The sequence below is a fragment of the Camelus ferus genome, chromosome 11 (assembly GCF_009834535.1).
Source record: "Camelus ferus isolate YT-003-E chromosome 11, BCGSAC_Cfer_1.0, whole genome shotgun sequence".
NCBI classification, from domain to species: Eukaryota; Metazoa; Chordata; class Mammalia; order Artiodactyla; family Camelidae; genus Camelus; species Camelus ferus.
In genome coordinates, this window is record NC_045706.1 from 9,390,228 (window position 1) to 9,621,285 (window position 231,058).

General features: G+C 46.0%; 1 protein-coding gene and 3 long non-coding RNA genes across 20 annotated transcripts; 2 read left to right on the forward strand and 2 right to left on the reverse strand.

Moving 5' to 3' along the window:
* Nucleotides 1–9,211: 9,211 nt before the first annotated feature.
* LOC116666961 lies at nt 9,212–14,248 on the reverse strand. Its single transcript, XR_004323754.1, has 3 exons — nt 13,920–14,248; nt 10,950–11,036; nt 9,212–9,879 (listed from the first exon to the last, which is right to left on the reverse strand). It is a non-coding gene; the product is annotated as an uncharacterized LOC116666961 (long non-coding RNA).
* Nucleotides 13,177–113,899, forward strand: FGFR2 (fibroblast growth factor receptor 2). Of its 16 annotated transcripts, none has more exons than XM_032490756.1 (18): nt 13,177–13,672; nt 17,475–17,757; nt 39,731–39,997; nt 40,856–40,933; nt 50,863–51,032; nt 61,591–61,714; nt 76,968–77,158; nt 79,936–80,080; nt 82,166–82,362; nt 91,065–91,216; nt 93,980–94,101; nt 96,437–96,547; nt 98,085–98,275; nt 104,711–104,833; nt 105,386–105,456; nt 107,142–107,279; nt 108,793–108,898; nt 112,118–112,352. In XM_032490756.1, the coding sequence occupies exons 2-18, from the start codon at nt 17,592–17,594 to the stop codon at nt 112,178–112,180; spliced, it is 2,415 nt and encodes an 804-aa protein (XP_032346647.1). In that variant the 5' UTR covers nt 13,177–13,672; nt 17,475–17,591; the 3' UTR covers nt 112,181–112,352. The 16 variants fall into 16 exon arrangements, with proteins under 16 accessions (XP_032346647.1, XP_032346645.1, XP_032346644.1 ...); XM_032490754.1 differs by having other exon boundaries at nt 13,178–13,672; nt 112,210–113,850; XM_032490753.1 differs by lacking the exon at nt 79,936–80,080 and adding an exon at nt 78,544–78,691 and having other exon boundaries at nt 13,179–13,672; nt 112,210–113,872.
* Nucleotides 113,900–125,913: 12,014 nt separating this feature from the next.
* On the forward strand, nt 125,914–159,602 carry LOC116666963. The gene is made up of 5 exons (XR_004323757.1): nt 125,914–126,358; nt 127,290–127,479; nt 128,602–128,846; nt 151,183–151,250; nt 159,121–159,602. It is a non-coding gene; the product is annotated as an uncharacterized LOC116666963 (long non-coding RNA).
* On the reverse strand, nt 134,480–136,882 carry LOC106730725. 2 transcript variants are annotated; one of them, XR_001367184.2, is made up of 3 exons: nt 136,420–136,882; nt 134,912–135,190; nt 134,480–134,726 (listed from the first exon to the last, which is right to left on the reverse strand). It is a non-coding gene; the product is annotated as an uncharacterized LOC106730725 (long non-coding RNA). The 2 variants fall into 2 exon arrangements; XR_004323756.1 differs by having other exon boundaries at nt 134,480–135,190; nt 136,420–136,869.
* Nucleotides 159,603–231,058: the final 71,456 nt, after the last annotated feature.

Consider the following 231,058-nt stretch of genomic DNA (forward strand, 5'->3'; position numbering starts at 1 on the left):
GGTAGTGCTCAGTGTGCAGTTGGAGCTGTGCTGGAAGAAGGAGAAGAAGGAGAAAAAGGAGGAGGAGGAAGAGGTTCACCTGAGGGCCGGGAGGTGCTGACACTGTGACCTTGGCCAGATCCCCCAAAAGTGCTCTGGGTTTCTATTTTCTGAAACCTGGCCTCTGTGTCTCCAGGAATGCATGCCCCTTCCAGGCAGCTACTGTCTTCTCGCCAGCATGTAGTGGGCACCAGGAGCAGCACCAGGTCCTAAGTGGGTCTTCAATAACTCGATGCACCAGTGATTGAATGAGGGCATGAAAGATGGCCACCCTGTAGGGCCCCCAGGGGGCTGCTGGGGGAACCCGCTCTGTGAACTGACCGTGAGAATAGGTGAAGTGTCTTCGTGATGCTCAGATCAAGGAGGAGTGATGAAATCTCCTTCCTCCAGCCTGAGGTTGGAAAGGGGCGAAGCCCAGAACCGAATCTTCTCCTTCCTTCCTTCCCCTTCTGCCGGTCCCACCGGGGGGCAGAGGCAGGGGAGGTAGGCAGAGGCCTGTCCTCGGTGCCTGAGTGTCACAGTAAGGAGGAGGTCCCAGCTTAGAAGACTTGGGTGGCTGCTCACCTGGCTTATCTGACCTCCCCTGCGTTAGGCTGAGCTGAGGCCCATGGCAGCTGATACTGGGGGCACCTCCTGGGTCCTGTGAAGTCACCGGCCTGGGCTGTGCAGGAAGACATCCTGGAAGGATCTGCTGCTTGCGCTCTCCCTCCCCCACATCCTAACAGGGAGCATTTCCTCCGAGCGGAACTTTTACACACAGGCCCCTGGGAGGGGTTCATAAACTAGGTTTATTAACCAGCTGAAAGGCGAGCAGCTCGGGACCCCGGGCCTTGACACTAGAAAGATTCCAACATCACCACGTCTGTTTATTTTATTTTAAGTTTCTGAGTGAATGTGTATTTCTGCCTGTTTAGGGATTGGCAGCCCTGGAAAATGAAGTTTATTTATCCACCAGATACACATCAGATAAACAGCTGCAAATGGCTTCCCCCACTCCGTGCGGCCGCGGGGCTCAGCGCTGACCTGCGGCCTGCATGCTCTGCGGCTGAAAGGTGGTAGCGTTTCTCGTCTGCTCTGCCCTGGGCCAGGCTAGGCGATGCTCGTAGGGTGCGGAGGCCTGCATTCTGGGCCTCAGGGTGGGGCTGAGACCTAATTCTTGACTGCAGGTGGGGCAGCTTCCAGAATCTTGTCTGGCAGCCTCAAATCACTCCCAGGTCTTCGTTGATTTGTTCTTTCAACCAGCCCATAGTGGTCTTTCCCAGACCCCGTGCTAGATCGTGGTGTCGCGAAGGTGATCAGCCCAGCCCTTGGGACCGCCCCCCCCCCCGAAGGTGAGAGCCTTGAGGGGCTGTGTCTTGAGGGAGAATGGAGACCTCCCTCTGGGGTACTTTTCAACCCCAGACGAGCCCGCCTGCCTCGTCCATTCCTCCAACAGCGACAGCTGTCCCTTGTCCTCCAGCTCTGCTCCCATCTGTGCTGGGGGAAGTGAGCTTAAGGACCGTTTCCGGAAACGAGGAGAGGTCAGGACGCTGGAGAGCTTGGAAGTCACCCTAGAGAGGGACTGCTGAGGCCTTTGCTCGCCACAGACCCTGCTGTGGCTGGGGGCTGCTCTGTGTTTGCACGTGTTCTAATTTATTAAACGTGGAGTTACTAAAAAAATGGAGTGAGATTCCTGGACTGCTGATGGAATCCATCAAACCTTTCCTCTTTTGCATTTTAAGTCAAGTCAGCATAATTGTAATGAATGTCCAAGGGTGGTAATCGGCCATAGCTGGTGTCCTGTGCGACCTGCAGACCCCCGAAGAGTCATGGCCCCTGGAGGCTGACTGGGCCAGGGTGTTTGGATGTTACTGTTTCCTTTCTAGGAAGAGCAGTTCACATTTACAAGACGGATTATCATGCCCAGGATAGGCAGAGGGTGCAATTTCTTGCCTGAAAACTACTTGTCTTCTGAACCTTTCAGCCACCAAGTAGGCACCTAGCTTTCTCTTCGCTCGTCACTTTAGTTTTCGCCGGCATTTCCTGGTAGAAAGGCCCTTTCCCCAGCTGGCTGAGCAGTGGAATTCCGAGGCAGCATGGTCCTTTTAGTCTCCATCTTTAGCTGGCCCATCCTGCCCATGGGCACAGCCACTCGAGGGGAGGCCTTCCAGAACAGGTGAGGCTTGAAGACTGGCCAAGATGTAGATTTGGACAGCCCAGGAGAAGGCAGAGGGCATCACAGGCAGGGGGGCAGCCTGTGTACAGGGCTGGGGTGGGGGGTGAAGCTGAGCACAAGACGGGAAGGGGACGGTCAGGAAGGCAGGACGGAAGGAGGCACGATTTCTAGGCTCTTGCCCCCTGCCCACCAGCCTGCCTGGTCTATGGCCACGGAGCCCCAGAGTGTCTGGGGTTAGACTTGTCCATTCCAACCGCTACTGCTGATTAAGGACCGGCCAGCAGTCAGGCCCTGCGCCAGATGCCTCTCAGGCATTACCTTGTGTTTCATGTTGGGTTGTGTCCCCCCAAAATATATGTTGAAGTCCTAGCTCTGGTATGTGTAAATGCGACCTCCTTTGGAAATAAGGATCTCTACAGATGGAATCAGGGAAAATCAAGGTCGTTAGGGTGGACCTCATTCAGTATGACTGGTGTCCTGATAAGGAGGGGGAACTGTGGACACAGACACACGGGGAGAAGGCCATGTGACGACAGAGGCAGAGACTGCCAGCCACCACTAGAAGCTAGGACAAGAGAGAAAGTCTTCTCCTCTAAGGTTTCAGAGGGAGCATGGCTTGCTGACACCTTGACTTGGGACTGCCAGACCCCAGAATCAAGATACTAAATTCCTGTTGTTTTAAGCCACCTAGTTTGTGGCACTCCGCTGACAGCAGCCCTAGGACCCGAACACACCTTGTCTGACCTACGACATCATCACTCTTCCGCAGGGGGCAGAATGTTGCCTCCCCCTCCCTCACCTCAAGGACATCCACCCTCTGATCCCCAGAATCTGGTAAGGGGACTTTGCAGATGGAATTAAAGTGATAGACATTAAAATAGGGAGACCTGGGTGGATCCAGCCTCATCACATAAGCCCTTAAAAGCAGAGATCTTTCTCTGGCTTGAGCAGAAGAGATGCAGGAGAGGATGAAGTCAGACAGACTCTGAGTGCAAGAAGGATTGATGTGTTTTTGCTGGCTTTGACCACGGGAGAAGGGAGCCTGAGGGAGGCTCCTGGCACATGGCCAGCCAGGAAACAGGACCCGCAGCCACGAGGAACCAAATTCTGCCAACATCCTGAATGAACCTGGAAGCAGAGTCTTCCCCCAGTCTCCAGAAAGGAAGGCATCTGCGCCAACACCTTGAGTTGAGCTGAGCCCACCCAGACTTCTGAAGTACAGAATGCTAGGGTACTAAACTTGCATTGTTTCAAGCCACCAAGTTTGTGGTGATTTGTAATAACAGCAGTAGGAAACTAACACACCGTAACTAATACGCCATCTATAAAGTAGTTGTAGCAACTGCTACACAGAACACTTGTCCAAGTTCAGAGGGCAGTTCAGTGGAGAACTGACCAGGGAATGCAGGCCTGACCGAAACCAACATCCACGACTTACCTTTTGGGACTGAAAGCGTTTGTGACACAGGAAGACGGCAGGGAAAGCCCTGATACAGAATGCCACTTGACATGAGATGACAGGGGCTGGCAAAGGGGATGGGAGGGGGCGGCAGGGAGATCCCTGATCTCTAGGGGGCTGGTATGGGGTGGTACCCACAGCGGATGGCGGGTACTGATGCAGTCAAGAGAAATTGCTGGGAATTCAGCAGGCTTGAGCAGAAAATCAGCTCTGAGAAACGGAGCCAGGGAGAGGAGCCGGGGCTAGCACCAGACAGCAGCCAGAAAAATGGCCCAGGTATGCGGGGGCATATTTGTAGCAGGAGGTTTATCTGCTCTCGTCTTGGACCAAAGTTCCATTTGCCCCATCAGCTAACTCCCCGTAGGATGGCAGAGATCAAGGGAGGAAACACAGGCTGAGAGAGCTGTCATCACAGGCTTTGTGACCACTCCACTGCGACAAGATTCTGCCCAGGACCGACCACAGCCACACACTGTACACACACACACTTGATGACCAAACACCATTATCTTCTCCAACCACACAGTCAACACTGTGGTTACTACTTCATTCAAGAGGAAGCATCGTTTTACAATAGATGATTACCTTTTCCACCAGATATTCAAATAGCACTGTCAACACATAAATCAGTCAGGTCCAGGAGGAGAGGAGAAGGCAGTTAGGTCCCCATGATCTCTGGAAAGAATACTCGACTCTCTTGGACTTGTCCCAACCAGTTAGCCTGTGGGAATGCCTTTTACTGAATGTAGGGTTGCCATATAAAATATAGAACATTCAGTTCAATCTGAATTTCAGATAAACAACAAATACCTTTTAAAATATAAGTATGTTCCATGCAATAGTTTTTCACGCAATATTGGGGAATGCTTATACTAAAAAAAGTACTCTTTTTTTTTTCCTGAAATCCTAATTTAACTGAGTGTCCTGTATTTTAATTAACTAGCTAAATCTGGCACCCCTAACACAGTGGTGTTCTGAGTGGTGTCTTATCTTATTTGGAGAAGGCTAACAAATGTCTTGATTCCTATTTTGAAGCACATGGAGGATTTTTACAAAGAAATGTCCTTTCCTTGTCCCCAGAGGATGGGACAAAATGATGCCTCAGTTGGATAAAACAAAGAATCTGCTGATCGTCATGATGAGCCAACACTGGAGTGAATTTCTGTGTGCTACTGAGAAGACCTGTAGAAGACAGCGAGCAGCTACTTTGCCTTGGTAAGCTCGAACTGCTGCTGGAACCAGGGTGAACTAGAGGTGAATTTTGAACATTGTTACATCCAGCATTCACCACCTGTAAATCAAGACACAGGCTCAGAAAGGCGAGTAACTTTCCCATGGTTACACAGCAAAGAGAACTGGCAGGAAAGAAGGCCACGGTTAGGACGGGGCTACAAAGAGGGAAGGCTGAATGCCTCTAGCCTGGGAATAATACCAGCTCACTTGTACTGATCATTTGCCATCAACCAAGCACTTTACCTGAAGCCTCTCATTCAATCCATGCAAAAATTCTTTTAAGCAAACATTAGTGTTACTTTACTTTATAGAGGAGGATGTGGTAAGAAGGTGTAGCTAGGAGGCCCGCGGCAGGCAGAGCTGGACTCCAGGTCCCATGTTCTTGGCCACTACACGACCGCTGAGGATGCAGCCTGCAGACCCCCAGGCCAACTGAAAGGGGAGCCAGTCTAAAAATGGACACAATGGTGATAATCGGAAAGGGATGGCTAATTTCTCTGGAAGAGTCAGAAGACTTGGCCCCAGTGGCCTCCATTTCCATTCCTCAGCTGAAGCTGCTGCCCCACCCTGGATCTTTCGTGGCCCCCATGAGGGTCAGAGTGGTACTTACTTCACAGAGTCCTGGTAATCCATATGTGCTAACCCAGAGGCCATGATCAGAGGAAGCACCCAGTAAACGTCAGCCACCAAGCACCCACTCTGTGCTCAGAGAGCAGTTGTCATGATTCTTGCAAATGGGGAGCCACACCAAGGCTCTGAGTGACCTGATGAAGGAGCAGGGCTGTGGTCCCCACCTCTGTGTAGAGCAGCTGGTAGAGAAGGGAAACTAGAGGCAGAAGCTGCCCCAGAATCTAAAGGTCCCTGGGAAGCCAGGTCAGCTGCAGTGACACTAGGGAAAAAAAAATCCCCACAAAGGAAGGGGGTGCGTGGCTTTCAAAAGACAGCCTAGATCTGGGCATGGACTGGCCCTGGTGGGAGGGGAGCTGGAAATCCCCACCCTGGAGGGACCAGAGACACTGGGGCCAGGGGCCCAAACGGGACAGGAAGTCGAAGCTGGTGTAAGGATGAGGGTGCAGTCGGGTTCTCAGGCTCGTTGATCCAGGTGGAGAGAGGCCTCCAGGAACTGGAAATGTCGGGGTCGCAGCCCCTGGGCGAGGCCACGCTGTGGACAGAGAAGAAAGCAGAGGTAGGGATACACTAGGCCAGGGTAGAGGCCGCTGCCACCCCGCCCCTGCAGAATTTAGCCGTCGAGGCAAGACATTCTGTCCCATCTGTGCTTCAACAAGCACCGGGATTCCTGCTGCAGACATTAATCGCTCATCACCCCCACAAACCGAATGACTTTGGAGGGGAGGCCGGGCCCAGGCAAGATCACCCCTGCTCCGGGCGGGCTGGGGCGGGGCGGCCCCCCTCATTCACCGCACCGGCTGTCCCCGCGCCCTGGGCGCCGCCCGCCCACTCTGTGCGCGCCCGGGACGCCCGCGGCCACACGGGGGCGCTGGCACCCTCCGCGCGCCTCTGCGCGCAGCCCGGAGAACAAAGGGAGCCCTGGGGACCTCGGCCTTCCTCACCTGGAGCCACCTGCTCCCGGGGCCGCGGGCGGAGAGCCCCACTGGCATCCGGTCCCAGCGAAGGAGTTAATTTTTGGTCAGTGCCGCTCTTGGAAATCTGTTAAAGAAATCGCTCCCCCCCATTGATGGCCTCTCTCCCCAGCCTGGGGACAAAATACAAGAGCGCTGGGACTCTAAAAGGGTTACTGGGTTTGTGGTTTTACGATGAGTTCTGCTCTGTATTCTCCGTCAACTTCCCCAAGTTTACCAGGATCCCGGCCGCATCATTTTTCCCCTCTTCGGTTTATTAAAGTGAACTTCTTTTCACATTTGGTCGAAGGAGACACACGCCCTCGGGAAACAGTGTAACAATCCAAACACAGAAATCAAGAGAAAAGAGGGAGAGAGCCCTCATGGAAATCAGGTCTTGCAAGGAAAGGTAATTTCCACTGCACAGCCAGGTTGGCTTTGCCCGAAAATGGCTCTTATTCTCTAACTTCTAAATATACTTCATGGACTTAGGACAAAACCCTATGTAAATGTTCCTTAGTTAGGGAACCCCCAGACGAGGCTAAGTTATTATCACCATCAATCAACAAATATCTACAGAGGGCCTGTGGGCACAGAGGCAGCTCGTAAGCTGCCCACGACTAGCCAGGCACTGCGCCAGGCCTTGGAGGTCTAGATGGGAGACACAGGCTGGCCTTTTCTAGGTGTTACCATTTAGTCGTCCCCAGTTAACCCCTCTACCCACCCCCACATTGTTGTCCAAGGTCAGTTTCGACTGGGCCTTCTCCCAGGGCATTGCCGTCTTGGTTCAGCCAGCCTTTCTCCCTCTGGGTTCACAGCTCTGAGCACACAGCGGTGAGTTCCTGGGGATTGGAGGGAGCTGCAGTGCTCGCGGAGAGGAACTTAGGTCCTCCAGAAACTCCCGCCAAGATTAAGGGCTGCTTCAAGTGGGCCCCAGAATCAGAAGGTGATGCTGCAGGCACCTCATCACTTTCATCCAGCCAACGGTAATTCTGTATTTGTCCATCAAAGACTATCCTGGGCATCTCCGAAGAGTCGATTCCTGTTCCTAAACCCTGCTGGTAGCACCAGATGATGGAGAGTGCGTGGGAGTTGCGGGGAGAAAGGCAGGAGCAGTTCCTGGAGACTCCTGCTGGTTCAGGACATCTTGCAGGAGGAAGGGGAAGGTAGGGGAACTCCCCATTGAAGTCCATCCTTACAGCATTCAGCCGTAGTGACAGTTTCCTCTAATATCTCCAATGTGGTGGCTGTTAAATACTTAAAATGGGGTTGGTGCTACTGAAGAGCTGAACTTCAACTTGAAGTAGTCACACTGGCCAGTGGCTGCTGTTTTAGACAGCAGAGCTCTAGGCAATGACGGCGGGCCTGGATGGGGAGAGGGCAGGAGGGGGCAATAGGAAATCACGGTTAATCTCTTCCTAGTTTGCCCGACACCAGCTAAAACCACCTGCTTGTTTTCTTTGCAGTCTGCTGGGAGGCGTGGCGGTGGTGGAGGCGGTGGTTGCGTGCAGGGTGGGGATGGAGGGAGGGCACGGAGGCTTGCAGCCAAGCAGGGACACGCCATAAATTGCCCTTAAGCAGCAGTGGGCCAGGGGTTAGAGGAGTTTTCCGGTAGACACCGTTACTGGTAGACAGAGGTCAACAGCAGGGTTCCTAGACTATGGTTTCAGAATACGTTAAAGTGGATGTTGACTTCCTGTAACCAGTTTGCTCTTCACTGATGGGTAAATGACAGCTTCTCTGCTTCTCTGCTTCTCGGGAGGCAAGAAATGCTCAGAGTTGGGAGGGGCTGGAGATCATATATTTATCTTTTCGGCAAGAAAGGGGAGACCTCAATTAGGCAAAAGAGGGGGATGCCCAGGGTGCTGGTAGGGGGCATGGCATGCTAAATGACTTTGCCAGAATCACACAGTTAGCCCTCGACCACGTTGGGATGAAAACCCAGGTCTTGGGCGCCCTGGCCTTCTGCTGTTTCCACGGCACAAGGTTGCCTGTCCGATGCCCTGTGACTTTGGGCTTTGTAGATGTCACATCTGGCTGGGTTGGCCAGCCAGTGAATTGACCAATCAGGTTTCCTTCATGTGTTCAGACTGGCAGATGCCAGGCAGAAACTTTCAGCATGGCGGGGGTGGGGGGTGGTGGGATGGCACTAGGGGACAGTGTTGAGGTGAGAGTAACATTTTCCCAATTATTCCCCCTCCCACTATCTTTTATAGCAATTTTTGCTTTTCTTGAACCAGAATGCACTCAAGGTTCCCAAATTGCCCCTCCACTGCGTCTTGAGTAACAGACCTGGTTACCCAGTTGCAAATAGCAAATGTGTGGTAGATTTGTAAGCCTTAACTTTTCAAAGGCAAACCTGAGCAATTCTTCAGAATCTTCCATTTCCATTGGTTTTTATAATATCACTGATAAGAATCATTTTATGAACCACAAATGTTGGCCGTTAATTCTTCCTCTATTTTGGAGACTGTACAGATTCAACTGATGAAACTGCAGGTGTGTGAAAGAGATGTCGGAAAGTCTTAAGCACCTGAACTTGAAGGTTCTTTGAAACATTAACAGTAATAATAACCCTCACACAAATTCCTCTTGGAGCGCTTGATGGAGAAATGGGCTAAACCCATGCTGAACAGGTAATTTCTCTGAAAATACTAACATTTTGGGTGACAATGAATTCTACTCAAAATATCTCAGTTCTCTGCTGAGTTGAATCACCTAGAAAAAGCTGAATTACCTGGCACAAACAGGGGAAAGTGGTTGACTTGCTCTGGTGGCCACTGGAATGAACCCCATCCTGATCAGGAGACCAGATTTCTGGGTTTCACTGCTGCTAACCAGTGTGGTGGCCTTGAGCCCATATTTCCCCTTTCTGCATCCTGATATCCCCCCCTGTAAAATTCGGGAGTCAACAGGATGGCTTAATACACACTTCCTCACCTTTGGGCCTGGCCTCCCTAGGAGGACCTACCCCTGTTACTCAAGCCACTCGGGAATCCAGTGAACCAATGGAGCGGGGCATAGTGGCCGTTTTTATTCAGATACTCCCCGTGTTGTCAAAGAAACTCTTTCTTAAGTTGTTCACCAGTGTTAAAAGTGTCTTCTACCCAACACTCCCCCCTCTGCCTCCCTCACCATTCCTGGGGGCTGCTTCTGGGCAGTGGGTACCAGTGAACGTTGTAAAGCCTTCTAACTGGATGGCCATTTGTGTGACTTGCTGCCTTCCCCGCCACATTTCATCTCAGGGTGGTCTTGGGTGGGCACCACCAGGCCTGTCAGCTGGGGCGGAGAGGAGATGGGGAATTCAGCAGTGATGGCTCCAGACACTCTTAAAACCAGGTTCGTAATAATATCCACGTGTTGCTAGTGGATTCTCAGCTCTTCACTGAATCACTTTAATTCTTCCAGTAATCCTAGGAAGGGAGAATAATAATAACAGCTAGTAACAATCATAGGAAGCACATTGCATTTCCCACGCGCCAAAGAGTTTCTCTGGAATCGTGGGGAGCATCTGAATAAAAAGGTCTACATGTGTGTCGTACCTTAAATCTTTTAATGCTTTGCGTCACCCTGGCAAATTGCTACAAGATAGGCACCATTGTTTTCCTAATTTTATAGCTCAAAAAATGGAAAACTCAGATAACTTAAGTTTTTCTCCAGGGAAGTCTTGGCTTTGAGATTCTGGCCCTGTTCTAAGTTTAGAATCATGGATAATGGTCCGTGCTGGGATTCACGATTTTGCTTCAGGCCACATGTCATAAGCTCCCTGAAGATGGGTCCAAGCTTTCCGTTCCCCACACCCTCCCCACACCAAGAAGAATGACTCTCACCATAGTCCTTGGACTATTGTGTATTTCTCCTTTCGAATGCTGCTTTTACCTTACAGACATGATTGAGATGTAGCTTAAAGAATGAAATTCATAGTTTTACAGGGCGCTCAGAACCACATTAAAAGGGCTCATTAGCACTTAAATGTCAGTAGCCTTTTTATTCATCGGACTTTTCTATTGGGTGAGGGAACAGCCCACCCGTTAAAAAACAAATTATTAAAAGAGAAATTCCAAATCTTTAAAGGAGAGGGGCCTGGGGCAGCCAGGGTTCCCACCTCCTCCCCCTTTCTCTTCCTGGAACCAATGGGCTAGCAGCAGTTTGCTTCTTGAAACTCATGGGGCATCGGAATTTTGGTGTCCTCATTTTTCTTCCTTCCATTGATGTATCATTACTAGAGTGAAAAAGGAAGGGCATCTCAAGGGCTCTTGAAAAAAAATGGGTGACTACTCAAGAAATTTTGTAAAGGGGGGAAAATTGTGAGGAGAAGGGACCTCAGCGGGGGGTGGAGGGGTTGTGAATGTGGCCTTGTCTGGCGGTCCTTTCAGCTGAAACCTGGTGCCGGCGTTCTTGGTTCAGTTCAAACTGTCACCTTTAGTTCTTGCTGGCTTTTCTGCCCTCGGCCCTGAACCTCAGCAGATTGGGGCTTACTTACCTATTCACACTCGGCCGTGGAAGCTCATTAATAGGCTTATTAGCTACACCATTCACGGGAGGCCATTGACAAAAGGGGTTCCAGCCACTTGAAGAGGGAAGAGAAAAAAACTGTAAAGAGATTATTTTCTCATTCAGACGCCTCCACTGGTGTGAAAGCTTTCCCTAGACCCTCTGAGGTCACTTGAAGCCTAAATATGATGACAGAATCGTTTTTTGTTTTTTTTTTTAAATTCCAAATATGCTTTTACTTTTCTCAAAACCAAGGAGTTTTTGCTGTTGTGGGCTTTGCTCACTTAAAAATGGACATTCTTCAGGGAATAAGGGCTTTTGATGGATTGGTGTCTTTCCATCCCTATAAAGAATAAATTCTGCAAACTGTGTCTGGACATTGAAGTAGGTGTTCTTATTTGTCATTTTCAGCAGAAGGCTTCCTTTTTATTCGGCGTGCATAGAGCCATTGATGAATGGGGGATAGGGACGACAGCTTCCTGCACCAGTAATTTATGTGAGAATGTGTTAACGGCATTTTCAATTGGCTGATGGATTCCTTGCAGGATGGGTAAGGACTCTGCCCTGAGACACTCGAGTTTCCCACTGGCGGGGAATATAAAGATGTAAGTGCCAGCCTCCGTCCGAGCAGGCAGACACTTAGCCGTGTCTCTTTTCGTGACTCCTGGTCTGAGCAGTTGAAAGGTATTGATATGGTCAGAACAACTCAGGTGTGGTGGATGTTTGAGGCTCACCTGGCTGAGGGGTCTGTGAATTAAAAGGTTCTGGAACTGAGCCAGGTTAGAAGATTTGACCCAAAAACATAGCCCTCCTCCAAGCATGTGGACTGATAACTTTGCTTCAGAGTCAAGCTATTACTTTTGCTGTCAAATTTCCAAAATATAACTTTAGAGCCATTTGCCTGAACCATTTCAATGGATTTGTTACTCCTGGCTTTTAGGTAATTTTACATAAAAGTTCTCTAAGATGTATCGTGAAGAAAAATGATTTTCTAATGATGTGGCACCTTGAAAAAATATTTTCGTAAATGTTGTGAAGTGTGCAGTGTCAGTGACCCATGAGCAACTGTATTTCTAAATGCAGGAAAAGTCGATTTCCCAGGTCAGTTTGGGACTGCTGCTCCATCCATCTTCAGGACTCAAAAGCACTTCTGGGTTTAATGACCTTTTCTAAGGAAAAACAATTAAGGTTTTTTATCTGTATTGTCTTGACTTAAGGCACCACTGCTTAGGAGCTGGAAGAGTGATGAAGGAGAGAAAGTATATTAAAGAATAAATTATCCCGTAGACACAGCCTAGTGGAAAAGGTAAATGGAAAATATGAACTTCAACCAGTTACAGCATGGCATTTAGTTGAAGAATCTTAAGATGCAGAGAGAGGAATTGATTTGCTCAAGGTCATACAGCTATTTATAGCAGAGTTGAGCCTTTAGAATCTTCCAAATTTCTTTTTATTGATCCAAATATATATTACCAAACACCATTTTTTTTCCCCTCAAGTTTTGGATTTTTTCTAACAGAGCCAGATTCAAAGTCGGGTTCTGCTTCAGTAACCAGCTGTTTAACCCTGGACAGATAACCTCTCATCCTCAGTTTCCTTACTAGAATTAGGAATATTACGCTGCAGGGTGGCTGTGATGATTAACAGGGATAATCTATTCGATGTATGGCCCTGCCCATAGTAGGGCCTCCACAAGTATTCGTTTCTTTTCTCATTGCTGTTGTTTTAAAGGACAGAGAAGTGCCACGTCCAGAAAGCATTGCCAAGTTGCTTCCTCTTCTCTCAAAGTTTCAGTTGTATTACATCTCCCCACCCGCCCCTCCTCCCCCGTCCCCAATACCACGTAGACGCATTTTAAAGTCTCTCTCAGGGGGTAGAGCAGGCATTCTGTCATTTGTTTTGACTTGAAATAAAACAACGTAACGCAACCACCCGGCAAACCATCAGTCAGGCTAACTCCCAAGGGAGGGAAGGGGGCGGGGGGCCGGTGCGCGGGGACCGGGCCTTATTCACAGAGGATGCTGCTGCCTGGCTCCGTCCCGGTGGTGGCCGGGTCCCTCGCCTTCCCGGCCGGTGTCTCAAGGCCGTTCGGAGGCGTCGGGAGCCGCGCGGAGTCGGGGCGGCCGGGCTCGCGGCTCTGATTGGCAGAGCGGGCGCCGCCGTCCAGGAAACGGCTCGGGTTTCAGCGGGGGCGTGACCCGCCGAGAGGGGGAGGCGGCGGCGGCGGCGCGGGCGGCTGCGGCAGCGGAGAGCGCCGCGGAGAGCCGAGCGAGCGGGCGGGCGGCGGGTGCGGAGCGGCGGACGAGCCAGCAAGCGCGGCCGCAAAGCTCGGGCGCCGCCGGGTCTGCGCGCGGCGTTGCTGGCCCGGCGCGGCGACTCGTTTCCAGGCTGGCGGGGCCCGGCCGCGAGCCCGGGGAGCCCCGAGGCCGCCGTTTTCCTGCGCGCTCCGAGCGTTCGCAAGTTGCGAGCAAAGTTTGGTGGAGGAAACGCTGAGCCTGAGTCCTTTCTTCTTCTCGCTCCCCAAATCCGAGCGCAGCCCAGGGGCGTCATGCCCGCGCGCCTCCGCAGCCTGGCGTGCGCGTGAAGCCTCGGAGCCTTGGCGCGGGCGAGGACCCAAGGACCACTTTTGGGGAAGATCTCGTCGCTTGTTCCATCCCGACGCACGCCAGGCGCGGGGACAGAACCGATCGCCAAGGAGCGTTGCCATTCAAGGTAATCGCCTTGTTAGGCGCCTTGGGGAGCCTCTTGGGGCGGGAAGGTGGGCGTCTTGGGAGCCTGGGACGCGGGGTGCACCGTCCCCCGAGCGGAGGACTGGCACTGTGGAGGCTGTTCCCTGTCCTTTCTCTGGCTGCATAGGTGATGGGGGAGCTGGGTGCTTGCTGACGGCTGGCTTTTGGGAAGTTCTTCCTCTCCCACCCCCATCCAGATGCTGACATCTGCCTCTGGCCCTGACACCCACCTCCCTGTCAAACTCCGGCCAGCGCGATCCTCCGACCCCAGAGCTGGCGGGCGAGCGGCGGTGCTGCCTCACTGGTGGCCAGCTCCGCAAGTCCGGGGCTCGGAGGGACACATTCGGGGTGCCTCGTTCCGGGGTTCGGGGAGTGCCCGCCCCGTCCCATCCAGGCCCCAGCGGAGGGCTGTTCTCCGGAAGGGAGCCGCTGGGGTGGGGCCGGTGATACCTCCGTAGGTTTGGTGATGCTCGGGGGTGGCACCTTTGGGGAGAGGGCTGCTCCGGTTCCGCGATTGCCGGGCGCCCTGAGCCCGCAGCCGCTGTCGGCGCAGGAGGGAGCGCAGCGCGCCTGGGGCTAGGGGGCGAACTGGACCGACTTTTTCTAGTTCGCTGCCTGCTATGCCTGCAGCAGCTCGGAGATGTCGAAAGCGCAGGCGAGTTCTAACTTGCGCGCTCATTCTTTCAGCGACGGGGCCGGGCCAGGGAATCAGCCCAGGGCCCAGCCCGGCGCTGGCTCGGACCCTCGCGGCGCTGGCTCGGACCCTCGCGGCCAGAGGGTCAGGCGCAGGGGTCCGGCTCGAGCCTGAGAGCGATGAGCCTCCGCCGCTCCCCTTGCAGCCCGCTTCCCTGTAAACTCTTCTTTGGACCTTCCTTCCTCTCGCCCAGTTCAATAAAACCTACCCTTAAAGGCAAACCTACTTTCACCCATTATGTGTTTGGTGTGAAACGCTATCAACATTTAAAACCCCATTGTCCCCTTGGTCCCAAATCCCTGTAAATCTTCACTGGCCTCTACTCATTTTCATCTGAAAAGCCTGTTTAGTTTGAATAGAAAAGCAATCAGGCGCCCCTCTCCCTCTCCCTGGAATGTCAATTAAAATGCAGATTTCTCTGAGTTCTTTAGTGCCGGGGAGGAGGAGAAAACCACGATATTCCAGGCAAACAAATGAAAGAAATGCTATAATGAAGCCGGGTTGGTGGTGGTGACTTCTCCCCAAGCTGCTGCCCGTTCTCATTGGTTTGCCAGCTTTACCAGGGAGGGATGGTGGTCCTGATTCAGCCTGTATTTTGTATTTTTGAGATTGTAGTATGTTGAAGAATTCCCCAGCACCCCCGATTTTGACTCCTTGAGAGCTCCCTTCCCTGTTCAGCTCTGGGGAGAAGAGAGTGTAGGGAAGGCTCTGAGCCAGGAGGTGGATCTGCCCTCTGGGGAACCTGGGCATCCCCCACTCTTGGCTGATATGAAATCTCCTGGGAACAGAGTGCCTGAGTGCTCGGCCTGGGTGAGCCCACCGGCCAACAGACAACTACGTAGGGGTAGGAGCTCGGTTAAGGTGGGCACTCTGTTGGCTTGCCTTCTTGGAGCCTGGGGGGTTCGGGAATGTTCTAGTAAGCCTAGGAGCCCAGCGCAGACCTGGCTTAGGGACCACTCTCTAGCCAGGCTTGCTCGCTTGTCGCTTTGACTATCTGAGGGCAGGCTTGTGCCGAGGTGAAAATGGACCAGGGGAACGGGTGGCCACGAAGAGCCATCCATCACAGGGAGGGTGACAACTCCTCCCGCGCCCTGGCGGAGAAGAGAGTTCCCTTTCAAGGGGAAAAATAAACACGCTGGGGCTTTCACTGAGGCTCAGACTCCAGGAAGGATTATGGTATTGAAGGCAGGAAGCCGGGATTGTGGCCGCCAGCGGCGTGCTGGGCCTGTGTTCCCAACACTGAGCCTGGGGACCTAATTATCCCGCCTAGGAGGTCCCTCCATACTTTTGTCCACCCTGGTGAGGAGCTGTGCAGACCTGCTGCCCTAGGCCTCCAGTTTCCAGAGATTTGGAGAGGCGGGGGCTGCGGGTCCTGGACCCGGAGATGGCTAAAATTCAAGTTTCTGGGTTACGCTGATGGGATGAGCGAATGGCTTGGGATTTAGCTGAGGTCGTTCACAGTCCACTGTCCCAGCAAAGGAAGCTCATCTGGGCTGGGACAGGTGAGTGAGGGGGCCGGGGAAGGAACCTGGGGCCCACTGTCCAGCTAGGATTTAAGATTGTTCCTGAAGTTGTGTTAGAGACAGAAAATTCCCATGCATTCTGGAAATACTTAGTAAATCAGTGAGAATGTTTGTGTGCTTTCCTCCCACACGTATGTAGAAATAGATATGGAATTATCTTTTGAGGCTCTTAACTTTTAAGAGGAGAGAAAAGTTGGCCAAGACATCCTGCAGGCAATCTGAAGACACAGGGTGAGCGCACACACTGCTTGCTTTTGCCGTGAATCACCCCGTTTCACATGTGCTTTCCTTGAAGCAGACATTGTCTTTATTCTTCTTCTGGAAATGGTACAGCATCCTCTTTTCCTTTGCCCATTTTAATCCTTAGTCAAGGCTAAAAGTTTTTCTGATGTAGCTTTGGGGAGGCTTAACAGTGTTGGAATCCTACATTATAATTTGAAACATCAAGTCTGCATGCAAAAACTGCAGAGTTCAGAGATTTTTATATCAAAGGTTCCAAGCCCTACCCCTAATCCTATAAAATGTGGTTCATTCATATATAGTTCACAGAATCTGTGATTGTTTGAATCAAATTCTCTAAACTTTCTGTGTTCAGTTCTACACTTGGTAATTAATACTGAACCAATAAAAAGTTATTTGGAATATCTTAATCTTGGAAAATTCTCTTTGCCTTTGGGTCAAATGGGTGAATGAAATAGTCAGTCGAGCATTATTGTAACTTGTACTCTGAAATTTTAGCCAATAGATTAGCATATTGAAAGTTATTGGCCCAATCACATACCTTGACAATAATTTACATATCATTGTCAGCGTCATCGTCATTAATAAACACCCGTGTTATTCATCAGAGTTTGCATCTCCTCCGTTTCTTAACCCACTGGTTGGGTTGCCGTTACTCACAGGGGAAGGGGATTCAGGCTTTGAATCTCTTTTTGGATCAGCTGCTTTGAATGTACTGCAGTTCCATTCATTCTTTGTAAGTGGCTGCTTGGCGCAAGATTGAAATACATTTCTGCATTTGAAAATGAATCTTGACAAGTGTAAACTGGTGGGAATTTTTGGTCGCCGTCCTGGGGTTCTTTTTATTTTGCTGGTCTCCTTTCTTCCTGAGGGCTCCAGTGACGGAGCAACCTGCTCAGCTCCAGCCCCTAGAAGCAGACACCTCTAAAACCCAGTTGGCCTAAGAGAAGTTAATGAGGCTGGGTATGCCAGCCCAGCATTGTTAACTTGCTTTTGTAGTTGCCCTTGAAACTAAGGTCACGTTGCTTCTGCTTTTTGAGGGCGGGAGAGGTGACAGTGGATAAGAGAAGAGAGTACACTTCGCCTAGCTGAAGTGGCCTCACGTATCTGTGTCCTGTAGCTAGTTTTTTATCTCTGTTTCTTAAAAGTAGGCTTTTTAAACGATCAACCTAGTACATGCCATGGACCGGTCTGGTGGGAACCCCTGGGACTGAGGTGCGGATGGAAGGCATTTACAGATAATGAAAAAGACCTGTGTAACCCACCTGGGTTGAAACGAATTGGCTTTGGGGAAGATTTCACTGACTCGCCGAATCTCTTTCCTCTAGAGGCTGCAGCAGGAGCAGCCAGGCCAGCAGCAGCTGCCGCGGCACCCTGGTTCCTGAGCCCACCGCAGGCTGAAGGCATTGCTGCTGGCAGTCCATGCTGGTAGAGGAAGTGTGCAGATGGGATTAACGTCCACACGGAGATATGGCAGAGGACGGGGGATTGGCACCGTAACCATGGTCAGCTGGGGTCGCTTCATCTGCCTGGTTGTGGTCACCATGGCAACCTTGTCCCTGGCCCGGCCCTCCTTCAGTTTAGTTGAGGATACCACGGTGGAGCCGGAAGGTAAGTTATTTAATTTCACTTTCAGGGTACCAAGTTCATTTCAGGGTTTGTCTGGGGAAGTGGCACGTGGGTCAAGGCCCATTTGAGAATCAGCTGCCCTTGCGTTGTAAATGAGTTTTCTAAAAGTAAGGGAGAGCCGGCTCTCTGATTCCCTTAAGTCAGATTTTGCAGAGAAGGTTTTTGGCTGTAACACTGCAGGCAGAGTGGTGTAGTTTGGTGGTTTCTCGGTGTGTGCGTTTCTCTGTGTGGGGTGAGGGGGGCAGCGGCAGTGTGTCTGTCCAGTGCCCGGGAGAGCTGTGGAAGGGGAGCTTGTAGACGAATGCCATCGCCAGCTCCCTGCAGTAGCATGCTTACTGGAGAGAGCCTTGCTTACACAGTGTAAAGAATTGCTATTTTCTGATGAAAGGAGCCACTCGGGGAAATTGCCAACATCTGAAATGCTGACATTTTATTTTCATTGTCTAAGGAGAAAAAGCAGCTTCTGAAGTTCAGCACAGAGAGGCTTGACACATTACATTCTTTTCAGCCATTGTAATTCATAATACTTCAGCCATACGTCACAGAGAGGCAGATTCTATTTTAGGGCAATTTGAAATGTACCTGGGCTTTTCCCGAATCGGTGAGAACTTCCAGATCTAACAGGGCTTGCATAGCTGTTTCAGCTTCGGAAATTGAATTTTAAAGGCACAGCGGCAGTTGCGAGCACTGAACAGGGCCAAGTTATCCCACTGGGCAGATTTGGAACCTCTTTTCCAGGTCCTTCCGAGACAGCGGTAGCCAAGCCTCGACTTGGTGCAGCCCTGAAATCTGTCATCAGTAGGGAATATTGGTAGCTGAGTTATTTTTCGAGTGGTAATCCGAGAATAAAACGGCAGATCTCAGCACTCATCGCCACTTAATGAACCTGTTTGCTGAGAGCCCACCTGGTGCCTGGTGAGCTTTGGGGGCCCTCCACGGGCCTGAGTGGTCTGGGGTCAGCTCAGCTGTTCTGGAAAGGCACCCTGCACGGAAGAGGAAGCCAGCCCGTCCAGGACCATACGGGAAGGAAGGCTGTGTCCCCATATGAGATGAGAGTCCTTGAGAGGAGCGCCTGCTGAGACCCTGAGCCATGAAAGGATAAAGGCAGATCTTTTTCTAATGCGGAAGCACTGCTTACCAGAAGCAGACCTGAGATGGAGACCTGAGATGAGGCTGGTACCCTTTTTCTTACAGAGCTGTACGGAGGCTTTGTAATGGACAGGTGTGGTGACATTGCAGCAGCTTCTGGGTCTCCGGGAAGGGGAATCTGGTAGGAATCGTGTCTGAGGCTTTCACAGGCTCTAGCTCTGATGGTCATGGGACTGCCTCCTTGTGACATGTGCTGTGACATAAGCAAGAATGTCGTTTGCAGGGGGGATGCGTTTTTAGAGGACTTAATATGAGAGAAAAGACTCCCAGTTTCTGAAAGTCATGCCTGTACTTCTTTAATTTTGCTAATAATTAAAATGGATGTTTCTCTAATTGCTGGTTTTCCCCCGAGTGCATGCATGGCCCAGCCACACCGAGGCAGCCGGGCTGGGATTTCCTGCAGTGTGAGCCCAGGAATGGGCCAGGTTAGGAATAAACTGTCATTTTTCATTTAGACTTCTGGGGCAGCATTATTGGGAGTTTATTTCAACATAAAGTGTAAAATGGTCCTGGAGGACTTCTTTTTATCGTATTTAATTATTGAAGAGAGTTTAAAATATGCACGTACAGACAGGAGGAAAGAGGTGTGGCAGAGAGCAGGGAAAAACAGTGGACAGGGATGAAGTCCCCACAGGGGTTCTTCGTGTAAAAACACGTATCCAACAATGTGAGTATTACTGGAAGCAGGTCTTCCCAACCTGGCATCTGTGGCCGCACTTGGGGGTTGAGGGGAGGTCCCTGAATTCCCTGAAATGGTAGGTCATATTTTGCGAATCTCCTTCTGTGCGTATTTCTGGGTTCATAGCTCCTTTGAGGATTGCATCCAGAGTTGTGAGATGTTAAAAAAGTGGAAGGTGCAAAACCCTGCCGAGGGGGGCAGCTTTGGAAAAGCGTGCAAACCCCTGGACTACAGTTTCTTCTTCCCTCATCTGAGGGTTGGCCAAGACAATCTTCAGGGTCTCTTCATTAATGTTAAGTGAATGTTAATATCCTCAGAAGCCTTCAGGTAACCTACCCCCAAAGCTTGCTGGGAGATTTAAGTGTGCCTGGATATAACAGGGCCTGGCATCTAATAAGCACCTGGGTTATGTTAGCATCATTGTTCCCAGGGAGCTGGGCACATGCATCTTCCCACTCCTGTGGGCTGGCTTTGTCAGTTGCCACAATGTCAAGAAACATCTAGGGTTTTGGAGACAATTGAGAAGAAAGTTTCTCTCTGACGAAGGAGGCCCTTTGTGTTTCCAGGCAGCTGTGTTTGCCTTCTGTAGAGTCTGCTCTTCCCTTGTCTGTTAGTCCAACGTTGGTGTTGGTTTGCGCCCTAAGACGAGTTCTTCCATTCCAAGAACCTTACTTTGGTGTCAGAGACTATTAGGAGGGTATTAATTATAGATGAGAAATAGGAGTTTTGAACGACTGGAAACAGACTAAGTAGAGTGGCTTCAGTTTAGGCTGTGGTCTTGGCGAATTGGAGAGAGACAGACAGAGCCCCCCGTCCATGTGTGGCCGGCAGTCACTGTCTGTCTTGCATGGTGAATATAACTATAGCTTTGGTTAAAATAAATTCAACCTTGACCTCCTGTTGCATCCGGCCTTAGCTTGGAAGACTTTTTGGTTTGCTAATTTGGAAGCTCCGTTCAGATAACCTCTACTGGGCTGGGCCAGAGAAAAATGTGCCCAGATTAAAACGTGACTAAGTTCCAGGAGGGAGCCTGAACCCTAACACTAGAGAATCTTTTCCAATTGTCTCGGCTTTGTACTGTCCTATCTCATCTATCTTCATACCACGTATCACATCATTTCATCTACCATACAGCTTCCTATCATACCCATCGTCTGTTATATACCATTTATCTTCTGGACACTTTCTGAAATGGTAGCAGTAGGTTTGACTCTACTCGACTGACTAGAGAAGGAGAAAATAATCTCTAGCAAAGACTTTAGTTGTTAATATTCCAGACTAAAAGTGAGTATTTTCATTTGGTCTTTCTTTTTTGTAGAGAACCAGCTGTGAAGGGTGTGACTCAAGGGGGCCAGTCCTCGGTGCCAAGTACCGTTCTGATTAAGATTCTAATTATTTAAAGTATAGTCAAGCCTGGTTACCCTGAGCAGGAGGCGACATTACTTTCAAGTTCTTCCTGACACTGTCACCTATGCTGGTTAATTAAGTCATTGTTGACATTAGCAACATCTTTGTTTACACCAGCCCAGTAGGAGCTAAAATAAAAGGGCTTTTCCAACCCAAAACCCTTAATTACTTTCCCACCCCCACAAAGTGTGATTCTGAAAAGAAACAACCTGGGAAGAAAGTAGTTTGCATTTTTTTGTTTGTTCGTTTCCGGTAACTAATTTTTTGGCAACCTCCTAAGAGATGATGCTGTCCTGGACCAATGGTCCAAAGCTCAGAGAAATTCAGTAAGGGGTCCACACGGAGACCTCCCTAAGTCAGATTTTTCCAGCATGGTTTAAGTCCTTTGTTAGGAGTATTGTAAATGCTATAATATCAGCCATACGCATTTAATTGCAAGTTAAAAGAAAAGAAAAAAAAAGAATATATCCGCATACCAAGAGTGAATGATTTAAAATAATCTTCTGTTTTGTATTATCTGCATCTTTGTTCCTCAATATGAGTGTTAATATTTAAGAGTTGACTGTAACTTGATAGTTAGCTTAGGAACAAGGACTTATTCTTGGTAAATTAAACCAAATGCAGGCTTATGCAGTTAAATACACAATGAAGTACACATTCTTTATTAGTATATAAAGTATTTCACAATTCATAGACAAAGAGCTGTGTTTAATATTACTTCTAGAGCAAAGAATTTGGCAAGCCCAGAGAATTTGTATTTGTACACTTTCTATATTGGCTTACTCTCATCTGAATTCGAAGTCTGTATGTGTGTGTATTTTGTCTTTTTATTTTAACCAGTTAGAACACTGGTTAAACCTACTCTGTGACTGGCCCCACCCTAGGCCATAACTGAAGACTTGGTCCTGTCAGGTCTTTCCCACCCAGTTGAGAGTGAGAATTCAGGTAACTAGACCAGTCCAATAGGAGATGTTTCCACTATCAGACTTAATGAATAATTATATGGTTATGAAATAGCCGGGGTAGTGTTTAAACAGGAAGAGTTTTGTTTAATGTCTGCATTCTCAATAAAATGTGTCTAGTAGCCCTCTTGCTTGCATTCTCCTTTGGGTGTTTACTTATCCAGGGTAATTGCTACAAGGCTACCCTCCCTCTTTCATCAGAGTCTGGCTTAATTGTACATTTCCATTAAAAATGCTGTTTAATTTTAGTCTTTAAAAGAAAATGTGGGAAATTGATTTTGGGGTGCCAGTGTCTTCAGTTCGGTGGGAAATACAGCCTGTGTGCTACTTTCCACTGTGCTGGTTTGATCCTCAGCAGGGTGACTTGTCTCAGTAGGCAATTCAGAAGCAATTGTTTGAAAGTTTTTCAGGCTATCCTACAAATGATTCTGGTTGAGTGGGTTTTATGTGGTTGTGAAAAAAATGCCTATGGTCTTTGTTATTATTTTGTTTTCCTGGAGGGATGACTTTTGCCTTAGGTTTTGCATTCTTTGTATACTTTTGCTTTATCCAAGTGAGATTTAGAGATGGCTCTGCTTTTCCAGCTTTCCTGGCATTGAGATGCCTGATGCGGTTAACCAAGCCACACCCTCACCCCTGTCCTTCTGTCTGAAACTTCTTAGCGGAGTTTCTTTTAACTGGTGGTGACTGTTGAAGGCCATATGTGACTGAATCGTGAACCTAATGTGAGGTCTAAAAGTTTGGCCTCAATTCGGAGAGGTGGGTTTCCAATCGTTATATCCAAGATGAACAAACGCCGAAGAATTCAGCTGTAACTTGCTAGAGGCTCTTGAACTTGAGTTTTTAAAGCTATGTGTAACTTGTGTTCCTTTTTGGGGACAGTGTTTATCTTCATGGGAAGCCTTAAGGCTTCCTGGCAGCCTGAGAGTCTCTCCAAACTGGCCACTTCCTCTTGCTTACCTAGATAGACCTGGAGTGACCCAGCCAGGTTCAGCTCTGGCTTTCTTGGATCAGGAATGTGAGGAGGTAGGGAAGGGAGCCCAAGGCCAAGCTCTGTAAAGGAGAAGTCTGGCTGAACTAGCTGCTGGCCTCTTCATTATGATGGTCCCACATGTCTTGGTGATGTCTTCTACTGGAATTAACAAACATTACACTTCTCCCAAGTTTTTCCTGCCTTGCTCTGACTGTAACTACCCCATTTTGGGGCACGATAGGAAATCCAAAATGGTAGCCGCATCAGTGGTGGGTGTCGGTTTTAGGCTTCCACTGGCCTCTGTTTATATAACTTCAAGCATTTACCATTTATATATTCATGCAAAAGGGTATTTAATTATCAGGCCAGACCATGGTTGTCCTTAAAGAGGGAGAATCTAGTAAAATAGACATGCTTTAGATTTTCAGTAATTTTGGTTTTAGGAAACTTGCACCATGATGGAGTTTTAAGATGTTGGGTGTGAGCTGTTGTCACTCATTCCACTTTGGAATACTGTAAGTAATTACGTCCCCTTCTGGACTTTTGCCATTTCATGTGAATATTAAAATTTTCAGATTCTTTTTTGCCTGTACTGAGTCAGGGAACTAAGGTGTCACCTGCTCTTTCCTTTTAACCCCTTGTTCAACTGAAGCATGGTAAATTCCAAGTCATGTCTGAATGGAATAAACATACATAGAATGTTAGGTTGTTGTGAACATGTTTAATGAGGAGCTTAAAAAATTGCTTGTAGGGAAAATAGTGATAGATTCAGAATTGAGGACAAAGGATGTATGTATTTTATGATTTATACATAGCACCTTACATGAAAGCAAGAATCCAGTTCTGAGCTCTGACATTAATAAAATAAACCCCATATAGATTGTCATGATTATTTCCTAACACTAAAACTCCTTCTAAGTTACTGTGTGACCTCTTTTTAAAGGCCAGTTTGCTGTTAAGTTTTTCCATACATGACCAGTTGTAATGTAAAAGTATCAAGACATTGAAAAGGCCAACTTTGTGCGTAGGGGAGTGGGAGGTGGGGAGGTGCTATAAAATGAATATGAAGATTTTTGTAGTGCTGAGTTTAGGGTTTAAACCCTTTGAAAAGCCTTACGCTTCAGATTGTTAGTGGACAGTGAGATTGCCCCAGAGGGGTGTGACTGCCTTCAGGGCGCCCCCTTCCCGTGCCGCTCACCCCCCTGGACCTGCATCAAAGCGTGCTGTCTTCTTAGCTGACCCAGATACGTGCACAACGGACTGTATATCCTAAGTGTCACAAATGTTTCAAGTTGAAAAAAATCACTACTCAAATCTTTAAAAGACCAAGAATCCTCTATCTAATTAGCCTCAGTTCTGCATCTGACATTTTATTTTTTCATATAAATGAATAAAATCAATTTGAATGGCATGGGATGTGTTTTCCGGGGTTACAGACTCACAGAAGGAACTTGGCCTTGGCAGCTAGGCAAGTCGGGTTTGCACCTCTCCACTATCTACTGATGCTGTGACCTTGGATAAATTAGATAACCTCTGTGAGCCTCTCTTTCTTTATCTTAAAATGGATCTGATAATACCTGTCTTGAAAGGGGGACCATGAAGATTAAATGCATGTGGATGTAAATCCCTTACAGTAGTTCCTGGCAGACAGTAGGTGCTCAGTAAGGCTAGTTTCCTTCCTGCCCCACCCCACTTCCTTGTCAAGGTGAAAACCTGAGATAGGGTGTAAGGCGATTTACTTCAGGGAGGTTTACCCTGTAATATATAAGGACGGATCTTCTGATGAGAGGCATTTCCATTAATTAAAATAGAAAGGGAGCTCTAGGCCCTGGTTTTATCCAACCCTTTTAAATTATCTTAGACAGTTTACAAGTCTGGACTTAAGAAATGTGATCATCTTGCTGCTTGCAGTTCAGATGGTTCAGGGTTGACATTTTTTTCTCTGTTGAAAAAAAGTCAGTTGCAGCCATGCAAGAACAGCGGGATGTGTACTTCACAAAGAGAAATGTATTTTCGGCAAGGAGTTCTCTTGAGGCTCCAAAAGATTGTCATGAAGGCTGATGAAGAGAGGGTTATGGCACTGGTTGTGGGGGAAGTGGGGTGTTTCATGCTCGGCTTTTGTCCTTGCCAGTGAGGAGCGCTCCCTAGCATGTGTCGATCATCCCTGCCAGGTTGGCTTCTATGGACATCTCCTGGGCCTAAGTGGTGCTGGGCTTCCATGGCTTCATGGAAGGGAGCTCAAGGAGATTGTTATGGTACCCACAGTTCTGAGGGGTGGGAGCTGAGTAGTCGTTTGTATGTTATACCCTTGTGGAGATTATTTGATAGGACGGGTGGGGTGAGGAGTGAAGGATGGGGGTGGTCAGTATGGATGAGGTCGTGTTCTTTCAGCCCATTCCTTGAGAGGATGAGGATGCAGGTGATGATGATAACATTCCCATCTGTTGAGTGCCTGCCATGTGTCAGACACTGTGCTCGGTACCTTGACATATATTATCTCTAATCTTTTCCCCCCAGTTTTATGGAGATGTAACAGACATACAGCACGGTTGAAGGTGTACGGCATAATAATTTGACTTAACGTATGTTGTGAAATGATTGTGACAGTAAGTTCAGCTAATATCCATGATCTCATATAGACACAAAAAAAGGAAAAGAAAAAATATTTTTCCTTGCTCTGAAAATTCTTGGGATTTACACTCTTAACAACTTCTGTGTATACCAGCCATACAGCAGTGTTAACTATAGCCATCACTTTGTATATTACATCTCTAGTACTTATTTCTCTTATAACTGAAAGTTTCTACCTTTTGAAGCACCTTCTTCCAGTTCCTCCTCTCCCTCCTAATCTTAGTAAGGAAGCTGATCCCAGCTATTCATGTTTCCATTTTATGGGCAAAACTCATGACTGGGATTCTTGGAGATGAAATGATTCTTCCAAGACCCCATCATTAGTGAGCGTGGACCCAGGCCTTTGGGTAAATTTATTGGTGCAACAGAGGTTTCCCAGTTGACTCCTCTTTCAGGACAGGAGAGTCTTCTGTGGAACACCGTGGTGGCTCCCTCATTCCTGAACCTGTCATTTGACTCTTCAACATGTAAGGGCACTGCTGGCTGATTCTGTTTCTTCTCATCTGTCTACGTCTATTCCCCTAAAGCTATTTGAAGGAAAATCTCAGGCAATAAAACCGTTCCAATAATTACCACTTTGTGATTCTTCTGGAATGGCCTCTGGTGGTCTGTCACTTATTGATAAGGAGCTGACCCTCTCTGCTGCCTGGGAGACCAGAGGGAGACTGCTCTGTGTCTCAGCTAGTGACCCAGGCTGAGTCATGTGCAGGAGTCAGTACCAGAAGGGCTGGCCCAAGGAGCGGTACCAGGCCATCCCGTTTTTCCTTGTCCCCAGTGCTTCTGGCGGTCTGCCTGGGACCTGAGTTACTCAGCGTTCAGTTGGGGTTGTCAGTTTGCTATGGTGTCAGGCTTTCCTTCAGCGTTTCTGCTTTGAGATTGAGTCAAGGCCCACCTATGCAGACTGGCGTACCCTGGGCTCCTGCAAGCTGTGCTCACGGAAATGACAAATGCTGGGCCTGCTAATGCAGGAGTCTAGGAAAGCCAAAAATAAATAAAGGAATAAATAAAAGGGTGGGGGAGGTGGGAGAAAAGGGAAAAAAATCCCAAGAATGAAAGGGCAGAAGCAGCAACACCTACACTTCCTCTAGCCCTGGCCAGGAAGGGTATCCTGAGGGAAAAAGAGGCCGAGGGGCACAGCCCATTTTTAAAGCAAACAAAGTTCAGTTTGGTGGTTTAAAAAAAAAAAGTTAACTCTGAGTGGTTCCACTTAGATGTGGGGCTGAGTCAGGGCTGGTCCATCAGCCAAACTCTGTACCGGTCACTTGCTCAGTGGACGCAGAAGACGCAGGGCCACAGGCATTTGGGGGGTGGGGACTTCGTATTGGGGAGGAGTTGCCTCCCTGGTGCAGCGACACCTTCCAGAGCCAGGGTCGTTGCTCTAGCAGCCGTTACAGATTGCGGCAGAATTGCTGTGGCTGCTTTGAGTTTGTTTCCCCAAATAAGTTGTCTGAGACCCTGCTCCTCCCTACTCTGTGCCCTGCTCCGTGGGGATGAATGGTGAGCAGAGAGCTCTCAAGTCCTGTTGAGTTGGGGACTGACGGGGTCGGGGGACTGGCGTTTGTCATAAAGAATTGCCAAAAAATGAGGGGCCACTTCGAACCCAATGGGAAGGTGCTCGGAAGTAAAGGTGCGGTGTGTCTCGGAGGGATTCGGGGAACCCTGAGGAGGCCAGTGTGCTGGAGTGATGACCGAGGGCCTGGGATGCGACTGGAGAAGTAGGCCAGGCCAGGCTGGAGGCAGCCGGGGGGCCATGTTAAGGGTTTTTCTGGGTCCTCCAACTCTGCAACAACTTCCTGAGGCTGGTCTGGAAGGAAGTGGGCACCATCTTGATTCACGGGCAGACCCACTGCGTGGGCCCTACTTGGTACCAGCCAGTGTGCCAGCTGGGTTGCCCCATGCCTCTACCGTCGGTGAGGGCTGCCCAGCCTGAGAGGTACAAGTGAGGAGGTCATGGGCAGCTGACCGTGGCACTGAGTGGGTCGTTTCATCCTCCTTCTTGACAGTCTGGAGCTGCAGTTTCTTGCCAGGCCACCGTGGAGGTGGGGGGATGGCCTGAGGGCAGGGTGTCCAGGGGAGCCCGGTGGACTCCCGCTGGGGAGTGAACATGACTCTGCTCTCCTCTTGAGGGGCTTGTTTGGAGACTCAGAGAGTCATATAAGGCTCCCTCCTCTCTCCAATCTTGGTTTAAGAAAGGACTTGCTAGGCCCTGTCCACGTCTTGGGAAGCCAAGATGCACCGCCGTGCACAGCCTTTTCAGGATCAGATGCTCCCGAAGGTTCTGAAAGGGGCTCTATTGGGAGGTAGGGACTCTTCAAAGTTTGTTTGTTTTCTTGAAGGTTTTACTTCTATGCAAATATGCGGCTTAGAGTTGGGGAGAAAGGTTAACCATGGTGGCGCCTATCTTAATTTGGAATTTCCTGAGTGCATGTGGTTTCAGTCCTCAGGCACAGGACCCCCCTTGGGAGGATTTTTCTTTTCTCTGCAAATCACCGGAGAAAAGTGATCCCTGTGGCTTCGTCCTGCCTTTCTGGGTCCTGCGGGGCCGAACCAGCTGGGAGCGTGCCCCGCCCCCGCTGAGGCTCCCCGCCCCCTCGGACTAGAGGGACACCTCTCCAAGGGGTCATTCTGATCCAGCTGCTCGCTAAAGACCCCTCGGGCTATGAATCTGTGCCTTGGCCTGAACACGATTCCAGCCCTGGCCGGGCCTGAACTTGCGGAGGCCTGGCTGCCAGATCAAACCCATTCAAATGAGGAGGCCCATCTGCTTCCCAGTATCCAGCTGCTGTCCCTTCATTTGCAAATGGCTGGGATGCTGCTGGGGGTGGGTCGGGGGGTGTCTGGGGACACATCTGCAGGCTCTGAACGGGTGTTGGAGTTGGGGTCCTGCTGGGAGAAGAAAGGCCCGGCCCTTTAAGTAAACTTGCTGAACAATACCCCCAAAAGGTCTGGAGTTGAAAAAGCGGGAGGCAGCCTTGCCCTCAAGGAGTGACTAACTCTTCGCCCTCTCCTCCCCATCCCCCACCTTTTTCCCCCTTTCTGTTGTCGCTGGGGCCCCTTTGAAAGTATTCATGTATTGAGAAAGTACTCACTGAGGGTGGGGCTGGAGAAAATGTCAGAAAGGATTTGGACATTGATCTGACCTTTAAGGGACTTAGAAGACAAATGTATCCCCTTGGATTGGCACCATTTATTGACTGTTTATGCCAGTGACAGGGACATGTGAGCTGGTCCCACCAGCAGCTTCTAGGAGCCACAGGTAACACTTAAGTGTGGAAAGGCAACCACCCCTGAAAACTCGCTTCTGGAATGCAGTCGGACTGCTGGCTTTGGGGCTTGCTCTCTGGAACGCAGGCCAATTACCCTACTCGTTGTAGCCCAGGTCTTCAGGCTTGTGGCCTCTGGGTCTGGTGTTCAGGGTTTTTTGAGGCAGGGTGTGTGGTTGTGGTGAGTTGTCCCTGAGCCCTACTGAGATCCTCTTTTCTAGGGAATTCTGTGGGGCTTCCCATGCCCCCATACAAGTATCAGGTATCTCTGATTTGTTGGATGGATGAGTAATAAATGGTATTTTAATAAGCCACAGGCCACTTCCCTCATGAAAGTAATTGAGCAGGTGTTTTACATGGCTGTTGATAGTGACAACTCTCACAAGATCCTTGGGAACATTCCAGAAATCCCACTTAGGTAACTTACGTTGTATATGATGTGAGAGATTTGTTCATTTGAAAGAAAACTCTATTTTAAAATCAGACAAATGCAAATTGAGATTCCCACGTGATTAGAAAAGAACAATCTGCTGATCATTTAGTGTCAAGCTACAACCCATAAGCAGGAGCCTGGCCCACCCCGGCCAGTTCTGAGCAGTAGGCAGGCAGGGGACCCCCTGCTGCCTGGTAGGGGGTAGGGGGCTTCTCTCAGGTGTACCCCCACTTTACAGAGGCCTCCCCAGGCAGTCTCTGGTTTTGTCCCCATGGCGACCTTGATGTAGCCCAGAGACAGCCTGTTCTACAAACCAGGACTCTAGGCCAAGGGATGAGAAGAGACTGCCCAAGTCAACAGGGTTCATCGCTGCTGCAGCAGGTCTCAAACCTGTCCTTGGACACTGGAGCTGAACTTCCCACAAGGTGACTCTTGGACCTGTAGCATCAGCATTACCTGGGGAATGTATGGGAAATCTAGAATCTCAGACCCCACCTGAAGCCTCCTGACCCAGAAACATTGGAAGTGGAGCCCAGGAAGCTGTGTTTTAACAAACTGTCTGGATGGTCTTTATGCAAAGTAAAGGCTGAGAAGCACAGTCCCCCCCATCCTCAGAAGCTCTCAGTTGGAGTGCAGGGGGCAGGGGGGCAGACTATATTTGGCTATGACTAGATGGATGAACAAAGAGCTAGTGAATTGGAGATGCGGGCAATGCAGGCTTCTTAATGGGAATCAGAGGAGTTTTCACAGAGATGAAATTTAAGTTGGGCTTTAAAGGCTGAATAGGAGCTTGCCAGGCAGAGGACCAGGACAGAGGATGCAGGTAAAGGGAATAGTGCTCATGTGAACAGACATGCCTACTGTGTGAGGGAGAGGGTGGAGAGGGATCTGGGGCCAGGGAGCAACCAAGGCTGCAGTGTGGGTGATGTTCTTCGGGTTTTCCCCTGTCAGAGTGTGGCATGGCCTGCACTTTTTTTTTTTAAGTAGAGATAAGTTTTGCTTTCCAGAAAATTACTCTGGTGGCCCATGATGTGGACACAGAGGGCGGCCCACAGGTGATGGTTAGGGGATGTTGCAGAGGTCTTTTGGAGAGATGGCAGAGGCCTGGGGTGGGCCTGTGGGAGAGAAATCCACCCTTGCTTTCTTTCCAGAGCTGTTGCGGAGACAGAGTGAGTAAGGGTGGAGGTGTGGGCACTACCTGGATGAGAAGAGAGAGGAGGAAGAGGGGCTTTAGGGCAGATTTGGAGCTGGGGTTGATGTCACGTGGTAACTGCGCTCAGCGAGAGGCCAGCGCAGAAGGAGGAGGTTGAAGGTCGTCTGCCTGTTTTGGATAGGACCTCTGTAGACGTCCAGGTAATGTGTTCCCTCCGGCAGGTGGAAATATGAACCTGCAAGCTGGGACTTGAGTGGCACTGACATGCAGGGGGTGGGAAAAACTGCAGAGATGGAGATCAGAATGTAGGGAAAAGGAACAGAGGAGCCAGGGATGGAATTCAGAGCATATGCACGTACGGGGGAGGGAGGGAGAAGAGGCGTTTCCCAGAGGCAGGAACGACCTCCGTGCACAGTTTTGTTCTTAGGAACACGTGCGCACGCCAGCAGACAACAGAATGCCGCCGTGGACCAATAGGCACTAAAATGTGCGTTAGAGGCTCTCTCTTTTCTAACATCCCCATCCTTCCACGTTGAGAAGACCTGGTTAGGGGGAGTTTCCTCCTTTCACGGTTAGCCCACTGCAGCGGAGGAACCATGAGTTCAGCCACCAGGTCTTCTCGATGGCCGGTGCACTTTGAGTTCTCGCTAAGTGCAGGGCGTTGTGCATGGCGCCTTCTGGGCACTGTCTCAGGTATCACTGTTCCTCGTTTGCAGGGGAGGAAAACGAGTGATTAGAAAGCCGAGTGCCCTGTCCTGGGTCACCCAGCTCCTAAGTGGCTGAGCTGGGACTCAGGCCTGTTCTAAGTCTGGCCTTTTACCATCCCCAGCCTGTCCTTGCCTCTTTTGAAGAGTTACCAGGGAGGGACAGAAGTGAGACTTCATGCTCAGATACCATGCAAGGCTTGGGGGGACAGCTAAGGGAATTGAAGGAACATCTGATTAGACAGGTGGCTTCCCACTTTGTACAATGAAGAGGGCTGCCTGCGGCCTAGGGCTGTCACCAGGACTCGGGGACAAAAATGTCTTGGGGGCAAAGGATTTGGTTTTCAGCACTGGAGATGATGTGTGTTCATTTTACAGGCGATGCTTCTGCAAGGCCACTCTCTACCTTTAAGACTGTGCTGATAAAGCTCAGGCAGATCCTGTTCATTCCTTTACCTCCTCCTGAGGCCCCTGTCCACCCCCACCCCCACCTTTTCCCTTCCTACTTGTGGGGATACAGAGAGCACAAAATCTTTCCACAGAGAAAAAGATTTCCCAGTGGTCTCGGTCTGTCAGCAGAGCCAGCTTTTTGATGCTGTGGTTTTCCCTGGAACAGCATGCCCTAGGAAGCCCAGAAGATCTTGAGAAGCGCCAGCCTCTCACCATGTCTGGCAGGCTTGTTTCCAGGAGACAGGAGGCTCAGGGCCTGGATAATCAGGTGACTGAGCACAGAAACTCATTGTACATCCCACCTGGGGTCGTGGGGCCACTTTGACATGACTTGTGCTGCCAGTTTCTGCTTCCTGGGCGCTGGATAATCTAATGGCGTATCTCTTTGGGAAATAGTTTTTAAACAAAGGGCTCAAATTTGAAGTTCTTGCTCAAGCAAAGTCGCCAATATCTGGGGGTTTCATGAAGATAGTCCTGTCCCGTACCTGCATCCTGGTGGTCCAGTGGGAATTTTGTTCCTCTGAACATCAGAGTTTGATGCTCCTATGGTGACCAGGAGAAAACTTCTTTTGTGACCCTCTTTCTCCCTTTTGGAGAACACTATTATTAACAGACTAAAATGCTACATCAAAGGGAGACTGGATGCAGACAAAATAGGAGCTAAATATTTCCACTTTTGGGGTTCAAATATTGGGTGATAATGGTGACTCACTCTTAAAAGGGTGCATTCTTAGGCATTTTACTATTTCGACATTTTAATTTTCTCATGGGCAACAACATCATTTCTTTTCAGACTCAGAGCTGTTTGCCGTGTTTCTCAAAGGCAGACCTAAATTATATGAGGGGTGGGCCTAAATATATAATTCTAAATGGTTACCATATTGGAAGCATTAACCATTATCCCATCTGATGGTGAGGAATGCGAGCCAGTCTAGAGTTTCTGGAACAGTCAAGCTACTGTGTCAGAGGTAGCTGTTAGTGGTTCTGGCCCCTGTGATACCGACAAGGAGGACTGTAAGTCCTGACTTGAGTCTGCAAGACACTCGACAACCGGTTGGAAGAGAAAGCTGCAGCCTTTCAGCCTGTTTACTTATCTGTGTTTCATTGCTCTGACTTCTTTTAGGCCCCCATTTTTATGTTGGCAGTATTTCTTGAGGTGGAGAACTTTCATCTTTATATTGTGCAGAGTATTTGTCTCCCCCCCACCCCCCGAAAGAACAAGTAGTACCCATGCCTTATAAGGCTTCTGTTTGATGTCCGGATTTTGTCTTCTGCAAGCCTGTTCTTGTAAAAGGGAAGCTTTGAGGCTGTCTGAGCTGAAGCAGCCAGCTCGGCCCCTGCCGTCTGGGTGTCTGCAGAGCCCCTGTGCTAGGACACACAAGGGTGGTCATTTCTGACTTGATGGCGGGGACCCCAGTAGCTTTATATCTTTCTACTGGTAAGTTTTGATGCCACCTAGACAGAAACTGTGCTGTAGAAAAGTGGGGGCTTCGCTCCTCCAAAGCCCCTACGCCCCATGGGTTACTGAAAAGTAACACCAGGTGTCCGTCGGTCCAGACTCCCTCGATTCTAACTGGTGAAAAGGACTTTGGTAGTGCTGTGTATCAGAGGAGTCTGCATTCCGTTCCTGTGGACAGAAAATGGGGTATTGGCCAGTTAAAATGGGGTAGTGGCCACTACGGGCCGTCTTGAAGACCAGGAGGGTGAGTCGACGCTAACTGGAACAGACACTTACTTGCTACGTGCCCCGTGTACTGTGACATTGCGGTGACATTTGCAGCTTCATTCTGTGTGTTTCTTCTGTCAAGACAGTGGCAGCCCCACAGCAATGATATTTATTCCTCTTGTGCAAGGTGGCAGGATGTCTGGAGGGCACCAGGAGACCGAGGCTGTTTTACTATGCTCGCGCCAAATGCTGGTGTTAAGAATTCCCGTGGGAGTCCCTGCCGGCCACGCCGTCGCAACAGGAAGAGCCTCCACTGCGTCTGCGCGTACCTGCTGGTTTTCTCCCTCTCCTCCTCCCCTCTCCTCTCCTCTCTTCCTCCCTCCTCCTCTCGCAGAGGGAGTTGTTTAGGGATTTCTTTCTCTCTTTCTTCTCCTTTCTGGAGGAATGTGTTTAGGGCTTGGACACCCCTGACTTTCTGAGATAGAGAAACCTAGGTGGGGGGGTGCATTCCAGGGGTGACCTCTCTCATGCGTCCTTGGAGCTGGGGTTTCCATTTCTTAGCTGCGATAAACTTGACCTTTGAAAGAACACTGATCCTGAGGAAACCCCAGAAAAGGCTGAATTTGTGAAACATGACGTCATTCGTTGTCCCCGTGGCATACTCTGCTTTTTTCTTCCTTAACAGTTTAAATCTGTCATCCGTTCTCCCTGAAACGATTGGACAGGGCAAGACGCGGGTTTCCCATCTGTTCTCTGTTTGCATTTGGGCGCCATTTCAAAAACCACATGGGAGAAGTTTATAGGCAAACATTATAAAAAGTGACAGTCTGAAGTGCTGCTGTGGCTGGCTTGGCAGCATAAAGTGTTACCTGAAATAGCTCCCTGTTCCAGACTCCCTCTCGCTGCTTCAATTGTCTCAGGACAGCCTCCTGATGACACTGGGGAGGAATTCGGCTTGGACGTGCGCAGTGAAGGCACAGAAACCACAGCCTTTGCTGACTTTTGCAAGACTTCCCCCTCCTAAGGCTCTGCTCACCTCCAGCAAGGACTGCTGGTCCCTGCGTTGATTTCCTGGGAGGTAAAGCTGGTAACATCAGCATGACACCACCCCGAGAGGTCATGATCTGCTGCAGTACTGGGGACTCGAGGAGTCAGGCAACCCCTGCCTCACTTTCTTCCTTTCCCCAGTCGAGGCCCCTCAGTTCTAAATTCCAGTAGCTCCCCAGGGATCACAGCTCAGGAGTTTCTTAGGGGCGGGAAGGAGACGCAGCTTAGGACAGGAATCACACACATGCTGTATGCAGTGGTGGCTGTTACTCAAACCCTTCACTTGTTGATGAGCTGTAAGGGTGCCCATCTCTCATTTTTTAATGTCAAACTAGTCCATTTATTGAAAAGCTGTGTGACAAAATGCTGCTGGCGCTATTCGGGTGTTTGAAACCTGTGGGGAGAAAGTTCAAATTGATGCAGTGAAAGAACGGCACAGCCGAGCTCTCCCCGCCGGTGCGCGACCTCAGCACATAGAAGCAAGTGCCTTTTCGTCCTCCTGGAAAGCAAACCCACGCCTTGTTTGTTTAGCACTTTGAGGTACAGTGACAGAGCGTCCAGCACTGGTGTGTGCGCTCCATGCTTCTCGCTCCTTTGTGGGTTGTAATTTGCATTATGAAAGATACAAGGAAATGTATTCTGTCTGTAGATGTCTCTGAAGGAGCACGTGGTGTGTAACAAAGCAGCTTCTGGAAACTTCCTCCCACTGTGTTTTGGTGAGAACTGATGAGGAAAGTGTTGGGCTGTGTGTTCAGCATGGATTTCTCCCCTTCTCTGTGTGAGAAAGGTTAAAAGTCTGCCACAGACCAGAAAAAAATAAGTGCAGGAAACTGTTAATGTTGCTAGGTATTGTTTAAATCTCCCAAGGAGTACTTTGCCCCGTGTCAACTGTCATATTTTACTGAGCAGGCCATGCGACTTGGTGGAGCCAAGGGGAGGCACTGGCCTGTGACACTGGAAGGCAATCAAGTCAAAGTTAGAGGGACAGTTAGGGGACCACAGAGACAGCGTCACTGATGTCAGAGGGGACTGGCCCGTTGTCCCCACGGAACAAGGTGAGGTCAGTCCCACTATGGAGGTGGACACAGAGCACTGGAGAACACGTAGGCAGGGGGTCACCCGGAGGATGGCAGCACAGAAGAGAAACCAAGCCCCAGTGGCCGCACGGGAGGGGCAGGGACAGAGCTGCTTCCACCGAGCAAGTGGTTTGGGCCCCAGGCTAAGTGTCTGTGTTCTTCGCGTCTTGGCCTAGGATGCCTGTGATGTAGGAACCCACACACGGGGCCGCGGGAGCCGCTGGGTGGCCTGGGGAGGATGGGTGTGTCATTCAGCCCCTCCCCACCACGTGCCCCACTTGCCCTCCCTGACCCTCTTTCTTCCTTCTCTTCTCTTTCTCCCCAACCTCTTCTCCCTTTCCCCCTCTTTCTATTCATTCACCCATTCTCCCTAAGATGCACTTGAAGTCCCTCTAGCTTATGCGTAGAGATTGCTAGCTTCTGCTGGGTTTCCCCAAAGATGCCTCAGTCCCCTAGCTGAGCCTGTTGTGAAATAATCAGCTGGGGGAGGGAGGCACACGTGCTTTCTGAATTCCCCACGGCAGTCACTGGTTTCAGACTTCGAGTGGCTTAGGTAGATGGCTTAATTGTGTGGGTGAACATCGTTATCTTGTTGATGTATTGGGGGAGTTATTTTACTATCTGTGAGGCTTATCATCTAATTGGGAAACTGGGTGATGGTTTTGACCTGGTTTTACTGGAAATAAAAACCACTCTCAGGACCTCAAGTCATCTTATGAGTCCTTTGAGCTGGTAGCCCATCATTAGTAAAATTGTTTTGTTATCTATGGAGATACAACTCTGAGTAGACTCTGATTGTCCTGTGAAGAGAGTGGTGCTCAAGATCATGGTAGTGTCTTCAGCCTTGAAGAATAACAGTCTTGGGCCCGGCAAGTTACGGTTGGAATTTGGTTCATAATAGTTGGCTTGTTGGATCCTCAAAATAATACCCTGTTTGGAGACATTCTTTCTTGTCATTCAGTAAGAAAGCTGAAGCCAAGAGGGTTAGGCAAGAGCAGAGTGGAATTGGAGCTCAGGACTTCACTCTCACCTCATGCAGGCAGTGCCCAGGCAACCAGCATCTCCTGCGTGTCCAGCCTGAACAGGACGTGGTCCTTACTGTGCTGTGTTACCTCTTGCTACAGCAGCAGGTGGCAGGTGTCCTTCTGGTGATGTTGGTCCAGCATCTCAGATACCCCTGGTTTCGGCAAGACTTTGTGGTTTACCTATTTCAGATGAAGGATTCTGAGTTAAAAATGCTTTCCTTTAAAAATGGAGAAATCATAATGCCACCTTTATCTGGAGAGATTTTTTTTCTGCTTCACATATGCCAGTGTCTTGTTCTGTCCCCGTCCAGCAGTCTTAGGGCCTTCCACTGCCTCCGCAAAAAAGGGACATGGCTTCCCCTGGTTGGAGGGCCAGGACAGAGCAGGTTGGCTGCATGAGTCCCAGGCTCTCACTTAAAGGAAGTGTTGCTGCTTCTGTCCAGCTGCTTCCCTGCTCAGTAATCTCTGGATGACCGGTTCCAGCTCAAGGGGACGCAAGTGCTGCGACATTCTTGGTGACCTGCTGACCGTGCAATGTGGTCGCGATAAATATCGATCATTTTATGACCCAGGCTAAGCCAGTGTAAATACATTCTAACATTGTGGGTGCTGTTTCAGTGATCAGCTGTTGGAGACCCAGGACCCCAAACGATATCTGAGCCTCGCTTTGAACAGCTGTAAACGGGGTTGGGTTAGGCCAGGTGGCCTTTGGGAGCCTGTCGGTTCTGATGTTGTATGACGCTGACTCTGGGATACTGGAGGGGGAGATGGTCTGAGATTTGGGGCCAAACTGACTTCCTTTCTTTTCCCCCTTTCCCCGCATTTCTCTTCCCCTCCCTTTTCTGCTCAGGATTCAGAGTTCAAAATATGTCTGTTAGTCACTGAGTTCAGTGCTGTTATGACTTAAATAGCCTTGAGAGGCCTCCTCTGAGGACTGTCCAACCAGGTCCCCAGCAGCATCTTTTTTTTTTTTTTTAAAGTTGAAGTGTAGTCAGTTTACAGTGTTGTGTCAATTTCTGGTGTACAGCTCAATGCTTCAGTCATACGTGAATATACATGTATTCGTTTTCATATTTTTTTCCACTGTAAGCTACTACAAGATATCGAATATAGTAGCCAAAAGCATCTTGTAAACATCACTTTGCCCTTCACTTCTTTCTAGAGAAGCCTTCTCTGACATTTCTATGCAACACGGCTTGGCAGACTTCCTGTAATGGGCAAGACTGTAAATATTTTAGGCTTTGCAGGCCATCAGGTCCCTGGTTCAACCACTCAGCTCCGCCATTGTCACACCACAGCAGCCCCAGACAATGTGTAAGTGAGCGAGCAAGCTTGGCTGCAAGCCTGTAAAACTTTGTTTACAAAAACAGGCGCTGGCTGGGTTTGGCCTGGGGGCCGGAGTTTGAGCCTTGCATCTCCGGATGTGCCGCTAGCCTGCTGTGTTCTTCTTCCTGACACTTAGGACCACCCCACACACTTTAGAGTTGTGTAGATTTCATATTTGTTGTCTGTAATTAACATCCCACAAGTGCAGGGAATATTTTATTTTCCTGCTGCTTCCTGGGCATCCAGAATAAAGCGTGGCCCACAGTAGGTGTTCGGTAAATAATTGTTGAATGAGAAAAACAAACTTTTGAAGAGTAACCCTCCTGTCAGTTGGGGCTCTCTGCCCTTGTTTCGGGGTGTGTTTTTCCATATTTAAATTTGTATTCTGTTTTCTTCCCTGTGTTGTGGTTATCTCTTTGTGTTGCCATCCTGTTGGCTGTCTGGGCCCTTCTTGGCGTGGATGCCTTGTGGGGGCTGCCCCTTTGGGGAATGGGCTGGTGGTGGCGGGGAGGGGGAGGGTGAGTTCTGGAGCCAGATGCTTGGCAGCCCTCGCTGGTCCTTCAATGCTGGGACTGAAACACGAAGTGACTTTATTTCAGTCTTCTGTGGGAGATTTGTCCAGACTACACTCAAAAGGACAAAACAATTGCCTTGCGACGCTGCCCAGATTTGGAGCTGTCCCGGAGCTGGGAAGCTTTGTGTTTTCCGGGCCTGGGACTCCGGGTACCATTCACAGTTCTCACTGTGAAGGATGAAAGCCGATTCATGGACCCTGGTGGGTCCCAGCCAGCAGCTCTGACTATTCTCTTCGAAGGCCCATGGTTCCCTCTCACTCCGTCTGCAGAGGCTGGGTCCTCCTGGGTCCCCTTTTGCCCTGCGTGTTTGGGGACTGTGATCCCGTTCCACACAGGCCACCTTCTAGGTGTGTGCCTGGGGCGGGGGAGGGGCGCACTAGGAGCCAGGAAACCTGAGCCCTCCTTCTAGGATCTTGGCGTCTCCTCGGGGGACAGGACATGCTCCTCAGGAATGTGGTCCCTCCCTAGGAGTGCGTGAAGTGGGCAGATGTACGAGAGGGGACATCCGCTTCACTCCGGGCCAGGGTGGCTGGTGGCAAGCTCTCAACCAGGAGGGCACTGCGTGATTTGGCCTTTGAAGGGATGGGTTGGGTTTGGCGTGGGGGTGAGGGAAGAAGGGGCAGCCCTCAGTTAGGAGACAAAGGCAGAGGCCTGAGGAGGCTGGGACTAGGGTGTGCGGTGGGGGCTGGTGGCAGGGAGGGGTCTAGCTTTTAAAATGGCATATTAGGCCTGTGGCCGTCACCAGCTTCGTTTCATGATCCATTTAAGTGCAATGGGGACCGCCTCTTGGCTGCCTGGGGCATTTCCCCCTTTTTGGTTTTGACATTAAGGCCTCCAGGCTTTCATCATTTTAAGAAAAATGGTGTGTTTCAGCTTACCCAGTACAGAGTTAAATTTCTAGACCAGCAATGTTTTCATCTGGGCCTGGGAATTTGAGGATTTCTTTTTAAGAAGCTCGGGTTTATGACCACAGGCAGAGTCTAGCAAAAATAAATAAAGGTGTGTGTGTGTGTGTGGAATGAAACCATTTGTAAGAAACACATCCTTACAAGTGACAAATGCTGCAGTGATGGACTTCCCTGGGTGTTACGGTGCAAGCAGGATTTGGACTGGCAAGCGACTTCAAAGTTTTCTTGTACGATATCCGGTATCCTTCCGTGCCGGGTTTTGAGTTTGTTTAACGCCCTCCAGTTTGTGGAAACCGAGTAGGGCAGCTTTGGCTGGGTGCTTCCTCTGGTTGGTTTCAGGTGCTCCTCTGCTCTTTGGTGAGGGCAGCTTCCTGGGGTGCGGGGAGAGGCAGATACCCTCTGGGGCCGTTTGCAAAATGTGAACCATCTCTCCTGGGAGTCAAGGGGCCTCCACTGACCGTTGTTGGACGTTCTCTCCTCTTCCTCCTTCCCATCTGTCTCCGTCTTCTCTCTCCCACCTTTCTGCAGAGCCACCAACCAAATACCAAATCTCCCAACCGGAAGTGTACGTGGCTGCACCCCGGGAGTCGCTAGAGTTGCGCTGCCTGTTGCGAGATGCCTCCATGATCAGTTGGACTAAGGATGGGGTACACTTGGGGCCCAACAATAGGACAGTGCTTATTGGGGAGTACTTGCAGATAAAAGGTGCCACGCCTAGAGACTCCGGCCTCTATGCTTGTACTGCTGCTAGGAATGTAGACAGTGAGACTGTCTACTTCATGGTCAATGTCACAGGTGAGTCGTCCAGCGAGCCCTCTGCTCTCTTCTCTGTAGCCGTTTTCTGGGTAAAGTGTTACTGGACAAGTGAAGTTACAGTGGGATCTGCTAATTGCATGCCAGGTGCAGAGCTTCACGGTTTGTGATCCATCTGTGTTTGAAGTTCTTCTGCAGGACCTGGTATATCAAGAGAGAGGCTGGGCATTCAAAATGACAGGGTTTCTCATGTGCAGATAACATTTTTCTCTTAAGACAGTGCACTTTTATTTAAGTAAACAACCCCCGCAACCGGCATCCTTGGCATGTAGAATACAGGATGGAAATTTGGATGCTGAAGATTTCCAATTCCTTTTATGAAAATTTGAGTTTCTCACCTTGACTTTTCCATGCAGTGACGGGGGTGCTGCACAGGCCCCCCTTTTGTGACCAAGTTTAAAGCTCTGCTTTCAGAATATTAGCAAACAGTCAGAAGGCCACACAGGACCTCAGTTTTCCGATGGACTAATTCCTTTCTTGAAGGAGACCCTGAGTGCTAAAAGATTGTGTTGGAAAGAATCTTTGGCTATTACACAATCAGTAAATTTGCTGGAGACTTGAATACTGTTTGAAGCTTAAAATCCATTTTCAGTATTTCCAATTTTATAGCATGTTTAAATAATGTGAAAGCAGAAAAGATTGAGAATTGTAATAGAGACCAACTGTCATCATGGAAAGAAAATTTAAGCCATTAAAACCATCTTAACTAAACATGGTCTCAGACTTTGCGCCTGGGTTCCTGGGTCGTCGAGTTCCCTATCCAGAGGGATTGAGTTGTAGATGATTGCAGCCTCTTGCTTTTGCAAAAACGCAACCATGGATGTGTTCTTTTGAATACAGATGCCATCTCATCCGGAGATGATGAGGACGACACAGATGGCTCGGAGGATTTTGTCAGTGAGAACAGTAACAGCAAGAGTAAGTAATTGCTGTCTCCGGAGGTCCCCGAGAGAGGAGAGCCTGGTGGGCAGTCCTGACTCCCAGCTGTCTTCCTGTCCACTCTTCGGGATGCTCTTGCCTGCGGTCCTCACCGTTCTCCGCTCTGTCTACGCTCTTGACTTTCAAATCTGAGAATAAACCAGTGTTCTGTGCACCCTTCTCTCCTGTTTGTCCTTTCTTATTGTGTCAGTAGCCTCTTTCTTTTGAATGCAGTTATGAATTTTCTTTCCTTGGTCTTCCTCTTCCCTCTGGTTTCTCACTGTTCGGAGATGTAAAGCCAGTAGAGCCATGTAATATCCTGGTCGTCTTCATAACCACTGAGGATGCCTGGCTTGACCCAGTGGTTCTCCACTGGGGGTGATTCTCCTCCTTCTCCCTCCCCGGGGACACACTGGGCGATGTTTGGTTGTGTCAGCTCGGGGAGAGGGGGATGCTAGTGGCATCTACTATGAAGAGGCCAGGGATGCTGCTCATATACATCGTTACAATGTGCAGAATGGCCTCACAATAAAGAATAATCTGGTCCAAAATGTCGATAGTGCTGAGATTGAGAAACGATGGCCTGGTAAAACATTATTGCATCCTGAGCAGAAATAAGGGAAGTGTGCCTTATTTTGCAGATAGAAAAGGGGAACAACAAATGCTGTTTGCGTATCTAAGGGCAGTTAACACTGAGCACCGACCCTAGGAGGTCTTTACTTGGTGAGTGAGAATGTGGCCTCTTGGACCTGGGCAGCATGGGTTCACATCCTGCTCTACCACTTCTGAGGTGGGCCACCTTGGGCAAGTAATTTAACTTCTGGGCCTCAGTTTCTTCAACTGTAAAATGGGAATAATAACAGTATTTCATGGGGTTGTTATGACGATGAGCTTGTATTTGTACAGTGCTCAGAAAAGTACTCGTGAGTGTTTGATAAAGAAGATCAAATGAATTGTATTTTCCAATAACATGGCTGGAATGTTTCCAGATCGCTTTACGTTGGCCACTGGCATTCTTTGCTTAGATGCTATGTTCCACATTTTCTCGAAGGACTTTTGTCAGTTTAATAAATTCAAACAAGACCTAAATAATAAGACAAATTGTTATTAAAATCGATGTTGGCTGGTACCTGGGATAATGGTTTGCTGAATTGGGGCATTGGATTTGTCCCTGAGTCTCCTAGCAGCTTGGGCAAAAAGAAATTTTTTGGCTTATATACTTTTCACTCTTTGGTGAGAAAGCTTGGGGCCTGGACCACTAGCATCAGCATTCCTAAGAACTTACTAGAAATGACAATTCTCATTCTGAATTAGAAAAACTCTGGGGGTGATTCTGATGCACAGTGAGTGTAAGAACTACTGGCTTAGGGATTCACACGGGCAGATCTGCCTCTAACACAAGTTTACTGTTAGAGATCTTATCCGTAATACAGTGGGTAATAAGGTGAGAGAGTGTCTTCCATTGTGATTTGCACCAGCCTTCTAATGAGGTGGTTGTTATTATTTTTGGTATTTAGTAATAAAACACTGGTACATTAAAAGATATCACTCACTTCTTATTAGTTCTTTGGCTCTGGCAGTGATGAAGAGGTCTGCTCTGGGCAGGCTCTGTTCTGGCTGCTGGTTCAATCCATGCTCGCAACCACTAGATAAGGAGGAAAGAGGCGTTGTTTGTGTTTTATTGATTGGAAATTTGTGATTCAGGGAACAAAAAGCAGAGAGCCGCAGTTGAGTCGTAGGCCTGTTGCATGTCTAATCACAGGCCCCTTTGCCAATACCCAGGGTGATGATGTGGGTGGAGGGAGGAGGCTTGCCGTTGCTTACAGCTCTAAAGTGGTACCCATGTGTGGGAGCCATTGCTATTGACTGTGACATCAGATTCAGCTCAGCTCCGTTGGCATGCCTTGGAACCGCGTTGTCCTGGTGATCGGTACCCTGCCTAATAGCGTGTTACCACGGAATAAGCAGGAAATAATAAAATGTAACAGTGAGGTATAGGGTATGTAACAAGAAGGCTGAGTGAATGTGTCTGTGATGACTCAGCAGGAACACCTGCCGTGGACCTCCAGGTTTTCATCCTGAACACTTGTCCTGACTGCCCAGTGTCCAGGTGAAGGCCAGGTAGTCCTGAGCTCCACTTAACAAATGCTGGCCCATGTTGAGTGAATTGCCACGCCTTCACCTTGCGACCAGGGTTCTTTGTAATTAGCTCTCGAATGACACCAACTCTGCCCCGAAATGGATGCTCTGCAGTGATTAAGGGCTGGTGTTAGCTGTACCAGGGAGATACTGCTGTCGGGAACTGCCTCTGTTTGGTGCCTGTGAAACATTAGACGCGATTTAAAGTGATAGCAGTTCTTAGCTGGCTACTTGGCCTCTGCCATCTGTTAGTGTGATTAGGCTGGTCTGATTCACAGGTGCAGCCTGGGGCAGCTGAGATTAAGCAGCTGTGGCCTGTGTGGACAGAGGAATGCCATGGCCAGGGTAATTGGCAAGGCGGTGAAGGGGATGTTGCCATTAAAACAATTTTTTGCCACCTCAAGTGTCAAATGCCTGACCTGATTAATAGGGAAAATTGTAGAAGCACCGAATTCTTTGCATTTCCAGCCACCTGGAAACCACTCGTGTGTCCAGATTGATTCCTTCAGTGTTTTCTGATTGTCTGGAAATGCCACTGGGGTGTGTTTGAAAGTTCCCTGTCAGCGAAGTTAACAGATGATGCTCCAGTGACCCTGTGCTGACAGTGACATTTCTGAGCTTCTCCGAAAAGGGTTCTTCTCTTTTGGGATTGGTTGATGTTAGTTCCACATCTTCTGACTTGAAAACTCTATTCCAGGGTATTCCCACTGCTGGTGTTACTGTTTATCTAATTTTTGTGGTTAACTCGAAGAAGGCAAGCTTATCTTCCTGGTAGAGTTCTTCTTAGATTCTACAGAGAATAAAAACTAAGGTAGCCAAATATAATGGCAAAAAAAAAAGTCAAAAATTAAGGCAGGATGGTTGAATTTTGGCCATGAAACTGGTATCCATTAACATCCAAGTCCAAGTCTGATTTGATTTCTTTATGAATGTCCTGCAATGTTTAGGTTGACCTTAACTCTTTCCTGGGAGACCCAGCTTAAAAGTGGGCTCCTCTGGAGAGGATTTCCTCGTTTGCACAAGCAGATTGAGTGGCTGGGAGTGTTCCATTGTCTCATGAGCAGTATTGCGTAGTATCTCAGACCTGCCTTGCCAGTAGGTTGCTTCTGGATCTTGAATGAATATTTTGTGGAATCACCGTCCTCACACGTATCTTCTGTGGAGCTCCTTGAAAACAGAGCAGTGTTCAGATTTGGTCTGCACATAAAGAGAATAAGCCAGTGTTTCTCAAAGAGTATCCCTTGGAACCCTAGTACAGAATACTTCTCTGCCAAAAATGAGTTGTGTTTTGAGATGAATTTGGAAAATACCTCATACTGTGACCTTTCTTGGGGACTTCCAGTGTCTATCAGCATAATACAAGTTCTGAGAAGTTCTGTAGTAAAACATCTGTTTCTTTTTGTCCTTTCCCAGGGTTTTCCAAACTTATTGACTATAAGACCCTATTTAAAATGTAGCATCTATTAGCATCCTGTTGCACGTGCTTTGAAAATCCCTGCAATGGACTGATTTGATTGATCTGGCTACCCCACCTCCCACCCCTACCCCCACCACTTTTGAGTCAAATTCTTCCATCACAGATGTGGAGGGCATTCTCCGGTCATATTTTAGCAGCTGACTAGCTGATGACCTCACACCTTACCAGTGCTAGACGTTTCCCTGAGCGGAACAATCCTGTGATGTCATTACAAGCCTGGCTGCCAGGAAATAATGCTGCTACATATGCCCTTTGGTGAAAGAGATTTTCTCCGGACAGAAAGTTGCAATTTCAAATGCTAATTTTTGAAATGCATCCAGGCTGAGGGTTTTGAAAGGTTCAAGCGTCATGCTTTAGCATAGGAAAGCATAACTTAACTAGTCCTTGCCTTCCCCAGGTACTAGGTATCTTAATGGGTTATCTGGCAGCAAATACGTAGACCTGTCCATTTTTTTTCAAGATACTTTTTAATGACCTCTAGCTTGTGTTTAAGTATTACTGTTTCTGAAGAGCTTGAGACTTAGTTCTTGGGAAGATCGTGATAGACAGAAGTTCAGGTTGGCTGCTTAACTGGAAGGAATTGATGGTAAGACAGCTGTACCAGGATTCTTGCTGTTGGAGTGGTTCTGTTGAGTGAAGAGAGAGAGAAGGTAATTTTCTATTTTGGTTTTATTCCTGTTGAGACCTGCAGCTGCCTGTACTCTGCGTCAGGGAGAAGGCAATTTTTTTTTTTTTTCTGTCTGTTTTTTGGAAGTAACGAGGGAAAATGATGGTACTTGGCCTGAGATTCTGAACTTTCACTGATGGTCCTGCTAATAGTAATAATTCACAGTCACCTTTGCTATAATTGGGATTTTACTTGGTAGAGATTGTGTCTAAGTTGGCAAATGCTGTTTTTTTCACTGTGTTGCAGTTGCCAGGAATTGAAGAAAACAAAGTTTTAAAAAATGCACCAGCTTCCTATGGTTTTTTGAAATGTCTTTGGAATGAAAACCTCATCATACATTGGCTAGGTTGTTTATCACAAACACTGGTGATAGTGTTCCATCCATTCGGCCGGATTGACAATCCTTTCTTTCACGGCTTCCCCTCTGGTCAAACAGCATCACCAGCGACTGGAAGGTTCTCTTTTGAAGGCAGATCATGGGAACTCCCACGGGCAGCTGGTCTCCCAGGGGACTCAGGCACTTCACATGTGGGTCACTTGTCTGGTTTGTTTTAATGTCTTTCTTATCAAATGACCTGCTGTTCAGCATGTTGTTGCTTTAATAAGATGTCTCAGATAAAGAAATCCCCATCCCCCCCAGTCACACCTCCACTCACATCTCCATCTTTTGTTGGATTTGCTTTCTCTTTCTGTATGCAAAACTGAAAACAGACGAACTGCAGTCTGCGGCAGGGGTGGGATGGAGCGCTCAGAGACATCTCCTCCCTCATCAGGGGTCAAAGCATTGAAATGTCCTGATTAGTGATATTTTTAAAGGCCCTAATTATAGACTTAAGACAGAGGCCTTAGTGGAGCTTTGGGGAGTTTGTGAGACTTAATCTAGGAGCTGAAACAGGCTGTGTTTTTATTTTTTTTTATTTTTGCACCAATAAAAATATAGTTGGCAGTCATCAGTGGCCACAGCGCACATAAATCTTGAGCTTTTGACTTAATTTCCATGGGAGAGTTCAAAGGGCAGTCTGGAGTGGTTGAAAGAGCTCTGCTCAGGGAGCTGGGGACTTGGGTCTAGCCTCAGCCCAGCCTCTGGCCGTGCGACCTTGATCACGTCACTTAACCTTTCTGCATGACATTGACCACACCGGCCGTTGGGCCAGATGGTCACTGGGGTCTCTTCTGGTACAGTGGTAATATGATTCTGTGTTTTTCCTTTAAACTGCTGGGCTGTAGCCTCTCTTTTTGGTTAGAGAGAGAGAGGAGGGAAAAAGACCGTAAACCTTAGATGTCAGTGTCGGGACAAGTAAGAGTCTTTGTGGCAGTGGGCTCAACAGCCCAAGTTTTCCCCTGAAGTTTAAATTGCAGGGTCAAAATAAATCCTCTTATCTGGCCATTTATTGACAGAATCAGTATCTGTGTGGAATATAGGTACTTGGAAAGAATGTTAGGACTGGGAGGGGCCTTATCAGCACATTCAGTTCAACTCCCTCATTTTATAGCTCAGGCTTTTAATAGTTGTCCTTCTGGTTCACCCTTCCATCCATCCATCCATCCATCCATCCATCCATCCATCACACTAGAGTTCCTGCTCCATGGTTTGAAGATGACTCAGGCTGCACCGTCCAGGTGATCCACTCTTGTTGGTCAGCAGACCTTGAGGAGTGTGCTTTTCATTATGGAAACACCCTGCTGATGGAATCACACATAAATAACCAAGAGGTGGCTCAGAGATGGAATAATGAATCTTCTCCTTAATCTGCTCAGCCAGCCGCATCTTGAGACTTCTGTATTAAATTAAAATTGTACTTACTTAGCATTATTCCTAGTGTACAGTACCTGTTTCAGTGTAGAACATGATAATGAGTAGGTATGCCAAACCTTGGTGATGGGATTTTACTGGTTTATTTTGGCTGGGTCTTACTGTTCCTTTCACTTGCTTGTTTTTAGTATTTTATGAGTAAGTACATCTTTCTTTTGCTACCTCTGCTGCATCAGGAGATCTGAGGATGTCAGAGCAGAAGGGGCCATACCGATCCTCCAGGTCAAATTATTTACTCCTAAGTATAATTCATTTTTTTTTAATGCCATCAGGGATTTATACCACAGTTCCTTCTCTATTAATTATGTCCCTAACATTATGGAAGACCAAGTTGATGTCATACATGTCTTCCAAGCAGTGTGGTGTGACCTTGGCCATCCCTGTTGAGCACCTACTGTGTGTTAGGGTCATCTCTTTGTAGATCATTAATTTGTTCGGTGAGTTTCTTCTCCAAATGAAGGTTGTTAATGTGGTTCACAGCCTTGGGATGAAAGATGACTCCTTAGGCAGAGAAGCTTTTCAGGAGCCTTCTCCCTATTTCTCTCCAGCTCCATTGTCCTTCTTAGGAGGGACCTGGTCTTCCCATGTGTCCAGACTGCAAGCAGAGCCGGAAATATTGAAGACAGGAAGAGATTGCAGAGGACATGGGGCCATTGATGGCGGCGACACAGCAGGGCTGTGCCTACAGTGCGATTATTTTTGTAGCTCTTCCAGGTTCTTCAAGTTTTGCATAAAACTAGCTTATTTCAGGAAGAGCCACTGTAAAATAATAAAATAACCTCCCCCTCTAGCACCATGCTCTTAAAAAGATTCGTGTGCTTGGCATCGTAGAGGAAGTCTTCATCACAAAAGCACATTGTGCCTGTGTGACGTTTAGCACTCACCCCGAGTGAGGTTGGATAAAGGGTTGGGGGTGACCCAACACTGCCACACGTGGAACCTCGAAAACTTGGCTTGACAGCCCTTTCTGTTGAGTCGAGATTTATCATTATTCAGGGAAGGCGAATGTTGTGAATTCGGGTTTCGAGCGATAGTCATGTTAGTGATTGGCTCCTACATCGTGGATTAGATTTTGTGGCGCCCCGCCCACCTGCCATCTCTGAGACTTTAGATGAGGAACATGGCCGTGTGTCTGTTTTGCACAAGCAGGTTTTATAGGTGCAGTTTGGGTGATTGAAATTTCACCCTGGGGAAGTGGCTACCTGCCAGAAATTCCAGCAGAATTCTTTCACCCTTGTCCTTAAATCATTCCTTAGGCGCCAAGAAAAAGGTGCTGGTTGCCAGGGCTGCTGTCGCCACAGGCCAGGACCGTCCGGGCTCATGTGGTCTGGGGTGATCCCCTGCGGGTTGCAGCCTCACCCAGCAGCTTAGCCCAGCGAGAGGGGAACAGAGCCACATTCCTAGTTCCTAAAGCTCAGTCCTACTTTTCGGCCTCGGGAATGTAGAAAGCATGCCTAATGGTATGTGCGCACTTATCTATTGATTTCTTTTATGTAAAAAAGAAAAGACATTCCACAGGATCATTGCAGCCGTAATTGATGCTATCTGAAAGAGTTACTACATTAATATTTAGCTAATTCACATGAATAGGCTATTGTGTTTACTCAAACAGATGACATGAGTGCAGACACCTGACAGCATGAGGTATGCTTTTCATTTAGGTCCGATTTGTAAAAGTCTTTGTGTAGCGACAAAGCTCATTACTTATTTTGGGCTCTTAATGCTTTCTTTTTTCGTGGCTGTGGATGGATTGCTCTAAGTAGAAGCTTTTAAAATGAAAGGTGATTGAAATTGTTTCAGCATATGCCAGACCCTGGGAGACTTGCGATAAATAGGAATCAGGTACTCCCTGGGGAACCCTCAAAAGAATAGGTGTGTTATGGGCGTTTGACACCCCAAGTCAAGTGGGTACCAAGTTGCTTACTCATTACAGATGCAGCTGGATTCAGACAAAAGAACGCAGCCCTGTTCCTTCTCCCTTGTCCCCCCTTCCACATTCCCTCTGGTCTTTCTCTGTCTGGTACGCATGACTGACAATTTTGGCCTCACTTTGCTCTGTCTTGGCATCATGTCGACACCACCTATACCCCACTACCTTGACACTTAGATCAGCAGAAGGATAAAGAAGACACAACCGTCCTTGTTAAGAAATCCCAGCTCTGCATTTTACAGCAGGTTTCAAGAGCAAGGGTGAGGCAAAGAGGGGTAGGGTGTTTTGGAAGCGGTTTTTCCACTTCCTAATTCTACCATTAACAGCCTGGCTGTTAAGTGAAGGGCATCGCTTCCCCAGGAACGAGCTGCACCATCCACAGAACTGAGCAGGAAACTTCTAAATCCGCATCGGAGACAAAAGCCCCTTCGTACGCCCATTTTGCCTCTGGTTTGTGGAGTGTGTGCGCCATTCCTCAGTCTAGCCTGCACCAGAAATAAGCAGTAGTGGATCAGTCTTTTAGAATTTCAGTGTTCTAGAAGGTTCCACAATATTTTAGAATGTTTATGGCCCTGTTGATGGATGCTTTAGGCGGGAACACGGGGATTTTGGTGGCTCAGACAGAAACATACATGTGAAGAGTTACATCGCTGTACAGGATTTCACTGGAAGTCCTGGGCAGTAATGCAGGAGGCAGTGTGCCTTCAGTCAAGGTTGTCTGTCCTGGACTCCAGGCCTCCATGCAGAGAGGTTAAAGATACGGATTCCAGTGCCTTGGAGAAGCCGATTTTTACTAGCCGTGGAAAGTAGGGGAGACAGTGGGCTCTGGAATCCAGCCAACTGCCTTGACTCAAATCCTGGTGGTGCCTCTTCCTAGCTTTGTGGTTTGGGGTAGATTATGTAACTTCTCCATGACTCAGTTTCCCCATTGTAAACAGGGATCATAACAGTGCCTTTCTCCTCGGATTATTGTCAGTTTTAATGTGTTAAACATGTGAGAGCTTTTGCCGCCACATCTGCCAATAAGAAGGACTCAGTCAATGGTGGTCATGCGCCGTTATTAGCAGGCCTGCAGAATTTGTGGCTGTATTTCCGATTGATGTTACAACTTTTATTTAGAAAGAATGTCTTTCCTTTGGTAATTCAAAAAGTTATCTCCTTCTTTGGGTTTAAAAAAATCACTACTACCCCTGTCTTTGAGGGCTATCTTTAGTGTTAATTGGGAGACGCCTATTAAGTTATACCCCTAGACGTGGTGGTAGAATTACCATGTTCACAACCACCACTGGAGAGAGGGGAAAAAAAAAAACCTTTTTTTCATTAAAAAAATTGAAATATGTTTAGTAATATGGTTTGTTGGCCTGTCATATAAAGTACTGTGAAATTAACTATGCCTCCGTGAATTATTTTATCCTATTGAGATGGTAAGTTATACTATTGATTACCCTTTAAAGTAAAGTGCCAATGGGTAAGTTGACTTTTTAGCATGACTTGTTTAGGTGTAAATGTAATCATTCCATAGGCGGAGCAATCTAAAATGATATATTTTTGGAGGACTCTGCTGTTATTATTGTATTTGTTGTCACTGTGTGTCTAAAGTAGCATTTTAAACCATGATTCTTGAATTTATATTCTGGCACTGAGAACAAGGGTTAGAAGGTACCTCCAACACTTTTTTCCCTGTTAATAGACATGAACTATCCAGCAGCCCATCTCCAGGGACCTTCTGTGAGGCCAGCTGGATCAGACTTCAGAAAATGTTTCCCTAATGTAAACATTACCCAAAGGTTTTGAAAACATTGGGTCATTCACTTACAAAATAAAGTGATCTTACCTGTCAGGAGTTTATAATGGGTATGAAGCTCTCCATCCATATACATTATGATGTTGTTTTCCAAAACAGGAGCACCGTACTGGACCAACACGGAAAAGATGGAAAAACGGCTTCACGCCGTCCCTGCAGCCAACACTGTCAAGTTCCGTTGTCCAGCTGGGGGGAGTCCAACACCAACTATGAGGTGGCTGAAAAACGGGAAGGAATTTAAGCAGGAACATCGCATCGGAGGCTATAAGGTAGAATGAAGCTTTCAAAATAATCTATTTCTTAAATTTTTATTTCTTCGTTTTTTTAAGTAGTCAAATGTTAGCCGAAACTAGAAGGAATTTTTTTTAAAAGGTCAGTAATTATCATAATTGATTGCTTCAATATTTGATATTTCTAGAAAGTTCCTGGACTTGCATGTAATTGTAAAGTACAATCCCCATTTACATTGTTCTTTGTATGAAGAGAGTTTAATAACAGAAAGGTCGAAAGTTGAGAGTCTGTTTTCTATATGTTTTATGGTCTGTAAAACTAAAACTGGAGCAGAATTTGAGAAGTGTAAGTACAGTTGCCCTATTCAAGGAGGATTGTATGAATAGTGGTTGGACTTGGATGAGAGACTGGAGTGTGAAATATTACTTATTAAGAGAGAATGCTTCCAAGATGACAGAGGCAATCTCCTTGTCCTCCATCCTCAAGGATTCTGAAGAGACTGTTACAGAATGTGGTGAAATACAGTCTCATCACTCTGGTTGAGGCTGAAATTGACAACCATCTCCCTGAAGATGCCTGTTTATGCCTTTGTTCATCCATTCAGCAAATGTCAATTGAGTGTCCTTCAGGCAGGGACCGTCCTAGGCTCTGGGCAGAGCACTGCACTAGCTCATTGGGGCTCCTTGTCTGACAGAAAGGCAGGCAAAAAAACTGGCAATCAGGACACTGATATGGGTGAAGTTAGAAGAATGTGTGGTCCCATGGATGTGCAGGGAGCAGTGGTGTTGGCTCCTTGTGGTACTAAGATGAAGAACATCAGAAAAGGATTCTGGGCTGAGTTTGAAGGAGAGTTGTCTCAGAAAGAGTGATGTGAATTCTCCAAATCATTTAGTGTGGAAAGGGAGAACTTGAATTTAGTATATGAGGAAGACTTAAGGAAACTTACTGAGAAACTCTTTGGTGCATTTGAAACATGAACAGATGTATTAGTTACCTATTGCTGTGTAACAAATTACTCCAAGACCTAATAACTTTAAACAACAACATTGACTCTCTCACAGTTTCCATGGGTGAGGAATCCAGGTGCCCCTAAGCTGGACTTCTGTCTCAAGGCCTCTCACAGGACTGTAATTAAGGCCTCGTTTAAGGCTGGGGTCTCCTCTGAAGGGTCACCAGGGAGGATCTGCTTCCAGACTCACTCACTGTAGTTGTTTTCAGGTTTAACTTCCTTGCAGGTTGTTGGACTAGGGGCCTCAGTTCCTCGCTGGCTGTTGGCTGGAGGCCACACTTAGTTCCTTGCCACGTAGGCCTCTCCGTAGGGTGGCTCACAGCATGGCAGCTGGCTTCCTGATGGGGAGCAGACAACACGGGCCAGAGAGAAGGGTTGAGAAGACAAGTCACAGCCTTTGTAACCTAATCATGGAAGTGCCATCCCACTACTTTTGATGGGTTCTACTGTTAAGCAAGTCACCAAGAACAGTGATTATCTGAGGACATGTGTATCAGGAGACATGGGGATTACTGGAAGCATCAGAGAAACCTGCACAGTGGGTACAACAGAGTATTCATTAACTCAGGCCCTAGGTCCTTAAGAGCCAAGTAGGGGAGGGTTTCTTGGTGGCAGCAGTGTGATACCCAGGAAGACTTTCCTTGGTGTACCTCTCACCTGTATTAACATGCTATCATCACTTTAGATGGCACGTGAGCCCCTCCTCCATTGGTGCTGTGCTCAAATGCTTCTCTCTGCATAATAGGTCCTGGAGCCCTTTCCTGAAATACCATCCCCAGTAACTCATCTTGAGAGCGTTAGTCATTTCTTCCGCAAGGACTTTTGACTTTTGTCTTAACGTTGAAAAATTACTTTCTAGAGGCCAAAACCCAGAGGATAATTGGGAAAGCCTACGAGTAAATTTCTGAGAGCACGTGTAGGCAGTTTGTGTGTGAAACAGATGGGAAGCACATATGCAAGGTGGACGCCTTTGAAGCTGTGGAGTAGAAGTCCTGGAGTTGTCTTCCATGACTCCTGCTCATTGGTGGAAATAGTAGGTGGAGGATGATTTGTCTCTTTGTTCAGTTCTTTGACTGATACAGTGAAATCAGAGGCTGGCCTTTTTCTTTCTTTCTTTTTTTTTTTAAAAACAATGAATAGACAAAGATTTCATTAGGTGATGCTGGTTGTAAAGGAAGAGTTAAACCCCTCAAATCAGGGCCCCTGGGATTGTTCTAACCACCACATGTTCTCTGAAAACATAATTGATGCAGTTCCAATGATTTATTTAAATACAACATAAGTATAAGAATGGTGGTCAAAATCCTGGTGGTTAACTCATTTCCTTCCTTAAGACAGCCTTGGAAATAAGTACAAAGGGTCGATGAGCCTCCAGAAACTCCTGGTCTCAAAATAAATAGGACCAACATCATTATTATGGGTAAGGAGCTTTTTTGCAAATCTGAATTAGTGATTACAAACACGCAGAAAGACTAAGGGTGCCTAATGAGAAAATGCTGCTTGATTTTTAACAGGTGCAGTTCAGTTTTGATTATTGATGACAACATTCTGCTAAATGAAGAGCAGCTATGCTCTAAAAGCAAAACTGAGGAACCTCCAGCAGAATACCGTTAGCCTCTCCCCAAGGAGGCACGGATGACCAGAGTATTTCTGTTGTTTGATGTTGGAGTCATTTCTGGAGTGAAAGAGAAGTGGAATTCGTGTGGGGACAAAAATCTCAAATCTGTTTTGCTTTTAAATGAAAAGGGCGAAGGGGAGGGGAGTACCACACGTTCTTAGGAACATGGGTTGCTGGCTGGCCATGATGAGGGTGCATCTCTTGTCTGGCGGGGCTTTCTCTTTGGAGAAAGAGGCTGGGACAGTGGGCCTGAGTGGCCTGGTGGGTGGGGTGGTGGTCGCCCCAACAATGCAGAGGTAGCCTGGATTCAGTAAGGGGTTTTCACAACAGTTGTCGTGCCGGGCATTTGTTTTGGGAATACTGGACACTCAGAAATTCCATTGAGCCCCAGAGCCTTCTGGGACTTGAAAGGGAAAAAGAGAGATCCATCATCTCTTGGGAAAGCATAGTTACCTAAAGCATAAGCGTTGTTAATGATGTCTTAGACCCTCCCTAGGTCCCCAGGTCGTGAAGTCACTAAAGGTCACAGAGGCTGACACCTCTCCTGCCCACCTTGGCTCATGGGGCCTGAACAGGGGCAGAGCAGGGAGCAAGGTCCTGACGGGGGGTGTTTCCCTCTGACGTTTGCTTTGTTACTTACACACACGGTGAAAGAACCGTGCCTCCGATCACCTGACGTGAGGGAACCATTTCGTACAATTGTAGTTTCCATTCCGTAGCCCTTTACTCCAAAGCAAGACCTAATTGTCACCTGAAGGGCCAGAGTGGCGTCTAAATGTCCCCCCCCCCCACTGCCAGCCCTTAGCCTGCTTATTTAATGAAGAAGCAAAGTGTCAAGTTTTCCAAGATGTATTTTTCCAGAAAGCAGGACCTGAAAGTTTCCACAAACAAATGTGTTATTTCTGTGGTTTTTTTTTTTTCCCCTTCTTCATAAATCTAATTCCATAAACCGTGGTCATGCTCCGGTGGCCCAGCTGTCTGTCGAGCCCCTTCTGCCTGTTTCTGGGTCGGGCACTTTGGCCCTGGTCTGCTGCTTTATGTATATGTGGCCACTGAAGGGAGAAGGAACACAAAAAACCAAAACAAAGTCAAAGAGAATTATGAATTAGGACAGAAAGCTCATTTTAATTAAAATGGCCCATAGAGCTCTTTGGTGTCCTGTGATTCAGTCTTATTTATCAAAGAACTCATGCTGAGCCATTCTTAGGTGATTAAGAGTCAAATTATTGTTTTTCTTGGTATGTGGGCAAAGGCTGGCTGGATGTTATTAATTTATTTATAATGACAAAGCATGACTTGAAGCAAAACTATATCTCCCTAATTGTGCTGACGCCTGGGCTTTTACATCAGTCTGGACAGTGGGCAAGTTGCTTAAGCTCTGGGCTTCACATCACTTATCCTTAACATGAGAAGGTGGGATAGGAAATCTCCATCGTCTGATCCTTTCCAGCACTAAAACCTGTGATTTAGTAGCATGACCATAACCCAGCATCAGCCATTTTTCATCTTAAACAACAGCATGTATTTTTCTTTTTAACAGAGGTTGCCTTTCAGGCTGGATATTTACTAGGGCTCTGAATAGTTATTACAATCAAATGTAGAAGAGTAAGAAGATGACTGAGATAATTAATAGATTACCTCAATCCCTAACTCTTTCCTAGGTAGGGTATGATTTAGCATAGAGGAGGTGAGTTTTGCTAAAAACCACTGTCATGCCACTTAACTAACTGCATAAGAACCAAGAGAGATCACGGGATGAAGCTCTCCCTCAGCATGGCCCTGAAATTGGCACAAGAGCCCACGGCATCCGAGAGGTTAGAATTCTCATGGAGCCCCTCTGCAGAGGGAAGCGTTGTAGAGTATGGACTGTTAGATTCCAAGTATATTTCAGGTCCGAGAAAAGACAACTCAAAAAAATTTCTTATAGTGACAACTAAACTGGTTGTTTTGATGCCTTGGTTAGATTTATATTTTCTAAGTTATTAAATGTTATGCTTAACACCAAAGGATGTTTGTTTGGAAAAATCACTATGAATATACTTTTTAATATACTTTGTTGAGATTTTTTTCAGTCAAGACATTTCTGCTTTAATCCCAGATCGAGCATTCTGTGATGAAGAGCAGGTGTATTTGGGATTCACCAACATGTACTGACCGCTTACCTGGGTCTTGACTGTTCTGGGTGCCTGCTGTGTATCATGGCGCTCTGTCCCCTGCACAGCCCAAGGAAGGGGGCGCTGTTCTTTTGCTCGTTTTAGAGATGGGGCTTGTCATGTTGCTTCTAGGTGGTGGAGCTGCCCTTTGGACCCAGGCAATTTTTGCTCCAAAGTTCATGGTCTTATTAAACTGCTTTCTTCAAATGGTGGTTCCATGTTTTATTTAAAAAAAAAAGAAGCCCACCATTATAATAAATGAAAAACACTGAAGGAGTAAATGGCTTCCCAAGAACATACAGATACCCATTGGTGTAAGGTATATTGTCGAGAGCAAAGTTGGTGGTGTGACGCTGTTCTTCTAGCTTCCATGACCTGGTGAGATTTGTGTGTGTGTGGTAAAAGTATAATGTAAAATTTGCCACTTATTTCCAAAATTTTTTCATCACCCAAAGTAAAACTCTGTATCCATTAAGCATTAATTACTTAATCTTCCCTTTCCCAGACCCTGGTAACCTCTAATCTATTTTCCATCTCTGAATTTGCCTGTCTAGGTGTCTCATATATTTGAAATCACAGGAAACTTGTCCTTTTGTGTCTGACTTATTCCACTTAGTATGTTCAAGTTTTGACCATGTTATAGTATAAATTAGAACTTCATTCCTTTTTATGGCTGAATAATACTCCATTATATGGATATACCACATTTTGTTTATTCATTCATCTGTTGATAAACACTTGGGTGTTTTCCACCTTTTGGCTGTTGTGGATGATGAAGCTATGAACCTTGGTGGACTAGTATCTGAGTCCTTGCTTTCAATTCCTTTGGATAAATACCTACGAATGGAATTGCTGGATTGCACGGTGATTCTGTTTAGCTTTTTAAGGAAGGCCATGAAATTTTTTGAGTTAAGTTCAAAAGGCAGTGGATGCACCTTTCTGGGCACCGCCAGGGAACAGGCATCTAAGAACAGCCTTGCATTTTGTAATTTACTTCCCACCTCCCCTGGTCCACTGTTTACTGAGTAGAGGGAAGAGTTTCTGCCACTGATCCTTGAAGATCAGAGCTCGTCCAACTCTTGTTCAGACACCTCCTGAAAAGCAAACTTCTTGGAGTTGAAGCATTAAACAGCTATTTGCCTCCACGTCTGTGTGGTGATAGGCAGCAGTTGGTGCCACAGCCCTTGGCACATGTAAGCTCAGGTGGTGTGTACACATCCTGGAGTGATGGTTTGAAGTCCCCCAGGAACCAGCTGAAAATAGGGGTCTGGAGTGGGATAGTAAGGTTTTAATGCATTCTAATAACAACTAGTCTGTGTTGAACTGTAGTTCATGGGTCATCTTATAAAGCCCAGGGTGTAAAGGGATTGCTGTCCTTCTCCATAATTTGGGCCCTGATGCTGGTGGAAGGAGGATTACCATCATACGAACACAGCGTTCATCGCCTTGGCCCAGAGCTAAACTTTCCATCCAGCTTCTGGATATTTATTCTGCTTGTTATCAAACACCTGGGTATTTGGAAATGTCCAGAGTTTTTTGCAACGTGGAAAGCAAACATCCAGGTGACAGCTGGGTCTTTGGCCTCCCACCTTTCACCTTTTGGTGTCACACAGACTCAGTTGACATTCCCAGTTGTCAGCTGAAGGCTGGGGGTTTAACATGCAACCGGGAGGCTTTAGGTAACAGGAATTCCAAAGAAACCTGTCTGGGCCACCTTTTGTCTTTAGAATGACAGCAGGTGGAATGTTTGTGGATTCAGTTTTATTACAAGTAAGAGAGTTTAGGCTATTAGCTTCAGTTGGCTTGGTTGCAGCGTTGAAGTGTATTTTTTTAAAGTCTTTAGTGAACATAGTTTTGAAACCCCACGCTCTCTCGTTTTGGTCCTTGGCAGATGAAAAAATACTGATGCATTCCACAAAGATTTGGCCCTGAGCAGGAATGAAAGGAAGGAGTTGCGCTGTGTTGGTTGATGCAGGGTTTCTCCTCTCCCTGGCTTCCGTGTTCGGTCGGCCAGGCCGGAGAAGTCAGAGATGCTGCAGGGCGACCGCTGCCCGAGGGAGGCGGAGAGAGACAGTTTTATTTCACTTTTTTGTTGTGCGTGCGCGAGATTTCTGTTTAAATTTGAGAAGTGAAAATGCAAAGAGTAAACATCCTTAATCCCACTACTTAATTATATAAAGTGTGTTGCTAATGATTTAATATATTTTCTTTATGATTTTACCTGTGTGTTTACAAGTCATGCTTACAGATTCGGGCCTATGGGTACCTATATGGTTGTGTGTGTGTGTATTTTTTTTTTTCTTCCACAAAATGAAATCAGGGGTATATATAATTGTATTCAGGCTACTTGTTTTATTTATCAATAACTATTAATAGTGTTTTACCAGGATTGAGCATAAGAATACCTCATTCTTTTTAATGACTGTATGCTCTTCTTTTGGAATAAACTCTTCATTATTAATGAGTCTCCTCTTGATAGATCTCAGTTTTCTCTGTTACAAACTGATGCTTGAAGCATCAGTCCTGTTATGTGCCTTGAAGTAATCGTGCTATTTTCTGTGTAGGCCTGATTTCCAGAAGTGGAATTAACTGGGTCCGAAAAACAATGTGCATTGCTAATTTTAACAGATATAGCAAATTATTTTACAGAAGGGTTTTTCTCACCTGCTGTTCCTCTTCTCAGTTTGAGTCTCTGTTCCCCCCCACCGTCACCGAATACTCAATGACGTTGATCTTTCTAATTTTTGTTAATCAGCTGGTGAATAACAGTGTCTCATCATTGTTTTAATTTGCATTTCCCTTCTCTTTAATGAGGTTCAACATCTTTTCATATGTTTATTGGGTATTTACATTCCCTCTTCTGTGAAAGCCAAGGTGGTTTATGTGCTATTTGACCAAACCGAGCATTAAAAAGCTGAGAAATTGAGAAAAACCGTGTTGAAGATGACATCTTAACATTTTTTGCAGTTTCTTTAGGTTTACACTGAATCTTGGCAGTGGAAACAGAGTGTTTATAAAAACACAGAGATCTTTGCGCCTCTGTTCCCCATCTTTGGAGAGTTACTGTTTGTAGCTTGTCGTTAAGCAACCGCTAGTTAATGGTAGGATGTCCCCTGCAAAAGTGTCTGTCTCCCTGTTGGCAGCTACCAAGGGCATCCGTTCGGAAAATGCCACAGCTCATAAAATTTGGGATTGGTGGTATGTCAAGGAATCAAATCCTGGAGCCATGGTGTAAGAAAATAAATATTAACAGGGCTGTGTGGGGCACTGTTGATTGAGTACCAAGGTCCCTGGAAGGGGCAGAAACACCCTGTTCGGTAAATGTGTTTCTCATTGGGAAAGCATTTTATAAATGCTGACGTATTAACATTATTGTAGTGCATCTCTAGGAAGTAAACACTCAGGGAACACATGCCCTTGGAGAGGGATCTTACCGTGGAATGCCACAGCCCCGGCGAAAGGCTGGAGCTGACCATGTGCCCTCGGATTAAAAAAAAAGGCAGCGGCATGCCAGGCTGCACTGGCCAAGATTTAATGTCTCGGGCCGCGGCAGACGCTGCCCTCCCTGCGTGGTTCAGGTCAGCTCCATTTGGAATACGCTCTGTGCCAGATCTGGATCCAGGCACAAGAAAGACATTGACAGTTTGGAAAGGGTCCAGAGTCAGGCACTAGCCATGATTAAGGGCTTATGGGCATGACATTTGAGAGGGGGCTCAAAGAACTGAATATTTACAGCAGGGCTAGATGCTGGATTACGTGGCTTGGTGACGTTAGGGCCTCAGTTACCGTCCACGTGACTGGTTCCTCAGAGGCCCCAGGGTCCCATTCCTGATATTTCTGAGAACTTGGGGAGAGGGAGGGTCCCACTGTGGTTAAATCAAGGAGCTAGGTACCTGCCTTTTCCACACTCTGAGCCTACAGCCCCTGGGTAGCCCCCAGGGGGCCAGGATTTAGATAGACAGTTCTCCTTGCCCTGGAAATTTTAGCATCCGCATCTTGTCCTCCTTCTGAACACTCCTTCTATACATTCCTACCAAGAAGGAGCTTGTCCCACCTAGGAGGAAACATAGCCTCTTGTTTTGATTCTCGTAAAAGTCTGTGGCCCAGCCAAGAGCAGAAAGCAAGTCTTTGCCAATGTAGAGAGTAAACTCCATTGTAGGTCTGTTGCCTTTGAATTCACTTACTGGCAGGCATGTCACCCATGACAGATGATCTCCCCACCACCAGCTCCATGACGTTAGACTCTGCAGCCACCTCCATAGGTTGTACTGGGGGCGTCAGTCTCAGACAGCAGCCGAAGCAAAGTGACAGCCCAGAACTCAGTCTTAATTCAGTGCTTGTGCTCTGTTAAGAGGAGTCCAGCCTTCACCCGTGTGGTCCTCCCTAAGACTGTCAGTGATGAGCAGCGATCTTGTATTTGGACTCAGCATCCCTGACTCCACTCTGCAGGTGATGGCTCGTGCTGAACTGAATGCCTGACACGAAGAGTTGTGCTATAGTGTGTTCTTCTAATCACTTACCTCTGTCGGCTCTGCTGTTCAACGTGGACAGCTGCTCTGCCCTCCTCTTTTTACAACGGAGCATCCATGAGATGATTTTCTCTTATTCTCTAATTTAGTTCCTTGAATCACTCGTGTGCTTGCGAAGGCTCTGCTGGCATTATCGGGTTTTATGTGATTAAGCCAGAAAACACTTGCAGTGCTCAGGGAATCATTCAGAAGGTCAGTTGAAATTCCTGAAATGATAGTTAAGATGCATAGGCCCTGGCTTTTTTTTTTTTTTTTTTTTTTGGCCTTTCCATTTTTCCAGAATGCCTTGTCTAAAAGACCTTGAAAGAATGATTTGGATTGGAAGAGAAATATTAAAGCCATGAACCTGAAAGATGAAACCTGCATTTTGGTCTTAATAAGGAAAAATCATGCTTACTTGAAAAGCTGGGTCTACTGAAATATTTTAAAAGCAAGGTGGGAATATTAGAATCTAGCCTGTTTTCTTGTTGACAGAACTGGGGTGGGAATCACAATAACTTCTCTTCGCATGTGTTCCTTATCTTTGAAAAGTCTCAAGGAGTTTGTAAACAGATACACAACTTAAGTTTCCTAAGGATTCATTGCTCCCATATTTGGAATTCTGCCTGTATCTCTAAGAAACCTGTAGCATCTATTCAGTCACCACCAGAGATGGGAGAGGCCAGACTCTATTCTCAGCTGAAACTTCTTGAGATGTCCCGACTGCCTCTGAGGGCTGTGGGGAAAGATCTGAGAGGCCTTCAACCCGAAGGCTCCAGGAGCGATATCAGCACCTGCCTTGTGGCGTCTTGGGAGAGTCAAGGTTAAATTAGCTGAGGTGGGAAGGAAGCACTCAGGGCAAGGGGCTGGCAGACAGGATGAGCTCACTGGCGTGGGCTCTGCGTGGCTCCTTGGTGCTGGAGGGGCTGAGGGTTCCCAGCGGATGAGCAGTCTGGGAGCTCACCTGCCCGGGAACACTGATACCGTGCAGGCTAGTGTTCTGGTTTCCCGGCCCTTTGGCAGCTCCTGGGGGAACCTTCCAACCTGTGACAGTGACAGACCCTCTCCACACGTTCTTTGGTATCTGAACACGTCAGTATCAGCTAGCCAGACATCTGCCCTGGTGATAATTATTGTTTTCCTTTGTCACCATTCTGAGTACTTATTACGAGGAAAATTTAGAATTCAAGGTAATTTTTTTTCTACCTTCTTTGCCTCCCTCAACTTCTTTTTAAATCAAGAAAGCAAAGCACCTGGTATTCTGTACTAAGATTGTTCAGTAGACTACCTTTACTTTTATATTTTCAGGTACGAAACCAGCATTGGAGCCTTATTATGGAAAGCGTGGTCCCGTCCGACAAAGGGAATTACACCTGTGTGGTGGAGAATGATTACGGGTCCATCAATCACACGTACCACCTCGATGTTGTTGGTGAGTCTCTTCTCCCCTAGTGGCAGCCGGACTGCCAGCCTGCTGCAGCCTGACTCATTTGAAATTATGAAAGTGAGTCTTGTTCCTCCCTATACTTTGAGGAGAATTGGTTTGTTTTCATTTTTTCTAAACACAAGCTGTCATTTGGGAAAGATTCTTCTATCATTTGACAGTGTTTCTTTTCCCTGATTAGCCAGGTTTTCTGTGTTATGCATAAACCCCATGGGGGCAAGCGTCACCCTATGTCACGAGGATGTGGTGTGAGATGTGCCGATGTTCTGGAAGCTGAGGTTACTCTAATGAATGTTAGTGTGCGCAGGGAAAGGGTACACTTAGGCTGTAGGAGAATGTTGTTTTTGAAAGAAGGGCAACTGTAGAATGCTGACTGTAGAGCAAAGGAAAAAGTCATTATAATGACTGAGCTGATAGCTGGCTGGAGGAAGGTTAACATTAAGGGACCTTTCAGTTACATTGGAAGAAAGTCATTGGGCACTACAAGTTCGATGTCTGTTCCTAGAAGCTATTTCTTCTATGAAAAGATAGTTTTTTATGGGCTTATGAATACCTTTTAATCAAAGTGTTGAGATAAATATGCTATTTTAATGAAATATCTTAAGAGTCCACATAGCTTATCCTGGAAACTCAAATGTCTTCCCAAGTTTGGTCTATTATGATGGGTTTTGTTGTAACTGATGAAGAAAGAATGCTTCTCTGTCTTGTTGGGAGATTGATAAACTTACGTGTAGGATGTGTCTCGTTGTGGGATGGTGGGCTGAGATCTTTGTAGAAGCCATCTTTTCTCTTTGTCATCTACCCTGACTCTCCGTAGGGCCGCCTGTCCTTGAATCCTTGCTGTGGGTGACCTCATCGATTTACACATCTCCACGTGCAGGTTGCTGGCTCCTGCTAAGGTCTCAGCTCAAAGCTCACCTTGATTCATCTCACCTTAATGTGACCCTTTTTAACTGCACAAACTCATGCCCACCCACTGTGCATCTATAAACAAAGCCTTTTTTTCCTCCATCATTTCCTGCACATGTGTCCCTAGTATTGTTTCACATGTGGGCATTTCTTCTCCTTCAATAAAATATAAACTCTTTTGAGGAGAGAGACCCCATAGATACTTGAATTGCCCAAAGAGCCATTAAAATACTTTGCAAAAACTTGATTAACCGCACTACATAGATTTGAAGTTAATTGAAGTTTTAGGTTAACTGAAAATTAGATAGAAAACCATTTTAATTTCCTATCAAGTTAAATTAAATCCATAAGAAACTCTGCCTTAGAAAGCATGATATAATCTTTATTTCCATTTGCAGTATTCAGTGAAAAAGTAGCATTTGTTATTCAGACACTTTATTGTGAAATTTGAAAGGTTTTTGTATGATGGAGAGTCTATAGATACTTGTAAAAACCTAAATTTTAGAGCCCTCTTTTCTCACAGATTTGTGAAATGTTTCTTAGTGAGAATCACTATGTACAGATATTTTACAGAACAAACACAAAGAGAAGTAACATTCAAAGACGAGAAGAAAACAGTTAACGTTTCTTTTGGCATTGACGTACCATAAGCCTATTGATCACAGAGCACACGACTTGGATTTTACTTTGGGCCTCGTGTATCCTGAGTTTGACATGAAAGTGTTTCTATTTAAGGAAAGAAAGATTTGGGGCTAAAAGTTCTAAATACTTAATTCTGAAAATAACTCATTTATTGTGGGAATAAAATAATTGTGCTGCAGCAGTCTTTGGGGATCATGGCTTTGCAGAGGTCTACAAATTGTGCAGTAAGATTGGTTGGGGCCGTTCCAGGAATCGGGAGTCGTATCTCGGCCACTTCAGCCGGGGGTCTTGCTCATAGCAGATTTTAGGTTGAGTTGTTATGTAAAACATTCAAAAGCCCCTCGCCCCACCTCCCCTTTGAGCTTGCTTGGCAGCTCGTCTCTGCGAAGCCCTGAAATCTCTCTTAGAGTTTAGGGCTGGATTTGAATCGGGCTGCTGAATAATGGAATTGTGCTGTCTAATGTTAATCCCCTGGCAATCAGTCTTGTTGAAAACAGCATATGATTCAGTGGTGTAATGTTGAGGGAGCAGAGAGTGTATGGAGAAATGCAGAGAAAGGCCTGATTATGTCACAAGTTTGGGAGATCGCCCAGCTAAACGTGGGCCAATAATGACACAATGCTGGTTGGGAATATCCATTAAAGCTCAACCCCAATAATTTTCCAAGCCTTGAACCTTCTTTATAAATAGAAGCCAAAAGTCAGTGGAGCAGAAGACATTTTCAGGAAAGATGGAGGTGTGAAATCTTTGCTCAAAACCCTAGTAATTGCTTTGAGAAGCACTAATAAAATAAGAATTGAGTCGGGCTGGAGTGTCTCGTGCAGACTTACAAGGCTGGCTGACAGTCATTCTGAACATCTCAACAAAGTCAAACAAAAGGGATTCAGGCTTGAACAGCGAATTTCTAGTGGCTCTCAGGTCCGGGTTTAACATATCGCTGCGTCATAACAGCCTCTCAGCCACGTCTCTGTTTCACAGAAAACCGGAGACTCTTTCCCAGAGAAAGTGAGGTCCATTCTGGTTCACATTCTCCGAGGTTTTATTTTTGTTGCTATGATACGCAGGCTTGGAGTTCAGATATTACGAAGCATCAAACCGGGGGAGATCTTTTTATTGAAATTCTTCCTTGGAAAGGCATTCCCATAAGCACTTTAATGTAAAAGCCGTGTAATTTAAGTGACGTTCTTGTGTTCTGGAATTAAACAGCGAGCCATTGTTGTATGTGAGGGACATGCTTTTGTTTATGGGAGCCCTTTTAGGAGCCTTGCTTGATCCTCATTAAAATTGACACCATTACTTTTCAGCCATTTAGTTGCAAAGGGAAAATGAGTGTGAAGCTCCACGTCTCGGTAACTGTGGTGATAATAAGACGGGCTCTCAAAATAGCTGGCTCCGGGGGGTGGCAAGTGGTTAGCTCATCAGTGAATGAGGTTGAAGCACTGGATCCTGCCTGGGGCCCTGCCACCAAGAAGCTGCAACCTGGGAGAAGCCACTTAACTTTTGGTTTCACTCTCCTCGTGTCTAAACAACGAAGCCGCTGAGACTCACTCACGTGAGACCAAGGCAGCCTGGTGTCGTGAGCGTAGTGGGTCCATCAGCCCGCACGCTGGGGACCCAGCAAACTGGGACAAACGACTCAGCCTCTCTGAGCTTGAATTGCTCATCAGTAACATGGAATGATGGTGCGTACCTCGTCCCTGGGATGGTTGTATCCGTTTCCTAGGGGCTGCTGTAACAGATCATCGTGAGCTGGATGGCTTAAAACAATAGGAATTCATTCTCTTGTCAGTTCTAAGGGCCAAAAGTCTGAAGTCAAGGGATCCGCAGGGTTGGTTCCTTCTGGAGACTCTCAGGGTGAATCTGTTTACGCCTCTGCCCTGGCTTCTGTGGCTGTCAGCAGTCCCTGGCTTGTGGACACATCACTCCATCTCCAGCTTTGTCTTCCTGTGACCTTCCTTTCTGGGTCTTCTCAAGTCTCCCTCTGCCTTTCTCTTATGAGGACACCTGTCATTGCGTTTAGGGCGCACCTTAAATCCAGGATGATCTCATCTCGAGAGCCTTAACCTAATCACAAAGATTTTATTTCCGAATAGGATCATGTTCACAGGCTCCAGGGGTTAGGACGTGGGCTTGTCTTTTCTGGGGCCACAGTTCAGCCCCCTGCAGTGACTGTGAGGAGTCTGTTGGGTTAACAGGTGAAAACATCCAGTTGGTCCCCTGGCAGCCAGCGGCAGGTGCTGCTTTCCTCCTCCCCAAGCCTGGAAACTCCTGTGGCAGTTAGAAGACATCTTACACAGCTTTCATGGACTCACCTGGGAGTTTTATTGAACAAGCTGGATGCTGCGTTGGGACTGACAGAACCAGCCAACTGCTGCCGCTCGCTGGTCCTGCTGACGTTTCCACCTGTGGTTAATGCTGTCATCGCGGATGTCCCAGGGACTCAGATAGCTGCTTGAACTTGCAGAAGAGGGTCGTAGAGTTTGGCAGCCTCAAGTTCATGGAGTTGGTCTCATTACCTCCACCTCTCACCCCATTTTACAGCTGAGGAAATGCAGGATCCAGGCGGGTAACTGACTGGCCAAGGACTTGAAGGAACTCCGCAGCTGAGTCTAGGTTAACGCTGCGTGCGCCTCACTCTGATGTCTCTGTTTCAGGATCACTCTGTGGTGTAGACCAGCAGTGGCTGCTGCAGCCCATCTAGAAAGGGGAACTCCATGTTCAGCTCTTTGTTGCCCGAAAAACCCCAAAAAGTGAGACAGAGAGAGAAGAGGGGAGAGAAAGAGAGATGTGGAAGTATTCAGAAGGCCAGTTGCTACTTCTTACTCACATAGACCCTTTCTTTGGCCTTGAATTAGGAACTTCTCCTCCTTCTGGTGTCCAGCCCTGCATTCCCAGAGACCATCAGATAACTTGTGAGCTTTTCACCTGGCAATGGATATTTTGGGGAGTAAAGTGCATCAGAAGTGGGACCATACATACCCCTGTATCTGCGGAGGCCAGCTGTGCCTTCTCCCCACCCATCTACTTTCCAGAAATTTGTCCTCCCGAGACCAGAGCTGTAAGCGGCAGACGGTGTCTCCGTGGATGGTTGGGAGCTTGTCAGGGGCCAGGCGTCCCTTCTGGCTGCGTGGGAATCGCTCAGGCCCCCTCGCCAGCCCCGACTTGCTCGACAGCTCGGCACCAGGATGGTGCTGTCCACTGGCCCTTGACAGAAATCCGCTGTGACTCCGCTCTGGACATGATAGGACTCAGCCCGAAAGCAGGAAGGAATCCATCCTGGTGCTGACTGCCCCTCAGGTGTGTGTTTGGGAGGAAAGAAGTCTGTTATTCCAGGCACAGGCTGATAAGCCTGACCGTGGAGCTGACACCTGGCGCTGAGCATTTGGCAGCCTGTCCCCGGTGGGAGAAGGGGTCGTGTCAGTTGTTTGCTGCTGGGTGGCAGCCCCATCCTGGGAAGACAAAGGACCCAGTGTGATCCCTGAGCCACAGGCAGGGGACTGAGGCATGTCAGAGTCCCTGACACCACACTTCTCCAGTGTGAATTTTGCATTCTTTTTTTGGCGGTGGGGGGTGGTAGTAATTGGAACAAAGTAGCATTTAAATAAATGAAGAAATGGTGGTCTAGTTCATTAATTAACTGGTTTATTACTGAGTCTCTTGAAGTTAGGAAAATACCCATTCGCTTGCTCCTTACGGAAGACCCTCCTCTGTCCTAGTTTCCGTCCCATCATGGCTCTCAGACGCAGCGTTGGGTTCTCTGTGTGACACTGCCTTGTTGCAGGTAACACGAAGCCGGACAATACCGTGCCGCTGGAGCTGTGAGCGCAGTGGACCCCTGCCTCTCACCTTCCTTCCGAGGTGTAGCTCCCGGGCATTTCCCTGGGGCTCTCCAGGCCTCGGCTCCACAGAGCTTCTTGGGGTTCTGAACTTGAAGCATCTTGACCTAGAAGCTCCCTGGCCAGGCCTCATTTGATTTTCCAGATTCATGATTTTGCTGCCAATGAATTCTTTCCCATTTCTTGCTCTAACTTTAAGACGCGGTGTTTATGCTGATACTGGTTCTGCGTGCCAGCTCGACGTGAAATCTGGCTGGAGGGAGGCAGAAAGCCCCTCTATTGGGAAAGGATGGAAGAGCCATGCCCAGGTAATAGGGCACAGCGGTGCCTTCCTCAGTGGGCTTGTTCGGTTGACATGGAACCATGGAGCTGCAACAGGGATTGAGAAGGAAGCAAGGTTCAGCTGTTGCTTTTGTGGCTCCAGCAGCCAGTTCCTCCTTTCCTTCCTAACCCATGTATGTACCATATCACCCCTCAAGGGTCTCCGCTCCTTGCCGGGTAGCACCTCTGGAGGTTCTGGTGGGAATTACATGGGGGAGCAGTTCAAATTCTGTTTGCATCATTTGTCAACTCTGTGGCCTTGGAAGTGATGGAACTTCTGAGCCTCAGTTGTCTGGTCTGTAAGATGCGGGTGATGACATGGTTTTCTCATAACACCATCGGAAGGATGCAGTAGGCAGGCGGTGCTTTTGAATAACAGTACCCACGTGATCGCTCATCCTGTCATTAGGTGGTCCCACACTTCGTTTCATAGCTCTAGCCTAAGACACGCACACTCAGCCCAGCCCTGGCGAAAGGAGTGGTGGGTCCTCTCGTTTCCTTCGGGAGAGAGATTTCACAACCTCCTTTGGTGGCTGCTGTTTAACGAGCTTTTTGGTTGCTACAGAGCAGCTCTTCATACCTGTTTCACAACAGGAATTCCAAGGGGTGAAAGCTGGCCAGTGGGTGGCTGCATCAGCCCTGAATGTACTGACTAGCAGATAAATGCTTTCCTGCAGGACTAATACCAGCTCGGAGTTATTCCTTCCAGGCACCAAGAGCAGGTGATGTCTGTAGGTGCCAGCTCCCGGGGTTGGAGCAGACACACTGGCCTGGATGGGGCATGCTAGAACTTTGCCTTATCAGCATGTTTGCCATGTCCTCTGCATGCCATCAGTTGCCCTCTGCCCCATAGTTGAGGAAGGAAACCTTATTGATTGCTTTAGATTCTGGCAGGGGTCCTGGCTGAGGTGGCTGGGAGAGGGCTAATATTTGATCTCTTGTCTAATCTTTGGCATTGAGTTGGGCAAAGGGGATGCAGAAGTGTTACAGACAAGTTAATGACTTACAGCATTTTGTAAGAAGAGGGTCTCTTCACCGTACCTGGAAATAATTCAGGTGGGGGCAGAGGGCAGAGAGGAGGGTGCTGCTGTCAGAGTGCGGGGGCAAGTGAGCTTGGATTCGTCAGTGGCACTCAGAGTGCCCAGTAATGAACTAGAATGTAGCAAGATTTTGATAAGCCTGGGCTGAACTGAAATAATAGAAAAATGGTTTGAGTTGCTTACATTTAGGGGTTTGTGGTTTCTAACAGATTGCAAATTCTAACGCAGGGAATCTTCCAAATTTCTTTCTAAACGTATACAGCTTCAATTAACTGTCACCTTTATTAACGAAAGACCCCATTTGGAATGTATTATGCCAGTTCTCATGAAGGTGAGCATAAATGCTGATAAGTTCTTCCCCTTCCGAATGGTACGTCCTCCAGAGTGCTTTTATGGATTCGTCCTTGGAACACCCTGCAGTTGCATTCAGGTCTCATGTTTGGTTTATTTTTACAGTCAGGTGAAGGTAGGGCAGAAGTGACCTATTGTAACAGGGATGTGCTCCTGACTTACAGGGCAGGTTTGAATTGGGAAGGTGGCGTCTAGAGGTTCTGACACCTCTTCCACAGTAGTGAGGTCATCACAGGTGGAAGGTGGGGAAAGAGATGGCTGAGGGGAGGGTTCTGGTTGCTGTTTCTATGGGGAAGTTTTTCTGTTTCTCCTTCTGAGAAGAGATGATGAGGTGAGGACATGGCCTGGCTTTGGAGGGAGAAGATAGAACTGAGCGCTCAACAGGGATTCTGTTGATTGTATTGTAATGTTAGTCCTCTCTCTATGGAGTATCCTGTGCTTGGCCAGAGGGTGTTTTTTAGACAATCAGTTGAATGAAACAGGGTTTGGCCTCTTAGGGTTCTCAGGTCATGGTACAAAAGACCCCAAACTGCCACAGTGAGAAGATGGTAGAGAAGGATGAAGATTCCTGGATCTTGATGGAACTATGTTTTCTCTCTTCCCAGAGCCTCCCCCTTAGAGAATTCTCTCAAGCAAGGCCTGTAGGAAGCCAGTCCATCTCAAATAGATGGGCAAATCACAGGTCAGATGGTGCCCCAGGCATCTTCCCTGTCATTCCAGGATGGAAGTGCTCTTTTTCAAGACAGGCATTGGGTATTGTTCTGGGAGAATCTTTGGGTCATTGTACTTTATTTGAAAAAGGAATTAATTCCTCATTGTATTTGGTTCAGTATACATTCTGGACTGAGACTGAAAGATGAAGGATTTAGTCCTTTAAATTTTATCTTTCGGACAAAAGAAACAAAACTGTTCTGTATGTGAAACCATCGCCCATTGATCAGTGGGCAGTCGGAGGGTTGCAGGCCAGCCTGAGGCCGCCCGTCTGCCTTGGGCAGTGAGAAGAGAAGTGGAATTCAGACTGGGAACCTTTTGTGATCCGGACGACTCTTTTGAAGCTTCTCTTTAGATGAGGCTTATAGCAAGGAATTATCTAGAATGACTTTTATTTTCAGGGCCTGAGTTTGCCTCTGAGAAAACAAATGAGGTTTTATTGTTCAACTTCTCCTGTGGTTCGTTACCAAAGGGGGAGGCGTTTTTTTGTTTGCTCAGATGGGCTGAAAGCTTTGGCTTCTACTTGAACCACCCCAGGAGCAAAATAAGGCATCCGAGGAATCAGCGTGATACATTATTCTGGATTTCCTCTAGAAGTAAGGCTTTTTAATGGTGAAAGTTGATGAAACTGTCGCCATCATTAGCGTGGACATCCTTCCACGTCTGTACGTATCTCTCTGCTTCATTCTTCCTCGTGGCCCGCATGCTCTCTGTCACGGACATCGTATGATTTATGTAATCATCCCGCTGTTGCTGGGTTTTTGCCTCTGTGCATCCTCTGTTTTCCAGTTACAAGAGAAGCTCCACTGACAAGCTTTGCACATACCTATTGGGCACCTGAGTGGATATTTTTCTAGGACATATTTCTAGCGGTGGACTCACTGGATCTTTTTTGATAGATGGTCCCATTTTCACCCTAAACAGCTTCATTCTGAGTGCTGCTGTCTTAGGAGACTCCCTAAGTGGTTTGGTTTTTAGCTGCTTTGCAAATCATTTGAGAAAAGCTATCCTAATTCAGAGTTCTTCCTGTGTAACAAGAGGGTATGTTCAATTCCTGGGCTTTTTTCTTTTTTAACGTTTGTTTGCAGCGTACTCTTCCTGTGAAGGGAACCCAGCCCTGCAGACACCAGCTGACCATCTTGCATTCCTGAGAGATGGTGCCCCCGCTCTGGCTAGTGGCGGGGTGCTGAGGCTCTGTGCTGGAGCTCCCCGGCGTGACTGCTCTCAGCTGTGTTTACCCCAGCTCCTCAGGAGGGAGCCTGGGGAGACTGAAGTCTGAGTTTTGCATCAGCTTGAAAACCAAGCACAATACAGGGAAGGACCTTGTGCAGAGTCTTTATGTCAAAAGAGAGAAAAGCCCTCTTTTAGTCAACTGGGCAAGATAAACACGCTCAGCTAATTGAGAAGGCAGCTTTTCCATGACTCTAGGACTATATCTTACTCACTCTGTGATCTTGTCACCTTTGCCATGTCTCTCTTTTCAATTGTGGTAAAATATACACGACATAAAATGTACCATTTTTAACCATTTTTTAATATCCAGTTCAGCGGCATTAAGTACATACACAGTGTTGTGCAACCATCACCGCTCTCCATCCCAGGACTTTCTCGTCCTTCCAAAGCCATGTCTCCTTTTAATAAAAGGAAAGGCATTTTGGAACCAAAAATTGGCCAAACTTTGTGGTCGCCCAAGAGTCTTCAGTTCTGGCTTAACTTTTTGAAGGCACAGAGATCAGGGTATCGTAAACACTTGGGGTGTAAATAACACACAGCCCTGCTCCTGTAATTTGCCCAAGAAGACCTAAATTGACACCCAGCTGGTAGAAGCCACTCAACTCCCAGCCAAATAATACCGTCTATGACATTAATTAGGGAAGGCACTGTGCCTCCGCCTGCTTTCGTCCTTCCCGGCCGTGCAGCCTCAGCCAGCACTTCACTCAGCTTCTCCACCTCGTCGAGCAAGCAGAAAAGAATTAGTGGTGTTTTGCTTCTAGCGCTTCACGTGGGGCAGCCTCCCTAGGTCACTGAGGAACTTCGGTGCTGGAGAGAAGACATTTTGGCTTTTCCCAAACCAGCTTGCTCCCCTGACTTTGCTCTTTCTGCAGAGAAACGTGTGTGTTTTGGAGGAAGCTGGATCCCCAGCCCAATTCTGCAAGACTTTCCAGGGTCAGATGTCCAAGCAGTGGGAAAATGAGGCTAAACATGGGACAGAGAGAAGGCAGCAAACCAGCCACCTTCTACCAAAATGCATTTTTCCTTTAAAAAAAAAAAACAGTAATTCCAGGTACCCAGCATCCTCAGGCCACTCGTCTGTTCTAGATGACAAGCAAACTCCTGGATACAGACACTGTGACTCTGTCTGAGGGGGTGGTGCTCCTTCTCATCCAATATCCTAATTGTACCTTCTCCTCCACATCAGTTTTGGTTGGGACCTCCTTTTGTGCCAAACTCAAGAGGCTGGAGAAAGCTTAGGGAGAACAAAGCTCAGAACCCAGCTCGATGTAGCCTGTCCGTTGGAGAGCATTAGGCAGAGTCTTGACAAGGCAATGAACTCATTCTACTAATTGTAATTAGTGTGAGGTCTTTAGCAAGTTCTGGGGCTCCTCAAACTTCAGAGGGCTTTGATCAGCTCCCCTAATAACCATGCCTCATGCTAACTGGTTTAGTGCGTTTTCATACAACAAAAGCTACCACCGCCTACTCTTGAGAAAAACAAGCGAGGCTGGGCTTTGGAAACAAGAATTCTCCGTTGTTTTCACTTGTCCTCCCAATCGCAGAATGTTTTTTCCTTATTCAGCCCCTTGGAGTTGCTAAGAAACTGCCATTTTAGAGGAAGGGTAATTAAATTCTGATTTTAATTTAAAGATGGGGCAGGCAAGATTCTTCATGTTCCTGAAATGAATGGGTGCCTGAGAGCAGGAGCCTTGCTGTTCCCAGATCAGTCCTGGGCACTCAACGGGATTTGAGTCTCTTGGCATTTTGCTGCTGGAAAGCGCGGCTTTGAAATGGTTCTTTGTGGCCAACGCTGCTGTACTTTGGGGAGAAATACTTAGAAGACCAGTGTGGGCTGGGAAGCCGGCAACTCTGGGCTTGATTAATTTATAGGTGTAATTTAAGAACCTGGTTCTCCTTCTGATCACCAGGATGCGTATTTACTGAGCTCGCAGACGTGAGGCCTCCCCGGCCGGTGGACTTTTTTTATGGCCTTTGCTACATCAGAGCAGAAGTTGTAGATCTCTTATGAGCAAACATATTATTATGTCCAGAGGAGGACTGGCATGTTATAAAGTTTCAAATGGTCAATTAACAAAGATTTATTCTTTGTCACTCAGGTATTTTCGCTCTCTTTCTTTCTCAATAATTACCCCTTGGAATGAAGCAGACTGTTTTCTTCCTGCCGCCCTGGTCGTGGCTCCCAGCTTCAGAGCAGGACTGGAGGGGCCGTCTTGGCATTAAGACTCTCAGCAGCTGGGCCTTCTGCTTGGTTCAGTAAAGTGGACTCATTTGGAGCACTTGACAAAAGGGAGTGAGAGAACGCGGGGGAGAGAATATATTTTTTAAAGCACTCCAGCCTGTGTTTACTACACACTGATTTGGTGGATCCTCATTCCAGCAGAGCAGCCAACTGTCCCATCGGCAGCAGCCGCACACCCTGGACTGCCTTCCATCCTGTATTAATTCCGAGCTCACACAGGGAGCTTCGAATCTCCGTTTTAAAAGTTCTCATCCTCTTGTGGGTCCATGAACGATACATCTGCAACCTGCTGAACTCAGAATGTATCATTTTAAACATTTCAGTAAAAAACACAGAGGCGAGGTGCTTGTCAGCTTTTCTGTTTTCTGTATATTTCTTTCCCTCCTCCTGTAAAGAGAGAAACCTGCTTTGTACACTATCTGAGACTTAAACGTGCCGTTAAGAGACGCTTGCCTAAAACCAAATCCTTCCTGGTAGACAGGATGGAACTTTTGTTATCACGTAGAAGAACAAGAACAAGAGAAGGGTCAGCTCTGGGTTTTAGTCTCTCATCTGGAGCTAATTCGTCGACTGATTTCTTTTTATATCAGCTTGCTGCCCTAAAAGCTGCAGACCCATGGGGTTCGGGGTGCCCAGGGCGGAGGAGAGCACGCTGGAGGTTGGAGGGTCTTCGTGCCCATTGGTTGCTGCTCTGTCTCTGCAGTGCTTCCTAAGTGCCCGCTGGCCCGGGGCATGGAGGGGCTGCCCGGTCCTGGGAGCTGCCGTCCCGCCTGCTCTCCTGGCTGCCATCACACCCTGCTTTCACCCCAGTTTTTCAGAAGTTAGAACAGGAGTCCACGTGCTGTCATCCCCTCACTAATGATCCCTGTTCTTAAGGGTCTGATGGACACCGAGGGAAGAGTGATCGCTGAAGGATGGAAGGCAGGAGAGGGGGGCCGCAGCTCGGCAGATGCGGGCATCCCGGGACCTCTTCCAAGATGTTTCAGGCCTCGTTCTCCGACTTGTTTAAGGGCAGAGAATAAGGTTGCAAAGGAAATCAAAGCCTGATGTGGAGAAACGAAACATGAGGCCTCCTGACTTTTTAAAAACATTTTAAATAACATTCTCTTAAGGTTTCATTTCATGCTGAAGGCAGCTGTAATAAGTTTTGGAAGACGGTGTAAGGTTTCGATTACAGAGCGATCCAGCTTGCAGTTTTTGTACCCAAAGTGAGAAAGGGCCGAGGGGGGGCCGAGGGGGAGCCGGGGCGTGATTAAGAGCTTATTTTGTATAAGGTGAGAAAATTTGGAAGGATGAACTCAAGACTGTACGTGGTAACATTGGGTACGCTGTAATTTGCAAATGTAATAATATGAAACCATTGCAGAGGTATTTTGTGTTTTTCGGTTTTGTATGTGTGTGTGTGAAAATAGCCCAGATAGCGATGGAATAACTTAATAACTGGAGCGCAGCAGCACGCTGACCACAAGTGAAACAAGACGCAGCTCCACAGTGGGCCCTGCCAGTGTTGCCCCAGTGACGAGGCTCTCTCTGCTGAAGGCTGGCGCGGGCCAGAGCTGTCGAGCCATGTGAAAGCATCCGTTGTTCGCAGCGTCATTATTTGGTATTACATGCACATTGTTTGCTTGTGAAACAATTTATGGGAAAGAGAACTCGGTTTGAAATTCAGTTGATCTGGCTTATGACATTTAAGATTTTTATAGTACTTTTGTTTCTAAGAATAAATATTTAGGTCCACTGTAAATATTTATCTTTGAACACGCAAACACACGCACGCAAGACTGGAAAGCTGAGCCAGAGAATGAACTCATACTGAAAATTCACTCCTCTGTGGGAAGGAGTAAACTACTTCAATATTTGAGAGGTACAAAGGAGCATCTTTTGTGAGCTTGGCTGGCAGTATCCAGCCCGGATGACAGCTCCCCCTTGGGCTGTTAAGTCTCTTGGGAGGAGGCCTGGTGGGGAGGAGAGTGTGTGTGGACTTAACTTAGTTCTTCTCACGTGGATGAAGCTCGCCAGGGTGAAATCAGAACTTCATCTCTGCCAGCTGCCAGCAGGTCCCTGTGGCTTCCAGCTGGCTGGCAGGCCTGACGCGGAGGCTCGCAGTGGCCCATCGCTGGGATGGTGTATCAGCCAAGGAGTGAGTGTTTCTAGTGATGCTTGAAAGTATCCCAGCGTTGAGATTTTCTGCCCACAAAGAGTAGGAGCCTCGGCTTCTGTGCTCTTTGCTTAGCCACTGTGGGTGATATTGGGGCAAATGAATGACTTCTTTGGGGCTCTGAAATCCTTCTCTTTTTAATGTGAAAATGTAGGTGTCTGTGGCATAATGCGAGATTCTGGAATGAAATGTGCTAGGAGTAACGGCTAGCACTCTCTTCTTTTCTTTCTCTTTTCTTTTCTTTCGCTTTTAAATACTAGCGACAGGCTTAAGCAGTAAAATCAATTTGCACATGGTCTGGCTCTTGTCCAAAAAATTCCGCTCAATGACACTTTATTCTGAAAGCCCAAATATAGAAAAGCTTAGATATCTATCATTCTCACTTGCTGTTTCCAGCCCAGCGCACAGGGATACTCAGGTGTAGCATGGAGACATCCATGGGTGTGTTGGGCCACTTGGGTCTCCTCATTTCCCTTGGAGACTTTTTAGGCTGGAGGTTAAAGGCAGTGGTACCCACAGTGTGGGGAAGGAGACAGGGAGGATGGCTGGAACCTACAGGTGTGGGGGGATGGGCTGACATTTGTGAATGGTTGGATAATTGGGTGTGTGACTTTTGACGGTGTAGGAAGGTTCCTGTCTGTGATTACGGTGCCTTTGCGGACAAGGTCACATGGCAGGCTGGTCTGTTACTTGATTCTTGAGATGCCTGGTGTGTAGTTGTTCAAGCGCCTTGATGGGGTCGCCTCTACAGGGTTTCTGCAGAGACCACTTCTGAACTGGAGACTCCACTAGAGAGGGAGGCAGACAAGTGAGGGTGGGAAGTAATTGCCAGCCTACCCTCTGTGGGGCCTCCTTTGACACAGTCTAAGACACTGCCAGGATTTGGGGACCCGTGTTGCTTTACGTCTCTTTCAGTGCCACATCTGAATAAGCCGAGGAATGTCTGCTTGTGTGTTTAGCATTTGGCGCACAGTTAAACTGAATGCTTATCAAGGAGACAGATGGAGATATTGGACAGGGAATGAACTCACAGCGTAAATTCCGCAGCAAAGAGATGAAACCAGTTGTGTTGTTCAGTTGATCTGTTCATAACTTTGGGCTTTAGTTTTTAGTTTATTTTCTTTTTAAAACAAAACGGGGATGGAAGTCTGACCGGAGCATCTTAGAAATGTTTGGCGGGGGTGGGGGGAGGGTATAGTTCAGCTGTAGAGTGAGCGCTTAGCACACACAAGACCCTGGGTTCAATCCCTAGTACCTCCATTAAATAAATAAATAAACAAATAAACCTAACCCCACCCCACCCCCCAAAAATTATTAGAAAAAAAATATATATCAGGAGATACTGCCTTAAGGAGCCATTTTGGAACTCATGGTGACCTTTGAGTCTTGTCACTTACCTGGGATGTTACGCTTACAGTCAGTGTGAGTTTCCAGTATTATCCCAAGTACAGTAAGGGAAGAGGCACCCTTTCCACCACCATTTGTCTTTTAGATTGTAAAAATAAAATCTTTGCCCTTGTTCACTAGGTAGCCATGGACAACCAACGACTTGAGATGTACTAAGTTCTTTTCTCAGTTTTCTAAATAAGTATTCTTTTTACAAGGGTCGTGCTCCAGCCATCTCCTTTGAAGTCGTTTTTGTGATGCATTGGGCCGTGGTGTTATTTCAAAGGAGTCAGCCAGCAGACTCGAGGCCTTTTTGGCTTGAGTTCACGAACAGCCTTCTGGACAACACAACTTATTTGTTCGTTTCTCCCTCTCCCCTCCCCGCTCCCGCTTTCTTTCCTCTCTCCACCAGAACGATCCCCGCACCGGCCCATCCTCCAAGCCGGACTGCCAGCGAACGCCTCCACCGTGGTTGGAGGTGATGTGGAGTTTGTCTGCAAGGTGTACAGTGATGCCCAGCCCCACATCCAGTGGATCAAACACGTGGAAAAGAACGGCAGTAAATACGGGCCGGATGGGCTGCCCTACCTCAAGGTTCTGAAGGTGAGGACTTTCTGAATCCAGAGATCCCCACAACTGGAGTCTCCTCGAGGGGTTTGGCCACAGGTTCTTTGATTTCCTGTTGAGTCCGAGAGAAGATGGTTCTCTTGTTTGTTCAGTACAGCGTGTATTTGGGAATTAGCAGATCGTTAGGCTTGCTAATAAAATCTCAGAAGGGAGGTGGGGGGAGTGGGAGGACTACGAAAGCTGGAGTCAGAGTGGTTGAGCTATTTATCGGCCCTGAGATCTTAGATGAGACGTTTAGGCTTAGCTGCACATCTATAAAAGTGGGGATTATGGTAATATCTCCCTACAGGGCGTTGTACAGAGTAAATGAGATGGGGTAGCTGGAAGGAACTTTGTAAACTCCAGGCGCTGTACCAGCGTTTATTGTTACACTGACGTTGTTTTCTCTCAGTATGACGTTAGGATCAAATTTTAGTAGCCACTTTTGGGAAACCATGTAGATTTTCCTTTTAAAAATAATCCCTTAACCTTTGACATTCATTCACACGTGGTTTAGAATAGTAAACCTTAGAAGATACTGCTGTGCTAGTCAAATGTTGAACAGGGAAACTTTCTTTCCCCTTGTGTTTCTTATTTGGTTCCGTGGAAGACCCTGTTTTAATAGCACCAGCCTCTTTTTTCTTATTTATTTATTTGTTTGTTTATTTTTATTGAAGTATAGTCAGTTTACAATGTTACGTTACATTCCTGTGTACAGCATAGTGATTTGGTTTTTCATATATGTATGTATAAATATATCCCTTTATGTATTCTTTTTCATTATGGGTATTACAAGATATTGAATACAGTTCCCTGTGCTGTACAGTAGAGCCTTGTTTATCTATTTTGTATATGGCAGTTAGTATCTGCAAATCCCGAACTCCCAATTTATCCCTCCACCCACTTCTTTAATTTTTAGATCTGTCTTGCTCTTCAAGATGGTGATAGCAAATGGCAGCTAAGTGTGTATAAATACTTCTCAGACCGCTGTTTGCTGCTGTGTCTCCCATCTTGAGTTGTTCCCAGAGCATGTCCTTAGAGAGAACAGTCTTCCAGTAGAACCATGGGTAGTTCAACTCAGAACTTGTAACCAGTGAGATATTCTCTCCAGCTGAGAATACCAAAGATCAGAAAAGCTGGAAAAAGATGACCAGCCTGGGGCACTGCTGACCTGTTCTGCACCCTCCCACCCCTCTCCACCGGGTCGCTTCCATTGTCCACCAGTTGACTCATTTTGTTCTTTCCAAACCCACAGCCCTTTAATGCTGCTGTTTAGATGAGACGGAGGTTGTTTTTTTTTGTGGTGTCTTGGTGGTGGGACCCTAGGCCGTGCGAAGTCCTTCCTGGTTGGCCGTTATATTGTTCTCCTGTGTCTGTTCCAGCACTCGGGGATAAATAGTTCCAATGCAGAAGTGCTGGCTCTGTTCAATGTGACTGAGGCGGATGCTGGGGAGTATATTTGTAAGGTCTCCAATTATATAGGGCAGGCCAACCAGTCTGCCTGGCTCACTGTCCTGCCAAAACAGCAAGGTAACAATGTTTTTGTTTTGGGTTTTTTTTTTTTTGTTTTGTTTTGTTTTGTTTTTTAAAGAAGGCTGGATATAGAAGCTGGAAAGACTTGGTGCTTTGGGAGACTGCAGGCAGCTTATCGGATAACTCTGTGGTCTTGGTATATTCATCATAATCTTTCTTCGGTGATGCAGCTGGTATGATGCCAGCAGCCATGGAAAAATGCCCACAATGTTCAAAGTGCTCGCTCTAATTTCTTCTAAAGAGTGCCCTCCACCCCCACCCAGTTTTTAAGTTGTTCCTTCTGGTTTATCTTGTTTGGGCTGCACACCTCCCATCATTACTGCACATCAGCTCCATTTTACACACACACCGGCAGGCCTATTGCATTTGTGGTGTTTGCATAGCAGCAAAATACCTCCTCTGCCCCAGATTTTTAGAGAAATAATGGCATAGTATAATTGGTTCAGCAAAGCAGCATTTTCTTGGTTGCATAACTGATACTTAGGAGATTTCTGTCCTTGACCTTGTTATCCCGAATTTGAGGCTATTCCGTCTCACTGACTAAATGTACTGTTGATGCTGTTGAAGGCAATAGGTCAGCTTTCTCAATTTGTCATGACTCACATTGAAATGTTATATTAAAAAGAGAAAAGAAAAATCCAGTTTCTTTGCTCCCAGGGTCGTGCTTTCTTCCATTTTCTTGCAGTGTTATGTATGTCAGGAGAGTTATACAGGAGGCAGAATAACCAGATCCTGGTAACCAACACGGAACTCCACCCTGGTGGTTCCCACAGGCCTGCAAGGAGGTACAGAGTGTCCACTTGGGCTTAACTGTGGTGTGTTATCTTACAACATGACAGTTTAGCTAGAACCATCCTTTTTTCAAGATGGGAGCCTGCAGCCAACAGGACCAGAACCCAACTTGGACTTTTGGGTGCCATACTTATGGAAAACCACCCCTAACTCCAAAGCAAAGCAAAGGCCAAGAGAACGGATCTCTGTGGGTTGATTTTTCCATGCATTTGATCGCATGCATGTATGTCTAGGCGGTCAAGCCGGTGTGGTGACGGGCCTGTGGAGGTGAGCTACTCCGTGTCGCTCAGTGTCTCTCGGTTGTGGGCTTTGTGGATGGGCTGCAGTCGGAATCCTCCGGTGGCCGGTACCCGCCGGAGCCCCCGGTGTGATGCCTCGTGGTTCCACGGCCCCCTCCACAATCATTCCTGTGTCGTCTAGCCTTTTCTCTTGCTTTCCTTGTTTTCTAGGCTGCCGGTGTTAATACCACGGACAAAGAGATTGAGGTTCTCTATATTCGGAATGTAACTTTTGAGGATGCTGGGGAATATACGTGCTTGGCGGGTAATTCTATTGGGATATCCTTTCACTCTGCATGGTTGACAGTTCTGCCAGGTATATACTGCTCTTTCTCTCCATGGTTTTTTTCCTTTTCTTGGTTGATTGCTATAAAATTAACACAGCTTCTGTTCTCAGAAATGGCCCCTTTTACCCTTGCATAAAGATTTTTTAAAATGTTTAAAATTATCCCCCCAGGGATAAGAAAGTTGCCTTGGAAATTCACTTACATTGAGATCCCACCCTCACGTTTATGATCAAGTGAAATTTCCCCCTTAAAACCCAAAGGGATCTTATATTTTTAGTAAGTCACTGAGTCAATGTATGAATTCACCCATCTCCGTTTCTTTTAAGGAAGAAAGTTGAAATTACTTTGTAAAATTCAAAGTAATTTTTTCTCCGTTCAAATTCCATTTTGCTGAAATCCCATAAGTCCCTTTATTATTTATTACTTTCGTTCCACTTTCTATTTTTAACGAGACGTAAATAGATGGACGTATGCAGAGGTGCCAGGGAGGAGCACCTCTGTGTGGAGGGTGTACAGAAGCAGTGTGCTGCCTACCTGGGGAATCGGTGGCTTGCCGCATGTTGTAATGGATCGGACTCTCAGTTTGCTTTCACTGCAAAGCATGCTCTTGCCATCTTGGGCTTGATGTTATTTCTACCCTACAGAGAAATCAACATCAGTGAAGCCCTTTTGCCTAAACATTGCCGCTGTCTGAATCTCTAACCGACATCTCTATCCTAGACAAGCTTTCTTGATAATTGCTACCTGCTCTAATGAACCTGTCTCTCTGCCATTTCCTTTGTGAAGCTGTGTAGACTGTGGTTTGCTAGCTCATGATGTTCCACTCCAGTTATTAATTCCTCATGTTTAGAGTGCAGTGCCTACCTGCATGCTTATTTTATATCTAGTAAAAATAAATTGATCGTTTCATTTTGTGCTGTGCTGCTGAGAGTTTTGACGATCTTGCAAATATTTTTTTCTGACTCAAATGTATAAGCTTTAAATAATACCATTGCATTCATTTTTCCTTTTGTTGTGAATCTGCTCTGTGAATATTTGCTTTGAAACAATGAGATGCCTCTGGTATTGAGCTTGCTTTTTTTTTTACCTGCAGTACTGCATTCTGCAAGTGTCCAACTGACACTTCTTAACCAATTTGCCTGACAGTTACTAGCACATTAACTAAGAATGCAGTTTGAGAAAAATGCCATTTGGAAATACACTGCTTGTAGATTGACCATTGAGGACTAAGGAGGGAGCAGATATTATTGGAAGTTGGTATAAGAATGTGCTAACTTAAGTAATTGTATGTGTACTCACACGCGATAGCTTTTCTGTTTTCTCTTTAAGAGAAAAGTAGTAACATACCAGTATAACCAGATACAGAAAAGTTTAAATTGTTATTGATTAAGGAATGTTACAAACTTTTTATAGTATGGACATAGTGATTCTATACGATGAGCAATTCAGTCTTTAGATTAAATGCATTTGTTTGTTTGGTTGAATAATGCACTGGACTAGTAAGAAATTTGAAATTTTTCAGACCAGCCTACTAGATGAATATTTATTTCATTTCATATGGGACTGTGTTCGTCTGGGAGAAACCACCTTGTTGCATCTTCCTTTGGAAGAGCTTACCCAAATAAGACTGAGGCACCGTCCCTTTTGAAACAAAAGTGGGCACCGTTCATATTTAAGAATGCTTAAATGGTTTGCATCAGAGACCATCATGGTAGAAGACAGTTCCCTTTTGTTGTAGGGATGGTTGACTGTCGAGACATTTGGTCTGCCCAAATGTCTTACAGAATGTGGCCTTGTAACCTGCCTTGTACCTTGGTGGCAGCCAATCCATCACGATCACCAGATTGCAGAGGCCCACTGAGGTTAGCGATAGTGGCCGCCTGGGCTCTGGTGGTAAAGCGGGGACCCCTTGGTTATATTCATCTTCATTTGGAAGAGGTACACAGCAGGCCCATAGCCCATGCCGTCCTGCAGCACTGGGTTGTCGGGAAGCCCATCTGGCCTTGGGAATGGTCATCGCCTTTTGATTCCTTTAGTTATGCCAGAATGCATCCATCCGGTGTCCTAACTCTGTGGCCTGCTTATCTGTTCCTCTCCTGTGATCTGCAATCCAGCTCCCGTAAGAGAAAAGGAGATTACAGCTTCCCCAGACTACCTGGAGATAGCCATTTACTGCATAGGGGTCTTCTTAATTGCCTGTATGGTGGTGACGGTCATCTTGTGCCGGATGAAGACCACAACCAAGAAGCCAGACTTCAGCAGCCAGCCGGCTGTGCACAAGCTGACCAAGCGCATTCCCCTGCGGAGACAGGTAACAGAAAGTAGATAAAGAGTTTGAAGAAGTTTACCCTTCCTCCAAGCCCAGCCAGCTCTTGGGTCTCTTTCTCTGTGTCCATGCCGTCTACTTGTGGGAGCTTCCCCGTGTGAGCAGTTTGGACTTGCCCCTTAGTGGCCGTCTGATCAGTGTTTGGAGCTTGGAGGGTCAAGGCCTGATGCATCAATGGGGTCCGCCGAGTCTAGTTCCAAGGGTGAGGAAGCACAATGGAGTGAGACCCCAAGCGCATCCTCAGGACGTAACCTGGAACTCAGTGCCCTTGTGTGTTTCCTGAGACTCCAGTGCAGGGGTCTCTTCGGTGCATGGGCCACTGTTGTCCCTGTAATCTAATGCTTTTTTAAAGACAAGCTTATGCCACTAGTTGGTAAAAGAGGGACTCTAGTTTTCTTGAACTTACTTTAAATCAAAATCAGAAACCTGTGCCTGGAGGTGGCTGAACTGCTTAATTGAAACTGGCCCATGATGTCTATCTTAACTGAATTTTGGCTCCACTGCTCTGAGTCTTCAAATAGAATTGTATGCATATATTATGTTATTGTTAGCTGTTCGCACTAATACTGTGGCTGTCAGTTCGGTGATGGGATGATTTTTATGTTGAATAGGCAGCAGATTTTTGTTCACCCCATCCTTGGTCTTCGGTGGTTACTTTTTTGTACGTGCCTCCTGACTGGTTTAATTTTGCTTTGGGCGGATGGGGCAAGTGTAGAGCCTACACTTCTGCCTTAAACCAGAGACAGCCCTGTGAAGCTGATGGAGCAGGAAGCCCTCTGACCCTCGAGTTCACAAAGATGGACGGGAAGGAGGGTGTGAATGTGCTGTTTACAAAAGTATTTGGAACTTGGTTCCGATAAAGGTTTGTTATTTTGAAAACAGCAAGGAAAACAGCTAACTCACTGGCTCAAACTTTGTGTTTTAGTAGAATTTACAGGGCACCTGTCCAAATTGTAGCTTCCTCAGTTGCAGCCTCAGAGATTCTACTAAAGTAGTTCTTGACCAAGGCCAGGAATCTGCATTTTAAGCAAGTCCTCGGGTGATTCTGAAATGCACTCTGAGAAACTCTGGGCTGATCCCCGCTCTGCCCCTCCTGGGACTTCAGGTGGCGATGACATTTTCTGGACAAGGCATTAGGAAGGATTAGGAACCAGCTAGCCAGCAGCAGTTTTGGCATTGATCCGTCTGTTCTCAGCCCAGCTCCGAACTCCGGGCTGAATGGGTCCTTGTTGGCTTCTTTGAAGCCATGTTTTAAGCAGGTCTCTCTTTGTGGAGGCTGAGGGTAGCATTTGGAGTGTGCGTCAAGTGCAGATGAATCCCAGATTGCCCTAAGAGCGAGGAGAGAAAGGTGCCCACCGGGTCCCTCCTGCCCCCAAGAATGCTATTGTTATTAAAATGGCACCACTGTCATTCTTGGCACCAGGGAAGCAATGATGAGGCCACTTGCCTGACTCTGGGAGAGTCCAGGACAAAGGTGACTCCTACAGGATGGTGCCTTCAGTGACTGTCAGGTGGTGTGGCCACCCCTCCCCAACGCCCGCTCCTTACCAGTCACCTCCTGGCCCTTCTTACTGCCACCGTCTTGAGATCCTGGCCTTAGAGAATTGAAAGAGGGAGTGGTTTTTCCACCTCTATCATTATTATTTTTTTTTTCCTAATAGAGAAAAATGCTGTCCTCTAGAGGAAACCTATAATTTGGTGTAGCTAGACCATTGTCCTGTAATTATTTCATCATCTTTTTTTTTCTGCAGGTGTTACAGTGTTCTTCTTTTTATTTGATATAAAAGAGGCAGATGCCCTTAAAGTCCCCTTGACTCCACCCTGGTCATCATGGTGTTTTTATTTCTCTTTGGCTGACTGGCCTTCCTTCATTGTCCTGTCTTCACCTAACTTGGTCCTTTCTCCTACTCCCCTGTGTAACTGAGGGGAACATTAGGTTCTCTTCCTCCTTTTTTATCTCTCCCTCCTTCCTTCATTCCTTCATAATTTTCTGAGTGCTTGATCTAACCCAGGTTCCAGGTAAGACATGACCTGTTACCTTCACCCGTGGCTCCAAGGTTATCTGGGGGCCTTCACTGGAGATGCCTTGTGCTTGAGATGGCCTTGTGTTTCGGTGGGGTCACATAGTGTAAGAGAAGCAGAGGGAAGTGGGCACAGACCAGTCCCTGGAAAAACAACTCTCGGAGATGATTTGGGGAAATGTTGACGCACCTCAGCTGCTCACATGGGACATGCTGATTCTTCCCAAAGACCAGTTCGTCCGCAAGCACGGCCCCTTTGGTGGACGAGATGCTTATCAGGTACCTGGATAAAAGAGGGTTATTGGACTGTAGCTGGAAAGAAAAGCCCCAGCAAGGCGGGCAGATATGTTGATGACAGAGAGCATACCACAGGGATGCCAAGCATGCCTTTACCTGGCGACAGGTGAGCCTGTAATCAGATGTCTTAAGGATGGCTTGTTCCTAGGCATTTATGAGGCCACTTTTAACACTGTGTTTGCTCAGCCTCCTCTGTCGCACAGGTAGCACTCAGTGTCTTCATGATGGTATCCGAGTTTCATCTTCTTGGCTCTGATCCTTGCCCCTCCCAAGACGTGCATACAGACTGCATCTCACTCAGTCCATCATTGCTCCCTTTGTAGAACAAGAGAAGGTTTATTTTATTTTTTTATCCTATTGGGAATTTTTCCTTATTGACATTTAGTCATCTGACCTGGACTTACCAGTGTGAGACAGACATTTCAGTTTATTTGTTTTTGAGACAGAAATATTTTCCTCCAGTACCTAAGAAGAAATTCCTTGCGATCATTTCCCAGTCACCATGAATTTTTTTTGAGATTTTTTTATGCCCTTTGATGCTTGGGGAAAGAGAAACACTTTTTTGGTGGGGGAGAGGCGAGTGGCATGTGGCGTCTCCTGGTTTCCCTTGACCAGGGTCACCCCACATCCAGTGCCGGGGCTCAGACACCGTGCCAGCATCAAAGGGACCAGCAAGAGCCAGCCCAGAGAGGGGCGTCCGCGTGACTGTCGGCTCTTGTGCAGGTCTCCGGGGCTGCTCATGGACAGCGTGGCCGTTGTGAAGCTGTCTTCACACACCCGTGAGTTACAGGGAGGGCTACGTGCCATGTGTTTTGTACGAATTGGTTGGGTGGTGACGGGGAGGGGCGTGAAGGCAGTTGAGGATGTCTGTTGAGGGAGCATGCGGCTTTGCTGGGTTTGTTGAGTTGGTTTTTCAGTGAGTCCATCAGGTTCTTGCTCTGGAGCCAGATGCTTCGTAATGCAGGGTGGAGATGTAGCTGTCTCCGTAAACAGATAAACCCAGATCCTGGGTGGGGACATACAGGTGCACGGAGCCCACACTGTCCTACCACCACCACCACCACCAGCAGCAGCAGCATCTCAGAAGGGGCTTCGTTGTGTTTTGTTTTGTTTTTCCCCCTAGACTTCAGTTTCACCCTCTTGGTTGCTGATACAGGGAGATTGAAAACCAGAGGAAAATCAAGGGCAGTCAAAGTCATGTTTTATAACAATACCTTTGAGGCAAATGTCACGTTCCCAGGGATGTCCTGAACAAGACAAAGATGGAGGGCTGGCATGTCTGATTCAGGAGGGAGCCGGTTCTTGGGGCCACATATTAGTGGTTATTAAACTCGCCGAATTCTGTGAAGGGCAGTTCCTCTCCTGAAAGCTCATTTACTCCCTAGTAGCCTAACAGCATGATCTCAGGAACATTCTCTGTATTTTGGTCAATCAAGTGGTCTAATGAAACCTCGCTGGTTCCAGAAAGCATTTGGGTAATTAGACGGTCATGGTTGGCTTAACTGGAATCTGCCCTTTCATGCGGGCGTCTGGCCCCCCTGGCCCAGCCCCCATTCGGCCATTCTCTCCTCTCAGCTTCCAGAAGACACGGCAGTTTGTCTAAGGTCTGACCTGGATTTGGGCTGATGTGGTCTTCTACGATGACCAGCTGGTCCAGGTCTGATAGGTTTACTCGGGAGAGCCTTGTGGGGAGGTTCGGGGAGGCGGAGACTTGCTAAGGGAGAAAGTGAGTGTCGGATCAACTACCCCGCCTCATGACCTAAGATTTGTTACAGAAGGAAAAAAAAACCCCACTTCCCCCAAGCCCCTTGCACCTTTATTTCAGCCACTCGTCTTGAGGTGGTGAAGGCATTTTGTTTGCCATCGGGGAGTGGTGGGCAGGGCTAACAGCAAAACTGTCAACTCCGGGGCCTTGTGCTCTGGTTGGGGAACGTGCGTCCGCCTAAGACTAAATCGGAGGGTTTCTCTGCTGGTTGTGGTCCGTTTGTGAGTCCTCATAATAGTCCCATGAATATCCATCCCTGTGCCCCACTTCTCTGCCTGCTCTGTCCTCTGTGGGACCCCTCGCATTGTTGAATCTAATCTAGTATTAAAAGATAACAAAGTTTCTTGGTGGCCCTTTAAAAAGGGAAGAAAAAAACCACTTCCTTGCTTAATCTCCTTTATGTACTGTGGAAATATACAAAAAGCACATTTAGTTAAAGGCTTGATTTATGGCTCGAGGAATTTATGGGCAAGAGATTTTGGAAAGTATGGAGACTGAATTGAGACTGTGAAAAAACTTGCTAAAAAAAAAGTGCCTGCCAGGATTTGGGAGTGGGAAGACAGCTTACTAGAGTGTTCATGTTTATTATTGTAAATAACGAAATGATCTTTGCCGGTGGAATATTTTAACATTAGATCAAAAGGAAAACCTGGAATTGAAGGAGCCTTCTGATAGGGAAGATTATGATTTTGTGCCAAATAGTGCTGCAGAAGGAGGTTGCAGGGGTGGGCAGTGGGATTCCTGGAGGAGCGTGGTCCGCAGGAGAGACCCGCCAGAAACACAGTGTTCCACCGAGGAGTCGCCTGCGAGGGGTCATGCCAGCCCTGGAAACACGTTAGCACTCGGAGTAGAACGGAGTGAAGAGAAAGCCAGTCATATTTTACAGTCCCTGAGGGGGTTTTAAAAGCATAGTAAAAATGCAAAATTGAGATATACCTCTGTAGACAGAGTGATTGAATTCTGTAGTTTCTTGGAGCATTACTTTACCTTTCTCCTCTTTGCACTTTTTACAAAAGTACTTTCCAGATCTGTACATCGAATCTAAACCTCTACCCTTAATCTGAACAGAATTTCCATAATTTTAATCGTAACGACAGCAACGAAGTTTGGAAAGGTTTTCCATTTTAAAAGCTTTCACATTAAAGCCTTGTTTGAGACACTGGGGAGAAGGTGTACGTGAGTGTGAACTTTATCCGTGGCTGTGTGGGCAGGGATTCCTTCTGGGTCGTAGGTTAGCCGCAGAGCAGCTCACCTTTGACTGGATGTGAAGGTTTCCTTTTCTTAAGCGGCCTCGCAGCCTATTTGTCACGAGGACCTCCTCACTCTCCAGCTTGCCTCCTGCCCTGGGACTGTCCCCTGACTCCTGCATCCTTAATTTTCTGGGGTTTGCTCTTTTGCTCACTGGAGCCCCAGCCCATCGTGGCTGCGGCTGTGAGCAGAGGCTCTCATCTTTCAAACCATTAAGGCAGATCCTGCCTTGAACGCCAGCAGGATTTCTTTCTGCCCCATTGCACACGTGGGACAGTATCTCACACTCAGGACAACCCTAAGCTCCAAGTCCTCAGGCTTCCCCAGAGGGAGATGCTGACATAAGCTCCCTTGGATCTGGGCAGCAAATGACTCTTAAAAAAAAAAAAAATCATCGCGGTTTTCGTAGCAGACGTGTGCTGAGCTCTTAGGCAAGTGCCAGTCTCAGCACTAAATGCTTTACAGATATGACCTCATTTTACCTTCACAGTACTTCTGTGGGAACTGTTCTAGTCTCTTTTTAACAGATAAGGAAACTGGAGTTTAGGAAGGTCAAGTGACTTCCCAAAGCTCTCCCATTTGGCCAGTGTTGGAACAGGGATGTGAATCCTGACCATTGGACCACACAGCCCCACAATGGTGCAGTCGGTCAGGATGCCACCACCTGATTCAGGGCCCTGCATCATAAATGGTTTGCGGGGGATAGGCACCGACTAGGGTTGGCCACTTAGCTCTGGGGAGTCACTGGGTACCCACACGGAAGGATGCAGAGATGCCCCAGCACCCAGCCTGTAGCACAGGGAAGGAGCGAGAGAAATGATCTCATCACTTCCAACTAGTTTCAGAAGTCAGTGTATTTCAAGCATATGCCCTATTTTCCAACCTCCCATGACATGCCTCACTTCAGATCCTTTTTATTCTAAAAAATACTTCTATCATTGAAGAAAGTACTTTGTTTTTCTAGAATGTAAAAGAGATATGCACGCATGGGAGTCAAGTTCAAACAGTTTAGAAAGTTCTGAAATAAGACATTTTCTACCTCGTCCCTCAACTTCTAACGTCTCTCCCCAAAGGTGACCACTGCTCAGGTTCTGATATCTCCTTCCCGAATCTTGTTTTCAGTGCCTGTGTTCTCACACCTCACCGTGGGAAGGCTGCTTCCCCACATCACGTCCTGTAAGCCTCACTGATGGGGGCAGTGATTTGCGAGGTCACGGCAGGGAAGGCCAGACATGCCTCTTCACCCAGAACCACTCCCCCTACCATCTCCCCGTGGGTTTCTGTCCTTGCCACCATCCCAGCACACCACACACTGAGAGTGGAGTTCTGGGAACCCCGTGGTCCAGTGAAGAGGACTGCACTGCTGGCCTGGGAGGGGCTGTTGGGGCTACGAAACCTGCCAGACCTCGTCCGGTTGGGGCTGGTGCTGTCTCATTGCAGGGCAGTCTTTTACTTGTTTTCTGAATCTTCTTGCCTGTGCTCTTCAAGCACAGTCCCTACTGCAGTGAGTGGTGATTTTTGCTTCTTCCTGTGGGAGAAGACCTTTTTGTCTTTGAGAACACCAGTCTCCTGTTGCCTCCACAGTGCATGACCTGATGTGATGCCAGGCATTAGGACTTGGGGAGGTGGTTTTGGCCAAACCTATTTCTGAATCTTTCTGAGCCCTTCTCTGCAGATGGAGCTCCAGACACATCTGTGGTCAGTGGAGACTGGGAGACCTTGATGGTGTTACTGGTGAGCCCAGCGGCTGAGGTCTCCTCTTTTCTTTGCTTCTGCGGTTTGCCTGTGCAGCCCAGATACTTGGGTGAGAGATCTCAGCCTCTTGGAGCCACATGAGGCCCTCTCATCTCCCAAATTAAGGATTGTTCCGTTCCTTTAAAAAAGTAATTATTTACTATGTTCACAGTGAATAAACATTGCTCATACTGTCTGTATAATAAAATTTAGGAATAACTCCCTTTGCCAAAAGATTGCTCAAAAGGCTCAGAAATGTTCTCATGAGCATTTTTATTTTTTTAATTTTTATTTTTAATACTTTAATACTGAAACCAACTTCCTATTCCTAAAATGACCCCCCACCCCGACCCCACATCCATTCTTGGCCATCTTAGGTTTCCTACCTGCATTAAGGGCAGTCTGGGTTTAAGGAGAGAATCCAGATTTTTTTTTTTTTTTTTAAATAGGACATTCCTGGGAAAGTAGAGGACTTCTGGTTCCCTGTGGGAATGGTCCAGGCTGCACCTTGGAAGTTCATCCTCGTTAAATTTGTTCATCTGCACTCAGTCCTTGCCACATGGATTTAAAAAGTGTTTGTAAGCACAGCTGGAGGGAAGGGTTGACGTGGTCAGTCATGCAGGGGACAGAACCACGTTTGATGGGTCACATTTACCTGATGTTCCAACTCTCGGGCCAAAGTTTTGTTCACAATTTAGAATAAGGTGGTGGTCAAGCAGCCCGTGATGGTGTTTTCCTGTATAGAAACCAGCACAGGGAAAATGATATATTTAAGAAATAATCACTTTATCAAATGCAAACTAAAATGGTAAATGAGAAGACTCAGTGAAGCCCCCCTTGCTGCTGGGTGGGAGAGGAGTTTTCCCGTGAGATTATGAATAAAGATGTAGTTTTCTTTCTGCTGACTTCATCCCCTGTGTTTAAGCCACTAGTTTCTAAAACTGAAGTTGATAAGGGGCATCTGATTTTCTCCAAATGGCCTGGGCACCAACCAGTTCACAGAAGGACTAGGGAGAAGCAGACAGTGGTCCCCAGTGTCTGGGCTTTGATTCCCTTGAGTAAAGACACTTGAAGCTACGGGAATGCCTTTCACGTTCAAACCCTAGAGCCTGTTCCTTGAGGTGCTCTGCTTTATGTTTCAAAAGGTAGAGCTGATTGGAAAGCTTATTTTTCAGAAGTTTTGATGGAATTCTGTAAGCACAGCATTGACTTAAGACCTGAGTGGTCTGCGGGGAGGAGGTTGATATCTGGGGCTGCAGGACAGGCACAGGCAACAAGGCCAGAAAGGAGCCCGAGGGGTCTGTCTCTGTGTCCTCAAGTGACTGCCTTGAGGAGTTAGGACAGAAAGAATGCGTGTTTTTTTTTTTTATCAAGCACTGTCTAAGAACGCTGTTTGGAAACCTGGTCTTAGGAACATGTAATTTGGATGAAATTTTGTACGTACTGCATAGATGAGAGGACAGAGGAGTTGAATTCAGTGGTCTGGGTCTGAATTCATGACTTTGGTCAACCCCCACCTCTCTTCCTTCCAAAGAGCTGACCGTCTGGCTGGGCTCTGGCCGGCCTTCCAGCTTCTCAGGTGGAGCTAGGATTACATCTGTGTCTTTGCATTTTGTATCCAGGTTTCTGCTGAGTCCAGCTCCTCCATGAACTCCAACACCCCCCTGGTGAGGATTACAACTCGCCTCTCCTCAACAGCAGACACCCCCATGCTGGCGGGGGTCTCGGAGTATGAGCTGCCGGAAGATCCAAAATGGGAATTTCCAAGAGATAAGTGAGTACTTCTATGGGGCACATCCCCAAATGGGGACTTAAACATAAATGGGGAGATTGGATTGACATTTTCTTTTTATGACCCTTAACTGCCAGGGTCTTGCTGAGATGAAATCAGCTATAGTTTGGGTAAGATTATATTTCGAAATAAGCAACTCCTGGAAAAGCAAAGAATTGATTCTCTCTCCCTCTTTTTTAATAGTTCTCTTAAAACAGAGCTACTAAGCTGTGGCTGGTCCCCAAACAAGATGGTACCTTGTTAGCATTTTTAAAACTTTCTAGATAATTGAAGCCCAGTCAGATGGAATAAAGGCTGTATTATGATCCCATTTATAAAACATAGTTGACATTCCAACTGCTGGTTCCAGTGTGACTGTTCTGTAGTTCATTTCTTTAGAGAAAATAGGTCTAGAATATAAATTGCCCTAAGAATCGTTAGCCAGTGTTGTTGTTTTTAACAGTTATTAATGTAATATTGAGCAGAAATGCTTCGAGTATGGTACCTGACATCAAATTTCTGGGGTCCGTAATGGATGAAAAAGAGGTGTTCCAATCAGACGTTCAGTCAAAGTGTGGCCACTCGGGCTCTGGGGAAGGCATTGTTGGCAGTTGTATATCTCTTGGTCTGGCTTTGAAGTTCATGTCCTTGGGCTCTGTTGGGTTGGGTTTGAATCCTGGCTCTGCCAGCCAGTGGCTGAGCAACCTTGTGAGTTTCCTGATTCTCTTTGAACTTCATTTCTATAAAATGGAGGTCATGGTACAGACCTCCTGGGACTGAGCACAACTTCTGGCTTCTAGCCAGGGACCAGCGCCCAGACCCACCTTCTGACCCACCTTCTGAAATGAATACGACGGTCATTTCTGGGGTACCTCTTGTGGTAGTTAGAGTCCAAACAGCTTGAGAGTAATGGAAGGTAGAAACCGCTGCCTATGCGTCTGCATCAGATCAACTGGAATAAGCTCTTGACTTGCTTATATACAGCTGCCCTATTTGTCTTGACGTTTGCGCTATCTCCCTGAGATTATGTCGGAGAAGTGTCTCATTCTTCTCTGTCTAGAGAAAGGAACTCATATACAAATGTGGAAGTACAGAGATAAGCTTTCCCAGAGACTGGATCTGACGAGCTCTCTTTGGAAGGGGAGGTGGTTCACACAGCACTTGTCATTTTGATACACACAACTCCAACCAGGTTTGCTTCCTAACAGCTCGTTTAGAGGTGCTGATATGCACCGTAAGTTAGAACCTCATTATTGTGCCGGCGTCATTCTGTTAGAGTGTTAATGGAAGTGATTTCCAGTTTATTTTGTGGGCTCTTCGTTTATTCAGGACTTGTTTACTGAACAGTTACCAGTAAGACACCAGGGAAGAAAGAGTGGTTTCTTTACCTGTAGAACGTGGAAATGTGGAAATGCGGGAAACGTAGAGCGGTGTTTCTCGTGAGCCCTCCCAGCTCCCTGGTTTGGTTAAGCTAGTAGGTGAGTTCATGGCACATTCCTATGGATGTAGGACTGAGTTGGGGAGCTAGGATCATATTTTAAGAAATTGCAACTCTCAGTTTCAATCCTTAGTTTTTGCCACACCTGTGACACCACCGGCAACAGTGGGAGTCTGTCTGTGTCCAACTGTTAGCTCCCACCCGGGGTACCCTGAGTGCGGAAAATCTGAGTGCTAAGCATTTCAAAACAGTGTTTAGCACAACCGTAGGTGGAGCGGACTTCCAATGAATGAAGGCTATTTAGAAGCAGTTTATTAGATGGAAGGCAGACATTATACAAAGAAAGGATTGTTTTGCTTGTAGTAGCAGGGCAATGGGACATAAATTAGCCATTTTTCCAATGCAAATGTTTATCTTCTGCCAAGATATTAAGTTTAATTTTAGTTCAGGACAGAAAGGGAATGACCTCAGCATAGTACACACTGCCCTCGGTCTTTGCTTAACGTTTGCAAACCATTGCGTACTTACCAGAAATACTCCTTGCTAGTGGCAGCTCAGTACTTCGTGTTGTGCTTAAATGAAAAAAGCACATTCATACGTATCGCAGCGTCTCTTCCTTTCTTTTGGGCCCAAGGAGACTGTATGGCTGTATGATGTGTGTAGAGCTTCTGGGCTTAGACATTTAGTTTGCTGTGTTCACTTTGGATTTTCTTCATTGTTAATTTTGGGTAATCATAAGAATTTCTAAACCACTGTGTCAAAAAAAAAATTCCCCTCAATTTCTAGAATTTTCTTTTTCCCTTAGTGGGAAAAAAAAAAAAAAAAAAAACTAGTGATTCCTTGAAATGTGTTTTAAGATTCATGTCATGTAACTTGGCCCGGAATGTGATCATAAAATCCACTGGTATTTGAATAATAGCGATTTTTAAAGACATCACTTCTCGGAGACAAAAAATAAGAACAGCTTTCACGGTTTTCTTTGAGACATTCTAAATGACGAGTGTTCAACGGGCTCAAGATCAAAAGCTCCTCATTGTTAGCACTTAGGAAAGCTGACCACCTCACTCGCAAGGATACCTTCCATAAAGAAAATAAATCAAGAATACAAATGTGAAATTTAATAGCTGTTCCAGCAGTAATTGACATTCTCTAAAACGTCACGAAGAAAATAGTCAAGCGCGTGTGCACCCCAAGTCTCATTAGTTCCATATGATCAATGCTCCACGCTTTTGCAAGCCGCTGAAAGATTTTTATATTTAGTTCTGGAATTTCCCTCACTACACCCCTTCACCAGATGCTGTGCGCTAATCCTCTCTTTACACGTCTAGGCTGACGCTGGGCAAACCCCTGGGAGAAGGTTGTTTTGGGCAAGTGGTCATGGCTGAAGCAGTGGGAATTGACAAAGAGAAGCCCAAGGAGGCAGTCACTGTGGCAGTGAAGATGCTGAAAGGTGAGTGGGGAGGGGAGGGGGGTGGGGGTGGGGGGCGTCTTATCAAGAATGTTCCTTTTGTGGCATGTGAACTCTATCCTGGCAGGGGGTCAGAGAGCACATAGTTGACCTAGGGGTTGAGAAGTTTTCAGTATAAATCAGCATCTTGGACAGACTATTTATCTTGAGCTGTGTGCACTTGCGAAAAAGAAAAGCTGGTTTTGCTGGAAAGCGGCAGCCTCCTAGATCGTGCTATTCTTCGACTCCTTGGAAATGACCGTGAGTCTTTGTTCCTTTTATATTTGTATGTGCTTAGAAAGTATCCACTCAGCATAGAGTTGATTAATTTAGATGAGTGTTGGTGCATTGGATTCAGGACCCCAACCTTAACTTACAAATAAAGAAAAATTGGCATTTTTGGAGGGAGCAAGGACGGACACCCTTTCTCCTTTACAAGAGGACCAAAGCAGGAATGACAGTGGTCTGGGGAGTCACTTGGGAAGCTAAAAGGGAACTAACTGGATTGGCGCTGGTGCAGAACCTTCTAGAACCTGTGAACAACCACTCAGAGATGTAAACATCACGTGGCATTCATGGGAGTCTGAATGTTTCTGCATTAACCTTCCAACCCTGCTTCATGCCTAGGTCCAAGAAGCTTAAACTTTTAACCATTAACTTCATCCTCCTGCAGTATTCTTTTATGAGAGGAGTTATAGGGAACGGTTGCATTATAAATCCTATTGTAGGCATCTCAGAAAGGACACCCCAAGCTGAGTTTTTCCCACATTTCCTGGTGGAGAGATCTGTTCTTGGGATGTGAGGGTCCTGGCACATTATGGATGCCTGGGGAGTTAGGCTTTTTCTTTCTTTTGTGGGTTCTTGTGGAACAGTCATCACATCTCTCCCTGAGGGGAGGTTGCGGGGTGGAAATGGTCAGGAAGATGTTGGGTTGTTTTTTTTTTAAGCTCTGGATTCAGATGGCTCCCAAGGGGATAGTATGGTGTTTTGAGCTGCTCCCACCTTGGGGGTTTGATGCTTGGGAGGACTACGCTCTCTTACTGGGCGAGTCTCGGCTCCACCAACAGGGGCAGCCCCCTGCCTGCATCCTGCGTGGCCTGGACCTGCCTCCTCGCCTTTCTGAGTGGCAGGTGCAGTGGGCTGTGTGCCCTGCATTAGCCACCCTCAGCAGCCCAGAGCCGAGCGTGGGGAAGGCTGGTCCCTCTCGGCAGAGCTTCTGATTTGTTTGTGGAGCTCAGGGAGGGAGTCTGGGTGTCCTCTTTCTCTGGTGATACCAAGGCTGGCCTTCCCTTAGGACAGGGAAAGACATCAGCCACAGAGCCTTTACGATGTGGCTGTTTTTACAGCCAGTGGGTGGCTCAGAGCCTAGAGAAGACCTCACACTGTGACCCCAGTGGTGCCCCATCCTCTGCGGGGCTGGTGCTCAGTCCTCCACGTCCGTCCGTCCGCATGGATTTTATACTCCAGGCAGTTGTGTCGCTCTTCCTTTTGTGAAGTCAAAGAGCTTCTTGCAGCCTGGCTTCTTTCCATGCCCTCATCTCATTTGCTTATCGTTTAGTAAGCCCAGATTTTCCCACAGGGGAAAATTGAAGTGGGGCACCTGGGAAAGAATCTTGCCACTTTTTAGAAGCTGTAAGCCTGTGTGTGCAGGACGTAAGCTGTTCTTGCTTGAAATGTTGGAGCAGAGGTTTTCATTTTTATTTTGTTTTTGAGTGGAGTAGAGGTTTTTAAAACTTTAATTTTGGGGGATGGATATTGCAGCCCCTTTGGAAGGTATGAGCCTTGGCCCCTGGAGATGCCCGTGCACATACCTCTTGTCTGCGGTTCCAGGGTGCCCTCTGAATCCATCTGCGAGCGTTCTGAGGGCTGCGAGGGCTCCGACTAGCAGCACTTGGTCCAGGGAAAGTCCGAAGTGATATAAAGGGCCCCCAGCCGCCTCCTCCTCTTCCTCCCTGGAAGCCCTCACAGTTGCTCTCATGAAGTTCGGTGTGATTTTCTGAGATATCTCAGATCTGCCAGAGGATGGAATTATTTCCTGATAGAGAAAAATGCCATGTTTGTGAGGTTTGCTGGAAAAGGCTTGGCCTTAGTGTCAGAGGCCTGTGTTCTTGTTCTGAGTTTTGACCCTGTTGACCCAGAATCAGCTGTTTGACATGGAGCAGAGCAGTTCCCTGTCTGGGCCTTTACTGCTTCACCAGGAAGATGAGGGAGGTGATTTAGAAAGTCTTTCCTGGTTCTAAAATTCAGTTGCATGCTGTTCCAGCTAAGTTTTCATGAACTAACAGTGGCAACCAATAGGTTAGAGGAAACTGACCTGTAATTTACCTAATGTTCATAGATGACGCCACAGAGAAGGACCTTTCTGATCTGGTGTCGGAGATGGAGATGATGAAGATGATTGGAAAGCACAAAAACATCATAAATCTCCTCGGAGCCTGTACTCAGGATGGTGAGTGGAGGGAGCAGTGCTTTCATGCACTAACCCGTGGTCCAGTGTCAGCATCATTTTAGAAACGGTTGGACTTTTATTTAGGTCTTGGTGCTAGGGCCCCTCAAGTGCATGTTTCAGGTTTTCCTTAAAAACCCCTTCAGGAAGGCGTTCCTGGCTGTGAGCACAAAGAAGACTTTGTGACCGTGCCTGAGGGGAAGGTGGGCGTTGGTTGGGCAACATTGGATGGGAAGGCTTACGGGGCTCTGCTGCTTTTAGGGCACAGTCTGGAGGGTGTTTGGAAAAGGGAGTCTCCTTATGTTTTTGTTTTGGAAGTGCTAAGAGCAATTTCTCAAAATAAGAGCCTGCGTTTTGGTTGACAAGTTCTTCCCTTAAAATGGGGATTGAGGAAGCCGTGTCTTGATCTGGGCAGCGTGAGGCTGAACTCCCGAGAGGGCCCTGAAAGACGAGAGACGGGCAGGAAGGGACGCATGGTCTTCCTTATGGGAGACAGACCCTGGCTTCTCTCATGGAATAGCTGAGGCACTTTGGGAATCAGTTTGGTGATAACTAATCAACTGGGAAACGCCTGTCTTGGCATCAGCAGTTTCTCTTTGGGGTCTTTACCAGGAGTCTTTTTCTGTAAAGGGTGATTGTGAATATTTTGGCTTTTGGGCCTTATGGGTCTTTGTGGCAACTACTCGTCTCTGCTGCCGCAGTGAGAGAGAAGCCACGTACAACACAGAAATGAATGGGCCTTGCTGTGTGCCAGTGACATTTACACACACACACGGGCTGTGGGCAGGACTGGGCCTGCGGGCTGTCATTTGCCAATCCCTAGTCCATACCACGGGGACACTGCTGCATGTGTCTATACGGAGCCATGCAGAGCAGTGTTCATTGCACACTGTTTGCAGTCGCTCAAACCTGGAAGCAAACCTATAAGGGGGATAGATAAATACAGTGTGGTATATTTATATGATAGAATCTGTGTAACTCTTAAAAGGAATGATCTGGGTATATTTTTATCAACCTGGCTGGGATAATATTCCAGTCGGATAATAGGTAGGGGCAAAATATTGCAAAGCTTTACCTTTAGTATCCATTGATCTGATTAAAAATAATACCTTGTTTATTGATACCTATGTGTATGTAAAATAGTACAGTGAACTAGAGGGAGCCGATGTACAGTAGCCAGTGCTTTCCAAGTGGGCGCAGGTGAGAGTGGCCTCTCAGGGAAGGGACACTCAGTGTTTCTCTGTTGTTTTTTTTTCTTCTTTTTTTTTTGTATTTTTGTATTTTTTTTCTTTTTTTGTATTTTGTTTTTTAATTGAATCTGTTTTATTTCTTAAAGACCCTTACGACTGTCTTGACCAAGTATTGGGTGTCACTTTGGGGAGATTAGAAGGCAGGTGTCCTATTTGTGTGTGCTTTTTCTGTGTATATAAATAAAAAGTAAATAAAGTACTGGATTGTAGTCACTTCAGCTCCTTGGCTGAGCCGCCACAGGGCAGATCCGGGGCTCGCTGCCTCTCCAGCTCGTGTTCTCCTCCCCCAGGCCCGCTCTACGTCATAGTCGAGTACGCCTCGAAAGGCAACCTCCGGGAATACTTGCGCGCCCGGAGGCCGCCCGGGATGGAGTACTCCTACGACATCAACCGCGTTCCCGAGGAGCAGATGACCTTCAAGGACTTGGTGTCATGCACCTACCAGCTGGCCCGGGGCATGGAATACCTGGCTTCCCAAAAAGTGAGTCCTTCACGTTCCCCTTGGTTGGGTGGATTCCAGTTTAAAATAACCATGAAGAAAACAGGCAATTTGGGTGTCCTCATTTGCTGAGTCAAGCCCTTGCCTGCCTTGTACAGCCTGGAAAATATTCACTGCATGATTCACATCGGGGTTTAATGAACTCTTTAGAAGCCCAAGCAGCTTCATAAACCTGTAGTGACACCGCAGGGATGAGCAGAAAAGATGCCTCTTCTCTGCGGCAGGACTGGGCGAGGCCCTCCGGGGAGTCAGGTCTCCGGGGAGACAGCAGCTGGGGGAGGGGCGCTACCTTGAATTCTTGATGATTTGGGGGCTTTCTTCATTTTGTCGTTATTGAGTCTTTGGCCCTGGACTCCCGGTGTTGTGTTTATGGTTTTCAGTTTGATACGGCATCGAAGATTCCAAGACTAAAGATCAAGCGAAGGGCTATTTTGGTGACATCGAGTGCGGGGTGTTCTCTGGGTCTGTCTGATTTAGCGGGGTGACCCTCTGCGGTTAGAAGTTGGCCAGGTCCCCTGAGGTGAATCGCCTGCATTCTGAGCATGCCACATGCGGTGGAACTTGAAACATCTGAGCTATTCTGAAAGCAGTTAGACAGGTGCCCAGATGTCCCCTGGGGCATTTTGGATGACCCAAGACACCTTTCCTTAGCCCACGCTTGGGGGAGGTGACGTGCTACCTCCCTGAGCAGAGGTGGGTCATTCCTCTTTTAATGCAGCCTTAGGAATTCCCTGGGTCCCCAAAGAAGTAAGGATCTCTGGGGAGCGTGGGCCCTCTGTCACCCTGTGGCCCGGGCTGGGTCATGGCCATGCCAATCACGTGAGAGTGAGGTGGCCCCTGTTAGATCACGCAGGGTAGGGGTTCCGGGAGGGCTGGCCGCACCTCGGCCCCTGCTGTCTGTGGCCACATGGGAACATGGCCAGAGCTCCGTCATGTTCTGATTTTTTGTTTTGTTTTGTTTTCTGTTTTCAAGAGAGGCCAGAGTTCAAGATTTTTCAGATCTCTTACTTTCCTGTAAAATCTCCCCATGTATAGATTTTAGGAAACCGGAAGTGTTGAGTTCTGCACTTGTGTACACGCATGTGCCCAGCGAGGTTCGCCAACTGACAAATCTTTGGCACTAGGAGACAATCAGATCCAGATCCAGAATGTGGGACATTTGACAAGACATCACTTCAAAATGTCAGTGTCACAAAAGACAAAAGATGCTGGGGAGACGGTTCCAGATGAAGGGAGGATTAAGAGATGTGACAACAAAATGCACGTGTGTGATCCTGGGCTGAGTCCTGTTCTGGGTGGTGGTGGGGAGACAGCTTTTATAAGGGACGTTTATGAAGAGTTGAAATTTGAATATGGACTGTATATTAGGGAATGTGACTGCATCAGTGTTAAATTTAGGGGTGACGATAGAGGTTTCGGGTTGAGGTAGGAGATACATGCTACTGAGGCCTGCGACTCACTTTTAAATGTTCATGAAAAGTGTGTGTGTGTGGTGGGGAGGCTGGATGGAGAAGGAGCAGGTAAACACAACAGGTGCATCTGGCAAACATGGAAATCCGTTGTTTTGCCTTCTCCGTACCTTGGAACTATTCCTAAACGAAACCCTGACCCTCTGGTCCTGGTCACCCCGTGTTCTCCTGGTGTGGGCAATGGGAAAGAATTTTTCTGGACTCAGCAGGGCACTGCTGCTAATACACACGTGGTGAGAGGCTGGCCTGATCGTTTTATTCATCCTTCAGCAAAGATTCCTGAGTGTTCCTCATTTGGATGCTTCAGGCTCCAGATCAGGTGGCTGCAATGGACATAGTCCTTGGCCTCTTGGAGTGGGAACCAGGGGAACAGGTGAAATCAGCGATAAATGTGGGAATAAAAATAAGTATGTGAAAGGCTGAGAACCGTGCTGTGGAGGAAACCAACGTTGTGGGGTGAGGAAGAGCTGAGGGTGGGAAGAGGACAAGTGACCTCCCTGCCTTGACCTCCCTCCCTCCCTGTGGGCGGACGGCGTGACACGTGGCCGGAGACGGCCAGGCCCTGCTCCGTCACTGCGCTGTAGGTGCTGGGAAGCCGCCGAGGGGGGAGATGTGATCTCCTTTGTGCTGTGAAGCTCACTCTTGCTCTGCCTGCCCGGCGGGTGGAGGCTCTGAGTCCTATGAAAGGTGGTCGTGCTTTGGGCTCGGGTTGATTGGCTCCGACAGACACTAAAGTTGATTGGTTTAGGATATATTTTGCTCTCAGGGCAGATAATGGATTGATTTGATATGGGAGAGAGAGAGAAAAGGGAATCAAGGGTGACCCCTGGATTTCCAGCCTGAGATGTTAGAAGGTGGTGCAACGGATCAGGAGGAGGAAGACGTGGGGCAAGAAGTGATGGGGGGTGGCTTGGAGGGCACTGGGGAGAGGGTGGCAGGAATAGATTCTGGAGGAAAATCCAAGGAGCATTTTGAACATGCCTGAGAGTCATTCCAGGGCAGGTGTCAACCAGGGCTGAAGCTCAGCTCCGAGGGCTGGGCTGGACACCAGCGCCAGCCAAGGAAGTGTAGTTTCAAGCCATGGGAATGGACGAGTTCCTCTTGGGGCTGGAGTGTGGGGCTGAGAGGGATGCACAGAAGCCTGGAGTCAAACCCTGAGAAAACTCTCAAATCTGGAGAAGGGCTGAAAGCGCAGGAAAAGACGGAGGAGACATGGTCAGAGAGGCAAGGGGAAACCCAGGATGTGATTCACAGGGGCCAGGGGAGGAGTCTTGGGAAGGCGGAGTGGTCAGCGGTGGGTGGGTCTGGCTCAGGGAGCACTGGGTGGTTCCCCCCCTGCACCCTGGCCCCGAGGACGAGACCCTTCCTGCTCTGGAACTGCTTGGTGACGGAGGACTGAGAATCAGATGAACTTTGTGAAATGGGGCAAAGAATACATTTTAGCATGATAGTCTGAAAATACCCTTATTTATAGCATTGTGTTAATAACAATTGTCCTTATTACTAATCACTACCACTTCTTGAGAGCTTCATGTCTGCCAGGCACAGGGCAAGCATTTTACATACAGTATCGTGCACAACCTCAGAACAACTCAAAAACAGGGGTATTTAAATCCCATTTTATGGATAAGGATGCTGAGGACTGGTCCCAGGAAAGCTTTGAGCAGGTCACCGTCTTCCTTTATGAGACAGAGACAGAGTCAAGCGTCTGGTCCCAGACCTGGCCTTTTGGTTCTCCGCCCACACATCCCACTCCCCAGCTCCCCTGCTCTTAGGTAATCCCTTCCTCTCTGGACCAAGGAGAGGAACACTGAGATGCCCTGTGTTGGGGCCTTGTTCACTAACCCAGGGTGGGGTGGAGGGGATGGACTCCTGTTTCCTAAGGCTTTGCAGTCATGTTTTCAAAGCTCTTTGCTGAAGGCCTCCTGCAGTTCAGGACCAAGAACAGTTTTGAAGCAGGTTCTAGATGAAAATCTTCAGAACGGTCCCCTGAGTGGAGCTGCTTCCAAAAATGGAGGGCTTGTTCCTGACGGTGGAGAATGAAGAGGCAGGGGAAGGGTCCCTCCCGGTGGATGGTGATGAGTTTATTAGGGACATGCCTGAGGAACTGTGCTGAGAGAGACGGCTGGCTTGTTGCTGATGGACTGTAATTAGGAATTCAGCTCAGTGACTGTTTACTGAGTCAGGCTCTGTGCTGGGAACATAGCAATGAACTTGCAGTCCTGACCTTGATATGGGGACACTGGGGTTGGACAAGTGAAGAAACACCGTGATGTGTACAGTAATACGATTATGTGGTGTGGTATTTGAGCCTTATGCAAATTATGAAGGCCTTGCTATTTTTAGTTCGAAATACATTCATTTTTTTTTCTTTTCTTTCTTTTTTTTTTTTTTTAACCAAACCTTAAAACCAGTTAATCCTCTAAGGTGTTAAATCTGAGCAGGTTGGTTTTTATTTTTCCTGGTTTTTTTATTTTAGCAAGCCCTGGCTTCCCGATCTGTAAAATGGGTATAATAATGCCCATCTCCTAGGTTGCCATGGAATTTAACGTGATCAGCTGTGCAGAGACACCCAGCACACTTGTCGGGGTCATAGATCATCTTCCTTCCCCTAGTGACCCATTGACCTTCACTTCTTTACGATGGAATACCAGTTTGAGAGCCCGCGTTATGTAAGATGGTCAGCTCTTTGCATTGAAGTACAGCTCAGACTTCTGCAGACGATGGGAACTTGGCTTGACTTTGATTATTTCCTTTTTCTTGAGTATTGGTTCCAAGTCTCTTCTTGTTCAGCCCAGAGGGTGGGCTTTGGTGTTTCCTAGTGCCCTGGGATGCGGGAGGTTGTTGCTGGATTCTGGCCGTCACAGTGAAAATGGAGGTTGCCGTTGTGGTGGCTCTTGAGTTGAGCCCTGATGTGTGGTCGGAGCCCAGCACACGGGGAGTCAGAGTCCCCTGACAGCAGGGCTTGCCAGACGTGCAGAGTCGTGTCGGCAAGGAGCACACTGCTGGGAGAGTCTGGCCCAGGGCTTAGAGGTTCGATTGAAAGAGGCCTCTGAAACCAGGAACCCGGTTCCCGCCCCGGCGGGGTCCCCAGGCGGCTTCTGGGAGCGCTCACGTTTCCTGTTTCCATTCTTGCGGGGCACATGTGTGCCTGTGGGGCTCTCCTGCTTTCCGCGCAATGATCTGAGCCCGTCCGGGGGCCACAGAAGCGTATAAACACAAGGACTAGTTGGGGGGGTGGACAGAAAAAAGTTATTCCTCATTTATTCTTCAGAGAAAGTTTGACATGCTCCTTATTTCATGGAATGTCTACAATCAGCCCCATTTCATCTGTGTCACACAGCTTGATACGACTCCTTCACATAATAGTCTTTGCCGAGAACCTGGGTAAAAGTGACAAGGATGCTTGCTCACTTATTCCTTACCATTGGGGGGTGATGATTTGGGGCCCTCATGACCATGTATCATGATGAAATGTTGATATATTAAAGTATAACTAAGACATTTCTAACACCTTACAAGTGCATCATTTATAAAAAGAAAGAATGGTAGTTATAGTGACTAGACTGTTCTGAGACTGTGGAGTTAGTATCAGAACTATAAATCAAGGCAGAGGGGCATAGCTCAGTGGTAGAGCACGTGCTTAGCATGCATGAGGTCCTGGGTTCAAGCCCAGCACCTCCATTTAAATAAATAAATAAACAAACCTAACCATCCCCAACACAAAATAATTTTAAAACTTAAAAAGAACTATAAATCAGCTGCCCTGTGGTGAGCGTCTCAGCCTCTGGCCCCCATGTATGTGGCAGACATAGGTCGGGTTCTGGGTGGGGGCCAGGTGTTGGGTGAGAACTGGATGGAGAATATGGGTAGACAGGCGTTGGCCATGATATAAGCCAGGAAAGGACAGGGTCAGCTCCTTCAGAAACATAATTTGTGGGTAGCAGAGAAGATGTAATAGGGCTGAGTCTGGAAGCACGGAGATCAGTTGGGCGGCAGTGTAGCCGTCTGTGGGGCTTGGGGTGTGGACAGTGATGAGGCTCTGGACTCAGTGGGAATGGGATGGGGAGGACAGACTGGAGAGCCATTTGGGAATTGAAATCAACAGAACTTGGGAGGAGTGTGTAAAGAATTCTGGTGTATATACCTCAGGTGTACATGAGAAAGACCAAAAAGGTAAGAATTAGGGGAGTAGAGACCTTGAATTTGAGGTGTCAAGGAATGTCAATGTGGAAATGATTCAGAGCTTGTTACAAATGAAAATCTAGATCCCAGGAGAGAGGTCAGGATAGAGATAGGAATTTGCACACGTTTCATGTGTATCTGAGAATTGAAGCCATGAAGATACACGGAAATATACAAGATGAATGGGGCAGTTCCTCTGTCTTGAGGGCCGGAGGGAGAGAGGAGCCAGCCAAGGGATCTGGAGGGGCAGGGAGAAAGGAAGAGAGGGAACCAAGAGAGGGGATTGGGGTAGAACTCAGCAGGGAAACAGATTCAGAAATGAGCAAGAAATCAGCAGTGTCTGGAACTGCAGAGGGAAAAACGGAGGAGAGGTTGTTTGGGTCCATCAAGAAGTTCTTCACAAACTTCAGGAGGAACAGGGATGGAAACAGATTAGAATGATCAAGAAGTGACCAGGAGGGGAAGATGATGTGATGTTGGAGTTTAATCAGCTCTTCTGAAAGTTTGGCTGTCAAGGGCAAGAGAGCAGGTGTTGAGACAGAAGATTTTAGGGTCATTAAACACAGATCCTGCAGATAAAGGGAAATGTGTTTTCTTATCCACCTTTGCTCTTGGAAATGATTAGGGCCTTGGCTTTTTTTTTTAAGTTAGAAAAGGAAACCAATTTTTGACTTAAGATGTCTTCTCTGTCTGTGCTCTGAGAAGGAATATGTTTTCTTTTTACTCTAGAAGCATTTTGAAATGAGTTCTTTCTCAATTTCAGTGTATTCATCGAGATTTAGCAGCCAGAAATGTTTTGGTAACAGAAAACAACGTGATGAAAATAGCCGACTTTGGACTGGCCAGAGATATCAACAATATAGACTATTACAAGAAGACCACGAATGTAAGTCTGTGGTGATGCTACGGTGGGAAGGGTTGGAGGGGTGGCATGGAATGCTCCAGATGAAAGCTGATGCTCGGAGCTAGAAGGACCAGTGCTTTTTTATTCCTATTCTTTTGCCTTACTCTTTACAAACCTCCCTATAAGCAGATTTAAGCTCTAGTTAAGATACTTGCAGTAAATGTGAAACAGTCTTTATAATCAGCAACCTCTGGGATTTCATAAGGCTCTGCATCAAGACCTTTCCCAGCAAAGATGAGAGCTTGCGAGTTTCTGGGTTAATTTTCGCCTAGAAGTTGATCGGGGTACGTCTGGGTGCTAGGGAGATGGATGATCGTGAGGATCCAAGGAAATGACATTTATTAATGTGTCCAGGTCTGTGTATCTCACACACTCTGTATAGTGCCGGTTAGAGCTCATTTCTGCTCTAATGAGTGTCCAGTGAAAACCATTAGAGTGTCAGCTCTTAAAATAAACAGGGCACAGCCTGGTGGAACCTGCTAAAGTAAACCGCTTTTTAATATATTGGCTTTTACCTTTCTCCCACCCCTGCAGGGGCGGCTTCCCGTCAAGTGGATGGCCCCAGAAGCCCTGTTCGATAGAGTGTACACCCATCAGAGCGATGTGTGAGTAGTAGCTCCCCCCTCTCCGTCTTCTCCCTCGGGTTGAGTTGCAGAAATCACACACGTTCTTTGCCTTCCCTTCATTCTTTGGCGCCTGCTGCATTTCACACATCCATAGAAGGTGCAGGAGCCGGCCTGAGAAAGGACGGATTTTATGGTAGGCTGCTAACCAATGCTCTGTTACTAATCTGCCCGGCTTCAAAGCGCACAGGAGGTGGAGTTGCTAACCTGCTCCTGCCAGAGCGGAAGATTTCCCCCTTGAACTTACTCACGGATGTACAAGTCCAAAGCTGCTCTCTAATTTGCCAGGCTGTTGGCATGTTCTCCGGGCCCTCAGACTTTTCCTACTTGAGAGTGGTTTGCATATTTCCCCCATCCTAGGTTTGTTCTTACAGGGGGAGGCTGAGTGGGACATGGTCCACTCGGGTGATCTTGACAGGACTGCTCCCTGTTTATCCTTTGAAAAAAGTCTGATCTTGTCTTAGCATCCTTGATAACGTTATAGAAATAGACTGAAGACAATGCAATATTTCTATTATGATATGCTTAAAAATACCATTAGGGCCAGGCTCTAAGTGGTGTTTTAGAATTTTTAGGTTTGGAAATGTGATTGAAAGATGCTATTAGCATTGCAAGAAACTGGGTGAAAAGTACAGAGGCTCTCTCTGCTCTGTTTTTGACAAGTTCCTGTGAATCTATAATTTTCTCAGAATTAACCATGTAAACCAATCAGTTGAGCCCCTCTTATTTGTGTGGGTGGGAGGGTTTCTGGGCAGGCATTAATTGGTCCCCTTCGGCAATCCCAGGAGGAAGGCGTCCAGGTTCCCAGTTTTGCAGTCAGCAGACTGCCAGTCCATGCTGCTCCTCTTGCTCCGCACAAAACTGAAGGCAGTTTCATTCCTGAAACTCACCCTGATGGAATCCATCAGGGTGTGATTAAGCCAGCACCACAGGTAAATGCAGGATTCTCGGCTTGATTAGCTCAGGAACTATGAGTCTCTTAAACAAGGCTCAGGACCCAGCTGTGGGTCTCTTCACGGCCAGGTATAAATTGTGCCCTGTGAGATGTTTTAAGTTTCTGTGTATGAAGCTCATCTGGGGCACAGGATCCCTCCACCCGAATCCCTGCCCGGTGACCAGAGTAAGTCATGAACCTTTTGTGCCCTCAGATGGTCCACTGGGCACCTTAGGCAGCTGTTACCTCGCAGAATTCCTTGGTGGCCTCTCTGTTAACTGCCCGTACTGTAGGTCACAGCCCTGGAGTCAGGCACACAGGCCGACAGAAGAGTCAGACAGGAGCCCAAAGAGCCTCACAGCTTAGAAGTTCACGCTGCTGACGCTGCATCAAGACAAATACTTTTATTTGAGAGCGATGAAAGGAGGGAAAAAAACACCTGAATCTCCACCAACCCCCCTACCCTCCCCTGACACACACACACAAAGAAAGAGTGATGGTAACCATCCCTTGTCGTCTGTTGATGGAAAATTCCATCGGAACAGCCTCTCATCATCGTCATTTTGGGGATGCTCTTGGGGGCAGGAAGGGGTGTGTCGGAGGAACGGCAGAAGGGTCTTGGTCATTCGTCTTTGAACGTAAGAAGTGACTGGGCGTTTATTTTCTTAACTGGGTGTGTAGGTTTCTGTGATTCAGATGAGTTAGTGATGCTGTTTTCTCCCCTCCTTTGCAGCTGGTCCTTTGGGGTGTTAATGTGGGAGATCTTCACTCTCGGGGGCTCGCCCTACCCAGGGATTCCGGTGGAGGAACTTTTTAAGCTGCTTAAGGAAGGACACAGGATGGATAAGCCGGCAAACTGCACTAATGAACTGTAAGGACTGTTGTCTCTCCCGATTCCCCAGTGGCCCCCAGTAACACTTCTCCTGGCTGGTTTGCTTTTCAAAGGTCCCTGGTTGTCCAAACATGTCCTAAGAAGAAGAATTGCTGAAGCTTTCTGGGCTCAACCCCAGAACTGAGAGAGAGCTGCACTGACGGCCCTGACCGTCCAAAAGCAAAGACGTCCTTCTGCAGTGTGTGAAGAGAGCTTTAAACCTCAGCAGGTGCCGGGCTGCCTGGCCAAGGGCTTCCCGATTTTGCACGGCGCGCCCGGTGACCTCCCTGGGCCACTGTGCCGTGCCTGGCCGTTCTCAGAGTGACAGGAAGGGACATCGGGCCTTCCCCCAAACACAAGCTTGAAGACCGTGGGGTGCTCGCTTTCATCACGAGGGTACCTGGCACCTGCACAGCGAGTGGAGAATGGTTGCTTCTCTAGTCTCTTTGTGACCATTGAAAGTGGCTATTGTAGAGGGACCCTGACCACCTTTTGAGCGAACGAACACAGCCTGGTTACGTATATCTTACCCAGATTTTAGTTCAGAGAATTAAAAATTTGTCCAGGTGCCATCCTTAGAGTTCCTGATCCGACTATAAAACCATGAGCTGGTTTCTAGCAAAACCTACCCGGTGCTTTAAGTGGAATTATATTGTGTTGGAGACATGCATTTTGTGCAGTCAAATCAGTGCTTTGAAAAGGAGTCCCAGAACCAACTAAGAAGAGTGATTGTCCCAGAGACCAGGGTCTCTTGAGTATCGTTTCATGGGGATTTTATGTCTGTAATCCCATGAGCGCTTTCGGTGTACACTGGACGTTGATGAATGGCCACATTTTATAGTATATGGTATAAAGGCATTTATTGTGCTCCTTGTCATCCCTTGTGCTTTTACTAATATAGAGGGTTTGTCGAAACCCATAATCAAGATAAGGCCTGGGAACCTGGGCCTATCCAAGAGTTAATCAGGAAGTTAAGGTGCAGCCCAGCGACGGCAGATTAATTCATAAGAACCTTGCCTTGAAGTTGTGGTTTTCCGACTCTTTTTTTTTTTTTTTTAAACTAAGGAACCTTTGTCCACAGTGTCAGGCAGATAACAGTCGAGCTGCCTTGGTCCAGGCAGGGGCGTGTGGTGAGGGAAGGCCTGCCCCTGTATGGCTCGTCCCACAGTGTCCCAAAGTGCCATGGAAGTGGGATGGCCTGTCATATATCACTGCCACAGGGAGACCAGACGTCAGCCGTGAGGACACACTGAAGTGTCTTTCTTAATGACATAGATACCTTCATAAAACATTTTGGATAAAGTGAGGTTTTTGGAAGCCAAAGTGCCTTTCAGAGGAACCATGCAATGCATCTTTTGGCAAAGTGAATCACCACCTCCCACCTGAGTTGCTAGGGAAGTTCAGACACATTTTTATAATTTAGGACATCTTTCCTTGTTGCCTGTAAAAACTGACTTATAGCCATGGCATAGTGCTTAGAAATTAATTCACCAAGGGCATCCATCTTTTCTAGGTATATGATGATGAGAGACTGTTGGCATGCAGTGCCCTCACAGAGACCCACCTTCAAACAGTTGGTCGAAGACTTGGATCGAATTCTCACACTCACAACCAATGAGGTAAGAACCTCCTTTCAGAAGCCCGGGGTCCTTGCTTGGGAGGCCAGTGTGAGTTTTTAAATGTAGCCTCCCCGTTGCAGTTTGTGGTATAGTTTATCATTGTTCCCAGGGGTCAGACTGAGTCAAACTATGTGTTCCTCCCAAATCCTGACTTTTCTTGGAACTGCATCTTGAGAGTTCTGACTCACAAAACCAGAGACCGAGGACCCCACCTGAGGCTGCTCCTCCCTGTGGCTTGTGGGTGGTGGGTTCAGGGTGCATGTGCAGGAGGGTGGGGAGGAGAAAGAAAGGTCCAACTGTAGCATTGGGGTTTGTGTGGAAGGGAGCTGGGGTTTCTGCGCCGGTTGGATTCCGTACCCTGGTCATTAGTGTGAGGGCTGCGGATGGTCCGCTACCAATGAGCTTAAAGTGATGCTGCTGTGAAGTTGTGCCTTTCCAGCTTCTGTTGTACACATGGCACAGACCTCCATGCCCCTGCCTGGTCATGGCTTGTGGCTTGTGGCTTGTCTCCCTCTCTGTGTATGTAAATGTACACGTGGTTCCTGATGATGAGAGACTCAGACAAAAGCTTCTACCTTTTGTTAAAATACTAATTTTCTATGAAATATTTATAATCTATGCCAACAAAAGAAACACTCTTCTGTCACTCACTGTCCAAGCTCAGCCACATCAGTGACTGCTTCCCCGTGCAGAGAGCAGGAAAGATGGTAAACCCATCAAGGCCAGAAAAACCCTACAATAGAGAGAAACCGTTAGTGAATGAATTCAAGATATTTAACGAAGATGCAGAATAGTTCCAAACAGGGGGACAAAAAAAACCCCACAATTGTCTTAACAACAATAAAAGGCTAAAATTGTGTAAATATTTTAGAAGGAAAAGAATACATTTAATTTATTTTTAAATAATACATGTAATAGTTTCAGAGTGATTTTTTAAAAAATAATCAAATGTTGTGATTTACGGTCTTAAGCCAGGAATATTATCTGTGTGTCTGACTGTGGCTGATAAAGAGAGAGATTGCATTTAAATGAATACAGCTGACCTTCAGAAGTTGAAAGGAAAGGAACAGTTCAAGGGGGAAAAAAAACCCCAACTTTCTTCTCCTGCCAAAATTGTTGTTTCTAGTATAAGTTCCTTTAACCCTAGACTTGGAATCCACTGATACCCCTAGTTGTTTTTTTTTTTTTTTTTTTTCCCTATCAGATCTGAACGTTTATGGCTTCAGTTAGAAACTGGGAAAGCACTAAAGTTCCATTTTAGTGATCCCATATCCATGGTCGATGCCATTTGTTTATATCTATACATTTCAAGTGGGCCCGTTCACTGAAATTTACATCTAGCATCCTAAACTAAAAAAGCAGAATGCCATATTGTCTAACGGATATAAAAATCGAAGTTTCTTTCCTTCTGAAAATCACTACCACATGGTTGAGAAAAATGGTTCCATTTAGGACAAAATTTCATTTTTATCATTGTAAGCAAAAAGTTCTCTTTTGATGTGGTGGGCGTGTTTGTTTCCAGTTGTGCGGTTCATGCTGATGTTGTTGGAACTGACACATCCCCCATTCTCGGACAGGGACTCTGTCTCTTGCCAACCCTGGTGATGAATTATAGCAGTGGTTTGGTTTTTCTTCCTTTCTTTTTTTTTTTTTAATCTTTGTCTTTTAAAATGTATAGTCGCCAACATTCTGTGGGCTCTTTTCTGATAACACTGAAGCTGGTTGTGCTGTGGTCTGCACTTTTTGCCCGCCTCTCAGCAAAAACCATGTGTCGTAGTCAACTCGTTGGCCTCTGGGGGTGTGAGCAGAAGCACCCCAACTTGCTCACCCAACTGAGGCAGTGAGACCCAGAAGTCCCCCTGTTTAGAAACCTTTTCATAGTTTCAGAGGTTTTGGTTTTTGTTTTTAAACAATTTCAAGAACCAACATTTTGAACATTTGCTTATTGAAACCAACATTCAAATAGTATCTCAAGGTGACATGCTATTTCAGCAAAACCAATTTAACAATTCAAATACATATAAAAACATTTAAAACGTAATCTTGTGAAAGGTGATAATTTCCCCTCCCCCCATTTCATCTGCTATACTTCATTGCACCAAATAAACAGGGAAGACTTTGTTTAATCATCTGCACAAAAAAAAAAAAAAAGAAAAAAGGAAAAGAAAGAAAATTAAAAAAAAAGTGCATTTTGACAATTACCAAATGTCAGGTGCCTGCAAATCTTTCTGTCAAGGGCCAGACATTTAATATTTTCAGCTTTGTGGGGCTGTTCGGTCTCTGTAGCAACAACTCAACTCGGCCGTTGCAGTGGGAAATCAGCCACGGATGGTGTATAAATGAATGCGTCTGTGTCCCGGATAAAACTAGATGGAGCCTAAAATTTAAATTTTGTATAAATTCTACACCGTTTTATGTAGTTTTAATGCCATGAGGTATTCTTCTTTTGATTTTGCCCAACCATTTAAAAATGTTAAAAACCATCCCTAGTCCATGGGCGACACAAGAGCAGGTGGTGGGCGCTCCCCTGTCATAAGTCGGAAGAAACGCTATCTGGAGCCATCAGCCAGGCTCTCCGACAGCAACACCAATGGATGCTTCCGGGAGCAGATTTGGAATTTCAAACCTTCAAAACTTTGAAACGTAACCTGCATTTTTCTAAACTTTTCTTTAACAGTCCATTATGGATTTAACATACACGAGTGTATCCAAGCTTTTCTTGAACCTGTTTACATTTTCAACTCAGAGAGCTTCTGAGAGTAATGAATTACATCTGTGAAATTACTCGCTGAATGAAGACATATTCCCCTTAAATTATCCTAGAAGCTACAATAGTAAAACGTGATTTGTAAAATAAATATTCATGGTCTCAACTATGAAAAGGGGTTCGGGACATCCACAGCATCTTTTTTTTTCCGTTTTGCTGGATGTGGATTTGAACCATGTGCTCAGCCGGGAGGTCCTTGGGTCTCTGCCGGTCGAGGTGACCGCTCAGCTGGGTGTTAGCGTTCCCTGCTTGCCAATAGGTTATTCGAGATGTAGAAGAAAAGTTAACGGGCAGCCTAGAGGAGAGAGCGTTGGGGTCTCAAGGAGGTCTTCATGGGAACCAGGGCGGGCAGGGTCTCAGCCTGCTGGGGGTGCCCCCATCCCACCCCAACTCCCATGTCAACGTCTCAGAGCCTGCGTTTGAAATAAAAGTCTTCTCTTCCCTTCTTTCAGGAATACTTGGACCTCAGTCAGCCTCTCGAACCGTATTCACCTTGTTATCCTGACCCGCGATGAAATAAAACGTCTCTCTTCCCTTCTTTCAGGAATACTTGGACCTCAGTCAGCCTCTCGAACAGTATTCACCTAGTTACCCTGATACAAGGAGTTCTTGCTCTTCAGGAGATGATTCTGTTTTCTCTCCGGACCCCATGCCTTATGAACCCTGCCTTCCTCAGTATCCACATAGAAACGGCAGTGTTAGAACATGAACCAGCTTGTCCTCCTGTCCCCACCTGGGGCAGTGTCAGGACCTGGCTGTACTGAGCAGGGAGGCCGTGCCTCTAGGAGCCTGTTGTCTCGGCTTGTATATATGAATCAGAGGAGTAAATAATTGGAAACGTAATCGGCACACGTGTAAAGAATTTATTCAGTTGGAACTTAGAATCTTCACCAGGAGAAGAAGAATGTTTGGGGCAGTGGACTTTCATGGGCCACCCCGTCCGTGTCCGTGACCCACTCTGGGTACTGGCTGTGGACCAGCCGGACTCAAGGCAAACAGATGGTCTGCCTTCCTTGTGAATTTTGTAATAATTGGAGAAAATATATGTCAGCACACACTTACAGAGCACAACTGCAGTATATAGGTGCTGGATGTATGTAAATATATTCAAATTATGTATAAATATATATTATATATTTACAAGGAATTATTTTTTGTATTGATTTTAAATGGATGTCCCAATGCACCCAGAAAATTGGTCTCTCTTTTTTTAATAGCTATTTGCTAGATGCTGTTCTTACACAGAATTTCTTAATTTTCACCCAGCAAAGGTGGAAAAATACTTTTGCTTTCAGGGAAAATGGTATAACATTAATTTATTAATGAATTGGTAATATACAAAACAATTAATCGTTTATAGTAGGTTTTTTTTTTTTTTTGTAATTTAAGTGACATTTCTATGCAGGCAGCCCATCGGACTAGTTAATCTGTTGCTTGGACTTAACTAGTTATCAGATCCTTTGAAAAGAGAAATATTTACAGAATTTGACTAATTTGGGGAAAATGACGTTTTGATTTATTTGTGTTTAAACTCTGCTGTCAGATGATTGTTCTTAAACCACCTAAATGCCCACATTCAAAGAACCTGTTCATAAGAAGGTGTTTGGTTTGGGTGTGCAGCTCTGTCATTGGTCCCGGAAACATTTAACTGGACTCCCCAAGAGAAATGGCACCAACGTTCTCTTAAAAAGATGCCTTAACCATTCCTCAAGGAGGGACCTTCGTTGAGATGACGGCAGAATCCTTGCTCTCCGGCAGCTGGCCTGCTGCCTCTTGAGTTGCACATTTATCAGATTAGCCTGTGTTCTCTTCAGCGAATCTTCCTAATGGCTTCCAGATTCACTGGCGATGGAGAAGCCTTCACATGCCATCGCAGAAAACTGAAACGCCGAATTGTTCTGCTGATAGTTTTCGGGATACTTCCATCCTTTTAAGGGATTGCTTCCACCTCGTTCTGGCAGGACCTCACCAAAAGATCCCGCCCGATGCCAACGTCAGACAAAAAACACTGCCATGTTGTTCATTCTGTACTGAAAGTATTGTGTGTTGCTTTTGAAACACCTCACTCTGCTCTAGCCATGTGACATGAGTGCAGATCACACTGATTTTACGCATTACAAAATTGGAGAAAGTATTTAATAAAACCTGTTAATTTTTATACTGACAATAAAAATGTTTCTACAGATATTAATGTTAACAAGACAAAATAAATGTCACGCAGCTTATTTTTTTAATACTCGTGTCTCACCAAATGGTTTCCTGTGCTCGGAGGTGCTGACTTCAGGGCTGTGCGATGTGATTGCCTAAAAGAAGGCCGAGCTGGAGGGGTCAGTTGTTCCCTACAAACAGGTGACTTGCTGGAGGGGTTGGCCGGGACCAGCAGTATCTGGGATGGGGGATCCAGTGGAAAATCAGAAGAGGCTCGGTTGCTTCCTGGGACCCCAGGGGAGTCTGTGTTCCTTTCTGGGCCCTAGCTCTCCCAGAGGAGCAAGTAAGAATGGCATGGGAAGGAGCTTTGGGAACAAGCTGCTGTCCTAAGGACGGGAGGTATTGAGAAGGGAGATATTCAGGAGATCTGAATACTGGGCACCTTGAAAGCTTTTAGGCTAGCTTCCTCATCATGGATGGGGAGAATAGAATTTGCTTCAAATTTTCAAAAAGACAACTTGAACAAATTTTTAAAATAATTTTACTTATTTCCATGCTGCCAAGAAACTAAAGAGGGAGATGGCATTTTACCTGTTTAAAAAAATGTGAATCTCTGACTCAAGGTTTCATTATATCTGCTTGCCAGCCTCCACACTAGGAAAGGGAGACAAAAACAGCCTGACTTCTCCTGAACTTCAGCGTGCGCTCAGAACCTCCTCGGGCTGTTGGTGGTTAAAAAGTGCCGTCCTTGGCCAGAACTCAGTTTTTTAGTTCAGAATAAAATAAAAATTTCTCTTCAAAAAATAAAAAGAAAGATGTCATCCTTGGCATCTTTGTTGTGTTTGAGGCCATTTGTGATGGAGCAAGTGAGGGTCTTACCAGCCAACTGGAGAGTGGCCTCCAGCCCTCATTCTGCATTTTCCAATCTCCTGTGCTATTTATTATCCAAACAGGGTTATCATCACACCCAAAAGAAGGTGATTTAAAAGATAAGTGAAAGCAGCCTTTAGTCACAAGTGTACAGGAAGGTGATTCTGCAGTTCTGGCCGTCTTCACCCATGGGATGCCCATGGCCAGGCTGCAGGAAGGACTTGGAGCTCCAGGTCCATGCAGGTTCTTCTCTGTGAACATCCCTGGTGCATCGTCTATACTTTTGAGACTGAAACGGCAGTTTATGGCTTTTTACAATGTAAATTACATTGTAAATAGGTAAGGTAGGTTAAAATCCTATACTAGCTGTTGGCCATTTTAGCTTTAGAGTTAGATTTGTCATCAAGGGAAGGAAGGTAGCATGGCCATGAGAAGGACAGGGGATACTTCTTTTTTGAGACCTGCCCCAAATAAACAGACATGGCAGAACCCTAGAACATATGGCTTTTTCCCACCCCGGGACCTAAGGAAACAATGGGAATTAGTTGAACCATAGTGTGACTGTCATCGAGACGTCAAGAACCAAAAGCCGCAGGCATCTTGGTGAGGAAGGAGCAGTACCCAGCTCTGCTGTCTCCAACCAGGAAGGGGGTACATTCAAAAGGCCATGTCCAAGTCCAGCTGGTGGTGGCCTGGGCAGGTTGGGCGGTTGGAGGAGCAGGGCAGAGAAGGCGGGCCTTAAGGAGAATGCAGTGGATTCCCCAAGAACCAGGTACCCTTATCCACTCTCAGCTTCTCCCCACCTTGTTACCTCAGGGAGCTCCCCTCTACCAGATCCTGTGGGAGGTTCCTTGATCCCATACACAGGAAACTGACACGTGCAGTTACAGTGAAACATCTGGCAGACTTGAACAGCTAAGGACTGAGGACCCAGCTCCCATTCTGGAAACAGGAAGTTGGTCTGCTAGCTTGTACTGTATGATTGAGGCTTTAGGAAGGTGAGGTCCAGAGACCCCCGCCCCCCACTGTTACAGATGAGAAATTTTGAGGTTCCTGAGGGTCACATGGCTGGGAAATGGTCTAAGTAAACAAGGCCTGCAGCCTTACGCAGTCCAGGAGGAAGAGGGTGGATGATGGATTGGGATGGAACTGGATTGGTCTACTTCTTACAGCTGGGTGATGCCGGGCAAGTCGTGGATTCTCTCTGCACCTTCATTCCCTCACCTGTAAATCTGTATCACCAGCCTCATGGTCTTACCAGGCATGAGGGCCACCCGTAGGAGCTTAGCTCTGGCAGACCATCCTCAACAACCAGTTTTCTGTTCCCAAGAATTTTTTTTTTGTATATTTGTGATTTTTTAAGTATATTTTCACAAGATGGTGCAACCATTACCACCATCTAATTCTGGAACATTTTCCTCACTCCAAAAAGAAGCCCTTTACCAATTAGCAGTCCCTTCCCCTACCCTCTCCTCCAACCCTGGCAACCACCAGTCTCCTGTTTGCCTATCCTAGCCATTTTATACCAATGGAATCATTCAATATGTGGCCTTTTGTGTGTGGCTTCTTTCACTTACTGTAATTTTTTCAAGATTCATCCATCCTGTAGCTTGTGTGAGTATTTCATTCCTTTTTTATTGCCGAATCCTACTCCATCATGTGGACAGATGTACATTGTGTTTGCACATCCATCAGTTAATGGATATTTGGGTCGTTTCCACTTGTTGGCTTTAGGAACAGTGCTGCTGTTAACAATTCGTGTACACGTTTTTGTGTAGTCATATGTTTTCATTTCTCTTGGTTGTGTACCTAGCAGCGGAGTTGCTGGGTCATATGGTAACTCTGTGTTTAACCTTTGAGAAACTGCCAGGCTGCTTTCCAAAGTGGTCGCACTATTCTGCATTCCCACGAGCAGTGTATAAGGATTCCAACTTCTCCATGTTCTCGCCAACACTTGTTAACTTGTTACTGTTCATATTTTTTATTCTTATTTTTTATTGGAGTATAGTCAATTTACAGTGTTAGTTTCAGGTGCATATTTTATTTTTATTATAGCCCAGTGGGTGTAAAGTGTCTTCGTAAGATTTTAATAGCTGAGGAAATACTACTTAGATCATGGATCAAAGGTACGTAATACCTTGCTGGGTTTTCTAGAACAAGATAAGTTCAGTGAATTGGCCTGGCTTTTGCACGTATAAAATGGCCAGGATAGCTAAGAGACCTCGGTGCAGCCTTGTGGAGTGGAGGGCCCAAGAAATTGATCGATTCCATCTCTTTCCTCTTGGGTGAGAAAGGAAGGAGGCCCTGCCACGTGGTACAGAGGGGTAGAGATTCCTTCTAGCTGGAATCCTTGAGTGCCTCTCAGCCCCGTGTCCCCAGTTCCGTAAGCAAATAAATTGTAGTGAGCTTGAGCAGTCCGCTGGGACCGATGAATGTAAGATCACTTATGTATGCACAGTGAGCCCTCCTTATCCAGCCTGCATTTTGATGTTATTTATTTTTTGATGTTTTTGAAGATGAAAGCAAAGTTTATCTTCTCTCACATTTCATCCCCTGGAAGCCTTGAAATGACTTGGCTGGGCAGGGACTACAGAAGCCTTCCACATCTTAAGTGACATTCTGGAACGGGGCCCTTCCGCATCCTCTTTTCCTCAGGGTTTCCGGGGGTTTTGATGAGCTCCTCAAAATTAACCTCCAAGTCCTGTCTCAGGGGTCACATGAGGTGCTGTAGAAGATGGTGGATACGGGGACAGTCAGTGCCAATCATCTGGAAACGCCAGCAGGCCTTGTCATCCTCCTGGGACCTTTGAAATAAAAGGCTGTGGATTTCTTTCATTTGCAGGGCTGAATTCTAGGGTGTGTAGCGGTTCAGTGATGGAATTAGGCTTAAAATACAGATGCAGGGAAAAGGGGGGAGGGCTAAATTAGAAGTGGGATTAGCAGATACAAACTACTGTATGTAAAATAAATAAACAAGGTCCTAATGTATAACACAGTGAACTATATTCAGTATCTTGTAATAACCTATAGTGAAAAAGAATATATGTGTATATACATAACTGATTCCCTATGCTGTGCAGCAGAAACTAACACAACATTGTAAATCAACTAGACTTCAATAAAAAATAAAATGACAACAACAAAAACATATGCAGGTAAGTGAGTTTTCCTCCTGTGGCTCAGACCACAGCCTCTTTTTGGATTGTGTCTCTTGAGTCTCCTTCTCCTGTCCTAATTCCTTCGCTGACGGCACTTAGGTGAACCTTGCCTGCGTCCCTGACAAGTCAAAATCCTCAGCGTGATGTACTTGGAAAGGGATAGATTTATGGATTTATAAATTAACAATAAAGAAGGAAATGTTTTCTTGGCCTTTAAATGGAATGGTGACAAACGATCCCTTTTTCAAATGATGGTTGAATTAAATTAGATTTTACCTGGTACGCACTAAACATGGTGTCTGCTACATAGCACTCAAATATTAGGTGCTGTTTTGTCTCTATCTGTCTATATATGTATGTATCTGTCATCTCTCTATGTAGACGTAGACATAGAGAAAGACACAAAGAAAAATACATGTATGTGTATGTGTATATATTTATAATTGTCATTATTACTAAAGAAACAGATTCAAGAAATTGCAGTCTGTTGTGAATTTCCCAAGGATCATGTCTCCCCCACTTTTGTGAACAAAACAATATTTAATAAGTTTTAAGTCAGCGAAAGTCATGATCAGACTGTTTTAAAAGCATGCAAATATGTTTACAACATTCAACCTGTAACGTCCCTCTTTTTAAACAAGCGTTCGCTCTATAAACACTGCTAGGCAACGCCCCGTATGACTTTTAAGGGAAAATTCACTGCTTTCAGAACTGTCTTGACCAAGCTGGTGAGTGGTTTAAGTACCCCAGTCAAAAAGTCAGTCCAGACCAAAAGTTCCAGGAAGGTTTCTGCAAGGGAAGCGCCTCTCTGGCTCTGCTGGTGATGTTAACAAGCAAATCAAAATGAGTACCGTGACAAAAGGAAATACCACATGGGAAAAACAGAGGCGACCTGCAACAGTGCTCTCCCAGGACTGCGAGTTGAATTGTGCAGGGGCCGTCCCCGTGACTCTTCAGGAGTTGGGCAACTGGTGTAAGTTACCAGGAAGGGTTAGAAAGGTTGAAATAAACTCTCTCAGTTCTGTGGGGACATTCATCAGGCGTTCTAGCCATCGACAGGCATCTCTGATTCCTGCCAATCCTACTGCAGAAGTTTAAATGGGGGAAGATGGTGGGAGCGTTCGTGCAGAGCGAGCACTTCCTTTTACCACTGTTTTGTGACTTGACTCTTGCTGCTGCTTCTGAAAAAAAAAGGCTAACTGTGTCTTTGCATACACTAACACAGCACGAGAGGAAGCCAGAAACCTGGACTCCTTCCTGGCATGGTCTTTCCTCCCCGTGAGACTAGCCCTTTGGGTGCTTCATAGTGGATTTAGATTTAACCAAAATACAGAAGTTCCCGGTTCGTCGCTGGCCATCACCCAAGAGGCAGCCAGTGCTGCGAATGAGAAAGGCAAAGGCAAAATGCTAAACCACAAAACGGCAGTGATATCGCTGGGGCCAGGGGTGTGGTTAGTGGGGGCACTTGTCCTCCTCTTGTGGAGATCAGGGGTGGATGAACTACGGCCCACAGACCAAAGCCAGTGCCCCCACTTGCTGTTTTTGTACTGGCTTCGAGCTCACCGTTCTTAAATGGCTGAAAGAAAATTAAAAAGATAAATCCTGTGACACATGAAAATTACATAACACTCAAAATCCAGTGCCCATAAATGAAGTGTTATTGGAGCACAGCCATGCTTATTCATTTATCTCTTGTGTGTGCGTGACGTGGGAGAGCTGAGTCGTTTCGACAGAGGCCAAATGGCCCCCAAGGCTGAGAATATTTACTATCTGTTACCCTTTACAAAAAAGCTGGCTGACCCCTGGTTTAGACAATGACGTACTAGGTGGATGCCAGCCCCATGCAGGTGGCTTGTGGTCAATACAGTAGCGGGTAACAAGGGTCTGATCTTGGGGGATGCTTTCAAGAATGGGGTCCACTTGAAAGGCCTGAGGGTGGGGATGAAAGTCATGAAAAATACCTTTTGCCCCAGCAGGGTGTTCTCAAATCCTTTGGGGACAGTTAGTGGCCAGTGTGACGTGTTTAGGCGAGCCTTCCTGGTGCTGCTTCTCCCCGGGAGCTGCGTGTACCAACATGCGCCGGTACTCTTCCAAACAAGGTTGCCACAGAGATCCGTAAACCAAAGGCTAAATAAATAATGTGGTTCTTCCAGAAGGAGGGAAGGTGAGAGGTTGACATTCGGGTTTGAATGATGCTTGTTTGGCAGGAAGTAAATCTGATCTCCCCCAGCGAAGGAGCACCTTTGTGCCGTCACACTCTGTGCTCCTCGGCAGGGCTGGAACACCACGTTCAGGGGGCAGGACGGCCCGCTTTACAATTTTGTTGGCTGGCTTTTATTTTCCATCACTCTGGTGTTCTTGCATGCATTAAGAGTTTCATGGACGAGATGGTAGGCACGCATTCTGGTCCAAACTCCTCCCTGAACTCAAAGGCCATCCCAGGACAGATCTTGCTGGAGCTGTGTGAGTTCCCCTGGACCCGTAACTGAGTGTGACTTCTATTTGCTTCCCTAAAGCTGGAGTTAAAATGATCTCTAAAGGTCAGATCGCTGAAGGCTTGAAATCACAGAGCCCCTTGTCCCATAAATCAGCAAGCAACTTCCCCATGTACACAGATCCGGAAAAAAAAAAAAAAAACAAACCAACAGAAAACCACATATGCAGTCAATGTATACAGGTAATGGAGACTGGTAATAAAAATGCTTCGGTTTGGTTTCAGCTTTCCCCTTGTCTTTTAAATGAGGTTTAAAGCAAATCAAGCACTAAGCCGTTATTTTTCTGACCTGAAAGCAGGTGAGTTTAGTCACGGGCAGGAGAGGTGAGATGAAGGGGACTCCTGGGGAAGGAAGCCCAGGCCCACGTAGCTGCTCGGCGGCAGCCCGGGGCGGGTGTGAGGGAGCAGGCAAGGATGTAAATGGTGTTCTTGAAAGGTACACATTGTTGGCCTGACCTGATTTACATGACACCTGTAGACCCAAGACAACCTGAGAAGGGGCCCCCGGGCAGCGCCCAGACAAGGATTTGTGGTTACATGTGGGTGTGTGCACACGCACCGTTGTAGATGAGGTTTTCACGGCTTTTTAGAAAAATAAAAACATTCAGAATTCCTCTGGTGGCCCCACGACGTGGGGCCTCCTGGTTATTTAAGATCTCGTATGACCCAAGCACATCTTAGGCAGAGTTCAGATCAGCTCCACGTCTTGAGAGGACCACACCAGCTATTAAGAAAGGAAGAGGTGGGGGGGGGAGGGGATAGCTCAACTGGTAGAGTACGTACTCAGGATGCATGAGGTCGCGGGTTCAGTCCCCAGAACCTCCATTTAAAATAGATAAATAAACCTAATTACTCCTCCCCCAAAAAGAGGTGGGAGGGCATGGATGGTTCCAGAATTTCTTCATAGAATGGGTGGAGGGTCTGAAACTGGCATGGAGGAGGGTTAGCGGAATTGGGGAGTTGATCTAAAGCTGCTTTTACATAGCAAGCACATGTAATCCTTTATGTATATCACGTGTTTTGGCGGTTGTTGTTACTTTTGAGGGGTTGGAGATCAGACAGGGAGCACTGAAACCTCCCCAAGCCACCCCTCCCACCCCCGGCCACTTCCAAGAGTCCAGTTAACCTGAGCAGTTTCATTTCTAAGCCCTTCTCCCAGCAGTCTGCCGGACCAAATGTCTAGCCACTCCTAACCACCCCTACTCTTCCACCTCACAGGTAGGAAGGGACGTGGAGGACCCTTTCCTGTCCCTTAAGAAGTTGGGCCTTCCTTGAGCTGCCTGGAGGCTTGGCTCAGGGCAAGCTCCACGCGAAGGGCTCGGTGCACCGTCTGTCCAGCACAGCTGAAACGCTATCAGAGTTTGTGCAAAGGGAGGCTCCGGTGGAGTGTTTAACTTAGCTCCCGTGAGACAGAACCAAGGGTCACGGTGCATTCTAGAAATGTGTGGCCACACCATGTTTCCAGAGGAGGAAAGGCTATTGGGGTGGAGTCGGCATTGGGTGAGGAGAAAGGGGGATGGTACCTTCAGAGATGGCTCTTTAATAAGACTGTCGCAAAGCACATTTGTGCAGTTGCTTTGTCAGGAGACAACCTCTGGGACGATGTCGAGGCTCCACCCAGCCAGCCAGCCAGGAGCTATGTGCTGTGGGCCCAGCACTGCACTAGGGATGGAGGGTTGAAATAGTCCTATAGTTTCCTCTTGCTGCTGTAAGAAATGACCACAAACTTGGTGGCTTAACACAACCAGAATTCATTCTGCCACTGTTCTGAAGGCCAGAGACTCAAACCAAGGTGTCAGCAGGGCTGAGATCCTTCTAAAGGGAGCAGTGGTATAAACCCTGGCCCCGCCCCCAACACAGCTGTTGTCAGGGAACTTTGGGAGAAGCCCTGGAGGGAGGCAAAACAGGAACTGGTCCAAAGGGTAACTGTGAGCATGCGTTTAAGTAAGAAACCTTAGCATCTGGGCCAGGAGAAGATGCCTCGGTCCAGACCCAGGTTCACAGGTGAGCTTTGGGCAGGAGGGGGTGGGTCTTGGGGCCTAGTCAGTGTCCATGCCGTGGGTGGTGACTCTGCTGTAGACATGGCATAAGTTTCTCTGGCTCTTTCTGGCTGCTTGAGACTCACGGTTCTGGAGAAAGGCCCAGTTCTCTCAGGGCACAAGGAATGTCATTTCTCTGGAGACAAAGGCAGACTTGCATGTCTTCTCTGATGTCAGGACCAGGGATGAGGGTGACTCGGCAGGCCTGGCTCCTGCACTTGTCAAATAGACACGGATGATACCCTGTCTTTTCCCACATCCTGGGTTTTGAAAGAAAATACCATCAAAGAGAAATGGGAAAAACCCATTTTCTTTCCAGGTAACGAATCTGATTTGTTTTTAAACTGAGTTATGTAGAAGGAGGGTGGGCTACTTGGTTGAAGAAAGTCTTCCAAAACAACAGAAATGTGATCCAGGATGGGACAGACTTTGTGATGTCAGGCCTAAGGCAGAGCTGCCCACAGCTGTCTTCATGTGGCCGGGGAAGCTGTGGAAGGGGCGGAGTGTTTAAATATGCTGACACTGGCCCATTTTTAACTGAGACCCTCTCTTCCTGCAGTATTTGGGTTTTTAGTGCCTAGCAATGAGCAGCTCAGCTTTTCCTCACAGAAACCAACCTCAGTTTACTGTGGCTTTCTCTTAGCCTTCTACTTGCTGTGTGACCTTGGGTAAGATGCTTAACACTTCTGAGCTTTCGTTGCCTTATCTTCAAAATGCAGACAAAGAAATGGACAAGGGTACCCACTTTCCAGGCTTGTTGTGAGGCTGAGGAGTGGTGATATTGCCAAGAGTCTTGGTGCCTATGCAAGCTGCTGTGGGGCTCACGGGGCTGGGAGTGCCGGCCATCTTATCGCTGGACCCTCACTGTGACTTCAGCTTATCAGTTCTCTTTCCTCCCAGAGGTTAGGGAGATTCCTCTTGAAAAACCACCTGAAACCCGAGAAAAGAAAACTGTGGGCTGCACCAACCTGAATTCCTGAACTCACCATTAACTTAAGGTCGCCTCTGATTTCCAGAAATCACCTCCTACACGTTGAATGGTTTCTATCAGCTGAGGGCGTAGAGTCCTATGCTGTAGGTGGCTGAGTGCTTGGAATTCACCTCATCCTAGCCCCTCTTTTCACAGGCCTGGAAAAGGGGGGCTAGCAGCTGGCAGCTGGCCAAGTGACATACAGAAAAATTGGTCAAAGAACTGGAACAGGAACCCAAGACTCCTGGCTTCCAATACAGTGCGTAACAAACAAGTCCGCTCTTTCCCTCTCCATCTCTTGAAGTGTCGAAATTCTGCCTTGATCCTGCAAGATTTCTGAATTTTAACACGCAGATCTCAATCTTCCCTTGGAAATTCAGATGTTAGTGGCTACTGGCCACATGGCCACCGTCACCAGTGCAGATTAGCATCTGTGCCCTTTAGGCCTGGCACGTGAGTCCACCTGGTCAGCCCGCATCTGGCTGGCCTCAGTTTTTGATGCACCTGCCAGACCTCAGTGGATGTCTGAGCTCCTGAGTAGAATTTGCTTATCCAGGAAGGTTTATTCTCCCCAGCTCGTCAGACAACACGCCTGGACAACAGGTGGTGCCTGGTTTTCTGCCTTTTGGCTCTCTAAACCAGTTAACCTGGCTTCAGGTAAAAGTGAAAGCAATAAAGCCTCCCATTCCATAATGAAGTTATTTTCTTAGCGTCCCATTTGAAAACTGCAAACTTTCCAGAAGAAACGCTTGTTTTCTTTCCCAGTTGACCTAGTTGCAAGGGAAAAATCTCATTTTTCTTAAAGAGCCGCGATCTCGCTGGGGTGGTGTGTGGACGGGCTGGTCAGCATTTCCATTAGGAACACTTTCCTGGGCTTTAAAACTCAGCCATAAAGATGTGTTTTGGACCAAAATTGGTCCTCCCCCAGTGGAACCTGGGAATCTCTATTTCAAGGACTCTTTCAAAACATCTTTCACTCTTGAAGTGCAAATATGAAAGTCTGTGGCGTCCTCGACCACATTTGGGGTTTGGGATTTTGCAGCATGACGTTTTTCCAACCTTTAATTTTAAAGCCATCATCTCCTCTATTTATTTCCATGGTTAAAATGGGTTTTTTTTTTTTTTCTATTGGAAGAGGACTGCATAAAAGAGGACTTTGTCCATCATCCCCAGTTGGGGTTTGCACTGACAGGAGGCCTTGGCAGAGTTCCTAGAGCGGGTGTCTCCTAAGTGTGTTAATTTACGTTGCCCGACAAAAGTCAGCGGACACGATTCAGTTACGAATTAAGAGGAGGTTGCCTTCCCAGCAGCGCTCTGCTTGTTACTCCTGTTTTGATGCTTGCCTGACCTTTGCAGGTATTTTTGATTAGCTTGATGGCTTTAACGATCAGGAAATAGAGTTCCAGGCTGGATGTGATTGTTCTTGGGGAGAAATTTTGAAAATCTACTCTGTATCACCTATTCACTACTTTTTTTCAAGAGCTAGTTGATATTTTAAGTGCAAAGAGGTGGCCCACAGTATGCGTCCATCTGGTCCACTCATGCAGACTTACTCAAGCCCCCTCCACTTCCCTGTTCCCTAACTTGGTCAAGACCGTCCATCAGCCTCTGAAACTGGAGACTGTAGATGAGGCCTTGACTCCTCCCTCCTGTCCTCTCCAGTATCCAGTTAGCCACCATTTCCTGTCCTCTGTCCTGATGAAAATACCCTGGTTCTGTCCCCCTTGTTCCCATCCCCACAGCCGTGACCTGTCCCTGTCCTCCCCGTCGCTTGCTGGGGCTTCACCTCCTGACTAGCCTGCCGGTCTCCGTCTCTCCCAGCCAGGCCACCCTCCACCTTCCTCCCAGTTTTAGTCCTAACAAAGTCACATCCCATCCCAGTCTATGCTCTTGCTTAAAAACTTCGTAGGTTCCTGCTCTCTCAGGAGAAAGTCCAAAATCTGCTGCAGGACATACTAGCCAACTCACTAGGCCTGTCACACGCCACTCCCCACTGAGGGACCTCATGCTCCTGTCACCCGGAACCCATCATTCCATGGACAGCCAGGCCCTCTCCCCAAATCAACATTCTGTTCTATCTCTAGGATGGCTTCCCCCAGACGCCTGTCTTTGGCAAACTCATTCAAGGCCCAGGTCAGGCATCACAGCCCTTGAAGAGCTTTCTTGGTCTCCTGCAGGTGGAGTTAGTACTTTATTCAAAGCTGAGCAACAGTATTTGTCATTGTGTGTAGTGGTTTTTCTCTCTCTGGCTCTTATCTTCCCTTTGACCATGAACACTTTGAAGGCACTATTCCAGGTTGTTACTGATCTCTGAGTTTCTGTCACCTAATACAGTGTCTGACCCATAGGAGGGGCTTCATCAGTGCCTTGTGAATTGAATAGTCATAGCTCACATTTATAAAGTGCTCAGCGTGCCCCAGGCACCATTTCAAGTGCTTCGTACATTTTAATTTTCATAACCACCTTTGAGGTATAAGCGCTCTTGGAATTCCATTTGCATTCGACGGAGGCATGGAGCGGTCACGCGAAGTTACCCCAGGTCACGCAGCCTGGATTGCATTCAGTCTGCCTGAGCACACAGCCTGTCTGCTGCCTGAATCCTGACATCATTCTGTTTTCCAGTGAATGCGTCCCAAGTCAAGTGCTTTGATCAACCTCTGGATAGATTTGAGGTGAAGGTCACAGTAGGGACTCAAACCGGGATCCATTCCTGGCCCTGAGATTGTCATCTCAGACTGGAGACCAGAAGCTTCATCTCTGTTCTCTTTACTTCCTGAGCTCCTCAACTTGGGTGAGCCATGGGAAGCTTTGGTAGGAAGGCTGGTAAGTGGCTGACTCACCTTCAGGAACAAATCTTCTAAAACCTGAACTCCTCATCTGAACGAACACCTCCCAGGGAGTACTGGACCTCATGGGCAAAGGCGGAGACACACCGACCCCTTCATCGTCACCCTCGTCCTTTGGGACTCTCACTGAAGCCAGCAAATAGACACCGTGCCAGCCTGTAAGCCCAGGTGCGAATGACCGTTTTCTGGATGTTTGTCTAGGACACAGGTTTATACACGAATGACCCAGCCTGACTCGAGCGTGTGGCTGAAGTTTCCCCAGGAACTCCAGGCAGGAGATCTAATTACTGCCTTCTTGGAAGGTGCGGATGGCATTCATCTGTCTGGAATGTTTAGGCACAGTCTTCCCTGGAGGTGGGGACCTGAGCTAGGACTCCTCCCAGGCCTCGTCCACTCTCTAGGCAGGTGTGCTGGGAAGACCAGGGGCTGGGCCAGGCCTCCCCGGGGTCCCCGGGCTGCTCTGACACCAAGGGAGGCGTGGTGGCTCGTCTCTCCAGCATCATTCCCTCTTTTGACCCTTCCCAGTGATCCCCACTCTCTGTTTTGATGACCTGCTGGCCTGCGGGAATGGATTCACCTGCTGGCCCCAGGGATGGAGCCGGGAGTCGGCCAGGCCAGGCAGCACATTCTGATCAGGAGTGGACATGTGGCCTCAGCCAGTCCAGTCAGAGGACTTATGCTGGGAATGCAGGAAAGTGAGACTTTCTATTCCCTCTGAATATGCCTGAGCAATTCTGTAACCCTGGGGGCTTGTTAGGAATGCAAATTCTTTGGTCCTACCCCAGACCTACTGAATCAGAATCTCTGGGCCAGAGCCCAGGAAACAAGCCCTCCAGGTAATTCTAATGAACACTCCAGTTTGAGAACCACATCTTCATTTAATTTACAGATGATTAAAAAAAAAAAAAAGGCACAAAAAAGCAAGGTGATTTGCCCAAAGTCACACAGGTAGTGAGGATCCAAGCCAGGACTAGAACAAGGCTGTGCTTCCCACTCACACCATGTAAGAGGCATCTCTGTTTTCATTAAACTGTAAAAGTATCCGCAACAGAAATCTCTTCTCGCCTTTGAAGCTCCTCCCCTACCTGTCTTCCTCCAGGGATGAAAATCAATTTCACCTGCTCTGAGGTTACGCGGAGGGAAGCCTCACTGTTGCTCCCATGTTTATGTGCCCACTCACGGACTTGACATCGGCTGCACTCAGGACACCTGGAGTCGGTGAGGACCACGTCCTGCCTGAAGAGACAGGTCCACCTTTGGCCCAGGACCCAGGGCATGCTGGGAGAAAGGTAGGTGTCATCATTCCTGGGGTCAAGGTCCTGGTCTCTTGGCTGGCTCCTTCCAACTTGATCTGGGCTCCCTGTGTTGATTTGCCACCCAAGGCTCTGCTCCATGTGTCTGTGAGGGTAGGTGGGGGGGGCGGGGGGCACAGCTGGTTCCTGGCCAGAGTCGTGGCTCCAGTCTGAAAGTCCAGGCATACCTAAGTCGTCTCTCGTGGCTCCCCACTGCCATATTAGGCTGCCCCCTCTGAAGGGTGGAATCTCTGACTCATCCTCCCCCCCACCCTCTCACTCCTGCCAGTTTTGGCCAAGATTAGAATTCACTCAAATCTGTGGGTTCTAAGGTTTACGTGCTATTTCAGTTTGGCAAATGACTCCTTCTTGTTTCAAGTTAGAAAAAGAAGTCCTTTCCCAAAAGGGGCTTGGAAAGGCTTTTCTTGGTGACCCAATGGTTTGGGCAACTGAAAAAGGTGATGATTTCAGTGCACGTGAATAAGAAAGAAGCTGACTGCGCTTCTCAAATACATCCTGCGGTTAATAGATGAGAAGCAATGAGACTTTCTGATCAGAAGGAGAGAATCAGAATCTAATCTACCCTCGCAGTGTCCTGCATGTTTCCAGCCCTGTGCTGGGGCCTCTCTAGGCACTTTATTTACCCACACCCCAGTCTTACCAGGTAGACAAACGTTCCCATTTTAGAGATGAGAAAACTGAGGTTCAGAGAAGCCAAGTCTGGAGCCTTAGGCCACACAGCTGAGAGGTGGCATCAGGACAGGAGCTCTGGTCTCACCTGTGGTTTTGCCATGCTAGTGGTCCTGCTTCTTGGGAAGAGGCAGGGTCCTGCTGTGCCACCCCGAGATAACCAGCAGTATGATCTCTGTCCCTTTTCCTTAGGATCTGAAAGGTGAATGAGATAGGGAGGGCTTCTGGGATGCGGGCAACAGAAAAGGAAATTGAAAGTGATGGGACAGAATCAGAGAGGAGTCAACCAGCCAGGGCAGAAGAACCGGCACACGGGCTGCTCTGAGAGTCTTGGCAGAAGCCGATGGAAGGTGTCTCCACGGTGCTGCCCCCGGAACAAGGGCACCGACAGTTTCCTGCTTTTTGTCTCTCTCTCTGCTCGCGATTCAGAGTCCGAGGAAGACCTGCGGATGTGAGCTCTGCCGGGCTCAAGTGCCATCTCTTGGCTTGGGGAGAGCAGGGCATCTTGAATGACAGCCTCGGCAGACTGCTCGCATGATTCCAAATGGAAATCAGGACACTGTTACTGAGGGAGAAGCGGGGAGAGTGGATGTTGGATGCCAGAAAGCTGAAAACGTACATGACACTGGGAGTTGGTGAGGAGCCCAGACAGCCTCCAACCCTCTGGCTGTGGGGTGAGTCTTTTTCCTCCTCTCACGGACATCCCTGAGGCCTGGGCACCTTTTTCGGTGAGGAAGACGTGAAGACATTGCTTGATTCTAGGCTGATGGGTGATTCTGAAAGGTGGCTTTGAGAGACGGGCCAGTTGTGGTCATAGGGCTAAGAGATGACAGCCTCAAGGAGCTGGGGCCCCTGATCCAGAGCACAGCCCCCCACCCGGCTAAGCTGCAGCCGTGGGGCCCACGGCGGGGGTTGGGGAGAACATCATGCGCACCAAGTATGAGGGCTCCCTGCCCATTCTCCACACTTTAAAGCTCTGGGACAGAAAGGGTCAGGAGAGCATGAGTGGGGTCTGAACAAAACTGCACCTCCCCTCAGCCACCAAGATAGGGTCCCAGGCTGGAGAGGGAGGAAGACAGCCCGAGAGGTCTTCGAGATGACCCACCCAAACCTTTTACTTTAAGAGGGAAACTGAGGCTGGAGAGGGGAAGGCAGCACCCACGTTGGTACCATCGCCTGACCCAGGGCGTCCTCCCAGCCCCTGCTGGGGCCACCCCCCATCACCCAGTCTACCAACCACCCCTGATTCAGCACCTGCTGTGTGCAGCTCTGTGGGTGCCCTGAGCTGATAAACCTACTCTCTACCCTCAGGGAGTTTATAGCCAATAAAGAGGAAACAAGGAAACAAAAAACCAGAATAAACACCTGGAGGTGGAGGGTTTTACCTCAGGGACTCAGGTGGCTGCCTCTCTGGCCTCTGATGGCCCCAAAGGCTTGCACTTTTGCCTTGAGAAAAATGGTCAAGCTAGAATATTTGAGAGACAGAAGCTGCAGAAGAGGCCAGAGGGAAGTTGGTGTGTGTGTGTGTGCGCACGCGCATGCATGCCAGTGTGGCTGACGTCTGGGTCCTTTCTTTCTCTGCCTCCCTGTCAGGTGTTGCTGGGAGCTGGGGTTATTCATGGGGTGCCTGCTTCTGGGGGGAGATGGATGGTTGTGATGTTTTCCGTGGCCCCATGTTCTTAGGTTAGCCAAAGCTTTTGAAAATGAAGATGGTATCACTTAGAATCAAAAAAAAAAAAAAAAAAAAAAAAAACATTTACAAAACAGAGACAAACTCACAGAAATAGAAAACAAAGTTATGGTTACCGGAGGGGAACTGGGTGGGGAGGGATAAATCAGGAGTGCAGTATTTGTAGATCCTACTGTATACAAAACAGATAAACAACAAGGTCCTATTGTGTAACCAGGGAACTATATTCCATACCTTGTAATGGCCTATAATGAAAAATAATATGAAAAGGAATATATATATATACGTATATATAAATGACTAACTATGCTGTACACTATAAATTAACACATTGTAAATCAACTGTACTTCAATTTTTAAAAAAAGACCAAAAAAAAAAAAAATTCCCTGGAACTGGCGTTCCCACCTGGGCCTCGGCTGCTCTTGTGCAGAAGCCCAGTGACCTTCCTCTACACCTGTTCAAACCTTCCTCCTGGTCCTCCAAGTCCCAGCTCAAAGGCCTGTCCACCCTTCTCGTTCAGAAGCCTCTTCAGCAACCCTGTCCCTGGAACCCGGTCTCTGCAGATCCAGAGGGAAGTGCCCAGGGCCCGCCTCATATTTTGGCTTTTCAGTAGGGCCACCCGCATACAGTGAGAACTGATGAATTGGACCCTCTCTCCATTGGACCCCCGGTGTTTGCCCACCCACTTTCCCTTCCTAGGCACGATCCCAAATGGCATCTGCCCAGAAATGCTTTATACACTTGCTGAATAAACATCTTGGTTCCATTCTGGGGCCACAAAATCATCAAAAGTGGAAATTATGCTTCACTGAAGTAGAATTTGGCAAGCACATAGTGGAAGTCGCAGCATGGTCAGTTTAAACTTGAAGTTCAAGCCCCAGCTCTCCCACTTAAAGGCTGTGTGACATTGGGCCAGCTGCTGAACTTCACTAAACCTTAGTTTACTGACCTGTAAAATGGATAGAATTCTGATGTCTGTCTCACCAGAAGTAAGTGAGAAACAAATAAAAATAAACAAACCTCTAAGTACTGAGCAAATACTAGGTATTAGGCCACGTGATAGGGTCCATTTGAGAAAAGATAGAATAATTCAAGTCTTAATGCCTGGACCTAATCTTTATGATAAAAAGGAAAAGAGAAGGAAGAAACTTAGTAACCTGTGGTCTTTGGCTGTTTCTCTTAAAAATGTAGTTAAAATCCAACAAGAAAGGCCTGGGAAACTAGAGCTGATTAGATAATTCTCTGAGGGGGGGCCTCCCATCCTTTTCCAGGAGGGTGAGCAAACATTATCACAGGGCCCAAACAAAACACGTGTTGACATTGCGAAGTGAGAATTCCCCACCCACAGAAAAACCTGGCCCAGAGGGGTGGCCTGACTGATGTTATCTTCAGGGAGTGCCCGGCACAAAGGAGCGAAGTGGGGACATTCTGGCATCTGGAGAAGTGGAGGCAGAATCTATAAAGATAGCCACGTGGAGGACAGGGTGGGAAATGCAGGGAAATTTGCTTTTCTTTAGAGAAACTCACTCGTTCCAGGAGCAGGATGGGGCATTTATAATGTGGCCCCCTTATCTGATTCTTATCCAGAGAACAATGTGGTAACACTTTCCAACGTGTAAAAGGGGAATACTGCAAGGAAGAAGGTCACTGGATTCCCTCTGGGGCCCTGGATGGGGAGAGCTCAACGCTGGGATGAAGGTGTGCTAAGCTGAGCGAGCGGTCCCCGCAGAGAGCAGTGTTGACACAGAGACACTGTAGAGCCCCAGCGAAGAGGAGGGGGTGCTGCAGAGAGAATTCCCCCACCGAGTGGGATGAAGATGAGGTAGAGGGTCATTAGACTTGGGTTCTTCAGTGTTTTTCCAGCTTTGAGATTTGGGGTTAAAAATCCTAACAAGCACCTTATAAAGATGAAGTCCATCAGAGTGCACGGTCCTTCGCACTGTACCTCCACCAGTGCAGGGACTTCGGCTCTCCAGATTGCTACTAGGTCCTCAATTCCTGCCATTTAGGCCCTGCACAAACAATTATTTGTTGGACGATCAACAAATGATCAGAATCTAGGGGTTCAGTGTGCTGGATGGCTTGGATTCAACCATGACCCTATTTCTTGTTACCTGTGTGACCTTGGCAAATTAACCTCTCTGTGTCTTGTTGCCCTCATTTGTGAAGCGGGGCTATAAATACACTCTACCTCATAGGTGGTTGTGGGGTTCAAATAGGATGATATGTACAAACTGCTTAGCACCACACCTGGCATGTAGTTAAGGGTCCAAGGGAAGTTAGCACGGAGGTCGTTAGGACAGGGCACGACCCTCCTCTAACTCTGGTGGGGCCAGAGGGCTTGCTCTGGCCAATAAATTATGTGTAGAAGAGATGTGTGGGACTTAGTAGCTGAGAACTCTGTACTCGGCTATATTCCCTTCCCCTCCCACAGCCACTGTGGAAACACATATTGAGATGGATCCCTGGGTCCCCCAGTGACTACAAGGAGCAAAGTGCCCTGCCCCCCTGCACTAGATGATGCTAGGAGTGAGAAATAAACTTTTGGGTGGTTGAGCCTCTAAACTATGGGGTATGTTTGTTACTGTCTCATAGCCTAACTTCTCCTGACTAATACAGTTCCTTATCAGTTTTAGGACACAAGTTCCCGAGGAGGATTCTCTTTATTTGAGACTTACACACACTTTCTTTTTGGGAAAAAGACAGCATGAGAGGTTGGTCGGAGCTCAAGAGTTCAAGCTTTTGTACAGTAGACCTGGGTTTGGGTCCTTCCCGGTCAGTGTCTAGCTCTGCATTTTCAGGCAGGTTTTTTAATTTCTCAGAGCCTAGAGCTCACATATAACACATTCTGCTTGGCTGGGTTGTAGGGGGCTCCAGGTGCTGGAGGAGCACCTGGCGCCGGCTGGCCAGTCTCCCGAGTTCAGCGCGCATGGGCTGTGGTCAGGGTTGCTGACCTTCTAGTGTGGTCAGCACATCACCTCCTCCAGGGCTGCTGAGACACATGTCTGAGAATTGCTCGGAACCCTTCTCTGACCATCTGAGCTGGGCTGACATCTCCCTTTGCCCCTCTGGGACCACTTTCCACCCTCTCCACCTCTCTCTGCCCCAGAAGCTGACACCTATGGACACACAGGTGAGTTGTTGGCCTCCATTGGGTGTGGGACCAGAGGAACAGAAGAGAGAGTTTGGGATATTTATCTCTTCCATATCCATCCCCAGCTACCTCCCTGTGAGGTCACCTCAGGCTGGCCTTGCCTGCTTGACCCCAGGCCCCTGCTCCTTTCAAGGTGGCCTCCCACTCGAGGCTCCCCTGGGGTACAGTCACTGTGCCTGAAGGTGGTAAGGGGTGTGCTGTGGCCATGTTTCTGCACTGGGTTCCTTCCACACCCTTCCAGAATGATCCTATCTTAAGTCTGCCATCTGGTTCCTGCCGAGGTCCCGATGATGCCTTAGTCCACAGCGGTCTCTCCTTCCCTCTCGCCTCCTGTGATTTATCTTGCTGGTCTCGTTTCCCTGGGCCGTGGCCTTCTCCACTCAGAGCAGAGTGAGTTGGCCCCTCCTCTAGGCCTTATCTTTCCAGTTCTGTTACAGGCATGCTCTCTAAAGGCAGAACCGCTCAGGTCTTTCTTGGGTGTCTGCCCAGAGTGTCCTGGAGAACTCTCCTCTGTCTGCACATCTGAAGCTTGTCTAAAAATACAGATGCTTGGGTTCTTCCCAGACCTACTGTATCCAGACCTCTGGGTGGGGCCTGGGATTAGGATGAGCAGACAAGGGTGGAAGAGCAACAGAGGAGATGGTTGGTAACCGTGGAACCCTAAGGTCCTGTTAATTACATTACGATTGCACAAGGAGCTTGATTTTGGATGTGATCACTTTCATGGATATATACGCACTCCGCGTGGACATGTGTGCATGGGTGTGTGTGGCGTGTGTGAGTGTGTGTACATGCAGGCTGGATAGTCTGCTCACTGTCCCATAGACAGGCTCTGCCCACTGCTCCTTCTGAGCCCTTGTTTATGTTGTTCTCCCATAAAAACAGAGGAGAAAAGCCCTTCCTTCTGCTCGTGTAATTCCTCTGTCCTTCGAGGCCCACCAGCCTCAGCTTACCACCGTTGGTAGCACGCAGAGCGGGAGAAGTTCCTCTTTGATATTTACTGGTGTTTCCATGTCCAACCACACGTGAACAATCCACTAGATATTCACTTTGAGGATGGGAGCTCAGTTTTACACTTTCTTTTTCCTTCTCCTCTGTCCTGTGTGACTGCCTCAACTATGCCAGGGACCATAGGTGATTTTTTATATGTCAGGTCATTAACCTTTGCAACCATCCCATGACGTAAACATTATTATCAGCATTTTACAGATAATAAGCCAAGGTTCTGGGGCGGGGGTGGGGTGGGGAAGTGGGGGGATGGGTGGAAAAATAACTCGTCCAAATGGCAGAATTGGGTTTTCATCCCAGGTCTGCCTGACTCTAAATCATTTGTTATAAACCAGTAGTTCTCAAGCTCTTTGGTCTCAGGACTCCTTTACTTCCTTAAGAATTATTGAAGATTCCAAAAATCCTTTGTTAATCTGGGTTATATCTATCAATATATCATATTAGAAAATAAAACTGGAAAAAAACACAAGTATTTATTTCACATAAAATAACAATAATCAACCTATTACATAACACATGTAACTTGTTAAATGAAAATTAACTATATTTCCCAAAACAAAAAAGTGAAAGGTGGCATTCTTTTACATTTTGCAAAACTTTATTGTCTGCCTTCATGGAGGACATCTGGATACTTGTACCTGCTTATGCGGTGAAACTGTTGCGACACAAATCATGGAACCTCTGGGAAACTCCGCCGTACACTTTGGAGACAATAAGAGTAGAAAAGCAAATAACTTTTTAGTATTGTTAAGGAAGTCATTTGGAACCCATGAAACCCTGAAAAGGTCTTGGGGATCCCCAGGGGCGCCTGGGCAATACTTTGAGAACCACAGCTCTGGACTGATAAGCTCTGTCTTCGCTTTGCATTCTCACAGTTTCCGGGTACCTGTCCGTCCTCTTCAGCACAGTCTGGACTGCATGCATATCCATCCATCACTGGGTAACGTGAGGGCAGCAAGAGGACACCTGGGCCCTCCGCACCCCTCCTTTACTGCCAGGGAAGGGCAGCCACTGAGCTTGGCTCTGCCTGGGCTCCTGGAGAGAGGCTGCCATGGTCCAGTGAGTAGCCCAGGTTCTCCGTGAACAGGGGACATGGGAGGTACGGCATGTTCTTGACCAGGCTTCAGGAGAACTTGCGAGCTCAGCTTGATGATGATCCAATGACCTGAGTGAATCACCGCCATTAATTTTGAAGAGAAATATATACACATTTCTCTAGCAAATTGGGAATCAAAACACATTTTTTTTTTGTTGGTTTTTTGGGGGAAGGAGGGATAGGTGGAGCCCAGGGGATTTTTAGGGCAGGAGAGATGCTCTGTATGATTCTATAATGGTGGATACAGGCCGTTACATATTCGCCAAAACCCACAGGGTGTACAACACCGAGAGCGAGTCCTGACGCGAACCATGATTTTAGTTAATAATAATGCATCAGTATCAGTGTGTCGATTTTAACAAATGAACTACACTTAATGCAAGATACTCATAATACTGGGGGATGAGGGGAGGGTGAGAGGTGATGTGAGAACTCTCTGTACTTTCTGATCATTTGTCTGTAAACCTAAAACTGCTCTTAAAATAAGACAAAACATCGCTGCTAATCTGGGTCTTAGCAGAGGATCTTTGTGGTTTGGGGGCTGGAATGACCCAGAGAAAACCCCTGAAACCACTGTCCTGATGGTGCTACCACCCTGGGAAATTTGGACCCACTCATGCATCGTGACCCCAGACAAGACGTTCTCTTGGGATCTTTCTCCCATCGTCTGTAGCTCCCAAAATTCTACAGTAGCATCAGCTAGGATTTGGAGGGTGTAATTCTGGCGGTGAGACTAGTAATTAGAGGATTGTTTAAAAGACTCCTGGCGTTGTTTAATTACTTGAGAACTATCAGTCCATCATCCCAGGGATAATAGCCCCTCTAAAGCACAATGAGGCAAGAACACTGTGCGTCTATGGCTGGGGAATCTCCCGCAGTGTGATCTAGGAGGGAGCCCCAGCTCTTCTGTCCCCACCAATCGGGAATTCAACAGGAAGATGTTTGGTGATTGCGGAACGGGTCAGAGGATGTGGCTGGCCGAGGTGTACGAACTGTGGATTGATTACCAACTCTGGCAGACAAACCTTGGCTTGCTCTAAGGACGCCCCCCCACCCCACCCCGGCCCTCTCTAAGCCTTCTTTTAAACAAGCCAAGTTGGGAGAATAGAACCTGTTATTGTCATTTCTGAGGATATGTGGACCCCAGGGCTGGGACGGGGGAGGCAGGGAGGCACTCATGGGGCCGATTTTTCAGGAGGTGCAGTAAATCCAGACTTGGCATCCGAGAGTGAGAGCCTTTTGAAACCCCAGGTACCTGGCTCTCCCCGCCCTCGTCCCTGTCCTACAGGGCGCCTTACCTTGATAGCTATTTTAATCTTCGAAAGTGTTGCCTGTCTCCACCACGCCTGAGTCATTTGCACTATAAATAATTCTCAGCACGGTCTCCTCCACGGCTTTCCCCAGTGCCTCTTCCCCCAGCTCCTTCGGGGCTAGCAGTCTCAGGAAATGAGCTTGACGCTGGAAGGTTTCTTCCACAGCCCAATGAACACACAGGCTCTCAGATAAAACATGCTTAGGAGACAATAAGTGGTTGTTTTGCAATTGAAAGCGGAGACACTTGCAGCAAGGCACAGGGGAGGCTGCTTCAGTGCGTTCTGCAGACTTCTGCCTTCTGGTGGGGAGCAGCGGGGGTGCTGTTTGTAGGACAGGTAGCAAGGTGACCCCCTCTCAAGGAATTTTTTGGTTTTTTTTTTCCCCCGTTCTCTATTTGCTCAAACTTAATCGGTAATATTATAACTTTCAATTTAATCATTGACCTAAATTGAGTTGTATTTTTATCTCAGCGGGAGCCTGGCTGGGGCTGAAAGAAGCAGCTGTGGCAGCTGAGTGAGAGGGGAAAATCTTCCTAGAATATTTGGGCTGGCGAGTGACACCACTTCTGCTCCGAGATAAGATGGAGACCTTTTTCAAGCTATGTTTTAAAATCATAAAAAACAGAGTCTCCTGCTGGAGATAAGATATATGTTGGTTTGGAGCATCTGGGAGCTGTAAAAGAGGAGGGTTTATACCAGCATTACTGAGATGATTGCTGAAACCGAGATTATAAGTAATTAAGGTTTTGAAAGTTTTCTCCAGGTGCACGATAGACTCCTCAGTATCTCAGATTCTTGAGCTGGGGTCAGGTTAACTATTAAAAGAGGACGAAAAGTATTTATAACAAAACCTGAAGTTTATTTAAAGCCTACATATGCCATTCCTGCCACTTTAGCAGATCTTTTTTTTTTTAATTGAAGTATAGTCAGTTTACAATACTGTGCCAATTTCTGGCGGACAGTATAATAGTTCAGTCATACATATACATACATATATTCGTTTTCATATTCTTTTTCATTATAGGTTACCACAAGACATTGAATAGAGTTCCCTGTGCTATACGGTATAAACTTGTTGTTTATCTAGTTTATATTTAGTAGTTAGTATCTGCAAATTTTGAACTCTCAGTTAAGCCCTTCCCACCCCCTTCCTCCACTGGTAACCATAAGTTTGTTTTCTATGTCTGTGAGTCTGTTTCTGTTTTGTAAATAAGTTCGTTTGTGTCATTTTTTTTTAGATTCCACATATAAGTGATATCATATGGTTTTTTTTTTCTCTTTCTGGCTTACCTCACTTAGAATGACAATCTCCAGTTCCATTCATGTTGCTGCAAATGGTATTATTTTATTATTTTTTATGGCCGAGTAGTATTCCATTGTATAAATATACCACTTTAGCACATCTTACTATAAGCTGTAGCTCTTTTCCTGGCTCTCAGGGCATCTCCTGTGGATTCACTTCCAGGCCTAGATTCATGGTGTTTCACTTATTGCGATGTTAAATGAGGCTGCTCATTTTCCACCCCGAGATGGAGGTCCTTCATGGCACTGACTGCTAGGATCTAACAGCCTCACCACCTCAAGATACAGGAGGACCAAGAATCATTGCACTTCTCCAATTTGTAACCCCATCTTCTGGAACCAAATGCAGGGCCTGCATGGGAGATGCTTGCTCTCCTCTTTCTCTGATTGCATTTTTCACTGCAGAAGCTACACAAGCCCTAACTTTCCACGGGCCTCAAATGTTCTTTTACAGGCATCCTGTTTCAGTGTCTTTGATCTGCAGGATGCAATCACATTTTCCTTGGAGATATAAATCATCTAGAAAAACACAGAAGAGGAGAAAATACCCTTAAGTAACTTCTCAAACTGAATTAAAAACATAAATTGATGATTTTGAACTATTTCACAGTTCTCCTGTCTCTATCTTCTGTTCTCATCTTGGCATCATGTGTGCTGACCACCCTGGATCTTAGATGAGACACTTCATTCACAAAGGAAAACTTTTCTGGGGGGAGGAGGGATTTTTTTTTTTTTTTTTTTTAAGTACAGTCAGTTTACAGTGTTGTGTCAATTTCTGGTATATAGCATAATGTTTCAGTCATACGTATACATACATATATTCTTTTTCATTATAGGTTATTACAAGATATTGAACATAGTTTCCTGTGCTATACAGAAGAAACTTGTTTATCTATTTTACATGTAGTAGTTTGTATCGGCAAATCTCAAACTCCCAACTTATCCCTCCACCCTCCCCTTTCCCCCCTGGTAACCATAAGTTTGTTTTCTATGCCTGTGAGTCTGTTTCTGTTTTATAAATAAGTTCATTTGGGTCTTTTTTTTTAAGATTCCACATCTAAGTGATATCATATGGTATTTGTCTTTCTCTGTCTGACCTACTTGACTTAGTATGATAATCTCCAGGCCCATCCATGTGAATGCTGCTAATGGGATTATTTTATTCTTTTTCATGGCTGAGTAGTATTCTATTGTGTGTATATACCACAGCTTCTTTATCCAGTCATCTGCTGATGGACATTTAGGTGGTTTCCATGTCTTGGCTGTTGTAAATAGTGCTGCTGCGAACATTGTGGGGCATGTATCTTTTTGAATTAGATGTCACAAAGGAAAAATTCTTATTTGGTTAAATTGGCAGGGAATGACTTTTGCAGGATCAGAGGATTTGAATTTGTTTTTGTTTTTTAAATGTCTGTTGATAAATGTGATAAAAATTGTGATATATATGCACAGGTATATAATGGAATATTACTCAGCCTTTGAAAAGAAGGAAATTTTGCCGTTTGTGACAATATGGATGAATCTGAAGGATGTTATGCCAAGTGAAATAAGCCCGACACAGAAAGACAAAGGCTGCCTGAGCACACATGTGGAATCTAAAAGAGTCAAACTCACAGAAGCACAGAGTACAATGGTGGCTGCCAGGAGTTGGGGCTGGAGGAAATGGGGAAATTTTGGTCAAAGGGTACGTGCTTTCAGTTACAAGATGAGTGAGTTCTGGACATCTAGGTACAGCATGCTGACCCCAGTGAGTGATGCTTCATTGTATGTTTGCATTTGCTAAGAGGGTAGATCTTAAGTGTTCCCACCGCACACCCACAAAAAGGTAATTACGTTAGGGGATGGGTATGCCAATTAGCTTGATTGTGGTGATCATCTCACAATGTGTACACTGTGTAAGCTCTTGGGAGCTTACTTCACAATCTCACAGGTGGGGTTTGTTCCAGAGGGTTCCTGTTTTTCCCAAATGTCTTTTGTATGCTTTTTAAGTTGTGATAAAAGGTACATAACATAAAACTTACCATTTTAAGTGTGCTACTCGGTGGCATTCGTTACATTCACAATATTGTATAACCATTACCACGATCCATTTCATCAACCTAAACAGAAACTCTGTACCCATTAAATAATAACCGTCCCACAAGCCCCTGGTGACCTCTAGTCTACTTTCTGTCTCTGTGAATTTGCCTGTTCTGGGTGCCTTGTAGAAGTGGGATCATAAATATTTGTACTTTTGTGTCTGACTTGTTTCACTTGGCATAATGTTTTCAGGGCTCATCCACGTTGTAGCAGGTGCCAGAATTTCATTCCTTTTTAAGGCTATATGCATGCCGGTGCCTCTCTGGTGCACCCGGTCTGTTCTTGAGCTTCCTCAGGCTCACACCTCTTTGCCTGTGTCTCTGAGATCCCGCTGGCTACGTCTCAGTGTCTCCACACACGCCCTCAAGCTGCTGCCCTGTTCCTCTGAGTCACCGTCCTGCTGGCTCTGTGTCCTGTTCCTGAGGCCTGAGTCTGTCTTTGTCCCAATGTGTCCCTTTCTCTCTCTCACCCCTTTTGGGTGTGTGTGTTTACACATCCAGTGTGCACAGCTGATGCTCCAAAGGTTGTCCTTCACATCCCAGGGGCCACAAAATGAGAACAGAAACCTTGGAGAAAGGCTGGGTGAAGGGGTAAGAGGATGCTGTGAGGAGCATTTCTCTCCTACCTTCCTGCCAGTCCTGCTGCCCTGGGGAAGAGGTGGCGGGAGCAGGAGAAGCCTCTGTGAGAGCCTGTGTGGCAGGGACCCTGGGGATGGAGATATATATATACACACACATATATATATGTGTGTATATATATATGAAAAAAATATAAATAAAAATGTATATGTAAATATATATAAAAATAAATATATATATCATATATGTTATATATATTCCATTCACCTGTTGATGGACGTTGGGTTGTTTCCACATTTTGGCTATTGTGAATAATGCATCTATAAACATTAGTGTACACCAAATGTCTTTTGGCAGTGCTAAATAAAAATTCAGTTTCAAACAACAAGTTTATACTGTACAGCACAGGGAACTGTATTCAATATCTGTAGTAACCTATGGTGAAGAAGAATATGAGAACGAATGTATGTATGTTCCTATGTGACTGAAGCACTGTGCTGTACACCAGAAATTGACACAACATTGTAAACCGACTGTACTTTAATAAAAAATATATTAAAAAATTCAGTTTCATAGAAATGGTGCTGTGGCATCACCAATTACAATAACAACAAATGTTTCCCCATCAAAATGGAGGCTCTGTGGGATCACGGAGAAAGAACAGTCTTCAGAATCCTACAGACTCATCTTTAATCCTGGGTTTGTGATTTCTTAGTCTGTGACATTGAGCAAATTATTTAATCTCTGTGAGCTTTAGTTTCCTCATGCAACAAATGACTGAGAAAAAATGGACATTTCTGGGTTGCTTTGAGAATTTGGTGCTTTCCAAATTCATTAGTTATCCAAAGAGTGCCTGGTAGCACTTTTGAAAAACAGAGTCCTGAGCTGCACCCCAAACTGCCGACTTAGAATATCTAGGAGGGAGCTCTGGAAGGCTGCATCTTTACCAAAATCTTCAAATGATGCTGATGAAGCCAGATTTAAAAGCTCATCACTGAAATCAAGCAAATAAGCCAAGCCCTAACCCAGGACTTCATACAGAGTGGGAGTTTAATAAATGCACATCTTCTCTCTTCCTCCTTCCACTTCCATATACTATACCTATGAACAGAGGATGACTGCATTTTAAGGACCACTTGCAACAGGGACCATTCCAAGTAACAACAACAAAAATTCTAATGATGGGTTGTTTTCTATTTTGAATGACTAACCAGCCACTCTGGCTGTAAGTGATGTTGGCAGTTCAGGCTATAAAGCCATTCACTTTATTCATTTACATCTTTGGTTATCCATTTGGGTACAGTTGCCCTGTGTGCAATTCAGGTTTGCTAGGGATGGTACCTGGGTGAAGGGGAGGCTGGAGAAAGGTCTCAAGTCACACTGTGTGGAAGAGAGAACTCCTTGGAGATAGTCATGCAAACCTGAGGCTTCGATTCAGAGAGAGAACCCGTGAATTGATATCAAACCAGCCAGATTGATGTTATTTGTGTACTTATTTTGGGTGCCCTTCGAATTATAAAAGGAGTGGACAGAGGGAATGTAGTAGATGTAATTTGTTCTAGATTCTCAAAAGCATCTTTGTGCCTTGTGAAATCTTACAAGAACAATGTAATTCAAATTGGCTTAGAGATGAGAGCTGTCAAATAGATTGAAAACTGGATTATAAACCAAGACTAATGAGAGCCTGCCATGTGCACCAAGTTAGGGATGGAGTCCAAGAGAATCACTGCAAGGTCTTCCAGGGGAAGTAAACAGCCTATTAATTAAGGTAGCAGATGGTAGTAAATTGGGAGATGTTTCAGATTCCAAGGACAGAAAAAGAAATGAAAGCGTGAGATATGTATTGGGTAGTAAGAAATCCCAGCACGAAATCAATGAAATAGTAAGAGCCACAGGTAGTCTTGGAAGCGAGCAGTATTGGGAATAGCATGGGGTTAGAAAGAGACTAGGAGTGTTAGTGGAATGGCTGAGAAGCTCCTGGAGGAAGCCGTCCACAATGCCGTAGCTTAGTTTCAGGCACCCAGCAAGTCGGCTTGGGGACGTGCGCATGAGCTGAGGGTTAACGCATTTCTGGGTGAGTCTTAAGATCTCCCCAGTGAGCATTTGCAGACAAGGAAGCTGCCTGATTAGAAGGGGCTAAATTGGATGTAAATTGAAGAAGTAAATCAGTGTAGGGGCAAAAAAGCAGATGAGCTGAGATAATCAGTGTGATTTGATCAGGATAAGAAGGCAAAGTGGTGGAGGAGATAGAACCAGGGCTTTGATCTCTCAGATTAGAGGGCTCGCGTTGTCTCCGCCACTTGCCTGCAGTTAATTATTTAGCCGTTTTGAGCCTCAGTTTCCCCACCCATAAATGAAAACAAGATTTCTTACCTTCTATAGACGTTGTAATTTCGATGAGATTTGTATGTAGACCACCAGGAACGCAGTAAGTTTTAAATACATGCAGGCTCTTCCTGGTGCTACCTGCATAATAATGAATGTGATCACTAACTGCTTGCAGGAGTGGACAGCAGGAGGTGTTTGGGGAAACTGGGTAGCATCTGTGCCATTGTGCCCATTTCTCGGTTCTTATTTTCTATGAGCAGAAATCAGTCCTGCTCTGCTATTACAGTGGAGTCACATCTAACTCACGGGTTAGGTTCTAAAGCCATCAATCACATGAAGCGAGAATCACAGATGAATAAAATCACCCTCGAAAATACCTGAAAGTGCCCATAAAAGACAGTACTGTGCTATCTTTCAGAAAGTTCTATTTAGCCAGTTTTTCCTTCAGTGTTGGAACTGATCACATTTTTTTTTTTCAGTTGAGGACCAGTCTCTGGGCCATGCTATAGGGAAATGCTTCTCTTTTAACACTCGTTGGCCCTTGGCATGATAAGATGCTCACACCAGAGGGCTACCCAGGAGCCAAGGGCAGGGCTGGGGCTCCCAGTTCATGCTGGCCCCACACCTGTGCTGGCCAGGTGCAACGTGACACCTTCCGTTCCCTCTCTGGGCCATTCATACAAGCTGTCCTTGTCCATTCGGGCTGCTATAACAAGATACCATAGACTGGGTGGCTTAAAACACAGAAGTTTATTTCCACTCTTCTGGAAGCTGGGAAGTCCAATCAAGGTGCTGGCAGATTCCGTGTTTGGCGAGGGCCTGCCTCCTGGTCTGCAGACAGCCGTCTTCCCTCTGTGTCCTCACATGGCATACGGAGAGACGGCTCTTCTCAGAAGGACACTAAACCCACTAGAGGTCCCTAGCCTCAAGACCTCACTTAAACCTCATCATCCACCAAAGGCCCTACTTCCTGATATCATCCCATGAGGATTTAAGGCTTCAAGGTATGAATTTGGGGGGAACACACACATGCAGCCTATAACAAAGTGGAACTTGCAACTCTTCTGAGCTGAAGCAACTGCAGAGGATCGGACTGGCTGGCTGAGGGCTCAGCTTTGGTTGTGGAGAAAATGTACACGACAGGGCTCCCTACTGGTCACCTAGCCAGGTCCCCCTGTTATGATGGGGCCTCTGGGGCTGTGCCAAAGGGAATGAGCCCCAGCCAGTGGCTGCTGCTCTCTGCCCAGCATGAGCGTGGGTGAGTGGAGCAGCCTGACTGATGCTGCACTCAGGGCAAACAAGGTCGCTCCACCTTGGCAAGCTGCATCTGCCTTGGAACAAGGTGTGTTCCTCCTCTGAGCTTGGAGATGGCACAGGTGTGGGTCTGTTTCTCTGCTTCTGCTCCCAGGGAAGGAAGTGATATGAAAACTTGTTCAATCCATGCATTTAGAAGAAAACAAATGCTAGCAGGTACATTCACTGTTCTGCAGTGGCATACCTGTTTTTCTTTTTACTTTAAAAATACATCTTGGGGATTATGTCTGTTGATACACAGAGGACTTCCTCGGCCTTCTTTTTATTAAGGTAGAATTTATGTAACATAAAATTCACCATTTTAACCATTTCAAAGTGGACAGTTCAATGGATTCCAGTACATTCACCATGTTTTGCAACCATCATGACTAATTCCAGAACATTTTCATCACCTCTGAAAGAAGCTTTATACCCACTAAACACTGACTCCCCGTCTCCACCTGCTCCGCCCCTAACAACCAGTGATGTTCTTTCTCTATAGATTTGCCTATTCTGGACATTTCGTGTACATGGACTCACACAATGTGTGGCCTTTTGTGTCTGGCTTCTTTCACTTACATAATGTTTTTAAGGTTCACCCATGTTGTGGCATATGTCAATATTTGTTTCCTTTTTAATGCCTAGTTATATTCCATCATATGGATATACCACAGTTTGTTTCTCCATTCATCCATTGATGAATATTTTGATCATTTTCACTTTTTGACTATTATGAATAATGCTGCTCTGAACATTCTTGCTGCAAAAGTTTATTTGAAGACTCATTTTCAACTCCTTTGGGTACATACCTAGGAGTGGAATTGCTGGATCTCAATGTAATTAAATATTTCATTTTTTGATGAACCATCAAACTGTTTTCCAGAGCAGCTGTTCTATTTCACATTCTCACTAGCAGTGTGTGAGGGTTCCAGACTTTCCAATCCTTGCCAAGTACTTGTTGTTTTCCATTTTTACTTATTATTATAATATCCTAGTGTGTATGAAATAGACTCTTGTTGTGGTTTTAATTTGTACTTCTTTAATGATTAAGAATGCTGAGCATCTTTTCATGTGCTTTTTGGCCATCTGTGTCTCTTCTTTGGAGAAATGTCTATCAGATCCTTGCCAGTTTTTAATTGGATTGTTGTTTTGTTGTCGAATCAGCAGAGTTCTTTATGTGTATTCACTGGACACTTATCATATATGATTTGCAAATATTTTTCTCCCATTCTGTGGGTTGTCTTTTCATTTTCTTGATAATATATTTGATACACAACTTTTAAATTTTGGTGAGTCCAATCTATCTATTTTTTTCTTTTGTTATTTGTGCTTTTCATGTCATATCTAAAAATTCATTGCCAAATCCCAGATCATGAAATTTTACCCCTATATTTTCTTTTAAGAGATTAATTATTTTAGCTCTTACATTTAGTTCTTTGATCCATGTGGAGATAATTTTTGTATATAGTGTGAGGTAAGGATCCAATTTCATCCTTTTGCATCCTTTCAAATGTCTGCATAGCATTCTGTTCATATTTATTTAATTAGTTTTCTACTCAGATATTTGGGTTACTTCCAATCTTTGACTACTAAAAATAATAAAATAATAAATATCCTTGTATATAATTATGTCCTATACATCTGGGCATATTTGTGTCCCTAAAAATGGAATTGTAGGATCAAAGATTGATTGCCTGATTGCTGCCCTAGAGGCTGAAAGGATGTGCATACCTTCCAGCACTGGGTGAGGATGTGTTTCCCCACATTCTTGCTGAACCGTGTAGATCTTTGCCAACAAGATGGGTAGTTTTAATTTGGAATGTTCTTATTAGGAGAAAGATTGTATACTTTTAATGTATTTTAAGAGCCTTTTGTCATTTCTTTGCTATGAACTTTTCATAACCTTTGCTATACTTTCCATTGGATTAATGGTGTTTGTTCTGTTTTGTAGGAGCCATGCAGAAAGCAAATGAGGCTTCTGTCTGTAATGTGCTTGTCATCCACCTTTCAGCCTTATTAACAATGTTTTTTTTTCCCTTCTAGAAAAAGTGCTTTATTCTTTGTTTTTAAGATATTTCTGTTAAGTGGCTACTTATAATAGCCTTTCCCATTCTACTATTATAGTATTATTTTATGTTTTTTTTTCTTGTATTTTTATACTTTCAAAATATTCTTTAATCTGTGGTACAGCTGGACTTTATTTGGTTTTATGGTATGAGGTAGGGATTCATTTGTTTTTGCTAGATAATTGAGATAGTTGCTTTTGAGGTCATATATCCTCAGTGCCCTACAACAAACAAAGCTATAAAAGTTTGGTCCTGACCTGAGAGAGACCCAAACCCACCTCAGTGTTTGGTCCAGGCTAGGAAGGGCATCTCTGTGTCCTGGAAGCAGAGGTCACCCCATTCTTCTGGGCTCTGCTTGCTTGAGGAAGCACAGACTCATGACTAAGAGCAAGACTCGAGATGCAGACAGGATAAAATGCTGCTTTCTCAATACCTAAGTGTGTGACCCTGCTCAAATTTTTAACCTCTCTATTGTGTTTTTTTCCTTATCTGCAAAATGGGGATAATAACACCATCACAGAATAGTGATGTGAAGTAAGCAAACCTCAGCACAGGGTCCAGCAAGTAGTAAACAGGGAGAGCTGCTGCCATTGTCACTGTCATCAGCGTCATCTGGCCACTTTGTGATGGCTCCAACCTCAGGTCTGCCCTTTCCAACACAGAGAGTGCTGGCCTTGGGCTCCTCCACCTGGACTAGCTCCATCATTTGGCCTGTCTTCTTCCAGGGGAGCCAGGGGAACCAGTGGTGACCCTCATGTGTCTGGCCTCGGCCACCCTTGTGGAGGGGGTGGGGTGTGTGTGGTTCTGGCTCTCTTGTGCCACCATCCATTTCTCAATCTTTTAAATTAAATAAAATCAAATAAAAACAGAAATCAAGGGTAGCCCTGAAGGGAGATAAGATCTCACAAAGGGTTAGCACCAGAGCTTGGTGATTTGTGGGTGGTAAACTGAGGTTCAGGGTGAGAAAGTGAATCAGTAACCCCAATGATTTCCTGGTAGACCAGGGCCCAGGGCCCTGACTTTCTAAGTAGGGCTTGTTCTACACAAGCACAGCTCCTGGCACCCTTCTCTCTCAGCAGTTTGTGGTGGCAAGGAAACACGGCTTTTTTTTTTTTTCTTCTTCTTCTTCTTCTGAAATATGGATAATAAAGCTACCTTTCTACTTGGGGAGGGAGCATGATTCTCGCGGACATCACTTGACATCACCCTGGACACTCCTCTGAGAAGCGGCTGGGCGGTGACCTTTAAGCTTCTGAAGGCCTGGAACTGTGCTGTTCCCTGGGTGTCGGGCAGTGATGGGTGAACTGACCCTGATGGGGTTTTGGTAACGATCACTTTCTATTATTTTGTGACCTTTGATGAAGCAGGTGCTGATTTCTCTCCCCAGCCTCAGGGAAGGGAAACACAAGTCAGAGAACAAAAGAGGCAAACTCTTGCCTTTTGAGCTTTTTTAAAAGGAGAAATGGATTAAGAGCTAAAGCTTTAGTTGGGACTGGGGAGAGACCCCGGGAGAGGAAGAGAGATGAGGTTCTGGTGGGTCCCTAGAAGGGACCCCAGCCTCCCAGTGCCCTGGGGGAAGGAATGGCAAAACCAGAAACCCCAGACAGGTGAGGGGTTTAAGTTCCAGGGGACCTGTGCCTTCCCCCACGGTGGAGCTGGTTCTGGAGTAGAAATGGCTGCCCAGCGGGAGCTTGAGGTTGCTTTGCAGAAGGTGTCTGACTCCAGGGGAAGAATTTAATTTTTGTGGGGCTTGAAACGTAAACAATTTGAGACCCTCTTTAGAAGACAGAATTCAAAAGGATGACTTCGAAGTTAGGAATAGCTAGGGTTTCTTTTTGGAGGTGATGAAATATTCTGGAACGAGATAGTGGTGACGGTTGTACAGCTTCACAAATACACTAAAAGCCATGGAACCCCTTTGAATTAGATCCCAATTTTAAAAATATACTATTAAACAATATCAAACACAGAGTTCCAGAAGGAGCCAAACAAGAGAGGGCCCGAAGCAACTCTGTGTTTGCCTTAGTCTCTGATCCCAGGGTGGCCAAGAGAGGCATGGACAGAGGGACAGCCAGCACAGTCCCCTGGGAGCTGTGGTCTGGAGAGATGGCCCCTTGAGGGCTAGATCCTTCTTCCTCCCTGGCCTGCCTCTCATGCTCGGGCCTGAGTGAGCCTTCAGGCTCTTCCAGGCAATCCTGGACGAAGAGTGGGAATGAATGGTGACAAGGCTTCAGCTTTGTGGGGTGACACAAGGAAAACAAAGCAGTCTCATTTCTTGTAGTCCCGCCTTTCAGAGCTGAGACTCAAACCTGCTCGGTGTGTTCAAGCTCTGGCGAACAGGAGCTCCACGACCAGGCCTCCCCTGGACACCGAAGGTGATGGTCGAGCTGAGGGTGCTTATAAACCACACCTCTGTGAGGTTGGGGCTGGCCAGAGGGGCCCTCGATTCTACCCGGGGCAGGTTGGGCTGGAGAAAATGCCTGCAGTCTGGGCAGACGAGGCTCTTTGGAGGCCAGGGATATGCCACTGTCATATTTAGAATCAAATCCTTGTTTATCTTGAATCAGACTCGGCTCTCCGCATAACTTCTGTTCCTCGCATTTTGAAGATGCGGGCCCAAAACAAAATTTCAGGGAATAAGGAGAAAGCTCATGTCTGAAAATGAACCAGCAAAATAAATCATTGTGTTTCTGACATGATGCCCATTGAATACTTTTCAATTCTTAGCTTTGGCAGCAGTGTTTTAAAAAAGCACACACACAAAACCTATCACATAATTCTTTCTGAAAGGCTCATTCAGCAGGCCTGCCCCTCTTGGTTCCCAGCCACCCCCCCCTTTTCTTTTCTTTCTTTCCTTTTTTTTTCCTTTTAAATCAGCCATTCTGGTGAGAGGGCAAGTGTACATACAGCCTTCCTTTGTGTTTGTAAAAACAGAGCCTATCAGTTGAGCAGTAATGATAACATTTGTAGTTATGCAAGCAGAGATAACAGCAATCAGATCTCATGCTCTCGGCAAAAACCAATGGCCGAAATCTAACAACGGGTTGGGGTATTATGTTGAAAGGTGAGGGGAATGTGTTTGTGTGTTTTTGTTTTATCAAAGCACCCAGCACTTTTTTCTGCCAGAGGATCTCCTGGCTAAAGCCCTTCAGAAGCTGTCCGGTTAAAGGGACCCTCCCCTAAACCGAGATCTGAAGTTCCCCTCCGTGCTCAGGTTCTCTTGGCTACTTTTTCTTGCATCAGATGATTTAGGGTTTCCTTTGCTTTCCAGCAGGTAATTTGACCTCTCTATATTGGAAGGAGTGAGGGCTAATGTATTCAGTGGAGCAGAGGCCAGTGGAATGATAGCATCAGTTTGCAAAGCCATTTGGATTTCTTAAAAGAAAGGTGTTGTTCTGGAGTTGCCCTTACTCTCTCCAAATCTGATTTCCCTGAGGGGGTTTCTGTTGCATTGTTACCCAAACAACATGCAAATATACTGATACCTGGGAATTTAGACAGTGGCAAGAACAGGAAATTGCAATTGCCAGAGTATGATGAGGCCAAAAACAGAGCCCAGGCATGTATGGGTTTAACATAATAGAGGCCAACATCCTCAAAAGGGATCAATGTTCAGAGATCACAAAGTGTATGAGTTTCTCTGCTGGTGGGTTTCTCTGATTTCCTTTGGGGGTTGTAGTTCAGTGATTTGGGGGTCAAGGAAGTAGTTAGTGTTGAGTCCTCCAGATGCAGCAAATCGTGTCTCCACGTAGACCAAACGTGTAGACCAAATCCTATAATGGGATAGTCATCAAGGGACAGATCCTGTTTCTTATCTGACTTGGGAGGAAACTTGGATCCACAGTTACCCTAATTTTCAACAAAATGGAGACCAAACGATTTTTCTTTTCTGTTAAGAAATGTTCCTAATTACCTTTAAAATAAAGTGCACGTTTTTCTACTTTTCCTCTGAATACCTGAAAAACTGTCCCACTTTATTCTTCCTTTCTACTCATCTCTACCCAAAAAAGAAACCAGAAATAGGAATGCAGACATGGAGTTGGGGAAATCAGCAACTTAAACCAGGAAGTGCTTGCTGGGAGGGGGGAGGGAAGAATTATATAAGGAAATGCATTTTGTTTTATATTTACAAGATACATGCTCTTCCCTGTCTCCAGACATTAGTGTTTGAATTAAAAATTGTACTTCGAATGCTGTACAGATGTTGGCATTTTAAAGCCAAATACTATTGGCCTGTGGGTTGCTAAGCGACCTGCACCACCCAATCAGCACGGGCCTTAAAACGGAAACTGTTTCAAGAGATGAAACGCAGCACCAGGGCTCTGGTGCGATGGGCTGGCAGGACAGGCTACCCCCCGCGCTGGCTCTAGTTAGAAGTTCAGCTCTCCTGGCTTTCTTTGCCTGAACACACATTTTAATTTCACTGTGTCAATTCACATTATCTGTCTACATGGAATTCCCTTTCTGGTTTTCAGAAATAATTAAGTAAAAAGCCCTTTCACTCACTGCATTTTTGGCATTGATGAAGACATCTGAGGCATGTCAGACAAGGTGGGGGCCAGTATCAGAGCAGTCTTTGAAGATGTTCTTTAAAGACAGTTCTGACAAACAGTGGCAAACAGACCAATTAACCCCAGAATCGAAGTCCTGGCGGCTTTAAACTCCCTTCAAAAGAAATTAGCTCTAATGTTAACGAAGTGGGTGTTAGACCATTTGAGAATCTCAACTTCAGCAGTCTGAGTCCATCAGAATTATTACATTGTTTGGCCAAAAGAGGAGCCCCGTGCTGGTGTGAATTTTTGTTATGATTGCTGTCTGAAAGTTAGAAAAAAATGTCCAAACCACAGTAGGAGCAAAAATTCCAAGTGAAATAGTACAAGTTTCTTTAAAAAAAAAAAAAAAAGCTAGTTTTAAAAAGGAAGAAGACCCAGAGAAGGTAGTAAAGGAAGTGCCCAGGAGTGTGTCCTCTAGCGCTGGAATTTGTGGTTAGAATCAGGATTACATTCAGGGCTCCAGCTCCCCAGTGATAAGCCCCACTAATGCTTCTCCACTCGCCAAGGAAGCCTTGTAGCCCAGCTGTTGATTCCTTATTGATTTTTCAGGTCGCAGGGAGACAGACCCAGAGCTTCAAGGCTCTGCAGGTGGTGCTAATGAATTGCCAAGACCCGAGGTATGTATTTGGGTTGCCTTGACGCTTTCTCATAAGAGGAAAAAAAAAGTTATTTGCTGGGGGAATTGTTTTCATCTGCTGGGACTGTCCAAGTCGATTTTGTATCATTTTGGTTAAAAGTCCATTTCCAGCCCTCGTGTCTCACCCCTGGTCTCTTTCTCAGAAGAGGGAAATAGACCTTTCGATCAATGTATTCTCTGAGAAAAGATAATATTTTTAGTGTTTGCTTTGCCAGCATAACTGCTGGACAACAAAGTGTAGAAAGGGAAGAAAACAGCTTCCCCAAAGCCTGGGTGGCTGGGAAGGGTGGACAAGGCAGCGGTTTCCTGGGGGGCACATGGCTCTGAGCACTCAGAGCATGACTCTCAGAGGAGAGAGGAGAGATGTGTCTGGGAGAACAGGACAAACTCTTCTTTAGAGATGGGGTGCAAGCGGCCAACTCCCGGGCTGAAATGGAGTCGGAACTTCAGCTCCAAGGAGCTGCATGTATGACCCATGCCTGTCCCCGGTGCCGTTACCAGCAGTGGGGAAACTGCGGAGGAAGCTGAGGCTGGGAGGGGATGTAACCTGCCCAGAGTCATGTGACCACCAGTGCCGCGCCCCGGTTCCCTGCTTTAACTCATCCCAGGTTCTTCCTGCTGCCCTGGGACCCTGAGGTCCCACCTGCTCAGGACTCAGGATGTCATTTGAGGTCGGCGGTGGGAGGGCCGGGCCGCTGCATTTGTGACCGGTGCTTTTGGCTCACCCTTGCTCTCACCCAAGCAACTCTGCTCTCAGACTGGCTGTGGGTTAAGTTGGGCCAGGATCCCTCCTGGCTGGGGGCCCTGGGTTCAGGGTAAGACTCTTGCCACTGTGGCCGAGGCCAGGGCAGACCTCAGAGGCCAGCTCCCTGCACGCTGTCTCCAGGGCCCGTTCTATCTCTGCTTTCCCAGGCTCTGCCTTATCTCCCCTAGATAATGCTCTCCTCTCCCAGCCACCCGCATTCTGTGACACCCAGAAAGTAGAAAGCCTGACTTGGTAGGAGAAGGAAGGACCCTCAGTGCTAAGGATTGACTGTCCTTCTTGCTTTCAGAGGCTCCTATGTCATTTCTGTTACTGTAGGAAGAATAAAGTTCTTGGCTTTTATTCACTGGGACATGCAGACCTGGGACATTCAGTCTCCTTTCAGGCTCCCTACTCTTTGCCTAGCCTGAGTCCCTTCTGACTCTCCGTTTCTCTCAGCTTGAGATCTTGATCCAGAATGGAGGGCAGGACTCATCTTGTTTTCATGCAAACTCTCTGTTTATGGTTCAACCTGGTCCCCTCAGACCTGAGGTTTTAGGACTTCATTTTCCTCTGCTTTCTGAGTGAAAAAATTACACACACACACACACACACACACACATCAACAGCTTTACTGAGGTATAATTTACATACCATAGAAGTCAACCATTGTAAGTATACAGTTTGATGAGTTTTAGTAAATTTATATAGTTTTGCAACCTTCACTGCAATCCAGGTTTAGAAAATTTCCATCACCCCCCAGTGTTTCCTTGTGCTGGCTCACAGTCAGTCCCTGCTCCCCCATGCCCCCACCCCCGATTACCACTGATCTGCTTTCTGTTTCTACAGCTTTGCCTTTTCTAGAGATTTCGTGTATGTGGAATCAATATAATATCTAGTCTTTGGTTTCTAGCTTCTTTCTCTTCTGCTATGTATTTGTTAAAACTTCCTGGATAATTATGGTTCAGGTGGTCTGAAGACAAGGGCCGGGAGATGTGAGTTTGCCTTTAAGAAGTGTGGCCATGAGTGAGGCTACGAGTATGGTGGTGGCTGGTAGTGACAAAGGGCTGAGGGAAGGGCTTGTTTGTTTTAAGATACAAGAGACTTGAGAAGCTTACATGCTGAAAGGAGAGGCATTAGCAGAGGAGAGGTTGCGAATGCTGGGCAGGTGCAGGGTGATGAGCTGAGCTGATAGCGTGGGGAAGAGGCTGGAACCTAGAACTTGGGGGCAGAGGCTCACCTGGGATGGGAGGCGGAAAGATGGGAAGGACAGGCAGGTTTGGCGATCTGGTGGATGTCAAGGACATTCTCCTCTTACCAAGGCTGTTGTTTCTCTGTTGCCTGCTGAGAGTCAGGAGGGTAGAGAGTAGGTAAGAAATTTGAGCAGAAGACAAGTTGGAACTAATTGTTACGGGGAAGGGAAGGCTGAACTGATCAAGGAGACATAGCTGGATTGTCCAGGAGAATGAGAGGCCCAGGCGTTGTTGGTGAGCATGGCTTCCCGATGGCACCAATCTGTCTGGATATCCCCTTGACTCCAGCAATGCTTAGCAGTCCGGGTGCCCGTGGGAAGAAGATGGCCTTGAGTGGACCTGGCATTTACCTTTCACCTGGTGGCAGCGACTGGGGGAATGGGCAAGGAAGTTAGGGGGCTGGTAGCAGGAAGTTTGAATAAATCATTGAACCCAAGTTGAATATAGAGGGAAATAAAGAGATGAAGAAAGGTTGCGGGGGGCAGGCGTCAATAAATGGGCACATAAATGGGGTATTGGAAGTCGTGGAGAGAGCAAGCTAAAAGGAAGGGGAGCCGGGATCTGAGAGAGGAATATCCAACTGTGATCTCAGAGGTGGAGCATTCTGCAGAGGGACCATGGGTGGCTGAGCAGGAGTGAAGAATAAAGTCAATGGAGATAAGAGGTCAAGGATTTGAGATGGCAGGTGTAAGAGGGCTGTTCCAGTGCCCTCCAGTGAAGCTTCTTCCAGGGTAAGAGTGGGGTTGGGCTAGAGAGGGAGAGTGATGGAATGACCAGATTCATGGTAGGACTGGGCAGGAGAGGTGAAAGCTGGAACGAACCTATTCACCTGATGGTGGTCGGGAAACCTGGAGAGGGTCCAGGAGGTCTCTGAGGAAGCTGCATTGAGCGTGGAAGGTGACCAGAGTTCACTTGAGATGAGGCTTTAGGGAGTAGGGGTCTCGCTGGAAAATAGGTTTCTGATAAGGCAGCAGATCAGAGCTGGGGATGGGCAGGAGCCCACTGGCACCTCCCTCCTACCTGTTCAGGTACCTTGGGATGAGGAGCAAAAGCCAACCCCGAGTGTAAACTGCCCTCAAAAGTTTCTGTAAAATTCGTGGCTCAGCCCTGTTTGAAAGAGCTTGGGGAATTGCCTGATTTCCCAGCTGCAGTAAGGAAAGGAGTTACAATTGTCGGTGATGCTTTTCTGTTCCAATCTGCATTCTGCTGTTTAAGCATCCTCTTTGTTAGCCTGAATATCTGCTGTGTGTGCTGCTGCCCGAAGGTCTGTTTGGATAGGAATGAATGATGTGCCTTCAACCAGGCAAAAAAGGCTTTTCACTGTCTCTGTTTGTACAGGTTATTGGCTGTGGTGGCTTGTTCTTATGAATAATGTAAAATCGCCATTGGAAATTCTTCTTTAGGAAGAGACCGAAAAAGAAAATTCTTTCTTTTGTGGAGCATAAATGCTCCATTTCATCCACCTAAATGATTTTTATTTCTGAAGGCTGAGTGCGATTTAACTCTGACTGTCTGCCCTTCTCAGGTCAAAGAGCCTTAATCTTTTAAATACATTTCATAACCTTCCAGTATCTGAAACCACCAGGTTGCCTGCTTCTTCGGGGCAAAGGAGAAACATCTGTTTCAATTGTGCAGGCCTGTCTGCCACCTGTGGTCCCATGGGTCCGTGTCCTTACTTTGCAGTGGGTACTTTGCCGTTCCTCATCTGGCCCTGTTTCCTGCTCATCCCTCTGAAGGGAGCACCTCATTGTGCTGAGCGAGATGCCAGGGCTCAGAGGTAGCGAGGTGTTTTGACTCTGTGTGACTTTTACCTTTTCTCTGACCTTGAAACCCAAATCTCAAATGCAAATCCATTGCGTTTTTTCTGGGGTCAAGATTCCGTTGGGCTCCTTAGTGTTGTGTTGTAGAGATACATGAATGAGGCTGTTGTAATGCATGGCATGAAACACATGAAACAATGCAGGACCCTTCATTCACTGAGTCTCTGCTCTGGACATTTATGGAATTCTCTGCCTGGTGTCTCCCCCTCCCTTATTATCTGGAGACCTTTTGTCCCCTGAATTCACATGGCCATTGCAGTGTGACCTGTACTGCTGGCCACTGTCAGTTGGTATTGGGTGGCCTTGCGCCCAAGCTGAGCCAATCAGTCCCTTACTTTTGAATGTGAGAATGGAGGAGAGTGATCACCTTCTCTCAGTTTGCCCAAGACTTTCTCAGTTTTAGTACTTAAACTTCCAGGTCCTGGGAAACCCCTCAGTCCCCAGCAAAACGAGACAGTTGGCTACCCGCGGCCGGAGTGGGCATTAAAGCCAATTCCTCTGTGTGACTGATGTGCTAAGCTAGTCTAGGGTGAGAGAGAGTGCTGATGTGGAAAAAACCCTGGCAGAGAAGGGAGATGGAGAGATACCAGCCTCATCTCTGCACTTCCTGGGCTCGCTGTAGGGACTCTCCTCAAAGCCCCGCCACCAGTGGACCGAGCTTTTGCTGATGCACGTTAAATGGGGTTTTGTCACCTCAGCCACGAGGAGCCTGCTGACTGGAGTGCTCTGTCTGCAGCTGTGCTGAGTCCTTCCTTCTCATTTAATCTGAGAACAGCCTGTGAGGACAGGAATGTGAACTTTTACAAGTGAAGAAACGAAGGCACAAAGATTTTAAGAGGCTAAGGATCAAGGTCACCCAAGAGGAAGGGACAAAACTGGGAGTGACATCTAGACCCAGAGACTCCAAGCTGAGGGTTCTGTTGTCACACTGCGGCTACCTCTGCAGCTGGTATCCGAACCTGTCAGTACTGGCAAGGTCCTGGTCAGTCTGACATCTCATTCTGAACATTGGCATGTCTGGAAAGGATCGATAGACCTGTTTACGCTCACCTCGTGGGATCCAGCTTCCCGCTTTGGATGGGGGACCTCTGTAGTGTTTTGCCTTGTTTTCCGCAAAGTACTAAGTGACTTACAGAATTATTGAGAAGGCTGAGGGAACAGGCTCGAGGTTGACTATCCGAAACAAGTCTCAAATCTACAGCGCAAAACTGACTGCCAACCAACCTGGGCTTTTCTATAAAAAGGAAGGCATTGGATCCTGCAGTCCAGAAGCTGCCCTTCCAGGAGGCCGTCGCTGCTTCCATCAGCCCAGAACCAGGCCACACCAGCTACATGGATGCACCGTACCCTGCTTCTGGACACCTGTGACGCTAGAGCTCCTAGCACTGCTGCTGGAAGCCCAGCGGCGCCAGGGCTCAGCTTATCAGCAGGGGGAGTCAACAAAGTGTTACCTCCATCTCCTTCTATCTTCCTAACATACCTGCCTGCCTCTGATTGGCTGGGACTACCTCACATCTGGCATCCCAGTTGCAGGAGAGTCTGGGAAGCGTAGTTTTTAGCTTTCTAGTTTCTGCAACTCAAGTAGGCATCTCAGAAGGAGAACAGAATGGGTGTTGGGTACCAATGGATGTTGGGGACTGATCTACTGCATTAGGGTTGCCCCGTAGGCAGGGCTTTCTGTGGGATGCTGAATGGAGCTTCTAGGTAGAACTATTGATATTCTCTGTGAGATTGCTAGGGTGCTCAGGTAAGGAGTGGGGTGTGCACATGGCTGGATGCCAAACTCCCTGACCCTCCTCTGCCTCCACAGGGCTGTGAGCATGACTGCTGGGCACCACACCCTCTGGCAAATACCTTTCTCTGCTTTTTATGTGTTAGGTGGAGTGGGCAGGGTGGCGTGGCACGAGGCACTCTGGATGGAGGTCCTGGTCGCCCTTCCCCAGTAACAAGGTGTGACATTGAGCATGCATCCTCTTTCGTAAATGAAGGGGCCGGCTGAGGCCTCCTCTTACCCTTAGCAACCTCTAAATTTATAAGAAACAGACTCACATGTGGTCACTTCATTCCAGAACAACATTGGAGAAATAACATATTTCTTTTCAATATCAACGTTGTCAAAACCACAATATCTGGGTCTGCATGGTTTCTGGTAAAACAGAGGCTGTTAAAACTATGTCAGTGCAAACGTGGACATAAATAGATAATAAATCTTGGTAGGTATATAGGACGGCTATATTTGGATTCAAACCGGTTAACCTTCACAAGATAAAGTTCAGTTTGATCGTTCAGCTTCCCGACCTGGGCAAAGGTTCAGAAATGGAAGGTTTGTGGATTTCACTGCTAAGAAAACAGAAAGCAGAAGTAGCAATCTCGAATGTCAACATTGTTGCTGAATTTCGCTGCTGGAACCCAGGCCAAAATCGGGCTGTGGTCTTTGGCTCCATGGAGGTCAGGCATGAATTCCTGGATTCTATTAACCTGGCATTTCAAGGGACTAGAGCCACTTAAAAAAGCTGAATATGCATGTAAAGACTAGGGTGTAAGGGCCAACATTTAGCTTCTGTTTAAGAGCTCCTAGCATCCGAGGTGACCTTCCTAAGTAGAGGCAAGCCCTGGTTGAAGAAAGCCCAGGTATATGAAAGTCTGATCAGGGCATTTGTATGAGAGTATGTACGTGGAAAATCCCAAGTATAGCAGTTAGCGTTTTCCTGCATTTTACACGAATAAGCCTCCAGAAATCCATCCTTTATGGGGCATGCAGTCCCCCCAGACCAGGCAAAGCTCTTTGCTAGGAATGCACATTTTCTTGATTGCTTGTGGTATTCACTGTTTATTTTCTTAGCTGAGTTAAGAAGATCCTGAGAGCAAGAGGGGAACTTCAAGTTCATCGAGCCCAACTCCCCAGGTGGTGGGAATGAAGTCAAGCAGGAAAGTTTTGGAGCGGAGGGGATTCTGACTGGCATCGATGGTCAGTCCTGCGTGGTCCCCCCACCCCTTTAGCCAACAGTGCATTCAGCACACCTCCTGGTTGAGGCTCTGCCAGTCAGTTCCTTCCCACTCCCACTGCACCTTCCCCCCTTTTCTCCCCTTCTTTCTTAAGCAGCCTGTGTTGTGCTTCCTGAAAAGATTTTCCCAGTGGCCCAGCGTCTTCGACATTTACTGAATTAGTTTTGAAGTTGTCCAGCTAGCTTATGAATCTAATCGGTTTCCAATTATTGATACATCACTTGACTGAATGTCCTATCTTTTTTCTCTGCCCTCATCCACACCCACCCATGGAAATGGATGGGTCTTGGCTGGACCTGAGTGAGGGGACTTGGGCCGGTGTGAGCAGTTTCTCATCCAAGGCAGCGAGGATGCCCACAGGAGCCAGTGGAGTGCGGATAAATTGGGAACTTGTAGGTCTCCAAACCGAAGGAGTCATGGGCAGATGTCGAAGGCAGGAGACTAGTCAGGGAGACAAGAAGGCAGCAATCTCAAGGGCAGAGCCAGGGGTCTTGGCTAGAGCAGGATTGCCCCTACATGCTCACCGGAGTGAGTGGGGAGCACTCAGCGTGGTGCAGAGGCCAGGATGAAATAACAGTATCTACCGTGATCTCAGCCCAGTGTGTGTGTGTGTTTGTGCGCGCACATGCATGTGCAGGGACCTATGTGCCACACGAAGCTTCAGACTTTTGGAAAAATGCAATGAACCCATATAACATGGACGGCCATGTATTAAGTGCTAAATTATGGTGGACAGAGAACTATACTGGTAATGAGAATGCTCAAATCTAACTCTTCGCCTTCTTCCCTGCTTGGTTGTGTGGGCCTCAGTTTGCCCCTCTGCAATGTGAAGAGATGGGACTAAACAAGGAAAAAAAAATTAGAAAAAAGATAGCATAGATGCAGGAATGCACACAGAACACATGAATTTCCACAGAGCAAACACTGGGGTTTACGGTGTCAATATCACCCAGGTCAAGACATCAAATAATGCTGACACCCAGAGGCCACTTTTGACCCCTCCCCTGAATTGCCCCTTTTTTCCCCCAGATATAACTGCTGTGGTCTTCACAGTTCTGAAGTCTCCTTCGGCTCTAGATATGACCATCATGGACAGAAGATCTCCACAGCCCTGGCCAAGGCTGTTAAAACTGCAGCTGTGATACCTGAGTTCTTTTAAATAGTTTTGCAACAATGGGGATTTAGGGCTCAGATTGTTCTTCTGACCAGCAGAATTCTAATTTTTTTTACCAACTGAGGATGATCAATCAAGTCTCTATGTCTGCTCTCTGCCCTGTGTACTTGGCACTGTGGTTCTGAGGTTGTACTGTGGGTCAGAAAATTCCTGCTTTCATCCCAAAGCTCAGGACCAAGTACAGAGCTATTTTTTTTTTTCTGGTGGTGCAAAATTTAGCTGGGTGGGTACATCAGGGTGCTAAACTGTTCCTCGGGGCTGCCAAATTGTGACTTGGCTTGTGTACATATGCCCGTAAAAGGTTGTTTGAAGCACAGGAAAAGGGCAAGCATTGTGATTAAACACACACACACACCAGAAAGCATGGCCACCAGTATAATATCTACACCATGCACCCGTTCAAATGATCTTTGCAAAAGGAAATGGATTTGAAAATTCTTTGAATGGAAAAAATCGGGCTGGATATTGTTCAGAGACAAATGAGTACATGAGGTTTTACTGAAAAGCTGGTTTCCAGCAAGACTAAGGATCATTTCACTGTGGCTTTCGCTGTATTAGAGGTTTCTACCCTCTTTCAGTTGGTGACGCAGTTGGAACTTCTGATGATTCACTGGGGAGCGAGTGACCTTTGTGTCCCCTCGTCCACCCGTCAGCTCAGCCCACGTCGGATCTCCCTGCCGCAGCTCCCCCAGAGCATCTGCGTACATACTCACACACGTCCCCACACCTAGGCGTGCGCACACCCCTACCCCGGCCGCCTGTGCTGCCTCTCCACTCCAGCAACCTCCACTTCTGCCCACCCATAGGAAGGGGGGAGGTCAAGGCTGGTCTGACTCACACCTGCTGGTTGGGAAATGTCAAGCCCGTCCTTGAGGCTTCCTTCTGACCCCTGACCACGGAGCAACCGGACCTCTGATGAGCTGAAGTACACAGTCCATTGCCTGCCTGCTGGGATTTAAACAATTCTCATCACATGGCGTCTTTCACGGGGTGGGGTGGGGGCAGGTGGGTCACGTGAGGCTGGAGAGGTTACTTACGTAGTGTGATTTGAGGAGTGGGGAGGGCCCGTCTCCTACATCCCACCTGCCTGACGGTGACTGATGTCCACTTGCTTAGCTCCATTCCTGTGGGTTCTGAAAGATTTTTGGTCACCAGGAATTTCTTAGGAAGATGCATGTGTTCAAGCTGTTATGAGCTAATACCTAGGATCCATCAGACAACACGAGTGAGGGGCTGGGGAGCAGGGCAGCAGGGGGCTGAGGACCGCTTTGCTTCTTAACAGCCATGTGGATTGCTGAATTCATTGCAACAGGCAAAAGGAGACTCCAGCTCCAGGTAAGCACCGATGACAGATCAATGTGCTCTCCCAGCAGGCTGGGAATTCATGGGTAGAGGGACTGGGGCTTCCTGGAAGGTGTGCTTGAGTTACGACCATCAGGCGAGTGCCCACCTCAGGCTTCCTGCCTGTTTACTCCTTACTGTGTCTCTCTCTGCGGAGAGGAGGCATGTTTCAGATTGGCAAGGTCCCAGGGAGAGGCCGTGACCTTTAGGGACACACTAAAGCCTGTTCAGTGTCCTTGCTTTGCCCAGAGAGCACCTCCCTCATTACCAGAAAGAAGCTGCAGAGACCGGGAATCCATCAGGCAGCGTAACCTCCTGGTGGGCCCGCCGCAAGCCCGTACAACTGGAGGCTTCTGAGCAGGAGAGCAAAGTAGTTCTTGAATGGGAGTCCATGCAAGACTGCAAATGAAAATACAGCGTGAAACTTGATCAAACCTGGCACTCCCCTCCCAGGCTTCCTCGGGGTGGAGGAGATGGCTATAGACTGGAAAATGTAATTTCAAGGGGGCCTGGAGAGAGACAGCAATAAAGCCCAGTTTGTTTTATTGCACATTTCTAGGGGGAAGGCTTAGGAAGTGCCTTAATGGGTGAAATGAGAGATGGTTCTAGAGGACAGAGCTTGATAAAAGGAAGGCGGCCCAAGCTCTCAACGGAGAGGTCATGCTTCTTTAATTTGGTGGAATTCATGAAGGTTTTACTGTAACTGCAGCACAGCAGAAATCACGGGCTGTTCGAGTTTCTATTTATCGGTGCTGATGAGGCAGAGATGAGAAAAGGCTGTGGCTGGTTGTTAAATAAACAGTGGTGTGCTGGTCAGTGTTTCACAAGGGGCTCCGGGGATGGGTGGAGGAGAGCCCTGGTGTTTGCTGATTTCCATGGTGTAAATACTCCTACTGTGGCTGGTTTTAGGCTTCCAATGTGATACCACTGAACACAGATTTGGGAAGAGAGAGGCAGGATGGGTTCTCATGAGCCTTATCAGCCAGCTCCAGCCTAGCCCTGCTTGTAACAACCCAGTCTGTTATTTCTGTGGCTTTTTTTTTTTTAAATTTTGTTGGGGGTGGGGTGGGGAGGTAATTAGGTTTATTTATTTACTTACTTATTTATTTTAACGGAGGTACCGGGGATTGAACCCAGGACCTCATGTGTGCTAAGCATGCGCTCTACCACGGAGCTCTCCCCTCCCCCTCTTTCTGTGGCTTTGATGTGGGATGAAAAGGGGACGCAGGGCAGCTGATCTGGTTGTCCTTCCCTAGATGGGAGCTGACAGCCACGCTGTTTTAGGTGGCAGGAGACTTGCGCTGGGGGAGGAGAACCAGAGACAGGCCACTCTCCCCTGAAGCTGGGATTTAAAATTCCAATGTTTTAAAATGATTCCTGAGGAATCTGAAATGTTTCAGAGAAATTCCAGTAAGCCCGGAGGACTCTGGACAACACAAGAGACGAATGGCACAAAAATATGGTGTCTTTCGGGGAAAGTGCCCATTATTTGAAACGGACTCTTTTTAACGATGTGTGAGCTGACCCCGAGTAACAGGATCACCAGGGGTCATGGGGTCGTCCTGCTCGTAGCCGGTGAAGATTGCTCGAAAGGAATGGCTGTTGCTTCCCTTGGATCTCCTGACCGCTGCTCCATATGTCTGACATTTTTAAAAAGACCAGACCTGAATTAAAATGCTTTCTCCCATTGCCCTGCAAAGTACAATCATGCTTGTCAGACCAAGGGTGATACTTAGATCCACTTAGGAGGCACCTTTCCTTGGAGTGCAGGATTTCACCTCTTTGGGCCTTGGAGTCCTAAGGGGCAGCTCCCCCCACCTCCCAGCTCCACCAGCCACGGGGAGGGGGGTGCCAAGTGCCAGTCCATTGACCCGCCTGTGGAGCAGCCCTGCCTTCTGGGTGTTTGAGGCAGATTCTGACTGAACAAAGTTTTCTGTAGCTAATGAATAAATAAATGATCCAAACCCTCAAATGCAAACACCCACATCTTTCCTCCACCCTCTCCAAAAAAACCTCTAAAGAAACTTTTATAAAAAGGAGAATCTGCTGTTTAATGGCTTATTCTTGCTTGTGATTTTCCTCTAATATATCCCATGCTTAGCAGACACTTAACATCTTTTAAATCTGAAGACTAGAAAGCTAGAAAGCCCCTCAGGCAGTTTATTCTGTGTATATTTATTTCTAAGTGTTGGAAAAGCGGGTAAGACCTAAGTTCCCTCTCCTGGAAATACTCACTACTTTTTTTCCATTTTCTAAATTGAAGTATAGTCAGTTCACAATGTTGTGTCAATTTCTGGTGTATTGCATAATGTTTCAGTCATCCACGTACATACATATTCCTTTTCATATTCTTTTTCATTATAGGTTACTACAAGATATTGAATATAGTTCTCTGTGCTATACAGGAGATACTCACTATTTAATAAGGAATGTAGGATCTTGAAGGAGTTAAGAACTTAAGCCAGGAGGCAGTGAGAAGGCACAGGCAGTTTTTGATCAGGGGCGTGACACAGAGATGCGCTCTTGGAGAGCAGGTGGCAAAGATGGGTTGGGAAGAGAGACCTGATAAATGCAGGTCTGGGTTTCAGGATAGATGTCACGACTGTCCATGCAGGTGGAGGTAGTTGGGAGGGAAGAGAGGAGATGAATGGAGGTGAGTGGTCTCACCTAGAGAAACATAAATGTAAAGAGGAACTATTCTGAGGGCAGGAGGATGAGCTCAACTGAACTGTCAAGCTTGAGGGGAGGCAGGAAGAAACTGAAATGTTCTCCATGGGTTTCTGCCGTTTCTACCCATCTGAGCAGACTCTCTTCTCAAGGATGTTTGGTGAACAGACTCGGGAGATGAGATAATGTTTTCCTCTGGAACAGAAGGTAAGTTTGCTGTCCAGCAAAGGAAAGAGAATGTCTGCTTCAGAGGTCAGGCAGCTTTACTTGTAGCCTGTTATGAAAATGAAGCTCATACTGTCTGCTGTGCGGTGAGCGATAACTTCCTTGGTCTCTGACTCAGGAGTCTTGTGTCTTCTTCCAGCACTCATAAAGCTGCAGCAGGCTAATGGGTCTGCTTGTGAGTAGGGCAAAGTCTCAGACCCTCTGCAGTTCTGGATGTGTGGAAATAGACATGTCAGTCTAGGTGGACTTTACCTGTCATTTATTTCAATTTTCTTGGGTTAGAGAGGAGGAAAATGAAGACCAAAGTGACTTGTTCCAGGGATATTGAGCAAGTTGGTGGCCAAGATAAGACGTGGCCCCTGGTACCCCCAATTCCTTCTCTAGAACTTCTTCCACCATTGCATGTTGTACTTGGCTTGGCTGTAAGAGATGCTTCTGTGGATGATAATAGCAGTAGACCATGGAATACTCTGCACCTCCAGCCAGGGGTGCTTCCAAGAGCTTCACAAACACTTTCCATCACATTTAAACCTCTTCTCTTGTTATCTCAAGCTTAGAGACAAGGAAGCTGAGGCATACGGAAGGTCAGTGCTGGATCTGCACCCAGCACAGGGGTCCAGCATCTGTGGCCTTAGCCACCATCCTGTACTTCCTCAGTCTGGTCAAAGTGGAAAGTGGAAAGCAGCGTAGGGCATAATGCAGTAGTGGAGCACGTGCTTAGCATGTGTGAGGTCCTGGGTTCAATCCCCAGTACCGCCATTAAATAAATAAGCCTAATAAACCTAATTACCTCCCCCTAACCTCCCAAAAATGATACAAAAGTGGAAAGCCACTTCTTGAAGTGGGCACAGGAAAATTTTCAAAGTTTATATTTTTACTGGGTTATAAAAAGAGAAGAAGGCTAAAATGTGTTTTGATCATGAGAGTCTTAATGATTCCATTAGGATTATTTCTACTTATAAATAAACATTTTCTTTCTTTCCTTCTTTTTTTTTGATAAGTCTAGTTCCAATCTGTTGCCCACACAAAGATACTACATAGTTATTGATTATATGCCCCACACTGTGGGGAACTTCATTAAATTTCATGTTGTGACTCATTTATTTTGCAACTGAGAGTTTGTCTATTTCATTTCTGATTTACTCAAGAGTTGAGAAAAACTCATGTCAATAAGATGACAAAGAATTTCATCAGTTGAGAAAGAGAGACGGGAAAAGGAGAGGGTTAGGAGCACAAGCCAGCAGTGATAGTTCCCTCACGTGAGAAGGAAGAGGAATCCACTTTTGCCTTTTGTTTTCAGTAATACTGACCATGCCCTGGGCTCTTAATGCTGTGTGACAGTGCTAAGCATTTCACAGATATTATCTCATAGGAACCCCCCAGTGACTCTGTGGAGCAGGTATTTTCATCACGTCTATTTTACAGATAAATTGAAGGCCAGAGAGGTGTCATTTCAGCAGGTACGTGTTAGAACCAGGATTAATCCCAGGCCGTCTCCCTTCAGGCCCTGTGCTCTCAACACTGCCTTGGCTGCAGGATCAGGGAGGGCTCCATGGAGGAGGTGGCGCCCCAAAGCCGGGCAGCCTTCTGGTGTGGGAGTGGAAAGGGCATTCTGGTTAGAGGACATGATGCTGGCACAGGCACAGGTAGCTCTCCGGTTGATGTGGGTAGCAGGAGGCAGAGTTGGAGAGACAGGATTGGATCAGATTGTGGAGAGTCTTGAACGAGAATCTAAGGGAGCTTGAGATGGTTTTTGAGGAGGAGGAGGAGCATGTGATGAATGCTGCTGTTCAAGACATAATGCAGTGGCTGGAAGATGAGGGCTTCATCTAGATTCTGGGATGGGAGTGGGAGGATGGGAAGGAAGAGGGGTGGCTTTGGTCCTGCCTCTCTCCTTCTTTTCTTCCTGTCTATGTGCCGGCAGTCTCGTATTCCTTATCTAGTCATCTCCTAGTTTGTGGTCTTAATGTAATTTAAAATACTTCAACCTAGACCATTAGGTAGGAACGTGTGGACCACATAGTTATAACCCACACCCTAGGGGCAATCGATCAGTTTACTTGGGCAGATAACACCCAGAGTTGATCAGTTAGTATTTGAAACGTTATTCCTAAGGGCACTCCTTGCAGGTAGATACTGCAGGCTTTAATCATCTTTACCTACAATCAAAACTGGGGGCTTTTGTTACTAGCATGATGGAGGAGTGAAGCTGCTTTCCAGTGGTGAGTTATACATTTGATGTGTGGGGACTGGCCTGCGGTGTTAAACCAACATCTCCCCTCTACATGAGCAGGGAGAGGAATGTACCAGGGGTACAACAGGCAGTCTGCGCCCTTTGGGATGACATCCCAAGCTTGATTCAGAACTGACCCCATCCAGCTAGTGCTTTGGAGGATTCTTATTGCCTGTGTCCAAGGATTGACCTTGGGCATCAACCTTGAGTGACATTGACCTTTCATGCAAGTGCAACTGCAGCATGTGAATGGAGAACAGCCAAGACCTCTAGGTATGTGACCATTTTTGTACCAGTTTGCTAATAAATGTTTATACCCGAGGCACAATCGGTCTGAAACTAACTTTCATTGTAACCTAGAAGGGAGGCTGTGGGGAGGAGGCTGGAGCCCCACTGACATCTAATTGTTGGAGACTACAGATATTTACCCAGAAGAACCTCATAACTGGGAAAGACCAAACTTCCTTGTTTGCAGCTCTCCCACCTGAGGTCAAGATTACTAATACCTCCGTAGTACAGATGAGAAAACTGAGGCACAGAGAAGGGGACTAGCTTGCCCGAGGCCACATGGATAGGAAATGCACCCTCCAAGATTCAAAATGTCACCTTCATTTGTTCTACTAGAGCAAAACATATCTGTCATTCCTTCCTCGTCATGAAAATTTAATTTGTAGCAAGGAAAGAGTAGAGATTATATATGTGGAGTTTGCTATTTAAAATGCATGACTGTCAAATGTCTATATTTTTAGAATTCATTGCCGGGGGACAGATGAAATTGTGCACAGGCCAGGCCCAGCCCTCTGGCTTTCCCTCATCTCTTCCAGCTCTAGGGGATCCAAATATAGATATGAACATTAGTGCCTTTCCCTCCCGCTTATTCTGATCTCATTTTAAGGGCAAAGAAGAATGCTGAGCTTGGCTGGGCAAAACTGGAACTCACCTGCCTGGTGCTTTTTCTTCTTATAAGTTAAAGTTAGCCTTGGTTCTCTGAAGGTAGATTAATGAGACCTTGGTGGTAGTTGCCTCCCAAGAGCTAGTCTCTCTTCCTCCTGCATAAGCTTAAACCCATTAAGCTTGGTCTAAGCCAGCCATGGAAATTCTATCCTTTGCTACTGAGTGGTTTATGGGGGGGACGTGTAACCCAGTCCTGGCCAATAATGGGGAGTTTGTGAGTGATTTCCTAATAAGAGGCAGAGAGCAATTATGAGGAGAAGCCCTTTGCTCCCACACTCTTCCTTCTTGCCTCATGGGACAGTGCCACATGAGGAAGCAATGTCTGGTGCTACAGCAGTCATCTTGTAACCATGAGGGGAGACTCACCAATATGTGAGAATGGCCAGGCAGAGGAAGAACAGAAAGAGCTGGGGTCTTTGGTAGCATTGTTGAGCTATCTAACCAACTCCAGGAAGGTTAACCTCCAGCATAATTGTTATGAGAGGCTAATAATTTAAGCCATTTACAGTTAGGTATTCTGTTTCTTAGTAGCTGAAAGCATTCCTAACTGAAAAACTGTTAATTAGAACAATTGTTCTAACTGTTAATTAGAACAAAACAAGGGAAGAGTGACTAATTCTCCAGAAGAATAGTCAGCTCTGATGTTCATGAAAGATGCATTCTGAGACTTTGATTAATCCCAGTTTCATAGATCAATTATAGGCCCATAAAATGCAACAAAGCATTACTAAAAAACTGAAGGGACTTCTTATTCTAATAAGTGATATTTGGTTGCAAATGACTGTAAAAAATCAGTTAAAAAATCCATTGGCCTAGTAAGTAAAAGATAGGAAATGTAAGCTTCAGATACGGCTTGACCCGGAGCTCAGTGATGTTACTGAGTCCTGGCCCCTCTCCATCACTCAGGTCTGCTCTGCTCAGAGTTGACTTCATGTGTAGGCTCCAAGAGACAGCAAAAGGACTGCCACCAGTTTCAGGTCCACAGTCTCCACTGTTCGAGCCCAGCAGTAAAAGGAGAAGTTCCCTCAAAGGTCCCAGCAAGATTCATTGTTTCCTTTGGCTCTAACTGAGCTGTGTGATCCCAGAGAAATGAGAAACTTTGATTTAGGCCTTCGTCACCCGCCCAGGTCATGGGCAGGATCAACTTCACCTGACAGTCCGTAGGCTGAGAGTGGGAAAGGCAGAAGTTCCGGAAGAAATGGGGACTGTTATCAGAAGGCAAACAGGAATAGGACAGCAAAAACTGGAGCTGTCCACCCTGCTCTTCAAATCCTTTAGAAACTCTGTCTTCTGCTGTTTCTTCCACAATCTCATTTTTACAAACACACACACACACACACACACATTGTAAAACTCCATCATAAGCATTAGCAACCACCTTCCTTTTCAGGGTCATTTTTCTAGAAGTTTTTAATATGATAAGCAGAAAATACTTAGGCCATAAACAGATATGAGTGCAGAGATCCGCTAAGACCCTCGCCAGCCTCGCAGTGTACAAATGAAAATTCACACCTTGGAAAGTTACACAGGGCACATGAGCACAGGGCGCGCAGCTTCTGGTTTTGCTCTCAAGTTGTTGGAAGGATACATTTGTGAAGTGACAAAGAACGGCAGTGACGAACATTCTACAGCAAGTGACAGAAGACCTGGAAGGACGGACAGATGGTGGAGTGACCCTATGTGTGACTCCATGTGTCACAATTTAGCTAAAACAATGAACACCTCTTTCCTTGACAGCTGTGACAAGGCCTAGGGTGTGTCTAGTGGAGGCCACCGAAGACCCTCCCAGGAGTTACTGAAGGCAACGGTGTTACCTATGACTGTGTCTTCTAGAATGGGGCTCACATGGGTTGGGGGGGAGAATGGTGGTGACATTAGAGGTGACACAAATAAGCACTTCTTTACTTTAATAGCTACTCAAGTATAAATATTCGGTTGAGAAAACTCACGTAGCTTTGATTTTGTGGATGCTGCTGCAGAAATGGAGACTGAAGCGAGCAGCTCTCTGGGGTCCATAACGCACAGACCTCAGTTAACAGGGGCAGCGCCCAGGCAGGAGGGGCACGTGGCGGAGGTTGGGAGGACGGACCGCAGATGGCTGAAGTTTGGGAGATAGAACTCTTCAAAGTGCTCTCACATGAAACATGTTAAGCTTGCTGTTGTATCACTTTCTATTGCTGTGTAACAAATCACCATCCATTTAGCAGCCTAAGGCAACAGCCATCTCACAGTTTCTGTAGGGCAGGGCACTGCACTGCAGCTTGACTGGGTCTCCCAGGGCTTCAGTCAAAGTGTCCACCAGGCTTCTTCTCTTCCTGAGCTCAGGGATCTCGCCCAAGCTCGTGGGGTCGCTGGGAGAATCCAGCGCCTTGTGATTGCAGGATTGAGGTCTCTACTTTCTTGCTGTCTTTCGGCTGGAATCCGAAAGGCCGCCTGCGGTGTGGGCGAGGCCCCTCGACATGACATGACAGCCCACGACATGACAGCTCACTTCTTTTAAGGCCAATCTTCAAGCCAAAGAAAGTCCCTCCCTCCAGGCTGCGAAGATGGAGCCTTATATAGAGTAATTTAATTACAGGAGGGACTATCCCATAACCTTTGCGGTCTAATATGACCTAATCAAGGGAGCGACAGCTCATCAGATTCACTGGTCACCTCCCCTCTTCCCCAGAAGGAGGGGATTTGGCTGGGTATGTTCAGCAGGGGGCAGGAATCTGGGGGCTAGCCTGGAATTCTGCCTTGCTTTCTCCCTGTGGTGGTTAATTTTTTTGTCAACTTGACTGTGTCAGGGGGTGCCCAGACACTTGGCTAAATATTATTCTGGGTGTGTCTGTGAGGGTGTTTCTGGTGAGTATAAACATCCAGATAAATCTCTAACTAGGAGCGCCCCTCTTGGTGATCACGGAGGCTGAGAAATAAAGACTTAGAAGAACCAGTGGCATAACTTCAGTCGGAGTCTGAGACCAAAGGCAGGAGAAGACAGGTGTCCCAGCTTGAAGTCAGGCAGAAAGAAAGAATTCTCTCTCACTCAGCCTTGCACTCTGCTCAGGCCTTAATGGATTGGATGAGGTCCACTCACACTGGGATCTGCTGCCCTTGATCCGAGGGTTCTGGCTGAAGATGAGCTGTTTGTCCCTTGGTCCCTTTTACCACTGCATTTGTACCTGACTGTGTTCTCATTTGTTCAGTAGAACCTGACACTGTTGACCAAAAGGTTTGGCTTCTCCGCTTACGAGCACCCTCAAACACCAAGCGCTCCTTCCATGTGGATAGAGACAACCTCCCTCGTGGCCCACAGGGTGCTGGGACAGGCAGGCCCTAGAGATTTCTCAGGGAATCCCTTGGGATGGAGGCAGGAGACCAGTTCCTGCAGGACACATCAGTAGCCCAGGGGGACAGAACTGCGAAGTGTGGATTCAGGCTGACTTTGTGTCCTTGTGACCCGTGCAGCTGCCTCATGCTTAGAAAAGGCTCATACTTACAGTCTCTGCTCTTGTCATCTTGAAATTCTTGATAATTTTTGAACAAGGGACCCTGCATTTTCATTTTACACTGGGACTTGCACATCACATAGTCTGTCCTGCATAGAGTTGGATTGAGTGGCTTGCAGGATTCATGTAAACAGCCTGAGGAAAATGGGGAAAATACATAAAGGAGGCTGAGCACAGTTACAACCCGAAAGCTGAGCTCGTGTCTGTAATGGCAGAAACGCCCGGCGTGTTTCTGTGAGCCTGGAGACAAGCCCTGGGGGTTTCCTGCCCAGGATTGCTGATTCGGGGCGAAGCAAAGGGAAGTCACAAGGAGCCCTTGGTTCAGTGAGGGACCAAGACCCCCAAAGAGGAGTCTAATAAAGAACAACGTGGTGAGCACAGGGGCTGTGGGAACGTGGAGGACCGAACCTCTACCCACAGTGGGTAAGGGGGTGGGAGAGTGAAGTTGAGGAGGCTCCCTGGAAGAACTGATGCCAGAGCCCAGTCTTAAAGGGTTAGCCCAGCAAAGGGTGGGAATGTAGGGGTGTGCGTGCGTGCGTGTGTGTGTGTGCATGCACTGGGGCAGGGAAACTGTTCCAGGCAAATGTAACCCCATCAACAAGAACATGAGAAGAGAAGCATGATATTTGAGCTCTGTAAGCATCTTGTAATTGCCATCCCATAAAGTGCGGGTGGTAAGAGATACAGCTGGAAGGAATTATTATGGGGACCCTGGTAGCCCTGTTTGATGATTGGGGTGTTACCCTGGAGGTGGTGAGGCATTATCCACATTACACAGCAAAGGAGACAGACCCCCTAGAAGTGAGCTAACCTCCCGAGTTTGCATAGTTAATTAGCAGCAGAACTGGCAGGCAAAACCAGGTCTGGCCCATCCCCGACTAAGACTGTCAGATTTAGCAAATAAAAATAGAGGATGCCCAGTTAAATGTGAATTTCAGACACACAAGAAATAATCTTTTAAAGTATAAGTCTGTCCTATGCATTATTCTGTATGTACTTTTACTTAAAACTCTCTGTTGTTTACATGAAATTCAAATTTAAGTAACAATCTAAATCTGGCAACCCTTTCCCCAAACCCCTGTTCTTTCTTTTCTTCTGTGATGGTCCTCCATCCAAGGAAAGTTCCGTGAAGGACATGGGAGATGGCATAAAACCTGAGACGAGGAGAAAGAAATGCTCAGAATATGCAAAGTTGCGATTTAAATAGATATTTAAAAACAAAAGTCTTTCCCGGTTGCCTATGCCAGTGAGCTAGCATTTAAAGTAACCAGTTCTGCACTCCATCACCCCAGTATCCTGAATGCTAGACGGGAGATTCTCTGATTTCATGTCCCTATTGAGAGACAGGGAAGCCGGTTCTTTGACACTGGGCTTATTTTGTCTCTTTTCCATCCATTATATTTCAGGAGCTTTAAAACCTTTAATGACAACCTCAGGGGCAAGCAGGATGTCACTTACAGTTTTCAGCATTTTCTATTGTGTAAAAGAAAAAGAGGAATTCCGAATATGGAAGCCCATATTTTCCAGGGCTCCAGCCACTTTAAATACTCTTCAAAGGAAGTGCCAAGAAGAATGAGAATGAAGAAAAGCGTTTTTTTTTTTTTTAAATGTCTCCCTTATTACGTTCTTGCCTTCTTAAGATCTTAACATGCCTGTGTCAGAGGCAAATAGCTTTTTACTATCATCTTGAAACAGAATCATGAGACATTTACTCTGAAAAATGTAGACTATTTCTTCTTCTCTAAGTAGAAATAGCACGTTATGGTTAGCATATGTGTCTCTCTCTTTCATGTGCTCCTTTTGATTACGTGTTCTGTCTCTCTAGGTCTTTGTAGTTGAAAAGGTGAGGCTTTCCCTTATAAACACTGTGGCCCCGCAGAAATATCTTGGCCAGCGTTGCCCGGAGAAGCATGGCTGCCGGCGCTACCTGGTTGACAACTATCAGTGATGCGTGTTTCAGACGGGTGTCTCGGGAGCTCCCCTCTCTAGGCTGTGTTCCATCCACCCTCCTGGCTGCATCGTGGTGTTCCTTTTCCCCTTGTTTGGAATTGTATTCGACTGGGCAGGAAAGCCACCACTCTTTGATGCCTGTCTCCTGGCCAGGTTGACTTGAGTGACACTCACTACTCGCCATCCTCCTTTGCCCACCTGTGAAGCGGGGGTAGCACCCTTCACCTCTCAGGCTGGTTGGAAGCACTAAACTCCACGTGCAGGTACAGCTTGCATGAGTTTCCCAGGGCAACGAATTGCTACCAGCTTGGTGCCTTCAAACAACAGAAATGTATTCTGTCCCAGTTCTGGAAGCCAGAAGTCTGAAATCAAGGTGTCACCAGGGTCCTGCTTCCTCGGAAGGTTCTAGAGGAGGATCCTCCTCTGCCTCTTTTAGCTTCTGATGGCTCTGGGTGTTCCTTGGCTTGTGACACATTCACTCCAATCTCTGCTTCTGTCTTCACGTGGCCGCCTCCTCTCTGTCTCTGGCTGTCCTTTCTCTCTTTCTCTCTCTTTTTCAAGATATTCTCCATTAAAAAAAATTTTTTTTGAGGAATTTCCATACTGTTTTCCACAGTGGCTGCACCAAACTGCATTCCCACCAGCAATGTAGGAGGGTTCCCTTTTCTCCACAGCCTCTCCAGCATTTGTCATTTGTGGACTTTTGAATGATGGCCATCCTGACTGGTGTGAGGTGATACCTCATTGTAGTTTTGATTTGCATTTCTCTGATAATTAGTGATATTGACCATTTTTTCGTGTGCCTATTGATCAGTTGTATGTCTTCCTTGGAGAATTGCTTGTTTAGGTCTTTTGCCCATTTTTGGATTGTGTTGTTTGGTTGTTTCTTATTAAGTCGTATGAGCTGCTTATATATTCTGGAGATCAAGACTAGGAATAGACTTACCGTATGACCCAGGAATCCCGCTCCTGGTCTTATATCCAGAAGGAACCCTACTTCAGGATGACACCTGCACCCCAATGTTCATAGCAGCACTATTTACAATAGCCAAGACATGGAGACAGCCTAAATATCCATCAACGGATGATTGGATAAAGAAGATGTGGTATCGAATACTGCTCAGCCATAAAAACTGACAACATAACGCCATTTGCAGCAACATCGATGCTCTGGGAGAATGTCATTCTAAGTGAAGTAAGCCAGAAAGAGAAAGAAAAATACCATATGAGATCGCTCATATGTGGAATCTAAACAAAAACAAAAACAAACAAAGCATAAAAACAGAAACAGACTTATAGACATAGAATACAAACTTGTGGTTGCCAAGGGGGCGGAGGGTGGGAAGGGATAGACGGGATTTCAAAATTGTAGACTAGATAAACAAGATTATACTGTATAGCACAGGGAAATACACACAAGATCTTATGGTAGCTCACAGAGAAAAAAATGTGACAATGAATATATATATGTTCATGTATAACTGAAAAATTGTGCTCTACACTGGAATTTGATACAACATTATAAAATGATTATAAATCAATAAAAAATGTTTAAAAAAAGTTAACAGAAAAAAATTTTTTTTAAGTTTTTATTACAACTTTATAAGCTACTTTGTATTTACACTTATTACAAAATATTGGCTATATTCCCCATGTTGTACAATACATCTTTAAGCCTGTCTTACACCCATTAGTTTGTACCTCCCACTCCGCCATCCCTATATTGCCAGCTCCCCCTCAACTGGTAACCACTAGTTTGTTCTCTCTGTGGGTCTGCTTCTTTGTTGTTACACTGATGAGTTTGTTGTACTCTTTAGATTCCACATATAAGTGATATCATACAGTATTTGTCTTTCTCTATCTGACTTATTCCAGTTAGTATAATGCCCTTCAGGTCCATCCATGTTGCTGCAAATGGTAAAAATTTCATTGTTTTAATGGCTGAGTAGTATTCCATTATGTGTGTATATATACACATCTTTATCTATTCATCTGGTGATGGACACTTAGGTTGCTTCCATATCTTGGCTATTGTCACTATGAACATTGGGGCACATGTATCTCTTCAAATTAGTGTTTTTTTTTGTTTTTTTTTTAATTTCAGATATATACCCAGGAGTGGAATTGGTGGGTCATATAGTAGTTTTATTTTTAGTTTTTAAAGAAACTTTTCTTTTATAAGGATACCTTCATTGGGTTGGAATATACTCGAATCCAATAAGATCTTATCTCTAGCCTTACATGTTTTCATCTTCCAAGACCCTGTTGTCAAATAAGGCCCCATTCTGAGGATCCTGGTGGCCGTGCATTTTTGAAGGACGCCACTCAGCTGACTACACAGCTTATAGTGCGGTGAGAGGCTTTTCAGAGAATGGAACTTCCCTGTTCCCCCTCTGCCATCCGGCATGTGTTAACTTAGCCAGCATTTTATGTAACTTTCTCAGTCCCTTCTAAAGACTAGGCTATTTACACAGGGCCTCAGAAAATGTCTTCTAGAGCCACTGGCGAGGTAGTTCCTGCCAGCTGATCTGGGCCAGATGCTGGGAGCCAGGGGCTAGGTGACAGCAGTCCCAGCCCTTCAGGAGCCCACGGTCTAGCGGAGGAGAGTGACAGGTAAACAAGGAATTACAATACTCCTATTTATTAAGCTGGTGCTCACCCAGGACTCCATCCAGAACAATGCTTCCAGAGCTGTTGGTTTACCTGTGGTTCAAGGAGCCAGACCTTCCCTGCCCTCCCTGCTGGCTCCTCGGGCCTCACCCTCCTGCCCCCGCGGCTGGGCTTGGCAGGTAACTTACAGGTTAAACTCAGTCATCACGCTCATCCACATCCTTGTCTCCTCTCTGCTTTGGCCTTTATCTTTACTGGAAGCGTCTCAGCTGGCGTACTGCTATTTCACTTTTTCCCTTGGTGATGATTTCTACACCCCTTTTCAGAAGACAAAACAAATTGTTTGTTTAACCCCCCCAGGAGTAAGTGGGCCAGGGGTGGCGTGGGAAGGGAAGCATACTTATTATTCTTGTGGGCAAGCCTTCCTGGGTATTTCCAAAGAGATTCTTTATTGACTCACCTTATTTCATTTCCCCCATTGTATTAAAAAAAAAAAGTCACCTCTTTAATTCTTCCTTATCCATTCTCCTTTCTACTCTTTTTTTTCCCCCAACCCCATGCTCTCCCATTTTAAAATACGGCCAACGTGCACTTTCTTACTGCTTATTTTTGTACGTTTTAGAGATCAGTACATGGGGCACAGTAGTCACTCAAGATGTCATGTGATGACTGACAAACAGCTTGTTACGTTGAATGGGGTCCAGGGCTATGTTAGAAGTTTAGATCTGTTTGGCAAAGCCCGGAAGAACCAATCTTTTGGGCAAATTCCCAAAATAATGCTTCCCAAGACCAGTGAAGACATTGGAGTCACATGGGTAGAAGGCACTTGTTAGAAATAGGAATGTTCAGTCCACCCTGGAGAGTTTGATTCCTTACGTCCAGGGGGAGGCCCAGCAATGGGTGCTTTAGAAGCTCCCCGGGTATGGGCAGCTGACCGGGAATCGGGGGGAAGGTGGGGGGGGGGGATGCTCTGGGCTCCAGAGGCTACAAACTGGGAACTTCAGGAAACCAGGAGCCCAGGATGCCTGTATTCACTGGCGTTCTGCACGTATATATAGTGATGTAGTCTGGAAAAGAGATGGGATGGGGTTATGGTGGGCCTTGCATGCTGTAGGAAGGAGCCCTCTTTTGTCTCCCTCCTCCCCAGAGCAGATAATTTCCCATCCAGATCTGTGGCCCAGGAGCCACTGAGTTTAAAGGACATGACCCTGTAGTAATCATAGTGGCCTCTAGTATCCTCCCCCCGTTAGCCCGTGGGACAAAAGCGGCACACATGGAAAGCTGCACTCTCCATGGCATAGAAGGCCCTCTTTGTTAAGTGCCAGGCTTATCTGAGAGCACCTCACAATCTGAAGGCAGCACACCCACTCCTCCTGTTTTTCTTGGGCAAGGGAAGCCTGGGCCCTGGAACCTTTCTGGAGTTATCTGCTGAGGAGGTGGGCTTTGTTTGAGGGGGAGGGGCTGTGGAGGGGGGACGCCAAGGTGGTCAACTGCTCCCCTAAAGGGGACAGGTGAGGACACTGGGGTGTCTCTGGACTCCCAGACCAGGGATGTTCTGCTCAGGTTTTTTCCTTTGGGGCCTCAGTGTCCCTTAAAGCTGCCATGGCCAGTGTCTGGCAACCTGTGCTGGCCTGGGCACAGGGTCTGGCTTTACTGTGGGAGGGTCTGTTCATCTGAGCAAGCAGTGAGGAGAGCATAACAGAAATCAGGCCCACAGTTGCTGCCAGGAAGGCTGGAGCTTGGGGGAAATGGCTTCAAAGAGCGTCTCTTTTTCACTGAGAGGAGATAGAGTTCAATGCTCTTCAAACCTATTTGCCCGGCGAAGCCAGTGAAGGAAAGAGAAGGATCAGACAACTGCGTCACTCTGCACACACCCGTCGGGCGCCCCCCAAGTGCCCAGGGTTGTTGTAGGTGCTGGTGATGCTGAGAAAGAGGAAAAGACATCGCTGTCCCCTAGGACAGCAGTTCTCACAGTTTTGGTCAAAGGCCCCTTTATCCGCCTAAAAACGGAGGCCCCGTAAGAACAGTTGTTTGAGGATTATATCTGTCAGTTATGCAAAGCAGAGAAATGTTGAACCATATTTATTTTTTAATCATTAAAAAAATAAGCCCAATATATGTTAACATACAAAAACATTCTAATGAGAAAACTATATTATCTTTATTCTGAACAGCTTTATTGAATCGTAATTGGTAATCCAGTAAGCGGTACACAAAGTGTATAATTAGATGTTTGACATCCAAGGACACCCTTGAAATTGTCACAGCACGTCCATCACCCCAGAAAGCTTCCTTGTGGGGCTTTGTGCTGCTTTCCTTCAGCCCTTCCCTCCCCCCACTTCCCCCCGATCTGTTTTCTGTAGGATCTGTACAAATGGAATCATACAGCCCGCAGTCTTTATTCCCCCCCAGCTTCTTTCACTCAGCGTAATTATTCTGATATTCATCCACGCTATTATGTGTTTACTTAATTAATATTACTTTTTAATGGAGGTACTGGGGATTGAATTCAGGACCTCGTGCATGCTAAGCATGCACTAACCATTGGGCTAGACCCACTGCCTGCCCCCCGACCCCATGCTGTTGTGTGCATCAGTAATTCATGGATTTTTTTTTTTATTGCTGAGAAGTATTCCCTTCTATGGCTCTACCACAATTTATTCACTCATCTGTTGAACATTTAGGCTGTTCCCAATTTGGGGTTCTTAAAGCTGCTGTAGATACTCATGTACAACTATATGGCCATACACTTCCTTTTCTTTTGCGTAAACATGTAGGAGTGAAATAGTTGATCACATAGTACGCATGTGTTTTAACTTTCTGGGAAACCGTCGAATGGTTTTCCAAAGTAGTTGTACCATTTTCCATTTCCACCAGTAGAGTATGAGAGCGCTAGTTCTCCCGGGTTCTTGCCAACGCTTGGCATGATAAGTCTTTTAAACTTTTAGCCATTCTAATAGGTAGCTCATTGTGGATTTAATTCACAATTCTCTGATAACAAGTGGTATTGTGCATCTTTTATATGAATTTCATGTTTGTCATTTTTGAGGAATTTCTATTTAAATACTTTGCTCGTTAAAAAATTGTGTTTTATTGTTGAGTTTTGAGAGTTTAAATATATATATATATATATTCTGGATACAAGTCCTTTATTAGAAAATGCTTTGCAAAGTTTTCCTCCCAGCCTGTGACTTGTCTTTTCATTCTATTAACAATGACTTGAAGAGTTGTTTTATTTTTGGTGAAGTCGTTTTATCTATTTATTATTTCATGGGTCATGCTTTTGCTGTTTGCTTTTGCTGTTTGAGCTCAGAAGTATTTGCCTAGCTCAGGGTTACAAAGATTTTCTCCTATGTTTTCTTCTTGAAGTTTTGTTGTTTTAGGTCTTAATGTTTAGGACCATGACCCATTTAAATTTAACTTTTTAAATTAAACTTTCAATTTTGATATAATCGTAGGCTTACATGCAATTCTAAGAAATATCACAGAGAAGTCTTATAGACCATTTACCCAATTTCCTCAGTGGTAACATCTTGCAAAACTGCAGGAGAATGTCACATCAAGGATGCTGGCATAGATACAGTCAAAATACAGAACATCTCCATCACCACAAGGACCCCTCCTATTGCTCATTTATGGCCACACCCACCCACCTTTCTCTGCCTCCCTCCTCCTTACAACCATTAGTTTGTTCTCCATCTCTATAATTTTGCCATTTCAAGAATGTTATACAAATGGACTAAAATAGTATGTAACCTTTCGGGACAGGTTTTTTTTTTTTTTTTTTTTTTTTTATTTTTTTTATGTAGCCTCATTCCCTGAAAATTCATAAACATCATCGAGTATATCAGTATGTTGTTCCTTTTTCTTAGCTGAGTAGTAGTCCATGGAATGGATATACCATAATTCATTTAACCATTTGTCCATTAAAGAACAGCTGGGTTGTTCCAGTTTCTGTGGAAAAGCTTTATTATAAATACTACTACTATGAACATTTATGTGCAGGTTTTTATGGGAACATAAGTTTTTATTTTGGGGGATAAATGCCCAAGAGTGCAATTGCAGGGTTGTGTGGTAGCTACATGTTTAGTTTTGTAAAAACTGTCAAATTATTTCCCAGAGTGGCTCTACCATTTTGCATTCCCAACAACAATGTATGTATGATCCCAGTTTCTCCACATTCTTGCCAGCATTTGGTAGTGTCAGCTACTTTCTATTTTTGCCATTTTGATAGGTATGTGGTGACATCTCATTCTGATTTAATTTGTTATAGATCCTGAAGACTTTACCCTATGTTGTTTTCTAAAAGTTCTATAGTTGTATGTTTTACCATTAAATTTGTGATCCATTTTGAGTTAATTGTTATAAAATATGTGAGGTGTAGGTTAAAGTTCAATTTTTGGCCTATGGATATCCAGTTGCTTTAACACCACTTGTTGCAAGGGCTGTCCTTCCTCCATTGAGATGCTTCACACCTTTGTCAAAAATCAAGTGGGCATATTTGCGTGGATTATTCCTGGATTCTCTATTCTGTTTCACTGATCTGTGTACGCCTCCATCGGTACCACACTGTCTTGATTACTATAGCTTTATAATAAGCCTTAATATGGGATGGAGTGATTTTTCCCAACTTAATTTTTCTTAAGATTGTTGTAGCTATACTAGGATCTACGGCTGTCCATATAAATTTAAAAATAACTTTGTCTATACCTGCAAAAAACTGGCTGGGATTTTGATAGGAATTATATTAAACCTAAAGGTCAATTTGGAAAGAATTTTCATTTTTACTGTGTTGAGTCTTCCACACCATGAACATATGGTATATCTCTCCATTTATTTCTTTGAATTTTAAAATCAGCATTTTGAAATTTCCAGCACACATCTCCTATACATATTTTGCTAAGTTTATACCTAGTATTACACCTTATTTGGATTGATTTATCGGGAGTGGCATTGTGTCTTTAATTTGTTTTCCACACGTTCATTGTTACTATATAGAAATGCGATTGGTTTTTTGGTGTGTATTGAAGTTTCCTACAATCTTGCTGAACTCCTTTATTAGTTATAAGGGCCTTTTTTTGTAGATTCCTTGGGATTTTTTTATGTAGACACTCAGGTCATCTGCAGAGAGGGATATTTTATGTCTTCCTTTCTAATCTGTAAGCTTTTTATTTACTTTTTTTCTTGCTTTATCGCTGTGGCTAGAACTATGTTGAATAAAAATAAGAGCTGACATCCTTGCCCTGTTTCCAGTCTTACAGAGAAAGCACTCAGTCCTTCATCATTAAGTGTGATGTTAGCTATAAGCTGTTTTATAGGTACTGTTTCTCAAGTTGAGGAAGTTTCTATTTTTAGTTTGCTGAGAATTTTAATGAATTATCATGATTGTGTGTTGAATTTTCTCAAATGCTTTTATGGTGTCAATTAATATGATCATATAATTTTTATTCTTTATCACATTTTTATGTTGAAATATAGTGATTGATTGTTTTTTAATGCTGAACCAGATTTGCATACTTGGAATAAACCCCATTTGGTCATGGTGCATAATTATTTTTATATATTGCTAGATTTGATTTGCTAACATTTTGCTGAGGATATTTGCTTTGAAGTTCATGAGAAAAATTGGTCTATAATTTTTTTTTTTTTTTTTTACTACTTTTGACTGATTTTGGTATGATGCTAATACTGGTCTCATAGAATGAGTTGAGAAATATTCCTTCTATTTTTTTTTTTTCAAGAGTTAAGTTGTTTTTCATTAGAGTTAATTTTTTTAAAAAGGCTTGGTAGAATTCTCCAGTGAAATCATCTGGGCTTGGAGATTTCTTTTGGGGAAGCTTTAAAAATTACAAATTCTGTTTTCTAAATGATTATAGGACTATTCAGGTTGTCTATTTCATCTTGATTGAGTTGTTGTAGTTTGTGATTTTCAAGGAATTGTTCCCTTTCTTCCAACTTGTCAAATGTATGGGCATAATTGTCTATAGTATTCCCCTGTTTTCCTGGTAAGGGATATACAATCACATCCTCTGTTTCATTCCTGGTATTATTGATTGTACTTTATCTCTTTTTATCTTTGTCAGTCCTGCTTGAGATTTATTTATTTTATTGATCTATATTTTTAAGAATCAGCTTTTTGTATCATTGAATTTTGTTATAGTTTCTCTGTTTTCAATTTTATCAGTTTTCTGTGTTTACCTTTGTTATTTCCTTTCGCTTGCTTTGGGCTGCTTCCGCTCTTCATTTCCTAGTTGTAGTTATGTCCGGGGTTCTTTAGTTGTAAGAAGGAGGATCAGGGAGCAGTGGGGCTGCTCCACATCAGTGGAATGAAAAGTCATTTATCTTTTAAAGCGACTTTAAGAATAAGGAAAAAAATCTTACATATTTACACACCTCGTTTCCAATGACCCAAATTTCCAAGGATCCAAATTTCTTTGTGTACCTTCAGATTTTCATATAAGGTCATTTTCCTTCTGCCTGAAAGGACATCTTTTAACATTTCTTATAGAGTAAAGCTTATAAAGTATAGAGTTGGTAATAAATTCTTTTAACTTTTGTATATTTGACAATGTCTTTATTTTGCTTTCATTTTATTTTTAATGCATTTTTTATTTTAGAATAATTTTAGACTTACAGGAAAGTTGCAAAGATAGTAAAGAGAGTTTCTAAATACCCCAAACCCAGTTTCCCTTTTTGTTAACATCTTGCATTACTGTAGTGGATTTATCACAAGTAATGAACCAGTATTATTAAAGTCTATACTTTATTTGTACGTCCTTGGCTAGTTTTTACCTAGTGTTCTTTTTCCTCTTCCAAGATGTCACATTACATTGGATCATGTCTCCTCAGGCTCCTCTTGGCTGTGACAGTTTCTCAGGCTTTCCTTGTTCTTTATGACCTTGAAAGTTTTGAGACATACTGGTCAGACATCTTTTAGGATGCTCCATGATATATTTTTCTAATGTTTGTCTCATGATTAGATTGGATTTACAGGGTTTGGGGAGGAAGATCATAGAGGCAAAGTACCATTTTCATTACATAATATCAAGGCTTCATACTATTAACATGACTTATCACTGCTGATGTTTGGTTTCTGTCAGGGTTTTCCACTGTGAAGTTGTCCCCTTCCCTTCCATACTGGGCTCTTTGGAAGGCAGCTGCTATGTGCAGTCCACACTTAAGGAGCAGAGAATTGTATTTCACCTCCTTAGGCTGGTGACCTCTACATAAATTATTCCCCACTTATTTATGCCTCCAATCATTTTATTATATCAGCAATGGATTCATGGATGTTTATTTTATGCTTTGGATTATAATCTAATACAATGTTTTTTATTTTGTTGCTGCCCTTTTTAAAAAAAATTTTTTGGAGGAGGGTAATTAGATTTATTTATTCATTTTAATGGAGGTACTGGGCATTGAACCCAGGACCTTGTGCATGCTAGGCAGGCACTCTGCTACTGAGCTATTCCCTCCGCCTGTTGCTGCCTTTATTTTGACAGATATTTTTGCCAGATATAGAATTCTAGGTTGACTGATATTTTCCTTTTGTACTTTAAAGATGTCACATCAGTGTCTTCTTGCTTACTTTGTTTCCAGTGATGAATCTGCTATTCTGTGTACGTGACATCTGTTTTTCTCAGGCTGCTTTTAGGATTTTCTCTTTTTCCCTGATTTTAAGTAATCTGACTATGATGGGCCTTGGTGTAGTTTTTTTTTTTTTTTTTTTCTCTCTCCATGTTTCTTCTGCTTGGGGTTTGTTGGGATTCTAGGAGTGTGGATTTATCCTTTTCATTAGGTTTGGGAAGTTTTAGCCATTACTTTTTAAAATATTTTTTTCTGTCACCCACTCTGTATCTTCTCCTTTAGGGACTCCAGTTATCCATGTATTAGGTGGCTTGAAATTGTTCCACAGCCTATGATGTGCTGTTTATTTGGATTTTTTGTTAAAAAATGTTTCACTTTTGATAATTTCTTTGCTATTTGTACCTTCAAGTTTACTAATTTTCTTTCTTCTGCAGCGTCTAATCTGCCATTAATCTCATCCAGTGTATTTTCCATTTATAGACATTCAATTTGGGGATTTAAAAAATATCTTCCACGTCTCTAGCTAACTGAATTTCATACATTCAAAAAGTTATAGTAGCTGACTCAGTGTCCTGCTTCACTAATTCTAACATCTGTGTCAGTTCTTGGTCACTTTCAATTAATTGATTATTTTCTTCATTATGGGTCATGTTTTTCTGCCTCTTTGCATGACTGGTAATCTTCGATTGGATGCCAGACATTGTGATTTTTACTTTGTTTGATGCTGAGAATTTTTATGTAACTAAATATTTTGGGCCTTGGTCCTGGGGTACAGTTAAGTGAGTTGGAAACAGTTTAATTCTTTGAGTCTTGCTTTTTATGATTTATTAAGCTGATCCATGGCAGTGCTCACTCTCAGGCCGATTATTCCCCATCACTGAGGCCAGACCTCCTGAATATTCAACAAAATACTCCATGAACTCTGAGCTTTTCCGGTCTGGCTGGTGAGAACTAGCACTGTACCTGGTCCAGGCACTGCTGCTTCTAGTCATTTTGAGTGGATTTTTCCCTTGCCCAGGGGTAGTTCTCTTTCACACAGGCACTGATTATTACTCGGCTGAATCTTTGAAAAGGACCTTCTACAGATCTCTGGAGTTTTCTCTCTGTGAAGTTGCCTCCTGTTTGTCCTATGACCTCTAGCTGCCTTCGTCTTCTTGGACTCTTAGCTCTGTTTCCTGAACTCAGAGAGTCTGTGCAGCCGTGCCTTGGTCTCGCCTTCTTTGTTACACCCTGCACACCCTCTCAAGGCGATTGTTGGGCTTACCTTGTTGGTTTCCTATTTTTAGGGGATCATATTTCTTTATTGCCTAATGCCTAGTGTCGTGATAACTGCTTTATATATTTTGTCTGGATTTTGGGTTGTTTTGGATGAGGGAGTAAATCTAATTCCTGTTACTCCATCTTACTTGGAAAATCTGTAGAGTTTTAAAAAGATGTACATTGTCAGATCCTAGACAGGAGATTTTGATTCACTAGTTGGTCTGAGGTGAGCATTGAGCTCTCAAGTTGCCGAGCTGAAAAAAACAAAAGTCATAGTAATAGTGACAATAGCAAACAACTAAGGTTAGTAATTTTTTTTTTTTTGCACTAGTGATCCTTACATACTACCCCCTTCCAAATAAGATGCAGATAATAGTTATTTATAAGGCATTTCCCATGAAGCATGCACCATGTTACCTGTTTTATACGTTTTGTGTAATTTCATTTTTGTAACAAACTGTTGGTCAAGGTGTTCTTAGCGTATCTCAGAAGAGGAAGCTGAAATTTAAGAAAGGATGGAAGGATAAGAAAGGAGGATAAGAAAAAAATTTCCTTAGTTACTTCAGACCAGTTTTCTAATCCTGCTGAAGTGTTGGCATACAGTCCACATCATCACCCATCTGCAAAGCACTCACTCTGATAGTTGAACAAAGCCGGCAGCTGCTTTCAGAATCATTTTTATTCGTTATGATGATTTACTGGGTTTTACTAACTCTGCCCTTGGGCAGTTACTTTGCCATCTAGAGATATCTTTTCCTTTCTTGGTTATACTATTTTTGTTTTTGTTCTTTCAGTCCTTTTAAAGAAAAATTTAACCATCAGTTATTAAACACACTGACAAAATGTGTAAGAAATTAAGAATGTCTGTGTACCCACCAGCCAGCGGAAGACAGGGTTGAATGGCTGTTTGCAGACATTTCAGGTGAGACTAAGATGCTTTGGCTCAGGGCACAGACATCAAACTGTACCCTACCCCCCTCCCCCGCCCCGCCAGCTCCGGTTGCTTTCATCTCTCTTCTGCGCATGCTCTCCAGAATGTTTTATTTAATAAGGTTCAGAGATCAGGGCCCCTTGTGAACAGGGCATGCTACCTCACATATCCCAGGGAACAGATGCTCTCAAAGGACTCATTTAGCTGTTTGCAAAAGAAGGAGCACTTTTGGCAATCAAGTAGCAAATTGCATAGTTAATAAAAACGGAAATATCTCAGAGGGAAGAGTGGAGCATATGTTACAGTCTCAGGGAAGCAATATCTCATTTTCTGTGCCAAAAATCAGAAACTGTTTAGAAATTGCATCAGGTACTTCTCTACTCTGCTGTTCCAGACAAAACTGGAACTGCCCTGGCCACCACCTCTTTCACGGAAGATAAAACAAGGCATCTGCTCTTTTTATTTTTCTCTCCAAAGAAAGGTACCTGCAGGCATCAGAAGTCGAACTACAGATGTGTTGCTTTGTGGATGACACTCCCCTCCCAGGCTGGGCTGAGTGAATTCTGTTGATTCAGACCATGAAGATCTGTGGTTCCCACATGTGGCAGTGGTGGCATCCTGGGGATGGTGCGAGGTGGGAGTGGGGGGGCATCTCATAGTAAAACGAATCTTTGAATTCATATGCGCACCAGAGCTTATGCATATATGTACTTCTGGTTGTTAGATCTATGGAGATGCCTTTGGAATTACACGTGTGAATCAGCTCAGTTTCTGAATGAATAGTAAGTTTCTATTGTACATTTTTTTCAATCAAGAGACGATACTGTTATGAAGGGAATTTATGAAGTTTTCTGACGTTAAAATATGGGCTCTTTACTCAAAGTCGAAGATTGTTGGACTAGATCATCTGTAACCTTTCTTCTTGTCTAAAATTGCATGACTGTAACCTTGGGATATGTCCACTGTATGTTCTGGGCTTTTCGTGTTTTCAGTTCTTAGGCTTCTGTCTCGCGTGTGAAATTGTGTCTTGATTTTACATATTGAGCAGAGTATTTTTGTAGATTCCAGGCCAAGGAGCTCCCCCAAAGTTCACTGTGGGTCTTTGCTCCCCACTAAGTCTGAACTCTCCATGCCATTTTTATACCCTTTGGGCATGTCTGTGTTCCTTCACTCATTGCTTTCATAATCTCCTAATTATAAAATGCTATAGTCATAGCATTTTATCCATCCTTCTGTAGCCCCCCGAGTGATCTCGGAACTAAAATTACTACAGCTACTTCTCCTCCCATCACACAGTAAGACTCCTATTCCCATAGTGCCCGTGATCTCAATTAGCTAGGGCTTAGGAAGAATGCAACCTGGTTTAATGTATTCACACAAATTCATATAAATATGACTGAGCGCTCCCCAGAGACGAGCTCCGCTTGTGCATTTACCTTTGTGAAAGAAAATGCTTATTAATCTCAATTATCCCTTAATTGGTAACTTTCAACAGTAAGAAAAAAAAAATGATGTGAAAAAGTGCAGATACGTAGGAAGAGGAAATCAGTTCTTGGGCATGAGCCCACCAGACAGGTGGGCCAGCCCAGGCTGGAGTCTGTTCACAAAGTCAGCATCCTCTTTCCCATCCTCTCTCCTCCCCTCCCTCCCTCCCTTCATTCTTCTACTTCAAAACACTGCACATTTTCACAAGGACCAGTATTTTTCACTTTGGCTCACCTATCAGGGAGGGCAAAGGAAGGAGTGAAAAGCTGTAAGTTGTTGACAGTGGCAGATTTTTCTACAATTTGTCTATGTGAGTCTAGGACTTTCTTACTGGGAATCAGGAACAAAGCAAACATAATGGTGGAGAATTAATAATAAGGCAGGGCTGAAGACGTGAATGTGTCTAGCATTTATATCCTGACTGTATTCATTTAGAAGTTTTATGAGAGCTCTTACCTGCTCTCTGGGAAACAGTGAGTCCATGAAGTTTTTAACAAAACTAGATTTCTAGATAGTTTATCCCAGAAGAATGGGAGGGCAGGGGCCTTGGGACAGCAGGGGTAGGAGGCAGTGGGGTGATAGGGAGGGGTGCTGTGCATCAAGGGGCAGACCTGGAGAGGTGGAAGGTACCTGGGTACCCTGAATCCGTGTCTGTAAGAAAATAGGGCTGCAGTTTCCACTGAAGGCTTGGGGCTGGATTCTGGTTCCTGGGTGGTAGGTGGGGCACAGCAAACCAGAGTCCCTGTGTTATTGGAATAAAGGCTTGGAAAACTGGAGCAGCTTGGACTGAGAAGAAAGCAAAGTCTCTGTGGTCAGAATGGAGAGACCAGGAAGGAGGCTGGGACAGAGATGTTGGAAGCCCACACATTGGCCTTGGACTCTGTGTGCCAAGTCAGCCTGATGGTGAACTTGGCTTTGTGCATGATGGGCTGGAGGACATAGGCCTTACCTGTCCCAACTCAGGTTTGGTTTCATAAGTTTCTTGGTCTCTGCAGAGCTTAGCCTATCTGGGGAGCCCGTAGAACAAGCAGACATATAGAACACAATTTGGTAAGTGGTACAGAATCAGAATGAACACCTTTTGGGAGAATTGTGGGAAGATCTCCATATGGACTGGGTTCCAAGACACTTCCTCATTTAAAAAAAAAAGAAGTAGCTATGTTGTACTCCAGTGCATGGATGTACCATCGTTTATCCAACTACTCTCCTGTGCGTAAGGATTTAGGTCATTTCCCATCTTTTGCAATTACAAGTGATGCTGTGATGTATGACTTTATGCATAAGTATTACTGTATTGTTGGAAGCCTATCTTCAAGGTAGATTTCTAGAAGTGGAATTTCTGGGTAGAAAAGTGAGTGCATATGCAGTTTTGTTGAGTGTTGCCAGCTTTCCCTCCAGAAGGCTCATACCCACTTGCATTCCTACTAGAAATGTACAGGGTGCCTATTTCCCCACAATCTCAACTACGGAATATGTTGTCATATTTTGAAAATTTTGCCAGTCTGGTAGGTGAGAAATATTATCTCATGAATGTTATAATTTGAATTTTTCTGATTATGAGTGAGTTTGAGCCTTTTTTCATTTGTTTAAGGGTGATTGTTAGATCTTTTTTGGGTGAACTCTCTGTTCATGTCTTTTTCCTTTCTTTGCTATTGAGCTTTGTTCCTTTGCCCTACATTTATAGTCTTTGTATATTAAGGATATTAGCCCTTTGTCTATGGTACATATTGTGAATATTTCCCCCCAATTTGTTAGTTGACTTTGCATAACAAATAATGCCGTAAATAATTAAAAAAAAACTTTTATATATCCAAATCTGTCAAATTTTTCTTTCATTGCCTCTAGGTTTGGATCATAGACAGAAAGCCTTGTCCTACACCACGATTAACCCTGTTTAATCTCAGTTTAGATTTCCAGGTGTGGAAATCAACTGTCTGGATTAGGCCACTGATTAGGAAATGGATTGACTACTCCCCGTTTCATGGGATTCCTGCAATAGTCTAGCCAGCGGGGTGAAGCGCACACCTATTATTGACAAATGATTTTTGTAACAATCTCATATTCACATACCTGTGAGCACCTGCGTGTGATCTACAGATGTTCCTTTACCAAGAGGCTCCGAGGCCGGGCATTAAGCCCGTCGCTTGAATAGGAAGGCACCTTAAGTCTTTGCTATTAAGGCTTGTCTACAGAGTAGATAAACATGTGTTCTTCTCTGCAGGTGATGCACTGAGGCAAAGGGAGGATTAGCTGTCTTAAGACAGGGAGAATTAAAAAAATTTTTTTTTGAACTTTCAGTCTCTGTGTCTGGGGTCATAACTCTGTTGAAGAATATATGTTGACCTTTTCTTTCTTTAAAAAGAAAAAGAAAAGAAAATCTGACCTCAGCACTTGGAAGCCACTGTTCTTTAAAACCCTTCTCAATTGTCTCATCATTTTCTGCTTCCTCCTTCATCCAACTAGAAAGTCCAGGCAGGGGTTTGGTGATTGAGTGCATTATTCAGTCAGGTCATTTGTGCAGCTCATTCAGCAAATATTTGTCTGAACTTATCTTCAAGGCAATTTTGTGGTTTTTTAAAAAAAAAAATTTTTTTTTTGAACTGATGACTGCACCTCACCTGAGTCCAGTTCGAATTTCTGAGGTTGTAGCCTGGACAACAATATTAAACAATTGCTACCCAAACTTCACAGGTGATTCTCATATACGGCTGGCCGCGAGAACAGCTGGACTGTATCACATTTCTCAAATTCTGTCTGCAAATTACGCAGGAATCTTGTCAACATGCAGATTATGGCTCAGTAGGTCTGGGAGGGGGAAGACCTGCGAGTCTGCACCTCTAACCACCTCCCAAATGAGGGTGGTGATGCTCATTCATGGACCGTAATTGGAAGAGCAAGGCTAGATCATCCCAGAGAGTAAGTCTGTGGATGTGTTTGTTGAATAGTTTCAGCTGTTAGGACTGACTGGTTGTCGTGATGCTGAAGGACCCTTCCCTAGAGCCAGGCCTTTTTTGTTTTTTTTTTATTATTTTAATTTTATTATTATTATTATTATTATTATTATTATTATTATTATTATTATTATTATTATTATTATTATTATTATTATTATTATTATTATTATTATCATCCCCAAAGCAGAGGGAGGCTTTGCCCCTGATGCCTGGGGCCACCGCTTAAGTCCGTGAAATCCAGCTCCTTAGCAAGGTGTAACTCAGTTCTGTAATCCATACTGCTGCAACCAGTAAGCTCTTTTCAGGACTGATATTTATCCTGTTTGCTTTTGTCATTTCTCTCTGCAGCATCTACACTGTATACACGGTGTAATTGCAGGTTGGAAGGGAGCTACCCAGTCCACCCTGCAGAGGATGTGCTTAGGACTTCTAGGAGATCCTCCATCCCCCTAACCAGCAACCACAACAGTGGTGGTTTCATCCACATGAAACAAACCCAGGACAGACCGCCCCGTTTCATTTTCAGGATGAGCTCAATGGCAGCCCCTTCAAACAGCCAGGAGCTGTTCTCCTAGGTTTGGTCCAAGATGTGATTAGTGGCTAATGGGCCTTGAAAGACGTCTTTATTTATTCCTGTTGCAGATCACTGCTGCCTTGATATTGATCTTTTCCAATTTTCTATTTTGTCCTTTGAAACGCTCAGAACACAGTGGGGGCAACTCGTCGCCTGCAGCATTCACTTTGTTTAAAGCTCATTTCCTTTTGCAGTTAATGTAGTGATATTTCATTGTAACTGTTTTTTGGTTCGCTTTGCTTTTAGACCAGAGGGGTGAAATAAATGAGGACCTGTTGTTTCCAAGGCAGGTGGCGGGGAAGATGAGAGCCTAGTTTGAAAATAAATTCAAAACTTCTGATGAGTCATTGTTGATGTCTTAATCAGTGTATTTATCAAGAGACTGGGACTCTTGATCTGATAAAAAAAAATGCCATGTCAGATTAGGGAATTTTAGAAAATCGACAGCTTTGTGGATCAGCATGTATGTCATCCAAAGCATTTTTAGGAGGTCTATATTTATCAAAGAAGATGAGTCAAACAGTATTACAGTTTATGAAGCCTGGGCTGGTGTTTATTTTGATCCCTTTTCTCGGAGGCACCCAACATAATACACTTTCTTTCTTTCTTTTTTTGTTATTGAAGTATGGTCAGTTTACAATGTTGAGTTAATTTCTGGTGTACAGCATGGTGACTCAGATATAGATATGTATATTCCTTTTCCTATTCTTTTTAACTATAGGCTATTATAAGGTATTGAATATAATTCCCTGTGCTATACAGTAGGATCTTGCTGTTTATCTAATTTATATACAGTAGTTAGTATCTGCAAATCTTGAACTCCCAATTTATCCCTTCTTACCTCTTTTCCCCATTGGTAACCATAAGTTTGTTTTCTATGTCTGTGAGTCTGTTTCTGTTTTGTAAATAAGTTCGTTTGTGTCTTTTTAAAAAGAATTCCACATGTAAGTGATATCATATTTTGTTTTTCTTTCTCTTTCTGGCTTACTTCACTTAATATGATAATCTCTAGGTCCATCAATGTTGCTACAAATAGCACAATTTTACTTTTTATGGCTGAGTAGTAGTCCACCGTGTTATTATACATACCACATCTTCTTTACTCAATCATCTGTCGATGGATATTTAGGCTGTTCCATGTCTTGGCAATTGCAAATAGTGCTGCTATGAACCCTGGGGTGCGTTATGCCCTTCCGAGATGCTGAGAACCATTGTGGGTGTAGAAATGGAAGGCACATCTCTCTGTGCTCTAGGGACCCAAAGTCCAGGGCAGGAACCAAATAGATGAGAGAGGGAGCCATATCTCAGACGTAAGTGAGGTTCTAAAGTTAGTCCACAGACAAAACCTGTACAGAGTCAAAACACGACAGAGCCATGTGCCATTTCAGCAGGTCCCGCACAGCCCACGTGTCTTCCCGCTTGGGAAGAGACCACTGTTCTTTCACTTATGCTCCTGCTGGAGAGGTTGGCTTGTGCTTGGCCTTGTGGTTCTCCAAGTACGGGTCCTTAAATGCTAGAGTGATTCCTAGAGCAGGAAGATGTCCACAGGACAAGAGGCACGTGGGATCAGCTGTGTCTCCCTGAAGTTCCCTCTGAGACAGAGAGGCCTAGCGAGTGGACTGGCTGGGGGAGTCCCTGAACCATCCCTTTATCCTTTGCCTCGTGAATTCACACAGGTACTTTTGGTTTGAGGCACAGAGCTGACAGAAGTTATTTGACCTGTGTTGGGATTCTGCTATATGAAGCCAGGCCGACTTTCCAGGTGCTGGAAGGAAGCTATGCCCAAAGGGTTATGGGAATTTGGAGGCAGGAGGGATTAATTCCAACCAAGGAGATGGGGGACATCTTTTTGGAACAGTGGGGATGGGAGTCGGGGCTCGAAGGACAGGTGTGACTTCCATAGGTGGTGTGTGGGGACCTGGAGACCCAGGAGGAGAAGGCACAAAGGATGCTAACTCAGGTGTCTGGGATGCAGGCGTGGGAAAGTGTGGGAAGGTGTAGTGGGTGATGCTGTGTGCCTTTCACAAGGTCTTCCTACCATCCTGAGCAGTCTCCACTTCAGTGTGTAGGCAGCATTGGAGTGAGGACACAGATCTTTGATGGAAGGGGCAGGAGTTATGAGGTTCCTGTGGTGGGCGTCTCAGTGGGCCTGCAGTGGAGGCAAAACACTGGTGGTTCATGCAGGGAGTGTTTATGATGCAGGGGCGCCAGCTTGACGCCAGGTGGGGTGAGGGTGGGGAGCTGGTAGGGTAGGGGTGGTGGTAGGTTTGGAAGGACCTGCTGTTAGTGGGGAGCAGAGAGCTGTAACAGAATCCCTGGGGGGTAACAGTGGCCATGATTTTTTTTTTAAAGTACACTCAATGTTATGATATTTTATATTTGGAAAACAAAAAAAATTAGATTGTTTTGATGATATAAATAATAGGAAGCAAATACTAAAGGCCTTCTGGGATCAGAGGAGGGGGAAGAGTGTGCCTTCCTGGCTGGACGAGGGGGTTCCGCAGAGGGAGGGGCAAATGTGAGGGCAAGGGAGTGGGCCAGAGAGAAGTGCTGGGTGACTCTAACAGGAAGCCCAGTGGGGCTTGCGAAAAGCACCGAGAGATGAATGATGCCTGCACAGCTGAAACTGGGCCAAAGCTCTGTTTGGTAAAGGGGTCCTTAACCTACTTTTTTTTTTTGCCATCGACCCCTTGGCAGTCTTGGGATAATGGCCTTAAAAGCATGAAACCGAGTGCATAGAATCATAAGGGAAACTGATCTGACCAAATTAAAATTACCAAAATAAAAAAATTAAAAATCACAATATATATACTTTTAATTAGGACAATGGATCACACAAACTAAAGGTAGGTTTACTTATCAACATAATTTTGGAGTAGTGATGAGTGTAAATGAAATCTTTGCAATATTTTGACGTGATGTGAAATATCTGTGATATCCAGTTTTGCTAATATTACTGTGGTTTGTTTCTGACTTTCATGATTACAGGGAGTGCCAAATTTCAGCTAGAGGTCAGTGTAGTTCGGATATACTGTTGGTGGACCCCGTGAATTCTGTGAACTCAGGTTAAGATGCCCTGGAATCCCACAGTCAGTCTATGCCTTTCTCTCGACTTCGAGGGTGGGAACAGGGACAGAGAAGTGAAGTGGTTGCCATCACTGCTCACAGCATTAATCAGAAAAATCAAGAACAGTAACCATTCCCTTTTGGTTGATCTTAGATGGTGGGAAGATGGATTCAGCCGGGGTCTGTGTGGGAATGAGGGCGGGCCCTGTAGGAGAGAGCGCCAGGCTGTAACTAGAATTAGTTTGGACAACTCATGGCGACTGTGCAGGCCCTAATGGGTGGGGGACAAGGAGGATCTCTAGGAGTGTCCTGTCGCACGTAGAGCATCCTATACGGACACAAACATTTAATACAAAGATTCATGTAACACTGAAACAGAAGAATTAGTTTTAGTGAAGTGGGGTTTCAGAGAGAAGCCTTATTACATCTCTGGGATGTCAGTTAAATATCTTTCAATAACAGGGAAGTTCTCGTTTAGGAACCTCACCCGAAGTCTATTTTGGGTGCAGAAAACATTGTCCGCAGGTTGTCGGTACAATGTCATTAAAAATTCCCTCACTTAATAACCCAGCACCTCGTTAAGGGTATGAGAAAATATCCAGAAGACACTAATTTTGAAAGTGTTTAGACTATGAAAACGTAATCTCTGCTGTTATGACAAGTGGCCACAGTCACCACCAAGCCCACTTCTGTTGACTTTTCTGTGCAGGCTGGCCCCACAAGACCCATATTCCACGTGAGGATGACAGTTGTGATTGTGGTGATGGCCCAGGCCCCAGCGGAGGGAGAGCTCGGGGTGACTTGAATTGTTTTTGTAAGAGTGAAGTCCAAGTGGGCCACGTGGTCCCACCATGGAAACCAAACTCTTCCGACATTTTCTTTTTTTTCGGCAGCTTGGAGCTCAGCACAAAGCAATGATGTTTAGCCACGTGGATTTGCTGGAATTCAAAGGCCATCTGATAGTATTGCTAATATAACCGAAGGTTTTAGAACGCAGCATGAGGAAAATGTGTCACAGTGCTGACAAATAATTGGGTCCCCCCCTTCCCCTTTTGGTCTGGAGAGGAGTGGCATGAGAGATCTGGGCGTGTCGATGATGCATCTCAGCAGACAGCCTCATAAGTCAGACTCTCTCCACCTCAGTTGTCCGACTCTTGAAAGCAGAGCCCCAAACATACCAAATTGTAAATCTCTTGTGCAGAAATTGCAAGTTCTTTGTGAAACGCACACTTTCATTGTGTTCTCGCTCGCATTTGAGAGTCTACAGAGCAAAATGATGGGCATCTTGCTAACAGCCAGCTGGGACTTCAATTGTTGAGCTGGATGCGTCTTTCAATGGTCGTCTGTGGGATTTCGTGATGAAACTTATGAAGTCCCTGGGTCCTGTAACAGCTGAGTATGAGTTTCCTAGGGTTGCCACAACATGTTACCATAAACCTGGTGGTTGAAAATCACAGAAATGTATTTGCTGCCAGTTCTGGAGGCCAGAAGTCTGAAGTCAAGGTGTCAGCAGGCTTGGCTTCTTCTGGAGGCTCTGAGGGGGAACCTGTTCCATGCCTCCCTCCCAGCTTCCGGTGGACCCATTCCTTGACTTGTGGCAACTTAACCCCAGTCTCTGCCTCCGTCTTCACGTGGGTCCTTCCATGCCTTCTCCTCTGTGCCTGTGGGTGTCAGATCTCCCTTTCCTTTCTCTTATAGGGACATTAGTCATTGGATTTAGGGTTCACCCTACATCCAGGGTGATCTCATCTGGAGGTCCTTACTTACGTCTGCAAAGACTCTTATTTCCGGGAAAGGTCATATTCACAGGTGCCAGGGGTTAGGACTTGAATACACCTTTTTGAGGGGAACTCTATTCGGCCTGATCCCTCACCAAGGAGAGGCAGTAAGATGTGGGGGAAAGAGCGTGGATGTGGGATTAGAGTGACTGATTCGGATCCCAGCTCTGCTCCTGGGAGGCTCTACAAATTATTTAAGCTTCTGAGCTGCGGTCTTTCATCTGTGACGTGGAGACGATGATGACGAATTCACAGGGTTTTTGTACGATTCAGGGAGACGAGGTAAAGCGTATACCTCATACAGTGCCTGGGACATGGCAGGGGCCCAGTTAACAGCACTTATTGTTATTGTATTTAAGGCCAGACAAAGTGTGGGGTTGCTCCTTTTCCCTGTCCTAGTGTGGAGCCACGGGACATGGACACAAGATGACTCCTATGTGGGCATTTCCAGCGGCATCACCTGGATTAACAGCTGAGGCACCTTCCCTTTCAGTTACTGTTCTCTCCTGTGCTTAGGAGTGGAGCCGACCTCCATCCTGCCCTGGGCTGAGCCATAGAACCTGACCCTGGTGTTGATTAGACCAAAGTCTTGTACCTGGTCGTGAGAAAAATGACCTGTGCTCCAAATGCTGGTGATGCAGACAGGTCAGTGTTAGGTCAGTAGCAGCGTGTCCAGACTCAAATCCTTGGTATCAGCCAACTATCTGTAGCAGCCTGAAAAATAAAGTGCTAAAGGACCCAGTCAACAGTTTAACCGACTTGGTTATAGCTCAGGGTGAATGGAAGGGAGGAGAGATTCTGTGGCTAATCTGATAGAATCTTCAATAGAATTTGCCACCATTACTGGCTGTGTGACCCTGGACCAGTGACTTAACCTCTCTGTGCCTCAGTTTCCTCATCACTTAAGGAGGGATAATTAGAGAGCCTTCGCCATCTAGTGTGTGGCTCAGGTGCTTAGAAGGCACTTGGGTCAAGGCCTGGCACACAGCTGGGGCTCACCGTGACAGAGGCGGTCACTCACATTGCTGTCAGCACCTCCATTCCCCATGGCGTCAGGACCACAGCTCCACATCTTTGGAGGGACTTGTGCTCACTCTAGCACAGGTTTTAAAAAGACTAAAGGCAATCCAGCTTTTGTGTTTTCTCAGAGGCTTCCCCCATGAATCACTTATTTTGTAGACAGAGCATCTTCTGAACTGGTATGTGGGCGTTCCAGGGTAGGTTTCAGGCAGAAGAGATGGGCTGGGGTAAATATGCTCATTTACAGAGTCAGGGGCTGAGGAGGCTAGGGAAGTAGAAATTGCAATCAGTAGAGCTATTCTCTTTGCTCCCAGATGGTACAAAGGCAGCATCTAACTTTCAAAACTTGGCTTCTGTTTGAGCTTTATAAAACACTTGAAAACTTTATTGTTCCTTTCAAAACATATAAGAGCACAGAAAACACCAAAACATTTACTTTTATACCAACATCAAAAGCGAACATTATCCAATTAGCTTCAGATCCCATTGAAAAAAAGGAAAGAACATAGCACAGGTGTGGCTGCAGTCAAGTCCTTGATCCACCCACCCCCTCACATTCTCTCTCAAAGGTGATGTCGAGATGTCACAGGCTTACTTGTTAAAAAAAACCAAGTTAATGCCACTTGTTTCTTTTCAGTATTAATCTTATTGCTGCTATTATTCAGCGCCTCCAGAGCACAGTTCACAGTTCTACCTGTTGGATTTGATAGATGTAATTCTTGAGAGCTTGTTTGGAGGGTTTAGCAGGGGAGCACGGCTACTGGTATACCCTTGACCGAAGACCAGTCCTCCTCTATCGGGGAAGGTCATCCTCTTTGACCAAGCGTGCAGCTTTGGGTGGGACACACATGGAGTGGAGAGGGAGGAAGGGGACACCTGCCTAGGCAGCCGGAGCAGCTGAACCAACCCTGGCAATCAGTGGGGTGACAGATGTCACAGCCAGATTGCCCTCACGTCCAGTGTACATCGTGCTTGTATCTGTTTCTCTATTTTTTTAACCACATGTGTATATATCCATAAACAATAAATGTTAATGTGTTTTAAAATTTTATCTGAATGGTGTTGATACACATATAGCTAGTTGTTTTATTTTATTTTATTTTTTAATGGAGGTACTGGGGTTTGAACCCAGGACCTCATGCATGCTGAGCATGTTCTCTGCCACTGAGCTCTGCCCACCACCACCCCTGCCCCCAGTTAGTTTATTTTAATAGCTAAATGGAATTCCATTACATGGCTAAAACATAGTTGCTTTTCCCATACACCCCCTGAGGGACAGTTTGGTTCTCTACTTGTGCAGTGCCGTAACACCCTTGCACGCTGCACGTGGGGTGTGTGTGTGTGTGTGTGTGTGTGTGTGTGTGTGTGTGTGTGTGTGAGACTCTCTATACAAGCGGAATTCTTGGAATATAGACTGTGTAAGGAAGCACATCTTTAACTTTATTAGGTATTGACAGATTATTCTCCAAAATAGCTTTTCCATAGTTTGTACCTTTGGATTGGGAGTGTGGTAGCTTTCAAAAACCACCGTCAATATTTGTGTCAAATGGATGAAATGAAATGAGGAAAGATGCATTTAACAACATATGAACTGAAACAGTACAAGTCTCGCAGTTTTGACTTTCAGACAGCCTCCTAACTTATTGTCACATGCAGTGTAGGTGTGCCCTTATTTTTAAAGCATAGCTTCAGTTTTGCTGGACCTGTCATCCAGACCTCCCATTGCTCTGATTTTTGAATATGTTTTTCATTTATTGCTCAGACACCAAATACCCCACACATTTTAGTAAATTCTTGCAGTGTTTTACTTCAAAGAGAGAAATGCTTCGTATTATTAAAACAAGTCTGAACCATGGGAAGGGTTTACCATGTCACAGCAAAACTAGAGGAAAGGGGATGTTACAGAGCACAACTAGCTGGAAAGTATTTCGAAGATGGCCAGATATTGTTTTTACTTTTAAGGACTTGATAATCTAGTTGTAAGTGATGGACTATTTGACGTAAAATGATTAAGCAACAGTTTCATAGCAACATATTAGCAAGTATATGGAGGGTGCATTTTCTATATTTTATGATGGAGGAAATAAGGAATAAGAGATGTGGAGCAGGGTAGAGTTCGCTTTGAAGGACCGGTAGGAAATTAATGGTCGTAGAAGGAAACTCACATGTATGATAGGAGGTGCCATTTATTATCTTCACCTCAGTTGATTAATAAGTCCTGGCGATGCTGGAAGATTCTAAATCTGTACCTTCTTGAAGAAAGGAAATAGAATATTGCTGGCATGGACGACATTTCAAAGTGACTCTTGCCTTCTTTTCTACCAAGTGGAATCAATGGCCGGGGATAACCAGAATTTTTAACTTAACCATTCAACTCTGGGGACAGGCTTCCTGTCTGTGAATTTTGCCAGGGCCTCTGAGTCCAGCCCCGGAACCAAGCTGTAAACCTAAAAGAGCATCCTGCCATTTACAGTTTCACCAGTTTGAGACAACCTGTGTAGACAGAGCGCAAATGTCACTTAGAATTGAGAAGCAAAGGCACATTTGCCAGAGGAACCTGGCCAGTGGGGCCAAGAAATAAAGTGAGGCCAAGCTGGCAGCCACTCCAGCAAGTTTGGTCGTTGGTGGTGCCTGTGCTTGGGGAATGTGGGGGAGTGGGAATGTGGCACCGAGATGTTATAGGCTCTCTTCCAGAAGGAGAACAAATGCACTCTTCGGCAAGTTAACATTTCAAAGTGATTGGGGATGAGTTTCATATCATCTTTTGCTTTCCAGAGTTTTCTTTCTGCAGCATCACACCACTTCTCTCATTGAATCTTCCCATTGTTTCCCTACTACACTTATAGCAGGGTTTCTGTATGTCAGCACTGTTGACATTAGGGGCCAGGTAATTCTTTGCTTTAGGGTTGTCTTGTGCATTGTAGGATGGTTAGCAATAGTCCTGATCTTTACCTACTGGATGCTGGTGGCACCAGCTCCTCTCGCTCCATCTCATGACAGCCATGACAATCAGAACTGTCTCCAGTCATTGCCAAATGTCCCCTGGAGAACAAAATTGCCTCTTGTTGAGAACCACCGACTTAGAGTAACATCTAACTCCTTTGCTTGGGCAGCACAGCCTTGGTTCCTCTTTGATGTCTCCTCCAGTTGCCTCTCCTGGCTCAGGACGTCCTTCTGTTCTTTGCGCCAAGCACCTTCCCTCCTAAGGGTCGCCACTCAGGGCCGACAGCTCAGGCTAGAAGGCGCTTGGCTCAGATCTTCGCATGGCTGTCTGGCTGCTTCTTATCCTTTAGGTTTGAGTCAGAGGCCTTCCTGATCTTCCTCCTTTCCACCCCTGTCACTCTCTCTCCTATTACATCCCTCTGTTTATTTTGTTCATCACGCTTGTCTCTACTGGAATGGTCTAGATACTCCTTTTCTTTCTTGTTGATTATCTGTCTCCGACTAGATTGTGAGCTTCCAGGAGTAGAGACCATGTCTATCTTGCTTATTATTCTGTCCTGGAGTCTAACACCTAGTTGGTACTCAATAAATTTTAGCTGAATGGAATTATGAGAAAAAAGTGCCTAAAGAAGTAGACCAGATGACCACTTCCATACCAAGTGGAGGCTGCTCTGAGGATGATGCTGAAAATAGGTTGAATGGGGTGGACTTGCCTGAATGATTTTTTTGGGAAGTGACTTTGAGTTTTACAAACCTCTAAATTCTGCAGGCCTCCTTTCTTCACACTTCCCCACTCTCATATCGTATCAGTTTTTGTGGTCACACCAGCAGCCCCCTAACAGATTGTTGTCTTGCTGAAAGTCAGAGGTCACGCACAAGGCCTAACTCATAAACTCCACTGGTGACAGATTGGCATGGGGGCGGGTTCCAGTTCCTTCCTAAGCTCACCTCTCACAGTGGTTCTTTTCAGCAGATAATTCCCTAAATGAGCTTGAAGTTTACAGCGCAAAGACCAATGGGGTCATTGTATTCGGCTTTGAACTCTCAGCGCGGGTCCAGCGCAGTCAGCGTTTGGAGGCTGTGGGCAGCCCCTCTTGGTCGGACAGAGGATGCTCGCCGGTTTCAGGCCGGGGTGTCAGGAGGGGCAGGGAGAGCCGCGTTAATAAAAGCAGTGAGAGCGGAACTTCAGCACGGGGCAGTGAAAGAGCTCAGTTCTACTTTGTTCTCACACATTAGGTTCTGCTTATAGCAGACAAGCACCAGTGAAAATGCTCTGGAGAGAGGCTTCGTGTAGGAGCTGGACGTGGCTCCATCAGATGTGTCATTTCAGGAATGTCGCCAGATGTATTGACTTACCAGCAATTGCTGTGGTGCCATCTGGCCTCACGGAGGCCGCGTTCGGGATGGAAAAAGCTGAACAGAAGAAATGAAATTTGTTCATCATGCCATTACCCTTGCTGCTTATTTAAAGAAGGGAAAAAAATGTAACTTCTTGGCAGGGGGGATGCCATTTGAAAATAAAATATAAAGATTTTAAGGAGTAAGAGTTCCAGAACTCCAAAGTCGGCCGTGATGTTTACATAGGGACTTGAAAGCTGGTCCCTTTTGCTATCATAGTGCACATACGTGTATTTTGTTCAGTGTAAAACTTCTTTGAGACTCTGCTGTTCCACATGTAAAAAAGTTAACCCCTTAGATCCTGATCATGTGAGTGAGCTACCTTATAATGCTTCTTGGAATGTCACTGAATACCTAACCCTGTGGCTTTTACCCCATGACTGGGATTTCTGCTTTATCCCAGCTTATGGTAAATAGCTGGGATAGTTGTCGCCTAGTACAGACTGTTTTCCTGCATCAGAGAGACTCTCCAGGAAGATCAGATTCAACTTGCTTTCCCTCCCCTTGTCCACGACCCTTCTCCTCCTTGTAGTCATGATTTCATTTCTGAGCATAGCGTCAATCAGTTGACTCAGTCTGGGGGTGACTAGGCTGTATAAATATTCCAGAGGCTGGAATTTATATGCTTTTCTGGGGTAAGCGGTAGAAACACTGTTGTGTATTCAGAACCAGTTACATAACCCGCAGGGTCCAGTGTGAAATGACAACATGGGATTCTTTGTTCAAAAAGTAGTAAGACTTTCAAGATGGCGACAGCAGAGCGTGTAACCAAGTATGGGGGGCCTTCTGAGTGCGAGGCCCTGCGTGACTTCACGGATCCCACATTCACGAAGCCTGCCCTGTATATATATTTTTTCATTATCCATCCTTACCTCTGTATGAAATTGCCAGGATCCATCCTCAACACTCCCAGCCCCTACGTTCTGCCCCAAACATTCTATTGGCTCATTTAGCCTTCAAAACTCAGCTAAAATGCCTCTTTTCTGGGTCCACCTGCCTCCCCCTCATCCTATAGTCCCCTATTGAATTTTCAGGGTTTTTTAGTTAATAAAAGAAGCACTTATTAAGTACTGCTGTATGCCAGGCACCCAGGACACAGAGTTGGCTTTTTTCCATAAATTCATTATCTCCTACGTTGTTTTCTTTCACTTCTCTCCTGCCTGCCCATCCTCCTTACCGCAGGCTCAGACAGTGCTACCCGCCCAAAGAGAAGACAGCCTGAGGGCAGGACCTAAGGCAAAATTACAGATAAAGAGTTGAGAAAATAAAGGCTACCCTCAGCATGCTGGTGTGATTTGTGTGTGGACTGTTAACTAAGTAGGAACATAGTCCTTTGGAGGAAATTACAGTGTATTCCCCTGTAATTTTGGAATTTTGGATTTGCTAGTTTAATTCTTAAAGGCAACAATTATTATCCCCATATTATAAACTAGAAAACCAAGTCTCAGAGAGGTAATTTGCTCTTTGCCATGAAACCACTAAAAGGTAGCGCTCAGATTTGAATCCGTGTTAGATGGACTCCTAAACTGCCATGGCATTTGGTCTCAATTCTGATGATCTGTCTGATTATGTGAAAAAGGATGGAGAGGAGGAGGCTGTTCTAAGTGCAAGGACAGAGTGGGAAAAGGGATTGGGCAGTCAGATACAGGACATGCTTCATGCTTCGCAGATTCCCTCACATTTTCTTACATGTATTCTCTCCGGGACTTCTCATCCGATCGTGTGAAATACGGAGGGAAGGTAGTTTATTGTCTTAACCTGCAGCGTGAGTGAGCAGCTCACTTTACCTGGAAAAGTCCCAGTGCCAGACACTCTGCATTGCCTCCCCAAGCTCACTCACCTTTGTCCACATGCCCTTGCTTTTGGTTGCAGACATACGGTCATCACAGGTAACTAGGAAAACTCCAGACCTGACGTCATAGAAAACTTAGGACCAATGCCACTTTTATTGATCAGAAGGCAACACGAGGCATAGAAGGAGCCTAGGTCTGGGAGATAAGAGGTCTGGATTTGCTGCCTGCCTTTCCTGACTCCAGAGAGTGTGACTTTGGGTAAGACATTTGGTGTCTTTGCTCAGTCTCCCCTCCCTGTAAAATGGGCTCTATCATATCTCCTTTTTGCTCTGACATTGTAACATCCTAAGGAATACACTGATTAGCCAAAGAAAAACTCAACCATTAAGAAACATGAGAAAATTAAAAAAAAAAAACAAAAACCAAAGTCTTCTGATAGTCTAGATTCTGTAGGAGAATAGGGTGAGTGATTTGTGGCAGGTGAGTGAGTGGTTTTCCTTCCTCAATGGCTTATTTGTAAAACTGTCCCTCTGTCTGATTTGAACATCAGATGTCTTCTGAACCCAGCTGGGCTGGCTGCATTGTGGAGGACAGAGACCAAGAGCCATCATCCTGACGAAAGAACAAGACTTTTACATTTGCTATGGTGCCAAAGGTGGGGAAAACAGGGTAAGTGGGTGGAAGCTAGAGGGAGACCAATTTCAACTCAGCAAAAGATGAGATGCCTCTGATAGTGGAGTCAGCCTCCACTGCCACACCCGCTGCTGTTCAGTTGAAGCAGATGCCCATTTATTGTGGCCCCTGTGCGCGCGCGCGTGTATGTGTCTCCAGATGAAGAGCTATTTTTAAGGACTTAAGAAAGTTTGGAATTTTTTTTAGAGGTTCGAGAAAGCCCCAGGGATAGGAAGATACCTCCTCACTCCTGCTAAAATCTCTAACAACCTCCGCATGTATAAAAGGCTCCCAAGTATTACAAACTCCAGTAAGCAAAGAGCCCTCAATAAGCCCTCTACAACATAAACATCAATGAAAAAGACTGTTGTGAACAATAGGCAGATGCCCGAAGATTCCAGATGGACTGCAAACCCCATCCTGTCCGACTGTTCTAGGTTGCGGTCATTTCTCTCCCCTCTCTGCTGCAGCCCACCTGGTGCTGTCAGTTCCGTGGTGGGAACAGCATGGGAGGGGAAGAGAGAGATCTGATCTCCCCAAATCTTTTTTGGTCCCGCATCTTAACCACTCCGTGGTTCTTGTCTCAGTACTCTGTACCCATGTTGAGGATTTCATTTTGCTGGGAAGAGATTCATTCTCCTGGCTGGGATGCAGGGCTGGATTTCCCTGGCTCCCCAGCATGGTTCCGCACAGTGACACGAGAACATGGCACCCTGGATCATAGAGAAAAAGCATGATGGCCTGGGAAAGCTGGGCCTTCTAGTTCACGTCCAATAAAATAGAAAATCCTCTTTATGTGTTTACACTCTGGGTAATTGCATTTCAGGTGCCTCTGCTGGAGTGCTAATGGTTAGGGGAAAAAGTTCTTGCTTGGTGCCAGAGGTCAGATGACTTTTGTTGGCTGGTGTGTGAAATGTAGTCACGTGGAAATGCCCAGCACAGTGGGAAGTGTCCACCCCAGAGGTCCTCAGTCCTTGAGTGGGAGAGTTCAGGCATGGGCACTGTCCAGAATCTAGCTTTCTGAGGGTCAACCAAGAAGCCTGTGAAACTTTCATTCTTTTTGGAAAAAGGCTTTACGATGGTAGAATCTCCTTCCTGATGGCACAGTGTAATGAACATAATGAGATTAAAAAAAGACGTGCCCTGCCTCTAACCTCATGGATTTCAGCTCCTGCTGTATTTGTGTAAATGTGGACAGAGTAAGACACAGACTGGAGAGACGAGGGGTTGCTTTTTTAAATAAAACCTCACAACCCCTCTTGTGCGGAGCTAAGTGGACAGTCTCTGGATAAATACCTTTGAATCCCGGCTTCTTTACCTGCTAACTACGTATTTTTGCCAAGTTATTTGTAACCTCTTTAAGCTTCAGTTTTCTCGTTTGTAAAATGGCAGTAATAATCCTACCAGTCGCATAGGGTGATGGGAGGATAAATCCACGCGAACCATTGTCGCTGCCACGGCGGTGAGTGTGGGATGAAAAATATTCGTGTTTTTATTATCAGCCTGGTGCTGTTTGTCTCATTCAACACACCCCTCCCTTTTAAAATGCAAGCAATATCTATACAGGAAGTTCTGTAAATGGAGAACTTGTGTCGGCTGGGTTCAGGGCCTTATTCACGGGCTCTTGATGCTTCTTGGGGAGAAAGGAGTGACTCAGGCTGGTACTTACAGAACTGGGCTAAGTCTCTGGTATGTACATCTGGGCTTCTGAGAAGCACCTAAAACTTGAGGACATCACATGACCTTTATCTAAATCTCTTGGGTTTGCAAATGGAGCTTTGATTTCACAAGAAGGCTTTCTGGAACTTCCTGCTCCTGGTCCCGGCAGCACCGTGAGAATAGCCTTCCCTGTGTATTTTGGCCAGGGTTGGCCGGAACAGGGAAACGCAGTGATGTGCAGAACTCAAGAATAATACAAAAAAGAGTGAAGTGATACTTTCCGAATTTCAAAATTTTCTGTTTGGGTTCATTTCAGACTTGAGTCCAGAGTCATGGGGCCGGTTCTCCTGCTGCTCCCAGGGGGCGGGCAGAGTGTGCTCTTCATCCCTGGGGAGTTAGGCAGCCTTCTTTTTCACGTGTCAAGCCTCCTGTTTCACGCAACGGTGATTTGAAATGTTCTCTGGCTCTCTCTCATGTTTTCCAAGTAAAATCCCTGTGTTTCCCAGTCCTTTAGGACTTCCAGTGAATGTCTTCAAGGAGACCTGTGTAGACCGCACTCATGAAGTTGGGTTAGAAAGTGACTGACTCCAAACTTTATACCTGCCTCTCGTTCAGCACTTGCTCAATGAGCTAAGCACTGACCTTTAAGATAAGTAGATTTGTGGACCGGTGAGATATTAATTTTTTTTTATAATGAAATCTGCTCGGCCAAACGAACTCTTTATTTCCTTTGGAGTGGAGCAAAGACTACCTTCTCCTTTGATTTCTACCGGGAATGTTCCAGCACTTTTCCTGATACAATGCCTTTTCCCTGGTACTTAAAAAAAAAAAAAAGCCATCTTTTAACTCTCCTAATCAAGTTTATTTGAAAGAAATGTCTACGGGAAATCTAAAGGTGGCACAGTTTATCATGTGAGCCTTATCTCAGTTTGGCTGACAGGACAGTAAGGGAATGTTTTCTGGGGTCTGGAGATAAGATTTCACTGATACATATTCACTTCAACGATATAGTGAAACAATGATAAAGTGGAATCTAAATTAGGTTTTCACCCCTGGTGGATAGCACTTTAAAGAGCTTTTCTGATAAGGTTTCAATGAGTCATATTCTTTCAGATATTGATTTATTGCTTTCAAAGAGTGTTCCGGGTTCTCTAAGCATTGGAACACTGGCTGCTTCCCTTGGTGATAAGAATGAGCCTTTTAATATTTATTCAGTTACAGATGCTTTGGGCACCTATTGTGTGCTCTGAGGAGTGTTTACTCAGTCTCCTCTATCTAGAACTTTCTCCTTTAACTACTTAGAATTCTTAAATTCTTAAATTCTTAAATTCTAAGTGCATTTCTTCCTGTCCCTTAAGGCCCCGTTTATAAACATCACTTTCTCTGAGAAAGCGTCATGTTCCCTTCCCGTGTGCTTCTTTGAGATGGTCTTTACTGCAGGTTCTAGCAGGTTCTAGCAGGTTCTAGTCCGTATAGGCTTCTTAGTTTGTCGGGTGTTCCCTAGAACTGAGGACTTCTCCAGAGCAGGAAACTTATCTTTTTCTCCTTCTTTTTTGTCTTCACTTTGGACTTTTTCTGTACTTGGAAAATGGTTAGTGGATGAATGTTGAGTGATCGTCCCAACAGATGTTGAATAAATAGATTGTCACCTCTTAAGAGGATGGATGATCTTAACGACTGAGAAGACAAAACCTCACACTGGACCCAGTGCTTCAGCTGCCTCTGAGGAGTGGGCTTTGTCCACAGACCCAGTGGGTCTTGGTGGGGGCAGCAGATCAACTGCTGTGCGACCCGACACACATATTGCCTCTCGGCTGTGGCGAAGGATGACCTGCCCTCTGTAATTTTTGGTATCGTTCAGTTTGGCTGTGTGCTGAAAGAATGAGTGGTTGAGTTTATTTTCACATTGGGTGGTCCGCAACACAGATCACCACAATCCATAAAGCTCCCCACCCTCCATGAAATCAACAAAACCCCAGCCATGGTGTGAATTATGGGCCTAGAAGCAATTCCTGCATCTGCACAGCAGGTCCTTTTTCAGTGAGTGATGCTTAAGTTAATTTGTCACATTTCTGTCTGAATTAACCTGATTCTTAGTAAGTAGGCTCCGAAGGTTCATATTGCTGAACAAACAAATGAACAAAACCAATTGTCATGGGATGAGGAGGAAAAAAAAAATCTTGATCTTCAAAAGAAAAAACAGATCCCTAGATTTTTTTCTTTTTTAATTTTTTAGCTTAAAAATTTAATTTGATTTTTTCCCCTGTATTATCACATTCAAGAAAGGAGAAAGAAGGAATATGTAGCTCCTTAAGGTGCTGTGTTGACCACCTCTGAGATCAAAGTCCCCCCTCCACCCCAGCCCCCAGAGCTATTTTTCTAAGTCTGCCAGGAAATTCCTCAGACACCCTACCTGACAACTGCCTGGCCCTGAGACTCCTGTTACCGGGGTGACAGGCTGATTCAAGCCTCGCCCAGACACCCTCCGTGGTCAGTTGTGGCCTTGATGTTGGGTTTTTAGCAAAAGGGTAAACTGTCCTTTCAGTCTCTCTGGCTGCCATATTGGCTCATAGGCTCCAGGACAGAAGCCACATCCTCCGGTGGTGTCTGTGGGAACTTCAGAGACGACCAAGGGCATCCGGCAAAGCGGTCACTCCCCTCAGGACTTTCCTGGACTGGCCAGATCAGGGCCCTTGCACCCCTCCTCTCTGCTGAGGTCTGCCCTCATCCTCAGCGCTTTCAGACTTGGTGGATAGTGGCCCAGGGTTTCTGTACACAGACCTCAGCCCCGAAGCTGCCCTGGGCCAACACCATAGCTGAAGGAGCTTCCCTTCATCTGGCAAAGCAGAGTGAAATGTATAGAAATCTCAGATAATACTGTACCAGCATACACAGTATGTCTGATTTTAATAATTATAAAGATCTCTGTTGTATACACGTATATAGTGTGTGTAAAGTACATATATATGGCTTCTGTGTAAGATTTCATTTTAAGAAATAATACTTTGCCTTCAGCAAAAATTCAAAACCACTGGTATATTTAAAAGAGCATTTTCCTTATTCATTCTCCATCCATTCATCCATTCAACGAACACCTGTAGCATTTCCAAGGTGCCAGGCTCCATGCTAGGGGTGTCACAAATATAAACTCATTCAATCTTCACTACCACCCTGTGGTAGGTACTCTATTGTCTTCATTTGGTGAATGGGGAAACTGAGGTGCAGAAGAATTAGGGTGTTGTAGCCCAAGCTATCTGGCTGGGTCTGCTCTCCCACCCCCTAGACTTTGCAGCCCTCCACCAGGACAGACCCTCCCCCAACACAGACCCTCCCGGCTACTCTCTGTCCACAGACTTGGAGCCCTGGGACAGGTGGCCCCACCCCTCCTGTCTACTGCCAGCGGCAGCTTCACTCCATGATCTCCGAGGTCCCATTCAGCACTGATGGCCGGGACTTTTAAGTCAGAAGACTGGTCGTTTGACGTACTGTGTGTTTGACACCGTGGCAGCCAGCGAGAGGGTCCCAAGTACAGGGATTCCAAGATCTGCAGCAGATGTGGGTCTCAGGTCTCAGGTCTCAGGTCTCAGGCTGGACTCTAGACAGCCCTGACAATGGCCAAGCGGCTGTTAGATGGTAATGAACATGAGCCACTGCAGATCACTAGCAACCTGAACCAGATGTGTCTCAGCTCTTAGAAACAGAAGGTCTGCATTCTATTGCCCATCAGCTGGGATGGGAGAGACAGCAATAGTTACACTTGATCGTAACTGCAACTTAAAACAGTTCTGCTTCCATTGAACTGACACTTACACCGAGCAACCCTTAGAAATCAGAAATGATTTACTAACTGCTAAGTAAGTCAGTAGTGTCATAAGTTGCCTGAGATTTTATTAAAAATTATAACAGATTTTATGAATATAATGAAGTAGAGAGTAAGTAAAGAATCAATAACTCTGCCGGCTGTTTTTTCCTGTGTAAGGGATCACTTATATTGTCACAGTCAGCTGTCATACTCGGGGGGAAAGACTATACTTTTAAGAGAGAAAAAAGCTTTTAAGTGACTATATCTTTAAAGGCTCTAGTGAAATGAAATGTCTTAAAACGACTTCTAGGCATTAATCTAAGTTTTTGTGATGTTGGGGCAGTACAAAGCTACACAGAGCATGGCTTTTAACTCAGACAGGCAGTGCCATTTTCTGTGTGACTCCCAGAAAGCTTGCAAGTTGTACTCCAGTGTGATTTTGGGAAGAGAGTTGCAGGGACAGACGGAAGGAAATTTGAGGAAAAGAGAAAGTTGATGTTTCCTCTTTAGGCTAAAATCTCCTTTGTGGCACTAGGGTGGGGCTGGGGCTGGAGCTGGGCCTGCCTCCACAGGAATCTCTCACAGGGCTTTGGAGATTTTATGCAGCCCTGATCTGGCTCAGGGAGGGAGCAGTGGGCTGGTGCCCTGCAGGGCTGACCTGCACAAAACAGGGACTGGAGATCTAGTGGCTGGGGGTAGGGTGGAAGAGGTCCCCACGTGGAGAGGACATCACAGGATTTGTGATAATATCCCCGTTCATTTGGGAAGGGCCCCACTGCCACCCAAGCACGGAGCCTTGGAGCTGGATATTTAATAAGAGAGCAAACCCCAACAATTACAATAGAATATGGAAAGTGCCACAGAGGGCGCATGGTAGCTGGAGGGCAGAGCCCAGAGGGGATCTGGGGAGGCAGGAAACTGTTCACAGACAGGGGTGTGGGACGTTTGAGCTGGAACTGAGGAGTGAGCAGTGGTTTGAAGGATACGGGGATGGGTAGGAAAAGGCATTCCATCTCCAAGTCTAAGCACTGGAGACTGACTTCCTCCCCTCCTTTCTTCCAAAAGCATTTACTCGGGCTTCTCTAGCCAAAGTTGGTAGCCCCAAACCGTGGGGCCGCTGGCGCCGCTGCGCCGGCCTTCTGGCATTCCATCTGTAGGTGCTCCCTTCCCACACTCTGCCCGGGTTGGTCTGTGTGACAAGTGGCACATGGCAGAGGTGATGGTACTTCTGAGATTAGGTTATAAAAAGACCAGTTTCCATCATGAGTGTGTCCTCACACTCCTGGATCACTTACTCTGGGGGAGGAGCTGCCATGTCACAAGAACACTCACACAGTCTATGGAGAGGTTTGCGTGGTGAGGAATGAAAGCTTCCAGCCACAACCTTGTGAGGAACTGAGGCCTGCCAACCACACCATGAGTGAGCCTAGAGGCAAGGTCCACCTATCCCTGGTCAAGCCTGGAGGTGAGACTGCAGCCCCAGCCCGCAGCTTGACTGAAGCCTCATGGGCATCCAGCTTAGCTGCTCCCAGATTCCTGACCCAGAGAAACCTGATCTAATAAATGTTTATTATTTTAATTTGTGAAATTGGGGGCTAAGTTTTTATACAGTAATAGATGACTAATATAAAGACTACCTTCCTTCAACTTCATCGCTTCCCTGTTCCTACTCTCTAAAGATGACATTAGCTAATCAAGAACATGGCTGCTTGAGGCATTGGTCTTTGATTTGGGCAAGTGATGCCTTGTGCTGGGCCCCATGCTTTAGTGAGCTCAGTCATGTCTCTTTCCAAGGGCTAAGAATTTGCAGGGCCAAGAGGAATGCAGCCTTCACTGCCCGATTTCCACAGGGCAACTATCCAGGTACCTGGGATTCTCTGCCCAAAGGGACCCAGACCTGCTTCCAGGACTTGGAGGCATCATCCCTGGACTTGACCTTCCAAAGGTGAACTATGCTGCTGGTAACAAATGCGGGTCTGTGGATATTAAAGGGATGACTGTTCTTGAAGCTGTGGGTAGAAGTTGGATGTGTGGGCTAGGGTGGACATGTGTGCTCACAGGGACCCCCATGGTGTGCAAAGGGATGGAGAAGAGAAGAGAGCCAGGCTGATGGGCTCATCTGCCTCTTCCTCAACATTCTCACAAGAAACTCCAGAGAATTCTAAATTTGAACCCAGCCTTTCAAGTCATTAGGAAGGTGTATTTGTCAACGTAGGAGGACAGAACTGATTTTAACAGTTTGCGATCATAATACATACCTTTACAGTGTTTAGGTTTACGGCATTTATGCTTATTCTGGGCTCTGTAAATGTTAAAGGCAGTCACAGCTACTTGATCTCAAAAGGAATTTGTAGAAAACAGTTCTTTGGAACCAGAGTTGGTCAATCTATAGAAAAGAAACACTTTTCTACTTCTTAGACTCTGGGATAAAATGGAAATAAATAAAACTTTTGTTTTTATCTTCAGCTCTATCTATGTATCTGTCTAAATAGGTAGATTATCTATGTATCTATCCATCCATCCATCCGTCTTCCATCCATCCATTTACCTACCTATCTATCTAAAAATACCTTTCTCTTTTAGGACATTTTTTTCCCCCTCTAAGAAAATTTTCTGCTCTTTACAACACCTCGTGGCCACCTCACCTATTTCCTTTGTGGCATTCTTTTTGAGGACTGCTTTTTAACGTTAGGCTGGCTGGCCAAGGCTATTAGACACACTGGTGAGTTTGTGGGATTATTGGCGTTCTGAACTCAGTATCTCTGCTGTCCCCAGTTTGGAGAAAACTTCTGATTTCTCCACCATTTCTCATGCTGGAAAAATGCTTCCTCCCAGACTTGCTCTTTTGCTGTGTTCTATTATATACAGCCTCTCCATTCCAGTCCAAGAGTTGACGCATTTGACTGGTAGAAGTGATGGGATCTATATTTCCTCTATGTTTTGTTGACTTGTGAAGCTCTTTGTATAAATTATTCGTGTGTGGGTATTCTAACCACTGAGGGAAAGACAGAAAGAGAATCATTTTCTGTTCCAGCTGGAACTGGGATCTTAAACATAAACCATATTGCATTTGAAAATGGCCATCTAGTTTTATCATGCTCACAGGAATCTTATCGCATTCTTGTGTTCTAATGAAACCCAAAAGAGCCTGGCTGGCCATTAGTAAAATCAGTGACCATTAAACAATGCTCAGGTTACCCGACCCATATCTTTCCTTCCCTAAAGTATGCGATAGTGCCATTTTAGTAAATATGATACAGGAAAAGCAATTTTCAAGTTATTTCCTGATATCTAAAAGTATTTAATAATCTACAAGTTGAGGATTATTTTGGAGTTGTTTTCTCAATCAGTGTATGTGTTTGTGTATATATGCACGTCATGTGTGTATTAATTTTTTCTTTAAACTGATTTTTATTCTGCAGTTGTCCCACATGCCTTCTGGCCAAGTCAGGATGGGTTTGTGTATGAGAAATGTTGGTTCCTGAAGCAGTTGCAGCATCAAACAGTCAGCCTAGACAGAGTGTTCCAAGTTATCAGTGTAACTCTAAAAGACACGTTTATTTAATCCTGACTCGTAGGACTTAGGCCATCACGACCCTCCTTCTCCTTTGCCAGCAAAGTAATTGCTACCACATTTAACTCTATGAATGTGGTGCCATTTCCCTGCAATTGTGGTTAACTAAGGAGAAAGCCTGAGACACATAAACCTTGGTCTCTATGAGACATATACGTATGTCATTGAAATATGAGAGCTCGCCTTTACAATGGTATCCTTTTAGAGAGCCAGAGTTGTCCGAGGCTCCTTGGAATGGTTCTTAAAAGGCTTTGGCAGAGCTGCAAGCTTTCCTTTTTCTTTTCTTCTTCTATTTTTTTTTTTTTTTTTTGGAGGGGTAGGGGTACAGATTAGGGAAGGAGAGAGGCAAATGGGTGGGGGAGCATTTATTTATTTTTTGTCAGGAATCTGGCATTATTCAGTGGAAGCCATTTAGGCCCATTTTCGGGCAGGGGCCTTAGAGTCTGACCACACTGGAAACGCTCACCCTGTGAATGCTCCGGTTTGTTGAAGGGCTTCCAAGGGGGAACATCTCCAACGTGCGGCCACTGGTGACAATCACCGCGTTGAGATCAAAGCTTCCCGGCTCTGTCTGCTGACACCAGAGCACACTATCAGAGGGCATACTGAACTGTCAGCAGACGTCAAGGAATTATTTGCCGGAAACCTAGTGAAACAGAGTGGGCTAGAAACACAGATCATCCGTATAAAGCACATCATTTAAACGCCTAACAGCTCCGGCCCGGCCTTCCCGGCGGCAGCCATCTCGAATGGAAACACACCACCAGGGCGTCGCGCGGGGGGGTTAGCTCACTGCGCAGGCGCACGCGCCCCCAGCGGTGGGTGCAGGTGCATCAGCCCCTCCCACCCCCCAGTTCGCGGCTCGTTTGCGTTTCCGAAAGAACCGTTACATTCAGGAAATAAACACACCAGGGAGAGCACTTCTGCTCCAACGTACATACATGTGTAGGACATCACCTCTGAGTGATCATATTTTTATTTTGGAAATTTGGAAAGCACATTCATAATCACTGAGCCTTTCTGCAGTGTCTCAGGGTTTTCCAGTCAACCTGCGCGAGTCCTGCAGCGCCCCGGTAGGTGGGCAAAGTCTATCCTCCTATTAAATGTGCGGGTGAGGAAGTGGAAATAGTCAGGAGCTACCTGCTGGCTGAAGAGAGAGAGAGCAGGCTTATGGAAAGGGCAAGTGGGAGTGTTTGGGTCCAGGTTTGGGAGGTCGTCATTGATTCTTCGGTCTTAACAAATATTTACTGAGCACTTTATACTTGCCAGCCGCTGGGATTAGCAAAACAGGAAGACTCCCACTTTTACAAACTTCCCATTCTAGAGGGGGTAACAAACTTTACATAAACAACCACACAAACATATAATTACAGACTGTGATAACTGTTCCTGCAATTAAGGAGAGGATGCTCAAGAGAGTGAAACTGGGGGACCTTATGTAGATTGTCAGAGTTGGGGGGGACACCAAGGGATGTCTCCCTCCCAGGAAGTGACATTTAAATTGAGAAATGAAGCCACAGTTGTTCAGAGAAGAGAGAGGGAGGAACTTTCTAGGCTGAAGGAAGGGTATATGCAGAGGTCATGATATAAGACAGAGCTTGATCTGTTGAAGGTCTTGGCTGGATCCAGAGGCAGAGATGCAGAGAGACAGGGTGGAGAAACCAGAGACTGAAGCCAGGATAACAGGCGGTGTGTTGGAAACAGTGAGCCTGTCTCACGGAGAGAGCTGTTTCTTACCTCCATAAGGAGAAGAGTGGAACCTCCTTTTTGGTTCCCATGAAGGTTCTGATTCAACTTTGGAAAATAAAATGTCCTTAAGGCAATTTAATAAAAATATCCCTCTCTGTACGGAATCCAAAGAGGAATTCTAAATCTGTTGCTGATATAAATCACTTTGCAGAGTGTGGGTGGGTGGGAGACTACTGTCTTATTGTTTCAGTCATCCTGTGTCTGCTGTTTATTGTGCTGAAATAAATCCCCTGAAGGACAAGGCTCATGTTAGAGTAGATCTTTTGGAAAGATTTGCAGCCTATCTGTTCAGTTTGTTTTCATATGCTTCCTCATGTCAGTAAATCTCTGTCATGTTAATAAATTCTCTATACGTATTCCTTTAGTAAATACACAGATTTCAGGGGGAAAAATAGTTGTTCTCATTCAGGTCCTTGAGCCAAATGCTAGTCTCAAGCTTTTCAAACAGAGGCCTTCATTGAGACTCTTATCAAGAGATTCCAAATGAGGAACTAGGAATAAAGTGCAGCTTCACAAGCATCTCTTCCACCTCTTCCCAGGTCCACTGGAGATCACCAGGTCCACTTCCCAGGTCCACAGGGAGCTTGGCCAGATCACCCCAGGAGAAGAAATCACTGCGAAATGAAGAGTGAAGCAGCAGTCTGACCCTGAGTCTCTGAGTTGTCTACTATGTGATGGGATAAAAAATATTTTTATCCTGCCAAGCTGTCTTCCAAAGTGCTGTTTAAAGGTACACAAAATTGGCTGTGAAGAACTGCTTTCCATTTGTCCATCGGACAAGTATGTAGTGAATGTTTGCTGTGTGCCATGTACTGGATCTGGTTTTCTAAGGGACTTACCCTCCCCAAGAAAAGATTCCATCCTGTCTTTTCAGAGCTTACAATCTAATGAGGACATAAAACCCAAGTATTTCCACCCAAAAATAGTGTTAGGAAGTTATCCCATTGATAGCTCCAACAGAAAAGGGAACCAGAATTCAAGGGGGTGGAGATCCCTTGGGCAGGGGGATCTGGAAATGGGGATTGGGGAGGGGGGAAGGGGTAGACCTGGATGTCAGGTGAGCAGTCACAGGAAGACAAGGAAGGAGGAGGGGAATGGACCATGGTTGGGAAAGAGGAGTAGAGAAGCCGTAGAGAACGGTGATGCTTGGGGGAAACCATGGTCATGTTTCTGAGCCTGTATTTTATTTGGAAAATGATTTTTTGAGATAAGGGGTTGAATACTGTAGATAGTGAATAGATTGCTGTGGATGAGAAACCAATAGATGATCTGGATGGGGAGGGAGGGATCGGTACATTAGGGGTCATGTCCTTGGTTTCACACATGTCTGTTGACTTTTTTAAAGTCATGCCTGTGCAATATAGGAATAGGGAAATAACAAAAAAAATTATAAAGGACAAGAATAGCTCATAATCCTGCCTTTCTGAGATGACTTCTGTTAGCATAACATTTGAGTATATTTATTTACACATGCATGTGTGTATCTATACATAGCTACACACATAATTTTTGGAAAAGGATGTGTAGTACTAAAAACAGTTCTTTGTGTTTTTTTTTTAATTTAATTATGTATTGTGAGCATTGTTGTATAGCCTGAAATGCTCTCTGAGAATATTATTTTAATGGCTGCAGAGTATTCTATGGAAAGGATGTGCCCTGGTTTCCTTAGCCAATCTCCTTTCGTTAGGTACTTATGTTACTTTCAATTTTTTGCTAATATGAATAACTGAGTGATAAATACTCTGGGACATAATATTTGTTTTCACCTGTTATTTCCTTAGGATGAATTTCTAGATGTGTACTGACGGAGTGAAGCAGTATAAACATGTTCTAGGCTTTTGGTGCACCATGTCAAATTGTCAGCGCCCACTGTTGACCTCTTTGTTCTTAGATGGGAGTAAACATGTCATTTGGTGAGCTTGCTTCAGGCCCTGGAACACCATTTTTAGGTCCTTCTTCCAATTTTCCAAGCCAGGAATGATTCCATTGCCCAAAAGTGTGGGTCCCTTCGCATGGTTAACAGGTCACAGAAGAGAACTTGCCTGGTGTGATGGGTAAAGTCAATGTAGTCTTTGCACACAGTGGACTATTATTCAACCATAAAAAGGAATGAAGTTCTGATACCTGCTACAACGTGGATGAACTTGGAAATATGATTCTAAGTGAAAGAAGCCAGACAAAAAGGGTCACACATTTTATGATTCCATTTATACGAAATATCCAGGATTGGCAAATCTATAGAAAGACAGAAAGTAGGTTACTGGTTGCCAGGAGCTGTGGGGGTTGGGGGGATGGGGAGTGACTGCTTAACAAGGATGGGGTTTCCTTAATTTAGAGATAGTCACAATGTTTTGGTAATAGGGGGAGGTGATGGAGGCACAACATTGCGAATGTGCTAAATATCAGCGAATTGTATGTTTTAAAACAGTTAAGACGATAAATTTCCTGCATTCTACCTCAATGGAAAAAAAATACCTGGTATGTGTAATTGCTCAGGGAAGCAGATAAGAGAACTTACTGGGGATCACAGGGACCCTCTTCATCTATTTCAGCATATCTGGTTCAGGCCATCTGAGAAGCCAAGCCGATTCCATTTGAAAACAAAAGAAACTAGATCAAAGCTTTGATTTCAGTAGATAGTTCCTTTCCTCGTAACTACCCAGATAAATTTAGATATAGCACACATCTCATAGCATTTAATTTTTCTTCAAAGAGACTTCCTAATAGATAAGATCTAGTTTTCTCAAAATAAAATAAAAAAGACAGCTGGAAGTGTCGGCATTTTAATACAGTAGGGGGGGTGTTTAACATAAAGGTGACCCCCAGAGGCCATGTTGCCGACTTGTCTGTAGGAGTCCATCTTTATAAAACCTCTCCCTGTTTCTTTAATTACTCATTTTGTGAGGGAATGAGTTATTGACTATAAAGTTGGCCAGAGAGAGTCTCAGGGAATTAAAATCTGAATGTAAATTAATAATTAGCTCACCTGGCCTCCATTTTCAGAAGTAAAATATATTCCCATATCTCTGTAAAGCTTGCCAAATAGCTAGCTCATTGGAAATCTCCTAATTACGGGGAAATGGCATTAAAGCTCTCTCTCTCACTATCTCTGAGATTTAAGATTTTTAAATGACAGTTTTGGCTTTGGTTATGCATTAGAATCAGTGTTTCTGAAAGTTTAAAGATATTGATATAAAATAAAAATAGTCTTTTGTTGGAAAAAGTGAAGAAAAGGACCTTTAGAAATTCCATTAGCAGGTAGCAATGGTGGAAGTGAAATTTCCATTAGTCTTATTAACAAAGCCTAGGGGACTTTTGAAAGGTGTTTTAATAGGAAAACTTAGCACAAGAGACTTACAATTAAACCCTAAAGGTGAAAAAAAAAATTAACTTCCTCATCTTTATAGTTCCTAGATTTGTGATGGAGGAGAACCTGTGTCAGAGATGAGCCCTCCCAAACAGTGACTCATTAATTAATTCATTCATTCAGTCAGTCAAAAAGCATTTACTGTGTGCAGTGTCTACCGGCCTTGCATCATGCTAAGCTCCACTGATACAAAGACTATCTGAGACCGTTTTTGACACCAGCGTTCTTAGTGATCATTCAAGGCACATAAATTAGTAACATTAATACAAAGCAGGTAGGAATATGCCATATAATTAGTGCAACAAATTCTACACAAAGGGAAAATATGCTTGCTTGCTGGGGAGATTTAAGAAGATTTCATAGGGAAAATGACCTTGGCATTGGCCCTTGATGGATAGATGGCCATTCAACAGGCAGTGAGAGAGAGGGCATTTTATGTGGGGCACATAGCAAAGGATGCAAGTAGTGAGGTGAGTGGGCAGAGAGATTAAGGTCTGCTTGAGCCATGTGGCTGCTCTCATTTGACTCAAGTGGAGTTCTTGAAAGAGTAGAGTCGGGTATGAGACCAGGTAGGTAGGGATACAGTGGTACCTGGAGACAGAGCGGCGGGTGGAGCTGGACCATGGAATCATGAGACAGAAATTGAAACTGAGCATCACTTTGGGAGGGGTCTGTCAGACTGGGCGTTCTGGGTCTTTTTCTCTTGTGGGGTCTGCTAAGGACACTAACTGTTCCCTTGATCAAGCTACTTTGCTGTACTTCTCTGCTAACAAAAGCCCTTACATGGAGGGAGAAATGGGACATGTTCTAAGTGCACTTAGAAATCTTGGACTTAAAAGGCACTTCTTTCATTTAAAAATAAAACAAAGCGTTTCTCGTTTTATTTGGGGCTGTGATTCTATGGTGAGTTGAAAGCGGTCAGCTATTCTCTGGCAGTGAATTTCCCTCTAGCATCTGGTGATTTAAAGCCAAGTTGGGGAGAGCTACGTTGACACCCAGGAAATTTCATCTCAAACACCCTTTTCTGGCAGAGAGGGGAGTATATTACTCACCTTACTCAAACTGGCCAGGGTGGTGAAGATGTTCATTGATCCTACAGAGGGTCCTGGGGCAGAGGGAAGAAAGATTCTGGAGTAAGAGAAGCAAGAAAGAGCACCCAGCAGACATACTAAAGGCCACCGTGAGCCTGGGCAGGGGGGAGGCTTGCCACTAGTGGTGGCAGCAGGAAGACCAGGAAAGACTGGCACATTGTCCTCGTTTCCAGAAAGGCTTTTGTATGAATCGTGAGTCCCTAAAGACAGCAGTGTAATAGTGTCAGTAATTGGCAGCGAGGGGCACGTGAAGATCCAGATTTAACGTTTAGTTTCCCTGGGCTCATATAAGATTACTAGGTAGGTCCTTTTAAAACTTCATTCAAAAATTCTCATTTAGCATCTATCCCTCGATCCTTCCTTTCCTCCCTCCATCTACCCATCCATCCGTCCATCCGTCTCTGAACACTGTATATAAGAATGCCCTCCTCAGATCGTCACTGTATGCTGCTTCTTTATCGTCCTTACTCACTCCCCAGACATCCCTTAGGCTAACTTCTGTGAGAGTACACGTTGTCTCTGTCTTGTTCACCACTGCGTCCCCAGTACCTAGGAAACTACCCGGCACACAGTAGGAGAGAAATAAATATTTATCAGATAAATTCACTAGCTCATTATCATCCTTTAATCCACTCATCCAACATTGTGAACCTACTGTGTTGCAGGCTATTTATGCGAAATTCTGGGCATACAAAAATGAACAAAAGACATGTTCTTTGCACCCAAGAAACTAATACTGGGAAACAGGTAAAAAGAACACAGTAAAACATATATTTGATAATAGTAATATAGATAGAAGAGAGGAAACCACATTTAATAAATAGTCAGTATACGCGCGTTACTGTGTTTATTGTCTTCCGTGTGATGTATTTTTTCTTATATCACCTTTGCAAGGCATAATTTCTGTCCTACTGATGAAGAAACAGGCTCTGAGAGATAAAGTAACTTATCTACCACTAATAAAGGGTGCTTTGAAAGTACGGAGAGGGTATGGTTTATCCTGTTGGTGAAGGGATATAGAAGTAGTCAAGGAGGACCCCTCAACATAGGTGACAACTGTAAGGGAGATTGCACCTGGAGGTAGAGAGGAGGTGGGGGAGGAGAGGCTTTCTGGCACTTCTTCCCAGCAGAGGCAAGAAGGCGCAACTCTCCTTTCAAACAGGAAAGTCAGTAAAGTATGTGGATCAGCAATAAATATGGCCCATGAACTAGTGCACCAGGAAATGAAAAATAAGATGCCTGGTCCCTGCACACCTAACATTCTGTTTCCATGGTGTTGGCTCTGGCGAAACCAAGAAATGATTGACTTGCTGTTTGGCTTCTTTTTAAGGACAATAGTGATCACAAGGAAGGGAAGACCCGTTTGTCTTCCCAGAAACAGATTACAGTCTTAAATTTAGCAGGCTGAGTCAACATTCTCAAGTGCTGATGCCTACCGTCAACAGATTCCAGTTTCCTTAAAGAAATCATTATCTTTCAGAATAGAAGGGTGCCCCAGAACGTTCTTAATTCATTAGCTGCTCGTTGTTCCATCCCGCCTTAGATGGTAGCCTTTGTTTGGTAGTTAGCTATAAAATATACATCCAAACAATCTTTTCCCTCCCCCACCATCTCTAAATTATATGGGTCACTGCCTTGCCCTCAACTCCAATTTGACAGCCCCACTCTGGTGTGTGAAGAAACTAACAGTATCAGATTCCTTTGCCCTAAACAGTTAATTCATCTCACATGGTTGAGCAGTTCTTTCCCAGGAAGTGCCTGCCCAGTCTCAGAACAGGGTCGGCCTCACTGTCACTGGGGGTGAGGGTTCGGGGTGGCAACAGCGGGCTCTCCCTCCGGCTTCCTCTCCGCCAGAGAAGGAACACCAAATATTCTGACAATTAAAAATTAAATAAACGTTTGTCTCACACGTTCCTCTTCTGTAATTTAAACACCTGATGGGCTATACTGTTATTAATTAAAAATGTGGAACTGGTATTAAGAATCTGGAGAGTCTTGAAGATGTTATAAGCTGGATGCTTCCCCCCCCAGAATTAAAAAAAAAAAATAATAATGTGTTGTCACTGGCAGATTGAAAACCAGAACCCAAAAAACAAAACCATCCTCATGGCCCGCTCTCCAGACTCCAACCCTGTGTATAAACTGAGATGCTGAAACATCTCTGCGCTCCTGGCAGTGGCTCAAATTTTACAATTGTTTTACTGAGGTGTCCATTGGTATTAGTCCCTCCTGCTTTTGATCATTCTGACTTGCTTTCTCCTTCTGAACTGTGTTTCTGTAACCAATTTACAGGACCGTGTATTCAATTTCAGCTGCCCCGTGGCGGCTGAAGCGGCCGGCACAGCCCGGGCGCTGGCTCTCCGCTCACCCTCTAGCTGGCTTCTGTGCCGTCAGCTGGCCTCCCGGGTCATTCATAGGCTGGCTGGTTACAGGCAGCTGAAGGTCCAGATAAAAGGCCCCTGGGGGTCTGTCACAAACTCCTGTCTATTCACTTCCCAGGAAACCCCTCAGAGCCACCCCAGTGTCACTACCTTGGGGTCTGTCCCAAACAAAGAGAAACGGGTTGGTATACTTAAAGAATCTCTGGCCAAGGTCAGCCAACCTTTGATAGGTCCTACCATGAGCCCTCCCCTTGCGCATCAGTTTTCTGGCTAACTGGGCAAAGAAAGTGGACGAGTTTTCCTTTAGAGTCAGCAGGAATTTTGTAATGTGACAAGTGATAAATATATTTATCTATATATCTTTCCCTCTGACAAAGGACTTCTTTGCTAGGAGAGAGAACTCTTGAGAATCAGTAATGCTTTTATTCCTGGTTAACAGTGGGGTTTAGAATGCTTTCAGGCCCCATCGACTATTTCCAACTATAAAATTCATAAACACTCAGCCAAACTGCCAACATCTGTCTCAAACCCAGCATTGACCTTCAGAAAGCCTTTTCCAAGAAGACTCCCAAATATGTCCACTTTTTATGATGTGCACCCCCAAAGAAGGTTTTATGGCTTTGCAATGGTTCCCATTCATAGGCTGGGTCTCACCCCATTCAAATGCCTCTCCACCTTTCTCTTATCAACCTCTGAATGGCTGTGGGAGACAAAGCAGAACGCTGCCCTCTTTTCCAATTGTCCTTTTCCACTGTCAGGATTTGCAGCTCTGGGCGAGAGGGGAGGTAAAGGATATCAATGTCTGTGTCTCCTCCCTGCTTCCCTCCAAGCTGCTGTCTGGGGGAGCGGGGAGCAATAATAAAGACACCACTAACGTTTAGCCCATTTGACGGAGTCCAAAGGGATGCAGACACCCGAGGACTTTATTTAAAAGTCTGCCACCAGGGCGAGGGCTTCAGGACAGGCTGGCTCTTTTCTTGTCTGATGTTCAGTCCTGCAGAGAGGGCGTCGAGTTGCCCGGCCCTTTGTCTCAGTGAGCCTAAATAACCCTCCCACAACATTATGCAGAGCGGATGCCCAAGCCTTTCAAAGACGGAGGGGCGTGCAGAGGGCGTCAGGGGACCCGCCACTTCAGAGAGAGGAGAGAGGGAGCCGACGCTGGGAACAATGGGAGCTGGGGGCTTTGTAACTCAGAACCCTCTGCCCCTCTCAGCTCTCCTCCTCTGGCCTCCCCAGATTGGACCAAACAATGGAATTGTGGGAATGCCAAATTCTAAGCAGCTTTGCCAGGGCTTTTGCATTTGTGCTTGAAGTCTTGTTTCCAGATGGAAGAATATCGTTGAAGCGAAGGTGGGGGGGTCTTCATGTAGACTAATCCATGTTAGGCTGCATGAACTGGGGCGATGGCTTTGTCAGGGAGCCGTGGTCATGATCCTAAGAGTTTCTGATTTTCTTTTAAAGACATAGGAGATCACTGCCTATACCCAGTGGCCTCAGCAGGCTAGGAAAGACATGGCTTTGAAGCTGACTTCAATCTGCAGATCAAAAATACTTTTAGTCATCACTCAGTGTTGGCAAAATTGAAAGAGTGTTGGGTAACCCCCAAATCACTCTTTTTAAAGAGCTGACACTCACACTTCTCCCAAACCAAGTATTTGGGAGGGTGGAGGGATCCTACTGGGTCATCAGTGTTTGATTTTCAGTGAGTGTAGCTTTTCTCCCTTCACATCCATTTTTGATTTCAGAAATGCAGAGAACTGAAGTTTCAGATTGGTTCCATTCATGCATTCTACTGGTTAGTGATGGACGAGCCACAGAGGTCTAACTTTATTTGGAGAAGTAGACCCCAAGATTTTAAGGGTCTCTGCCTGCATAAAAGTACCCAACCACAGTGGAAATTGGGATGAAACATATAGCCCTCCTTCTGATGTGTTTCCATGGGTTTTGGGTTTGGATTGAACAGAAAACCCAGAGCAAACAGTCTTTCTGAGGACATAAACTTCCACTTCCCAATTTATTTTTTTTTCCAAGCTAGAGAAATGCCAAAATTTTCCAACCTCAGAAGAATATTCTGATTTCAGATCTGCTCAAATTTTGCTTGAGGACTATGAATTTCTCATCTTAGAGGGATTTGCTACTCCTGCTGAATATAAAAGTCTATTTCAGACATCTCCATGGGGATTTCACTGATTGCGGGTTACTTACAGAAAAATGTTTAATCCCAGTCGACGCAGATTTTCTGCTTCTGGGCAGCACGTGTCAGTCAGTGCATGCTCTGAGACTCGAGAAAGAAATTTCTTTCTACCGATAGCCTAAACCTGGTGGGAGTCAGAGGCTAAATCATGTAGAAATAAACCAGACAATACATTCTCCCCTCACTGATTTTTTTTTTTCGTAATCTGCTATTCTTAATTTCTTTCCATTCGAATTCTTTAACTCTCATTGAAATTTGGTTCAAAATTCCAATTGCATTTTTCTGAAAGAAGGTAGTTGTGTTTTGGAGGCAAATCGGAAAACAAACCTAACTGGGTCTTTGGTGGAATATATTTGCCAGTGGTGACACACAGTCACTGGAAACAAAACAAACCAAAAATCAAAAACCAAAAAAAAAAAAAAAAAATAAAACTAGGAGGGTGCTGGATCCGGGGAGGAAAGAACGTCTTCCCTGGGCTTCCCAGACACCATCAGGCTCAGCAGGTACCGCGCTGGGAACTGCCTTTGAAGATGAGCCTGGCCGAGTTGGAGCCATTAGCAGAGAGGGCTTTCAGCTTTCTGCCATGTTTTGTTTGGCCTTCCACGTGGTTTAAATACTGAATGCTCTTCTCCGGCCATAGACTCACAGAAGTGCATGTTCCTCCTTCTTGCCTTACGTCCGGTCTTTGTCACTCATCGCTGTCACTTGCCTGGTTTCTGAAGGCATCTGAGATTGTGTCAGCTACAATTCCAGCCACTGAGGATATCCACTTGTGGACAGGACAGGGCTTGCCTTGCCCCCCTGAAGGTTTTGTTCTAGGAAGAGAGACTGAAAGAAAACAACTGAAGAAATCGTTTCCAAGATCTTTTTAAAAAAATTTTATTTCTTATTGAAGTATAGTTGATTTACAATGTTAGTTTCAGGTGTATATCAAAGCAATTCAGTTACACAAATACATACATATATATTTTTTTTCAGATTCTTTTCCATTATAGCTTATTATAAGAAATTGAATATAATTCCCTGTGTTATACAGTAGGTCCTTGTTGTTTATCTATTTTATATATAGTAATCCAAGATCACTTTTGATAGGGGTGTGTGCCCTGTAGAAAATGGTAGAGGGTAATATGGCAGAGTGATGGAGGAGGAACATTACATGGGATGGTGGAGAAGGTCACTGAGGGTGACATTGAGCTGAGCCCGGTGACACTTTGAGGGAGTGGCAGTCCAGGCACAGGGAATAGCAAGTGCAAAGTCAGGAGGCCGGAATGAGATTGCAGGGGTCCAGTGTGGCGGAGCAGAAAGAGTGAAGGGTGATCGGGAGATGCCAGTGGAGCAGGGTCTTTGGAAGCTGGAGTCAAGTTGGGGAAGCCGCTGGAGGAGCCTGGAATTGGCTGTGGGTGTGGTACCCAAGCTGGACCGTTGAGATCCTTTTCAAATCTGATTCTGAAAAGTCTGATTGGTGCCCACATGGGCTGTGTGGAGACTGGTCGCCAAACTTGCTGTAAAATGAGAGTTCAGTTCTTAATAATAGAGTTCTTTGGAGGGATGTCCCCAAGTCCTGCAGCTCCAAGCGAGCACTCCAGCCCTATCTTGCAGAGAAAAGAGGCTATGGTGAGGTTAAATGAATTGGCCACAATGACTCAAACGTGGCATGAGCGGCACCTGGAATAAAGCCCCACTGTGTTGCCTCCTTTTGCTCTGAGCGCGGTACCATGATTTCTCCCCTGTATCGCCTCATTATTATTCACTTAAGCGGGTGTGATCTGAAAGGGGGCATTGTTTCTGAATCAATAAGAGGCTGAGTTCGGGTAGTACAGTGAGTGTCTGAGCTTCAAGTCCCTCCTTATCACCAGCTCACAGCAGAGGATAGGTCCAAATAAAACACATTATCAGGCCCTGCTGAGTGTCCAAGCCGAGCAGCTGTATTAATGGAGCTCTTTATATCCATTCCCCGTATGAACTGGGTTTTCTCGCTTTCATTTCTCTGGGAACTTCTAAATAGAGCTCTTGCTGAAGAATGACAAGGGTGTTTGAGTTGGATGGTTGAATAGAAACCATTTGCTCCACGGAGTTCATACTTGCAAAAAGGAGAAAAAAAAATATGTAAGAAAAGACCACCCCCATTCTAAGACAGCAGGGAGGGAGTAAATGACCTACTTTGTGGACATTCTGTATCGTATTAAATGTATGATGTTAGATGGATACACTTAGCATTGACTTCATAAATTTTTCTCTGAATCTACATGTCTCCCACTAGAAACTTAAAAAAAAATTAAATATTTTTGCACTTAGAATCCTAGCAATTGTCCATTGCATTTAGCCTGTGCATAGATACAGTAATTTTGAAAAGATCTAGGTTATCAGCATTATGCCATTGTTGAAAACTTTTAGTAAAACTCTTTCTTGTTACCAACTTTTTATTATTGCGTGGGTTATTGTTACTACTGCCTGGTGGGCACTTTCAGGATGAATGGTAGTTTCAAGTAGTACCAGTCCTATCAAATTCAAATGAATGTGTTTAGGAAAAAAACCATTTTTTTTAAATCCCATTTTATAGACCCATAGGCCTGATCCTCCCTGTAAGTGTGTTTTGCTTGCTATGTATATTGTTTAAATATTTTCTGCGTCAACATAAAAGAAGATTTTAAAAATAAAAATCTGTATTTCTAGCTTCTCTGGAAATATGAAAAGATCTGTCAACACTGAGTCTACCCAGGACCCGTGCTTGTCTGGAATCCACAGTCCCCACCACGCCCTATTGCTCTCTGCCCCTGAGGCTGAATGTCAGTCTGTAATTAATCACTACACTCACTACACTCTTTTTTTTTTTTTTTATAAGAGTAGAGAAATATTTCTCTGTACTTGTGTCTTTATCAAAAATGCAAATATAGAAAATTACCCAGATGGCTGTATGTTTGACCAAATGTGGAGTGCTTTGTGTTTTATATGCTGATAGGTGTCTGGTGAACTGGTTCATTTACAGTGCTTGCTGGGCGCCTCAATTCATGTGCATTTGTTACCCTCACACTTGCATTTCCTCTGCAAGGAACAAGTAACCTTCCCTACCTTTTCCTTGAGTTCTCAGCTTAAATGTCATCTTTCCATCCCACCTCCCCTGATTCCTGCGTTGGATTAGGTGGCCCTGCTCTGGGCTGCTGGCACTTTCCCCATCACAACACTTACCAGGCCTTCTTGGAATTACATTTTGAACATCATCCTGTGACTTTAAGTTCTACGAGGTCAGGAACTGTCTTTTCATTGTCATAACCCCAATTCTAGGACACAGTACGTGTGCAAGAAATTTTTTTTAAAAAGAATGAATGATGTCACTACAATCTGGATTTTGAATCAAATGTAATCCCATTCATTTGAGTCCTTGTAACAAGCTTTTAAATCTATTCTTTATAGTTTCGGCATATAGCAACTGCTTCTGAGAAGAGGATTTTTCCTCTTTTAACTCTAGAGCAGAAATTGATTTCAACAAGTATTATGGAGATAATACTATTCATGCAATAAGTGTTAATTGAGTATCTACTGTGTGCCAGGTGCTATTCTCATTGTTGCAGAAGCCTCAGTCTTTGATAAAGCTTTTATTCTTGTAGGGCTGGGGAATGTGCAGGTAATAAATGTGTAAAAACAGATAAGATAAACTCAGGTATTGATAAACACTACAAAGAAGTTAAAACAGGCGAGTGGACTAGAGAATGGACTAGAGAGGGGGGACAGGTGGAGATCAGAGGCTCCCATAGCTGACGTTGTCGGGGAATGTCTTTTCCTTGACCTGCTGTTTGAACTGAGACTTGAACAATAAGAAAATGCCATCTTTAGGAATATCTGAGAGGAGAGTGCTCCAGTTATAGCAAGGAGCAAGTGCAAAGGCCCTGAGGCAGGAGCAAGCTTTGTGTGTTTGAAGGACAAAGACAGGGCTAATGAAGCTGGAACTTGAGTGAGGAGTGTGGCATGAGATGAAGTCAGAAAAGAAGGCAGGGGCTAAAGTAGGAAGGATCAGACAGGCCACATAAGAGCATGGAGTTTTTTATTCCAAGGAGTGCTGTGCCTTTCACAGACGCAGGCTCCAGATTTCTCTTGGCTGACAGAGGGGTGTCCTAGAGAAATTGTGGGCTTGAGAATAAAACAGACCTTGCTTTGAATCTCTTCACCTTCTACCAAGCATGACCTTCAGCAAGTCTTTCATTTCTCTTGAGCTCAGATTCCAGCTGTAAAATAGGATTAATGCTTTTGATGCAGGAAAACGGATGTGGGGTGAGAGGAGGGCCAAGTCCCGGGTCTCGGTTGAGCCCCTGGGACGTCCCCTGCCAAGTGTGGGTCCTTGGCTTTGTGCAGGGAAGAATTCAAGTGCAAGCCACCATTGAGTTAAGGTAGATTTATTCAGAGAGGTACATACTGCATAGAGTGTAAGGCAAGAGAAAGGCAAGGAAAGAGGTGTGGGAATTGGGTGCTCAGGTTAAAGTAAAAGTAGGTACACACTCCATAGACAGAGTGCAGGCTGTCTCCAAAGGGGAGAGAGAGTGCCAAGGGCCCCTAGGCGTGATGTTGTTACTTTTTATGTCTGGTAGCTTCACACGCCTACAGGTGGGATCAATCCAACTGCCCTGGGGAAGGGGCTCGGATTCCCAGGGATTGGGCCACCGCCCATCCTTTGGCCTTTTGTGGTTAGCCTTGGGGCTGTCATGATGCCTGCGGGCGTGTTATTTGATCACAGTGTTACAATGAGCATATAATGAAGCTCTAGGTCTACTAGAAGTTTAACCTCTTAATCCTCAAGGCCAACTGGGAGGTGAATCTTCCACCATTTGGTTGCTGTCATTCCTTGAGTGGCTGTTCCCTGCCCCCTTCCCTCCTGTCTCACTTTCAATGTGATTGATTCATTGCTTTGTTCATTCATCCAACAAATACTTATTGCACTTCTGCTGTGCATCAGGCCCTGGAGATGGATCCATGAATAGGACAGATGGGGTTTTCCTGCCTTCATGGAGCTTATGATATTCTCGGAGTTGACAGTCAGTTGGTAATGAGCGGTGTAAGTTAACTTCAGGTAGCGGTCAGTGCGGTGAAGAAAAGACACAGCCACAGATGAGGGAGACTGAGAGGGAGCTACTTGACCTACTAAGTTGTCCCTGTTTTAGGGACATTTTGAGGACATTAAGGGTCAGAGAAGTTAAGGGACTTGCTCAATGTCGCTCTGCACAGAAGAAGCAGAACCAGAAATCAAAGCCTGTCTTTCTGGTTCCACAGTCTTTGTTCTTTCAAGACACTGCGTAGTTATTGGTTTTACTCCCCAAGAAGCAGAATAATAAATTACCTGTTTTGTTTGGATGACTTAGATCCGAGAATTGAGAATTAATCCCTAAGCCATCCAGGTGACCAGGTGACTGCTTAATGCTGGGCTCTACTGTACAAGTTTTGACATAACTTCAGTGTTTCTCTGCAATTATGTGGCTGCTAAAGTGCCCTGGGGTCAAGGATTCAATCCCTACTGTGCCCTGCCTGCAGTCTGAGTGGGCCCTGTTTCCATAGTTACCAGCATCTATTGTAGCCTTCGTGGTTTCCAGGGCACTGTCATGCCTACTATTTCATTTGATGCTCATGCCAACCCTTTGGAAAGAAAAATGTTATTCATCCTGTTTTATAGATGGAGACATTGAGGTTCTGAAGGGTAGTTTAATGACTTGTCTGGGCTGTGCGGATATCAAGGGGCTGGGACAGGACTGGAACGTTGTCTTCATGGTCTGAATCCTGAACTTATTCTGACTCTTCCTTCCAGGGCTCTTCGGACCTCCAGATGCTCTCCTTCTCCCCAAACCTGCGACCCTAGGAGATGAGTTTACAGTAACACGTCTTAAAGTATACATTTCAGTGGTAGGGCTAGGAGCTAATCTCAGTGGTTGATATCACTGTTTGACTTGACTCAGTGACTTCTTTTCAGTAGTGGGATGTGGACACTTCAAACATCACCCAGTAGGTGAGCAGAACTTTGCTGCTGTTCTTGCTCCAGGAGCCTTTCTCTAGGAATCAGGTGCTAGTTTCATCCAAACAAGAGGTTGGTCCTGGTTGGAAGGAACTTGTCTTTTTCAGAGCTGCTATTGGTCTCGAAAGATTTATTATTGTGTATATATCTTTTCAAAATTGAAAGAAATGACTAGGATTCTTCCACATGTGCAGTGGGGCTTTGGGGAGCGGAGTTGGGGTGGAGACCCCGAGGGAGAATGTTCCTGCCTCCCTCCCACCCCTGGGTCTCCAGGCACCAGCTCTTTCTGACTTCCTCCTTGCCATCTGATTGCTCCTCCCCATCTTTTAAGAGGCTGACCTTCTCCCTGGCTGGGAAGTACCGGGTCGTGCAAGGTTGCACCAGACCCTGTCATCTCCTTACTCTCTTCTCCTCCGGGAGCACTTCATTCATACCCGCAGCTGCTGTCACCTCACTGCGTGGGGGAATCACAGCCCCATTCCTTCCCGTCAGACTCTGCCTTCCACCCAAATATCTGATTGTCCACTTGCTATCTTCTCTTGAAGGAAACTCAAACGCAACTTGTCCAGTTGTTTTTCCCTAGACCAGTTGTTTGTCTAGTGTCTTCTATCTTAGTGAGTATTACCGCTCTCTATCCCAGTACACAAGCCCAGAGGCGGGGAATTTGCTGTTCATCTCCACCCCAGATCTAGTTCAGCCCGTTTTAGCTCCTGCATAGCTCCGGTGTGTGCACAGTTCCCTCCATGTCTGCCAGTAGCACCCCAGTCCAAGCTGCTCCAGGGACCCCCTTTCCCCTGCCGCCCACTCACCACATGGCAGCCAGACTGGTCCTTTCAGAAGGCAGATCTGGTCATGTGGCCCCATGGCTTAAAACTCTTCAGTTTTTTTTCGTATAAGATAAAAATGGAATTCCTTGACTTTCCCTACAGGACCCTGTTGAGTCTGGCTCCTTCTATCCATTGTTGCCTCATCTTGAACTTTCTTTGTCCATGTTCTCTCCCCTCCAGCCATGCTGGTCTTCTTTCTGCCCATCACACCACAGCCTCATTTCATACTTTTCTCTTGGTCTAAACCATCTTTTCTTCTTTCTGTGCTTGGTTGAGTCATATTCGCCTTGTAATTCCCAATTTCTTTTATCACTGCTTGGGCACGTGTTTTCTGGTTGACTTGAATTCCTTTCTTACAGACCCCATGATGTTGTATTGCTACTTTGTGGCCCTTTTCATCCTTATAATTGTAAAGTTTTATTCGTGTGATTACTAATCTCTCTCCTTCACTAGCCTGTGACTTTCACGAGCACGGGGATCCTCCCTAGTTTTGGCCCCCCACCATCAGTATAATAGTTGATGCTATAAACTTGAGTAGAGGTCTCCTTGCCACGAACAGTCTGTGGATACTAATATCCCTACAAGTTTTGGGGGTATGGTAGTGTCAATCCCAGGTAGCCGGGTTGGACTAATTGAGCAGAATTACCATTACCACCATCACTACTACCACCAGCACCACCACATCTATGACTACCATCACAGTCACCATCACCACCATCACCACCACCACCACCACCATCATCACCTCCACCATCTCCACCACCACCATCATCATCATCATCATCACCACCACCATCACCTCCACCATCTCCACCACCACCATCATCATCATCATCATCATCATCACCACCACCATCACCTCCACCATCTCCACCACCACCATCATCATCATCATCATCACCACCACCACCACCTCCACCATCTCCACCACCACCATCATCATCATCATCATCACCACCACCATCACCTCCACCACTTCCACCCCCCCCCACCATCATCATTCCCATCATGGTACTCTAGCCCTGGTGTCAGAGTAAGACAGCTTTTATTTCCCTATGACAGAACATAACCAGTTGTTCGTTGGTTTCTTGAGAACATCTAGAGTTCTGATGAAGTTGTCTCAGATGTTTATATTATATTGTTTGTTAGTTATCTTTTTAACTGAAAAAAAAAAAAAAGAGTGCTTTTGCTTCAGGCATTAGAGAGCTCGGGGCTTCAGATTGGAAAACATACAAATCCTCCCAAAGGTAAGAATTGGGATCTCATTTATTCATGTAACAAATGTTTACTGAGTGCCTAATGTGTGTAAGGCATGCTGTTAGAGGCTGAGAATGCCGGGCCCTCGTGGTACCTACAGTAGAAGGAAATAGGCAATAAACAAATAAATCTAAAATATATACTAGGAATGTAAACACTATAAGGAAAACAGAGTGATACAGTAGAGCCTGAGGAGGCTGTTTTAGATTGCATAGTGTGCTAGATTTTTTTCTTTTTTTTTGCAATGTAACAAATAGCATTAAAATCTCATTGGCTTACGACAACAACAAGGATTTCTTTTGTGGGTCCTTCTTTGTTTGCAGGTCCTTTGTTCACTTTGGACTGGTGACTATCTAGGCATATTCTTCTCAGCAGAGGAAGTGGGTGAGTGGAAACATGTAATAAGTCTTAGGTCCCAGCTCAGACCTGGCCCACTGTCACACCCACACTTTGCAACCAAAGCAAATCATGTGACTGATACCATGGAGAGAAGTTGCTCTGCCTACGGTGAGAGCCACTGAGAACACTCGGGGCAGGAGTGTGGATGTACAGTCCTCTTCCTGGGAACAGAGAGTCGGGACCATCATCTCGTCTGCCCTAGAGAGCTCAGGAACCCTCCGTGTAGATGACCTGCCTGCTAAGATCATGCAAAGAGAAGGAACCCACCCTGTGATCTCTTGAGGAGGAGTTCCAGGCAGAGGGCCCAGCAGAGAGGCAGTCTCATGGGGCTAACAGGCTTGGAGGATTGGATAAAACAGAAGAGGATCAAGTGTGGCTGGAGGTGGTGGTAAAAGGGAGGTTCAAGGGGGTTAGTGGGTGCTTTATCACGGGGGCCCTTGCAGGTCACAGTTGGGGTTTGGGTTTTGCAATGAGAATGGGTGTGACATGTGACCTTAGTTTTCGAAAGAAAACTCTGGTTGTGTCTGATGCCTGTTGTCTGGCAGGTAGACAAGGAGGGCAGGTCGGCT

What these genes read in the sequence shown, in the direction of transcription:
- FGFR2 (XM_032490751.1), top strand. Translation starts at nt 17,592, where the DNA reads ATGGGATTAACGTCCACACGGAGATATGGCAGAGGACGGGGGATTGGC. An exon ending in TACCACGGTGGAGCCGGAAG is followed by an intron (nt 17,758 to 39,730) that starts GTAAGTTATTTA and finishes ACCTTTCTGCAG; the next exon opens with AGCCACCAACCAAATACCAA. An exon ending in TGAGAACAGTAACAGCAAGA is followed by an intron (nt 40,934 to 50,862) that starts GTAAGTAATTGC and finishes TTTCCAAAACAG; the next exon opens with GAGCACCGTACTGGACCAAC.